Source organism: Tachyglossus aculeatus, chromosome 11, assembly GCF_015852505.1.
Source record: "Tachyglossus aculeatus isolate mTacAcu1 chromosome 11, mTacAcu1.pri, whole genome shotgun sequence".
In the NCBI taxonomy this organism is placed as follows: Eukaryota; Metazoa; Chordata; class Mammalia; order Monotremata; family Tachyglossidae; genus Tachyglossus; species Tachyglossus aculeatus.
Window position 1 is genome coordinate 29,292,664 of NC_052076.1, and position 246,279 is coordinate 29,538,942.

At 50.9% G+C, this 246,279-nt stretch overlaps 7 protein-coding genes across 18 annotated transcripts; 4 read left to right on the forward strand and 3 right to left on the reverse strand.

Annotated features, from left to right (window-relative positions):
- The first annotated feature begins 15,909 nt into the window (after positions 1 to 15,909).
- SP6 (Sp6 transcription factor) lies at positions 15,910 to 17,064 on the forward strand. Its single transcript, XM_038754284.1, has one exon. It carries the CDS (start codon positions 15,910 to 15,912, stop codon positions 17,062 to 17,064), a length of 1,155 nt encoding a protein of 384 aa, XP_038610212.1.
- Positions 17,065 to 29,934: 12,870 nt separating this feature from the next.
- Positions 29,935 to 48,133, forward strand: SCRN2 (secernin 2). Of its 3 annotated transcripts, none has more exons than XM_038754630.1 (8): positions 29,935 to 30,010; positions 35,582 to 35,755; positions 41,167 to 41,348; positions 42,613 to 42,812; positions 45,338 to 45,553; positions 45,780 to 45,945; positions 47,546 to 47,726; positions 47,841 to 48,133. In XM_038754630.1, the coding sequence occupies exons 2-8, from the start codon at positions 35,582 to 35,584 to the stop codon at positions 48,018 to 48,020; spliced, it is 1,299 nt and encodes a 432-aa protein (XP_038610558.1). In that variant the 5' UTR covers positions 29,935 to 30,010; the 3' UTR covers positions 48,021 to 48,133. The 3 variants fall into 3 exon arrangements, with proteins under 3 accessions (XP_038610558.1, XP_038610557.1, XP_038610559.1); XM_038754629.1 differs by having other exon boundaries at positions 29,994 to 30,065; XM_038754631.1 differs by lacking the exon at positions 29,935 to 30,010 and adding an exon at positions 35,475 to 35,490.
- A 136-nt stretch (positions 48,134 to 48,269) lies between these two features.
- LRRC46 (leucine rich repeat containing 46) lies at positions 48,270 to 64,391 on the reverse strand. Of its 2 annotated transcripts, none has more exons than XM_038754633.1 (8): positions 64,365 to 64,391; positions 58,379 to 58,469; positions 53,145 to 53,253; positions 51,714 to 51,760; positions 49,496 to 49,605; positions 49,326 to 49,395; positions 49,109 to 49,257; positions 48,270 to 48,711 (listed from the first exon to the last, which is right to left on the reverse strand). In XM_038754633.1, exons 1-8 carry the CDS (start codon positions 64,372 to 64,374, stop codon positions 48,428 to 48,430), a joined length of 870 nt encoding a protein of 289 aa, XP_038610561.1. In that variant the 5' UTR covers positions 64,375 to 64,391; the 3' UTR covers positions 48,270 to 48,427. The 2 variants fall into 2 exon arrangements, with proteins under 2 accessions (XP_038610561.1, XP_038610560.1); XM_038754632.1 differs by lacking the exon at positions 64,365 to 64,391 and adding an exon at positions 62,881 to 62,909.
- A 211-nt stretch (positions 64,392 to 64,602) lies between these two features.
- MRPL10 (mitochondrial ribosomal protein L10) lies at positions 64,603 to 74,348 on the forward strand. The gene is made up of 5 exons (XM_038753995.1): positions 64,603 to 64,675; positions 69,487 to 69,653; positions 71,662 to 71,826; positions 72,172 to 72,316; positions 73,486 to 74,348. The coding sequence occupies exons 1-5, from the start codon at positions 64,615 to 64,617 to the stop codon at positions 73,761 to 73,763; spliced, it is 816 nt and encodes a 271-aa protein (XP_038609923.1). The 5' UTR covers positions 64,603 to 64,614; the 3' UTR covers positions 73,764 to 74,348.
- A 900-nt stretch (positions 74,349 to 75,248) lies between these two features.
- Positions 75,249 to 96,443, forward strand: OSBPL7 (oxysterol binding protein like 7). 4 transcript variants are annotated; one of them, XR_005452887.1, is made up of 24 exons: positions 75,249 to 75,297; positions 76,175 to 76,330; positions 76,506 to 76,631; positions 76,801 to 76,854; positions 77,542 to 77,655; positions 78,293 to 78,406; positions 78,517 to 78,625; positions 79,234 to 79,337; positions 79,518 to 79,613; positions 79,720 to 79,849; positions 79,945 to 80,036; positions 89,384 to 89,479; positions 89,588 to 89,722; positions 89,888 to 89,984; positions 91,284 to 91,591; positions 92,837 to 92,974; positions 93,090 to 93,153; positions 93,245 to 93,323; positions 93,684 to 93,828; positions 94,285 to 94,429; positions 94,676 to 94,802; positions 94,892 to 95,014; positions 95,697 to 95,905; positions 96,373 to 96,443. XR_005452887.1 is itself a non-coding variant. In XM_038753674.1 (23 exons), exons 2-23 carry the CDS (start codon positions 76,232 to 76,234, stop codon positions 95,803 to 95,805), a joined length of 2,604 nt encoding a protein of 867 aa, XP_038609602.1. In that variant the 5' UTR covers positions 75,249 to 75,297; positions 76,175 to 76,231; the 3' UTR covers positions 95,806 to 96,336. The 4 variants fall into 4 exon arrangements, 3 of the variants coding, with proteins under 3 accessions (XP_038609602.1, XP_038609604.1, XP_038609603.1); XM_038753674.1 differs by lacking the exon at positions 96,373 to 96,443 and having other exon boundaries at positions 95,697 to 96,336; XM_038753676.1 differs by lacking the exon at positions 96,373 to 96,443 and having other exon boundaries at positions 91,329 to 91,591; positions 95,697 to 96,336.
- Positions 96,444 to 97,068: 625 nt separating this feature from the next.
- TBX21 (T-box transcription factor 21) lies at positions 97,069 to 193,885 on the reverse strand. Its single transcript, XM_038754285.1, has 11 exons — positions 193,735 to 193,885; positions 193,397 to 193,489; positions 179,468 to 179,533; positions 178,920 to 179,010; positions 144,708 to 144,772; positions 105,538 to 106,024; positions 98,960 to 99,114; positions 98,695 to 98,816; positions 98,256 to 98,414; positions 98,106 to 98,167; positions 97,069 to 98,023 (listed from the first exon to the last, which is right to left on the reverse strand). The coding sequence occupies exons 1-11, from the start codon at positions 193,883 to 193,885 to the stop codon at positions 97,360 to 97,362; spliced, it is 2,115 nt and encodes a 704-aa protein (XP_038610213.1). The 3' UTR covers positions 97,069 to 97,359.
- Positions 193,595 to 234,883, reverse strand: TBKBP1 (TBK1 binding protein 1). 6 transcript variants are annotated; one of them, XM_038754483.1, is made up of 10 exons: positions 234,811 to 234,883; positions 222,123 to 222,319; positions 221,888 to 221,983; positions 221,101 to 221,205; positions 219,522 to 219,687; positions 214,918 to 215,093; positions 214,702 to 214,763; positions 196,130 to 196,248; positions 194,866 to 195,524; positions 193,595 to 194,015 (listed from the first exon to the last, which is right to left on the reverse strand). In XM_038754483.1, the coding sequence occupies exons 2-10, from the start codon at positions 222,312 to 222,314 to the stop codon at positions 193,887 to 193,889; spliced, it is 1,704 nt and encodes a 567-aa protein (XP_038610411.1). In that variant the 5' UTR covers positions 222,315 to 222,319; positions 234,811 to 234,883; the 3' UTR covers positions 193,595 to 193,886. The 6 variants fall into 6 exon arrangements, with proteins under 6 accessions (XP_038610411.1, XP_038610412.1, XP_038610413.1 ...); XM_038754484.1 differs by lacking the exon at positions 234,811 to 234,883 and adding an exon at positions 233,466 to 233,502; XM_038754485.1 differs by lacking the exon at positions 234,811 to 234,883 and adding an exon at positions 225,729 to 225,753.
- Between the last annotated feature and the right edge of the window lie 11,396 nt (positions 234,884 to 246,279).

The window sequence follows — 246,279 nt, forward strand, 5'->3', positions numbered from 1 at the left end:
GCTTCTGGGGTCCTCCAGGGAGGGAAAGAACATCCCCTGCCTCGGTGCCCTAATACTACTACTAATAACAATAAGGATGGTATTTAAGTGTTTAGTCTGTACCAAGCACTGTTCTAAGCGCTAAGGTGGATACAAGGCCATCAGGTTGGCCCACACGGGGCTCACAGTCTCAATCCCCATTTTCCAGAGGAGGTAACTGAGGCCCAGAGAAGTTAAGTAATAATAATAATAGTGATGGCATTTGTTAAGCGCTTACCATGTGCCAAGCGCTGTTCTGAGTGCTGGGGAGATACAAGGTAGTCAGGTTGTCCCACATTGGGCTCAGAGTCTTAATCCCCATTTTACAGATGAGATAACTAAGGCCCAGAGAAGTGAAGTGACTTGCCCAAAGTCACCCAGCTGACAAGTGGTGGAGCGCGGATTAGAACCCATGACCTCTGACTCCCAAGATGGGGCTCTTTCCACTGAGCTAAGTGGCTTGCCCAAGGTCATACAGCAGACAAGTGGCGGATCTGGGGTTAGAATTCAGGTCCTTCTGGCTTCCAGCCCCCTGCCCTTTCATCTAAACCAGGCTGCTTCTCGAAGCGGGATTAGAACCCACGTCCTCGGACTCCCAAACCCGTGGCCTTTCCACAAAGCCACGCTGCTTCTATCATCATCAATCGTATTTACTGAGTGCTTACTATGTGCAGAGCACTGTACTGAGCGCTTGGGAAGTACAAATTGGCAACATATAGAGACAGTCCCTACCCAACATCATCATCATCATCATCATCAATCGTATTTATTGAGCGCTTACTATGTGCAGAGCACTGTACTAAGCGCTTGGGAAGTACAAATTGGCAACATATAGAGACAGTCCCTACCCAACAGTGGGCTCACAGTCTAGAAGGGGGAGACAGAGAACAAAACCAAACATACTAACAAAATAAAATAAATAGAATAGATATGTACACATAAAAGAAATAAATAAATAAAAAGAGTAATAAATATGTACAAACATGTATACATATATACAGGTGCTGTGGGGAAGGGAAGGAGGTAAGATGGGGGGGATGGAGAGGGGAACGAGGGGGAGAGCTTCTAGAGCCTTACCTGAGCCTTCCCTCCCCCTGCGACCCCCAAACCGACTCTTCCAGCCTAAATCTCCTTTTCCTGCCAATTCCCCGGCTGTGATCCTCTGGGCCTGCTCCGGAGCGGGCCCAGAACTGTGGGTGAGGGCTTCCTGGAATAGAGGACTGGAGGCTGGGGGACCCCCCCCATCCCACCCACGACCCCCCTCTGCCCCCCATCCTTCTCTCCCTGCCCCAACCACCACTGCAAGCCCAGCTGGTTCCATGCATGGGTAGAGAGAGCGGGTGGCGAGGGGCATTTACCATTTACCCCGCGCTCCAGGCCAGAGCAGGTGGAGCTAATTGGGGTCACACACCCCCTCCACCCCTCGTCCTGGGGGGAGCGCGTAGAAGCCCCCACCCGATCCCCCGCAGCAGTTGGAAGGGTACGGGGAAAAACTGGGGCAGGGCTAGAGCCGGGGTTTGGGAGTCAGAGGTCGTGAGTTCTAATCCCGGCTCCGCCGCTTGTCAGCTGTGTGACTTTGGGCAAGTCACTTAATAATAATAATAATTGTGGTATTTGTTAAGCACTTGTTATGTGCCAAGCACTGTTCTAAGCACTGGGGTGGGGGATACAAGGTAACCAGGTTGTCCCACGTGGGGCTCACAGTCTTCATCCCCATTTTACAGATGAGGGAACTGAGGCACAGAGAAGTTAACTAATAATAATAATAGTGATGGTACTTGTTAAGCGCTTACTATGTGCCAAGCACTGTTTTAAGCGCTGGGGGAGATACAAGGTAATCAGGTCATCCCATGTGGGGCTCACAGTCTTAATCCCCATTTTACAGATGAGGGAACTGAGGCCCAGAGAAATGAAGTGACTTGCCCAGGGTCACACAGCTGACAAGTGGCAGAGCGGGGATTAGAACCCACGACCTCTGACTCCCAAGCCCGTGCTCTTTCCATTGAGCCACAACGCTTCTCATAACTTCTCTGTGCCTCAGTTACCTCATCTGTAAAATAGGAATTAAAACTGTGAACCCCATGTGGGATGACCTGATTACCTTGTAGCTACCCCAGCACTTAGAATAGTGCTTGACACATAGTAAGTGCTTAACAAATACTATTATTATTATTATTATTATTATCATTATTATTATTATTATGTCTGGAGGTAGGCATGACCCAGCAGTGGGAGGCAAGGGGGTCCGAACCTGGAAGACTAGCCCTTCCTGGGGAAGGGGGCAGTCCGGGCACGAGCCTCTCTGCCCACACCAGATGGGCACCCACACCTGCACAGATGCACACGCATACACACATGTACGCACATACACACACGTGAGCACACATGCCCATCCAACAAACGCCTCAAACTCAGACCCGTAACTCCAATGCAGCCCACTCGGATACCCCCAGCCAGACCAGGGGAACAGAGGCTCAGAGAAGGGGCCAGCGGGGAAGTCCCTTGGCTATCGGAGGATGAAGTGGGGTTTGCCCAATCTCTGGGGCAAGCTGCCCTCATGGAGGTAACGAACGAGGTCTTTCCGGGACTAAATCAATCAATCAATCAATCAATCAATCAATCGTATTTATTGAGCGCTTACTATGTGCAGAGCACTGTACTAAGCGCTTGGGAAGTACAAATTGGCAACACATAGAGACAGTCCCTACCCAACAGTGGGCTCACAGTCTAAAAGGGGGAGACAGAGAACAGAACCAAACATACCAACAAAATTAAATAAATAGGATAGAAATGTACAAGTAAAATAAATAAATAAATAAGTAAATAGAGTAATAGATATGTACAACCATATATACATATATACAGGTGCTGTGGGGAAGGGAAGGAGGTAAGATGGGGGGATGGAGAGGGGGACTAAACGCCCCTTCTAGTCCGTAAACTTGTGGTGGGCAAGGAATGGGTCTACCAACTCTGTCGTATTGTCGGGTGGGGACCGTCTCTATATGTTGCCGATTTGTACTTCCCAAGCGCTTAGTGCAATGCTCTGCACACAGTAAGCTTTCAATAAATACGATTGAATGAATGAATGCTTAGTACAGTGCTCTGCACACAGTAAGCGCTTAATAAATAATAATAATAATAATGGCATTTGTTAAGCGCTTACTATGTGCAAAGCACTGTTCTAAGCGCTGGGGTGATACAATGTGATCAAGTTGTCCCACGTAGGGCTCACAGTCTTAATCCCCATTTTTACAGATGAGGTAACTGAGGCTCAGAGAAGTTAAGTGACTTGCCCAAGGTCACACAGCAGACTTGTGGCGGAGCCGGGATTCGAACCCACGACCTTTGACTCCAAAGCCCGTGCTCTTCCCACTGAGCCACGCTGCTTCCGTGAATACCGTGAATACCGTGGATTGATCAAGCATTTAGTACGGTGCTCTGCACCCAGTAGGCACTCAATAAATTGAGTAGGCACTCAATAAATACGATTGAACGAATGAATGCCTAAATCGGTAGTTTGTGCCTCCACTGACCTGTTATCTGGTTCCCCTTGATGATCCGGTTTCTAGAGAAGCGGCGTGGCTTACTGGAAAGAGCACGGGTTTGGGAGTCAGAAGATGTGGGTTCTAATTCCAGCTCCACCACCTGTCTGCTGTGTGACCTTGGGCAAGCCACTTAACTTCTCGGTAACTCATTCATTCATTCAATCGTATTTATTGAGCGCTTACTGTACTAAGCGCTCACGTTACCTCAGTTACCTCAGTTACCTTAACTGGGAAATGGGAATTAAGACTGTGAGCCCCACATGGGACAACTTGATTACCTTGTAACTCCCTCAGCGCTTAGAACAGTGCTTGGCACAGTGTAAGGGCTTAACAAATATCGTAATTATTATTATTGAGGGTATCTAGGGCCTGGTTCACCTCGGGGATGTCAGGGGGCTGTGCCGTCGCTGGGGGCCACAAGGCTGGAATGCTGTTTGGGTGTCTGAGGGGCAGTTTCAGGGTCAGATTGAGTCTTCTGAGGAAGCCCACTTGAGGGCATTCTCCCTGGCACAGCTACGGTTGGCATCCGCCCAGCACTCCGGAGGCCCAGAGATAACCGGGTGGCCGCTAGCCAGGGCTGGAAGAAGGCCAGGTTCTTCCACAGAAAAAAGAAGCAGGGCCGAGGGGCCCGGGGCCCAGTGGACGATCTGAACATGATTTGGGGGAGGGCAGAGGTCAGAGGTCAGTGCAGTCACAAGCCCCATCTCAGATTTTGAAGACACCTTACTGACGCAGGGATGGGAGATTCAATGGTATTTATTGGGTGCTTATTATACGCAGAGTACACCGCATACTAATTGTTTGGGAGAGTGCAACACAGATGGCAGACACGTTTCGTGCCCACAACCAGCTTACAGTCTAGAGGAGGTGACAGATATTAGTATAAATAAATAATTTATGATCTATAAAAATAGGTACGGAAGTGATGTGAGAGATGGAAAGTTTTCTATTAGATAGAAGCCACCTGAACGGGAGTTTCTGGGGTAGGATCTCAGCATTCCTCTGGCCCCACAAGTGCTAGGATTCTTGAGTGAGGATCCTGAAGTTGGAAGGGTCGTTCTGGGATTCTGGGTACTCACAGAGGGAAAAGGATTAATCTATAGGGCAGCTCAGACCCCTGGGCGGGATCGAGATCCAAGCCCAGGAGCTTCCGAATGGGATCCAGTTGTCCTGTCTCCAGCCCCACTGTCCCCGTCTTCATCGGGGGAAACAACAGATATTGCCGGGAGGCGGGAGCGCAAGGGGCGTTGAAGTGGAAGTTGGGGAAAGGGGCACTGGACAGAGAATCGGGGGTATTAGAGAAGTGGCAGGGCTGTGGTGCAGAAATGGGTGGTGGAGTGGGCATGGGGGCCGTTGGAACGAGGTAAGGGAAGGGTTTTGGAGCGGGTTTAGGAGTTTTGGAGGAGGTGGGTGTGTTGGAACGAGGTGAGGAGAGTGGGAAGGGAGTCTGGGGCGTTGGAGCAGAAGCACCTTCAACGTGTGACGGCTCGGACTACCTGCTCAGCCCCTGGCCAAGCCCAAAAAGTGGGGAAGGGAATGTTGGGGGCGGGAGGGATGTGATGGTCGAGGGAAGACGAATTCCAACAGCGTGGCTCAGTGGAAAGAGCACGAGCTTGGGAATCAGAGATCATGGGTTCAAGCCCCGGCTCCACCAATTGGCAGCTGTGTGACTTTGGGCAAGTCACTTCACTTCTCTGTGCCTCAGTTACCTCATCTGGAAAATGAGGGTTAAGACTGTGAGCCCCATCTGGGACAACCTGATCACCTTGTAACCTCCCCAGCGCTTAGAACAGTGCTTTGCACATAGTAAGCACTTAATAAATGCCATTATTATTATTATTATATGGTCTAGAGATCTATTCGCCTAGGGAATCTATGCAGCCTAGAGATTTATTCACCTAGGGAGTCTATGTGGTCTAGAGATTTAATTCGCCTAGGGAGACCGCAGTCTAGAGATTTAATTTACCTAGGGAATCTATGTGGTCTAGAGAGCTATTCGCCTAGGGAGTCTATGCAGTTTAGATTTCATTCACCTAGGGAGTCTACATGGTCTAGAGAACTATTCTCCAAGGGAGTCTGGACAAACAGCGACAAGGGCGGAGGCAGAGAGACTGTCATGAAGGGGAAGGGGAAGAGACACGCGGAGGAGAAAACTTTCAGAAATACAGCAGAGATTCTAGCTGGGCTAGGGATCTACTAGGGAGTCTAAGAGGTCTAGAGAACTATTCTCCAAGGGAGTCTATGCAGTCTAGATTTGATTCACCTAGGGAGTCTATACGGTCTAGAGAACTATTCTCCAAGGGAGTCTGGACAAACAGCAACAAGGGCGGAGGCAGAGAGACTCGTGACAGGGAGGGGGAAGAGACACGCGGAGGAGAAAACTTTCAGAAATACAGCAGAGATTCTAGCCGGGCTAGGAATCTACTAGGGAATCTAAGAGGTCTAGAGAACTATTCTCCAAGGGAGTCTATACAGTCTAAATTTAATTCACCTAGGGAGTCTATACAGTCTAGAGAACTATTCTCTAGAGAAGAAGCAGCGTGGCTCAGTGGAAAGAGCACGGGCTTTGGAGTCAGAGATCATGGGTTCAAATCCCGGCTCTGCCAACTGTCAGCTGTGTGACTTTGGGCAAGTCACTTCACTTCTCTGTGCCTCAGTTACCTCATCTGTGAAATGGGGATTAAAGCTGTGAGCCCCCTGTGGGACAACTTGATCACCTTGTAACCTCCCCCAGCGCTTAGAACAGTGCTTTGCACATAGTAAGCGCTTAACAAATGCCATCATCATCATCAACTATTCGCCTGGGGAGTCTATGCAGTGTAGAGATTTATTCACCTGGGGAGTCTATGCGGTCTAGAGATCTATTCGCCTAGGAAATCTATGTAGCCTAGAGATTTATCCACCTAGGGAGTCTATGCAGCCTAGAGATCTATTCACCTAGGGAGTCTATGTGGCTAGAGGTCTATTTGTCTAGGGAGTCTATGCAGCCTAGAGATTTATTCACCTAGGGAGTCTATGCAGCCTAGAGATCTATTCACCTAGGGAGTCTATGTGGCTAGAGGTCTATTCGCCTAGGGAGTCTATGCAGCCTAGAGATTTATTCACCTAGAGAGTCTATGCGGTCTAAAGATCTATTCACCTATGGAGCCTATGCGGTCTGGCGATTTATTCTTCCCGCAAATCTATCCATTTCGGTTCCCTATGCGTGCAGAGATGTTGGATCTGAAGATAGAGGTGTGAGATAGTCGGGACCCGGTGGCCGGAGACATCATCATCAATCGTATTTACTGAGCGCTTACTATGTGCAGAGCACTGTACTAAGCGCTTGGGAAGTACAAATTGGCAACATATAGAGACAGTCCCTACCCAACAGTGGGCTCACATCATCATCATCATCATCAATCGTATTTATTGAGCACTTACTATGTGCAGAGCACTGTACTAAGCGCTTGGGAAGTACAGATTGGCAACATATAGAGACAGTCCCTACCCAACAGTGGGTTCACAGTCTAAAAGGGGGAGACAGAGAACAAAACCAAACATACTAACAAAATAAAATAGAATAGATATGTACAAATAAAATAAATAAATAAATATTTTTTTTTATTTACAGTCTAAAAATTCTATTTTTTTTTATTTACAGTCTAAAAATTCACAGTCGAAAAACATCAACATCCTTATCGGCGTCCAAGGCCGAGCTAACCCAGGTGCGCAGAGGCTCTGGGTAGAGACTCCTTAGAGCCCCCATCTACCTCCCTGAAAGGACCGACCAGGTCCTGGCCGCAAGGATGGACCATATGTTGTATATATGTATATAATGTATATATATTTGTACGTGTTTATTACTCTATATTTATTTATTTTACTTGTACATATCCATTCTATTTATTTTATTTTGTTAATATGTTTTGTTTTGTTCTCTGTCTCCCCCTTCTAGACTGTGAGCCCACTGTTGGGTAGGGACCGTCTCTATATGTTGCCAACTTGTACTTCCCAAGCGCTTAGTACAGTGCTCTGCACACAGTAAGCGCTCAATAAATATGATTGATTGATTGCTATGGACGTCCATATGGAGAAGCAGCGTGGCTCAGTGGAAAGAGCACGGGCTTTGGAGTCAAAGGTCATAGGTTCAAATCCCAGCTCCGCCAATTGTCAGCTGTGTGACTTTGGGCAAGTCACTTAACTTCTCTGGGCCTCAGTTACCTCAGCTGTAAAATGGGGATGAAGACTGTGAGCCCCCTGTGGGACTACCTGATCGCCTTGTAACCTCCCCAGTGCTTAGAACAGTGCTTTGCACATAGTAAGCGCTTAATAAATGCCATTATTATTATTATTATATGGACGGTCAAGGGTGACCGGGTCTCCTCGGGGTCCGCCCAGGCAGGGCCCGCGGGATCGTGCAGGCCGGGGGGCGGGGGGGAGTGTGACTCAATGGAAAAAGCCCAGGCTTGGAAGTGAGAGGTCATGAATTCTAATCCCGGTTCCTTCACTTGTCTGCTGTGTGACCTTGGGCAAGTCACTTCATTTACCTCATCTGTAAAATGGGAATGAAGACTGTGAGCCCCACGTGGGGACAACCTGGTTACCTTGTATCTACCCCAGCACTTGGAACAGCACCTAGTAAGCACTTAACAAATACCATCAGTACCACCCATATACCATATATACATATACCATTGTACCATATATACAATACCTGTATATATGCATATATGTTGGTACGTATTTATTACTCTATTTTATTTGTACATATTTATTCTATTTATTTTATTTTGTTAAAATATGTTTTGTTGGCTGTCTCCCCCTTCTAGACCGTGAGCCCGCTGTTGGGTAGGGACCGTCTCTAGATGTTGCCAACTTGGACTTCCCAAGCGCTTAGTACAGTGCTCCGCACCCAATAAGCGCTCAATAAATACGATTGAATGAATGAATAAATATGATTGAATGAATCCCCGTCCGGGAGAAAGGGAAGCAACCGGGAAGAGCTGGGACGAAGAGCAGTGGGAAGCCGGTGGGAGGGATGGGGTGGGCCCAAGGGCCTGGGGCGGGGAGGAAGAGGGGTGGGGAGGGGCGGTCTCCTGAGCCCCCACCCCCGCCCTTCGGGGCCGGGCCTGACAGGGTTAAAGCGGCCCCAGGTGAGGGGGGCGGGGCCGGGAACGGGGGAAAAAGGAGCCAAAGGGGAAGAGGCTGAAACAGAGGCTGGGTGACTCACTGGAGGAGCCGGCCCCACTGCTTGCCTGCCTGTCTGTCTGTCTGTCCGGCCGTCTCCCTCCCTCCCTCCGCCCCGGGGAGCCGGGCCCATGGGGACCCCATAGACGGCCTGCCCGCAGCTGCTCGAAGCCACAGGTAAACTGAGGCAGGGGTCCAGAACCAGAGACCCCCTCCTTCCTCTCCCCCTCCCCACCCCTTACCTCCTTCCCCTCCCCACAGCACCTGTTTGTACAGATTTATTACGCTATTTTATTTGTACATGTTTATTCTGTTTTGTTAATATGCTTTGTTTTGTTGTCTGTCTCCCCCTTCTAATCATCATCATCAATCGTATTTATTGAGCGCTTCCTATGTGCAGAGCACTGGACTAAGCGCTTGGGAAGTACAAATTGGCAACATATAGAGACAGAATGTTGGTATTTGTTAAGCGCTTATTATTCAATCGGATTTATTGAGTGCTTACTGTGGGCAGAGCACTGTACTAAGCTCTTGGGAAGTACAAGTCGGCAACATAAAGAGGCGGTCCCTACCCAACAACGGGCTCACAGTCTAGAAGGGGGAGCACAGTCTAGAAGCACTGTTCTAAGCGCTGGGGTAGATACAAGGTAATCGGGTTGTCCCATGAGGGGCTCACAGTCTTCATCCCCATTTTACAGGTGAGGGAACTGAGGCCCAGAGAATCAATCAGTCGTATTTATTGAGCGCTTACTGTGTACAGAGCACTGGACTAAGCGCTTGGGAAGTACAAGTTGGCAACATATAGAGACAGTCCCTACCCAACAGTGTGCTCACAGTCTAAAAGGGGAGACAGAGAACAAAACAAAACATACTAACAAAATAAAATAAATAGAATAGATATGTACAAGTAAAAGTAAAAGTGAAGTGACTTGCCCAAAGTCACACAGCTGACAAGTGGCGGAGCCGGGATTTGAACCCACGGCCTCTGACTCCAAAGCGCGGGCTCTTTCCACTGAACCACGCTGCTTCTGGACTGTGAGCCCGCTGTTGGGTAGGGACCCTCTCTCTATGTTGCCAACTTGGACTTCCCAAGCGCTTAGTCCAGTGCCCTGCACACGGTAAGCGCTCAATGAAAGAGCCCGGGCTTTGGAGTCAGAGGTCGTGGGTTCGAATCCCTCTCCGCCACGGGCCTGCTGTGCGACGTTGGGCAAGTCACTTCACTTCTCTGAGCCTCAGTTCCCTCATCTGTAAAATGAGGATGAAGACTGTGAGCCCCAAGTGGGACAACCTGATCACCTTGTATCCCCCCAGCGCTTAGAGCAGTGCTTGGCACATAGTAAGCGCTTCAATGCCATTATTATTACTATTATTATTATTAGTAAGTGCGATTGAATGAATGATAGGGGGCCCGCAGGCCCTCCAGGGAGGGTAGGGACGGGGGGTAGCAGGTGGGCCCGCACTCCTGGGTCCGCTCCGGCTCGGGCTCAGCCCGCTGTTGGGTAGGGACCGTCTCTATATGTTGCCAACTTGGACTTCCCAAGCGCTTAGTACAGTGCTCTGCACACAGTAAGTGCTCAATAAATACGATGGAATGAATGAATGAATGTGTCCACTGATGATTTCTAAACCTTCTAGCCCGTGAGCCCGCTGTCGGGTAGGGACCGTCTCTCTATGTTGCCAACTTGGACTTCCCAAGCGCTTAGTCCAGTGCTCTGCACACAGTAAGCGCTCAATAAATACGATGGAATGAATGAATGAATGTGTCCACTGATGATTTCTAAACCTTCTAGCCTGTGAGGGTAGGGACCGTCTCTATAAGTTGCCAACTTGGACTTCCCAAGCGCTTAGTACAGTGCTCTGCATACAGTAAGCGCTCAGTAAATACGATGGAATGAATGAATGAATGAAAGCCAGCCTGCGGCCGCGGGGAACAACCAGACACAACCACACAGAGAAGCAGCGTGGCTCAGTGCAAAGAGCCCGGGCTTTGGAGTCAGAGGACGTGGGTTCGAATCCCGCTACGCCAATTGTCACCTGTGTGACTTTGGGCAAGCCACTTCACTCTTTTAGACTGTGAGCCCACTGTTGGGTAGGGACTGTCTCTCTATGTTGCCAACTTGTACTTCCCAAGCGCTTAGTCCAGTGCTCTGCACACAGTAAGCGCTCAATAAATACGATTGATTGATTGATTCTCTGGGCCTCAGTTCCCTCATCTGCAAAATGGGGGTGAAGACTGTGGGACAACCTGATCACCTTGTCACCTCCCCAGCGCTTAGAACAGTGCTTTGCACATAGTAAGCGCTTAATAAATGTTATTATTATTATTATTATTATTATTATTATTATTATTATTATTATCCCCAGACCCTTCCTGCCCTGGGGCAGAGGGATGGGGGTCTGGCCCGGCCTGGAGCCCCGGCTCCGGTGGGGTTGGGTCCGTGGGGGCTCCGGACGGGGAGGGAGCGTCGTCCACATCCCCCGCAACCGCTCCAGGCCGCGCTGGGGGGTTCAGGCATTTGTTCCATCCTATGTATTGAGCACTTACTGTGTGCAGAGCACTGGACTAAGCGCTTGGGAAGTACAAATGGGCAACAGATAGAGACGGTCCCTACCTAACAACGGGCTCACAGTCTAGAAGATTCATCCCATCCTATGTATTGAGCGCTTACTGTGTGCAGAGCACTGGACTAAGCGCTTGGGAGAGTACAAATCGGCAACAAAGACAGTCCCTATCCAACAACGGGCTCATAGTCTAGAATATTCATTTCATCGTATTTATTGAGCGCTTACTGTGTGCAGAGCACTGGACTAAGCGCTTGGGAAGTACAAATGGGCAACATATAGAGACGGTCCCTGCCTAACAACGGGCTCACAGTCTAGAAGATTCATTCCATCGTATTTATTGAGCGCTTACTGTGTGCAGAGCACTGGACTAAGCGCTTGGGAAGTACAAATGGGCAACAGATAGAGACGGTCCCTACCTAACAACGGGCTCAACAGTCTAGAAGATTCATTCCATCGTATTTATTGAGCGCTTACTGTGTGCAGAGCACTGGACTGAGCGCTTGGGAAGTACAAATGGGCAACATATAGAGACGGTCCCTACCCAACAACGGGCTCACAGACTAGAAGGGGGAGACAGACAACAAAACAAAACATATAAACCAAAATAAAATAGAAAAGTATGTACAAATAAATAGAGTAATAAATACATACAAACATATATACATATATACAGGTGCTGTGGGGAGGGGAAGGAGATAAGGGGGGGATTCATTCAATCGTATTCATTGAGCGCTTACTATGTGCAGAGCACTGGACCCCTCTCCATCCCCCCATCTTACCTCCTTCCCTTCCCCACAGCACCTGTATATATATATATATATTTGTACATATTTATTACTCTATTTATTTATTTTACTTGTACATATCTATTCTATTTATTTTATTTTGTTAGTATGTTTGGTTTTGTTCTCTGTCTCCCCCTTTTAGACTGTGAGCCCACTGTTGGGTAGGGACTGTCTCTATATGTTGCCAACTTGTACTTCCCAAGCGCTTAGTACAGTGCTCTGCCTACAGTAAGCGCTCAATAAATACGATTGATTGATTGACTAAGCGTTTGGGAAGTACAAATGGGCAACATGTAGAGACGGTCCCTACCCAACAACGGGCTCACAGTCTAGAAGGGGGAGACGGACAACAAAACAGAACAAGCGCTTAGTCCAGTGCTCTGCACACAGTAACCGCTCAATAAATACGATTGAATGAATGAACAGGGGTGTGAGGGAGGCCGGTTGGGGAAGGGGCCTGGGGTCTCTCCACCACTGCCAGGTTGGGGGACGGGGGACACGGCAAGGGAAAGCTCCCCCGCCTCGGAGAGCCCGGAGGACCAGCAGGAGAGGACTGAGATTCGTTCATTCGATCGTACTTATTGAGCGCTTACTGTGTGCAGAGCACTGTATTAAGCACTTGGGAAGTTCAAATAGGCAACAGAGACGACCCCTTCCCAACAACGGGCTCACGGTCTAAAAGGGGGAGACAGACAGCCAAGCAGAACAAGTAGAGAAGCAGGGTGACTCATGGAAATGTTGCCAACTTGTACTTCCCAAGCGCTTAGTACAGTGCTCTGCACACAGTAAGCGCTCAATAAATACGATTGATTGATTGGAAAGAGCCCGGGCTTGGGAATCAGAGGTCGTGGGTTCTAATCCCGGCTTCGCCACTATCAGCCGGGTGACTTTGGGCAAGTCACTTAGCTTCTCTGGGCCTGTTACCTCATCTGGGAAATGGGGATTAAGACTGTGAGCCCCGTGTGGGACAACCTGCTCACCTTGTATCTAGACTGTGTATCTAGTCCCTTCTAGACTGTGAACCCGCTGTTGGGTAGGGACCGTCTCTGTATGTTGCCAAGTTGTACTTCCCAAGCGCTTAGTACAGTGCTCTGCACACAGTAAGCGCTCAGTAAATACGATTGAATGAATGAATGAATACCCAGCACTTAGAACAGTGCTTGGCACATAGTAAGCACTTAATAAACACCAAAATTATTATTATTAAGTAAACGTGTCAATACCATCAGAATAAATAGAATTCCCCCACCCGGGGGGCGCAGGTGGAGAGAAAAGCCCCCAAAGGCAGCTAAATAATGATGATAGTATTTGTTAAGTGTATGTGCAAAGCACTGTTCTAAGCGCTGGGGTTGATACAAGCTAATCAGGCTGTTCCACGTGGAGCATTAATGGTTTTAATGCCCATTTTGCAGATGAGGTAACAGAGGCACAGAGAAGCGAGTTGCCCAGTAACACAGTCCCTTCAAGGCCCTACTGAGAGCTCACCTCCTCCAGGAGGCCTTCCCAGACTGAGCCCTCCCCCGCCTTACCTCCTTCCCCTCCCCACAGTACCTGTATATATGTATATATGTTTGTATGTATTTATTACTCTATTTACTTATTTTATTTGTACATATTTATTCTATTTATTTTATTTTGTTAATATGTTTTGTTTTGTTCTCCGCCTCCCCCTTCTAGACTGTGAGCCCACTGTTGGGTAGGGACCGTCTCTAGATGTTGCCAACTTGTATTTCCCAAGCGCTTAGTCCAGTGCTCTGCACACAGTAAGTGCTCAATAAATAGAGAAGCAGCATGGCTCACTGGAAAGAGCCCGGGCTTTGGAGTCAGAGGTCATGGGTTCGAATCCCGGCTCCGCCGCATGTCTGCTGTGTGACCTTGGGCAGGTCACTTCACTTCTCTGAGCCTCAGTTACCTCATCTGTAAAATGGGGGTTAAGACTGTGAGCCCCGCGTGGGACAACCTGATCACCTTGTATTCCCCCCCCCCCAGTGCTTAGAACAGTGCTTTGCACGTAGTAAGCGCTTAATAAATGCCATCATTATTATTATTAAATACGAATGAATGAATGAACACAGCTGACAAGTGGCAGTTCCAGGATTAGAACCCACGACCTGGGACTCCCAAGCCCGGGCTCTTTCCACTGAGCCACGCTGCTTCTCTAAAGCGCTTAACAAAGTCGGCTGAAGGCCGAGTCGGGGGTGGCGGAGGGGAGGGAAGCGAAACCAGGTCGGTGTGGCGGGGTGGGGGGACAACTCTCTGGCTCTGTCTGTCTCTGTCTCCCCGCCTGGGGCTGCGCCCCGGCCTGTAATTAGCCCGGCTCCGGGGATGGGCCGCGTCCTGCCAGGGGAGCGGGGAGCCGGGCCCCACGAGGAGGTGGGGGTGAGGGTGGGGGGCCAAGGGAAGAGGCTGCCCCATCAAGCTGGACCCCGGTGTCCATTTCCCCCGTGGCCTGTCCTCCCTTCCCTCCCCTCCCACCCTGGCACCGGTGACTCCCTCTCAGGCGGGCGCGTTTCGACAGGACCAGGCCGCGGTGGTCTCTCCGCCTCTCCCCTTCTGTCCGTCTCTGGGTCCATCCCCGTCTCACCGTGGTTCTGCTTCTGATGGCATTCATTCACTCAATCATATTTATTAAAGGCTTACCATGTGCACGGCACTGTACTAAGCGCTTGGGAAGTACAAGTTGGCAACGTATAGAGACGGTCCCTACCCAACAGCGGGCAAGCGCTTACTATCATAATAATAATGATGATGGCATTTATTAAGCGCTTACTATGTGCAAAGCCCTGTTCTAGGCACTGGGGAGGTTACAAGGTGATCAGGTTGTCCCACAGGGGGCTCGCAGTCTTCATCCCCATTTTCCAGACGAGGGAACTGAGGCCCAGAGAAGCGAAGCGACACGCCCAAAGTCACACAGCTGACAAGCGGCGGAGCCGGCATTAGAATCCATGCCCTCTGACTCCCGAGCCCATGCTCTTTCCACCGAACCACACTGCTTCTCTGTTGATGATAATAATAATGATGGTATTTGTTAAGCGCTTACTATGTGCAAAGCACCATTCTAAGCGCTAGGGGGGATACAAAGTGATCAAGTTGTCCCACGGCGGGCTCACAGTCTTCATCCCCATTTTCCAGACGAGGGAACTGAGGCCCAGAGAAGCGAAGCGACACCCCCAAAGTCACACAGCTGACAAGCGGCGGAGACGGCATTAGAATCCATGCCCTCTGACTCCCGAGCCCATGCTCTTTCCACTGAACCACACTGCTTCTCTGTTAATGACAATAATAATGATGATATTTGTTAAGCGTTTACTATGTGCAAAGCACCGTTCTGAGCGCTTTGGGAGATACAAAGTGATCAAGTTGTCCCACGTGAGGCTCACAGTCTTCATCCCCATTTTCCAGACGAGGGAACTGAGGCCCAGAGAAGCGAAGCGACACGTCCAAAGTCACACAGCTGACAAGCGGCGGAGCCGGCATTAAGAATCCGTGCCCTCTGATTCCCGAGCCCATGCTGTTTCCCCTGAACCACACTGCTTCTCTGTTAATGATAATAATAATGATGGTATTTGTTAAACGCTTACTATGTGCAAAGCACCGTTCTAAGCACTAGGGGGGATACGAAGTGATCAAGTTGTCCCACATGAGGCTCACAGTCTTCATCCCCATTTTCCAGACGAGGGAACTGAGGCCCAGAGAAGCGAAGCGACTCGCCCCGAGTCACCCAGCTGCCAAGCGGCGGAGCCGGCATCAGAGCCCGGGCCCTTCCCACCGAGCCCCGCTGCTTCTCCGTGTCCCGCCGGAGCCGCCCCCCGCCCCGGAGCCCGGCAATGCTGACCGCCGTGTGCGGCTCCCTGGGCAGCCAGCACACGGACGCGGCCCGGGCCTCGCCGCCCCGCCTGGACCTGCAGCCCCTGCAGACGTACCAGGGCCACACCAGCCCGGAGGCCGGGGCCTTCCCGTCGCCGCTGCAGCAGGCCGCGGAGCTGCAGGGGCTCCCGCTGGGGCCCGAGGCGGACTTCTCCCAGGGCTATGAGCTGGTCGGCGGCACCTCGAGGGTGACCTGCGAGGACCTGGAGGGCGACGGGCCCCTGGCCCCGGGCCCCTTCTCCAAGCTCCTGCAGCCCGACATGGCGCACCACTACGAGCCCTGGTTCCGGCCTTCCCACCCGGGCGAGGACGGCTCCTGGTGGGACCTCCACGCCGGGTCCAGCTGGATGGACCTCTCCCACGCCCAGGGCGCCCTGCCGGCCGCGGCCCACGCTGGGGCCCTGCAGCCGGGCCTGGGCGGCTACGCGGCCGACCCCCAGCTCTGCGCGCCCTCGCCGCTCCCCCAGCACGCCCACCACCTCCTGCCGGGCCCGGGGTCGCACCTGCAGCTGGGGGGCCCCCCGGACGGGGCGGCCAAGCCCCCCGAGGCGGCCGCCCCGGACCCCCACGGGCCGGACCCGGCGGCGGCCCTGGACGGGGCGGCCCGGCCCAAGGGGTCCCGGCGTTCGGTGCCCCGCAGCTCCGGCCAGGCCGCGTGCCGCTGCCCCAACTGCCTGGAGGCGGAGCGGCTGGGCCCCCCGTGCGGGCCCGAGGCGGGCAAGAAGAAGCACCTGCACAACTGCCACATCCCCGGCTGCGGCAAGGCCTACGCCAAGACGTCGCACCTGAAGGCCCACCTGCGCTGGCACAGCGGCGACCGGCCCTTCGTCTGCAACTGGCTGTTCTGCGGCAAGAGGTTCACGCGGTCCGACGAGCTGCAGCGGCACCTGCAGACCCACACGGGCACCAAGAAGTTCCCCTGCGCCGTCTGCAGCCGCGTCTTCATGCGCAGCGACCACCTGGCCAAGCACATGAAGACCCACGACGGCGCCAGGGAGGACCCGGCCCCGGCCGACGCCAAGGCCGCCCCCGCCGAGGCCCCCGCCGAGGCCCCTGCCGCCGGCCAGGGCAAGTGGGAGCCCGAAGGCGGCGGGGGCGGCCCCAAGGCCAACTGAGACCCCCGACCCGCCACTCCCTCCCCAAAGGCCAAGGGCACCGGAGGAGTGGGTGGGAGAGTTTAATTAGGAGAGGAAGAGGGATGTTGTAGATGATTAAACTGGGCCGAGCATTGGGGTTATTTATGGAGGGAGGGGGAGGAAGCACTCCCGACGGGGGTGCGGGGGGAGTGGAGGGTCCCTCCAGGAGAACCCTGCCTGGGCATCCCCGGGGGCCCGCCAGAATAGGTGCCAACCGGGGCCGGAAATCACAGCCGCCCTCTCCGTTTCCGGGGACGGGGGTAGGTCAGGAGAGGGAGGGGTGAAGGGGCTGGAGGTGGGAGCCGCCCCCTCCTCATCCTGCATTGACCCTTCCAGGCCCAGCTCCTAGGAGGTGGGGGCAGCTAGAAGCCCCACACTGCCTTGGGCAGGGAGCATGGGGGAGGGAGGGGGCTGGATTCTGCACCCAGCCCTGGGGTTTTTCTCACACTTAACTCCCCTCCCACCACCAGTCAGAAACCACTCTGGCATGTCCCCCCCACCTCCGCCCCACACCAGGGCCCGTGGTGTCCCTGAACCCAAGTTTCTCTTCTCTGCCCTTCTGATCTCCTTTCTGAAAGACTTGGCTGGCCCAGGGGAGGGGTGCTGGGCCCGGCATCTGAACTGACCGGTCCAGGTTGGGAGCCCTCTGGCTCCCCTCCCCACCAAGCTTCCTCTGCTTTCCAGCCAAGAGCCCTCAGAGCAGAGCCTAGGGCTGGGGGCCTGGGCCCTAGTCCCCCACTGTATGAAGTAGATATCGTTTCTTTCACTGTTTGCCGTCGGGAAGCCCCCGGGCCCCACCCGACCTGTTCTGGCTTTAGACGTTAAAAGATAATTGATTAGTAGCACGGGGGAGGGGGACCAGCTCACCAGGGTCCCCAGCCTGGGGTGGCCACTGTTGCCCGGAGGGGCACAGCTTCTCACTAGGGCATTAAGGGGAGGATGTGGCGTGCCAGTGCCCCGGAAGGGGTGCCCAGATGGGCAGGATCTAATGGAGAGAGCCTGCCCCAGGCCTTGGGTGTTAGGTTTGTTTTGACTTTTTAAGTTATAACTAAAGGGAATTATTTAATAGGAGGGAGGGGTGCGTGTATGCGTGTGTGTCTGCCTTCACCCAACCTGGCCAGCTTCTCCCACTAGAAGCACTTTCCAATCCCCCCCACCAACCCCATTCTCCAGTGCCTCAGGGCTGGGGGGGTCTCTGGGAGTGTCTGCCCCACCAGTTTGGGAAGTAGGAGCTACTAGGTTGGGGGTGAAAGAATGATGAATGGATGTGTGTGTTTGTGTGTATGTGTGAGAGAGAGAGAGAGAGAGAGAGAGCGAGCAGGGCTCCTTTTCTTTTGAGGGGGGCACAGGGTTAGGGGTCTGGGAGCAGGACAAAGTGGTCCCTTCCATGAGGAGGAATGGGGACAGGGGCTTGTTTGAGGTTTCATGTTCTTTTGTTCTCCACCCTGCTCTTCCCCCTTCCTTTTTTCCCCTCACCCCAGGCCCCTGTCCCCGGTGTCTTACCAAGGTGCCGGGAGGCAGGGGACAATCAGTCAATGGTATTTATTGAGAGCCTACTGTGTGCCCAGCACTGTACTAAGTGCTCGGGGGAGGACAATATAATACAATTGGTAGACATAATCCCTAGGCCGAGGCTGGGAGAGTGGAGGAGGCCTGGAGGGGTTGGCATGGCCCCACTCATGGGGGTGGTTGTGCCCTGCCCTCCTCCACTCCAGGGTTCTCTATCTCATAAGACTGTAGATGGGGATCCCCTCCCCTCCCTTCGCCTCCTGGGTAGATGCACAATAGTCCTAGGCAGTTTTGCTCCCATCCCAGGCCGACCTGGACCTGCGGGGAAAGTCACGGAGGATTATCGCCTTTCTTTAACCGCTGTGAAACGCCGCCTGGGCACAGGAGAGAAGTAGAGGGCTTTTTTGTGTTGTTTTTTTATGCCACAATAAAGTTGTCAACCGTGCCCTGGTCTTGCCTTTCACCTTGTCCTGGTGCCCCTCTGTCACCAACCGGCGTGGGGAGGAGAGGCACAGGTCGAAGGGCCCCGTCCGCCGCCCTCCATCCCCGACCCCCAAAGGGGTTTCTGACTTTCTCGTTCCTGGCAGGACCCAGTCCGCCGCAGGGGCTGGGATCGTGCTTCTGGGCCCCGGGCCAGATTGGGTCATCCTCCTGGCACCAGGACCCAGGCAAGAGGGATGGAAATGGGGAATGGGATGGGACGTTGGTCCCGTGCAGAAAAAGGACTGGGGAGTTAAGCCTGGAGGAGAGATGGCCAAGAGGGCCGAGTCCCTGGCTTCACTCCCAGGGAAGGTTTCATCACCGACTGGCTCTTCTCCACAGCCGCTGGACCTGGACTGGAGGAAATGGGCCTTTGTGATAGCGGGAGAGATGGTGGTTAGACGCCGGGAAGAACTTACTGACTGTCAGGGAGTAGGGCCACGGGGCCGGTCTTACAGGGAATTTGAACAGTCTCCATCCCGGTAGCAGACCTCCTCCACGTCTCCCTGTCTGCCCGGGCAGGGCACAGGCCCAGATCATCATCAATCGTATTTATTGAGCGCTTACTGTGTGCAGAGCACTGTACTAAGCGCTCAGATGACCTCAGTCCTTTCCCAGAAGAGGGATCCTAAGGTTGGGATAAAGGAGGGGGAGCAGATTTAGAGGCGAGCTCACCCTTTCCCTCCACCCCCTGACTTCTGTCCTTTCCCAGCCTCACCCTCCCTTGCTGCTGGCTTCTGGAGGCGGTGGCCCGGGAGATTTCCTCACTGGCGCTCAGTGGCCTGGGCTGCCGATCCCTATCGCAGGTCCGCCCGAGGAGAGGTGGAGCTCCTATCTGATTGCAAGTCTGGTCTGTGGGGAACCATCACCAGGCCGCCCTGCCCTCCCGGGTCTGGCCTCCTCCAGCCTCACGGACGCACCAGCAGGCACGTAATAATAATAATGATGGCATTTGTTAAGCGCTTACTATGTGCAAAGCACTGTTCTAAGCGCTGGGGCACTGGTCTAAGCGCTGGACATGCACACACACCGGCTGACAGGCACACCGAAACACACACCCTCTACTGCTCCCATTCACTGATTCATTCAATCAATCGTATTTATTGAGCGCTTACTGTGTGCAGAGCACTGGACTAAGCGCTTGGGAAGTACAAGTTGGCAACATATAGAGACAGTCCCTACCCAACAGTGGGCTCACAGTCTAAAATATGATTCATTCAATCATATTTATTGAGCACTTACACTCCGCAAAGCACTTAGGAGAGCCCAGTAGAACTACAAACAGACACACTCCTGCCCACAACAAGCTCACAGTCTAGAAGGGGAGACAGACACTAATATAGATAAATATTCATTTAATTTAAGGAGCTCCCCACCTACAATTGATTTTTGTGTCAGTCTTCCTAGCTAGATAGTAAGCTCCTTGAACGCAGGATCATGTCAACACCTCTATTGTGCTCTCTCAAATGTTTAGTGAGAGTGGTCTACACAGGGTAAGTGCTCGAAACGTTTGACACACAGAACACACACTTAGACACGGACAAGGCAGAAACCGACAGGCACACAGAAAGACACGTAGGTATGCTGAAACATCATCATCATCCTCATCAATCGTATTTATTGAGCGCTTACTGTGTGCAGAGCACTGTACTAAGCGCTTGGGAAGTACAAGTTGGCAACATATACAGTCCCTACCCAACAGTGGGCTCACAGTCTAAAAGGGGGAGACAAAGAACAAAACCAAACATACTAACACACACATAAATACTGACATCAATCAGTCAGTGGTATTTACTGAGCACTTACTGTGTGCAAAGCACTGCTCTAAATGTTTGGAAGAATACAACAGAATTAGCAGTCTAGAGAAGCAGCGTGGCTCAGTGGAAAGAGCCTGGGCTTTGGAGTCAGAGGTCATGGGTTCAAATACTGACTCTGCCAATTGTCAGCTGTGTGACTTTGGGCAAGTCACTTAACTTCTCTGTGCCTCACTTACCTCATCTGTAAAGTGGGGATTAAGACTGTGAGCCCCCCCATGGGACAACCTTATCACTTTGTAACCTCCCCAGCGCTTAGAACAGTGCTTTGCACAGAGCAAGTGCTTAATAAATGCCATCATCATTATTATTATGTATATACATACACAAAATGTTTCTGTTTATTCTTAAGTTGTAGCAAGTGCATAGTACAGTGCCCTGCACAGAGTAAGAACTCAATAAATAGGATTGAACGAATGAATTCCCAGGTCATCCACACTCACACACACTTACATATGCAGGCATTGACACATTGGCACACACACACACTAACAATCCTACAAACCCTGCCACATTCTCACAAACTGACCCCCAAACTCTCAGGTAAACGTATCACTCCCCTCCACTCCCAGAGTTTAGGGCAAGGTGGAGCAGAAGCTCTCGCTCTCCCAATGCTCGGATCTGGTTTAATCATCGACAACCTCCCTCTTCCTCTCCTAATTAAACTTTCTCAGCCATTTTAATTATAATAGTAGCAATCGTGGTATTTGTTAAGCATTTATTGTGTGGCAAGCGTTGTACTACATGCTAATATAGGCCAGTATATAATATATTCTGATCATGTCAGATACAGGCCTCGTCCCACATGGAGTTCACAATCTAAGTAAGACAAAGAGCAGGAATTTAATCCACATTTTAAAGATGAGAAAACTGAGGTCCAGAGAATTAAGTGACTTGCCTAAGGTGCCCTCCCCATTCCCCCCGCCTTACCTCCTTCCCCTCCCCACAGCACCTGTATATATGTATATATGCTTGTACGTATTTATTACTCTACTTATTTTATTTGTACATATTTATTCCAAATATTTTACTTTGTTAATCTGTTTTGTTTTGTTCTCTGTCTCCCCCTTCTAGACTGTGAGCCCACTGTTGGGTAGGGACCGTCTCTATATGTTGCCAACTTGGACTTCCCAAGCGCTTAGTCCAGTGCTCTGCACACAGTAAGCGCTCAATAAATACGATTGAATGAAAGTGACTGACTTCCAGTCTTAGGCCGCGCTGCTTCTTCTCTTCCCTTCCCCCAGCTCCCTCACCCTTCCCTCCTGGCTCTAGTCATTCATTCAATCGTATTTATTGAGCGCTTACTGTGTGCAGAGCACTGGACTAAGCGCTTGGGAAGTCCAAGTGGGCAACATATAGAGACGGTCCCGACCCAACAACGGGCTCACAGTCTAGAAGGGGGAGACAGACAACAAAACAAAACCTGCGGACGGGGGTCAAGTCGTCAGAACAAATAGAATTAAAGCTAGATGCACATCATTAACAAAATAAATAGAATAGTAAATATATGCAGGTAAAATAAATAGAGTAATAAATCTGTACAAACATATTTACAGGTGCTGTGGGGAGGGGAAGGAGGTAAGGTGTGGGGGGATGGGGAGAAAGAGAGGAAAAAGGGGGCTCAGTCTGGGAAAGCCTCTTGGAGGAGGTGAGCTCTCAGTAATCATGTGGGGGGACTGTGCACCTCCCTGCCATCAATCAATCAATCAATCAATCGTATTTATTGAGTGCTTACTGTGTGCAGAGCACTGTACTAAGCGCTTGGGAAGTCCAAGTTGGCAACACATAGAGACAGTCCCTACCCAACAGTGGGCTCACAGTCTAAAAGGACCATCAGTGGTCCTAGGTGCCGAGGGGGTGTGCTGTGTGACATTGGGCAAGTCACCTAACAGAAAAGCAGCGTGGCTCAGTGGAAAGAGCCCAGGCTCTGGAGTCAGAGGTCATAGGTTCAAATCCCCACACCACCAATTGTCAGCTGTGTGACTTTGGGCAAGTCACTTCACTTCTCTGTGCCTCAGTTACCTCATCTGTAAAATGGGGATTGACTGTGAGCCCCACGTGGGACAACCTGATCACTTTATAACCTCCCCAGTGTTTAGAACAGTGCTTTGCACCTAGTAAGAGCTTAATAAATGCCATCATTATTATTCTCTGGGCCTCAGTTTCCTCATCTTTAAAATGGAAATTAAATTCCTGCGCTTCCCCCTACTGAGATGGCACATCCGCGTGGGAGGAGGACTGTATTTGACCTCATTAGTTTGTGGTTTTATATATTGGGGGTACTTTGGGAGGGTTCTTACAAGAGACAGAGGGATGATTCATTCTATTTATTTTATTTTGTTAATATCATCATCAATCGTATTTATTGAGCGCTTACTATGTGCAGAGCACTGTACTAAGCGCTTGGGAAGTACAAATTGGCAACATATAGAGACAGTCCCTACCCAACAGTGGGCTCACAGTCTGAAAGGGGGAGACAGAGAACAAAAGCAAACATACCAACAAAATAAAATAAATAGAATAGATATGTACAAGTAAAATAGAGTACTAAATATGTACAAACATATATACATATATACAGGTGCTGTGGGGAAGGGAAGGAGGTAAGATGGGGGGATGGAGAGGGGGATGAGGGGGAGAGGAAGGAAGGGGCTCAGTGTGGGAAGGCCTCCTGGAGGAGGTGAGCTCTCAGTAGGGCCTTGAAGGGAGGAAGAGAGCTAGCTTGGCGGATGGGCAGAGGGAGGCCATTCCAGGCCCGGGGGAGGACGTGGGCCGGGGGTCGAATATGTTTGGTTTTGTTCTCTGTCTCCCCCTACTATCAATCAATTGTATTTATTGAGTGCTTACTGTGTGCACAGCACTGTACTAGGCGCTTGGGAAGTACAAGTGTGAGCCCACTGTTGGGTAGGGACTGTCTCTATACGTTGCCAACTTGTACTTCCCAAGTGCTTAGTACAGTGCTCTGAACACAGTAAGCGCTCAATAAATACGATCGATTGATTCATTCATTCATTCATTGTCAGTCATATTTATTGAGCGCTTAATGTGGGCAGAGCAGCCAGTCAATCGTATTTATTGAGCGCTTACTGTGTGCAGAGCACTGTACTAAGCGCTTGGGAAGTACAAGCTGGCAACATATAGAGACAGTCCCTACCCAACAGTGGGCTCACAGTCTAGAAGGGGGAGACAGAGAACAAAACCAAACATACTAACAAAATAAAATAAATAGAATAGATAGGTACAAGTAAAATAGAGTAATAAATACGTACAAACATATATACATATATACAGGTGCTGTGGGGAAAGGAAGGAGGTAAGATGTGGGGGATGGAGAGGGGATCGAGGGGGGGAGGAAGGAAGGGGCTCAGTCTGGGAAGGCCTCCTGGAGGAGGTGAGCTCTCAGTAGGGCCTTGAAGGGAGGAAGAGAGCTAGCGCGGAGGGTGGGCAGAGGGATTGGGGGCACTCCAGGCCCGGGGGAGGACGTGGGCCGGGGGTCTATGGCGAGACTAAGCACTTGGAAAGTACAATTGGACAACAGAAACAATCCCTACCCAACAACGGGATTGTTGTTGGTAACACGGGGTTACCCAACAACCCAACACCACAGCCCCTCGCCCACTCTGCCTGTCACCGCGGCCTACGTTTTGGGGGTGAAGCAGAAGGGATGGGATGTGGGGGACCCTAAACCCTTTTTCAGGAGCCCCCAAAAAGGTTTCCTCCTGCCCAAGGGTGGGTCTCCTTGGGGAGCAGGGCAGGTTGTGGCTCCTCCCGCCGACCTACAAACTCAGCAATGCAGCTCAGCAACGCAACCATGCAACTCAGCAATGCCGCTCGGCCGGGTCGGAACCGGTCCCGAGCCCTGAGCCCCCCGCACGCGTGCAATAAGAGGGTCCCAGCCTGCCTCGGTTTCCCCCTCAATTCATTCAATCCTATTGATTGAGCGCTTACTGTGTGCAGAGCACTGGACTAAGCGTTTGGAAAGTACAAGTCGGGAACAGATAATGACAATCCCCACCCAACAACGGCCTCACAATCTAGAAGGAGGAGACAGACAACAAAACAGCGTGGCTCAGTGGAAAGAGCCCAGGCTTGGGAGTCAGAGGTCGTGGGTTCTAATCCCACTCCGCCACTTGCCTGCCGTGTGACTTTGGGCAGTCACTTCACTTCTCTGGGCCTCAGTTCCTTCATCGGGAAAATGGGGACCGTGAGCCCCGTGTGGGACAACCTCATTACCTTGTATCCCCCCCCAGCGCTTAGAACAGTGCTTTGCTCATAGTAAATACTTAAGAAATGCCATCATTATTATTATTATTATAATATTAAAACAAAACAAGTAGACAGGCATCCACAGCAGTTCTGGGGTCGGTAAACGCCGCTCTTCCCTTCATCATTCATTTAATCGTATTTATTGAGCACTTACTGTGTGCAGAGCACTGTACTAAGCGCTTGGAAAGTACAATTTGGCAACAGATAGAGACGGTCCCTACCCAACAACAGGCTCACAGTCTTGCGATTATAATAATAATAATAATAATAATAATGGCATTTATTAAGTGCTTACTAATGGGGATGAAGACTGTGAGTCCCCCCGTGGGACAACCTGATCACCTTGTAACCTCCCCAGCGCTTAGGACAGTGCTTTGCACATAGTAAGCGCTTAATAAATTCATTCATTCAATCGTATTTATAAAAGCAGCGTAGCTCAGTGGAAAGAGCCCGGGCTTTGGAGTCAGAGGTCATGGGTTCAAATCCCGGCTCCGCCAACTGTCAGCTGTGTGACTTTGGGCAAGTCACTTAACTTCTCTGGGCCTCAGTTACCTCATCTGTAAAATGGGGATTAAAACTGTGAGCCCCCTGTGGGACAACCTGATCACCTTGTAGCCTCCCCAGCGCTTAGAACAGTGCCTTGCACATAGTAAGCGCTTAACAAATACCATCATCATTATTATTATTCTAAGCGCCGGGGGGGATACAAGGTAATAAGGTTATAGGCGGGGGAAGGCTTTCAGACCCTCGAAGACAGGGAAGCAGGGAAGCCTAATGGAAAGAGCGATGGCCTGGGAGTCAAAAGGACCTGTGTTCTAATCCCTGCTCCCCACTTGTCTGCTGTGTGATGCTGGGCAAGTCGCTTCACCTCTCTGGGCCTCAGTTCCCTCATCTGGAAAATGGGGATTGAGACTGTGAGCCCCGTGTGGGGCAGGGCCCATGTCCAACCCGATTATCTTGCATCTCCCCCAGGGCTTAATACAGTGCCAACTACATAGTAAGTGCTGAACATATACCACAATTGTTATTATTAGGAACTGTGTCAACCCGATTATCTTGTCTCTCCCCGACTGCTTAGTACGGTGCCTGGAACATACTAAGCACTTAATAAATCCAATTGTTCTTATAAAGAGCACGGGCTTTGGATTCAGAGGTCATGGGTTCAAATCCCGGCTGTGTGACTTTGGGCAAGTCACTTCACTTCTCTGAGCCTCAGTTCCCTCATCTGTAAAATGGAGATTAAAACTGTGAGCCCCCCGGAGGACAACCTGATCACCTTGTCACCTCCCCAGCACTTAGAACAGTGCTTTGCACATAGTAAGCGCTTAATAAATGCCATCATTAAATTAAATTAATTAGGCTCTGTGTCAACCCGATTATCTTGTATCTCCCCCACCGCTTAGTACAGTGTCTGGAACGTACTAAGGGCTTAATAAATACCACCACAATTCTTATTATTATTATCATTTTCCTTAAGGACAATGCCAACCAGAGTATCTTGTATCTCCCTGGCACATACTAAGCAGTTAATGAATACCACAATTATTATTATAATTATTATTAGGGACTGTGTCAACCTGATTATCTTGTATCAAGAAGCAGCGTGGCTCAGTGGAAAGAGCATGGGCTTAGGATTCAGAGGTCATGGGTTCTAATCCTGATTCCGCCACTTAGCTGTGTGACTTTGGGCAAGTCACTTAACTTCTCTGGGCCTCAGTTACCTCATCTGTAAAATGGGGATTAAAACTGTGAGCCCCACGTGGGACAACCTTGATGACCTGGTATCCCCCCAGCGCTTAGAACAGTGCTTGGCACATAGCGCTTAACAAATACCAACATTATTATTATTGTATCTCCCCTACTGCCCGTTGTTGGGTAGGGACCGTCTCTATATGTTGCCAACTTGGACTTCCCAAGCGCTTAGTACAGTGCCCTGCATTCATTCATTCATTCATTCAATCGTATTTATTGAGCGCTGACTGTGTGCAGAGCACTGTACTAAGCGCTTGGGAAGTCCAAGTTGGCAATATATAGAGATGGTCCCTATGCAACAGCGGGCTCACAGTCTAGAAGGGGGAGACAGACAACAAAACAAAACATATTAACAAAATAAAATAAATAGAATAAATATGTACAAGTAAAATAGAGTGCAAACAGTAAGCGCTCAATAAATACGATTGAATGAATGAATGAATGAATAGCAAGCGCTCAATAAATACGATTGAATGAATGAATGAATGATTGCTTAGTACAGTGCCTGACACATACTAAGCGCTTAAAAAGTACCACAATTGTTATTATTATCATTAAGGGCAGTGCCAACCTGATTATCTTGCATCTCCCCCAGCGCTTAGTACAGTGCCTGGCACATACTAAGCGCTTTACAAATCCGTAAGAAAAAAAGCCCAAATAAACAAGAAGAACAAAACCCCTTCCCACAGCACCTGTATATATGTACATATGTTTGTATGTATTTATTACTCTATTTTATTTGTACATATTTATTCTCTTTATTTTATTTGGTTAATATGTTTTGTTCTCTGTCTCCCCCCTTCTATCATCATCATCAATCGTATTTATTGAGCGCTTACTGTGTGCAGAGCACTGGACTAAGCGCTTGGGAAGTACAAGACTGTGATAATAATGATCACAGACTTCTAGACTGTGAGCCCACTGTTGGGTGGGACCGTCTCTAGATGTTGCCAACTTGGACTTCCCAAGCGCTCAGTCCAGTGCTCTGCACACAGTAAGTGCTCAATAAATACGATCGAATGAATGAATGAATGAATGAATGAACAAAAAGGGGGGTGGAAAGAGAGTGACGGTCTTTCCCGAAGTCTGCACCAATCAGAGAGGGGCGGGCTTCGCACGAACGCACGAACGAACGAACGAACGAACAGTCTACGACGGCTGCGCGACAGTAACCAGTGACGTCACCGCGGCTCCGGCCGCCCACCGCGGGCCCGCGCGCCCCCCTGTGGCCAGTTCTGGCAACTGCACCCACTGGGGCTTCCCCTCCTGGCCCCGCCCCCGGATTCATTCATTCATTCATTCATTCATTCATCATCATCATCATCATCATCAATCGTATTTATTGAGCGCTTACTATGTGCAGAGCACTGGACTAAGCGCTTGGGAAGTACAAATTGGCAACATATAGAGACAGTCCCTACCCAACAGTGGGCTCACAGTCTAAAAGGGGGAGACAGAGAACAAAACCAAATATACTAACAAAATAAAATAAATACAATAGACATGTACAAATAAAATAAATAAATAATAAAATAAATAAATAAATAAATAATAAAATAAATAAGCAGGCAATGAAACAAACAAATAAATAAATAAAGGGGGAGGGAATCACTATTCCTATTGGGTCCCGTCTTAGGCCCCGCCCCCGCCCTAGGCCCCGCCCTCTGGAGTCCACCCGAGGCCACGCCCCCGGGTCCCTATTGGTCCTCTCCCCAGGCCCCGCCCATTCCTGGCTCCGCCGGGGGTCCCTATTGGGCTCCGTCCTAGGCCCCGCCCCTCCCTAGCTCCCCCCGAGACCACGCCCCCCAGGATTCCTATTGGGCCCGTCCTAGGTCCCGCCCCTTCATGTATCCACCGAGGCCACGCCCCCCAGGGTCCCTATTGGGCCTCTCTTAGGCCTCGCCCCTTCTTTGCTCCACCGAGATCACGCCCCCCGGATCCCTCTTGGGGCCCGTCCTAGGCCCCGCCCCTTCCTGATTCCACCCGAGGCCACGCCCCCGGGTCCCTATTGGTCCCCGTCTTAGGCCCCGCCCCTCCCTGGCTTCACCCGAGGCCACGCCCCCCGGATTCCGATTGGGCCCCGTCCTAGGCCCCTCCCCTTCAAGTCTCCACCCGAGGCCACACCCCCGGATTCCAGGTGGGCCCCCTCTTAGGCCCCGCCACGCCTCCGTGTCCCTATTGGTTCCCGTCTTAGGCCCCGCCCCTTCCTGACTCCGCCGGGGATCCCTATTGGGCCCCGTCCTAGGCCCCGCCCCTCCATGGCTTCACCCGAGACCACGCCCCCCGGATTCCGACTGGGCCGCGTCCTAGGCCCCGCCCCTTCATGTCTCCACCGAGGCCACGCCCCCCCAGGGTCCCTATTGGGCCTCGTTTTAGGCCTCGCCCCTTCCTTGCTCCGCCGAGATCACGCCCCCCGGATCCCTATTGGGGCCCGTCCTAGGCCCCGTCCCTTCCTGATTCCCCCCGAGGCCACGCCCCCGGGTCCCTATTGGTCCCCGTTTTAGGCCTCGCCCCTTCCTGGCTCCGCCGGGGATCCCTATTGGGCCCCATCCTAGACCCCTCCCCTTCATGTCTCCACCCGAGTCCACACCCCCCGGATTCTAGGTGGGCCCCGCCTTAGGCCCCGCCACGCCCCCGGGTCCCCATTGGTCCCCGTATTAGGCCCCTCCCCTTCCTGGCTCCGCCGGGGATCCCTATTGGACCCCGTCCTAGGCCCCGCCCCGTCATGTCTCCGCCCAAGGCCACGCCCCCCGGATTCCGATTGGGCCCCGTCCTAGGCCCCGCCCCTTCATGTCTCCGCCCAAGGCCACGCCCCCCGCCTCCCTATTGGTCTCCGTATTGGGCCCCGCCCCTTCCTGGCTCCGCCGGGGACCCCTATTGGGCCCCGTCCCTTCATGTCTCCACCGAGGCCACGCCCCCGGGTTCCTATTGGCCCCCCGCCCCGCCCCCTGATTCCTATTGGTCCGCGCCTTAGGCCCCGCCCCGTCCTGCTTCTCCTGCTGGGCGGGGCCTCAGCACCGGGAGACGTCTGTGTGTGTGTTGTTGTTGTGTGGAGTGGACACGTGGGTGTGGACGTGTGTGGACCTGCCTGCGTGCCATTCCAGGTCTGCCCTGGGGAAGGGGGCTCGCTTAGCTTACAACAGCAGCGCTTGGCACATAGTAAGCGCTCAATAAATACCCTCATCATTATTATTAGGGGGATGGGGGGGTGATTGCAGTGCCCGGAGGGGGGCATTCCTCCAGGCAGCGTCAGAGGAAGGGGAGCAGTCAGAATAATAACAATTGGGCTATTTGTTAAGCACTTTTTGTGTGTGCCAGGCACTGTATTAAGCGCTGGTTGCCGTACCGGGTGCTGTAATATTAACTGGGGTGTTTGTTGTTAATCATATTAATATAGGATATTAATTAATTAATTTTTAATTAATTATAATATATTAATGATCATCATCATCAACCGTATTTATTGAGCGCTTACTGTGTGCAGAGCACTGTACTAAGCGCTTGGGAAGTACAAATTGGCAACATATTGAGACAGTCCCTACCCAACAGTGGGCTCACAGTCTAAAAGGGGGAGACAGGGAACAAAACCAAACAGACTAACAAAATAAAATAAATAGAATAGATATGTACAAATAAAATAAATAAATAAATATTATTAACATAATTAATATATGATATTAATTAATTAATCATAATAATATGATAATCGTATTAATCAAGCGCTTAGTACAGTGCCAAGCGCTTAGTACAGTGCTCTGCACGTAGTAAGTGCTCAGTAAATACGATTGATTGATTGATAGTCATTATAATAATTGGGGTATTTGTTAATAATAATGATAGTGTTTATTAAGCGCTTACTACGTGCAAAGCCCTGTTCTAAGCGCTGGGGAGGTTACAAGGTGATCAGGCTGTCCCACGGGGGGGGTCCTCCTCATCATCATCATCATCAATCGTATTTATTGAGCGCTTACTGTGCGCAGAGCACTGTACTAAGCGCTTGGGAAGGACAAGCTGGCAACATATAGAGACAGTCCCTACCCAACGGTGGGCTCACAGTCTAAAAGGGGGAGACGGAGAACAAAACCAAACAGACTAACAGAATAAAATAAAGAGAATAGATATGTACAAATAAATAAATAAATATTATTAATATAATTAATATATGATAGTAATTAATAAATCATAATAATATGATAATCGTATTAATCAAGCGCTTAGTACAGTGCCAAGCGCTTAGTACAGTGCTCTGCACATAGTAAGTGCTCAGTAAATACGATTGATTGATTGATAATCATTATAATAATTGGGGTATTTGTTAATAATAATGATAGTGTTTATTAAGCGCTTACTACGTGCAAAGCCCTGTTCTAAGCGCTGGGGAGGTTACAAGGTGATCAGGTTGTCCCACGGGGGGGTCCTCATCATCATCAATCGTATTTATTGAGCGCTTACTGTGTGCAGAGCACTGTACTAAGCGCTTGGGAAGTACAAATTGGCAACATATAGAGACAGTCCCTACCCAACAGTGGGCTCACAGTCTAAAAGGGGGAGACAGGGAACAAAACCAAACAGACTAACAAAATAAAATAAATAGAATAGATATGTACAAATAAAATAAATAAATAAATATTATTAACATAATTAATATATGATATTAATTAATTAATCATAATAATATGATAATCGTATTAATCAAGCGCTTAGTACAGTGCCAAGCGCTTAGTACAGTGCTCTGCACGTAGTAAGCGCTCAATAAATACGATTGATTGATTGAGAATCATTATAATAATTGGGGTATTTGTTAATAATAATGATAGTATTTATTAAGCGCTTACTACGTGCAAAGCACTGTTCTAAGCGCTGGGGAGGTTACAAGGTGATCAGGTTGTCCCACTGGGGGGCTCCCAGTCTTCATCCCCATTTTCCAGATGAGGGAACTGAGGCCCAGAGAAGTGAAGCGACTTGCCTAAAGTCACACAGCTGACAAGTGGCGGACCCGGGACTTGAACCCATGACCTCTGGCTCCAAAGCCCGGGCTCTTTCCACTGAGCCACGCTGCTTCCCTTAAAAAGTGTTAAGCGCTTTTTATGTGTGCCAGGCACTGTATTAAGCGCGGGGCGCCCTACCAGGTGCTGTAATATTAACTGGGGTGTTTGTTATTAATAATAATCATTATAATAATTGGGGTATTTGTTAAGCACCTTTTATGTGTGCCAGGCACTGTATTAAGCGCTGGGCGCCGTACCAGGTGCTGTAATATTAACTGGGGTGTGTGTTTGTTATTAATAATAGTCATTATAATAATTGGGGTATTTGTTAAGCACTTTTTATGTGTGCCAGGCACTGTATTAAGCGCGGGGCACCGTACCAGGGGCTGTAATATTAACTGGGGTGTTTGTTATTAATCATAATCATTATAATAATTGGGGTATTTGTTAAGCACTTTCTATGTGTGCCAGGCACTGTATTAAGCGCGGGGCACCGTACCAGGTGCTGTAATAATAACTGGGGTGTTTGTTATTAATCATAATCATTATAGTAATTGGGGTATTTGTTAAGCACTTTTTGTGTGTGCCAGGCATTGTATTAAGCGCTGGGCGCCCTACCAGGTGCTGTAATATTAACTGGGGTGTTTGTTATTAATCATAATCATTATAATAATTGGGGTACTTGTTAAGCACTTTTTATGTGTGCCAGGCACTGTATTAAGCGCGGGGCGCCCTACCAGGTGCTGTAATATTAACTGGGGTGTTTGTTATTAATCATAATCATTATAATAATTGGGGTATTTGTTAAGCACTTTTTGTGTATGCCAGGCACTGTATTAAGCGCTGGGCACCGTACCAGGTGCTGTAATAATAACTGGGGTGTTTGTTATTAATCATAATCATTATAGTAATTGGGGTATTTGTTAAGCACTTTTTATGCGTGCCAGGCACTGTATTAAGCGCTGGGCGCCCTACCAGGTGCTGTAATAATAACTGGGGTGTTTGTTATTAATAATAATCATTATAATAATTGGGGTATTTGTTAAGCACTTTTTATGTGTGCCAGGCACTGTATTAAGCGTGGGGCGCCCTACCAGGTGCTGTAATATTAACTGGGGTGTTTGTTATTAATCATAATCATTATAATAATTGGGGTATTTGTTAAGCACTTTTTGTGTATGCCAGGCACTGTATTAAGCGCTGGGCACCGTACCAGGTGCTGTAATATTAACTGGGGTGTTTGTTATTAATAATGATCATTATAATAATTGGGGTATTTGTTAAGCACGTTTTATGTGTGCCAGGCACTGTATTAAGCGCTGGGCGCCGTACCAGCTGCTGTAATAATAACTGGGGTGTGTGTTATTAATAATAGTCATTATAATAATTGGGGTACTTGTTAAGCACTTTTTATGTGTGCCAGGCACTGTATTAAGCGCGGGGCGCCCTACCAGGTGCTGTAATATTAACTGGGGTGTTTGTTATTAATCATAATCATTATAATAATTGGGGTATTTGTTAAGCACTTTTTGTGTATGCCAGGCACTGTATTAAGCGCTGGGCACCGTACCAGGTGCTGTAATATTAACTGGGGTGTTTGTTATTAATAATGATCATTATAATAATTGGGGTATTTGTTAAGCACGTTTTATGTGTGCCAGGCACTGTATTAAGCGCTGGGCGCCGTACCAGCTGCTGTAATAATAACTGGGGTGTGTGTTATTAATAATAATCATTATAATAATTGGGGTACTTGTTAAGCACTTTTTATGTGTGCCAGGCACTGTATTAAGCGCTGGGCGCGCTGTACCAGGTGCTGTAATATTAACTGGGGTGTTTGTTATTAATAATAATCATTATAATAATTGGTGTATTTGTTAAGCACTTTTTATGTATGCCAGGCACTGTATTAAGCGCTGGGTGCCGTACCAGGTGCTGTAATAATAACTGGGGTGTTTGTTATTAATAATAATTATTATTATGCTCAGTGGGAAGAGCCCAGGCTTTGGAGTCAGAGGTCGTGGGTTCGAATCCCGGCTCCACCACGTCCGCTGGGTGACCTTGGGCAAGTCACTTAACCTCTCTGAGCCTCAGTTACCTCATCTGTAAAATGGGGATTAAGACTGTGAGGCCTCCGTGGGACAATCTGATCACATTGTATCCCCCCCAGCGCTTAGAACAGTGCTTTGCACATAGTAAGCGCTTAACAAATGCCATTATTATTATTATTATTATTATTAAGCTCCTACTGTGCGCCAGGCACCGTACTAAGTGCTGGGCACTGTACTGAGTGCTGTAATGATAATTGTGCTATTTGATCATAATAATAATTGGGGGAATTGTTAAGCACTTTTTATGTGTGCCAGGCACTGTATTAAGCGCTGGGCGCCGTACCAGCTGCTGTAATATTAACTGGGATGTTGGTTATTAATAATTATTATTATAATAATTGGGGTATTTGTTAAGCTCCTACTGTGCGCCAGGCACCGTACTAAGTGCTGGGCACTGTACTAAGTGCTGCAATAATAATTGTGCTATTTGTTAATAATAATCATTCATTCATTCAATCGTATTTATTGAGCAATTACTGTGTGCAGAGCACTGGATTAAGCACCTGGGAAGTACAAGTGGGCAACATATTCATTCATTCACTCAATCGTATTTATTGAGCGCTTACCGTGTGCAGAGCACTGGACTAAGCGTTTGGGAAGTACAAGTGGGCAACATATTCATTCATTCATTCACTCAATCGTATTTATTGAGCGCTTACTGTGTGCAGAGCACTGGACTAAGCGTTTGGGAAGTCCAAGTTGGCAACATATAGAGACGGTCCCTACCCAACAGCGGGCTCACAGTCTAGAAGGGGGAGACAGGCAACAAAACAAAACATATTAACAAAATAAAATAAATAGAATAGATATGTACAAGTAAAATAAATAAATAAATAGAGTAATAAATCCATACAAACATATATGCAGGTGCTGTGGGGAGGGGAAGGAGGTATGGAGAGGGGGAGGAGAGGGGGAGGAAGGAGGGTGCTCAGTGTGGGAAGGCCTCCTGGAGGAGGTGAGCTCTCAGTAGGGCCTTGAAGGGAGGAAGAGAGCTAGCTTCGAGAAGCAGCGTGGCTCAGTGGAAAGAGCCCGGGCTTTGGAGTCCGAGGTCATGGGTTCAAATCCCGGCTCTGCCAATTGCCAGCTGTGTGACTTTGGGCAAGTCACTTCACTTCTCTGTGCCTCAGTGTACCTCATCTGTAAAATGGGGATGGAGACTGTGAGCCCCCAGTGGGACAACTTGATCACCTTGTAACCTCCCCAGCGCTTAGAACAGTGCTTTGCACAGAGTAAGCGCTTAATAAATGCCATCATTATTATTATTATTATGTGCGGAGGGAGGGCATTCCGGGCCAGGGGGAGGACGTGGGCCGGGGGTCGATGGCGGGATGGGCGAGAACGAGGTACGGTGAGGAGGTGAGTGATGGCAGAGGAGCGGAGGGTGCGGGCTGGGCTGGGGAAGGAGAGAAGGGAGGTGAGGTAGGAGGGGGCAAAGGGATGGACAGCCTTGAAGCCCAGGGTGAGGAGTTTCTGCCAGAAGAAGTGGTACGTATACAGTAGGTGGCTGGCTGGCTTGCTTGGAGGCAGAGGGGCACCTGAGGACGTGTGGCCCTCACCCTGAGTTCCTTCTTCGCAGATGGCCCTGCCAAGCCTCTCCTCCCCCTGTTCCTGCGACTGCTTCGTCTCCCTGCCCCCGGCCTCCGCCTGGCCGGCCGTCATCTTTGCCAAGAACTCGGACCGGCCCCGGGACGAGGTGCAGGAGGTCGTGTACCAAGCGGCAGCCTGCCATCACCCCGGGACCCCACTGCAGGTCAGCCCGGCTGGGACCGGTGGGCAGGGGCACGGGGATGCCCCTCGCTAGGCCCCAGAGCCCTGCATTGCCGTCCGCAGAGAAGCGGCGAGGCACAGGGCAAAGAACACAGGGCTAGGAATCACAGGATCCGAGTTGTGGGCCCAGCTCCACCGCGGGCAGATCACTTCTAATAATAATAATAATGGCATTTATTAAGCGCTCACTATGTGCAAGGCACTGTTCTAAGCACTGGGGAGGTTACAAGGTGGGTCAGGTTGTCCCACGTGGGGCTCACAGCCTTAATCCCCATTTGACAGATGAGGGAACTGAGGCCCAGAGAATCAATCAATCAATAGTATTTATTGAGCACTTACTGTGTGCAGAGCACTGTACTAAGCGCTTGGGAAGTACAAGCTGGCAACATATAGAGACAGTCCCTACCCAACAGTGGGCTCACAGTCTAGAAGAGAAGTGACTTGCCCAAAGTCAATCAGCTGACAAGTGGTGGAGCCTGGATTTGAACCCATGACCTCTGACTCCAAAGCCCAGGCTCTGGAAGGTCTGGAGGCCTTCCCAGACTGAGCCCCCTCCTTCCTCTCCCCCTCTCCATCCCCCCCCATCTTACCTCCTTCCCTTCCCCACAGCACCTGTACATATGTATATATGTTTGGACATATTTATTACTCTATTTATTTTACTGTACATATCTATTCTATTTATTTTATTTTGTTAATATGTTTGGTTTTGTTCTCTGTCTCCTCCTTTTAGACTGTGAGCCCACTGTTGAGTAGGGACCGTCTCTATATGTTGCCAACTTGTAGTTCCCAAGCGCTTATTACAGTGCTCTGCACACAGCAAGTGCTCAATAAAAGACTGAATGAATGAATGACACCCGTCCACATGTTTTGCTTTGTTGTCTGTCTCCCCCTCCTAGACTGTGAGCCCGCTGTTGGGTAGGGACCGTCTCTCTATGTTGCCAACTTGGACTTCCCAAGCCTTAGTACAGTGCTCTGCACACGGTAAGCGCTCAATAAATACGATTGATTGATTGATTGATTTCCACTGAGCCACGCTGCTTCTATGCTCCAAGCTGCAGTTTGCTCGTCTGTAAAATAGGCTGGGACGGTGGGCATGGGCCCGGGAGGGCGGGCATGGGGATGCTGTTGGAGGCCTTCCCAGACTGAGCCCCTTCCTTCCTCTCCCCCTCGTCCCCCTCTCCATCCCCCGCATCTTACCTCCTTCTCTTCCCCACAGCACCTGTATATATGGATATATGTTTGTACATATTTATTACTCTATTTATTTATTTATTTTACTTGTACATATCTATTCTATTTATTTTATTTTGTTAGTATGTTTGGTTTTGCCTCCCCCTTTTAGACTGTGAGCCCACTGTTGGGTAGGGACCGTCTTAATCTGTTGCCAACTTGTACTTCCCAAGCGCTTAGTCCAGTGCTCTGCACACAGTAAGCGCTCAATAAATACGATTGATTGATTGATTGATTTCCACTGAGCCACGCTGCTTCTATGCTCTAAGCTGCAGTTTGCTCGTCTGTAAAATAGGCTGGGACGGTGGGCATGGGCCCGGGAAGGTGGGCACGGGGATGCTGTTGGAGGCCTTCCCAGACTGAGCCCCTTCCTTCCTCTCCCCCTCGTCCCCCTCTCCATCCCCCCATCTTACCTCCTTCCCTTCCCCACAGCACCTGTATATATGTGTATATGTTTGTACATATTTATTACTCGATTGATTGATTGATTTTACTTGTACATATCTATTCTATTTATTTTATTTTGCTAGTATGTTTGGTTTTGTCTCCCCCTTTTAGACTGTGAGCCCACTGTTGGGTAGGGACTGTCTCTATATGTTGCCAATTTGTACTTCCCAAGCGCTTAGTCCAGTGCTCTGCACACAGTAAGCGCTCAATAAATACGATTGATGATGATGCCCCTATTTATTACTCTATTCATTTACTTATTTCACTTGTACATATCTATTCTATTTATTTTATTTTGTTAGCATGTTTGGTTTTGTCTCCCCCTTTTAGACTGTGAGCCCACTGTTGGGTAGGGACTGTCTCTATATGTTGCCAATTTGTACTTCCCAAGCGCTTAGTACAGTGCTCTGCACACAGTAAGTGCTCAATAAATAGGATTGATGATGATGCCCCTATTTATTACTCTATTTATTTACTTATTTTACTTGTACATATCTATTCTATTTATTTTATTTTGTTAGTATGTTTGGTTTTGTCTCCCCCTTGTAGACTGTGAGCCCACTGTTGGGTAGGGACTGTCTCTATACGTTGCCAATTTGTACTTCCCAAGCGCTTAGTCCAGTGCTCTGCACACAGTAAGCGCTCAATAAATACGATTGATGATGATGCCCCTCACTGGGCCCCAGAGCCTTGCATTCCCGTCCGCAGAGAAGCGGCGAGGCACAGGGCAAAGAGCAAAGGGCTACAAATCACGGGATCTGAGCTTCGGGCCCAGCTCCGCCGTTTGCCTGCAGTTTGACCTTGGGCAAATCACTTTTCTTCTCTAAGCTGCAGTTTGCTCATCTGTAAAATAGGCAGGGAATTCATTCATTCATTCATTCAATCGTATTTATTGAGCGCTTACTGTGTGCAGAGCACTGGACTAAGCGCTTGGGAAGTCCAAGTTGGCAACATAATAGAGACGGTCCCTACCCAACAACGGGCTCACAGTCTAGAAGGGGGAGAAAGCACTGTTCTAAGCGCTGGGGAGGATACAGGGTGATCAGATTGTCCCATGCAGGGCTCACAAGCTTAATCCCCATTTTACAGATGAGAGAATGAGGCCCAGAGAATAATGATGGTATTTATTAAGCAGTTTACTATGTGCAAAGCACTGTTCTAAGCGCTGGGGGGATACAAGGTGATCAGGTTGTCCCATGGGGGGCTCACAGTCTTAACCCCCATTTTCCAGATGAGGGAACTGAGGCCCAGAGAAGTGAAGTGACTTGCCCAAGGTCACACAGGGAATGTGTCTTTGTGGGCAGGGAATGTGTCTTGTTATACTGTATTCTCCCAATCGCTTAGTACAGCGCTCTGCACACAGTAGGCATTCAATTCACTCATTCAGTCATTCAATCATATTTATTGAGCGCTTACTGTGTGCAGAACACTGTACTAAGCGCTTGGGAAGTCCAAGTTGGCAACATCTAGAGACGGTCCCTACCCAACAACGGGCTCACAGTCTAGAAGGGGGAGACAGACAACAAAACAAAACATGGGGACAGGTGTCATTCATTCATTCAGTCGTATTTATTGAGCGCTTACTGTGTGCAGAGCACTGTACTAAGCGCTTGGGAAGTCCAAGTTGGCAACATCTAGAGACGGTCCCTACCCAACAGTGGGCTCACAGTCTAGAAAGGGGAGACAGACAACAAAACAAAACATGTGGACAGGTGTCATTCATTCATTGTCGTATTTACTGAGCGCTTACTGTGTGCAGAGCACTGTACTAAGCGCTTGGGAAGTCCAAGTTGGCAACATATAGAGGCGGTCCCTACCCAACAGCGGGCTCACAGTCTAGAAGGGGGAGACAGAGAACAAAACAAAACATATTAAAAAAATAATATAAATATAATAAATATGTACAAATAAAATAAATAAATAAATAGAGTAATAAATACGTACAAACATATATACATATTTACAGGTCTATAGTCAATAAATAAGATTGACAGACTGACTGACCCTCCCCACCGTCAAAGCTTTCAAGAGGCTTTCCCTGACTAAGCCGTCTTCTCCTTTTCTTCCATCCTCTTCTACGTCACCCCGACTTGCTAATAATAATAATGGCATTTATTAAGCGCTTACTATGTGCAAAGCACTGTTCTAAGCGCTGGGGAGGTTACAAGGTGATCAGGTTGTCCCATGGTGGGGGGGGGGGGGGCACGGTCTTAATCCCCATTTTCCAGATGAGGTCACTGAGGCCCAGAGAAGTGAAGTGACTTGCCCAAAGTCACACAGCTGACAATGGGCAGAGCTGAGATTTGAACCCATGTCTCCCCCGTCTAGACTGTGAGCCCGCTGTTGGGGAGGGACCGTCTCTAGATGTTGCCAACTTGGACTTCCCAAGCGCTTAGTACAGTGCTCTGCACACAGTAAGCGCTCAATAAATAGGATTGAATGAATGAATGACCTCTGACTCCAAAGCCCATGCTCTTTCCACTGAGCCACGCTGCTTCTCAGATAGCTTCTTGCTATCTTTATTCATCCCCACACAGCCCCACAGCATTTATGGACCTATCCTTAATGTATTTATTTATATTCACATCTCTCTCTCCCCCTCTAGACTGTAAGCTCGTTGTGGGCAGGGAATGTGTCTGTTAGATTGTTACATTGCACTCTCCCAAGCACTTAGTACAGCGCTCTGTACACTGCCACGCTGTTGCTCTAAGCGATAATAAGCAAATAATAGGCACTTTCAAAATACTACAATTTATCATAGTAGTATAGTATTATGGGAAGCAGCGTGGCCCGGGCTTTGGAGTCAGAGGTCTTGGGTTCAAATCCCAGCTCCGCCAATTCTCAGCTGTGTGACTTTGGGCACTTTGGACTTCTCTGTGCCTCAGTTCCCTCATCTGTAAAATAGGGATTAAGACTGTGAGCCCCCCGTGGGCCCCTTGTAATAATAATAATGATGATGGTATTTATTAAGCGCTTACTATGTGCAAAGCACTGTTCTAAGCGCTGGGGAGGTGACAAGGTGATCAGGTTGTCCCCCGGGGGGCTCACAGTCTTAATCCCCATTTTCCAGATGAGGGAACTGAGGCCCAGAGAAGTGAAGCGGCTTGCCCAAAGTCACACAGCTGACAGTTGGCGGAGCCGGGATTTGAACCCATGACCTCTGACTCCAAAGCCCGGGCTCTTTCCACTGAGCCACGCTGCTTCTCTATTATTATTCATTCATTCATTCAATCGTATTTATTGAGCGCTTACTGTGTGCAGAGCAATGGACTAAGCGCATGGGAAGTCCAAGTTGGCAACATCTAGAGACGGGTCCCTACCCCACAGTGGGCTCACAGTCTAGAAGGGGGAGACAGAGAACCAAACAAAGCATATTAACAAAATAAAATAAATAGAATAAATATGTACAAATAAATAGAGTAATAAATCCGTACAAACATATATACAGGTGCTGTGGGGAGGGGAAGGAGGTAAGGGGGGATGGGGGAGGGGGAGAGGAAGGAGGGGGCTGAGTGTGGGAAGGCCTCCTGGAGGAGGTGAGCTCTCAGTAGGGAAAATGGGGGAGGATCCCCCCCAAGGCCTGAGGCCCACTCTGCCCACCTGCATCCCTCCCCAGTGCTTAGAACAGTGCTTTGCACATAGTAAGCGCTTAATAAATGCCATTATTATTATTATTGTTATTATTGTTACTGTTGTTATTGTTGTTTTTCCCAGTGTACCTACATCCAGATAGAGCAGGTGGAGAGAACCCACGCTGTGATCCTGAGCCGCCCGGCCTGGCTGTGGGGGGCTGAAATGGGCGCCAATGAGCACGGCGTCTGCATTGGCAATGAGGCCGTGTGGACCCGGGAACCCGTCGGGCAGGAGGAGGCCCTGCTGGGAATGGACCTGGTCAGGTGAGGCCCGGGTTAGCCCACGGGCAAGGTGTGTGATAATAATAATAATAATAATAATAACGATGATCAATCAATCAGTCGTATTTACTGAGCACTTACTGTGTGCAGAGCACTGTACCAAGCGCTTGGGAAGTACAAGTTGGCAACGCATAGAGACGGTCCCTACCCAACAGCAGGCTCACAGTCTAGAAGGGGCAGACAGACAACAAAACCAAACATATTAACAAAATAAAATAAATAGAATAATAATAATAATAATAATAATAATGGCATTTGTTAAGCGCTTACTATGTGCAGAGCACTGTTCTAAGCGCTGGGGGGGATACAAGGTGATCAAGTTGTCCCGCGTGGGGCTCACAGTCTTAATCCCCATTTTCCAGTTGAGGTAACTGAGGCTCAGAGAAGTTAAGTGACTTGCCCAAGGTCACACAGCAGACATGTGGTGGAGTTGGGATTTGAACCCATGACCTCTGACTCCAAAGCCCAGGCTCTTTCCACTAAGCCAAACTGCTTCTCGCATATCTATAGAATAGATATGTACAAGTAAGATAAATAAATAGAGTAAATAAACTCTACTTAAATATTTAGAGTGCACACAGTAAGCGCTCAGTAAATATGACTGAATGAGTGAATGACACCTGTCCACATGTTTTGTTATCTGTCTCCCCCTTCTAGACTGTGAGCCCGCTGTTGGGTAGGGACCGTCTCTAGATGTTGCCAACTTGGACTTCCCAAGCGCTTAGTACAGTGCTCTGCACACAGTAAGCGCTCAGGGGTGACATAAGGGACCGGAAGTAAGCGCTCAATGAATACGATTGAATGAATAATAAATCCGTACAAACATATATATATACACACATATATACACATATATATACATATGTATATATATACACATATATATATACATATATATACAAACATATATATATGTTTGTACGGATTTATTATTCATTCAATCGTATTTATTGAGCACTTATACATATATATGTATATATATACATATATACAGGTTCTGTGGGGAGGGGAAGGAGATAAGAGGGGGGGATGAGGAGGGGGAGAGGAAGGAAGGGGCTCAGTCTGGGATTTTACAGATGAGGTAACAGAGAAGTGAAGTGATTTAGGCCAAGTCGTGCAATGGAGGAGTGGTGGAGTCGGGATTAGAACCCATCCTAAGTGCTTGGGAAGTACAAGTTGGCAACTCCCGGGCCCGGGCTCTATCCGCTATGTACGATGGGTTGATTGATTTTATTTTTTTTTTCAGGCTGGGCCTGGAGCGGGGCACAACAGCGCAGGAGGCCCTGAGGGTGATCACTGCCCTGCTGGAGCGCCACGGGCAGGGGGGCAGCTGCCGGGAAGACCCCACGCCCTTCTGCTACCACAACACCTTCCTGCTGGCTGACCGCCGGGAGGCCTGGGTGCTGGAGACGGCCGGGCCCTTCTGGGCCGCTCAGAGGATCCAGAGTGAGGGGACCGCGGGGGGGTTGCCGTAGGGGCCAGGTGGAGGGAACTCATCCCAAATCCCGATCCGGGCCACCCCTACAATTCCCTTCCACCCTCTGGCCTAGCCAGGCTTCTGCTGGGAGAGAGGCGGACCGTGGGAGGTGGCGGGTGCCCGGCAGACGGACAGTCGAGGGCTTCAAACGCTTGCTTACAGTAAGCGCTCAATGAATACCATTGAATGAATGAATGAATGAATGTTTTTCCAGTCCTGGTCATGAGTCCCCAGGAAATTATTCTCTATTTATTCTGATGACTTGACACCTGTCCATATGTTTGCTTTTGTTGTCTGTCTCCCCCTTCTAGACTGTGAGCCCGTTGTTTGGGTAGGGACCGTCTCTAGATGTAGCCAACTTGTACCGCCCAAGCGCTTAGTACAGTGCTCTGCACACAATAAGCGCTCAATAAATACGATTGAGCACTGTGTATATGTATATATATATATACATATATACAGCGCTATATATATATACCACCTGTATATATGTATATCACCTGTATATATGTTTGTACATATTTATTACTCTATTTATCTTACTTGTACATATCTATTCTATTTATTTTATTTTGTTAGTATGTTTGGTTTTGTTCTCTGTCTCCCGCTTCTAGACTGTGAGCCCATTGTTTGGGTAGGGACCGTCTCTAGATGTAGCCAACTTGTGCCTCCCAAGCGCTTGGTACAGTGCTCTGCACACAGTAAGTGCTCAATAAATACGATTGAGCACTCTGTGTATATATATACACACACACACACACACACACACACACACACACACACACACACATATATACAGCGCTATATATATATATATATATATATATATATATATATATATACCACCTGTATATATGTATATCACCTGTATAGATGTATATATGTTTGTACATATTTATTACTCTATTTATTTATTTATCTTACTTGTACATATCTATTCTATTTATTTTATTTTGTTAGTATGTTTGGTTTTGTTCTCTGTCTCCCCCTTCTAGACTGTGAGCCCATTGTTTGGGTAGGGACCGTCTCTAGATGTAGCCAACTTGTACCTCCCAAGCACTTAGTACAGTGCTCTGCACACAGTAAGCGCTCAATAAATACGATTGAGCACTGTATATATGTATATATATATATATACCCCCTGTATATATGTATATCGCCTGTATATATGTATATATGTTTGTACATATTTATTACTCTATCTTGCACATATCTATTCTATTTATTTTATTTTGTTTGTATGTTTGGTTTTGTTGTCTGTCTCCCCCTTCTAGACTGTGAGCCCGCTGGTGGATAGGGACTGTCTCTATGTGTCACCGACTTGTATTTCCCAAGCGCTTAGTCCAGTGCTCCACGCACAGTAAGCACTCAATAAATACGATTGATTGATTGATTGAATGAATGAGAGGGAGATGGGGGGTGAGGTGGAAAGAGGAGGGAGAGAAGTTAGACAGACAGACAGACCCCTGGCACCTGGGTGGATGAGTGACCACAGGCCACAGCCTGATCCTGTCTGCTTCCCCTTCTAAACTGAAAGCTCGCCGTGGGCAGGGGATATGTCTGCTCGTCGTTGTATTAACGAGGATGATGGTATTCGGTAAGTGCTTGCGATGTGCCAGGCGCTGAGGTGAATACAGGCAAATCGAGTTGGACCCAGTCCCTGTCCCACGTGGGGCTCCCAGTCTCAATCGCCGTTTTCCAGATGAGGGAACTGAGGCCTAGAAAAGCGATGCCGCTTGGCCAAGGTCATACAGCAGACAAGTGGCGGAGCTGGGATAAGAACCCGTGGCCTTCCGACTTCCAAACCTGTGCTCTATCAATCAATCAATCAATCAATCGTATTTATTGAGCGATTACTGTGTGCAGAGCACTGTACTAAGTGCTTGGGAAGTACAAGTCGGCAACACATACAGTCCCTACCCAACAGTGGGCTCACAGTCTAGAAGGGGGAGACAGAGAACAAAACCAAACATACTAACAAAATAACATAAATAGAACAGATATGTACAAGTAAGATAAATTAATAGAGTAATAAATATGTACAAACATATATACATATATACAGGTGCTGTGGGGAAGGAAAGGAGGTACCGCTACGCCATGTCAGGGCTTGGGAGCCGGAGGTCGTGGGTTCCAATCCCGGCTCCGCCACTTGTCAGCTGTGTGACTTGGGGCGAGGCTTGTACTTCCCAAGCACTTAGTCCAGTGCTCTGCACACAGTAAGCGCTCAATAAATACGACCGAATGAAAAAGTCACTTCTCTGTGCCTATGTTACCTCATCTGTAAAACAGGGATTAAGACTGTGAGCTCCAAGTGGGACACCCTGATTACCATGAATCTACCTCGGTGCTTAGAACAGTGCTTGGCACATAGTAAGCGCTTAACAAATACCATCATCATCATTATTATTGTTACTCTCCCAGCCAGCTGAGCCCAGTAAGCGCTCCGTAAATCCAAATGAACGCCCCCTGACCCACCCTTCTTCCCGGCCAGGAGGCACCCGTAACATCTCCAACCAGCTGAGCATCGGGACGGAGATCACGGCCGAGCACCCGGGGCTGCGGACCCACGCCCGGGCCCAGGACCGGTGGAACGGGCAGGCTGCCTTTGATTTCGCCCAGGCCTTCTCGCTGTCGCAGCAGCCGGTGCGCATGGAAGCCGCCAAGGCCCGCTTCCGTTGCGGCCGGGAACTGCTGCAGGGCCTGGAGGGTGAGCAGAGGAAGCCGGGGCCCCGCCGTATCGTTCGGGTCTCCCCTATCAATCAATCAATTGTATTTATTGAGCACTTACTGTGTGCACAGCACTGTACCGAGCGCTTGGGAAGTCCAAGTTGGCAACATATACGGTCCCTACCCAACAGTGGGCCCTTCCCGAGTGGGTGGCGACGACTCCTGCTCGGCCATTCGCCCCCACCACCCCTTCCTTGGGCTGGCAGGCACCCTCACGGCCGAGAGCTTGATGGGAATCCTGCGGGACAAGGTCAGCGGTATCTGTATGGATTCGGGCGGCTTCCGCACCACAGCCAGCATGGTTTCCGTCCTGCCCCGGGACCCCACCCGGCCTTGCGTCCACTTCCTCACCGCCACGCCGGACCCCTCCAGGTACAGGGAATCAGAAGCGGGGGGGCGTGTGGATTGATGGAGCGCTGAGTACAGTGCTCTGCACACTGTAAGCGCTCAATAAATACGATTGAATGAATGAATGCCCTCCTCAGGGTCGTCCCCGCAGGAGCTCCTTCCCTCTTCATAGTCCTGTAACCCAGAGGGGCACGTGGCCGGGTGTTGTCCGCTGTTCTGCCATTATAATAATAATGATGATGGTACTTATTATTCATTCAGCCGTATTGATTGAGCGCTTACTGTGTGCAGAGCACTGGACTAAGCGCTTGGGAAGTCCAAGTTGGCAGCATATAGAGGCGGTCCCTACCCAACAGCGGGCTCACAGGCTAGAAGGGGAGGACAGACAACAGCACATATTAACAAAATAAAATAAATAGAATAAATATGTACAGGTAAAATAGAGTAATACAGACGTACAAACATATAGGCAAGTGCTGTGGGGAGGGGGAGGAGGTAAGGCGGGCGGGTGATGGAGAGGGGGAGGAGGGGGAACATATAGAGCCGGTCCCTACCCAACAGCGGGCTCACAGTCTGGAAGGGGAGGACAGACAACACCGCATATTAACAAAATAAAATAAATAGAATAAATATGTACAAGTAAAATAGAGTAATAGACATACAAACATACATGCAGATATGCAAGTGCTGTGGGGAGGGGAAGGAGGTAAGGCATTGGGGATGGAGAGGGAGAGGAGGGGGAACATATAGAGCCGGTCCCTACCCAACAGCGGGCTCACAGTCTGGAAGGGGGAGACAGACAACAAAACAAAGCATGTTAACAAAAAAGAAATAGAATAGTAAATATGTAATATACGATTGAATGAATAAGTGAATCCCGCACTTATTAAGCGCTTACTATATGCAAAGCACTGTTCTAAGCACTGGGGAGGTTACAAGGCGATCAGGTTGTCCCACGGGGGGGCTCAGAGTCTTAATCCCCATTTTACTGATGAGGTCATTGAGGCACAGACAAGTGAAGTGACTTGCCCAAAGTCACACAGCTGACAGTTGGCGGAGCCGGGATTTGAACCCTTGACCTCTGACTCCAAAGCCCGGGCTCTTTCCACTGAGCCACGCTGCTTCCCCATTGTCCTTTACTCATTCATTCATTCGATCGTATTTATTGAGTGCTTACTGGGTGCAGAGCACTGTACTAAGCGCTTGGGAAGTACAAGTTGGCAACATATAGAGACAGTCCCTACCCAACATTGGGCTCACAGTCTAGACTCATTCAATCGTATTTATTAGGCGCTTACTAGCATTTGGGAGAGTACAATACAACAATAAACAGACCCTTTCTGCCAGGGGACTGTCATTTTGGGGGGACGGGGGGGAGAATTTGGGCAGCACATTTAATTCCGGCTCCGCCCCTTGTCTGCTGTGTGACTTTGGGCAAGCCGCTTGGCTTCTCTGGGCCTCAGTGGCCGCACCTGGAAAACGGGGATTAAGGCTGTGAGCCCCGTGTAGGATAGGGACTGCTTCTAACCCGATTTGCTTGGATTCACCCCGGCGCTCAGTACAGTGCCTGGCGCGTAGGAAGCACTTACCAAGTACCGTAATTGTTATCACCCCCTCTTTCCAGGTCAGTGTTCAAGCCCTTCGTGTTCGGGGCAGGGGTGTCCCAGGTGCCCCAGGTCCTGTCCCCCAGCTTCGGGGAGGGGGACCCCGCCCGGACCCTCCCTCGCTTCCAGCACCAGGTGGATCGCAGACACCAGCTGTACCGAGACCACCAGGCTGCCCTGGAGCAGGCGGAGAACGACCAGGTAGGTGACTGGGAGGGCTGGGAATCCCCCTCTCCCACGTCAGGGGAGGCAGGGTGGTGCGGGGCCCTGGAGGAGGAGGAGGTGCCAGGGTCTCAGTCGCTCCTGGCTTGGCAGGCGTGGGCACGGCGGCTCCAGCAGGCGCAGCGGGACCTGGAGAAACGGGGCCTGGAGGCCGTGCGGGGGCTTCTGGCCGGGGAGGTGACGCCAGCCCCGCGGGAGTTGGCCACTCTCTTTGGGAGATGTGTGGAGCAGGAGAGCCAAGCCTACGGCCAAGGTCCGGGGCAGAACCGCTGACCTGCTGTCGGAGAGGTTGGAGCCTCTGGGAAGAGGCTGACCCCTTCCCCCATCCCGGACGGCGGCCCGCACCGTGGACTCTGGTCTTTCTCACAATAAACCTTTTTTTCCTGCTTGCTGAATTTGGGCCCGGGCCCTTCGGGGGCGGGTGTTGGCGAGAACGCAGCTTCCACAGGGTGTAGAAGTGTGGGGGTCCCAGCCCTGACAGGCCCCTGTCCCAACCAACAAATGAGCCGGGCCAGTGGGGGCAGAGTCCGTTTATTGGGAAGAAGAGGGGTGGGGGACGAGGGGAGTTGGCATCTGCCAGCTGCCAGCACTGCAGGCCCTGGTTTCCCTCCAGATGCCCGCGTCTCAGCTGGCAGGGACCCGGGGTAGGGGAAGGAGGAAGGGTGGGGAGTTGCCGCTCTTCACTTCCTGCCTCTTTCGGCTGCCGGGCCGGGCCTGCCCGGAGCCTTGGGGTCCGGGAGGTGTGACTTCCTTGGGGCTCCCTGAAGGTTGGGGCTGGCGGGGGACGCCCTCGGAGTCCCTCGTCTCCAACGGGGGTCCCGGCTCTGGGCCTGGGGCCCTCCGGGCAGTTGCGAGAGGTCCAGGGGGGCCGGCGGGGTGGCCATGAGGGCCACGTGGTGACTCGCGGCCTCCCTCGCTCTTTGCTGGCCCCGGCCCGCCAGCTCCTGCCTCAGCTCCTCGAAGCCTGCAGAGGAGAGAGTGGTGGTCGGGGCCCCTCCGGCTGCCGTGGGAGCGGAGGGGATCCCATCCGGTTTCTTTGCAGCCCTTTAAGCTCCGGAGCCGTCGGGGAGACTGGAACGTGAAATGCGGGCAATCCTGCTGGCCTGCACCCCTGTCCCAGAGGGGCCGCAACCTCTTCCCCCCTGCTGCTTTAAGTCCCCTCCACTGGGTTTGTCAGTCAGTCGTATTTATTGAGCACTTACTGTGTGCAGAACACTGTACTAAGCCCTTGGGAGGGTACAATATAACAGACGCATTCCCTCCCTACAACGAGTTTACAGTCTAGGGTTTGCCGGCAGGGTCTGCTTTGGGATGGGGGTGGGGTCCCACGCCTGGATGAGGGAGGGGGCCACCAGAAGCACCTATCTCAGCACAGAAGAGGCCGCTCAGCTCTGGAAACTCCTTGTCCACACCGGAGGTGGCTTTGTCCTCTTCCCTCCGGGCTTCCCGCTTGGCTAAGGGCTGCCCGTCGAGGTCCAGGAGCTGGGGCAGGGCCCGGCTCAGCCGGTCCCTTCCAAGGGGGAGAGTCAGTCGGCGGAGCCGGGCCGGGGCCCCTCTTCCCATCCCTCCCCTTCTCACCTATAACCAGGCTGCTTGGTGCAGGCGTTCCCCGAGAGGTTGAGGATGAGGAGGGTTGGAGGCAGCTCTCCTGCCCCGGAGCGGGAGAGAAGAGGGGATGTCAGCCGGAAAGTTAGGGTGACCCTTCCCGAGATGGAGGAGCCCCTGATTCCGGGGAGCGGGTGGCGTACCGGGCTCCAGCGTGGCAATCTGGTTCTGGGCCAGGTCGAGGAGCTGCAGGTGTGGGAGCCCACCGAGGTTTTCCACTTTCCGGATCTGGTTTCCTGCCAGGGAGAGGAAGCTGCCCAGGGCACGGAGGGAGAGTGTGGGGAAAAGGATAGAGGAAAGCAGGGAAGCAGCGGTGGTGACTGAAAGGAAGAGGGAGGAGCCCTTTTGCTCTCACACCCAGCTAACCCCAGAGAGACGTTATGCTTTGCATGGACAAGAATCAATCAATCAATCAATCAATCATATTTATTGAGCGCTTACTATGTGCAGAGCACTGTACTAAGCGCTTGGGAAGTACAAATTGGCAACACATAGAGACAGTCCCTACCCAACAGTGGGCTCACAGTCTAAAAGGGGGAGACAGAGAACAGAACCAAACATACCAACAAAATAAAATAAATAGGATAGAAATGTACAAGTAAAATAAATAGAGTAATAAATATGTACAACCATATATACATATATACAGGTGCTGTGGGGAAGGGAAGGAGGTAAGATGGGGGGATGGAGAGGGGGACGAAGGGGAGAGGAAGGAAGGTGCAGTGTGGCCTAGTGGAAAGAGTCCAGGCCTGGGAATCAGAGGACCCGCCTGCCCGCTGAATGACCTCGGGCAAGTCACCTATCCGCTCTGTGCCTCAGTTTCCTCATCCGTAATTTTTTTTAACGGTATTAAGCGCTTACTGTGTGTCGGGCACTGTTTTCAGTGCTGGGATAGATACAAGGTAATCAGGTTGGAGACAGTCTGTGCCCCATGTGGGGCTCACAGTCTCACTCCCCATTTTACAGCTAAAGGAACTGAGGCACAGAGAAGTTAAGTGGCTTGCCCAAGGTCACACAGCAGGCATGTGGCGGAGCTGGGATTAGAACCCAGGTCCGTGCTCTTTCCACTAGGCCACGCTGCTTCTCAGTGGGATTGAATTCCTGTTCTCCCTCCTACTTAAGACTGTGAGCCTCATGTGGGATGGGGACTGTGTCCAACCCCATTTGCTTGTATCCATCTCAATGCTTAGTACAGTGCCTGGCACACAGTAAGCGCTTAACAAATATCACAATCGTTATTAGTACAGTGCTCAGAACACAGTAAGTACTTAAATACCGCAATTGTGATGATGATGTATTCCTATGCTCAGGGGGAGGAAGAACCTGCAAGCCTGATTTCCCCAAATCAAAACCATGAGATATGTATGTAAGTGCTGTGGGGCTGGGAGGGGAGATGAACCAATGGAGGAAATAAAAAAATAAATAAATGATGGCATTGATTAAGCGCTTACTATGTGCAAAGCACTGTTCTAAGCGCTGGGGAGGTTACAAGGTGATCAGGTTGTCCCACAGGGGGCTCACAGTCTTCATCCCCATTTTACAGATGAGGTAACTGAGGCCCAGAGAAGTGAAGTGACTTGCCCAAAGTCACACAGCTGACAAGTCAGGGTGACGGAAAAGGGAGTGGGAGAAGAGGAAAGGAGGGCTTAGGGACGGCCTCTAATAAGGCTTTGGGGGCGGTCGTGTAACTAGCCCCTTCTTACATCTTCTTACTGTGTGGCGGGCACTGTATTAAGCGCTGGGATAGATTCAAGGTAATCAGGTTGGAGACAGTCTGTGCCCCACGTGGGGCTCACAGTCTTACTCCCCATTTTACAGATAAAGGAACTGAGGCACAGAGAAGTGAAGTGGCTTGCCCAAGGCCACACAGCTTCTTGAGAAGCAGCGTGGCTCAGTGGAGAAGAGCCCGGGCTTTGGTGTCAGAGGTCATGGGTTCAAATCCCGGCCCCGCCAATTGTCAGCTGTGTGGCTTTGGGCAAGTCACTTCTCTGTGCCTCAGTTACCTCACCTGGAAAATGGGGATGAAGACTGTGAGCCCCCTGCGGGACAACCTGATCACCTTGTAACCTCCCCAGCACTTAGAACAGTGCTTTGCACATAGTAAGCGCTTAATAAATGCCATCATCATCATCATCATATCCTTTCTCAGTAGGGAAGGAGAGGGAGGAAGGGGTGGGGGGAGAGAGAGGTGTGTATGTGTGAGGTGCTTTCTCTCCCATCCAGTTTGTCCGCCACCACCCATCACAGTTCGGAGATGGCGTCTCCCCCTTCCTCCGTCTCCCAACATGGGGCTCTTCTCCTTGCTCCTCGGTCTCCCGCCCCGATTCCCGACTCCCCTCCCGGTCAGGGCTGGCTACCTACCGTAAGGACGGGAGGCAGGCCAGATTCTCGATCCTCTGGATCCTGTTCTGTGGGAGGGGAGAAGGGAGGGGACCCTTCAGGGAGCGGTCCCCTGAAATCAACCCACTTTCCCAGGCCTGGACTTCATTCATTCATTCATTCATTCATTCATTCATTCATTCGTATTTATTGAGCGCTTACTGTATGCAGAGCACTGAATGCCTGGGGAATTCCCACGCCATTTTTGGAGGGCTGGGATCAGCCCCCTCTCCCACACCCCACATCTTGCCAAGGCAGGGAGTCCCACAGGTGAACCAAGTTCTGTCTTGTGTCTAAGTTCTGAGAAGCGGTGCGGCTCAGGGGAAAGAGCACAGGTTTTGGGAGTCGGAGGTCACGGGTTCAAATCCCGGCTCCGCCAACTGTCAGCTGTGTGACTTTGGGCAAGTCACTTAACTTCTGGGCCTCAGTTACCTCATCGGTAAAATGGGGATTAAAACTGTGAGCCCCCCGTGGGACAACCTGATCACCTTGTAACCTCCCCAGCGCTTAGAACAGTGCTTTGCACATAGTAAGTGCTTAACAGATACCGTCATTATTATTACTGTGTCTGCAGGTCCACGCTTGGACCTGAGAAGAACGTACAGCTACACATACTCCGAGGGCTGGGAAGGGGAACACTCAGACACAACATCCATCCCCCCATCTTACCTCCTTCCCTTCCCCACAGCACCTGTATATATGTATATATGTTTGTACGTATTTATTACTCTATTTATTTTACTTGTACATATCTATTCTATTTATTTTATTTTGTTAGTATGTTTGGTTTTGTCTCCCCCTTTTAGACTGCTTCACAACTGAGTGTGTGTGTATCATCATCATCAATCGTATTTATTGAGTGCTTACTGTGTGCAGAGCACTGTACTAAGCGCTTGGGAAGTACAAATTGGCAACATATAGAGACAGTCCCTACCCAGCAGTGGGCTCACAGTCTAAAAGGGGGAGACAAAACCAAACATACTAACAATTTGTACTTCCCAAGCGCTTAGTACAGTGCTCTGCCCACAGTAAGCGCTCAATAAATACGATTGATGATGATGATGATGATACACACGCACTCAGTTGTGAAGAACATGCAGATTCACATATTCAGGACCGGGAAGGGGAGAAAACACCCCCCTCTTCCCGCCCCCACGGAGGGAACCCATAAACAAGCCCCCTGAGTCCTAAAGTCCTTAGGTCCGGCCTGAATTCCAAGAAGGATCTGGGAAGCGAGAAGGTGCCAAGGCCCACCCCGGAAGCTGCGGCGTGAAGGACTGGACATCGGGAGGAATGCCTCCTGGGAAGGGGATTTGACTCTGGAAGTCTGAGGAATTGCCTTGGGAGGGAAAAGGGGTTCTCTTATCTGGTGGTGGGGGAATGGATGAGACGACCTCTCTGGGGCCGGCTCACCTGCTGTAGGTAGAGGCTGTGGACGCTCCGGAGGCCTTCCAAGTTCTTAATGGAGTCGATGCCTTCGCGGTCGAGGCGGATGGTCCGCAGGCCTGCAAGGGTCTGGGGGCTGCGGGGAGAGGTCATGAGGAATCAATCCCAAACTCCCAACTCCCAATCACCACCCCTCCCCGGCAACCCCACGACCAGGGAGCCTCCCTCTTCCCACGACCCTGGAAGGAGTTTTGGAAGGATTTAGCCAAGGTACTCCATGGGGCTAATGGTCTTGCCTAGAATGGCTGACAGATCAATCAATCAATCAATCAATCGTATTTATTGAGCGCTTACTATGTGCAGAGCACTGTACTAAGCGCTGGGGAAGTACAAATTGGCAACACATAGAGACAGTCCCTACCCAACAGTGGGCTCACAGTCTAAAACGGGGAGACAGAGAACAGAACCAAACATACCAACAAAATAAAATAAGTAGGATAGAAATGTACAAGTAAAATAAATAAATAAATAAATAAATAAATAGAGTAATAAGTATGTACAACCATATATACATATATACTGGTGCTGTGGGGAAGGGAAGGAGGTAAGATGGGGGGATGGAGGGGGGGACGAGGGGGAGAGGAAGGAAGGGGCTCAGTCTGGGAAGGCCTCCTGGAGGGGGTGAGCTCTCAGCAGGGCCTTGAAGGGAGCAGGGCCTTGAAGGGATCATCATCATCATCATCAATCGTATTTATTGTCATTATTCATTTATTAAATAATATTTATTATTAACAGATCCTTGTTGTGGGCAGGGAATCTATCAACTCTGTATTGAATTCTCCCAAGCATCTACTACAGCGCTCTGCACACAGTAAGCGCTCAGTAAATACCATTGATTGATCGAAACCAGCTAAGAAGAGCTTCCCCTTTCATCTGCAAAATGGGATCCCGGCTCTGCCACTTGTCTGGGGCGTGACCTTGGGCAAGTCACTGAACTTCTCTGTGCCTCAGTTACCTCATCTGTAAAATGGGGATTAAGACTGTGAGCCCCAGATGGGACAGGGATTGCTCCCAACCTGATTAGCTTGTATCTACTCCAGCGCTTAGTTCACAGCCTGAGTAGGAGGGAGAACAGGTATTGAACGCACATGCTGCAAATGTTATGTCAGTTCTGACACACAGTAAGCACTTAAATATCAGAAAGAAAAAATTATGCCTGTTCTCCCTCCCCCTTAGATTGTGAGCCCCATGTGAGACAGCGGCCATCTCCACCTGATTATAATAATATAATATAATAATAATACAATAATATAATAATACTGGCATTTATTAAGCACTTACTATGTGCAAAGCACTGTTCTAAGCACTGGGGTAGAGACAAGGTAATCAAGTTGTCCCACGTGGGGCTCAGACTTAATCCCCATTTTCCAGATGACGGAACTGAGGCCCAGAGAAGTGAAGTGACTTGCCCAAAGTCACACAGCTGACAAGTGGCGGGGCCGGGATTTGAACCCATGACCTCTGACTCCAAAGCCCGGGCTCTTTCCACTGAGCCACGCTGCTTCTCTGATTATCTTGTATCTGTCCCAGTGCTTAGTACATACAGTAAGAACTTAATGATATTATTAGAATATTTTTTTCCCTGGCGATACAGCTATGCACCCCTAACTCACTGTGCCTTCAACTGCAATAGTGGGGAGAGGCATAATGTGGCTCAGTGGAAAGAGCCCGGGCTTTGGAGTCAGAGGTCATGGGTTCGAATCCCGGCTCCACCACGTCTGCTGTGTGACCTGGGATAAGTCACTTAACTTCTCTGGGCCTCAGTTACCTCATCTGTAAAAGGGGGATTAAGACTGTGAGCCCCCCGTGGGACAACCTGATCACCTTGTCACCCCATTCCCTTTAACCTTTCCGTGGTGAAGATTTTCCTTTGTATCTGGTCTGAATCTTACAAGAACTCATTAGTAACTGGGGATTCTTTCATTCATTCAATTGTATTTATTGAGTGCTTACTGTGCAGAGCACTGTACTAAGTGCTTGGGAAGTACAAATCGGCAATATAAAGAGACACTCCCTACCCAACAACGGGATTGACTGGAGCATTCTCTTTTTTTATGTAAACTTTAATGAAACCCTAAGCATATTTGTTTAATTGAGAGAAGGGCATGTGGTGGACTAGAATGGAGAATTTTTCCAAAAGCTAAGACTTATAAAACAAACTCCATACGTCACTCCACTGCCCAGATTTTCTAGACGGTGAGCCCACTGTTGGGTAGGGACTGTCTCTATGTGTTGCCAACTTGTACTTCCCAAGCGCTTAGTACAGTGCTCTGTACATAGTAAGCGCTCAATAAACACGATTGATTGATTGATTGTATCCCCCAGTGCTTAGAACGGTGCTTTGCACATAGTAATCAATCAATCAATCAATCGTATTTATTGAGCGCTTACTGTGTGCAGAGCACTGTACTAAGCGCTTGGGAAGTCCAAGTTGGCAACATATAGAGACGGTCCCTACCCAACAGTGGGCTCACAGTCTAGAAGGGGGAGACAAGCGCTTAACAAATGCCATCATTATTATTATAATGACACTAGGCCTCATGAAAAAACATCCTAGACTGTGAGCCCACTGTTGGGTAGGGACCGTCTCTATATGTTGCCAACTTGTACTTCCCAAGCGCTTAGTACAGTGCTCTGCACACAGTAAGTGCTCAATAAATACGACTGAATGAATGAATCCTGGCTGGGGGAGTGTAATGGGAGCAGGTCATTATGGGTGGCTAGAAAGGCTCCTTTAGACCTGGGAAAAGTCAACCAGTCATCATCATCATCAATCGTATTTATTGAGCGCTTAGTATGCGCAGAGCACTGTACTAAGCGCTTGGGAAGTACAAAATGTCAACATATAGAGACAGTCCCTACCCAACAGTGGGCTCACAGTTAACCCATCCTAGTGGAATTTTTTAAGTACTTGCTATGTGCCAAGTAACAGTGGTATTTGCTAAGTGCCTACTATGTGCCAAGCACTGTACTAAGCACTGGAGGGGACACAAGCAAATCGGGTTGAATGCGGTCCCTGTCCCACGTGGGGCTCACCGTCTCAATCCCCACTTTACAGATAAGGGAACTGAGGCCCAGAGAAGTGAAGCAACTTGCTCAAGGTCACACAGCAGACAAGTGGCAGAGCTGGGATTAGAACCCATGACCTTCTGTCTCCTAGGCCCGTGCCCCATCCACTACTCCGTTCATTCAATCGTATTTATTGAGCGCTTACTGTGTGCAGGGCACTGTATTAAGCGCTTGGGAAGTACAAGTTGGTAAGCACTGGGGTAGATACAAGCTAATCAGGTCACTCTTGGAGCTCACCGCTTAAGTAGGAGGGAGAACAGATATTGAACTCACATCCTGCAGTTGAGGGAACGAAGGCACAGGGAAATAAAGTGACTCGCCCAAGGTCACACAGCAGATGAGTTATATTGTATATTCAAGGCCCTGCTGAGAGCTCACCTCCTCCAGGAGGCCTTCCCAGACTGAGCCCCTTCCTTCCTCTCCCCCTCGTCCCCCTCTCCATCCCCCCCATCTTACCTCCTTCTCTTCCCCACAGCACCTGTATATATGGATATATGTTTGTACATATTTTCTACTTTATTTATTTATTTATTTATTTTATTTGTACATATCTATTCTATTTATTTTATTTTGTTAGTATGTTTGGTTTTGTTCTCTGTCTCCCCCTTTTAGACTGTGAGCCCACTGTTGGGTAGGGACTGTCTCTATGTGTTGCCAATTTGTACTTCCCAAGCGCTTAGTACAGTGCTCTGCACATAGTAAGCGCTCAATAAATACGATTGATGATGATGATGATGATTGTACGCTCCCAAGTGCTCAGTACAGTGCTCTGCATACAGTAAGCACTCAGTAAATACGACTGTGAGCCCACTGTTGGGTAGGGACTGTCTCTATGTGTTGCCAACTTGTACTTCCCAAGCACTTAGAACAGTGCTCTGCACACAGTAAGCGCTCAATAAATACGATTGATGATGATGATGACTATCAAGTGGCAGAGCTGATATTAGAAGCAGCGTGGCTCAGTGGAAAGAGCGTGGGCTTTGGAGTCAGAGGTCATGGGTTCAAATCCTAGCCCCTCCAATTGTCAGCCGTGTGACCTTGGGCAAGTCACAACTTCTCTGTGCCTCAGTTACCTCATCTGTAAAATGGGGATGAAGACTGTGAGCCCTCCGTGGGACAGCCTGATCACCTTGTCACCTCCCCAGCGCTTAGAACAGAGCTTTGCACACAGTAAGCGCTTAATAAATGCCATTAAGAGAGAAGCAGCGTGGCTCAGCGGAAAGAGCCCGGGCTTTGGAGTCAGAGGTCACGGGTTCCAATCCCGGCTCCGCCACTTGTGAGCTGTGTGACTTTGGGCAAGTCACTTCACTTCTCTGGGCCTCAGTTCCCTCATCTATAAAGTGAGGATGAAGACTGTGAGCCCTCCGTGGGCCAGCCTGATCACCTTGTAACCTCCCCAGCGCTTAGAATAGAGCTTTGCACATAGTAAGCGCTTAATAAATGCCATCATTATTATTATTTAAAAAAAACAAACCCACGCTCTCTCTCAGGCTCCCGCTCTTTCCACTACGGCACTCTGCCGGGATAACCTCGACTTATCTGAACAGGGCCTGGAATGCCCTCCCTCTGCCCATCCGCCAAGCACGCTCTCTTCCTCCCTTCAAGGCCCTGCTGAGAGCTCACCTCCTCCAGGAGGCCTTCCCACACTGAGCCCCTTCCTTCCTCTCCCCCTCGTCCCCCTCTCCATCCCCCCGTCTTACTCCTTCCCTTCCCCACAGCACCTGTATATATGTATATATGTTTGTACATATTTATTACTCTATTTATTTATTTTACTTGTACATATCCATTCAATTTATTTTATTTTGTTAGTATGTTTGGTGTTTTTTTTTTTCTCTGTCTCCCCCTTTTAGACTGTGAGCCCAATGTTGGGTAGGGACTGTCTCTATATGTTGCCAATTTGTACTTCCCAAGCGCTTAGTACAGTGCTCTGCACATAGTAAGTGCTCAATAAATATGATTGATTGATTGATTGATTGATTTGCACTCCTCCCTCCTTTTAGGGCGGAAAGGCAATGGATGTGTGGGGGGTGGTCACTGATTGATTGATTGATTGATTGATTGCTCTGGGGCTGGGTCCAGTCTGATTCCCAGCCAGCGCCAAGCCTGCCGCCGCTCTCCCGGGCACTCACCTGACCACTGGTGGTTCCTTCCCGGCCGGAAAAGACAAGTTGCGCCTGGCGATGAGGGCGGCCGTGATGACCACTTGGCCCACAGGCTCCACTGGAGAGACACGGATTCTCAACTCGCCCCCGCCGCCTGGGCCCTGGAGCCCCAGGAGACAAGGGCCCACCTCAGCTGCCCCCATTATCGTACTTTCACAAGCGCTTAGTGCAGTGCACACAGTAGGTGCTCAATAAATATGAATGAATGAATCTAGGTGGACAGGGAATGTGTCCATTTAGTGTTCTATTATTGTCCCCTCTCAACCGCTCGGTACAGTGCTCTGCACACAGTAGGTGCTCAATAAATATGAATGAATGAATCTAGGTGGACAGGGAATGTGTCCATTTATTGTTCTCTTGTCCTCCACCACTTGGTACAGTGCTCTGCACACAGTAGGTGCTCAGTAAATATGAGTAAATTAATCTAGGTGGACAGGGAATGTGTCCACTTATTGTTCTATTATTGTCTTCTCTCAACCGCTTGGTACCGTGCTCTGCACACAGTAGGTGCTCAGTAAATATGAATGAATGAATCTAGGTGGACAGGGAACGTGTCCATTTATTGTTCTATTATTGTCCTCTCTCAACCGCTTGGTACAGTGCTCTGCACACAGGAGGTGCTCAGTAAATATGAATGAATGAATCTAGGTGGACAGGGAATGTGTCCATTTATTGTTCTATTATTGTCCTCTCTCAACCGCTTGGTACAGTGCTCTGCACACAGTAGGTGCTCAGTAAATATGAATGAATGAATCTAGGTGGACAGGGAACGTGTCCATTTATTGTTCTATTATTGTCCTCTCTCAAAATATGAGTAAATTAATCTAGGTGGACAGGGAATGTGTCCATTTATTGTTCTATTACTGTCCTCTCTCAACCGCTTGGTACAGAACTCCGCACACAGTAGGTGCTCAGTAAATATGAATGAATGAATCTAGGTGGACAGGGAACGTGTCCATTTATTGTTCTATTATTGTCCTCTCTCAACCGCTCGGTACAGTGCTCTGCACACAGTAGGTGCTCAATAAATATGAATGAATGAATCTAGGTGGACAGGGAACGTGTCCATTTATTGCTCTATTATTGTCCTCTCTCAACCGCTTGGTACAGTGCTCTGCACACAGTAGGTGCTCAGTAAATATGAATGAATGAATCTAGGTGAACAGGGAATGTGTCCATTTAGTGTTCTATTATTGTCTTCTCTCAACCGCTTGGTACAGTGCTCTGCACACAGTAGGTGCTCAGTAAATATGAATGAATGAATCTAGGTGGACAGGGAACTTGTCCATTTAGTGTTCTATTACTGTCCTCTCTCAACCGCTTGGTACAGTGCTCTGCACACAGTAGGTGCTTAGTAAATATGAATGAATGCATCTAGGTGAACAGGGAACGTGTCCATTTAGTGTTCTATTATTGTCTTCTCTCAACCGCTTGGTACAGTGCTCTGCACACAGTAGGTGCTCAGTAAATATGAATGAATGAATCTAGGTGGACAGGGAACTTGTCCATTTAGTGTTCTATTACTGTCCTCTCTCAACCGCTTGGTACAGTGCTCTGCACACAGTAGGTGCTTAGTAAATATGAATGAATGAATCTAGGTGAACAGGGAATGTGTCCATTTATTGTTCTATTATTGTCCTCTCTCAAAATATGAGTAAATTAATCTAGGTGGACAGGGAATGTGTCCATTTATTGTTCTATTACTGTCCTCTCTCAACCGCTTGGTACAGTGCTCTGCACACAGTAGGTGCTCAGTAAATATGAATAAATCAATCTAGGTAGACAAGGAATGTGTCCATTTAGTGTTCTATTATTGTCCTCTCTCAACCGCTTGGTACAGTGCTCTGCACACAGTAGGTGCTCAGTAAATATGAATGAATGAATCTAGGTGGACAGGGAACGTGTCCATTTATTGTTCTATTATTGTCCTCTGTCAACCGCTTGGTACAGTGCTCTGCACACAGTAGGTGCTCAGTAAATATGAATGAGTGAATCTAGGTGGACAGGGAATGTGTCCATTTATTATTCTATTGTCCTCTCTCAACCACTTGGTACAGTGCTCTGCACACAGTAGGTGCTCAGTAAATATGAATGAATGAATCTAGGTGGACAGGGAACGTGTCCATTTAGTGTTCTATTATTGTCCTCTCTCAACCGCTTGGTACAGTGCTCTGCACACAGTAGGTGCTCAGTAAATATGAATGAATGAATCTAGGTGGACAGGGAATGTGTCCATATTGCCCTCTCTCAACTGCTTGGTACAGTGCTCTGCACACAGTAGGTGCTCAATAAATATGAATGAATGAATCTAGGTGGACAGGGAATGTGTCCATTTATTGTTCTATTGTCCCCTCTCAACGGCTTGGTACAGTGCTCTGCACACAGTAGGTGCTCAGTAAATATGAATGAGTGAATCTAGGTGGACAGGGAATGTGTCCATTTATTGTTCTATTATTGTCCTCTCTCAACCACTTGATACAGTGCTCCGCACACAGTAGGTGCTCAGTAAATATGAATGAATGAATCCAGGTGGACAGGAATGTGTCCATTTATTGTTCTATTATTGTCCTCTCTCAAGCGCTTGGTACAGTGCTCTGCACACAGTAGGTGCTCAGTAAATATGAATGAATGAATCTAGGTGGACAGGGAATGTGTCCATTTAGCGTTCTATTATTGTCCTCTCTCAACCGCTTGGTACAGTGCTCTGCACACAGTAGGTGCTCAGTAAATATGAATGAATGAATCTAGGTGGACAGGGAATGTGTCCATTTATTGTTCTATTATTGTCCTTTCTCAACCGCTTGGTACAGTGCTCTGCACACAGTAGGTGCTCAGTAAATATGAATGAATGAATCTAGGTGGACAGGGAATGTGTCCATATTGCCCTCTCTCAACTGCTTGGTACAGTGCTCTGCACACAGTAGGTGCTCAATAAATATGAATGAATGAATCTAGGTGGACAGGGAATGTGTCCATTTATTGTTCTATTGTCCCCTCTCAACGGCTTGGTACAGTGCTCTGCACACAGTAGGTGCTCAGTAAATATGAATGAGTGAATCTAGGTGGACAGGGAATGTGTCCATTTATTGTTCTATTATTGTCCTCTCTCAACCACTTGATACAGTGCTCCGCACACAGTAGGTGCTCAGTAAATATGAATGAATGAATCTAGGTGGACAGGGAATGTGTCCATTCATTGTTCTATTGTCCTCTCTCAACTGCTTGGTACAGTGCTCCGCACACAGTTGGTGCTCAGTAAATATGAATGAATGAATCTAGGTGGACAGGGAACGTGTCCATTTATTGTTCTATTATTGTCCTCTCTCAACCACTTGGTACAGTGCTCTGCACACAGTAGGTGCTCAGTAAATATGAATGAATGAATCTAGGTGGACAGGGAATGTGTCCATTTATTGTTCTGTTGTCCTCTCTCTACTGCTTGGTACAGTGCTCTGCACACAGTAGGTGCTCAGTAAATGTGGCTTGGTGGAAAGAGCCCAGACTTGGGAGTCAGCCATCGTGGGTTCGAATTCCCGCTCTGCCACTTGTCAGCTGTGTGACTTTGGGCAAGTCACTTCACTTCTCTGTGTCTGTTACCTCATGTGTAAAATGGGGACTAAGACTGTGAGCCCCACGTGGGACAACCTGATTACCTTGTATCTACCCCAGTGCTTAGGACAGTGCTTGGCACATAGTAAGCGCTTAACAAATACCATCATAATTATTATGAATGAATGAATTTCAGTGGACAGGGAATGTGTCCACTTGCTGTTCTGCTGTCCTCTCCTAAAAGGCGAAGTGCTGAGCATTGTTCTAAGCACTGGAATACTACTACTACTACTACTACTACTACTACTACTACTAATAATAATAATAATGGTGGTATTTGTTAAGCACTTAGTATGTGCCGAGCACTGTTCTAAGCACTGGAATGGATACAAAGGTTATCAGGTTGTCCCCCGTGGGGCTCACGGTCTTAATCCCCATTTTACAGATGAGGTAACTGAGGCCCAGAAAAGTGAAGTGACTTGCCCAAAGTCACACAGCTGACAAGCGGCAGGGCCGGGATTAGAACCCACGACCTCCGACTCCCAAGCCCAGGTTTACCACTAAGCCACGCTGCTTCAGTTAATCAGATTGGCTGCAGCCCCTGTCCCACAGGGGGCTGACAGTCTCAGTCCCCATTTTCCAGATGAGGTAACTGAGGCCCAAAGAAGGGCTGTGACTTGCCCAAGGTCACACAGGGGCAGGGCCGAGAATAGAACCCACGTCCTCTAACTCCCCAGCCCGTGCCCTTGTCATTAGGCCATGCTGCTTCTCGGACCAGGGGATTAGAAGCCCTCTAGACCGTGAGCCCGTTGTTGGGTAGGGACCGTCTCTATATGTTGCCAACTTGTTCTGCCCAAGCGCTTAGTCCAGTGCTCTGCACACAGTAAGCGCTCAATAAATATGATTGATTAACTCCTCACCCTCGGCTTCAAGACTGCCCATCACCTCGCAGCGTGGCTCAGCGGAAAGAGCCCGGGCTTTGGAGTCAGAGGTCAGGGGTTCAAATCTCGGCTCCGCCAATTGTCAGCTGTGTGACTTTGGGCAAGTCACTTCCCTTCTTTGTGCCTCAGTTACCTCATCTGTAAAATGGGGATTAAGATTGTGAGCCCCACGTGGGACAACCTGATCAGCTTGTATCCCCCCTCAGCGCTTAGAACAGTGCTTTGCACATAGTAAGCGCTTAACAAATACCATTATTATTATTATTACCTCACCTCCCTTCTCTCCTTCTCCAGCCCAGCCCACACCCTCCGCTCCTCTGCCATCGCTCACCTCCTCACTGGGCCTCGTTCTCACCTGTCCCACCATCGACCCCCGGCCCACGTCCTCCCCCGGGCCTGGCATGCCCTCCCTCTGCCCATCCGCCAAGCTAGCTCTCTTCCTCCCTTCAAAGCCCTACTGAGAGCTCACCTCCTCCAGGAGGCCTTCCCACACTGAGCCCCCTCCTTCCTCTCCCCCTCCTCCCCCTCTCCATCCCCCTCGCCTTACCTCCTTCCCCTCCCCACAGCACCTGTATATATGTTTGTACGTATTTATTACTCTATATATTTTACATGTCCGTATCTATTCTATTTATTTTATTCTGGTAATATGTCTTGCTTTGTTGTCTGTCTCCCCCTTCTAGACTGTGAGCCCACTGTGTCTTGTTTTGTTCTCTCCCCCTTCTAGCCTGTGAGCCCACTGTTGGGTAGGGACCGTCTCTAGATGTTGCCCACTTGGACTTCCCAAGCGCTTAGTCCAGTGCTCTGCACACAGTAAGCGCTCAATAAATACGATTGATGATGATGATGTACTTCCCAAGCGCTCAGTACAGTGCTCTGCACACAGAAAGCGCTCGATAAATACGATTGATGATGATGATGATGTACTTCCCAAGCGCTCAGTACAGTGCTCTGCACACAGTAAGCGCTCAATAAATGCGATTGATGATGATGATGTACTTCCCAAGCGCTCAGTACAGTGCTCTGCACACAGTAAGCGCTCAATAAATACGACTGATGATGATGATGATGTACTTCCCAAGCGCTTAGTCCAGTGCTCTGCACACAGTAAGCGCTCAATAAATACGATTGATGATGATGATGTACTTCCCAAGTGCTCAGTCCAGTGCTCTGCACACAGTAAGCGCTCAATAAATACGATTGATGATGATGATGATGTACTTCCCAAGCGCTCAGTCCAGTGCTCTGCACACAGTAAGCGCTCAATAAATACGATTGATGATGATGATGTACTTCCCAAGCGCTTAGTCCAGTGCTCTGCACACAGTAAGCGCTCAACAAATACGATTGAATGAATGAATGAATGAATGAATGAATGAATGAAAAGGCGGGTGGCCCGACGCCCAGGGCCGTGGTCTAACCATTTGTCCCCCTTCCCCTTGGGCCCTGAGGCCTGTCCTTACCTCCCGCCATGGCCCTGGCGGGGGGGGGGGGGGAGGGGGCGTCGACGTCCCGCGCGGGGGCTGCCGGGACTTGGAGCGCCCCAGCAGGTGCGAGGGCGGGGCCGTCGCTAGGAGACGGGACGCTCCAATCGGCGCCGCCCGAGGGGAAAGGGAGGGGGGGCATCCGGCCGGCGGCGCGCGGCTCTGACGTCACCCGCCCCCACAATCCCTCGCTTCTTCCGGCCGGGGCCTCCCTGGGGCCCCGGAAAACATGGCGGCGGCGGCGGCGGCGGCGGCGGGGAAACCTTGGCGGCGGCTCTTGCCCCGAGCGGGTAAGGGCCGGCTGGGGGGACCTTTCAGAGGACAGACGGACTGACTTCCTTCCTTCCTTCCTTCCTTCCTTTCTTTCTTTCTTTCTTCCTTCCTTCCTTCTTTCCTTCCTTCATTCAATCGTATTTATTGAGCGCTTACTGTAAGGGGCGGCTGGGGGCCCCTTGAGAGGCCTTTCTTTCTTTCTTTCTTTCTTTCTTTCTTTCTTTCTTCCTTTCTTTCTTCCTTTCTTTCTGGAGCGGCTGGGGGCCCCTTGAGAGGCCTTTCTTTCTTTCTTTCTTTCTTTCTTTCTTTCTTTCTTCCTTTCTTTCTGGGGCGGCTGGGGGCCCCTTGAGAGGCCTTTCTTTCTTTCCTTCTTTCTTTCTTTCCTTCTTTCTTTCTTTCTTTCTTTCTGGGGCGTCTGGGGGCCCCTTGAGAGGCCTTTTCTTTCTTTTCTTTCTTTTCTTTCTTTCTTTTCTTTCTTTTCTTTCTTTCTTTTCTTTCTTTCTTTCTTTTCTTTCTTTCTTTTCCTTCTTTCTTTCTTTCTTCCTTTCTTTCTGGGGCGGCTGGGGGCCCCTTGAGAGGCCTTTCTTTCTTTCTTTCTTTCTTTCTTTCGGGGGCCCCTTGAGAGGCCTTTCTTTCTTTCTTTCTTTCTTTCTTTCTTTCTTCCTTCCTTTCTTTCTTGGGCGGCTGGGGGCCCCTTGAGAGGCCTTTCTTTCTTTCTTTCTTTCTTTCTTTCTTTCTTGGGCGGCTGGGGGCCCCTTGAGAGGCCTTTCTTTCTTTCTTTCTTTCTTCCTTTCTTTCTGGAGCGGCTGGGGGCCCCTTGAGAGGCCTTTCTTTCTTTCTTTCTTTCTTTCTTTCTTTCTTTCTTTCTTTCTTTCTTCCTTTCTTTCTGGGGCGGCTGGGGGCCCCTTGAGAGGCCTTTCTTTCTTTCCTTCTTTCTTTCTTTCCTTCTTTCTTTCTTTCTTTCTTTCTGGGGCGTCTGGGGGCCCCTTGAGAGGCCTTTTCTTTCTTTTCTTTCTTTTCTTTCTTTCTTTCTTTTCTTTCCTTCTTTCTTTTCCTTCTTTCTTTCTTTCTTCCTTTCTTTCTGGGGCGGCTGGGGGCCCCTTGAGAGGCCTTTCTTTCTTTCTTTCTTTCTTTCTTTCTTTCGGGGGCCCCTTGAGAGGCCTTTCTTTCTTTCTTTCTTTCTTTCTTTCTTTCTTTCTTGCCCCTTGAGAGGCCTTTCTTTCTTTCTTTCTTTCTTTCTTTCTTTCTTTCTTTCTTTCTTTCTTTCTTTCTTTCTTCCTTCCTTTCTTTCTTGGGCGGCTGGGGGCCCCTTGAGAGGCCTTTCTTTCTTTCTTTCTTTCTTTCTTTCTTTCTTTCTTTCTGGGGCGGCTGGGGGCCCCTTGAGAGGCCTTTCATTCTGTCTGTCTGTCATTCATTCATTCGTTCAATCGTATTTATTGAGCGCTTACTGTAAGGGACGGCTGGGGGCCCCTTGAGAGGCCTTTCTGTCTGGCTGGCTGTCATTCATTAATTATTTATTGAGCGCTTACTGTAAGGGGCGGCTGGGGGCCCCTTAAGAGGTCTTTCTTTCTTTCTTTCTTTCCTTCTTTCTTTCTCTCTTTCCTTCCTCTCTCCCTCCCTCTTTCCCTCTTTCCCCTTGAGAGGCCTTTCTGTCTGTCTGTCTGTCATTTATTCATTCAATCGTACTTATTGAGCACTTACTGTAAGGGGCGGCTGGGGGCCCCTTGAGAGGCCTGTCTGTCTGTCTGTCTGTCTGTCATTCATTCATTCAATCGTATTTATTGAGCGCTTACTGTAAGGGCCGGCTGGGGGCCCCTTGAGAGGCCTTTCTATCTGTCTGTCATTCATTCATTATTTATTGAGCGCTTACTGTAAGGGGCGGCTGGGGGCCTCTTGAGAAGCCTTTCTTTCCTTCTTTCTTCCTTCCTTCCTTCCTTCCTTCCTTCCTTCCCTTTTCTCTCTCTCTCTGTCTTTCTTTGTTGGGGGCCCCTTGAGAGGCCTTTCTGTCTGTCTGTCATTCATTCAATCGTATTTATTGAGCGCTTACTGTAAGGGGCGGCTGGGGGCCCCTTGAGAGGCCTTTCTGTCTGTCTGTCATTCATTCATTCAATCGTATTTATTGAGCGCTTACTGTAAGGGGAGGCTGGGGGCCCCTTGAGAGGCCTTTCTATCTGTCTGTCTGTCTGTCATTCATTCATTATTTATTGAGCGCTTACTGTAAGGGGCGGCTGGGGGCCTCTTGAGAAGCCTTTCTTTCTTTCTTTCTTTTTTCTTTCTTCCTTTCCTTCTTTCCTTCTTTCTTTCTTCCCTTCTTCCCTTCTTCCTTCCTTCCTTCCTTCCTTCCTTCCTTCCTTCCTGTCTTTCTCTCTCTCTCTCTCTCTCTCTCTCTTTCTTTCTTTCTTTCCTGGGGGCCCCTTGAGAGGCCTTTCTGTCTGTCTGTCATTCATTCAATCGTATTTATTGAGCGCTTACTGTAAGGGGCGTCTGGGGGCCCCTTATGTTGCCAACTTGTACTTCCCAAGCATTTAGTACAGTGCTCTGCACATAGCGCTCAATAAATACGATTGAATGAATGAATGAATATCATTCATTCATTCAATCGTATTTATTGAGGGCTTACTGTAAGTGGTGGCTGGGGGCCCCTTGAGAGGCCTTTCTTTCTGCCTGTCTGTCATTCATTCATTCGTTCAATCGTACTTATTGAGCGCTTACTGTAAGGGGCGGCTGGGGGCCCCTTGAGAGGCCTTTCTTTCTTTCTTTCTGTCTGTCTGTCTGTCTGTCTGTCTGTCATTCATTCAATCGTATTTATTGAGTGCTTACTGTAAGGGGCGGCTGGGGGCCCCTTAGGAGGCCTTTCTGTCTGTCTGTCATTCATTCATTCATTCATTCAATAATAATAATGATGATGGCATTTATTAACCGCTTACTATGTGCAAAGCACTGTTCAAAGTGCTGGGGAGGTTACAAGCTGATCAGGTTGCCCCAAGGGTGGGGGTGGGGGGGCTCACAGTCAATCCCCATTTTACAGATGAGGTAACTGAGGCACAGAGAAGTTAAGTGACTTACCCAAAGTCACACAGCTGACAATTGGCGGAGCCAGGATATGAACCCAATACCACTGACTCCAAAGCCCGTGCTCTTTCCACTGAGCCACACTGCTTCTCTAATCAATTGTATTTATTGAGCACTTACTGTAAGGGGGGGGCTGGGGACCCCTTCAGAGGCCTTTCTTTCTGTCTGTCTGTCTGTCTGTCTGTCATTCATTCATTCAATCATATTTATTGAGCGCTTACTGTAAGGGGTGGCTGGGGGCCCCTTGAGGCCTTTCTGTCTGTCTCATTCATTCATTCAATCGTATTTATTGAGCGCTTACCGTATAGAGAAGCAGCGTCGCTCAGTGGAAAGAGCCCGGGCTTGGGAGCCAGAGGTCATGGGTTCGAATCCCGGCTCTGCCACTTGTCAGCTGTGTGACCTTGGGCAAGACACTTCACTTCTCTGAGCCTCAGTTCCCTCATCTGTAAAATGGGGATTAAGACTGTGAGCCCCACGTGGGACAACCTGATCACCCTGTATCCCCCTTCCCAGCGCTTAGAACAGTGCTTCACACATAGTAAGCGCTTAACAAATGCCATCATCATCATTATTATTATTAGGCAGCTGGGAGCCCCTTGAGAGGCCTTTTTTTCTGTCTGTCATTCATTCATTCAATCGCATTTATTGAGCGCTTACTGTAAGGGGCGGCTGGGGGCTCCTTCAGAGGCCTTTCTGTCTGTCTGTCATTCATTCAATCGTATTTATTGAGCGCTTACTGTAAGGGGTGGTTGGGGGCCCCTTGAGAGGACTTTCTGTCTGTCTGTCATTCATTCATTCAGAAAACAGTTATCTCTTGGCTAACGAAACCAAGACTCAGGATGGTTAAGTTGCCCAGAGGTCAGAAAGCGCATATCTGGTGGTCTTTTTCCATGTTGCGGCTACCAGATAGGCCGTCAGGAATTGTTTCTTAGTCAGTAAAATGGGGAGTAATACTGTGAGCCTCATATGGGACATGGACTGTGTCCAACCGGATTACTCGTGCTTAGTACAGTGCCTGACACATAATAAGTGCTTAACAGATAGCATTAAAAAAAATTTGAGCTCACGGGCAGGGAATATCACTGTTTATTGTTGTATGTACTTTCCCAAGCACTTAGTACAGTGCTCTGCACATAGTAAGCATAGTAAGAGAAGCAGCATGGCTCAGTGGAAAGAGCACGGGCTTTGGAGTCAGAGGTCATGGGTTTGAATCCCGGCTCCGCCACATGTCTGCTGTGTGAGCTTGGTCAAGTCACTTAACTTCTCCGGGCCTCAGTTACCTCATCTGTAAAAGAAGGGATTAAGACTGTGAGCCCCGCATGGGACAACTTGATCACCTTGTATCCCCCCCAGCGCTTAGAACAGTGCTCTTCACATAGTAAGCACTTAACAAATGCCATCATCATAATAAATATGATTGATTGAATGAATGAGTGATTCCTGGTTGTATTGTGCTCAGTGCAGAACCTCATACAATCCCCATCTATATGAACAGGTCAACAGAGTCATGACCGGAGCGAGTTGAGTGGAAGGCAGATTGTGTAAGGGGAAGGGGTTAATCAAGGAAAGCTTCCTGGAGGAGGAGGAAGAGGAGGAGTCAGCGGTCTGGGGTTGGGATGTAAAAGGGGAGGGTGAATGGATATGGGGAACGGGCCTGTGAGGTGTGAGGATAGGTTAGGTGGGAGGACCCGTCACCCAAGCTGAGCCAGGTCCCCTCGGGTGCCACTTGTCATCACCTTGCCCTCTGACCTGACAGGCTGGCTGCCCACCCTCCAGAGCGTCCGCCACGCCAAGGCAGTGACCCGTCATCGCCGGGTGATGCACTTTGAGAGGCAGAAGCTGATGGCTGTGACTGAGTACATCGCCCCGAAACCCGCCATCCCCCCCAGGTGCCTGCCCCCACCACCTAAGCCCCCCAAAGAGGTAAGGACTTGAACAACTCTCTAGCTCCAGCCAAGCGAATGGAACCCGTAGCCTGGTAATTCAGCCCAAACACGCCGTCTTCCTGAATAACCCAGACCGGTGTCATTGTTAAACTATAAAGACAAGGCTCGAGAGGGGCCAGAGAAAGGACCTTATGACTTCTCTGAGTCTGGAAATCTTTCAGGGAAAATATCTGGACTCAGAGACTCCTGGATCTTTAGGGTGCCTCGAACGAAGAGGCTTCCTGAGAGTCGTGGTGTCCTGGGCAGATCTGCATCTAAAGCTCGCGAGGCAGAAGCAAAGTTGCAAATAGCGTATAGTGAGCACCTGCTGGGTACATTGTACTCTACTAAGCGCTTAAAAGGTACAAAACAAGGAAGTGACACATTCCCTACCCACAAGGATTTACCCTCTAGCAGAGTTAAAGGTAAACCTTAAGAGTGGGGGTTACCACCCTGTTGGGAAGTTGAGTTTCTCTTTTCTGGAGAAGAGAAGGTTTTGGGGTTGGGGTGGGGTTGCCTAACTGGTTGGGTGGTTACGGCCTGGAGGATGGCAGCCTCTACTACGATTGATGCCACTTCATCATCATCATCAATCGTATTTATTGAGCGCTTACTGTGTGCAGAGCACTGTACTAAGCGCTTGGGAAGTACAAGATGGCAACATATAGAGACAGTCCCTACCCAACAGTGGGCTCACAGTCTAAAAGGGGGAGACGGAGAACAAAACCAAACATACTAACAAAATAAAATAAATAGAATAGATATGTACAAGTAAAATAAATAAATAAATAGAGTAATAAATATGTACAAACATATATACGGGTGCTGTGGGGAAGGGAAGGAGGTAAGATGGGATGGAGAGGGGGACGAGGGGAAGAAGAAGGAAGGGGCTTAGTCTGGGAAGGCCTCCTGGAGAAGGTGAGCTCTCAGTAGGGCCTTGAAGGGAGGCTGCTTGGTAACCCTGGGCAAGTCACTTAACTTCTCTGTGCTTTAATTCCCTCATCTGTAAAATGGGGATTAAGACTGTGAGCCTCACGTCGAATACAGACTTTGTGCAACTTAACTGATCTTGTAACTACCCCAGTGCTTAGATCATTGCTTGGCACATAGCACTTAACAAATACCATTTAAAAGAAATAACAACAAAGGAAGTTTTTGGACTTCCCCCATAACAAGAAGGGCTTCTGCAAATGACCTTGGAATACACTCCCTGGGTCCCGCGATGTATTTGGGTCCGGCCTGCCTGGAGGAAGAAGGCTGATTGAAACCATCTCAGCCAGACTCTGACCCCCCTAGGAGCCTGAGAGGAACTGTGCTTTGAGATCCTGTAGTGAGGGAGAAAGAGGAACTGGTCCAGTGGCACCCCCCCCCCACCCCCAAGCAAGGGAAACACAGGCGCTGACTCTTTTAGGCTCTCTACCAGCCTCTCTGTGCCAGACTGCCAGTGACAGTTAAGTGTGGAGTCCTGTACTGTACAGCCAGGGCAGAAAGCACGCTCCTTGCTCTCCAGAAGCTGGTGGTTTATTGAGAGACCGACAGCCCCAGACTTTCAGACAAGTGACCATAAAATTCATGTCAGAAAACAGGTAGGAGGGGTCTCCCCAGGGATATCCTCACGCACGATTTCAGACATGGATGGAATTCACACAACTCTGTTTTCTTGTAGTCTCCCAGGCGCTTAGTTCAGTGCTCTGCAAACACTAAGTCCTCAGTAGATCCCTTTGATTGATTGACTGAGGTCTTTGGGAAGGACTTGGTGGGGGGGGTGGGGTTGGATTAGGATTCCTTTAAGTTTTTTGTGTTTGGAATTTTGAAGGAAGGGGAATGGTGTGCTATGGCAGAGGGAGGGAGGGGGTATTCTGGGGGGGTCAGGGGCGGGTGGGAATTCTTCATCAAATGGAAGCTCATTGTCGCTCTCCCTCTCCCCCTCTCCCCCCCACCCTCGCCTTCTCTCCCTCCACCCTCACCTTCTCTCCCTCTCCCTCTCCCCTCCTTGCCTTCCCCAGGAGTCAGGCCTGGTCCGGCTGCTGCGGCAGGAACTGCAGGAGGTGTTCCAGAAAAACCGCATGATTGCCATCTGCCAGAATGTGAATCTGAGTGCCGAAGACAAGCTTCTCATGAGGCATCAGCTCCGGAAACACGACATCTGGATGAAGGTCTTCCCTAACGAGGTACGGAGCTGGGGAGACTGGGTGGACATTGGTGTTCTCTCACTCTCTTTCCCCCCCCTTTCTCCTATCACCACCACCTCTGTCTCTCTCACTGTGGGGAGAGTCATCCTTCCACTTTGTGGTATGTTTTCACACCCTCCGGTTGGTCCTCAGTGGAATCCCAAGATCTTCTGGGATGGCCATCCTCCAGGCAGGTGACAGCCTCTTTCCAGCATATGGGACATCTGGGACAACTTTGCATGGGCACTTCTCCAGAGTCCCCCACCCCTTCCAGACTGCCAAGCCACCTTGGGGGCAAGCTCTCACCCCTCCAGGCTGCCCACCGGCCTTGCCCCTCTCCCCCAGGTCCTCAAGCCCTTCCTGGCGGAATCCAAGTTCCGCGTGCTGCTGCCACTCTTCGTGGGCCACAATATGCTGCTGGTGAGCCCGGAGCCAAAGGCCAGAGAGATGCTACGGATCCTGAGGACTGTGCCCTTCCTGCCCCTGCTCGGTAAGTGGCCGGGGCAGGCCAGGGCTCTGCCCAGAGTGAACCTGGAGGGACCCCGGCCTCCCCTCTGAGCCGGAGTTGTTGAGATGTCGCCGGTGGTAGGCTCGTGGGGAGGGCCGCCTGGCTACCCCAGAAATGACATCCAGGCCATTTCCAGTTTGCCCCGGAGTCTCTGCTGGTCTTGGGGGCTGCACGGGTTGGGCCCCTCCTTGGTTTCTGGCCCCTGCAAGGCTCACCCCTGGGAGTCCGAAATCCGGGCCAGTCTCAGGTAAGGCGCCAGAGAGGAGGATTTAGGGTTGGACACGGTCACCAGTTGGTATCGAGCTCCACTGATTCCCCAGACTTCCTCTGGGAGCCGTTGGGAGTCAGAGGAGAAGAACAGACCCCTGACCTAAGGGGTTTTGCAGTGTTCTCTGGGTACAGAACATCCCCGATCATGTGTTCGCCAACAGACACAGCCCCGGCCTCGGAGCTCCCAAGCTGATGAACGAGGGAAGGCACCACCAGAAAAACCTCCCTCCCCCCATCCATAGAGCTGTGAGCCCACTGTTGGGTAGGGACTGTCTCTATATGTTGTCAACTTGTACTTCCCAAGCGCTTAGTACAGTGCTCTGCACACAGTAAGCGCTCAATAAATAGGATTGATGATGATAATGAGAGGACAGTGGGTGAGGAGGAGGGGGAAGGCAACGGTTGCTGATAGTTGCATTTATTGAGGGCTTATCGTGTGCAGGGCCCTTGGGAGAGTACAGTTTGGGGACATAACAGACACAGTCCCTGCTCACAACAAGATTACAGTTTAGAGGGATTGATTGGGTCGAATCAAGAAATCAATCAATCGTATTTATTGAGCGCTTACTATGTGCAGAGCACTGTACTAAGCGCTTGGGAAGTACAAATTGGCAACACATAGAGACAGTCCCTACCCAACAGTGGGCTCACAGTCTAAAAGGGGGAAAGGCACTCTGGAGGAGGAACGATACGAAGGAAGGAAGGGTGGAGGGTGACCAGGAGTGGGTGGGTGGTTCCAGGCCTGCAGCGGGCCACGGGAAAGCCTAATCCTTCCCCCAGGGGTCTGGCTAGAAGCCGTATCCCAAATGGGGTTGCCTAGGAGGAACCCCAAGCCTGATGACCGCCGACCTAACCCGGGATCCTCTCTGCCTTCCCCACAGGAGGCTGCATCGACAACACCATCCTCAGCTATCAGGGCTTTGTTAAATACTCCAAGCTGCACCCCCTCTCCGTGTTTCAGGGCGAGCTGGTCGGGGGCCTGGGCTTCCCCGCTTCCCAGACGCACTTCATGTTGCAGTACCAACCCTTGTGGCTCGCCACCCTGTTGGATCAATACCTCAGGCAGCAGCGAGAAGGGGAGGCAGCCGGCCCCACCCCAGGGGCATCGCCCCACGAGGAGTCTGGCACTGCGGACCCCGAGCCGGCCAGAGGCTCGTAGCTGGGAGTCTCGGACCAAAACGTGCTGACCTGGGTCCTCTGCGGCGCGCTCGGTTGGGGCGGCCTGGAAGAGGGAAAGGGGGACCCTCCCACCCCACAGTTCGACCCGGCCTCACTGGGGAGTGGAGAGGACAGACCTCAGCGGGCTCTGGAAGAGAACCGGATCCCTGGAAAATCATGGCCTGGGGCGGGGGGAGTTGGGAGAGGAGGAGGGGCCCCGTGGCTTTCGAAGTTTGAGGGTGGCAGTTCGACTGGTAAAAAGCCGCAAGAAAAACTTAAATTTAGGAAATAATCACTGCAAAATCTCTTCTCTGAGCCCGTCGCCTCCCGAAGGCGAGGAAGTGCCGCCCCACGGGTGGTATGGTCTGATGGAAAGTGCCCAGAGACCCGGTTCTCACCCCTCTCTAACTGGGCTGCCAGATGACCTTGGACAAGTCCTTTGCCCCGCTGAGCCTCGACTTCCTCATTTGTAAAATGGGGACAGCGATCCCTGCCCCTCCCTACCTCACAGGGCTGTTGTGAAGACAAAAATGAGAGCTCGGATGTGGAGGCACCCCGGAGAATAAAACAGCAGTGCACACATTAAGAGATTAGTGGTGTTAATAGGCCATGGCTCCCAGGTGGGTTGTTGTGGGTCGCCCACTGTTCCCTTGGCCCTCCGGCGGAGCACAGCTTGGGCCCTCCTGGGAGCTGATCCTTAGGAAGAGCTCTCAGAAATTCACCCCAGGAGAACTCACGAGGAATAATCGACGGGACTCCTCTCACCACCCTGCGGCTCTCCCCACTGCCCGGATAAAACAATACAGCTATGTTTTGGGGGTGCCAGGATGGGGAGAATCGTACTGTGGGGCTCTCTTCCTAGCATCAACCCCAGTTGTTGGTTTGGTACCCGAGCCGTGCCCAAGTTTAACCCAGCCCTGGCCACCGTGGCTTAATGGCTGAGTCACAACCCAGCCTAAGGCCAGTTTTCCAGGTTTCCCAGCGCGGTGCCCAGGGCCCCGATTAGTCATGAATGGAGCTGAGCGGCCTCCCTGGGATTCGGTGCCAGGGCTGCCTCTGTGCCCAGCTGGCCTGGGTCTATCTCTCGATGCAACTGCGCTCCTGCAGTCCACCCCTCTGGGCCGGGCTTAAATGGATGGAGCCAGGGTGGCCAACTCCTGGCCCCCTGTTGATGCCCAATCGAGGCCTTGAAGGTGGCATTGCGCTGGGCGGGGGTGGGTTGGCGTTACCCTCCGGAGCATCCGAAGGCCGAGCTGTGTGCATCGTGGCACATAGGCCCAGGGACCCCCCACTATCCGAAGGCCCCTTCCTTCCTTTCTTTCCTCGCCCCGGGGGTGGGCAGAGGCCGGTGAAACGGGGCCCCGGGGGCTTGAGTCCTCCCGGGAGGAGGAGGGCAGAGCCGAGCGGGCACCGGGACCCAGCGGGGACCAGGACCCTCCCTCCTTCCCTCCTTCCCTCCCTCCATCCTCCTCCCTTTTCCCTCCTCCCTCCTTCCTGGTTCCTGTCGCCGCCACCGGAGCCGGGAGCGCAGCAGGGTAAGGCGGATGCCCCTCGGAGACAGGCCCCAGGGATGCGGTCTCGGGGGGCCCTCGGCCCTCCGCGCCCCCCTGCCAGCGAGCTGGGGTCCGTCCCCTCTCCTGGCCGCCGGCCTGGCCACCCCCGGCCCCCACCGCTCGCCCACCGGGCTCGGCCCCCTCCTCCACCTGGCCAACGTGAATTATTGATCCAGCCTCGGCGCCGGGAAAGCCGGCCCCGGTGCCAAGGGCATGAATGGGCACCGCCGGACCGGCTTTGCTCCTTCCTCTCCCTGCTTTCCCCCCATCCCCGGGAGGTGAAGCCCAGGGTTGAGACAATGTGTGCTTGTTTTTGCTGGGGGGGCTGACAGTGAAAGGTTCTGGGAGTTGGTGCTGGGGGCATTGGGAGGGAGCATGGTGGGAGGGGGGGCAGGTGACCCCCGACTCAGTCCCTAGGCCTGTCCCCTTCCCCTCTGAGAGTTGGCACAAGGCTTGCAGGCCCAGCCAGGAGATTTGTAAGTCCGAGGGGGCTTTCTTGGGCTAGAAACCTTGGCACAAGGCACAAGGTCCACAGAGAGGGGAAGGAGGGAGTGTGTGCACAAAGCAGCCCCCTCCTGGCCTAGCCCCCGGGGTCCCAAGAAGCTGAGACCCCAAGGCTGGGGTCAGGGGTCGCCGAGGCTGGTCCCAAGTCCTCAGGGTCAGGGGGCAGAACCTGGGTGGGGGCTGGAGGACTGTGAGCCCACTGTTGGGTAGGGACTGTCTCTGTGTGTTGCCAATTTGTACTTCCCAAGCGCTCAGTACAGTGCTCTGCACGTAGTAAGCGCTCAATAAATACGATTGATTGATTGATTGATTGGAGGAGGCCAAAGCTGGGCTGACCGGGATTCCCTTTCCCCAGGGGCACCCAGGAGCGTTGAGCCAAGAAAGAAGGTGACCCCGGCTCCCATCCCTGGCAATGGACAGCCACGACCAGGACGTTGCCTGCCCCCGGAGGGCGGTGAGCCAGGCCCTCTCGGCCAGCGTCCTGTCTTATGGACACAGCACTACGCAGCAGGTCAGGGGGCTTGGGGCACCGGGGGTGGGGGCACATGGACCCCCCAGCTTAGGCCTGGGTCTTCCCCCCAAGCCCCAGACCCGCCATGGGGAAGAGTTCCTACAGGGTCACGTCTGGAAGAGCCCGGGGGGTGGGAGGCAGGGTGAGACCTGCTCTTCCTTGCCCCACGTGCCAGAGTTCGGAGCTGTGGGAAGTGGTGGAGGAACCACGGGCCAGGCTGGGCGCCGAGGGCATGGAGCCCGAGAGGCAGGAAGGGAACCTTCTCAAGAAGAGGAAGTGGCCACTGAAAGGCTGGCACAAGGTGAGAGGGAAGGGGAGGGGAGAGAGGAGGAGGAAGAGGAGGAGGAGGAGGTGGGGAAACCCCCAGCCTCCCTCTAAGGGCCTGGGCACGACCATGCCGAGGAATTTACACTTCTTTCTCTTCCCCACCACAACACCATCTCCCTCCGCCCTCGCCTGCTGCTCCCCAGAGATACTTCGTGCTCGAGGGGGGCATTCTGCGCTACGCCACCACCAGACAGGATGTGAGTTGGGCTCCAGGGGGCTCGGGGAAGGGGAGGTGGGGTGGACCTAGAGGGTTAAACAGAGCAAGTTTTGGGTTTTTTTATGGTATTTGTTAAGCACTTGCTATGCGGCGCATGTGGTTCTTAGTACCGGGGTAGGTACAAGTTAATTAGGTCAGACACGGTCCCTGTCCTGCATGGGGTTTACAATCTAAGTAGGAGGGAGAACAGGTACTTAATCCCCATTTTACAGCCGAGGAAACTGAGGCATAGAGAAGTGAAGTGACTTGGCTCAGGTCACAAGGCAGACGGGTGGCAGAGCCGGGGTTAGAAACCAGATCCTTCCGACTCCAGGCCTGTGTTTCCCCGACTAGGGCCACGCTGGCTCCCTCCCCACCCTAAGACTGTGGCCCCCCCAGACCAGTGCCTGTCACCGTGGGACTCAGACAGGGCTGGGACGGTGGATCGGTGCCTGGAGACGGACAGAGCCAAGGACCAGTCCCAGACACTTTATCCATAGACGGGGGAAGAGGGGCAGGCCTGGGGGAGGGACTCTGACCCAGCCTCTCTCATTCATTCAATCGTATTTATTGAGCGCTTACTGTGTGCAGAGCACTGAACTAAGTGCTTGGGAAGTACAGTTGGCAACATATAGAGATGGTCCCTACCCAACAGTGGGCTCACAGTCTCTGTCCCCTCCCCACCCAGATCGCCAAGGGGAAACTCCACGGCTCCATCGACGTCCGCCTCTCCGTCATGTCGGTTAACAAGAAAGCCCAGCGCATTGACCTGGACACCGAGGACAATATCTATCACCTCAAGGTGCCCGTGGGGTGGCAGGGGAATGGTTCGCTGGGGGGAAAGGAGTGGGGGGCAAGGATAATGGAGAGGGAGAGAGAAGGGGGCAGAGGCCAAAGGGAAAGTGGACAGAGTGGGTATTCATTCATTCATTCAGATTCAATCGTATTTATTAAGCGCTTACTGTGTGCAGAGCACTGTACTAAGCGCTTGGGAAGTACAAGTTGGCAACATATACAGACGGTCCCTACCCAACAGTGGGCTCACAGTCTAGAAGATGTATTAATTGAGCACTTACTGTGTGCAGAGCTCTGGGTGGAGAGAGAAAGTGGGGGCAGAGGCTGAAGGGAAAGCGGACATAAGGGTTATTCGTTTATTCATTCAATCGTATCTATTTAGCACTTACTGTGTGCAGAGCACTGTACTAAGCACTTGGGAGAGTACAATATTACAATAAGCAGACACATTCCCTGCCCACAACGAGCTTACAGTGTAGAGGGGTAGACAGAGGGAAGGAGCCAGGAGATTTCTTGACTTTTGCCCTGAAATGAACACTGTCAGAAAGCGGGGGGCATGCGAGCCTTCTTGGGGCAGTCCTCTACCCCCAGCCCCCAACTCCTGGCTCCCCCTTTCATGCCTGTTCTCGCCCCCTTTCCTCCAGATCAAATCCCAGGACCTGTTCCATAGCTGGGTATCCCGGCTCTGCGCTCACCGGCTGGCTCAGCCTCCCAACCTGGTATCGGGCAGTGCCAGCCACAGGGGCCCAGTCAGCCAGGTGAGCCCGGAGGGCAGGGAAGGGGAGTTGGATTACCCTGAGTGCCTTGGTGCCAATCTAAGCATCTCCTCCCCCCACCACCCCTTACCCTGCCCCACTCCCCCTCACAGGGCCCGGGTACCCGTCTTCTGGCCCCCGCCCTGCCTAGCCCCCAGGGCTGCCAGGAGAAAGTGGCATCATGGTTGAAGAACAGCGAGGGGTTGGACCGCTGTTCCCACGGTGAGCGAGCGAGGGCTCCGAATCCCCTCTCTGCCTTTTTGTTTCATTTGTTTTATGGCGATTCTTAAGCACTTACTATGGGACAAGCACTGTTCTAAGCGCTGGGGTGGGTACAAGTTCCTCAGGTTAGACGCAGTCCCGAGGAGGGAGAACGGGTTTTGAATCCTTGTTTCACAGTTGAGGAAACTGAGGTGCGGAGAAGTGACTTTCCCAAAGGCAGAACCGGGATTAGAACCCAGATCTTCTGACTCCCAGACGCGGCTCTTTCCATTAGGCCACGCTGCTTCCTTTTTCCCTCTGCCCACTCTCGGAGCCCAACTGGCAAGGAGGGGCTGGGCAGACCCTTCCCTGGCCACCCCCACCCACTCAGCCCACCCTCGGAGGGATCATCCTCCTGGAGCTGAGCGGGGCCGGGACGATGGTGCTGTTGATGTGTCCGTGACCTGCAGGACCCCTGGGAGAGAGGTGGGGATGGAGATGCTTAGGGTTAGTGTTGGGGGACTGAGAGAATGGAGGTGGGGTGGGATTGGAGAGGCTGAGAGGATACGGGGCACAGGGAAGAGGATCACCAAGATGGGGCTCCCCCACTCCCTTTCCACCCCATCCAGAACTCTCCGAGTGCCAGGACAAACTCCAGGAGCTGTACAAGCTGCTCCAGAGCCTGGAGTCCCTGCACCGCACCCCCTCCGCCCCAGTCATCTCCAGCCACCAGGTAAACCAGGGACGGGAACTGGGGGAGGGACAGTTGGCCGGGCCGGGCCCCGGGGGTTTTAGGGAGAGGTCTCGGATCCGTTCTCCCTCCCCTGGGGCTGCTCCCCCAGAGTAGCTCGGTGGCCCCAGATGTGTGCAACGCGGCCTGCCTGTCTCCCGTGGCTCCCCCCGCCGCCCCTAGCAGGCCACGGGGTCCACTGAGCGCCCGAAGAAGGGGAAGAGGACAAGTCGGATGTGGTGCACCCAGAGCTACACCAAGGATGACACCATTGGACGGGTGAGGGGCACCGGGGACGAGGGGATGGAGGGGCGGGGAGGGTCCTGGTTGGGGCAGTGGGAGCAGCTGTCTCCCCGTCTCTCCCCGCCGTCGCCCTCCCCACCAGGTGGGACGCCTCCACAGCTCCGTGCCCAACCTGTCCCGCTACCTGGAGCCCAGCCAGCCCCCGGGAACCCGCCCTCTGCCCCCCGAGTACGTCCACCTGCAGCGCAGCTTCTGGGTCCTGGCCCAGAAGGGTGAGTGTGGGCCGGAGAGCGGGGAGACGGTTGCGGGGGGCGGGAGTTTGTGATGGACACCCCGGTTCCAACCTGCTCCCCTCTCCTCCCCACAGTGCACGGCTCCCTGAGCAGCGTGCTGACCGCCCTCAGCGCCGAGCGGGACCGACTCCGCGAGAGCCGTGGCCGGGAGCTCCATAGGCCCGGGGTACGGAGGGCAGGGACGGGGGCTCTCACAGGCTGGGGAGAAGCCACTGGTCCCGGTGTGGGGGTGGGCGGCTGGGGGCTGGGCTCCTTGCTGGATGCCAGTGAGGTAGCACAACCCAGTGGCCCTGCGCCAGGGGAGAGGAAGGGGCAGGAGAAGGAGGCACCGTCCTTGCCCTCGGGGGGGCTGCCAGTCTATTTATCATTATTTATAGTATCTACTATTATTTATTTTATTGATATTGGTGTGTACCAAGCGCTTAGTACAGTGCCGTGCATACAGTAAGTGCTCAATAAATATGATTGAATGAATATTAATATTTGTTTCCCCTTCTAGGCTATAAACAGAATGTGGGCAGGGAACGTGTCTGTTGCGCCGTTAAATTGTACTCTCCAAAACGCTTAGTGTGGTGCTCTACATACAGTAAGAGCTTGTACTTCCCAAGGGCTTAGTACAGTGCCCTGCACACAGTAAGCGCTCGATAAATACGATTGTTTGACTAATGGAGGGGACAGGTTACACACACTCACACACACATACACACACACATACCACCTGGTGGAAAGATTCTGGGTTTGCTCATCCAATATTCAGACGCTGCTAAACCGAGCCAGGGGCCTGTCAGAGTGGAAACAGGAATTAAGTTCATTGGCCGGGGCTGAGGGAAGGCGGTTGTCCCCAAAAATGAAATTCAGTACTCATTCATTCATTCATTGTCGTATTTATTGAGCGCTGACTGTGTGCAGAGCACTGTTCTAAGCGCTTGGGAAGTACAAGTTGGCACATTCATTTATTCATTCAGTCAGTCGTATTTATTGAGCGTTTACTGTGTGCAAAGCACTGTACTAAGTGCTTGGGAGAGTACAATACAACAGCAAACATATTCCTACCCACAGTGAGCTCACAGTCTAGAGGGGAAGACAGACATTAATATAAATAAATCAATAAATTACAGATATATACACGTGCTGTGGGGATGGGAGGGAGGATGAATGAAGGAGCAAGTAAGAGCAGCGCAGAAGGGAGTGGGAGAAGAGGAGAGGAGGCTTAGTCAGGAAAGGCTTCTTGGAGGAGATGGTTCTTCAATAAGGTTTTGAAGCGGGGAAGAGCAATTATCTGTCTGATATGAGGAGGGAGGGCGTTCCAGGCCAGAGGTAGGATGTGGGTGAGAGGTCGGCAGCGAGATAGACGAGATTGAGGTACGGTGAGAAGGTTAGCATTAGAGGAATGAAGCGTGTGGGCTGGATTGTAGTAGGAGAGTAGCGAGATGAGACAGGAGGGGGCAAGGTGATGAAGTGCTTATTGCCAACGGTGAGAAATTTGGGTTCTTTTGATGTGGAGGTGGATGGGCAACCACAGGAGTTTCTTGAGAAGTGGGAAAACATGGGCTGAACATTTTTGAAGGAAAATGATCTGAGCAGCAGAATGGAGTATGGACTGGAGTGAGGAGAGACAGGAGGCAGGGAGGTCGGCAAGGAGGCTGATCCGATACTTAAGGCGGAGGAGAAGAGCTTGCACTGATGTGGTAGCAGTTGGGATGGAGAGGAAGAGGCGGATTTTGACGATGTTGTGAACTGACAGGATTTAGTGATGGCTTGAATACGTGGGTGGAACGAGAGAGAGAAGTCAAGGATGATGCCAAGGTTACGGGCTTGTGAGGCAGGAAGCAGCGTGGGAAGTGAGAAGCAGCGTGGCTCAGTGGAAAGAGCACGAGCTTGGGAGTCAGAGGACGTGGGTTCTAATCCCAGCTCTGCCATTTGTCAGCTGTGTCACTTTGGGCTAGCCACTTAACTTCTCTGTGTCTCAGTCACCTCATCTGTAAAATGGGGATTAAGACTATGGGCCCCACGTGGTACAACCTGATAACCTTGTATCTATCCAAGCGCTTAGAACAGTGCTTGGCACATAGTAAACGCTTAACAAATACCATCATCATCATCATCATCAGGAACGGTGGCGGTGCCGTCAACAGTGATGGGGAAGTGAGCAGGAGGACAAGGTTTGGGTGGAAAGGTAAGAAGTTAAGAAGTAGGGACAAGTGTTGCCAACTTGTACTTCCCAAGCGCTTAGTACAGTGCTCTGCACACAGTAAGCGCTCAATAAATACGATTGAATGAAGTGGCAGGAGATGGGCTAGGCCTGGCAGAGAAAGACCCAGGGGTCATGGCCAACCGAAAGCTGAATTTGTGCCATCAAGGCCCTGGGCATTCATGAACAGAAGTCAGACTGGCAGGTTAGGCAGTGATTTTCTCCTCCTCTGCTCCCCTCCAACGTACCTGAGATTCCCACCTTTGAAAGGGTAAATGGTCCGGGAGAAGATGCACTTAAACTGGGCCGCATCCAGAGCTGAGCCACAAAAATGATGAAAAAGATGGGAACCAGATGCTAGGAGGAAAGGGGAAAGGAACTGAAGGTTTTGAGCCTGGAGAAGGAAAGGATAAAGGGGGATTGAATCGCTGTCTTCAAGTTTCTGAGGGATTTGTAATGAGGATCAATTGTTCCATGGTATTTATTGAGGTCTCTTTGTGTGCAAGGGACAGTACTAAGTGCTTGGGGGAGTTCAGCTGAAGCCAAAGACAAGATCCCTGCCCTCAGGGAGCTTACAATCTAATGGGAGAAATCCACGGAGAAATTTTCATGAAGAGTGGGAGGAGACTATAACTGGTAGTAACAAGAATGTCAGGAAAAAATAGCAGATTAAGTAATTGAACAGGCACAAGTGCTGCTGAGGTGATGTGATTTGGGGTGGTGAAAATGGATTGGGGAAGACTCCCTAGAGGAGGCCAGATTTTTTTTGTTTTAATGGTACCTGTTAAGTGCTTATTCTGTGTCAGACACTGTACTAAGTACTGGGGTAATTACAAGATTGGGTTGGATACAGTCCCTGTCCCTCCTAAGGCTCACAGTTTTGATCCCCAATTTACGGTAACTGAGGCACTGAAAAGTGAAACGATTTGCCCAAGGTCACACAGCAGACTCATGGCAAAGCTGGAATTAGTATCCAGGTCCTCCTTCCACTAGGCCAGGCTACTTCTCATTTTTAAGAGGACTTGGAAAATGGGAAGAATCAATCAATCAATTGATCGTGCTTATGGAGTGCTTACTGTGTATAACACAACAATATAAGAAATACTAGTGTGTGTCTCTCCCACTGGACTGTCAGCTCCTTAAAGGCAAGGATTGTGATTTCTACCTCCTTTGTACAGTGCTCCATACAAAGCAGGTGCTCAATAAATACTATCAATTGACTGATTGATCAACGCAGTAGAATAGTAGGAAAATGACATGAGTGGGAACTAGGATGAGAACTGCAAGGGTGGAGGGAAAGGGACAGAGATCTGAGAAAGAATGTGGAGGGAAAACTTGCAGGGTGTGAGAAGTCAAAAACAAGAGCCTAAGATCAATCAATCAATCAATCATATTTATTGAGCACTTACTGTGTGTAGAGCACTGTACTAAGCGCTTGGGAAGTACAAGTTGGCAACATATAGAGACAGTCCCTACCCAACAGTGGGCTCACAGTCTAAAAGGGGGAGACAGAGAACAAAACCAAACTTACTAACAAAATAAAATAAATAGAATAGATATGTACAAGTAAAATAAATAAATAAATAGAGTAATAAATATGTACAAACATATATACATATATACAGGTGCTGTGGGGAAGGGAAGGAGGTAAGATGGGGGGATGGAGAGGGGGACGAGGGGGAGAGGAAGGAAGGGGCTCAGTCTGGGAAGGCCTCCTGGAGGAGGTGAGCTCTCAGTAGGGCCTTGAAGGGAGGAAGAGAGCGAGCTTGGCGGATGGGCAGAGGGATTGGGGGCATTCCAGGCCCGGGGGAGGACGTGGGCCGGAGGTTGGTGGCGGGACAGGCGAGAATGAGGCCCAGTGAAGAGGTTAGTGGCAGAGGAGCGGAGGTTGCGGGCTGGGCAGTAGAAGGAGAGAAGGGAGGTGAGGTAGGAGGGGGCGAGGGGATGGATGGACAGCCTTGAAGCCCAGGGTGAGGAGTTTCTGCCTGATGCGCAGATTGATCGGTAGCCACTGGAGATTTTTGAGGAGGGGAGTAACATGCCCAGAGCGTTTCTGGACAAAGACAATCCGGGCAGCAGCATGAAGTATGGATTGAAGTGGGGAGAGACACGAGGATGGGAGATCAGAGAGAAGGCTGATGCAGTAGTCCAGACGGGATAGGATGAGAGCATGAACGAGCAGGGTAGCGGTTTGGATGGAGAGGAAAGGGCGGATCTTGGCAATGTAAGATGGTATCAAAGTTGGTGGTGGGGTTGTTGTTGTTGTTGATGATAGTGATGAAAACGTGGAAAATTTAGGTGGAGAGATGAGGAGTTCAGTTCTAGCCATTTTGAATTTCAAATGCTTAAAACAGTGCTTTGCACATAGCACTTAACAAATACCTTAAAAACAATCTTCGAGGATATCTAGATCATTTTTCTGCCATGTGACCTTGGGCAAGTCATTTAACTTCTCTGTGCCTCAGTTACCTCATCTGTAAAAAGGGGATTAAGACCATGAACCCCACGTGGGACGTGGACTGTGTCCAACCTGATTAAATTGTATCCCTCTAGACTGTAAACTTGTTATGGGCAGGGAACGAATCTGTTAATTCTGTAGTACTGTATTCTCCTAAGCTCTTAGTACAGTGCTCTGCACAAAGAAGCACTCAATAAATAAATACCATTGATTGACTGATCTACCCCAGTGCTTTGTACAGTACCTGGCACACAGTAAGTGCTTAATAGATACCATTTTTGTTAAAGAGGAATTGCAAAACTGCAGGGCAGGAGAGGGATTGAGGCTGATGAGATAGATTGGGGAGTTCCCTGGGAAGAGTTGGGAGCTGAATCCAGTTCAGTGGAGGAAGTGAAGAGTGAGAAGACTAGGGGACTCAGAACAGTGCTTCGAGGCTAAAGCTGAAGAAGGAGGGAAGACATCGAGGAGGGGAAACCGGAGAGGGAAGAGCAGTGCGTCGGTGAAAGCAAAACCAAAGATGATGTCTAGAAGGCTAGTGGGGTCAAAAGCATCCAAGCGGTCAAGGAGTTTAAAGGCAGATTAGAGTGGAGCCATTTGCTCAATCAATCAATCAATGGTGTTTATTGAGTGCTTACTACGTGCAGAGCACTGTACTAAATGCTTGGGAGAGTACAATAGCTCAGAATTAGCAGGCACGTTCCCAGCCCATAACGAGCTTAGATCACATTTGTTTCTACCTCAGCACTTAGTACAGTGCATGGCACATAGTAAACGCTTTACAAGTGCTGCAGTCATATTTGCTGTTATTATTGTTTTTATTATAACAGAGTAAAGTCATTAGAGTTGACTTTGGGGAAATCACAGGAGGCCTTGGGGAGTATGGTCTCAGTTGAATAAAGGGGCGAAAACCAGTTTGCAAGGAGTTGAAGAGAGAATTAGTGGAGAGGAAGGGAAGGTTTCCAGGAATAGGGAGATGAGGCCATTGCTGGAGTTACAGTGCTGGGGTAGAGACAAGATAATTAGGTCCCCCATGGGACTCACAGTCTAAGCAGGAAGGAGAACAGGTATTGAATCCTCATTTTGCAGATTAGGGAACTGAGGCACAAAGAAGTGAAGTGACTTGGCTGAGGTCACACGGCGGACAGGTGGCAGAGCCGGGGTTAGAAACCAGATCCTTCTGACTCCCAGGGCTGTGTTTTCTCCACTAGGGATCAAGGGAAGAGCCCATTGTTGGGTAGGGATTGTCTCTATTTGTTGCTGAATTGTACTTTCCAAGCGGTTAGTACAGTGCTCTGCATACAGTAAGTGCCCTGTGAATACGATTGAATGAATGAATTTGACAAGAGGACAGATGTAAGCGCTTAGAACAATGCTTGATACACAGTAAGTGCCTTACAAATTCCGTAAAATGATAGCATTTTAGGAAGAATGGGGTAGTAAAGATCAAAGTGGGAAGAGGTAGACACCAGAAGGTCATTCATTCAGTCATATCAATCAGTGAGGAAGCTGAGTTAGTAGTTATAACGTGGATGAAGAGCTCCTGATAGCAAGTAACCTCATCAACTAGATTACAGCTAGACCGTAAGCTCAGCGTGGGTAGGGAATGTGTGTGTTCATTGTTGTACTCTCCCAAGCACTTAGTCCAGTGCTCTGCACACAGTAAGCGCTCAATAAATACAGTGGAATGAAGGAATGAATGAAAGTATCAAATGAGAAGAGTAGGAATCCCAGAGTAGGGCCTTGTGTTAGATGGTTATGGTCAAGGAACATGTATGTATTCTCCCAAGTGCTTAATACAGTGTTCTGCACATGGTAAGCACTCAATAAGTACCATTGATTTGATGGACTGATTGATGTGGGAAGCAGGGTGGCCTAGTGGAGAAAACACAGGCCTGGGCATCAGAAAGATCTGGTTTCTAAACCAGCTCTGTCACCTGTCTGCCGTGTGACCTCAGCCAAGTCACTTCACTTCTTTGTTCCTCAGTTTCCTCATCTGCAAAATGAGGATTCAATACCTGTTCTCCCTCCTACTTGGACTGTGAGTCCCATTGGGAACCTAATTATCTTGTCTCTACCCCAGCGCTTAGTACAGTGCCTGAAACATAGTAAGCATTAACAAGTACCCCAATTATTATTATTATTATTTGGGGCACCCAATCGAAGGCTGATTGGTGAAAGAAGAGCCAGTGAGTGAGCTGGAGACAAAACCAGTAGAGAGATAGGAAGCCCCGATGAGCATCATGTCAACAAAAACAAGGTCTGAAAAAGTTCACAGTGTGGTAAGGAGGTGATGGGGGGATATTGGAAAGATCACAGCTAATGATTTCTGTTTTTCCATCCAAGGTAAGGGAGAGGTCATCAGGGATTAGGGAGAGAGGAGGTGGTGGAGACTTCAGAAGGGAGGCTATGGATGGGGGACTCAATGAGGATGGACTAGAACTTGTTGAGGACCAGAGAGAGCTGAATTGTAACCGGTCAGTATTCATTCATTCATTCAATCGTATTTATTGAGTACTAATCTGAGTGGGCGGAAGGCAGCCTGCCGCCTTCATGGTGACACGAAGGCAGGGGCAGAAGAAACGGACAATGGCGTGATCTGGGTTGAGCAAGGGGGGTTGAGTTTGGCGGAGATGGTGTTATTGAAGGCTCGGGCTTTACAAGCAAAGTACACAGGGAGTCTGTTCTCCGTGTCCACAGAGCGATATCAGATTCCCCCATCCAAATTATTTTCTCTACGAGACAGGCCAGAAGAGAGGAATCGGACCATTTTAGACTCGGTTGATCTAGATGTGAACAAATCTGTGGGACTGAATGGTATCCGCTCTAGAGTGTCAAAGAAAGTCGGAGGGGAGGTTGGAAAACTCTTGGCCAAAGTGTGTAACCTATCGTTACAAACAGCCACCAGTCTGGAGATGTGATACACTGCATTTGGAAGTGATTGAGGGAATTCTGTGCAGGACTCTTGGTGAGAGAGGTAGGAAAAATTAGGAGAATTAGAAGAATTGATCATGAAGTTTAGCACTTAGGGGAGCCCAACCGGCTGGAGGAAAGACAACATGGTTTCTGCTAGAGAAAATCTGCTGGAGTTCTTTAAAGGGGTCAACAAACATGTAGATAGAGAAAAAGCAAAGGTCCTTATTAAAGGTTTTTCTAAGCCTGAATAATAATGGGAGTGGAGGGAATTTACTCATTCATTCATTCATATTTATTCAGCGCTGTGTGCAGAACACTGTACTAAGTGCTTGGGAAAGTACAATTGCACATTAAAGACAGATAATCCCTGCCCACAGTGAGCTCACAGTCTATGATTTCTATTTCTATCATAGAAATAGGAATCCTCTAGACTTTATGTAATCTCATTGTGGGCAGAGAATGTGTCTGCCGACTCTTTTGGATTGTACTCCCCCAAGCGCTTAGTACAGTGCTCTGCATACTGTAAACTGGGATTAGAACTCATGACCCTCTGAATCCAGGCCCGGGCTGTATCCTCTACACCCTGCTGCTTCTCTATAACATTGATTGATTGATTGATTGATGGGCTCAGAGCTATCGGCCGTAATGTGAGGAAAAAGTTCTCAGATTTGCTGCTGATTGTTCTTAGGTGCCATCAGTCCTACGTGCGGCAGTAGCTGGAAGGGCCGGCTGAATCCTGGCCATCCTCAGGAAAAGGACAGAAAGGAAGATTCTGTCAGTCAGTCAGTCAATCGTATTTGTTCAGCCCTTACAGTGTGCAGAGCACTGTACTAAATAAGCGCTTGGGAAAGTACACTATAACAACATAACAGGCATAGTCTCTGCTCATAGTGAAATGTACTTTGGCTCGTCCTCACCGGGAATACCACAGGCTGTTGTGGCTGCCACATTGTAGAAGTGACAGAATACAGCTGGGGAAGATACGGTAAAGAGCTCTCCACGTGACTGGGGGTGAAGCGGAGGACAGGCGGAAAGGATCAGGACTCTATGTTCTGGACAGGTGTGTCTGAGAGCAACAGGATTGGAATTTACAGTGTCATGAAGGGACTGGGTAAGGCGAACATGGGATTTATTGATCCCTGATTATTGGCCCCTGATGGGGTGAGGGGCACCCATTGGGGCTGGAAGGGGGAGAGAGTCTGGGATGGAGTGGGGAGAGTCAGGGATGGAGAGGGGAGAGTCAAGAGAGTAGGAGGGTCTGTGCTGGGTCACTGGAGGGAGAGTCAGGGATGGAGGGAGGAGAGTCAGGAGAGTCAGGAGAGGAGAGTGTGGGTTTCCATCCCTAACCATGAGGGTGGGTGTCCAGGAGAGAAACGAGCACCCATTGTTTTGGATGGATTTGGCATCACCTGTCTGGAAGCATGGGACTGGTCTAGGTGACCTCTTGTGTAACCCAGCCAGTTCAGGGAACCTAGAATTCTCTACGGATAACCACACTTCAAACGCTTTTTCCCAAAGCAGCCTGAAAATACAGGAATGCAGTGGAATATCTGCTGTGGGGCAGCACACTGAGAAGGGGGATCTGAGAGTCAGAGGGGTTCATCCAGGAAAGTTTTCTGGGAGTTCGGGGGGTTAGTAGCAATTCAAAAGGAAGCGAGATTGATTGATGAGACGTAGGGTGGGCCTTCTAGGGGGACGAATGGCATGGGTGAGATCAGGGAGATGGGAGAACGAGTTGGCTTGATTTTAGCGGGGAAACCGGGTTGGGATGCAGATAAGCAATGAGGAATGGGAAGGTGAGGGTTCTCAGGATCTAGACTGTGAGCTCATTGTGGGCAGGAATGCTTTGCACACAGTAAATGCTCAATAAATACAACTGCCTGACCAGCTGAATGAATGAATAAAAAGGGGGAACGCTGCTGACGTCTGCCTCCTCGACTTCTGTCCGCAGGCCTCCGATGTCCAACCCGGCCCAAGGCGCCTGCACTCCCTTTCCGCCTCCTCGGACACCACCGCCGATTCCTTCAGCTCCCTCAACCCGGAAGAGGTGAGGCGGAGCGGGCCCACGGGAGACTGGGGCTTGGGGGGCCGTGTGTCCCTCTGGGCCCCTCCCGGCCCCGCTTTGCTCCAAACCGCTCTGTGGCCCCCTTGGCAGGAGGCGTTCTCCATCCAGAGCCGCGAACTGGTCCCCCCGCTCCCCCACCACAGCGTCCTCTCTCTCGCCGACTCCCACACCGAGTTCTTCGACGCCTGCGAGGTGTTCCTGTCCACCAGCTCCTCGGCGGATGAGGTAATGCAAGGAGGGACGGAGAGAGGGGGTGCGACGGGGGTGCGGGGTTTGTAGTCCCCCCCCCCCCCCAGCTCCCTCCAGCCCCTCATTCTCCCCCATCCAGCCCAGGGCCTTACCCACCGCCCCACGCCTGACCCTCTGGGCACTCCCGCGGTCCCTCCCCAGGGCTCTGACGAAGATGAGGCGTCCTACACCAGCGAGGTCACCACCAGCCTTTCCGAGGGAGTGCCAGGCAGCGGGGCGTCCGAGCACAGCCATACAGGTGCCAGCTGGGGAGACGCGGGTCGGGGCCCCTTTCTCTGTCCCAGAGATAGCAGGGGATTCATTCATTCAATCGTATTTATTGAGCGCTTACTGTGTGCAGAGCACTGTACTAAGCGCTTGGGAAGTATAAGTTGGCAACATATAGAGACGGTCCCTACCCAACAACAGGCTCACAGTCTAGAAGGGGGAGACAGAGGGCAGGGGATGACCCCTGGGGCTTAACCCGGCCGGGGTCTTCTCTAAGAGTCAGTCACTTGTATTTATTGAGCACTTACTATGGGCAGAGCATTGGACTAAGCACTTGGAGAAACTTCCAAACTTCCAATTTGTACTTCCCAAGCGCTTAGTACAGTGCTCTGCACATAGTAAGCGCTCAATAAATACGATTGATGATGATGATGAGAATACAGTACAACAATATAACAGATGCATTCCCTGCCCACAACAAGTTTACACTCTAGAGGGGCTGGGCTGACTGCATTTGATTTCCCCATCTGCCGCTGGCTGGGAGAAGGGCAGGAGGAGAAGCAGCGTGGCCTAGTGGATAGAGCACGGTCTTGGGAGTCAGAGGTCGTGGGTTCAAATCCCGTCTCCCCCCCACGTCTGCTGTGTGACTTTGGGCAAGTCACTTAACTTCTCTGAGCCTCAGTTTCCTCATCTGTCAAATGAGGATGTAGACTGTGAGCCCCCATGTGGGACAACCTGATCCCCTTGTATCCCCCCCAGTGCTTAGAACAGTGCTTGGCACAAAGTAAGCGCTTATGAAATGCCATCATAAATACCATCATAAGGACCTGGGTTCTAATCCCGGTTCCGCCACTTGTCTGCTGGTCCCGTCACTTCCCTGGGCCTCTGTAAAATGGGGATTAAGGCTGTGAGTCCCATATGGGACAGGGACTGTGTCCCACCCGATTTTCTTGTACAGTGCTTAGTACAGTGCCCGACATATAGTCGTGTATAGACATGTAGAGAAGCAGCGTGGCTCAGTGGAAAGAGCACGGGCTTTGGAGTAAGAGGTTATGGGTTCGAATCCCAACTCCACCACATGTCTGCTGTGTGACCTTGGGCAAGTCACTTAACTTCTCTGAGCCTCAGTTACCTCATCTGTAAAATGGGGATTAAGGCTGTGAGCCCCACGTGGGACAACTTGATCACCCTGTGTTCCCCCCCCCAGCGCTTAGAACAGTGCTCTGCACATAGTAAGCGCTTAACAAATGCCACCATCATCATCATCATCGTATAGTAAGTGCTTAACAAATACCACAGTTGTTATTATTAAGTGGGTTTGACTCCGCAGATTCCCACAGTCACCGGGCTCCCCTCCCACCGGTCCATCCCGCAGGGGAGCGAGGGGCAGGGGCCGTCGTCGCCGGCGGGGCGGGGATCGTTCCTCGCCGACGGTGCCTGCCGGGGGCCGGCGGACCCGGGGTGGACGTGAGCCTGTGGCACATCCTGCGCAACAACATCGGCAAGGACCTGTCGAAGGTGTCGATGCCCGTGCAGCTCAATGAGCCCCTGAACACGCTACAGCGTCTCTGCGAGGAGCTGGAGTACAGTGCCCTGCTGGACCAGGCCAGCCGCTCGCCTGACCCCTGCGAGCGCATGGTACTGCCGGATCACCGGACGGATGGGAGGGTCACCCCCGCTCCCCCCCAAGCCCCAAGCTGCCCCTCTCCCGGCAGACCCACCCCCAGGCATCATCATCATCATCAATCGTATTTATTGAGCGCTTACTATGTGCAGAGCACTGGACTAAGCGCTTGGGAAGTACAAATTGGCAACACAGTCATATATACATAACACACAACCATACATACATATATACACAACACACAACCATATATACATATATACAGGTGCTGTGGGGAAGGGAAGGAGGTAAGATGTGGGGGATGGAGTGGCTTCGCCACCGAGACGTGAATGCCAACAAATAATGATGGCATTTATTAAGCACTTACTATGTGCAAAGCACTGTTCTAAGCGCTGGGGACGTTACAAGGTGCCAATCTCTGTCCTCCCCCCCCCATACCTAATTTGATTGGCACGGGGAGGGGGAGGGACACCTTCTGTATTCATTCATTCATTCATTCATTCACTCAATCGTATTTATTGAGCGTATATATGTTTGTACATATTTATTACCTTATTTATTTATTTATTTTATTTGTACATATCTATCCTATTTATTTTATTTTGTTAGCATGTTTGGTTTTGTTCTCTGTCTCCCCCTTTTAGACTGTGAGCCCACTGTTGGGTAGGGACCGTCTCTATATGTTGCCAATTTGTACTTCCCAAGCGCTTAGTACAGTGCTCTGCACATAGTAAGCGCTCAATAAATACGATTGATGATGATGATGATGATGCAGAGCACTGTACTAAGCGCTTGGGAAATACAAATTGGCAACATCTAGAGACGGTCCCTACCCAACAACGGGCTCAGTCTAGAAGGGGGAGACAGACGACAAAACAAAACACGTGGACAGGTGTCCGGTCATCAGAATAAACAGAAACGAAGCTGTCAATCTAGCAGTTTTGGTTGTAGGGGAGGTATCCCACCCTCCCTTCCGAGTTCCGCCTGCTGGCTCAGGTGGCCACGAGATAGCTTTTGACCTTGAGATGGGTGGTACCCAAGGGTCACCTTGGGATGTACCACCCCTTGGCCCTCGCCATCCGTACCCATCTGACCCCACCCCTTCCTGCGTCCCCTCTGGGTCCCTCCCTTGACCGTGCCCATGCACCTGTCCTCCGGGCCCCCGCCCCACTGAAAGATGATGGCAGGAGGGCGTGGGGAGCGTGGGGGGCTCCTGACCCCCAGCCCACCTGACCCCCGCTCCCCGCGGCCCCCACCAGGTGTGCATCGCGGCCTTTGCCGTCTCCGCCTACGCTTCCACCTACCACCGGGCCGGCTGCAAACCCTTCAACCCGGTCCTGGGGGAGACCTACGAGTGCGAGCGCCCCGACCGTGGCTTCCGCTTCATCAGCGAGCAGGTACCGTGGGGGGGCCTAGGCCAGTGGGGTCGGGGGCCGCCCCGCCGGGTGGGAGGCTCCCCCGAACAACCTCTTCTCCTCCTCCTCCCCCGCCCCCCGTGACCCCACACCCCAGGTCTCCCATCACCCGCCAGTCTCCGCCTGCCACGCCGAATCCGACAACTTCATCTTCTGGCAGGGTGAGGGGGGAGCTGCGTGGAGCAGGGGTGGGGGCGGGGAGGGGGGGCTCTCCCAGCCCCCTAAGGCTCCCCTCCTTCCCCACCCCACCAGATATGAAGTGGAAGAACAAATTTTGGGGTAAATCGCTGGAGGTCGTGCCCGTCGGAACCGTTCACGTCCGCCTGCCACGGTGAATATCCCCAACTCCCTTCCCGGGGTCACATATAATGATAATAATGATGATGATGGTTTTATTAAGCACTTACTATGTGCAAAGCACTGTTCTAAGCGCTGGTATCACTAACCTTCATCTCTATTGGCTGATGGGAAGAGGGCCAGAGGCGGGAAAGGGGGTGGCATCAGGCGCTTCGAGGGCAGGCGTTTATTTCTGCTGCCGTCCTCATCCTTGGTGGGCGAGAGTCCTCAGCTCATATTTTCCTGGGCACCATCGGCGATTGCAGGCCGGGTGGCGCTGGGAGTCCCCGGCTCCGACCAGTCTGGGCACCAAGGGTCGGTAGCGCTGACGGGCTGGGCGTCCCCGAGTCCCCAGGTTTGGCGACCATTATGAGTGGAACAAGGTGACGTCGTGCATCCACAACATCCTGAGCGGGCAGCGCTGGGTGGAGCACTACGGGGAGGTGTTGATCCGGAATACCCAGGACAGCTCCTGCCACTGCAAGATCACCTTCTGCAAGGTGATCTTGCCCCTGCCCCAGCCCCACCTCAGCTCTTAGGCTCCACGCCCAGTTTGGGAACACAGAGAGGACTGAGCTCCCCACCCAGCTTTCCGGCTGTCCCCCATCTTTCTGCTCTCTAGGTTACCCCTCCCTCCGCCACCCAGAGAGACCGGGTTGGGGAGACGGAATCCCGGGTTTTCCATCCCACCGCTCTGATTCCTAGAACAGTTCCTTTGGAGTTAGGAAGAAGGCGTATGCAGAGGGGAGGCAAATCTCCATGGGCCCCTAATGTCAGTTGCCTATACTGACTTCTTGGGGGCTACTCTGCCCTTCCCAGGCCGCCTTCCCCCCAGACTTCCACCGGCTCTGCTCCAGCTCTCCTCTCCCCCACCTTTGCCAGCCCCGTCTGCCCTTCCTCCCCAGTGCAATCCTCACAATCCCACCACCCTCCCACCATCCCATCCTCCCCACCAGGCCAAGTACTGGAGCGCTAGCGTGAACGAGGTGCAGGGCGCCGTGTACAGCAGCAGCGGGCGAGTTCTACACCGGCTCTTTGGCAAGTGGCACGAAGGGCTGTACCGGGGCTCCCCCCCTCACGGCCAATGCATCTGGAAACCCAGTAAGAGCTGGCCCGGCCAGAGGGCTGGGGGTGGCGGGGCTCCCATCATCTTCTCTCCCCCAGACTGAGAGGTGTCCCAGGGTAGCCTGGTTGCTGGGAGCCTGCACTTGGGAGGGGGTCAGGACCCTGGGGAGAGGTTGGGGAGGGTGCCAGGGGGAGGGGGTGACCCGCTATGGTCACCGCCACCCGGTAGCCGCAACCCCGAGCCCCCTCGAGCCGCCCCTTCAGCCCGCGTCGTCCTCGCAGACACCATGCCCCCAAACCACGAACGCAACTACGGCTTCACCCAGTTTGCCCTGGAGCTGAACGAGCTGACCACGGAGCTGAAGCGGGCGCTGCCCTCGACGGACACCCGGCTCCGGCCCGACCAGCGGTCAGCGCCTGCTCGGGCTGGGAGCGCTTGGGTGCGGGGCGGGGGTGGAGCCTGTGGGCCCACGGGGGTCTGAGCCAGGGGACCCACAGGTACCTGGAGGAGGGGAACGTGCAAGCGGCCGAATCTCAGAAGCGACGCATCGAGCAGCTGCAGCGAGACCGGCGCAGGGTGATGGAAGAGAACAACCTTTCTCACCAGGCCCGCTTCTTCAGGTGCCCGACCTGTGCCCCGGGGCCCTTCTCCTCTGAAGCTTGCTGAGCTGCCCTCGCTCCATCCCACCTGTGCCCAACCCCACCCTCTCGGGCCCAGCCTGGTCAGTGCTGGTGATGATGATGGCATTTATTAAGCGCTTGCTATGTGCAAAGCACTGTTCTAAGCACTGGGGAGGTTACAAGGTGATCAGGTTGTCCCACGGGGGGCTCACAGTCTCAATCCCTATTTTACAGATGAGGTAACTGAGGCCCAGAGAAGTTAAGTGACTTGTCCAAAGTCACACAGCTGACAATTGGCAGAGCTGGGATTTGAACCCATGATCTCTGACTCCAAAGCCCGTGCTCTTTCCACTGAGCCACGCTGCTTCTCATAATAATGATGGTATTTGTTAAGCACTTACTATGTGCGAAGCACTGTTCTAAGCACAGGGGGGGATACAAGGTGATCAGGTTGTCCCAAGTGGGGCTCAGTCTTCATCCCCATTTTCCAGATGAGGGAACTGAGGCCCAGAGAAGTGAAGTGACTTGCCCACAGTCACACAGCTAAGGGATTAGAATCCATGATCTCTGACTCCAAAGCCCGTGCTCTTGCTATTGAGCCACTCTGCTTCTCTGGTGGGAGAAGTGGGGCTCGGGGGCTCCCTGGCCTGACCGGTCCCTCCTGGGGGGGCTTCCCCTGCAGGCGGCAGACGGACAGCAGCGGCAAGGAGTGGTGGGTCAGCAACAACACCTATTGGCGGCTGCGGGCTGAGCCGGGCTACGGGAACATGGACGGGGCCGTACTGTGGTAGCCTTAATGTGGCAGCCATCCTGGGCGCTGCTCGGTCGGAGGCGCCGGGGGACCCAGGCCCCCGGCTACCCTTGGGGCAGTCGGGCGGACCCCCTCTGAGGGTAGGCCCTGGGGACGGCTGCCCACGCCCCATCCGTTTGCCCCTCTGCCCCCTGCCACACACAACACTCCGCTGGTCCTGGCTGTGCACTGGGGGGAAGGAAGGGAATGAGCCTGGGTGTAGTCCCTACCTCCACAGCAGCAGCTCAGGCTGCAAAGCGACTCTACGTTCCCCAAAAGTCAGCTGAACCGCATCTCTTCTGTGCCCCGGAATAGACCCAGGGTCAGGCCTCCTGGTCCCAGGGAGCGAGCGGCAGCCCAGTGCCCTCCCCTGTGTACGTGTGCACGTGTGTGTACGCACACATATGTAGCTAGGGGAGTTGCTTGCAGGCAGGCACAGACCCCTCCCCTCACCTGTTTCCCCCTCACACTGAAAATTTGTGTTTTCTCTCTGGAATGTCAACCCAGACCAATCCGGATGCCAATAAAGACTCTTTCAGGCTCCACTGTCTCGCTGTCACTCGCCTAGGCACCGGGGAACCTTGGCAGAGAGCAATCCCGCGAAGGCTGCTTCAAGATGGGGAACGGATCGGATTGTAGAGTTCTCAAAGGTGTGTGGCTGGCGTCAGAGGGTGTGCGGGGAGGAAAGGGAATGGACCCTGTTATTCTCCTGCTGTCCCAGACTTGCCCCCAACAGAGGACTATCACGGTGGTGGCCTTAAGGCTGAGGGAGTGGAGGTCCCCTTTCCCCACCTTCACAGGGCTCAGTTCAGGGTCCAGGCCCCAGCCCTCCACCTCTAGACAGAGTGCTGAAGTGAAAAGAGCTGGGATCCCAGGCATCAGGGAACCTGAGTTCTAATCCAGTCTCTGCCATGGACCTTAAGCGCTTAGTATGGTGCTCTGCACACAGTAAGTGCTCAATAAATACAATTGATTGAATGAATGGACCTGCTGCATAATCTTGGCCAACTCAAGACCTGTTTCCTCCTCTGTAAAATGGGGGTTAAAGAGGATCTCCCCTCTTCCGTAGACTGCACGTCCCCTGTGGGAGAGGGCTTGTCTCCCTGGCGAGCAATTAAATTCTGGCCTTAGTAGGACCGTGATCGATCAAGGAATAATTGGGTAGAGGGAGGGGCTGGGATAGCTGCAGGGGGCTGCTTCCCCCTCCTCACCCCCAACAGCAGAGGGATGGAGATTTTATCCTTTATTTAAAGAAAGTGGAGGAATCAGAGGACACCGGGCCCCGATCTAATAAATATCTTTTCCTCTTAATTAAGAACAGAGACCCAGGCCCCTGCTAGCCTCCCAGCCCCAAGGCCCAGTGCTGGGGACTGCTAGCTCCTGGGGCGGGAAGCCCGGGTGGGAGGGGGGTAGAAGCTACACCCCTCCCCCCTTAAAAACCCTTCGAAGAAGGAAGAGGGAATTGAGAGTCACTTCGGGACGAGGCCGGGCCGGGGCAGGACCGGCTGCCTGCTGTCCAGGACCAGCACCTTCCTTCCCCACTCCACCCGGTCAGTCAGTTGCCGTAGTAACCGAAGTAGCCGGGGTCCGCCTCTTTGTCGTAGGCATCGACGGGGCGGCCGGAGGGCGGGGAGCCGTCAGTGCTGGAGTCGTAGGGGGAGAGACGCCGCCGCTTGCCCTCCTGCTCGTACAGGCCCGAGTCGGCCGAGTCGGAGGCCACGGAGGCGATTTCAGTCCAGACTGGGGGCGAGCCCTCTCCCTCCACCCCCTTCTCCTCCGCCCCTTGGGCCGGCGGGCCCGCCCGCATGGGCCGAAACCAGGGCGAGGGCGGCGTGGGCGTCGGGGGGTACTGGAGGCCGGCCCAACCGCCCCCCGCGCCCAGCGGGTCCTGGTAGAAAGGCAGGGAGGATGTCGACGAGGAGGGCACGAATGGCTTCATGCTGTAGGGCAGCAGCTTCGGGCCGGGGAAGTCGGCTTCGTAGGCGGGAAAGTCCATGGGGCCGGCGGGCGGCGGCGGGGGGAAGTACCAGCGGGCGGGGGCCCCTTCCCTGGGCTGCCCGCTCCCCGGCCGCAGTGGGGGCTCGGCGAAGAAGCGGCTGGAGGCGGGCATCGAATACTGATCGGGCAAGAAGGGCTGGAAGCGGCTCCCGGGCATCGGCTGGCAGCCGGAGACGTCAGGCGGGGAGGGGGCGTCGGCCTCGACGGGAGCGCTGAACATCCTGGCGGGAGGAGAGTCGGATGTGAGGACCACCCCCCCGCCCCTCACAGCCCCCCAGCCCCCGACCCAGGAATGAGACTCACATATCGTAGTTCTCCCGGAAACCTTTGGCGAAGGGATTGTTGTCGATTTTGAGCTGCGTGATCTGGGGAAAAGGGAGAGGGCGGTTGGTGAGGGTACGCCCCTACCCCCGTCCCCATCCCCTCCCGCCAGGCCCCCGCCAGCCCAGGCACCTCGGCATTCTGGTAGGCGGTCACGGCGATGAACTGGGTCTCGATGAAGGAGAAGGTGTGGGAGGTGGGCGAGGGGCAGGGGGTCTCTGGCTCTCCGTCCTTCATCTCCGTCACGTGCAGCCGAGGCTGGTATTTGTGCAGCGACTGAAGCACAATCATCTACGTCGCGGGGCGGTGGGGACAAGACGGAGAGGATTAGAAACCCTTGTCATCACACCCAGGTCTCGGCTTGCAGATAGACAGGATGACCTCAAAGCTCCAAAGTTCATTTCCCTCCCCCGCCCCTCACCCGAGAAAGCCTTCCGAAAGTCTAATCTCGTTCCCTCCCGCTGCAGCGTAAGGTTTGCCCCCTACCGCGGTGCGGGGAGCGTGAATCCACCGCCCTCAGCCTGGCCTTCCCTGTGTCTCTGTGCCTGGAGGTCTGGGCCCGGGGCCGTACCTGGGACATGTTGCTCGAGGCCCCTTTGTTGTTGGTCAGCTTCAGCTTCCCGAAAGACAGCTCCTGGCGCATCCAGTGGGCCCCCGTGTTGGGGGAGTCGGGGTGGACATAGAGGCGGTTCCCTGGGTGGGCAAAAGAGGGGCCGGGGTGGGATGCCAGTCAGGGCCCACCCACCCCCCGCGGCTTGGGTTTCCACCAGGTGGTGTGCCCCGGCCGAGGCCCGCCCGCCGTGCCCACCGCCCGCCGTGCCCCGCTCCCTCTGTACCTGGCGTGCTGCCCTCCACCTTGCCACACTGCACCCACTTCCCGTTCTGGTAGCGCCAGTGGTGCTGATCCACGAGGACGATGTCCACGCAAACGCTGTAGAGGGCCGTGGGGTCCAGGCCGGTCACATTGAAGCTCAGGAAGGGGAACATCCGGCTGGACGCGGAGGGAAAGAGGAACAAAAGGACAGGTTCACCTTCCACCTCCTCCTCTCCAGGTGACCCTGGCCCCCCATGACCCCACAACGCAAACCCGGGTGGCTCTAGGGCTACCCGTCTCACACACCACCTCGCTGGTCCAAGTAGGGGCTACCAGCTTGCCTTTCCCCTCACCCTCCTTCGGCTGCTGTCCATCCCCAAGTGGAGCCAGTGGGGGGAAGGAGGAGGGTCTGGCTACGCTTTGCCCCCCACCCCCCGCAACCTCTCCTCCCTCCCTCCGGGTCCTAGGTGCTCTTTAAGCGGCCCCTGCAAAACAGAAACTGAAGCGTATCAGCAAAGCAGGAAGTTTTCTTCCGGCCACCATCTGTGGGCGGCACCAGGCACGGACGCCCCCACCCCACCCCGGCCCCCCGGGTTGTCAGCCCCCCTCACCTGGGACCCCCTCCCCAACTGGGAAGGCAAAGCGGGAACGGGGGGCGGCGGGGGATTCGCCAGGAAACAAGGGGAAAGGATGATTCCACCTGGGCCTGAGGCCCTCACCCCTTTCTTGCTCAGAGGATGTGCTGGCTCCGGTGAGGTTTGCCACCTCGCCCGGAGCGGAGCCCACCAGCGGCCCGGCCTGTACGTGTACCCAAACTGGAGCTTGGAGCCTGCCTCCTTTAGACTGTAAACTCACTGTGGCCAGGCAACATGACTACCAACTGTTATATTGTATTCTCTCAAGAGCTTATAATAGCGCTCTGCACCCAGTGAGTACTCAATACAATTAATTGATTGATCGATCGGTGGGACTAAACTCCCTACTGAGAGCTCACCTTCTCCAGGAGGCCTTCCCAGACTGAGCCCCCTCCTTCCTCTCCCCCTCGTCCCCCTCTCCATCCCCCCCATCTGACCTCCTTCCCTTCTCCACATCATCATCAATCGTATTTATTGAGCACTTACTATGTGCAGAGCACTGTACTAAGCGCTTGGGAAGTACAAATTGGCAACATATAGAGACAGTCCCTACCCAACAGTGGGCTCACAGTCTATACAGCACCTGTATATATGTATATATGTTTGGACATATTTATTACTCTATTTATTTTACTTGTACATATCTATTCTATTTATTTTATTTTGTTAGTATGTTTGGTTTTGTTCTCTGTCTCCCCCTTTTAGACTGTGAGCCCACTGTTGGGTAGGGACTGTTTCTATATGTTGCCAACTTGTACTTCCCAAGCGCTTAGTACAGTGCTCTGCACACAGTAAGCGCTCAATAAATACGATTGATTGATTGATTGTATATATGTTTGTACATATTTGTTACTCTATTTTACTTGTACATATCTATTCTATTTATTTTATTTTGTTAATATGTTTGGTTTTGTTCTCTGTCTCCCCCTTCTAGACTGTGAGCCCACTGTTGGGTAGGGACTGTCTCCATATGTTGCCAACTTGTACTTCCCAAGAGCTTAGTACAGTGCTCTGCACACAGTAAGCGCTCACTAAATACGATTGATTGATTGACTAAGGATCTGCCCCGCATCTGAAGCGGCGTGGCTCAGTGGAAAGAGCGCGGGCTTTGGAGTCGGAGGTCATGGGTTCCAATCCCGGCTCCGCCAATTGTCAGCTGGGTGACTTTGGGCAAGTCACTTCACTTCCCTGGGCCTCAGTCCCCTCATCTGGAAAATGGGGATTAAGACCGTGAGCCCCCCGTGGGACAACCGGATCACTCTGTAACCTCCCCGGCGCTTAGAACGGTGCTTCGCACGTAGTAAGCGCTTAATAAATGCCATCGTTATTATTACCAACAGGGAGGGGAGCAATTCCTCGGACCCGCTTCAAGGGAGTTTAGATGGAGACAGCTTCCCCTATCCGGGCACCCGGGGCAGTGCCCTGTCCTGTGCCATCTCCTTTCCCCAGAGAGGAGGCCCAGTCACCACACCCCGTCCCGGGCTCAGCCACAACCTCGCACCGTCCCACCCAGCTCCCTCTCGGCTCCGCTCCCTAGAGATCTTCTCCCCTTCACGGCTCACGGGCCACACACCCCCTCTTCTACCCCAGAAACGAACATCCAGCTTCTCCCACCATCAGCGTCCGCAGGCGTCTCAGAATACTGGAGTCCCACTCTGGCTGGCTTTATCAACGTGTTTGTATCAGTTGTATCAATGGAATTCGTTAAGCGCTTACTATGTGCCAGGCACTGCACTAAGCACTGGGATAGAGACAAGCAAAGCGGGTTGGGCCAAGTCCCCATCCCACCTCACGGTCTTAATCCCCATTTTACAGATGAGGGAACTGAGGCACCGAAGTGAAGTCCATGGTCAAGTGAGCACAGACAAGTGAGCCCTTACTGTGTGGGCAGAGCACTGTAGTAGGTGCTTGGGAGAATACAGTATGACCCACTTGGTAGAGAAATTCCCTGCCCACAGCTCATTCCACCCCACTAGTACGCCAGTGGCCTCTCCTTCACGGAATCCGTGTGTACGCGCGCGTGCTTGCACACCCAGGAAAGATCCCATCTTTACGATGCTGGATGACCTTGGAAATGGCTTTGACCTCTCTGGGCCCCATTTCCCCTTCTGTTTCCCCCCTCCCCACCCCCATCTTCACAGCTACATCGGAAGGATGCGAAGAAGAGCGAGCGGCAGCAATTTATGGGGTGAGAGGGAGGGGCAAAATTGAAGGGGCTTTTTTGGGGATGAGGAAGAACTCTGGTGCCGATGAGGGGAAACGGGGCAAGAGGAACGTCAGAAAGTCACACGCCACAGAGCTGTTGCCATCTGGCCCCTCTCACTCGCCTCTCGGGCCCGGGCTCTGGGACGCCCGTTTTGGCTTCTCCGCTCCCGGCCCCACCCAAGGCCTGGGTCAGCAGGCGGGGACAATCCCCAGAGACGGCGGGCTGAGGTGTGGGGACGCCCACGGCTTCAACCCATCTCCTGCTCCTGCCCTCGGGCCTGGGCTCAGACCAGTCCTCTCCCCACTCCCCAACGCCCACCAAGCAGCGCCCAAAAAGTCAGGCCGGGCCTAACAGAAAGCAGGCCGCGAGCAGCAAGCCCCTACCAGCCACATCTCCCCTCTCCCCAACTCCTCAGACGGTGTGGAGGAGTGGTTGGGCACTGGTCTAGGCCGTAAGATCATTGTGGGCAGGGAATGCGTCTGTTATATTCTTATGGTGTACTGTGCCAACCACTTAGTACAAGTGCCCTGCACACGGTAAGCGCTCAATAAATACGATCAACTGACTGGTCCCCAGACCTGCAGATCTAGCCCGGGAGGATCGGAAAGGGCCTCCCCGGCAGGAGGCCAACAATTGCTGCGATGGTTGTGTCTCACAAACAAACAAACAAACACACTCACACCAACCACACGGGCTCCCGTGCACACCTGCACATACATACACTCCAGATACCCATGTCAGCCTGGCTCTGGTTTTCCCTAGCCCCTCACCCTGCCACCATCCCGGCCAAGCAGCCCCCCACCCCCACCCCAGGGACACCCTGGGCTGTCCTGGGTGTTTGTGTGTGGGGGGAAAGCATGCGTGGGCTGGAGGGGTGGGAGGAGTGCGAGGGCCCAGGCTCAGTGAGTCACCACAAGGTGGAAGGATATGGGGTTGGTGGGGGCGTGAGGTGGCGGGACAAAGGAGCTTGGGGGGCTGGGGAAGGGGTGTGGGGAGAGAAATGAAGGTGCTGGCCACTGCAATGTTAAAGGTCACACAGGAAAGGCCAGCTGATGGCCAGAGATGCTCAGTCTGCTGAGGCAGGAGGATAATGGGAGGAAAGAAGGTGATAAGGGGGTGTGGTGGGGAGAATTGGGGGGGGTCCCCTTACATCTTTGCCCATAGTAAGCGTTTAACAAATGCCTTCATCATTATTATTATTATCATCATCAGACACCTGGGGTGGCTGGACTCGGGACCACCCTGGTCCTTTTTAGGGGAGCAGGAAGTGGGGCGCACGCCTTGCCCAGGAGGGTGGTTAGTTCCCGGCCCCACTGTGCCCTCCGGCTTTGGTGCCCACAGCCCCCCGGGGACCCTCCCTCACCCCCGCCCCACATCGTACAGCATATGGGACCCCAGGCCTCCTCCCTGCGCCTGTGTGGCACTCTTCCCCAACTCTTAGTACGGTGCTCCGCCCCCGGTAGACTCTAGACTCCCCCTTCTAGACTGTGAGCCCACTGTTGGGTAGGGACCGTCTCTATATGTTGCCAACTTGGACTTCCCAAGCGCTTAGTCCAGTGCTCTGCGCACAGTAAGCGCTCAATAAATGCGGTTGAATGAAGGGATGAACGGTAAGCGCTCAACAAATATCACTGATTGATTGGCGACCCTGAGGAGTTGGGGAGGGGGGAGGGGGAAGTCAGACCCTCTCCGACCCCTCCCCCCACCTCTAAAGTGGCGGCCAGTGAGGTGCTAACGGCTGTTGCTGTGCTAGACTCGTTCCCTGCCCCGGGAAGGCCTCGACCGGGCGGAAAGCGCCGCAGGGCCCGGCCCAGCCCCGACTGGGGGGGGGGGGGGGCACCTCAGTCTTCCCGTCGCAAGGAGGAAAGAAGGGAGACTGAGGAACGTTGGGTCCCGCCCCCACCACTGGTCTTTTCGAGGGATCGATCGTATTTATTGAGCGCTTACTGTGTGCAGAGCACTGGACTAAGCGCTTGGGAAACACAAGTTGGCAACACATAGAGACGGTCCCTACCCAACAGCGGGCTCACAGTCTAGAAGGGGGGAGACAGAGAACCAAACCAAACATACTCACAAAATAAGTAGAATAGATATGTACAAGTCAAATATATAGAGTAATAAATAGAGTTTTAGACTGTGAGCCCGCTGTTGGGTAGGGACCGTCTCTATATGTTGCCAACTTGGACTTCCCAAGCGCTTAGTCCAGTGCTCTGCACACAGTAAGCGCTCAATAAATACGATTGATTGATTAATAGAGGGATGGAGGGCGGGGAGGCTCGGACGCCTGGACTTCTGTCGCCCTCCCCCCCCCACCCCGGGCCTCTTGGCATCCCCGGGCATCCCCCCACCCCCCCCACCTGCGGACACACGATCTCCAAAGGGCCGGAAAAGCCCCCCTCCCCCCGTGCCCCCCGAGCTGGCCCGGCCTCAGCCCGCTTGGCATCAGCTCCGACCTCACTTGGTGCCAGGAGGCCGGGGGGACGCCTCCCCCTCGGCCCCCTCCCCAAGGCACGTGCGGGGAAGCTACTACAGCCCCCTTCTAGCCTGCGAGCCCACTGTTGGGCAGGGACCGTCTCTCTATGTTGCCAACTTGGCCTTCCCAAGCGCTTCGTACACAGTAAGCGCTCAATAAATACAATTGAATGAATGGATGAGACCCTTCTCGGGGCTGGGAGAGGGGGTCGCCCACCTCTCCCGTGTCCCGGCCTCTTCTCCCCTTCCTCCCGGGAATAACACACCGGAAAAAAAAGATCTCCGGTGGGACAGCCTGATCACCTTGTATCCCCCCCAGCGCTTAGAACAGTGCTTTGCACAGAGGAAGCGCTTAACAAATACCATCATTATTATTCTTATCATCTTCCAGGGCGCTCTCTGGCTCCCCGGGGGGGAATTGGTCCAGATTAAGGGGGTCTAACCCCGCGATCCGGCCGGGAGGAGTGGGGGGGTCCCCCACAAACACACACTCACACAGACCCCCGCGGGCATCCGGACTGTGAGCCCGCTGTTGGGTAGGGACCGTCTCTATCTGTTGCCGACTTGTACTTCCCAAGCGCTTAGTACAGTGCTCTGCACACAGTAAGCGCTCACTAAATACGACTGACTGAATGAATGTGTTTCTAAACCTTCTAGCCTGTGAGCCCGCTTTTGGGTCGGGACCGTCTCTACCTGTTGCCGACTTGTCCTTCCCAAGCGCTTAGTCCAGTGCTCCGCACACAGTAGGCGCTCAATAAATACGACTGAATGAATAAATGTGTCCACCGACGGTTTCTAAACCACCTAGCCTGTGAGCCCGCTGTCGGAGAGGGACCGGCTCGAGAAGCAGCGCGGCTTAGTGGAAAGAGCCCGGGCTTGGGAGTCGGAGGTCATGGGTTCTAATCCCGGCTCCACCACTTTTCAGCTGTGTGACCTTGGGCCAGCCACTTCCCTGGGCCTCAGTTCCCTCATCTGTAAAACGGGGGTCAAGACTTTGAGCCCCACGTGGGACAACCTGATTCCCTTGTAACTATCCCAGCGCTTAGCACATAGTAAGCGCTTAACAAATACCAACGTTATTATTATCTGTTGCCGACTTGGACTTCCCAGGCGCTCAGTCCAGATTTTATCTGTACCTATTTAGTCTGTTTTGTTAATACGCCTTGTTGCCTGTGTCCCCCTTCTAGACGGTGAGCCCGCCGTTGGGTAGGGACCGGCTCTATAACTTGGACCGGTGCTCAGCACGTAGTAAGCGCTCAATAAATACGATTGAATGAACGAACTCACCGGCCCTGCTTGGTGATGATCATCTCGGTCTGGTGTTTGGAGAACTTGGCCCACAGAGGGTAGTTTGTGAGCGTGGCCTGCAGCCGGCCCGAGACCCCCAGGCCCGGGTAGAGCGGGCCGGGGAAGCCCCCCTCTCCGCCTGAGGTCTGCGGGCCGGGGAAGGCGTCGAGGGGGAAGGGGGGCTGCGGTGGGGGCTGGGGGCGTCCCGGCAGAGGGAAGAAGCCCGGGGGCCCCGGGAAGGGCAGCGCCAGGCCCGGCCCTCCGGCCCCATCCCCATCCCCGACCAGGGTCGGGGGCTCCGGGGAGAAGAAGCGCCTGGGTGGCCGGGCCGGGTCCTGGGCCATGACCTCGGGGGCGGGCTGGGGCTGGGGGGCGTCGGGGGGCACCGCTCCGGCCTCGGCCTCCAACGCTCCCATCCGCCGGGCCGGGGGCCGCGCCCTCCTGCGACCCCCCCCCCGACACCCGCTGCGGGGGGCCCGACGGCGGCCTGCTCCGCGGGGAGAGGGAGGGACGGTGGGTGGGAGAGGGGGAGAGGGACTGAGGGGGGGGGTGGGGGGGAGAGGGGGTGAGGAATGGGTGGGAGAAGGGAGAGAGGAATGGGTGGGAGAAGGGGGAGAGGAATGGGTGGGAGAGGAATGGGTGGGAGAGGGGGGCAGAGAGCCGGGAGCCGCCTGCCCGTCCAACCTGGCGAAGCACCGTCCTGCCCTCTGCCACCCCCGAGCAGCCCTCCTCTTATCAGCTCTTCGCCCCTCCCCTTCTCAGTCCCCACCCCCCAGCCCCTCCCCTACCTCCCGCCCGGGCAGCGGGGCAAAAACACACAAACACACACACACACACACAATCAATCAATCAATCAATCGTATTTATTGAGCGCTTACTATGTGCAGAGCACTGTACTAAGCGCTTGGGAAGTACAAATTGGCATCACATAGAGACAGTCCCTACCCGATAGTGGGCTCACAGTCTAAAAGGGGGAGACAGAGAACAGAAGCAAACATACCAACAAAATAAAATAAGTAGGATAGAAATGTACAAGTAAAATAAATAAATAAATAAATAAACAGAGTAATAAATATGTACAACCATATATACATATATACAGGTGCTGTGGGGAGGGGAAGGCGGTAAGGCGGGGGGATGGAGAGGGGGACGAGGGGGAGAGGAAAGAAGGGGCTCAATCTGGGAAGGCCTCCTGGAGCACACACACACACACACACACACACACACACACACACACTTCATTCAACCTGTACTTCCCAAGCGCTCAGTCCAGTGCTCTGCAATCAATCAATCAGTCAATCGTATTTATTGAGCGCTTACTACGTGCAGAGCACCGTACTAAGCAATCAATCGTATTTATTTATTGAGCGCTTACTATGTGCAGAGTAAGCGCTTGGGAAGTACAAATTGGCAACACGTAGAGACAGTCCCCACCCGACAGTGGGCTCACCGTCTAAAAGGGGGAGACAGAGAACAGGACCAAGCTCACAGTCTAAAAGGGGGAGACAGAGAACAGGACCAAACATACCACCAAAATGAAATAAATAGGATAGAAATGTACAAGTAAGATAAATAAATAAATAGAGTAATAAATATGTACAACCATATATACATATATACAGGTGCTGTGGGGAAGGGAAGGAGGTAAGACGGGGGGATGGAGAGGGGGAGAGGAAGGAAGGGGCTCAGTCTGGGAATACTCTGCACACAGTAAGTGCTCAATAAATACGATTGGCTGCATGAATGAATTCACGCAGCGCAGAGCACTGGACTAAGCGCTTGGGAAGTACAAGTTGGCAGCATTAGAGAAGCAGCGTGGCTCAGTGGAAAGAGCCCAGGCTTTGGAGTCAGAGGTCATGGGTCCGAATCCTGGCTCCGCCACATGTCTGCTGTGTGACCTTGGGCAAGTCACTTCACTTCTCTGAGCCTCAGTTACCTCATCTGTAAAATGGGGATTAAGACTGTGAACCCCACATGGGACAAGCTGATCACTTTGTATCCCCCCAGCGCTTAGAACAGTGCTTTGCACATAGTAAGCGCTTAACAAATGCCAACATTATTATTATAAAGCAGTGGGGCTCAGTGGAAAGAGCCCGGGCTTTGGGGTCAGAGGTCAAGGGTTCCGCCACTTGCCAGCTGGGTGACTTTGGGCAAGTCGCTCCACTTCTCTGGGCCTCGGTTACCTCATCTGCAATATGGGGATGAAGACGGTGAGCCCCCCGTGGGACAGCCTGATCACCTTGTAACCTCCCCGGCGCTTAGAACAGTGCTTGGCACATAGTAAGTGCTTAATAAATGCCATTATTATTATTATTAATAGAAAAGCAGTGTGGCTCAGTGGAAAGAGCCCGGGCTTTGGGGTCAGAGGTCAAGGGTTCAAATCCCAGCTCCCCCACTTGGCAGCTGGGTGACTTTGGGCAAGTCGCTCCACTTCTCTGGGCCTCAGTTACCTCATCTGCAAAATGGGGATGAAGACTGTGAGCCCCCCCGTGGGACAGCCTGATCACCTCGTAACCTCCCTGGCGCTTAGAACAGTGCTTGGCACATAGTAAGCACTTAATAAATGCCATTACTATTATTACTATTATTAATAGAGAAGCAGTGTGGTTTAGTGGAAAGAGCCCAGACTTTGGGGTCAGAGGTCAAGGGTTCAAATCCCCTTTGGGCAAGTCACTCAACTTCTCTGGGCCTCGGTTACCTCATCTGCAAAATGGGGATGAAGACTGTGAGCCCCCCGTGGGACGGCCTGATCACCTTGTAACCTCCCCGGCGCTTAGAACAGTGCTTTGCACACAGTAAGTGCTTAATAAATGCCATTATTATTATTATTATTATTAATAGAGAAGCAGTGTGGCTCAGTGGAAAGAGCCTGGGCTTTGGGGTCAGAGGTCAAGGGTTCAAATCCCGGCTCCGCCACTTGGCAGCTGGGGGACTTTGGGCAAGTCACTCAACTTCTCTGGGCCTCAGTTACCTCATCTGTAAAATGGGGATGAAGACTGTGAGCCCCACCTGGGACAGCCTGATCACCTTGTAACCTCCCCAGTGCTTAGAACAGTGCTTTGCACATAGTAAGCACTTAATAAATGCCATTGTTATTATTATTATTATTAATAGAGAAGCAGTGTGGCTCAGTGGAAAGAGCCCGGGTTTGGGAGTCAGAGGTCATGGGTTCTAATCCTGGCTCTGCCACGTGTCTGCTGTGTGACCTAGAGCAAGTCACTTAAATTTTCTGAGCCTCAGTTACCTCATCTGTAAAATGGGGATGAAGACTGTGAGCCCCATGTGTGACAACCTGATCACCTTGTATCCCCCCCAGCTCTTAGAACAGTGCTTTGCACATAGTAAGTGCTTAACAAATGCCATCATTATTATTATTATTATTTATTAAGCGCTTACTATATGCAAAGCACTGTTCATTCATTCATTCATATTTATTGAGCGCTTACTGTGTGCAGAGCACTGAACTAAGCGATTGGGAAGTTCAAGTCGGCAACATATAGAGATGGTCCCTACCCAACAGCGGGCTCACAGTCTAGAAGGAATAATGACATTTATGAAGCGCTTACTATGTGCAAAGCACTGTTCATTCATTCATTCAATCGTATTTATTGAGCGTTTACTGTGTGCAGAGCACTGGACTAAGCGCTTGGGAAGTACAAGTTGGCAACATATAGAGACGGTCCCTACCCAACAGCAGGCTCACAGTCTAGAAGGAATATGTAGAAGCAGCGTGGCTCAGTGGAAAGAGTACGGGCTTTGGCGTCAGAGGTCATGGGTTCAAATCCCGGCTCCTCCAACTGTCAGCTGTGTGACTTTGGGCAAGTCACTTAACTTCTCTGTGCCTCAGTTACCTCATCTGTAAAATGGGGATTTAAAATTGTGAGCCCCCGTGAGACAACCTGATCACCTTGTAACCTCCCCAGCACTTAGAACAGTGCTTTGCACATTGTAAGTGCTTAACAAAAACCATCATTATTGGAGGAGTGGCTTAGCTCAGTGGAAAGAGCAGGGGCTTTGGAGTCAGAGGTCATGGGTTCGAATCTCTGCTCCACCACATGTCTGCTGTGTGACCTTGGGCAAGTCACTTAACTTCTCTGAGCCTCAGTTCCCTCATCGGTAAAATGGGGATTAAGACTGTGAGCCCCACGTGGGACAACCTGATCACCTTGTATCCCACCCAGCGCTTAGAACGGTGCTTTGCACCTAGTAAACGCTTAACAAATGCCATCATCATCATTATCATCATTAAGCGCTTACTAGGTGCAAAGCACTGTTCATTCATTCATTCAACTGTGTGCAGAGCACTGTACTAAGCGCTTGGGAAGTACAAGTTGGCAACATGAAGAGACGGTCCCTACTCAACAGCGGGCTCACAGTCTAGAAGGAATAATGGCATTTATTAAGCGCTTACTGGGGAGGTTACAAGGTGATCAGCTTGTCCCTCGGGGGGCTCACAGTCTTAATCCCCATTTTCCAGATGAGGGGACTGAGGCACACAGAAGTGAAGTGATGAAGTGGTGGAGCCAGGATTTGAACCCATGACCTCTGTCTCCAAAGCCCGGGCTCTTTTCCACTGAGCCACAGTGCTTCTCCAACCCCAGTAGGGCACCGGCGGAGAAGAAGAATTGTGGTATTTGGTAAACGCTTAATCTGGGCCAAGCACTGTTCTAAGCGCTGGGGGAGATCCAAGGTCATCGGGTTGTCCACCGTGGGGCTCACAGTCTTCATCCCCATTTTCCAGATGAGGTCACCGAGGCCCAGAGCAGTGAAGCGACTTGCCCAAAGTCACACAGCTGACAAGCGGAGGAGCTGGGATTTGAACCCACGACCTCTGACTCCCAAGACCGCGCTCTTTCCACTGAGCCACGCTGCTTCATTCTCATTCAATCGTATTTATTGATCACTTACTGTATGCAGAGCACCGTACTAAGCGCTTGGGAAGTACAAATCGGCAACATATAGAGACGGTCCCTACCCAACAACTGGATCATAACTGTGGAACCTCTTAATAATAACGATGATGGCATTTGTTAAACGCTTACTATGTGCCAAGCGCTGTTCTAAGCGCTGGGGTAGATACAAGGTAATCGGGTCGTCATGCATTCATTCATTCAATCGTATTTATTGAGCGCTTACTGTTGTCCCACGTGGGGCTCACGGTCTTAATCCCCGTTTTCCAAATGAGGTAACTGAGGCCCAGAGAAGTGAATTGACTTGCCCAAAGTCACACAGCTGACTAGCGGCGGAGGCGGGATTAGAACCCAAGTCTTGGGATTAGACTCCCAAGCCCGGGCTCTTGTCACTAGGCATTGCTTCTTCCCCCCTCTCCATCCCCCCATCTTACCTCCTTCCCTTCCCCACAGCCCCTGTATATATGTATATATGTTTGTACATATTTATTACTCTATTTATTTATTTATTTATTTTACTTGTACATATCTATTCTATATATTTTATTTTGTTAGTATGTTTGGTTTTGTTCTCTGTCTCCCCCTTTTAGACTGTGAGCCCGCTGTTGGGTAGGGACTGTCTCTATATGTTGCCAATTTGTACTTCCCAAGCGCTTAGTACAGTGCTCCGCACACAGTAGGTGCTCAATAAATACGATTGATGATGATAAACGCCGGGGTGGACACGGGCAAATCGGTTGGACACAGTCCCTGCCCCACGTGGGGCTCAAAATCTCAATCCCCATTTCACAGATGAGGGAACTGAGGCCCAGAGAAGTGAAATGACTTGCCTAAGGCCACCCAGCAGACCAGTTAGAACCCATGACGTCTGGACTGAGAGCTCGTTGTGGGCAGGGGTCGTCACTCTTTACTGTTGTATTGTACTTTCCCAAGCGCTTAGTATACTGCTCTGCACACAGTAAGAAGCAGCGTGGCTCAGTGGAAAGAGCACGGTGCTTTGGAGTCAGAGGTCATGGGTTCAAATCCCAGCTCTGCCAATTGCCAGCTGTGCGACTTCGGGCAAGTCACTTAACTTCTCTGAGCCTCAGTTACCTCATCTGTAAAATGGGGACGAAGACTGTGAGCCCCCCGTGGGACAACCTGATCTCCTTGTGACCTCTCCAGCGCTTAGAACAGTGCTTTGCACATAGTAAGTGCTTAACAAATGCTATCGTTATTATTATTAACTTCTCTGTGCCTCAGTTCCCTCATCTGTAAAATGGGGATGAAGACTGTGAGCCCCCCGTGGGACAACCTGATCTCCTTGTAACCTCTCCAGCGCTTAGAACACTGCTTTGCACATAGTAAGTGCTTAATAAATGCTGTCGTTATTATTATTATTTAATCAATCAATCAATCGTGTTTATTGAGTGCTTACTGTGTGCAGAGCAAACAGTGCTTTGCACATAGTAAGTGCTTAATAAATGCTATCATTATTATTATTATTTAACTGCTCTGGGCCTCAGTTCCCTCATCTGTAAAATGGGGATGAAGACTGTGAGCCCCCCGTGGGACAACCTGATCACCTTGTAACCTCTCCAGCGCTTAGAACAGTGCTTTGCACATAGTAAGCGCTTAATAAATGCTATCGTTATTATGATTATTTAACTTCTCTGTGCCTCAGTTCCCTCATCTGTAAAATGGGGATGAAGACTGTGAGCCCCCCGTGGGACAACCCGATCACCTTGTAACCTCTCCAGCGCTTAGAACAGTGCTTTGCACATAGTAAGCGCTTAATAAATGCTATCGTTATTATTATTATTTAACTTCTCTGTACCTCAGTTCCCTCATCTGTAAAATGGGGATGAAGACTGTGAGCCCCCCGTGGGACAACCTGATCACCTTGTAACCTCTCCAGCTCTTAGAACAGTGCTTTGCACATGGTAAGCGCTTAATAAATGCTATCATTATTTAACTTCTCTGCGCCTCAGTTCCCTCATCAATCAATCATATTTACTGAGCGCTTACTGTGTGCAGAGCACTGTACTAAGCGCTTGGGAAGTACAAGTCGGCAACACATAGAGACAGTCCCTACCCAACAGAGGGCTCACAGTCTAGAAGGGGATGGATTCTGTGAGCCCCACGAGGGACAATCTGATCACCTTGTATCCACCCCAGCGTTTAGAACAGCGCTTTTGCACATAGTAAGCGCTTAACAAATGCCATCATTATTATTATGATCTGAATACCTTGTAACTACCCCAGCACTTAGCACGTGGTAACCGCTGAACAGTCAATCGTATTTTCATTCAATTGTATGTATTAAGCGCTTCCTGTGTGCAGAGCACTGTCCTAAGCGCTGGGGAGAACACAATACAACAATAAACAGTCACACTCCCTGCCCACGACGAGTTTGGTAAGCATTTAACAGATACCACAATGATTATTAATAGTAATAATAGAATCGCAAGAATAGAATTCAAGGCTCTACTGAGAGCTCACCTCCTCCAGGAGGCCTTCCCAGACTGAGCCCCCTCCTTCCTCTCCCCATCCCCCTCCCCCCTGCCTTACCTCCTTCCCTTCCCCACAGCACCTGTATATATGTATATATGTTTGAACGTATGTATAACTCTATTTTATTTGTACATGTTTATTCTGTTTATTTTGTTAATATGTTTTGTTTTGTTCTCTGTCTCCCCCTTCTAGACTGTGAGCCCACTGTTGGGTAGGGACCATCTCTATATGTTGCCAGCTTGTACTTCCCAAGCGCTTAGTACAGTGCTCTGCACACAGTAAGCCCTCAATAAATATGATTGAATGAATGAATGAGTGAATCGGTTAATCGCTTACTCTGTGCCAAGCACTGTACCCAATAATAATAACGATAGCATTTATTAAGCGCTTACTATCAATCAATCAATCATATTTATTGAGCGCTTACTGTGTGCAGAGCACTGGACTAAGCGCTTGGGAAGTACAAGTTGGCAACATATAGAGACAGTCCCTACCCAACAGTGGGCTCACAGTCTAAAAGGGGGAGACAGAGAACAAAACCAAACATACTAACAAAATAAAATAAATAGAATAGATATGTACAAGCAAAATAAATAGAGTAATAAATATGTACAAACATATATACATATATACAGGTGCTGTGGGGAAGGGAAGGAGGTAAGATGGGGGGATGGAGAGGGGGACGAGGGGGAGAGGAAGGGGGGGCTCAGTCTGGGAGGGCCTCCTGGAGGAGGTGAGCTCTCAGTAGGGCCTTTACTATGTGCAAAGCACTGTTCTAAGCGCTGGGGAGGTTACAACGTGATCAGGTTGTCCCACGGGGGGCTCACAGTCTTCATCCCCATTTTACAGATGAGGGAACTGAGGCACAGAGAAGTTAAGTGACTTGCCCAAAGTCACACAGCTGACTATTGGCAGAGCCGGGATTTGAACCCATGACCTCTGACTCCAATCAATCAATCGTATTTATTGAGCGCTTACTGTGTGCAGAGCACTGTACTAAGCGCTTGGGAAGTACAAGTCGGCAACATATAGAGACAGTCCCTACCCAACAGTGGGCTCACAGTCTAAAAGCCCGTGCCCTTTCCACTGAGCCACACTGCTTCTTTGCACATAGTAAACAATGCTAGGATACATACGAGATATTCAGTTTTTAGACTGTGAGCCCACTGTTGGGTAGGGACTGTCTCTATATGTTGCCAACTTGTACTTCCCAAGCGCTTAGTACAGTGCTTTGCACACAGTAAGCGCTCAATAAATACGATTGATTGATTGATTGATTGATTGATTAGGACACAGACCCTGTCCCACATAGGGCTCACAGTCTAAGGGGGGAGGGTAGTGAGTCTCCATTTTACAGATGAGGAAGCTGAGGCCCAGAAATGTGATTTGTCCAATGTCACACAGCGGGAAAGGGGCAGAGCCGGAATTAGAACCCGGGTCCTCTGATTCCCAGCCCTGTGGGCTTTCCACAAGGCCAGTTTGCTTCCCAATAATCCCAATTATTATTAGCCCTTGACCCCATCTGCCCAGCCCACTGATGCAGGGGGGGGGACAATCATCATCATCATCATCATCATCAATCGTATTTATTGAGCGCTTACTATGTGCAGAGCACTGTACTAAGCGCTTGGGAAGTACAAATTGGCAACATATAGAGACGGTCCCTACCCAACAGTGGGCTCACAGTCTGGGGGCAGTGGCAGTGCCCATTCTTGGCATCTGCTCTCCCTGGGCCCCAGAGCCCATTCTCTAGGGGAAGGGGGTGCCCAAGGAGGAGGGGGAGGACTGGGGTCAGTAGGAAGCGCCTGGAGTTGGGAGTCAGAGGTCACGGGTTCTAATCCCATCTCCACCACTTGTCAGCTGTGTGACTTTGGGCAAGTCACTTCACTTCTCTGGGCCTCATTCATTCATCGTATTTATTGAGCGCTTACTGTGTGCAGAGCACTGGACTAAGCACTTGGGAAGTACAAGTTGGCAACACATAGAGACGGTCCCTACCCAACAGCGGGCTCACAGTGTAGAAGGGGGAGACAGAGAACAAAACAAATTAACAAAATAAAATAAATAGAATAAATATGTACAAATAAACTAAATAGAGTAATAAATACGTACAAACATATATACAGTTACCCATCTGTAAATTGGGGATTGACTGAGCCCCACGTGGGACAACTTAACTTCTCTCGGCCTCAGTTACCCATCTGTAAAATGGGGATTAAGACTGAGCCCCACGTGGGACAACAACTTCTCTGGGCCTCAGTTACCCATCTGTAAAATGGGGATTAAGACTGAGCCCCACGTGGGACAACAACTTCTCTGGGCCTCAGTTACCCATCTGTAAAATGGGGATTAAGACCGAGCCCCACGTGGGACAATTTAACTTCTCTGGGCCTCAGTTACCCATCTGTATAATGGGGATTAAGAGTGAGCCCCACGTGGGACAATTTGATCACTTTGCATCTACCCCAGCGCTTAGAACAGTGCTTTGCACATAGTAAGCTCTTAACAAATACCATCATTATTATTATTAAATAGAAAGGTTGACAAAATAGAAAGACCAATAAATAGGGGTTGACAAAGAGAAGCAGCGTGGCTTAGTGGAAAGAGCCCGGGCTTTGGAGTCAGGGGTCATGGGTTCAAATCCCAGTTCCACCAACTGTCAGCTGTGTGACTTTGGGCAAGTCACTTCACTTCTCTGTGCCTCAGTTACCTCATCTGTAAAAGGGGGATTAAAACTGTGAGCTCCCCGTGGTCACCTGATCACCTTGTAACCTCTCCAGCGCTTAGAACAGTGCTTTGCACATAGCAAGAGCCCGGGTTTAGGAGTCAGCGGATGTGGGTTCTAATCCTGGCTCTGCCACTTTTGTACTGTGTGACCTTGGGCAAGCCACTTAACTTCTCTATGCCTCAGTTACCTCATCTGTAAAATGGGGATTAAGACAGTGAGCCCCATTCATTCAGTCAGTCAATCGCATTTATTGAGCACTTACTGTGTGCAGAGCACTGTACTAAGCGCTTGGGAAGTACAAATCGGCAACATATAGAGACGGTCCCTACCCAACAACGGACTCATGGTCTAGAAGTCCCACATGGGACAACCCGATTACCTTGTATCTACCCCATGCTTAGAACAGTGCTTGGTACATAGGAAGCGCTTAACAAATACCATTATTATTATTATTAAATACCACCATTATTTATTGGGCCATCCGGAGATACTAAATTTAGCCAGCTCTCTGGTCATTCTGGAAGAAGATGAAAGAGACTAAGAGGAGCGTGGTGCCTCCACTGCACTGTAAATTCCTTGTAGACAAGGAATGTGTCTTCCTCAGCGCTCTTTCCCAAGCGCTCAGTACAGTGCTCTGCGCCCAGTGGATGCCATGGGTGCTCAATAATAATAATAAATAATCATGGTACTTGTTAAAAGCTTACTATGTGCCAAGCCCTGTTCTAAGTGCTGAGGTAGCTACAAGTTAATCAGGTTGGACGCAGTCCTTGTCCCACATGGGGCTCGCACTCTTAATCCTCATTTACAGATAAGGTAACTGAGGCTCAGAGAAGTGAAGTGACTTGCCCAAGGTCACACAGTAGACATGTGGGAGAATCAGGATTAGAATCCAGGTCCTTCTGACGCCCAGGCCCGGACTTTATCCATTAAGCCACGCTGCTTCTCAACAGCACTACTACTAAGACGATTCTACATGTTTTGTTTTGTTGTCTGTCTTCCCCTTCAAGACTACGAGCCCGTTTTTGGGTAGGGACCGTCTCTATATGTTGTCGACTTGTACTTCCAAAGCGCTTAGTCCAGTGCTCTGCACCCAGTAAGAGCTCAATAAATACGATTGAATGAATGAATACTATCATTCGAAGGTATTTATTGAACGCTTACTGGGTGCAGAGCACTGTACTAAGCTCTAAGTACCACTACCACTATTAATCAAGAGCATTTATTGAACGCTTATCATGTACAGAGCAATCCATCATATTTATTGAGCACTTACTGTGTGTAGAACATTGTATCGAGTGATCGGGAGAGTACAATATATAATTCTATTTATTTATTATGATGCTACTGATGCCTGTTTACTTGTTTTGATGTCTGTCTCCCCCCTTCTAGACTGTGAGCCTGTTGTGGGCAGGGATTGTCTCTATTTGTTGCGGAATTGTACTTCCCAAGCACTTATTACATTGTTCAGAATACAGTAAGAGCTCAATAAATACGATTCAATGAATGACTGAATGAATATAACAATTGGTAGACATTTCCCTGCCCACGATGAGTTTATAATATAAAGTATTAAACTAAACGCTAAGTACCACTACAACACAGTAACACTAACACAGTAAGCGCTCAATAAATACGACTGAATGATTACTAACTACTCTTCTGGTGCCTAGAAAGGTGGTAGAGTCCGAAAACCCCAGGGAAAATAAGTAGGTGGATGTCTCTCATTCATTCAATCAATCAATCGTATTTATTGAGCGCTTACTGTGTGCAGAGCACTGTACTAAGCGCTTGGGAAGTACAAGTTGGCAACATTCAGCCCCTGAGTGTGAATCAAACACAGAGAGAACTGGGTTCTAATCCCGAATCTGCTGCGTGAGCTCGAACAAAACACTTAACTTCTCTGTGCCTCAGTTTCATCCTCTGTAAAATGTGGGGGTGAACGACCCCATTATTCATTCATTCGACCGTATTTATGAAGCGCTTACTGTGCGCAGAGCCCTGTACTAAGCGCTTGGGAAAGCACAATATAACGATAAACAGTGACATTTCCTGCCCACAATGCTATTACTTGTCCGATGGGACATGGGTTGTGTCCGATCTGCTCATCTTGTAACTACCCCAGAGTTTAGTACGGTGCTTGACATATAGAAGCAGAGAAGCAGCGTGGCTCAGTGGAAGTAGCACGGGCTTTGGAGTCCGAGGTCATGGGTTCAAATCCCACCTCCTCCACTTAATAATAATAATAATAATGATAGCATTTATTAAGCGCCTACTATGTGCAAAGCTCTGTTCTAAGCGCTGGGGAGGTTACAAGGTGATCAGGATGTCCCACGGGGGGCTCACAGTCTTCATCCCCATTTTACAGGTGAGGGAAATGAGGCACAGAGGAGATAAGCGACTTGCCCAAAGTCGCACAGCTGACAAGTGGTGGAGCCGGGATTTGAACCCATGACCTCTGACTCCAAAGCCCGGGCTCCTTCCACTGAGCCACACTGCTTCTCACACTGCTCCTCACTTGTCAGCTGTGTGACTTTGGGCAAGTCACTTAACTTCTCTGGGCCTCAGTTCCCTCATCTGTAAAATGTGAGCCCCCCGTGGGACAACCTGATCCCCTTGTAAACTCCCCAGCGCTTAAAACAGTGCTTTGCACATAGAAAGTGCTTAACAAATGCCATTATTATTATATAGTAAAAGAGCTTAACACTACAAAGATTATTATTATTATTCGGCGGAGTACTTTCTCCAAGTCACAACTGCACAAGGGGAGAGGGCTGACATCCAACTTTCTCCCCTCCTTGAACCCCACCCCAGTAAAGGCTATCATTTCAGACTTTAAACACCTCCCTCCCCCCCTGAGCTTTGTGTATCTTCTTATCTGTTTCCAAAAGAATGAACCGGGCAGTGAAAAGCTTCCCATTTTTCCCTCACTAAGAGCACAAAGGCCCCTATTAGGGGCTAATGAGTCTTCACCCCCTGGCGGGATCCTGGCCTGCTCCTTCCCCAGGCCCAGTACGACCACACCTTCATCGTTTGGTTCTGAGTTCGAGCTACCCCCTCCCACTCTCCCCCATTAAGCCTTAACGAGGGTGTTGGGGTGTGTGTGTTGGTGCTGAGGAGGGTCTTGACTTTAGCTCCGGGGAAGACAGAGAAGAAAGGGGCGTATTAGGACCTATTAAGCCGCAAACCCAGACTTTAGCACTTTATTGAGTGGCGGCATAAATTTAACCCAACCTTGTGAACACTTTAGAGACCCCTCCCCCACTCCTCCCACCTTGTTTGCTGCCCCCGACCCCTGCTGCTTTAATAACAATAATAACTTTGGTATTTGTTAAGCGCTTACTATGTGCAAAGCACTGCTGTAAGCGCTGGGGAGTTTACAAGGTGATCAGGTTGTCCCACGGGGGGCTCACAGTCTTAATCCCCATTTTACAGATGAGGTATCTGAGGCCCAGAGAATCAATCAATCGTATTTATTGAGCGCTTACTGTGTGCAGAGCACTGTACTAAGCACTTGGGAAGCACAAGTTGGCAACACATACAGACGGTCCCTACCCAACAAGTCACACAGCTGACAAGCAGCGGAGCCGGGGTTTGAACCCATGACCTCTGACTTCCAAGCCCGGGCTCTTTCCACTGAGCCATGCTGCTTCCCGTTAGATTTGATTAATAATAATGGTATTTGTTGAGCACTTACTATGTGCCAAGCACTGTTCTAAGCGCAGGGGGAGATACAAGGTAATTAGGTTGTCCCACATGGGGTTTATAGTCTTAATCCCCATTTTACAGATGAGGGAACTGAGGCCCAGAGAAGTGACTTGCCCAAAGTCACACAGCTGAAAAGTGGCAGAATTGGGATTAGAACCCACGACCTCTGACTCCCAAGATCCTGCTCTTTCCACTAAGCCACGCTGCTTTAGCTTCCCCCACTCCACCAACTGCTTTTCAGTTCCCCACTGGGCATGCAAGGCCCTGGACTGGCAGAGGGAGATAATAAATAATAATAATAATGATAATAATAATAGCATTTAAATGCTATGTGCCAAGCACCGTTCTAAGCGCTGGGGAGGTTACAAGGCGATCAGGTTGTCCCACGGGGGGCTCACAGTCTTCATCCCCATCTGACAGATGAGGTAACTGAGGCCCAGAGAAGTGAAGTGGCTTGCCCAAAGTCACACAGCTGACTATTGGCAGAGCTGGGATTTGAACCCATGACCTCTGACTCCAAAGCCCGGGCTCTTTCCACTGAGCCACGCTGCATCGTGTCCAACTGTCATATTTTCCCAAGCGCTTACTACAGTGATCTCTGCCCACAGTAAACAAACAATAAATAACACGGATTGGCGCAAACACACGCATACGCACACACCCGGTTTAGTGGAAAGAGCCTGGATTTGGGATTCAGAAGTCATGGGTTTTAATCCCGATTCTGCCACTTGTCAGCTGTGTGACTTTGGGCAAGTCACTTCACTTCTCTGGTCCTCGGTTACCTCATCTATAAAAAGGGGATTAAGACTGTGAGCCCCACGTGGGACAACCTGATTACTTTATCTACCCCAGTGCTTAGAACTGTGCTGGGCACATAGTAAGCGCTTAACAAATACAATCATTATTATTATATCTGCCAGGGGCATTATACTTTCCCAAGTGCTTAATGCAGTGTTTTGCACACGGTAAGCACTCAATAAATATCACTGATAGATTCACACACACACTGCTTATAAAGCTTTTGGAGATGGACAGTCTCAGGCCTTCAAAATTGCAATCTCCATGGTGGCCGGGCTTCTCCTCCACGATATGAGCCACCCTTCCACCCGATAGACGCCCCTCCTCCCCAAATACCATCCCAACAGTGGGGGCCAAGGCCAACTGGAACCAGGAGTGTGGTCTGGAAAGTCTCCCCCCCGCCCCCCGGTCACTATTTAGCCACTCATTCGAGCACAGCTGTTTTAGATGGTTGAAGCTGCAATTTATTGGGGCTCTTAAGAAACAGAGAATCAGCTTGGTTTAATGGAAAGAGCGCGGGCTTGAAAATCGGGGGACCAGGGTTCTTATCCCCACTCCACCTCTTGCCTGCTGTGTGACCCTGGGCAAGTCACTTCACTTCTCTGGGCCTCAGTTTCCTCATCTGTAAAAGGGGGATTAAATAACTGTTCTCCCTCTCCTGTAGACTGTCTCAAGTGAGACAGGGACTATATTTGACTCGATTATCTTGTACTTCAGTGTTTAAAACAGTGCTTGGTGCACTGTAAGCGCCTGACCACAATTATCATTGTAATTCACTGTTACTGTCCCATATGTTCCATTTCTTCCGTTTCGATTTCGAACCCCTTGAGGGACAGGCTTGCTGTTTGACCTGATTATCCCCAATTAGGCCAGCATTTAGCACAACGTTTAGCACGTAGTAACTCCCACAAGTAGCCAATTAAGAATTGATCCCTGCACTGAGAAAGGTCAGGGAGAGGAAGTGATAAGACCCCTGGCTCTCAAGTGGCTGTCATTATGCTGGGGAGACAGGTTAGGAGTAGAGTTGGGATTCGCTAAGCATAAGACACTGAATAAGACACCTAAAAACAGAAACATAAATTCCCAGAGGTGAATGCTAGCATTTCCAAGGGATAACCACAGCCGAGTGGCTAGAAGTGTCCTATACTCTGTTGCTTCTCCTATCTGTAATTTATTTTAATGCCTGTCTCGTCAGATTCCTGGATCCCTGGAGGGCAGGGATCGGGTTTACCCGCTCTATTGTGCTTCGTAAAATGCTCTACACACAGTAAGTGCTCAATAGATGCCATTGACTGATTGATTGAGGTGGGGCAAACCTAAGTCAGTCAATCAATCGATTTATTGAGTGCTTACTGTGTGTAGAGCACTGTAACAAGGGATTAGGAGAGTACAGTGTAACAGTAGAATAATAATAATAATAACTATTATTATTATTATTATATATGTATATATGTTTGTACATATTTATTACTCTATATTTATTTTACTTGTACATATCTATTCTATTTATTTTATTTTGTTAGTATGTTTGGTTTTGTTCTCTGTCTCCCCCTTTTAGACTGTGAGCCCACTGTTGGGTAGGGACTGTCTCTATATGTTGCCAATTTGTACTTCCCAAGCGCTTAGTACAGTGCTCTGCACGTAGTAAGCGCTCAATAAATACGATTGATGATGATGATGATGATAATTGTGATATTTGTTAAGTGCTTACTATGTGCCAGACAGTGTACTAAACACTGGGGTGGATGTAAACATATCGGGTAGGACACAGTCCCTGCCCCACGTGGGGCTCACAGTCTCAATCCCCATTTTACAGATAATAATAATAATAATGACATTTATTAAGCACTTACTATGTGCAAAGCACTGTTCTAAGCGCTGGGGGAGGTAAGAAGGTGATCAGGTTGTCCCACGTGGGACTCACAGTCTTAATCCCCATTTTACAGATGAGGTAACTGAGGCACAGAGAAGTTTAGTGACTTGCCCAAAGTCACCCAGCTGACAAGTGGCAGAGCCGGGATTTGAACCCATGACCTCTGACTCCAAAGTCCGTCCTCTTTCCACTGAGCCACGCTGCTTCTCTTACAGATGAGGTAACTGAGGCAGAAGTGAAGAGGCAGAAGTGAAGTGACTTGCCCAAGGTCGCGCAGCAGACAAGTGGCGGAGTTGGGATTAGAACCCATGACCTCCTGATTTCCAGGCCGGGGCTCTATTCACTACAGCAGGCTGCTTCATATAACAATATAACAACAGAAGGTTTCTTGCAGAGTTTGCAGGCATGTTTTGAAGCAGAAAAGGGATCAGAAAGGGGGGATCCAGTTCATTGAAGAGGAGAAGGCGGCAGCAAGGCATTTCATGCAGTGGGGATGATGTCCAAAGTGACCAAAGCCTGCACAACTGCACAACTTCAGGTGGGGATCAGAAAATAGTTTGGCTTGAGGTGAGCAATGAAGCAGCCAGAACCGAGACTGACCTTGCATCACCCCAGGGCTTAGAACAGTGCTTTGCAGATAGTAAGCACTTAATAAATGCCATCATCATTATTATTATTATTATGAAAGGTAAGAGTCAGAGTATGTTGCCAACTTGTACTTCCCAAGTGCTTAGTCCAGTGCTCTGCACACAGTAAGCGCTCAATAAATATGATTGAATGAATGAATGAATGAGTGAAAAGTAAGAAGGTGAAAGTAAGAATGGGAAAGGAGAGTGGAAACCTAGTCTCAGCTCCTTTCTCCTTCCCCCACACTGAGCCTCCTGCTCCCTCCTGGCCCCTCTCCCACTCCCCGCAGAGATCCACCCAGCCCCTGGCCTTCTGCCCCCTCATTCTCCACAATGACCCTGCCCAGCCACTGCCTCCCTCCTCCCAGCACCCCCAACATTCCCAGCCTTCCTCCCCTTTCTTCCCTAGCTCCCACTCCCAGCCCTCTCCTCCCCGCAAAACACTGATGCAAAAAAAAATGCCCAAGTGCAAGTGTGAAGGCGCTGGGCCGGGACTGTGCCAGCCCTGACGTCATCAGCTGCCAGCGCCTTCCCCTCTGCCACCTTGGTGTGAACAGGGGTGCCACCCCACCTCCCACTCTCCCGCAGCCTCCTGGCTGCGGGCAGGAGGAGAAGGAGAGGAGCAGTGGTTCCTCAGAGCCGCCACCACTTCTCACCTCCCCCTCCCTGCCACTTTCTCAGTCCTCAAACCAGGTCTTCCCCTTTCTCCCCACTCCTCTTTCTGTCCTTCCTTCCTCCTTCTCTTCCTCCTTCTCCTCTCCCCTTCTTTCTGTCCATTTTTCCTCCTGTTTCTCCTCTCCCCACCTCCTACCCATTCTCTTCATCTTTCTCTTCTTCCTCCTCCCCCTGCCCTTCCTCCTTCTCCTCTCCCCTTCTTTCTGTCATTTTTCCTCCTCTTTCTCCTCTCTCCACCTCCTACCCATCCTCTTCATCCTTCTCTTCTTCCTCCACCCCCTGCCCTTCCTCCTTCTCTTCCTCCTTCTCCCCCCTTCTTTCTGTCCATTTTTCCTCCTCTTTCTCCTCTCTCCACCTCCTACGCATCCTCTTCATCCTTCTCTTCTACCTCTTCCCCCTGCCCTTCCTCCTTCTCTTCCTCCTTCTCCTGTCCCCTTCTTTCTGTTCATTTTTCCTCCTCTTTCTCCTCTCTCCACCTTCTACCCATCCTCTTCATCCTTCTCTTCTTCCTCCACCCTCTGCCCTTCCTCCTTCTCTTCTTCCTTCTCCTCTCCCCTTCTTTCTGTCCACTTTTCCTCCTCTTTCTCCTCTCTCCACCTCCTACCCATCCTCTTCATCCTTCTTTTCTTCCTCCTCCCCCTGCCCTTCCTCGTTCCCTTCCTCCTTCTCCTCTCCCCTTCTTTCTGTCCATTTTTCCTCCTCTTTCTCCTCTCTCCACCTCCTACCCATCCTCTTCATCCTTCTCTTCTTCCTCCTCCCCCTGCCCTTCCTACTCTTCCTCTCTCCTTCTCCTGCCCCTCTTCCTCCTTCTGCCCTTCCTCCTATGTACCTATGTACTTACATAGCATTTATGTACATATCTGTAATTCATTTATTTATATTAATGTCTGTCTTCCCCTCTAGATAGCAAGCTCATTGTGGGCAGGGAATGTGTCTGTCATATTGTTATACTGTAAGGATGTTGTATTGTAAGGATGCTAATCAATCCTGTCCCACACAGATATACCTACAGTTGTACCATCACATGCTCTGTCACTTGAATACATACACACACACACTCACAGCCCCTGCATCTCATACAACAAGAGGCACACATACATTCCTGGACCCACAGGAACATCCTCACCTTTCCACTCATGCAAGCGCCTAGTACAGTACCATGGCACCAAGTGGGTGCTCAGTAAATGCTAGTACTGTTACTAGCAGCCCTACCCTGGTCATTCCCCCTGGACACTCCACCCAAGACTCTGTCTCCACTGAAAGATTCATTAAATCGTATTTATTCAATCGTATTTATTGAGCGCTTACTGTGTGCAGAGCACTGTACTAAGCGCTTGGGAAGTACAAGTTGGCAACATATAGAGACGGTCCCTACCCAACAGTGGGCTCACAGTCTAGAAAGATGCACCATATACTGGTGTCCCATAGACACTTACCTTCATGAGAAGTAGCGGGACCTTGTAGAAAGAGTACAGGACTGGGAGTCTGAGGAGGTGGGTTCTAATCCCAGCTCCACCACTCCTCTGCCGTGTGACCTTGGGCAAGTCACTTAACTTCTCTGGGCCTCAGTTCCTTCATCTGCAAAATGGGGATTCAATACCCTTTCTCCCTCTTACTCCAGCGCTCAGAACAGTGCTTGGCACATAGTAAGCGCTTAATATATGCCATTATTATTATTATTAGATTGTGAGCCCCATGTGGGACTTGATCACCTTTTATCTACCCCAGAGCTTAGTCCAGTGCTTGACATGTAATAAGTGCTTCACAAATACCATTCTTCTTATTTTAGGGACCATCCTGACTCTTTCTTTATCCCTGAGTCTCCCTCCAGTGACCCAGCAAAGACTATCAGACAACCCTGATTCTCTCCTCTCCATCCATGACTTTCCCCCAGTGACCCAATATGGACAACTCATCCCTGGATCTGTCCATGTCCTTCTGGAACTTGCTGATTTTTTTCTACCTGCACAATCTCCGATGTCACTACACTCATGTTCACAAGCATAAATTGATACAAACATGTCCTTCCACAAATACCCCTCCTATCTCAGTTATATTCATACATAATCTTGTAACTTCACATGCCAATATATTGAGAAGCAGAGTGGCTCAGTGGAAAGAGCACGGGCTTGGGAGCCAGAGGTCATGGGTTCTAAGCCCAGCTCCACTACTTGTCAACTGTGTGACTTTGGGCAAGTCACTTAACTTCTCTGTACCTCAGTTCCCTCATCTGTAAAATGGGGATCAAGACTGTGAGCCCCCCGTGGGACAACCTGATCACCTTGTAACCTCTCCAGCACTTAGAACAGTGCTTTGCACATAGTAAGCGCTTAATAAATGCCATCAGTATTATTATTGTATCCCCCCAGCGCTTAGAACAGTGCTTGGCACAAAGTAAGAGCTTAACAAATACCAACATTATTATTATTATGCACCATCATATACCCCATCGATCAATCAATCAATCAATCAGTGGTATTGATTAAGTGTTTACTGTGGGCAGAGTAGTGAACTAAACAACATGGGGTAGTGGATAGAACACAGGCCTAGGAGTTAGAAGGTCATGGGTTCTAATCCTAGTTACACCGCTTGTCTGCTGTGTGACCTTGGGCAAATCACTTCACTTCTCTGAGCCTCAGTTTTCTCTTCTGTAAAATGGGGATTGAGATTGTGAGGCCCACATGGGACAGGGACTTTGTCCAACCCGATTTGCTGGGATCCACCCCAGTGCTTAGTACAGTTCGCGGCACATAATGAGCGCTTAACAAATACCATTATTATTATTATTATTATTATTATTATTATTATTATTAAAAAGCTCTTGGGAGAGTGCTTTGTCTACCAACAGACAAAGCCTACCAGGGGCTTACAGTCTAGAGGGGGAGACAGACATTTATAAACAGAAATAAACGATTGATACGTACATAAGTGTTGTGGAGTTGAGGGTGGGATGAATATCATGAGTTTAAAGGGTAAAGATCCCAGTGCTTAGTCAAAGAAGGAGGGAGATGGAGTTGAGGAAAAGAGCGGGAATTGGATGCCCTCTTGGAGGAAATGTGATTTCAATAAAGCTTTGAAGTGGGGGAAGAGTGGTGGTCTGGCACATATGGAGGGGACGGGAGTTCCAGGTCAGAGGGAGGGCGTGGGAACGGGGTTGAGGGTGAGGAAGATAAGACTGAGGCACAGAGAGGAAGGTGGCACGAGAGGAGGGAAGTGTGCAGGCTGGGCTGGAGTAGGAAATCAGCCAAGTGAGGTAGGAGGAGGCAAGCTACTCATGAGTGTTTAAAGACAGTGGTAAGGAGTTTCTGTTTGATGCAGAGGTGGATGGGCGACCACTGGAGAACACAAACTCACACTCAGCCACCCACACAAATTTACACACTCAGCCACCCACACAAACTTGCAGGTCGTACATGGTTACCTGTATCAATGGTTGCACACAGTCGTGCATGCCCAAAAGCACAAACTCACACGGCTCACACTCACACACGCCCCAGGTTTCCTCTGAGGGTCTTAGTTCCTTCTGTCCTGGATGTGATGTCTCAATCCCCTCCCTTCCCTACCCTCTCACCCCCCCTCACCCCCCGCCAGGCTCCTTCTCATCTCCCATCGCCTCTCCCGGCCTGGCCTCGGCCTTCCTCCCTGCCCACCCCCAGCTGGCCACCCCCAGGGCTGGAGGTGACCCAGGGGCCTGGCCAGAGCTGGGTAGGGCAGCCCGGAACCAGGGGATTAGCAGCTGAGCAGCGGGTTGGGGGGGCAAAGAGCCCGAGCCAGGTGTCTGCCCCCCCCCTCCCCCCCACCCGCTGCCCAAGGCATGGATTCCCCTCCGGCCTGCGACGGGGGCTCGGGGGTGGGGGTGGGTGTCTGTCCAAGGTCAAGGTCACCCACCCTGGGCCACTCTTCCTACCCTCCCTCCCACTCCATCGCCTCCTCGGCCTGTGGGGGTCTTTACAGGTCTCCATCGCCCCCCCCCCCCCCCACTGTTAATTCAGTCTGGTAGGAGAGCCCATCTTCCCTCCTGGAGCGCCCACTGACCCTCTATTATTATTAATAATAATAATGGCATTTATTAAGCGCTTACTAGGTGCAAAGCACTGTTCTAAGCGCTGGGGAGGTTACAAGGTGATCAGGTTGTCCCACGGGGGGGCTCGCAGTCTTCATCCCCATTTTCCAGCTGAGGTCACTGAGGCCCAGAGAAGTGAAGCGACTCGCCCAAAGTCACACAGCTGACAAGTGGCGGAGCCGGGGTTTGAACCCATCACCTCTGGCTCCAAAGCCTGGGCTCTTTCCATGGAGCCACGCTGCAAGCCCAGCCACTGGACTCGGGGTTCAAAGCCCCCACCCCAAAGCCCTTCTTCTGGGGTAAAAAGCCTGAGCAGAGGATCATCATCATCAATCATCAATAGTATTTATTGAGCGCTCACTGTGTGCAGAGCACTGTACTAAGCGCTTGGGAAGTCCAAGTTGGCAACATATAGAGACGGTCCCTACCCAACAGTGGGCTCACAGTCTAGAAGATGGGGAGAAGGGGGGCCTCTGGGCTTGGCCGGTGGTCAGGGGAGCTGGGAGAGGGCAGACCCGGCTCCCTTAATCTTCGGGAAGGAAGTCAGGTCTGGTTACGGGCCGGGCGGGTGGGTGGGCGAGCCGGGGGCCGGGTGGGCGAGCCAGGGGGAGGGTGGGCAAGCCGGGGGGCGGGGGGCAGGCCGGAGCCCAGAGCCCAGAGCCCAGAGCCGGCCGGTAAGCGGAGCCGCTGCGGGAGGAAGAGGAAGAGCAAACCCGGTGCTATTTTGAGGGCAGGGAAATCTGTGCCAGGCAGTTAACCTCTTCCAAGCTTTTCCAAATCTTAACTCCCTCCTGAAGTCCCCACACTGTCCCCTCCCCTACCCCTGGTAACGTCACAGATTACTAAATCTGGAAAATGGAAACCATGTAGTATGAACTTCCCGAAGTCATTCCATTCTCTCCACCTGCCCCTCATCACTCCCTTATTTATCTGCCTTCTCGGATGCCTGTCTCCCTGCTTTTAGACTGTGAGCCCGTTGTGGGCAGGGATTGTCTCTATTTGTTGCTAAATTGTACTTTCCAGGCGCTTAGTACAGTGCTCTACACACAGTTAGCGCTCAATAAATACGATTAAATGAATTAATGAAGATACCTTCTACCTGCTAGAGCCACTGCTCTGGGCCTCTCACTCCATCCTCTCTCACCTCTCAAAAACACTTGCACTTTCCTCCACTCCCTTAAGGTTATCTGCAGCCTCTGAATCAGTTGGTTCAGTCGATCCATGGTATTTATTGAAAGCTTACTGTGTGCAGAGCACTGTACTAAGCACTTGGAGAGTACAGCGCAACGGAGTTGGCAGGCACGGACCCTGCCCACAACGAGCTTTCGGTCTGGAGGGGTTCCTTCCTCTCTGCCTTTAATAATAATAATTATTATTATTATGGTATTAAGTGTGAGCCCACTGTTGGGTAGGGACTGTCTCTATATGTTGCCAATTTTTACTTCCCAAGCGCTTAGTACAGTGCTCTGCACACAGTAAGCGCTCAATAAATACGATCGATTGATTAAGTGCTTACTACGTGCCAAGCACTGTTCTAAGCGCTGGGATAGATACAAGGATTTCAGGTTGTCCCACGTGGGGCTCACAGTCTTAATCCCCATTTTACAGATGGAGTAACTGAGGCACAGAGAAGTTAAGTGACTTGCCCAAAGTCACACAGCCGACAAGTGGTGGAGCCGGGATTAGAACCCATGACCTCTGACTCTCAAGCCCGGGCTCTTTCCATTAAGCCACGCTGCTTCTAGTCTCCCTTGTACTGAATATAAGACTATTCTGGATCCTCCAGTTCCTTCCAGCTACTCCCTCCCCTCCTCCCCCCAACTCCTGCCCAAATTCTTCGAAGGGGTTTTATATTTCACTGACTTCATTTCCTCGACCACCCTCTTCACTGCCTTTAGTGCTGTTGTTCCCAGCTTCCTTGGATCGTGCTCTGAGACGTGATGCTCTCCTGCTTCTCTCTCTCTTTGACAGTTCCTCAACCAATCAATGGGATAGAGTGAGCACTATATTAAATGTTTCTAGTACAATAGTCAGACACGATCCCTCCCCAAAAGGACCTTACAGTCTGGAGGAAGAATTCACAGAATAGAGGTGGAATTTACAGGCTAGAGGAGGAGTTTATAGACTAGAGGATGATTTAACAGTCCAGAGGAGGAGTTTACAGTCCAGAGGAGGGTTTTACAGATTAGGGGATTTTACAGACTAGGGAGTGTGTTACAGAATAGATAATTTACAGAATAGACGAGGATCTTACAGACTAGAGGAGGAGTTTATATGCTAGAAGAGGAGCTTATATGCTAGAGGAGGGTTTTACAGACTAAAAGATTTTACAGATTAGAAGAGGAGTTTTTACAGATTTTACAAAGAGGATGATTTTACAGATGAGAGGAGAATTTTACAGACTAGAGGATGATTTTTACAGACCAGAGGAGGATTTTAGAAACTAGTTTCATTCTGTTTCTCTTGCTGGTTCCTCTTGCACCCCTCCCCCCATAACTGTGGCAGTCTCTCTAGGAGCTCATCAGCTGGGCTGGCTTCTGTTCCCTTCTCTGTGATTTGAAGCTCTTAAGATTTTACAGGCTAGAGGAGGAGTTTACATAGAAGATGATCTTACAGATGAGAAGAGGATCTTACAGACCAGAGGATGATTTTACAGACCCGAGGATGATCTCACAGACCAGAGGAGGATTTTACAGACCAGAAGAGGAATTTACAAAGAGGATGATCTTATAGATGTGAGGAGGATTTTACAGACTAGAGGGGGACTTTACAAACTAGAGTAGGATTTTACAGACTACAGGATGATCTTCAGATCAGAGGAGGCTTTTACAGACTAGAAAGGAATTTTACAGAGTAGAGGGGGATTTTACAGACTAGAGGATGATCTTTCAGACCAGAGGAGGATTTTACAGACTAGAGGATAATTTTACAGTCCAGAGGAGGATTTTACAAACTAGTTTCATTCTTTTTCTCTTGCTGGTTCCTCTTGCACTCCTCCCCCCATAACTGTCAGAGTCTCTCTAGGAGCTCATCAGCTGGGGTGGCTTCTGCTTTCCCCTCTCTGAGGATAATTCTCAATCCATTCCTCTAGTGGCTCTTAAATCCCTCCTCTCCTCTGGCCTCTAGTCCATCTCTGCTTAGATTCGTTCATTCAATCCTATTTATTGAGCGCTTACTGTGTGCAGAACTCCGTACTAAGCGATTGGAAGAGTACCTTATAACAATAACAGACACATTCCCTGCTTGGATGTCCTGCTGATTTCTCAATCTCTACAGATTCCACACTGAACTTTTCATCTCCCCTCCCAAATTTTTCATCTCCGTTTCATTATTTTCTCATCTCAGTCGATAGCAACTTCCCTGACTCAGAATCCACAACCTTGGTGTCATTCATTCATTCAATCGTATTTATTGAGTGCTTACTGTGTGCAGAGCACTATACTAAGCACTTGGGAAGTACAAAAGTCGGCAACATATAAAGATGGTCCCTACCCAACAACGGGCTCACGGTCTAGAAGGAGGAGACAGACACTCCACGCTGCCTTTCAGCTCTCACAATCTTTCAACTGTTAATTGGTGCCTGTTCTTCCTCCAAAACATTTTCCATCTCTGCCTCTTCTTCCAACCCAAATAGGCTCCACCCTGGTTTAACAATAATAATCACAATAACGACATTTGTTAAGCACTTACTCTGTACCAGGTATTGTTCTAAGCTCTCGGGTAGATACAAGGTAAACAGATTGGACACAGTCCACTTCCCACATGGGGCCCGCAGTCTTAATCCCCAGTTTACAGATGAATCAGCGTGGCTCAGTGGAAAGAGCCCGGGCTTTGGAGTCAGAGGTCATGGGTTCAAATCCCAGCCCCACCACATGTTGGCTGTGTGACCTTGGGCAAGTCACTTAACTTCTCGGAGCCTCAGTTAACTCATCTGTAAAATGGGGATGATGACAGTGAGCCCCACGCGGGACAACCTGATCACCTTGTATCCCCCCAGCGCTTAGAAAAGTGCTTTGCACACAGTAAGCACTTAACAAATGCCATTATTATTACTATTGTCAGCTGTGTGACTTTGGGCAAGTGACTTGACTTCTCTGTGCCTCAGTTCCCTCATCTGTAAAATGGGGATTAAGACTGTGAGCCCCCTGTGGGACAACCTGATCACCTTGTAACCTCCCCAGCGCTTAGAACAGTGCTTTGCACATAGTAAGCACTTAATAAATGCCATCATTATTATTATTATTATGAGGTAACTGAGGCACAGAGAAGTGAAATGACTTGTCCAAAGTCATACAGCCAACAAATGGCGGATCACGGTTAAGAGATTGAATCAGCCTCCTATCTGTCCTCCCTGCCTCTCAACCCTCTCCTGCCTCAGTCCATTCTCCATGCTGCTGTCTGGGTCATCTTCCTAAAATAATTTTCAGCATACATCCCCCCGATTCTTCAAAAATCTCCAAGGGCGGCCCATTTCCCTCTGCATCAGATAAAATCTCCTTTCAATTGGTTTCAAACTAAACTCTAACTGGGGAGTAGCAGTCTCAGCCCCTCAGCACTTAAATACCTTTCAAAATGTAGTGATTTACAGTCATATCTGTCTCCCTCTCTAGACTGTCAGCTTACTGTGGGCAGGTAACGTGTTTACCAACTCTGCCGTATTATACTCTCTCAAGCGCTTAGTACAGTGCTCTGCACACAGTAAGCACTCAGTAAAAACCACTGGTTGGTTGATCGATTATAATCATTCCCAGTTTTGATTCTTTCACCTCAGACTCCTTGTTCATTCTCCCCACCTGAACCCTCTCCTCTTTCAAACCCACCAGATCACATCTCTCCCCTTCTTCAAAATCCTTCTAAAATCAGGAGGGCTTCTCCAATTATTTTCCATTTGTGCATTCAATTACTTTTTCTGCTTTATTTGGTTATTTTAGCCTGACATGTTCACTTGATTACCTATTTTATCCTTGTTATTCTTCCCACTTCCATTATTTATAGATAATTTTTGAATTTCTGTTCTCCCTAGCCCCCCGCAATCAGATGGTAAGTGCTGCGTGGGCAGGGAATGTGTGTTTTACTTCTGTCGTCTTTTCCCAAGTGCTGCCTAGCTTAGTGCTTCATCGGTAGTAGGTTCTCAGTATATACAATGATTGATTGATTGACTGTCCTGGATACCTACTGTGTGCAGAGCAAGTATACTAAATATCCACTATGGATAGGGCAGTACAGAGTGTCTGCTGAGTGCAGAGTAGTGAATTGAGTGACTGCTGTGGGTAGGGCAGTGTACTGAGTGTCCACTAAGGGCAGAGCAGTATACTGAGTGTCCAGGCTGGGCAGGCCAGTGGGGAGGGAGTTAGGGGGGAGAGAGGGGAGGGTCTGGGGATGGGTGCATTCATTCATTCATTCAATCATATTTATTGAGAGCTTACTGTGTGCAGAGCACTGTACTAAGCGCTTGGAAAGTACAATTCAACAACAGATAGAGACAGTCCCTACCCAACAATGGGCTCACAGTCTGGAAGGGGGAGACAGACAACAATACAAAACAAGGAGACAGGTGTCAATGCCATCAGAATAGATAAATAGAATTATAGATATGTACACATCATTAATAAAGTAAATAGAGTAATAAATATATACAATTATATACAAGTGCTGTGGGGAGGGGAAGGGGGTATTGAGTGACTACTATGGGCAGGGCAATGTACTGGGTCTCCACTGAGTGCAGAGTAGTGAATTGAGGGACCACTTTGGGTAGGGCAGTGTACTGAGTGTCCACTGAGTGCAGAGTAGTGAATTGAGTGACTGCTATGGGTAGGGCAGTGTACTGAGTGTCCACTGAATGCAGAGTTGTGAACTGAGTGCCCACTGAGTGCAGAGTAGTGAATTGAGTGACGGCTGAGGGTAGGGCGGTGTACTGAGTGTCCACTAAGGGCAGAGCAGTATGCTGAGTGTCCAGGCTGGGCAGGCTAGTGGGGAGGGAGTGGGGGAGGAGGGAGGGGTGGGGATCCGGGCTGCGAGTCGTGCTGAGTGGGCCAGGCCGGAGCTGGGAGGGGGCACAGCCCGTGGGCACGGCTGCCCACCCTGCAGCCCAACGGGGGACTCTGCCCACTGGCCAGTACAGAGACAGACACAGAGATCCAACCCATCGAGAGAGAACTAGAGGCACAGAGACAGAAGCAGAGACGAAGGGCCAGAGACAGAAACATCCAGGGATCTGCAGAGACCAAGCCAGGGAGAAGGAGAGGTATCATGGCCTAGTGGATACATCACGGCCCTGGGAGTCAGAAGGTCATGGGTTCTAATCCCGGTTCTGCCACTTCATGCTGGGTGACCTTGGGCAAGTCGCTTCACTTCTCTGAGCCTCAGTTCCCTCATCTGGAAAAGGAGGATTTATTACTCCATTACTTGTACATGTTTACCATTCTATTCTATTTATTTTGTTAATGACATGCAACTAACTTCATTCATTCATTCAATAGTATTTAATGAGCGCCTACTGTGTGCAGAGCACTGTACTAAGCGCTTGAGAAGTACAAGTTGGCAACATATAGAGACGGTCCCTACCCAACAGTGGGCTCACATTATTCTGATGACTTGACATCTGTTCACATGTTTTGTTTTGTTGTCTGTCTCCCCCTTCTAGACTGTGAGCCCATTGTTGGGTAGGGACCGTCTCTATATGTTGCCAACTTGTACTTCCCAAGCACTTAGTACAGTGCCCTGCACACAGTAAGCACTCAATAAATACGATTGAATGAATTAATGAATGAATGAGGATTGAGACCGTGAGCCTCACGTGGGACAGGGGCTGCGTCCAACCCAATTTGCTTGAATCCATCCCAGCACTTAGTACAGTGCCTGGCATATAGCAAGTACTTAACAAATACCATCATTAAAATTATTATGGAGACAGTTTGGTGAAGAGAGACTGCAGAGGAAAGGGAAGGGAGGAGGAGGAGGATGGGGGGCTGCGGGGTTGGAGACGGGGAGGCTGGAAATGCGGAGGGGGAGAGGAAGGGAAAAGGGGATGGGGGAGTTGGGGAGGAGAAAGCATTCATGTCTATATCTGTGATTTTATTTATTTGTATTGATGTCTACCTCCCCCACTCCAAACTGTATTGTGGGCAGGGAATGTCACTATTGTTGTATTGTGCTTTCCCAAGTGTTTAGTACAGTGCTCTGCACACAGTAAGCACTCAATGAGTACAGGAAAGTAGACCGGACCCCTCAGCACTTCCAGAAGAGGCTGTTCCCCTGAGATTCCCCTCTAGATTGTAAACTTGCTGTGGGCAGCAAAAGTGTCTACCAACTCTGTTATAGTGTATTCTCCCAAGAGCTTGGTACAGTTCTCTGCACACAGTAAGTGCTCAACAAATACAATGGGTTAATAATAATAATGATGGTATTTGTTAAACGCTTACTATGTGCCAAGCACTGTTCTAAGCCCTAGGGTAGATACAAGGTAATCAGGTTGTCCCACGTGGGGCTCACAGTCTTCATCCCCTTTTCACAGATGAGGTAACTGAGGCACAGAAAAGTTAAGCGATTTACCCAAGGTCACACAACAGACAAGTGGCAGAACTAGGATTAGAACCCAGGCCCTCTGACTCCCAGTCCCGTGCTCTTTCCACTGAGCCATGCTTCTTAGGATACCTGGAAGCTGGCCACCCGGCCCGAATCTGTCCTGGAGCTGAGTTCAAATTCCACTTCACTCGACCTGCTGCTTAAGAGCTTAGTACAGTGCTCTGCACACAGTAAGCGCTCAACAAATACGAATGAATGAACTTGCCCTGTTGTCCTGGAAGCCCGAAGGCTGTGGGGAAGGAGAGGTCATTTCATCCGTGGCTCAGTGGAAAGAGCCCGGGCTTTGGAGTCAGAGGTCATGGATTCAAATCCCGGCTCCGCCAATTGTCAGCTGTGTGACTTTGGGCAAGTCACCTAACTTATCTGTGCCTCAGTTCCCTCATCTGTAAAATGGGGATGAAGACTGTGAGCCCCACGTGGGACAACCTGCTCACCTTGTATTCCCCCCAATGCTTAGAATAGGGCTTTGCACACAATAAGTGCTTAACAAATACCATTATTATTATAATTATTATATATAATATAATATATAATATAATATATTATTATATTATTATTATTATCCATCCTCCTGTCTCCAGGGTGCATCCGCCAGCAAAGCCACTCCTGAAGACGGAGCTGCCTCTGTCCCTGGACCTTCTCGGCAGCGTCTCTCGCCCTCACTGTCCCGGAGTTCTTTCTGTTTCTCCTACTGCAGCCTCATCCAGCCCTCTGCATCCAATCTTGAATCCCAAAGTCTTATTCCTCAATTCTCAAATAATGAGGGCAATTATTAAGCACTCTGTTTATCTGCTAAACACTCTGGACTAGAAGCTCACTGTGGGCAGGGAAAGTGCCTGTTTATTGTTGTATTGTACTCTCCCAAGCACTTAGTACAGGGCTCCGCACACAGTAAGCACTCAGTAAATACAATCGAATGAGTGAAAGAATGAGGTAGAGAGGAGGTTTTCAGATTGGATACAATCTGCAACCCACAAGAGGCTCACAGTCTGTCTCTTATCTCCAAGAGGCTAAGCCCATTTTTCCCCCTCGGCTCGCTCTCCCTTCTGCGTCATCTCTGCACCTCAATCTGTGATCTTTGAACACTTGGTTTTTTCCCCACCCCCAAACCCACGGCACTTATGTACATATCTTTAAATTATATATTATAAATTATTTATTCATATTAATGTCTGTCTCCCCCTCTAGACTGTAAGCTCATTATGCGCAGGGAACTTGTCTGCTGATTCTGTTGTAACCACGGGCGGCAACCTGATCACCTTGTATCCCTCCCAGCGCTTAGAATAGTGCTTCGCACTTAGTAAGCGCTTAACAAATACCATTATTATTATTATTATTATTACTCTTCTAAGTGCTCAGCACAGTGTTCTGCACATAGTAAGTGCTCAATAAATATGATTGATTGTAGAGATGGTGATGATGATTAGAATAATAATAATAAACAATAATATTTGTTTGGCGATTACTATGTACCAAGTCCCGTACTAAGCACTGGAGTAAGTACAACTTAGGTTGGACACAGTCGCCATACTCAAGGGGGCTTGCATTCTAGAGGAGAGGGAGATCAGGTAGTTAATCCCCATTTTCCAGAAAAGGAAACTGAGGTGCAGAGAAGGTAAGTGACTTGCCCAAGGTCACACCGAGGCCAGTGGGAGAGCTGGGAGTAGGCCCTGAGTCTCCTGACTCTCAATCTCGGGCTCTTCCCACAGGACACTTCCAGTTCCCTGGTATGAAATACCAGTCATATCTCCCTACCCCTCCTCTTCGGGGAAGGGGCTCCACCCCAGAAGAAGCTGCCTGGCACAGAGGTGACCAAAGTCTGGGGTACCAGAGGGTGACACTGGCTAGATTAGGGAGGGAATACCTAGTTCTGGCTCCTGTCACCATTGCCCACCAGCTTAGGGTGGGCTCAGTTGATGTCTCTGGGTGGCGAGTGATTTAGCCTCCCTGCTGGGTGGAGGGTGAGGTCATCATGCCCCTCTGGAGTTCTGGAAGCCCCCCCTGCTAAGGGACCTGTAGCTGCCAGAGTCCAGAGTCCAGCCCCCTCATCCCTTCTCCCTTCCCCCATACCAGGATCTAGTGGTCAGGAACGGTTTACCTTCCAGACTTTTTTTAAAAATGGTATTTGTTAAGCACTTACTATGTGCCAGGCACTGCACTAAACACTGGGGTGGATACAAGCTAATCAGGTTGGACACAGTCCATGTCCCACATGGGCCTCACGGACTTAATTCTCCATTTTGCCAATGAAGGATCTGAGGGCGCCTCAACCGCTGACCTCCTCACTGTACCTCGTTCTCGCCTGTCCCGCCGTCGACCCCCGGTCCACGTCCTTCCCCTTGCCTGGAATGCCCTCCCTCCACACATCCACCAAGCTAGCTCTCTTCCTCCCTTCAAAGCCCTACTGAGAGCTCACCTCCTCCAAGAGGCCTTTCCAGACTGAGCTCCCTTTTTCCTCTCCTCCTCCCCATCCCGCCCACCCTACCTCCTTCCCCTCCCATTTGCATATATATTTGTACAGATCTATTACTCTATTTTACTTGTACATATTTACTACTCTATTTTGTTAATGATGTGCATTTGTATATATATTTGTACAGATTTATTACTCTATTTTACTTGTACATATTTACTACTCTATTTTGTTAATGATGTGCATATAGCTTTAATTCTATTTGTTCTGACGATTTTGACGCCTGTCTGCATGTTTTGTTTTGTTGTCTGTTTCCCCCTTCTAGACTGTGAGCTCGTTGTTGGGTCGGGACCGTCTCTATATGTTGCCGACTTGTACTTCCCAAGCGCTTAGTCCAGTGCTGTGCACACAGTAAGCACTCAATAAACACGATTGAATGAATGAATGAATGAATGAAGTGACTTGCCCAAGGTCACACTGCAGAGCAGTAGAATGATCATGATTTTGCATTGTGAGGGAACCCATTCTGCCTGGAGCCAGCCCTAATCAATCAATCATTCAATCAGTCAGGGCTCAGATTCCTCTTTCCTCCCTCTCCACTCCTCTCTCATCCAATCCTCCAGCCCTGATGGGGGTCAAGGGGAATAATAATAATAATGGTGTTTGTTAAGCGCTTACTATGTGTCAAGCACTGTTCTGAGCGCTGGGGTAGAAAAGAAAAAAAGAAATAACGGTATTTGTTAAGCGCTTACTATGTGCCAAGCACAGTTCTAAGCGCTGGGATAGATACAAGGTAATCAAGTTGTCCCACGTGGGGCTCACAGCATGGCTTAGAGGAAAAGAGCCCGGGCTTGGGTGTCCTTCCCTTCCCCACAGCACCTGTATATATGTATATATGTTTGTACATATTTATTACTCTATTTATTTTACTTGTACATATCTATTCTATTTATTTTATTTTGTTAGTATGTTTGATTTTGTTCTCTGTCTCCCCCTTTTAGACTGTGAGCCCACTGTTGGGTAGGGACTGTCTCTGTATGTTGCCAATTTGTACTTCCCAAGCGCTTAGTACAGTGCTCTGCACATAGTAAGCGCTCAATAAATACGATTGATGATGATGATGATGATGATGGGCGTCAGAGGTCATGGGTTCGAATCCCTTGCTCTGCCACTTGTCAGCTAGGTGACTTTGGGCAAGTCACTTCACTTCTCTGGGCCTCAGTTCCCTCATCTGTAAAATGGGTACTAAGACTGTGAGCCCCTCATGGGACAATCTGTTAACCTTGTATCTACCTCAGTGCTTAGAACAGTGCTCAGCACATAGTAAGCGCTTAACGAACACCATTGTTATTATTATTCATCCCCTTTTCACAGATGAGGTAACTGAGGCACTGAGAAGTGAAGTGACTTGCCCAAGATCACACAGCTGACAAGTGGCGGAGCCAGAATTAGAACCCATGACCTTCCAACTCCCAGGCCTGGGCTCTGCTTCTACTCCACTCTGCTTCTCATAAGGAAGGAGGCCTCCCCAGACTGAGCCCCCTCCTCCCACTCTCCATTCCCCCCGCCTTACCTCCTTCCCTTCCCCACAGCACCTGTATAGATGTATATATGTTTGTACGGATTTATTACTCTATTTATTTATTTTACTTGTACATATTTATTCTACTTATTTTATTTTGTTAATATGTTTTGTCTTGTTCTCTGTCTCCCCCTTCTAGACTGTGAGCCCACTGTTGGGTAGGGACCGTCTCTATATGTTGCCAACTTGTACTTCCCAAGCGCTTAGTACTGTGCTCTGCACACAGTAAGCGCTCAATACGATTGAATGAACGAATGAATAGGGAGAAGCAGCGTGGCTCAGTGGAAAAGAGCCCGGGCTTTGGAGTCAGAGGTCATGGGTTCAAATCCCAACTCCTCCACTTGTCAACTGGGTGACTTTGGGCAAGCCACTTCACTTCTCTGGGCCTCAGTTCCCTCATCTGTAAAATGGGGATTCAAATTGTGAGCCAGCCCCCCCCCCCCCGCCCCCCGTGGGACAACTTGATCACCTTGTAACCTCCCCAGCGCTTAGAACAGTGCTTTGCACATAGTAAGCACTTAATAAATGCCATTTAAAAAAAAAAAGGAGTCCAGCTCTGGAAATCAGAAGAAACAGGTTCCAGGCCCGGTTCTGTCTGCAGCTGACTCATGACAACACATGCTCTTGGGAAGAACACACATGCATGGGGAAGATCGCACATGCACTTCACAGTGTGCTGCACCTCTTCTTGTCTTTTCACTTGTTGCACTCTGCACCCCAGTAGGTACCGGAGGGGCCAGGGCAAGAGAGTGTGGGTGGCAGTGTGCCAGCCACTGACACCATAAGCAATTCCTCTGCGCAGGTTCTCCCGCCTAAAGTCTCAGGACCAAGGCTTGACTGTTGTTCCTGATGAGAGACTTCTTCTTCGTTATCATCATCGTCCTCATCCTCATCATCCAGTCCTCCCAACCTTCTCCACCTGCTTCATCCTCTGAGCCTGACATTCTAAACAATTCCTCTATTCAGCCTCTCACTCCTGAAGTCTCAGGCCCAAGACTCAACTGTTGTTTCTGGTGGGAAACTTTGCTCATCATTCTCATCATCATTATTAGCGCTTATTATCATTAAGCGCTTAGTACAGTGCTCTGCACACAGTAAGCGCTCAATAAATACAATTGATTGATTGATTGATTGATCATCATCCAGTACTCCTGATCTTTTCCACCATCTTCATCCTCTCAGCTTAGACTCAGGTCGGACACAGTCTCTGGCCCATAGTGGGTTCACAGGGCCCGCCAAGGACTCCAGATACACCGGAAAAGCCGCAACTTCACCTCTGACTCCAGCTATGAGGCAGCTGAACTGATCCACCAACTTTAATTCTGCTCAAGTTCTCTCTCCCTTTCCTGACTAGGGCCTCATTTCCTTTGCTCCCACTCCCTTTTGCATCATCCTGTTTTACTCTCTTTATTCACAAAGCAGCGTGGCTCAGTGGAAAGAGCACGGGCTTTGGAGTCAGAGGTCATGGGTTCAAATACCGGCTCCGCCACTTAGCTGTGTGACTTTGGGCAAGTCACTTAACTTCTCTGGGCCTCAGTTCCCTCATCTGGAAAATGGGGATTAAGACTGTGAGCCCCACGTGGGACAACCTGATCACCTCGTAAGCTCTCCAGAACTTAGAACAGTGCTTTGCACATAGTAAGTGCTTAATAAATGCCATCATTATTATTATCCACCCTCCCCAACCCCCCAGCTCATATGTACATATCTATTATTTATTTATATTAATGTCTTTCTCTCCTTCTAGACTGTATTCTCATTGTGGGCAGGGAGTGTGTCTACCAACTCTGTTTATTGCTATACTATCTCTCTATCTCTTGCCTAACTCCTACCTCTGGCCTGGAATCCCTTCCCTCCTCATATCAGACAGATAATTATTCTTCACCGTTTCAAAGCAGTGTGGCTTAGTGGAAGGAGCCTGGGCTCGGGAGCCAGAGGTCATGGGTTCTAATTCCGGCTCTGCCACTTGTCGGCTGTGTGACTTTGGGTAAGTCACTTGGCTTCTCTGTGCCACGGTTTCTTCATCTGTGGAATGGGGATGGAGACTGTGAGCCCCACGTGGGACGACTTGATTGCCTGGTATCTTCCCCAGTACTTGGAGCAGTACATGGTGAGCGCCTAACAAATACCATAATTATCATGATTATTATTATTATTCAAAACCTTATTGAAGGCACAGCTTCAAGAAGATTTCGCTGATTAAGCTCTCCTCTCCTCTTCTCCCATTCCCTTCTGTGCCGCTCTTACTTGCTCCTTCACTCATCCTCCCTTCCATTCCTACAGAACATACATATATATATATATACACATATATATATGTATATATCTGTATACATACATATGTATATACCTGTATATATCTTTGGGTAGGGACTGTCTCTATATGTTGCCAATTTATACTTCCCAAGCGCTTAGTACAGTGCTCTGCACACAGTAAGCGCTCAATAAATACGATTGAATGAATGAATATTGTACTCTCCGAACCTCTTAGTGCAATGCTCTGCATATGGTACTTGTTCAGTAAATATGATTGAATGAATGAATGAGTGAAATGACCACGAAGGAGTGTGCTGTTCATGGCTCTCATCTTTGTGGGGGACCTGCGGGTCATGGCAGGGCATTCCTTGGGACAGCTGAGGGGGGTCTCTGACTTGGATCCCCAGAGGGGCAGGGGGTGGATTCGGCTGAATACAGACTAGAATAGAACTGTCCTTCTCTCACAGGATGCCAGAGCCCCTCCTCAATCAATCAATCAATCAATGGTATTTATTGAGCATTTACTACATGCAGAGTACCGTACTAAGCACACAGGAGAGCACAGTACAACAGAATTAGCAGGTAATTCCCTGCCCATGACATGCTGGCAGCCTATCACTGGCCCCGGGATCCCATGGGTCCCCTGTCTCGGGGCCAAGCCAGTCACTGAAGTGATTTGCCTGGGCCCACGCTGGTCCGGTCAACATTGACCCCTCACAGCTGGGTGAGTGGGCTGATTCTAAAGTGTAAAATGACTTTGAACTGGTGGGGGGCTGGGAGGGGGCACCCCCAGACACTGGAGACATGAGCCTTGTGTCTTGGAAAACTGGAGAGACTAAATAATATTATTCAGAAAATAATTACCACGCTAGTACAATCACTCATCCTATCCCAACTGGATTAGTGCATCAGTCTCCTTTCTGATCTCCTAACCTCCTGTCTCTCCCCACTTCAGTCCATACTTCACTCTGCTGCCTGAATTATCTTTCTACAGAAACGTTCAGGGCATGTTACCTCCCTCCTCATAAATCTCCAGTGGTTGCCTATCAACCTCTGTATCAAGCAAAAAGTCCTCACTATTGGTTTCCAAGCTCTCCATCACCTCGCCCCCTTAATCAATCAATCAATCATATTTGCCCCCTCCTACATCACCTCCCCTCTCTCCTTCTCCAGCCCAGCCCGCACCCTCCACTACTCTGCTGCGAACTTCTTCACTGGGCCTCGTTCTCGCCTGTCCCACCCATCGACCCCTGGCCCCCATCCTACCACTGGCCTGGAACACCCTCCCTCCTCAAATCTGCCAAACAACCACACTTCCCCCTTCAAAGCCCTACTGAAGGCTCACCTCCTCCAAGAGGCCTTCCCAGCCTGAGCTTCCCTTTCCCTCAGCTCCCCCCTTCCCTGCTGCCCTGACTTGCTCCCTTTGCTCTCCCCCCATTCCAGCCCCACAGCACCTGTGTATATATAATAATAATAATAATAATGGCATTTATTAAGCACTTACTATGTGCAGAGCACTGTTCTAAGTTCTGGGGAGGTACAAGGTGATCAGGTTGTCCCACGTGGGGCTCACAATCATAATCCCCATTTTACAGATGAGGTAACTGAGGCACAGAGAAGTTAAGTGGCTTGCCCAAAGTCACACAGCTGACAATTGGCGGAGCCGGGATTTGAACCCATGACCTCTGACTCCAAAGCCCGGGCTCTTTCCACTGAGCCACGCTGCATGCATATATCTATAATTCTATTTATTTATATTGATGCCTGTTTACTTGTTTTGATGTCTGTCTCCCCCCTTCTAGAATGTAAGCCCAGTGTGGGCAGGGATTGTTTCTCTTTGTTGCTGCATTGTACTTTCCAAGCGCTTAGTACAGTGCCCTGCACACAGTAAGCACTCAATAGATACAATTGAATGAATGAATTAATAATAATAATTCCGGTAAGGGCTTATTGTGTGGCAGGCACTGGAGTGCATATGAGCAAAGCAGGTTGGACACGGTCCCTGTCCCACGTGGGCCTCACAGTCTTAATCCCCATTTTACAGATGAGGAAACTGAGGCACAGAGAAGTGAGGTGACTTGTCCAAGGTCACACAGCAGACAAGTGGCAGAGGCAGGATTAGAACCCAAGACCTCCAGACTCCCAGGCCTCTAGCTCTAAGCTTCTTGTGGGCAGGGAACATGTCTATCCACTCTATTATACTTTTACTCTCCCAAGCGTTAAGTACAGTGATCAGTAAGCTCTCAGTAGATGCGATTGATGGCTATCTACCTCTGTGCTTTGTACAATGCTTGGCACAGAGTAAGTGCTCAACAAATGCCACAATTATTAAGCACCATGGCCTAGGAGAATGAGCACAGGCCCGGGAGTCAGAGGACCTGGTTTCTAATACCAGCGAGAAGCAGTGTGGCTCAGTGGAAAGAGCCTGGGGTTTGGAGTCAGAGATCACGGGTTCTAATTCCGACTCGGCTAATTGTCAGCTGTGTGACTTTGGGCAAGTCACTTCACTTCATTGGGCCTCAGTTCCCTCATCTGTAAAATGGGGATTAAGACTGTAAGCCCCCTGTAAGACAACCTGATCACCTTGTAACCGCCCCAGCGCTTAGAACAGTGCTTTGCACATAGTAAGCGCTTAATAAATGCCATCATTATTAATACCAGCTCCACCACCTGTCTGCTGTGTGAACTTGGACCAGTCACATAACTTCTCCCTCTAGACTGGAAACTCACTGTGGTCTGGAAACATGTCTACAGACTCTGTTGTACTCTCCCAAGCACTTAATACAGTGCTCTGCACACAGTAAGCATTCAATAAATGCCACTGATGGATTGATTGATTGATTCTCTGTGCTTCATTTTCCTCAACTGTAAATGGAGATTAAATACCTGTTCCCTCTCCTTCTTAGACTGTGAGCCCAATGTGGAACAGGGACAGTCAATGTCTAACCTAATTAACTGGTATCTTCAGTGCTGGTCATCTAGTGAGTACCAAACAAATATAATAATAATAATACTAGTAAAAATAATACAATTTATCCCTCCAACCTCCCCTCCACCTCAGCCAGAACCCAGGATGTGAAGTAGAGTTCTAGCACCTGGGACTCATTAAGGTACAAACAGGGTCTCTACTGCGTCCAACCCTGATGATTCGGATCCAGCTTGGTTTCCACTTGAAGCCTGAGATCAACTAATCAGTAGATCAGTGGTATTTATTGAATACCTACTGTGTGCAGAACAATGTACGAAGTGCTTGAGAGAGAAGAATACAACAGGGTTTGTAGACACGTTCCCTGCCCACAGGGATCTTTCAGTCGAGAGTGGGCGACAGACATGAATATAAATAAATAAATCATAATACATAATTTATAGATCTGCACATAAATGCTGCGAGACTGAGGGTGGGGCAAATACCAAATGCCCGAAAGTCACAGATCCAAGAGCAAAGATGGCAGGATTTTCCTCACCTGAATGTCCAGCAGCCATCAGGGAAGAGTTCTGCTCCTCTTCCCTCCAGAAGTAGGAGCTGGGGCTGGATGGGAGAGAAAAGACAGAGGAAGGGCTAGAGGTTCTCACCCTCCAGATGTAGAGAAGCAGCATGGTGTAGTGGATAGAGCCTGGGCCAGGGAATCAGAAGGTTATGGGTTCTAATCCTGGCTCTGCCACTTGTCCGCTTTGTGGCCTTGTCACTTCTCTGGGCCTCAGTTACCTCATCTGTAAAATGGAGGTTGAGATTGTGAGCCCCACATTCATTCATTCATTCAATCGTATTTGGGACAGGGACTGTGTCCAACCTGATTTGCACTACCCCAGCGTTTAGTACAGTGTCTGACACATAGGAAGAATTTAACAAATACCACTGCTATTAGCAGAAGTAGTAGTAATAATAATAATAAAAAGGACTGGACAGATCTAGGGATGGATAATCCACACTGGATCACTGGAGGGAAAATCAGGGATGGAGAAAGGATGGTCCATGCCAGATCGCTGGCGGGAAGGTGTCAGGGACAGAAAAGGGAGAGTTGGCGGTGTCTGAAGGTCCGTGTTGGGTCATTGGAGGGAGAGCCAGAGGTGGAGAGGGGAGAGCAGGTTGTTGGATGGTCTGTGCTGGGTCACTGGGGGAGACTCAAAATGGAGGGGGAGAGTCAGGGTGTTGGATAGATGGCCTGTGCTGGGTCCCTGAGGGAGAACTGGGGTTGGAAGGGGAGAGTCAAGGGTGTTGAAGGGTCCATGCTGAGTCCCTGGAAGGAGAGTCAGGGATAGAGAGGGGAGAGTTAAGGATGTTGGATGGTCCCTGCTGAATCACTAGAGGGAGAGTCAGGGATAGAGAGGGAATGGAGATGGTCCACTCCTAAGCATGCGGTGGGTGACCAGAAAGCCACCCAGTAATAATAATAATAATGATGGTATTTGTTAAACGCTTACTATGTGCAAAGCACTATTCTAAGTGCTGGGGAGGATACAAGGTGATCAGGCTGTTCCACGTGGAGCTCACAGTCTTAACCTCCATTTTACAGATGAGGGAACTGAGGCCCAGAGAAGTGAAGTGACTTGCCCAAAGTTGCACAACTGACAAATGGCGGAGTAGGGATGAGAACCCATGACCTCTGACTTCCAAGCCTGGGCTCTTTCCACTGAGCCACACTGCATCTGGGTGCTGATCTCAGGGGCAGAGGAGTCCTTGGCTGGGAGACAGAGCCTTTGGCTGGCTAGGCTGAGCAGGGTGGCACACAGCTCAGGAGCCGGCAGACCAGCTCTCTCCACTGGTAGAGCCCAAGGGGGTGGTCCTGGCCCCTCTCTACCCCACCAGGGACACCAGACTGGTGCCCACCCCCAGGGTCACCTGCCGAGGCAGAACAAGAAGCTGTGCCCGGTGCCATCACCCAGGCAGTTCTGCCTGTTGTCTCCCCATGGTCTCTCCTGCTGCAGTTCGACCCACTTACTCCAGTCGGGACCCATAGATACCTCCAGGTTGACATCCCCCACCTGACCCGTCCCCAGATAACTTCTCCTCTGAAGGGAGGGGCCGAGCCATCCCGGAGAAGCTGTCCCGGCTCCGGAGGGGAAGCTAGACTCAGCGTGGCGGCAGCACAGCAGGCCCGGGGCCTGGCACTGAGGCAGCCATGTGATCTCGAATCTGAACCCACTCTTCAATCAATCAATCAATCAATCATATTTATTGAGCGCTTACTATGTGCAGAGCACTGTACTAAGCGCTTGGGAAGTACAAATTGGCAACATATAGAGACAGTCCCTACCCAACAGTGGGCTCACAGTCTAAAAGGGGGAGACAGAGAACAAAACCAAACATACTAACAACATGCATCTTCCACCCCAGACGCAGTTTCGCTCTGACACCACTGCCCAAGCATTGCCAACCACCACCCCATCCACCCCGGGGCATGGAGGTCAGCAGGAGTTCAGGGGCTGGCTCCTCCATACCCAGGGACCGCAGCAGCCTGGCAGGGGCAAGCGGGAGGCCTGTGAACCCTGCGCCCCCCTGCCCTCTGCCCCTTTAAAGACCCTTGACGTCGTTGACACTTGAGACCACGCCCTGGTCAAGGTGGGATTGGATTCATTCATTCATTCAATCGTATTTACTGAGTGCTTACTGTGTGCAGAGCACTGTACTAAGAGCTTGGAAAGTACAATGGGCCTCAGTTCCCTCATCTGTAAAATGGGGATTAAGACTGTGAGCCCCCCCCCGGTAGGACAACCTGATCACCTTGTATCTCCCCAAGCGCCTAGAACAGTGTTTTGCATATAGTAAGCGCTTAACAAATACCATCATTATTATTACAATTCAGCGATAGACAATCCCTGCCCACACCGGGCTTCCAGTCTAGAAAGGGGGAGATAGACATCAAAACAAGTAAACAGGCAAACATACAAACATATAGAACAGTGCTTTGCACATAGCAAGCGCTTAACAAATACCATCATTATTATTACAATTCAGTGATAGACAATCCCTGAACATACCAGGCTTCCAGTCTAGAAAGGGGGAGACAGACATCAAAACAAGTAAACAGGCAACAATAGAAATAAGTAGAATTATAGCCATATACCCATCAAAGCACGTAAACAGGCATCAATAGAAATAAATCGAATTTTAGCTATACTCACATCAAAACGAGTAAACAGGCATTAATAGAAATAGAATTATAGATATGTACATATACATAATCGCTCCTAGTGACCAGTCCTTTCCCTCCCTCTCTTGGCATGGTGGGGCAGGGAAGTGTCAGAGCTAATATCCCAGTTGAACGGCCCCCTCTCCCGTACCCCAAGCACTACTCTTCCTCAACATCATCATCGTCATCACCTGGAGAGGTCATTGCTTCCATCCCCCAGCCTCCAGGAAGCCCTCATCCCCCTCCTCTCAGCTGAATAAGACAGATCCAGTGATAAATACTCCCTCCCATCTTAGATTGTGAGTGCCCCGAAAGGCAGGGACCGTGTCTAATTCCAATTCCCACCTGTGAATTTTCTCCCAGAGTTTAGTACAGCGTTTTGCATACAGTAAGTGCTTAATAAATCCTGTGTCTATTTTTTATGGCATTTGTTAAATGCTTACTGTATGGCAAACACCATTCTAAGCTCTGCGGTAGGTACAAATTAATTTAATAATAATAATAATAATAATAATAATGGTATTTGTTAAGCACTTACTATGTGCAAAGCACTGTTCTAAGCACTGGGGGGATATAAAGTGATCAGGTTGTCCCACATGGGGCTCACAGTCTTCATCCTCATTTTACAGATGGGGATTTTGTTGGTCCAATTTGGTTGGTCCCAATCCCTCATCAATCAATCAATCAATCATATTTATTGAGCGCTTACTGTGTGCAGAGCACTGTACTAAGCATTTGGGAAGTACAAGTTGGCAACATAGAGAGACAGTGCCTACCCAACAGTGGGCTCACAGTCTAAAAAAGCTCAGAGCTCAGAGTCTAAGTAGGAGGGAGAACAGGTATTTAATCCCTATTTTACAGTTGAGGAAACTGAGGCACAGAGAAGTGAAGTGACTTGCCCAAGGTCAGCCAGCAGGTAAGTGATAGAGCCAGAATTAGAATCCAGGTTCTCTATCTTCTGACTTCTGCAGAGAAGCAGCGTGGCTTAGTGGAACGAGCATGGGCTTGGGAATCAGAGGACGTGGGTTCTAATCCCAGTTCTGCTACTTGTCTGCTGTGTGACCTTGGGCAAGCCACTTAATCAATCAATCAATCAATCAATCATATTTATTGAGCGCTTACTATGTGCAGAGCACTGTACTAAGCGCTTGGGAAGTACAAATTGGCAACATATAGAGACAGTCCCTACCCAACATTGGGCTCACAGTCTAAAAGGGGGAGACAGAGAAAAAAACCAAACATACTAACAAAATAAAATAAATAGAATAGATATGTACAAGTAAAATAAATAAATAAATAAATAAATAGAGTAATAAATATGTACAAACATATATACGTATATACAGGTGCTGTGGGGAAGGGAAGGAGGTAAGATGGGGGGGGAAGGAGAGGGGGATGAGGGGGAGAGGAAGGAAGGGGCTCAGTCTGGGAAGGCCTCCTGGAGGAGGTGAGCTCTCAGCAGGGCCTTGAAGGGAGGAAGAGAGCTAGCTTGGCGGAGGGGCAGAGGGAGGGCATTCCAGGCCCGGGGGATGACGTGGGCCGGGGGTCGATGGCGGGACAGGCGAGAACGAGGTACAGTGAGGAGATTAGCGGTGGAGGAGCGGAGGGTGCGGGGTGGGCTGGAGAAGGAGAGAAGGGAGGTGAGGTAGGAGGGGGCGAGGGGATGGACAGCCTTGAAGCCCAGGGTGAGGAGTTTCTGCCTGATGCGCAGATTGATTGGTAGCCACTGGAGATTATTGAGGAGGGGAGTAACATGCCCAGAGCGTTTCTGGACAAAGATAATCCGGGCAGCAGCATGAAGTATGGATTGAAGTGGAGAGAGACACGAGGATGGGAGATCAGAGAGAAGGCTAGTGCAGTAGTCCAGACGGGATAGGATGAGAGCTTGAATTAGCAGGGTAGCGGTTTGAATGGAGAGGAAAGGGCGGAGCTTGGCAATGTTGCGGAGCTGAGACCGGCAGGTTTTGGTGACGGCTTGGATGTGAGGGGTGAATGAGAAAGTGGAGTCGAGGATGACACCAAGGTTGCAGGCTTGTGAGATGGGAAGGATGGTAGTGCCATCAACAGAGATGGGAAAGTCAGGGAGAGGGCAAGGTTTGGGAGGGAAGACAAGGAGTTCAGTCTTCGACATGTTGAGCTTTAACTTAACTTAACTTAACTTCTCTGTGTCTCAGTTCCCTCATCTGTAAAATAATAATAATAATAATGATGGTGGGTTTTAAGTGCTTACTATGTGCAAAGCACTGTTCTAAGCACTGGGGAGGATACAAGGTAATCAGGTTGTCTCACGTGGGGCTCACAGTCTTCATCCCCATTTTACAGATGAGGCAGTTGAGGCCCAGAGAAGTGAAGTGACTTGCCCAAAGTCACACAGCTAATTGGCAGAGTCAGGATTTGAACCCATGACCTCTGACTCCCAAGCCCGGGCTCTGTGAGCCCCACGTGGGACAATCTGATTACCTTGTATCTCCAGTGCTTAGAACAGTGCTTGACACATAGTAAGCGCTTAACAAATACTATTATTATTATTATTATTATTCCAGGCCAGGACTCTTTCCACCAGGCCACTCTGCTTACTATTTGCTCCCTGCCCTGTCCTACACTCTTCCTCTTTTGCCCATCCCTAGGCCTCCCATCCCACCCAGCCTGGAAGTTCTTTCTGCTCTGTAACCTTCACCTCTCCGGTCACAACTTCAGTTTCCAGGGGAGCTATTCCCCTCTCTCAATACTGTGCACCCCCTTTTCAGGAACTGGAAATCCATGACTCAACTTTGCCCCAACCCCAGACTCTTCTCTACCGTTTGTTCGCCCTCCCTGCTCCTCCTCCTTTTCCACGTCTCCTCCTCCTCCTCTTTCAATCAGTCAATGGTATTTATGGAGTACTTACTGTGCTCAGAGCACTGTACTAAGCGCTTGGGAGCACACAGTTCAACAGAGAGGGTTGACATGATCCCTGCCCACTAGGAACTTCCAGTCTCGAAGTCATACAGTTTGTTTTTCTTGTCCGCCCCTCTCTAGAGAACTTGGGACAGCTCCTACCCAGCCCCTTCATTCCATGGAGATTCCACAGCTGACCATCCTCCCCCAAACACTCCCCCATCCCCCTTCATTCATTCATTCATTCATTCATTCAATCGTATTTATTGAGCGCCTACTGTGTGCAGAGCACTGTACTAAGCGCTTGGGAAGTACAAGGCGGCGACTTATAGAGATGGTCCTTACCCAACAGCGGGCTCACAGTCTGCACTCTCTCCTGGGGGTGGGGTGGTCGGTCTTCCAGCAGAGAGGGAGAACAGGAGGGGAAACCAGAGAGGGGACAGGGAGGGCTCAGACACACAGCAAAAAAATAATAATAATGGTATTTGTTTAAGCGCTTCCTATGTGCCAAGCACTGTTCTAAGCGTTGGGGTAGATACAAGGTCATCAGGTTGCTCCCCGTGGGGCTCACAGTCTTCATCTCCATTTTAGAGATGAGGTAACTGAGGCCCAGAGAATCAATCAATCAATCAATCATATTTATTGAGCGCTTACTGTGTGCAGAGCACTGTACTAAGCGCTTGAGAAGTACAAGTTGGCAACATATAGAGACGGTCCCTACCCAACAGTGGGCTCACAGTCTAGAAGGGGGAGATGGAGAACAAAGCAAAACATATTAACAAAATAAAATAAATAGAATAGATATGTACAAGTAAAATAAATAAATAAATAGAGTAATTTGACTTGCCCAAAGTCACACAGCTGACAAGTGGCAGAGCTGGGATTAGAACCCACAACCTCTGACTCCCAAGCCCGGGCTCTTTCTACTTAAACCAGGCTGCTGGAGAGGGAAGGACTCTTCTAGACTGTGAGCCCACTGTTGGGTAGGGACCGTCTCTATATGTTGCCAACTTGTACTTCCCAAGCGCTTAGTACAGTGCTCTGCACACAGTAAGCACTCAATAAATACGATCGAATGAAAGGAAGGGCGCAGAGCAGAGTGAGGAACCCAGGAGTCCCAATTGCTAACATCTGCCCACTGTTGGGTAGGGACCATCTCTATGTGTTGCCAACTTGTACTTCCCAAGCGCTTAGTACAGTGCTCTGCACACAGTAAGCACTCAATAAATACGATTGATTGATTGATTGATCTTGCGAGGAGTAGGGGCTGGGGGTGCGCGGGGTGGGGGACGGGGGCAGTTATGATGCTGAGGACGGGGAAGGGAATGGGAAGAACCCCTTATTTCCCAGGACTCTGAATCACTGGGGTCCCTTCTGCCCAGGCAACTGACTCTGGGGAGCTTGGCGGAGGTGGAAGGAGGCGGGGGCTACTGGCGTTTTCTTTTTTGATGGCATTTATTAAGCGCTTACTATGTGCAAAACACTGTTCTAAGCGCTGTTGTTAATAGCTATCCTGGGGGAGAAGGGTGAAGCCGAGGGCAGAACCGAAAGTCTCTTCCTCTCCCATCTCTGGGCACCTCCCTGGGGTCATTCATTCATTCAGTCGTATTTATTGAGCGCTTACTGTGTGCAAAGCACTGGACTAAGCACTTGGAAAGTACAATTCTTGAGCACTTACTGTGTGCAGAGCGCCGTACTAAGCGCTTAGGACCAAACTGACTTTCTCCAGAACCCGTTTTGGCCCCTCGCAGAACTGGGCTCCTAGGGCCCGGGTCCGGGGAGATGCAGGGGATCAGAACCAGACAGCCCCATCAATCAATCAATCAATCAATCAATCAATCAGTCGCATTTATTGAGTGCTTACTGTGTGCAGAGCACTGTACTAAGCGCTTGGGAAGTCCAAGTTGGCAACATATAGAGACGGTCCCGACCCAACAGAGGGCTCACAGTCTAGAAGGGGGAGACAGAGAACAAAACAGATTAACAAAATAAAATAAGTAGAATAAATATGTACAAGTAAAATAAATCAATAAATAGGGTAATAAATCTGTACAAACATATATACATCTATACAGGTGCTGTGGGGAAGAGAAGGAGGTAAGGTGGGGGGATGGAGAGGGGGAGGAGGGGGAGAGGAAGGAGGGGGCTCAGTCTGGGAAGATCCTGGAGGAGGATGGAGAGGGGACATCGTGAAGTTCCTTGAGTCCCACATCCTCAAGAAGTAGCATGGCCTAGTGGTAAGAGCGTGGGCTTGGGAGTCAGGGGTTGTGGGTTCTAATCCTACCTCTGCCATGTGTCTGCCGTGTCACCTTGGCCAAGTCACCTCACTTCTCTGTGCCTCAGTTCCCTCATCTGTAAAATGAGGATTGAGACTGTGAGCCCCACGTGGGACAACCTGTCTACTTGTTTTGTTGTCTGTCTCCCCCTTCTAATAATAATAATGATGGCGTTTGTTAAGTGCTTACAATGTGCAAGGCACTGTTCTAAGCGCTGGGGGGGATACAAGGTGATCAGGTTGTCCCATGTGGGACTCACAGTCTAACAAGCGCTTAGTACAGTGCTCTGCACACAGTAAGCGCTCAATAAATATGATTGAATGAATGAATCCCCATTTTACAGATGAGGTAACTGAGGCCCAGAGAAGTTAAGTGACTTGCCCAAAGTCACACGGCAGACAGGTGGCGGGGTCGGGATTAGAACCCATGACCTCTGACTCCCAAGGCCGGGCTCTTTCCCCTGAGCCACGCTGCTTCTAGCCTGTGAGCCCGTTGTTGGGTAGGGACTGTCTCTACCTGTTGCCGATTTGGACTTCCCAAGCGCTTAGTCCAGTGCTCTGCACACAGTAAGCGCTCAATCAATACGATAGAATGAATGAATGACAACCTGATCACCTTGTATCCACCCCAGCGCTTAGAACGGTGCTTGGCACATAGTGAGCACTTAACATGAGAAGCAGCGTGGCTCAGTGGAAAGCGCACGGGCTTTGGAATCAGGGGTCACGGGTTCAAATCCTTGCTCTGCCAATTGTCAGCTGGGTGACTTTGGGCAAATCACTTCACTTCTGTGGGCCTCAGTTCCCTCATCCGTAAAATGGGGATTAAGACTGTGAGCCCACCGTGGGACAACCTGATCTCCTTGTAACCTCCCCAGTGCTTAGAACAGTGCTTTGCACATAGTAAGCACTTTATAAATAATAATAATAATGGCATTTGTTAAGCGCACATAGTAAGTGCTTAATAAATAAATAAAGTGCTTAATAAATAATAATAATAATAATAATGGCATTTGCTAAGCGCTTACTATGTGCAAAGCACTATTCTAAGCGCTGGGGGGGATATAAGGTGATCAGGTTGTCCCATGTAGGGCTCACAGTCTTCATCCCCATTTTACAGATGAGGTAACTGAGGCCCAGAGGAGTGAAGTGACTTGCCCAAGGTCACACAGCAGACAAGTGGCAGAGCCGGGATCAGAACCCATGACCTCTGACTCCCAAGTCCGGGCTTTTTAATAATAATAATAATAATAATGATAGCATTTATTAAGCGCTTACTATGTGCAAAGCACTGTTTTAAGCACCGGGGAAGTTACAAGGTAATCAGGTTGCCCCACTTGTACATATTTATTACTCTATTCATATATTTATTTTAATTGTACATATTTATTCTATTTCTTTTATTTTGTTAATGTGTTTTGTTTTGTTGTCTGTCTCCCCCTTCTAGACTGTAAGCCCGCTGTTGGGTAGGGACCGTCTCTATATGTTGCCAGCTTGTACTTCCCAAGCGTTTAGTACAGTGCTCTGCACACAGTAAGTGCTCAATAAATACGATTGATTGAATGAATGAATGAATTGGGCTCACAGTCTTCATTCCCATTTTACAGATGAGGTACCTGAGGCCCAGAGAAGTGAAGTGATTTGCCCAGGGTCACACAGCAGACAAGTGGCGGAGCCGGGATCAGAACCCATGACCTCTGACTCCCAAGCCCGGGCTCTTTAATAACAATAATAATAATAATAATGATTAAGCACTTACTATGTGCAAAGCACTGTTCTAAGCACTGGGGAGGTTACAAGGTGATCAGGTTGTCCCCCGTGGGGCTCACAGTCTTCACTCCATTTACAGATGAGGTAACTGAGGCCCAGAGAATAATAATAATAATAATAATAATAATAATGGCATTTATTAAGTGCTTACTATATGCAAAGCACTGTTCTAAGCGCTGGGGAGGTTACAAGGTAATCAGGTTGTCCCACAGGGGGGCTCACAGTTTTAATCCCCATTTTACAAATGAGGTAACTAAGGCCCAGAGAAGTGAAGTGACTTGCCCAAGGTCACACAGCATTCAAGTGGTGGAGCCGGGATCAGAACCCATGACCTCTGACTCCCAAGCACGGGCTCTATAATAATAATAATAATAATAATAATAATAATAATAATAATAATAGCATTTATTAAGCACTTACTATGTGCAAAGCACTGTTCTAAGCACTGGGGAGGTTACAAGGTGATCAGGTTGTCCCCTGTGGGGCTCACAGTCTTCATCCCCGTTTTACAGATGAGGTACCTGAGGCCCAGAGAAGTGAAGTGACTTGCCCAAGGTCACACAGCAGACAAGTGGCAGAGGCGGGATCAGAACCCATGACCTCTGACTCCCAAGCCCGGGCTCTTTCTACTGAGCCACGCTGCCATCATTACTATTATTGGGGAAGCAGTGTGGCTCAGTGGAAAGAGCCCAGACTTTGGAGTAGGAGGTCATGGGTTCAAATTCCGGCTCCGTCAGCTGTGTGACTTTGGGCAAGTCACTTAACTTCTCTGGGCCTCAGTTCCCTCATCTGGAAAATGGGGGTGAAGACTGTGAGCCCCCCCAGTGGGACAACCTGATCACCTTGTATTTTCCCAGTGCTTAGAAGCACCGTGGCTCAGTGGAAAGATCCCGGGCTTTGGAGTCAGAGGTCATGGGTTCAAATCCCAGCTCCGCCACTTGTCAGCTGGATGACTTTGGGCAAGTCACTTAATTTCTCTGGGCCTCAGTTCCCTCATCTGTCAAATGGGGATGAAGACTGTGAGCCCCCCGTGGGACAAACTGATCACCTTGTAACCTCCCCCAGCGCTTAGAACAGTGCTTTGCACATTGTAAACTCTTAATAAATGCCATCATTAATTTCCCAGCTCCACCACTTGTCAGCTGTGTGCCAACTTGTACTTCCCAAGTGCTTAGTCCAGTGCTCTGCACACAGTAAGCGCTCAATAAATACGATTGATTGATTGATTGATTGATTGACTTTGGGCAAGTCACTTCGCTTCTCTGGGCCTCAGTTCCCTCATCTGTAAAAGGGGGATGAAGACTGTGAGCCCTCTGGGGGACAACCCGATCACCTTGTAAATTCCCCAGCGCTTAGAACAGTGCTCTGCACAGAATAAGCGCTTAATAATCAATCAATCAATCGTATTTATTGAGTGCTTACTGTGTGCAGAGCACTGGACTAAGCGCTTGGGAAGTACAAATGCCATTATTATTGTTATTATTAGAACAGTGCTTTGCACATGGTAAGTGCCATTATTATTATTATTATTATTATTGAGATGATGATGATCTTATTATTATCATTATCTTTAGAACAGTGCTTTGCACATGGTAAATGCCATTATTATTATTATTATTGTGATGATGATGATATTATTATCATTATCTTTAGAACAGTGCTTTGCACATGGTAAATGCCATTATTATTATTATGATTGTGATGATGATGATCTTATTATTATTATCATTATCATTAGAACAGTGTTTTGCACATGGTAAATGCCATTATTATTATTATGATTGTGATGATGATGATATTATTATTATCATTATCATTAGAACAGTGCTTTGCCCATGGTAAATGCCATTATTATTATTGTGATTGTGATGATGATGATCTTATTATCATTATTATTAGAACAGTGCTTTGCACATGGTAAATGTCATTATTATGACATTAAGACTCCTCCCCCTGGGCTTCAAGGCTGTCCATCCATCCCCTCGCCCCCTCCTACCTCACCTCCCTTCTGTCCTTCCCCAGCCCAGCCCGCACCCTCCGCTCCTCTGCCGCTCACCTCCTCACCGTTAGGCCTCGTTCTCGCCTGTCCCGCCATCGACCCCCGGCCCACGTCCTCCCCCGGGCCTGGAATGCCCTGCTCCCTTTGCCCACCCGCCAAGCTAGCTCTCTTCCTCCCTTCAAGGCCCTGCTGAGAGCTCACCTCCTCCAGGAGGCCTTCCCAGACTGAGCCGCTTCCTTCCTCTCCCCCTCGTCCCCCTCTCCATCCCCCCATCTTACCTCCTTCCCTTCCCCACAGCACCTGTATATATGTGTGTATGTTTGGACATATTTATTACTCTATTTATTTATTTATTTTACTTGTACATATCTATTCTATTTATTTCATTTTGTTAGTATGTTTGGTTTTGTTCTCTGTCTCCCCCTTTTAGACTGTGAGCCCACTGTTGGGTAGGGACTGTCTCTATATGTTGCAACCTTGTACTTCCCAAGCGCTTAGTACAGTGCTCTGCACACAGTAAGCGCTCAATAAATACGATTGATGATGATGATGATGATGATGATGATGTATATGTTTGTACATATTTATTACTCTATTTATTTATTTTACTTGTACATATCCTATTTATTTTATTTTGTTAGTATGTTTGGTTTTGTTCTCTGTCTCCCCGCCTTTAGGCTGTGAGCCCACTGTTCGGTAGGGACTGTTTCTTATATGTTGCCAATTTGTACTTCCCTATGCGCTTAGTACAGTGCTCTGCACATAGTAAGAGCTCAATAAATACGATTGATGATGATGATGATGATGATTAGTATGTTTGGTTTTGTTCTCTGTCTCCCCCTTCTAGGCTGTGAGCCCACTGTTGGGTAGGGACCGTCTCTAGATGTTGCCAACTTGGACTTCCCAAGCGCTTAGTCCAGTGCTCTGCACACAGTAAGCGCTCAATAAATACGATTGATGATGATGATGATGATGATTAGTATGTTTGGTTTTGTTCTCTGTCTCCCCCTTCTAGGCTGTGAGCCCACTGTTGGGTAGGGACTGTCTCTAGATGTTGCAACCTTGTACTTCCCAAGCGCTTAATACAGTGCTCTGCACACAGTAAGCGCTCAATAAATACGATTGATGATGATGATGATGATGATGTTTGTACATATTTATTACTCTATTTATTTATTTTACTTGTATATATCCTATTTCTTTTATTTTGTTAGTATGTTTGGTTTTGTTCTCTGTCTCCCCCTTTTAGACTGTGAGCCCACTGCTGGGTAGGGACCGTCTCTAGATGTTGCCAACTTGGACTTCCCAAGCGCTTAGTCCAGTGCTCTGCACACAGTAAGCGCTCAATAAATACGATTGATGATGATGATTATTATTATTGTGATGATGATGCTGATGATCCCTGTTGCTGGCGGCAGAGCCCAGGAGAGGCGGGGTGGCTGAGGAGGCCGGGGCCGGGCCTGGGTGCGGTTAGCGCTGAGCTCCGGCTCTGAGTCAGACTGGGGGGCTGGGGCGGGGGGCGCAGCCAAGGGCCCTCCCCCCGCCTGGAAAATCAAGGTCACAGGCGACACGGCGGCGGAGCCCCCGCTTCCCCTCTCGATCTCGCTTTCCTCTAAAAGGAGCCGTTTCTTCGAAGCTGGGAAAGGCCGCGGGCCGGGGGGCGGGGGGGGGGGGCCCGGCCCTGCTTCCCCCCCCACCGGGGCCCGGACCGCCCCTCCTGCTCCTCCCCGGAATTAGAAGAATCATCAGCATCATTCATTCGAGCGGAGGGGCTCGGTGGAAATCCATCCGTCCATCCATCCATCCATAATAATAATAATAATGATGGCATTTGTTTAGCGCTTACTATGTGCAGAGCACCGTTCTAAGCGCCGGGGGGGATGCAAGGTGATCAAGTTGTCCCATGCGGGGCTCACAGTCTTAACCCCCATTTTACAGGTGAGGTAACTGAGGCTCAGAGAAGTTAAGTGACTTGCCCAAGGTCACACAGCAGACATGTAATAATAATAATAATGTTGGCATTTGTTAAGCGCTTACTATGTGCAAAGCACTGTTCTAAGCGCTTGGGGGGATACAAAGTGATCAGGTTGTCCCACGTGGGGCTCACAGTCTTAATCCCCATTTTACAGATGAGGGAACTGAGACTCAGAGAAGTTAAGTGGCTTGCCCAAGGTCACACAGCAGACATGTGGCGGAGCCGGGATTAGTACAGTGCTCTGCACATAGTAAGCGCTCAATAAATACGATTGATTGATTGATTGATTGATGTGGTGGAGTTGGGATTCGAACCCATGACCTCTGACTCCAAAGCCTGTATTGTTTCCACTGAGCCATCCATCCATCCATCCATCCATCCATCCATCCATCCATCCATCCATCCATCAATCGTATTTATTGAGCGCTTACTGTGGGCAGAGCACTGGACTGAGCGCTTGGGAAGTACAAGCTGGCAACTGAGAGAGACAGTCCCTACCCAACAGTGGGCTCACGGGCTAGAGCCCGGGCTTGGGAGGCCGAGGTCATGGGTTCAAATCCCGGCTCTGCCAAGTGTCAGCTGGGTGACCTTGGGCAAGTCACTCAATAATAATAATAATAATAATAATAATGAAGGCATTTGTTAAGCGCTTACTATGTGCAAAGCACTGTTAATCCCGGCTCCGCCAATTGTCAGCTGGTTGACCTTGGTAAAGTCACATAATAATAATAATAATGGCACTTGTTAAGCGCTTACTATGTGCAAAGCACTGTTAACCCCGGCTCCGCCAATTGTCAGCTGGGTGACCTTGGGAAAGTCACTTAATAATAATAATAATAATAATGGCACTTGTTAAGCGCTTACTGTGTGCAAAGCACTGTTAACCCCGGCTCTGCCAATTGTCAGCTGGGTCACCTTGGGCAAATCACTTAATAATAATAATAATGATGATGATGATGGCATTTGTTAAGCGCTTACTATGTGCAAAGCACTGTTAATCCCGGCTCCGCCAATTGTCAGCTGGGTGACCTTGGGAAAGTCACTTAATGATAATAATAATAATGATGATGGCATTTGTTAAGCGCTTACTATGTGCATAGCACTGTTAATCCCGGCTCCGCCAATTGTCAGCTGGGTGACCTTGGGCAAATCACATAATAATAATAATAATAATAATAATAATAGCATTTGTTAAGCGCTTACTAAGTGCAAAGCACTGTTAATCCCGGCTCCGCCAATTGTCAGCTGGGTGACCTTGGGCAAGTCACTTAATAATAATAATGATGATGGCATTTGTTAATCAATCAATCGTATTTATTGAGCGCTTACTATGTGCAGCACACTGTACTAAGCACTTGGGAAGTACAAGCTGGCAACATATAGAGACAGTCCCTACCCAACAGTGGGCTCACAGTCTAGAAGGGGGAGACAGAGAACAAAACCGAACATACTAACAAAATAAAATAAATAGAATAGATAGGTACAAGTAAAATAAATAAATAAATAAATAAATAGAGTAATAAATTTGTCCAAACATATATACATACATACAGGTGCTGTGGGGAAAGGAAGGAGGTAAAATGGGGGGGATGGAGAGGGGGACGAGGGGGAGAGGAAGGAAGGGGCTCAGTTTGGGAAGGCCTCCTACCCTACCCAACAGTGGGCTCACAGTCTAAAGCCCGGGCTTGGGAGGCCGAGGTCATGGGTTCAAATTCCGGCTCTGCCAATTGTCAGCTGGGTGACCTTGGGCAAGTCACTTAATAATAATAATAATAATAATAATAATGATGGCACTTGTTAAGCGCTTACTATGTGCAAAGCACTGTTCTAAGCGCTAGGGAGATACAAGGTGATCAGGTTGTCCCACGTGGGGCTCAAAGTCGTCATCCCCATTTTACAGATGAGGTAACTGAGGCTCAGAGAATTTAAGTGACTTGCCCAAGGTCACACAGCAGACATGTGGCGGGGCCGGGATTCGAACCCATGACCTCTGACTCCAAAGCCCGGGCTCTTCCCACTGAACCACGCTGCTTCTCCTCTCTGTGCCTCACAGACCTCTTCTGTAAAATGAGGATTAAGATTGTGAGCCCCACATGGGACAACCTGGTCACCTTGTATCCTCCCCAGCGCTTAGAACAGTGCTTTGCACATAGTCAGCGCTTAACAAATACCAAAATTATTATTATTATTATATTGAATCGTATTTATTGAGCGCTTGCTGTGTGCAGAGCACTGTACCAAGCGCTTGGAAAGTCCAAGTTGGCAACATCTAGAGACGGTCCCTACCCAACAGCGGGCTCATTCATTCATTCAATCGTATTTATTGAGTGCTGACTGTGTGCAGAGCACTGGACTAAGCGCTTGGGAAGTACAAATTGGCAACATCTAGAGACGGTCCCTACCCAACAGCGGGCTCACAGTCTAGAAGGGGGAGGCAGACAACAAAACAAAAGATGTTAACAAAACAAAATAAATAGAATAAATATGTACAAGTAAACTGAATAGAGTAATTCATTCATTCAATCGTATTTACTGAGCGCTTACTGTGTGCAGAGCACTGTACTAAGCGCTTGGGAAGTCCAAGTTGGCAACATCTAGAGACGGTCCCTACCCAACAGCGGGCTCACAGTCTAGAAGGGGGAGACAGACTACAAAACGAAATATATTAACCAAGTAAAATAAATAAATAGTCATTCATTCATTCAGTCAGTCGTATTTATTGAGCACTTACTGTGTGCAGAGTACTGTACTAAGCGCTTGGGAAGTCCAAGTTGGCAACATCTAGAGACGGTCCCTACCCAACAGCGGGCTCACAGTCTAGAAGGGGGAGACAGGCAACAAAACGAAATATATTAACAAAGTAAAATAAATAGAATAAATACGTACAAGTAAAATAAATAAATAGAGTAATTCATTCATTCATTCAATCGTATTTATTGAGCACTTACTGTGTGCAGAGTACTGTACTAAGCGCTTGGGAAGTCCAAGTTGGCAACATCTAGAGACGGTCCCTACCCAACAGCGGGCTCTTTCATTCATTCAATCGTATTTACTGAGCGCTTACTTTTCATTCATTCAATCGTGTTTATTGTGTGCAGAGCACTGTACTAAGCACTTGGGAAGTACAAGTTGGCTTCTTCTAGACTGTGAGCCCGCTGTTGGGTAGGGACCGCCTCTATATGTTGCCAATTTGTACTTCCCAAGTACTTAGTACAGTGCTCAGTAGGATTAGGCGCTCAGTACGTGCCAAGCGGCGGCCCCGACCCCCGTTTGGAGTAGGGGGCGGGAGGGAGAGTGGGGTCGGGGAAGGGGCGGCTCCCCCATCCCGTTGTTGGATAGGGACCGCATCTCTATGTTGCTGACTTGTAATAATAATAATGATGGTATTCGTTAAGCGCTTACTATGTGCAAAGCACTGTTCTAAGCGCTGGGGAAGTTACGAGGTGATCAGGTTGTCCCACGGGGAGGGAGGGGAGGGGGGCTCACAGTCTTAATCCCCATTTTACAGATGAGGGAACTGAGGCACAGAGAAGTTGAGTGACTTGCCCCAAGTCACGCAGCTGACGATTGGAGGAGCCGGGATTTGAACCCATGACCTCTAACTCCGAAGCCCGGGCTCTTTCCACTGAAAGCGCTTAGTAGGGTGCTCTGCACACAGTAAGCGCTCAATAAATACGATTGAAAGAGTGAATCTGCGCTCCACATAATAATAATAATGATGTTTTTGTCATGCGCTTACTTTGTGCAAAGCACTGTTCTAAGCGCTGTGGGGGATACAAGGTGATCAGGTTGTCCCACGGGGGGCTCACAGTCTTCATCCCCATTTTACAGATGAGGTAACTGAGGCCCAGAGAAATGAAGTGACTTGCCCAAAGTCACACAGCCGATAGGTGGTGGAGCGGGGATTAGAACCCATGACCTGTGTTCTAATCTGGCCTCCGGACGAGGCGATGGGGATAGTGGGTAGGGACCATCTCTTTCTGTTGCCGAATTGTGCTTAGAACAGTGCTTTGCACATAGTTGCACCTGTATATATGTATATATGTTTGTACATATTTATTACTCTATTTATTTATGTATTTATTTTACTTGTACATATCTATTCTATTTATTTTATTTTGTTAGTATGTTTGGTTTTGTTCTCTGTCTCCCCCTTTCAGACTGTGAGCCCACTGTTGGGTAGGGACTGTCTCTATATGTTGCCAACTTGTACATTGGCAACTTGTACTTCCCAAGCGCTTAGTACAGTGCTCTGCACACAGTAAGCGCTCAATAAATACGATTGATGATGATAGAGAAGCAGCTTGGCTCAGAGGCAAGAGCACGGGCTTTGGAGTCAGAGGTCACGGGTTCAAATCCTGACTCCGCCAGCTGTGTGACTTTGGGCAAGTCACTTGGCTTCTCTGGGCCTCAGTTACCTCATCTGTAAAATGGGAATGAAGACTGTGAGCCCCCTGTGGGACAACCTGATCACCTTGTAACGTCCCCAGCGCTTAGAATCAATCAATCAATCAATCGTATTTATTGAGCGCTTACTGTGTGCAGAGCACTGTGCTAAGCGCTTGGGAAGTACAGGTTGGCAACATATAGAACAGTGCTTTGCACATAGTAAGCGCTTAATAAATGCTATTATTATTATAGTAAGAGCTTAATAAGTGCCATCATTATTATTATTATTACTTTCCAAGCGCTTAGTCCAGTGCTCTGCACACAGTAAGCCTTCAATAAATAAAGTTGAATGAATGAACGAATGAATGAATGAATGAATGAATGAATGAATGGTGATCCACGACCCCCCTGGACCAAGCTGGAGAATCCCACCTCACCACCCCCAACCCTAGCTAGGGCACGGTTTCTGCCTGGTGGGTGGGATGGGGAGTGGGGAGAGGAAACCCCTCTGCGGACAGGGCCTAGGAGCCCCCAGCCCCCCTGTCCCCCCGGGGTGGGGTTGGGGGGCTCCAGCTGGAGGGCTGGGGGGGAGACTGAGGCCGAGGGAAACAGGAAGGAGGGCCCGGGGAGGGGGCGGGGATGGGGGGCTGCAATGCCCAAATACAGGGGGCGGCGGGGGGGGAGGGGGGGGAGGAGAGCAGGACCACCAGGGGCCGGGATGGGGAAGGGAGTGGGGTGGGCAGAGAGGAGGGGTCTCTTTCCTCTTCAATAATAACAACGATGGCATTTGTTAAGCGTTTACTATGTTTTAAGCGCTTGGGGGGGATACAAGGTGAACAGGTTGTCCCTCGGGGGGCTCACAGTCTTCATCCCCATTTGCCAGATGAGGTCACTGAGGCGCAGAGAAGTGAAGCGACTTGCCCAAGGTCACACAGCAGATGTGGCGGAGCCGGGATTAGAACCCATGGCCTCTGACTCCCAAGCTTGTGCTCTTTCTACTGAGCCACGCTGCTTCAAGAAACGCGAAGCCCCTCAAGGCCCTGGGATCCCCCCCGCCCGCCAGGCCCAATCCTGGAAGAAGTCAGGCCTGACCCAAACGAGACCCAGAGCGGCTCTCTCAGAGGCACAGGGCATGGCAGAGGCTGGAGCAGAATTAGAACTCAGGACCCCCAGCAGGAAGCTGCCTCAGAACGGATGGGTTCCGACACCCCGCCGGCCAGAGCAGAATTTGCACGCAGGACCCCCAGCAGGAAGCTGCCTCGGAATGGGAGGGTCCTGACACCCCGCCGGTGAGGTCGAAGAGTGGGGAGAGCCTTTGCCTTACTGGGAGAAGAGGTCCCCCACCTCCCCATTCTCCAGAGATGGAGGGGCGGACCCCGAAGTGCTGCCAAAGATGCCACTCTCCCTCCCTGAAAGAGGGCAGGGGGGACCCCAAGGTCAAGGGTCAAGGTCAGGGGGCCTCTCAGCCCCGTCCTCAGCCGTGGGGGAGGACCCCACCGCCAGGACCAGCGGAGGAGAGCGGAGGGGGTCGGCCGCCATCATCTGTGACCCCCTCCCCACCACTCCCATCCCCACTCCAGCTAGTGAGTCATAGTAGAAAGCCACGGTGAAGTTTAAGGCCTGATAGAAACTCAACCACAAGCCATTTTTGTGGTTTCACGCTCAGGAGCGGGCGCTGCGGAGAGAAGGCAGCATCGGCCCCGGGGGGCGAGGGGCTCGACCCCTCTCGCCTCCCACCCCCTTCCGCCCGCCCCCCTCGATGCCAGGAGGGTGGTGCCGGGACTGCCGGGTGAGGGGCGAACAGGATGCGGGGGCGTGGGCACTGACCCAGGACTGAGAGCCGGGCCCGCCGCCCGGCACCCCTCGGTTGGGGGCCCAGAGGTGGCTCTCTCCTGGTGCCTGTCCCCACCCCGCCGTTTCCATGGGTACTATACAGGAGAAGCTTGCTGCTTATGTTGCCAACTAGTACTTCCCAAGCGCTTAGTACAGTGTTCTGCACACAGTAAGCGCTCAATAAATACGATTGATTGATTGATTGATTGCTTCTGGGGAGCAAGGGCCTGGCGAAGGACAGTGGCCCAGAGGGGGATTGCCAAGGTCATCATCATCATCATCATCAATCGTATTTATTGAGCGCTTACTACGTGCAGAGCACTGTACTAAGCGCTTGGGGAGCACAAATTGGCAACATATAGAGACAGTCCCTACCCAACAGTGGGCTCACAGTCTAAAAGGGGGAGACAGAGAACAAAACCAAACATACTAACAAAATAAAATAAATAGAATAGATATGTATAAATAAAATAAATAAATAAATAAATAAATAGAGTAAAAAATATATACAAACATATAAACAAGGTCGATTGGCAATTGAAGGCCCAACTCCTCCTAGAGGACTTCCCTGACTGAAACCTCCTTTCCTTTTCTCCCACTCCCTCTGCGTCGCCCTGACTTGCTCCCTTTATTCCTCCCCGTCCCGGCCCCCCAGTACTTGAGTCCGTTTCTGTCATTTATTTAATGTTTGTCTCCCCCTCTAGACTGTAAGCTGGCTGTGGGCAGAAAATGCGTCTGTTCTATTGTACTCTCCCAAGCGCTTAGTGCAGTGCTCTGCACACAGTAAGAGCTCAATAAGTAGGAATGACTGACTGGCATGGGGCTGGATGGGCCGCCACACTCCCACCCTCCAGCTCCATTAGTGACAGCAGGAGGGGTGCAGACTGGACTTCTGGAAGGATTTCTTGACCACGAGGTTGGAGAAGGGATCCTGTCCACCAACTCTATTGCATTGCACTTTCCCAAGCACCTAGTACAGTGCTCTGCCCACTTGTAAGCGCTCAGTAAATACCATGGATGGATTAACTGAAGCACGGGGAGTTGTGGAAGATCATATATCTATAATTTTATTTATTTATATTGATGCCTGTTTACCCGTACTGATGTCTTTCTCCCGCCCTTCTAGACTGTGAGCTCGTTGTGGGCAGGGATTGTCTGTCTTTATTGCTGTATTGTACTTTCCAAGCGCTTAGTACAGAGCTCTGCACACAGTAGGGGCTCAATAAATATGATTGAATGAATGAATAAATGAAGTTCACTCTCTGGTGGCAGGGGGATGGACAAGATGACTTCTGGAGGGGCCTGGGCCTCCCCTCTAGACTGTAAACTAGTTATGGGCAATCAATCAATCAATTGTATTTATTGAGCACTTACTGTGTGCAGAGCACTGTACTAAGCGCTTGGGAAGTACAAGTTGGCAAGTTGGCAGGGAACACGTCTATCAATCTATCAACTCTGTTACATCGTACTCTCCCAAACGCTCAGCCCAGTGTTCTGCACCCAGTAAGCGCTCAATAAATACCATTGGCTGATTGATCCTATGATTTTATGATTTTTCATTTTGACTGCAAAGCTCTGTGTTTTCTCAGAGCTTCTCCCTTTTTCCAGACTCAGTGCCCCTCCGGCTCTGACCTGCCCTTCCAAATTTGCAGCATTAGAAGGATTCAGGAAGCAGTGTGGACTAGTGGAAAGAGCCCTGCCCTGGGAATCCCGGGACCAGGGTCCTAATCTCAGCTCTATCACTTCCCTGCTGCGTGACCTTTGAAAAGTCACCAAACTTCTCTGTGCCTCGGTAAAATGGAAATGAGATACCTGCTCTCCATCCTACCTAGACCTTGATCAATCAATCAATCGTATTTATTAAGCGCTTACTGTGTGCAGAGCACTTGATGAGGGACAGGGACTGTGTTCGATCTCATTGTCTTGTATAGACCCCAGGGTTTATTGCAGTGCTTGGCACATAGTAAGGGCTTATCAACTACCACCATTATTGTGGCAGCGTGGCTCAGTGGAAAGAGCACGGGCTTTGGAGTCAGCGGTCATGGGTTCAAATCCTGACTCCGGCAATTGTCACCTGTGTGACTTTGGGCAAGTCACTTGGCTTCTCTGTGCCTCAGTTACCTCATCTGTAAAATGGGGATTAAGACTGTGAGCCCCCCAGTGGGACAACCTGATCGCCTTATCACCTGGTAACCTCCCCAGTGCTTAGAACAGTGCTTTACACATAGTAAGCGCTTAATAAATGCCATTATTATTATTATTATTACCCCTCCACTGCAGCTTCCTCTCTGCAGTGAGAGGATACACACCAGAGCCCTCTAGGTACCCCTTCTCCAGAATACTCCCCGGAGAAGCAGCCTGGCCTAGTGAAAACAGCCTAGACCTGAGTCAGATGGACCTGGGTTCCAATCTCAGCTCCACCACTTGTCTGCTGGGTGGCCTTAGACAAGTCTCTTCACTTCTCTGGGCCTCAGTTACCACCTCTGTAAAATGGGGATGTGAGCCCCATGCGGGACGGGGACTGTGTCCAACCTGATTAGCCTTAACTCAGCCCTCTCTTCTGCCAGACAAAAGTATTTCTCCTCCCTTATTGACACCCATGCCCATCACCCCCGCCAGCTCTTCCGTACATTCAACTCCCTTCTCAGGCCCCCGGTTCCTCCCCCTCCTCCTTCCCTCACCCCCAACGATCTGGCCTCCTACTTCATTAACAAAATTAAATCCATCAGGTCCGATCTCCCCAAAGTCTCTTCCCCCCTTTCTCCATCCCCCCGGCTCTCAACACTCTCTGCTACTCTCCCATCCTTCCCAGCGGTATCCTCAGAGGAACTCTCCTCCCTCCTCTCAAGTGCTACTCCGGCCACCTGTGCTTCTGACCCCATTCCCTCTCATCTTATGAAATCTCTCGCTCCATCCCTTCTCCCCTCCTTAACTTCCATCTTCAACCGCTCACTCTCCACTGGTTCCTTCCCCTCTGCCTTCAAACATGCCCATGTCTCTCCCATCCTAAAAAAACCCTCTCTTGACCCCACCTCACCTTCTAGTTATCGTCCCATATCCCTCCTACCATTCCTTTCCAAACTCCTTGAACGAGTTGTCTACACGCGCTGCCTAGAATTCCTCAACAACAACTCTCTCCTCGACCCCCTCCAGTCTGGCTTCCGTCCCCTTCATTTCATGGAAAATGCCCTCTCAAAGGTCACCAATGACCTCCTGCTTGCCAAATCCAACGGCTCGTACTCTGTCCTAATCCTCCTCGACCTCTCAGCTGCCTTTGACACTGTGGACCACCCCCTTCTCCTCAACACGCTATCTGACCTTGGCTTCGCAGACTCCGTCCTCTCCTGGTTCTCCTCTTATATCTCCGGTCGTTCTTTCTCAGTCTCTTTTGCAGGCTCCTCCTCCCCCTCCCATCCTCTTACTGTGGGGGTTCCCCAAGGTTCAGTGCTTGGTCCCCTTCTGTTCTCGATCTACACTCACTCCCTTGGTGACCTCATTCGCTCCCACGGCTTCAACTATCATCTCTACGCTGATGACACCCAGATCTCCATCTCTGCCCCTGCTCTCTCCCCCTCCCTCCGGGCTCGCATCTCCTCCTGCCTTCAGGACATCTCCATCTGGATGTCCGCCCGCCACCTAAAGCTCAACATGTCGAAGACTGAGCTCCTTGTCTTCCCTCCCAAACCTTGTCCTCTCCCTGACTTTCCCATCTCTGTTGACGGCACTACCATCCTTCCCGTCTCACAAGCCCGCAAACTTGGTGTCATCCTCGACTCCGCTCTCTCATTCACCCCTCACATCCAAGCCGTCACCAAAACCTGCCGGTCTCGGCTCCGCAACATTGCCAAGATCTGCCCTTTCCTCTCCATCCAAACTGCTACCCTGCTCATTCAAGCTCTCATCCTATCCCGTCTGGACTACTGCACCAGCCTTCTCTCTGATCTCCCATCCTCGTGTCTCTCTCCACTTCAATCCATACTTCATGCTGCTGCCCGGATTATCTTTGTCCAGAAACGCTCTGGGCATATTACTCCCCTCCTCAAAAACCTCCAATGGCCACCAATCAATCTGCGCATCAGGCAGAAACTCCTCACCCTGGGCTTCAAGGCTGTCCATCCCCTCGCCCCCTCCTACCTCACCTCCCTTCTCTCCTTCTACAGCCCAGCCCGCACCCTCCGCTCCTCCGCCGCTAATCTCGGCACCGTACCTCGTTCTCGCCTGTCCCGCCATCGACCCCCGGCCCACGTCCGCCCCCGGGCCTGGAATGCCCTCCCTCTGCCCATCCGCCGCGCTAGCTCTCTTCCTCCCTTCAAGGCCCTGCTGAGAGCTCACCTCCTCCAGGAGGTCTTCCCAGACTGAGCCCCTTCCTTCCTCTCCCCCTCCTCCCCCTCTCCATCCCCCCATCTTACCTCCTTCCCTTCCCCACAGCACCTGTATATATGTATATATGGTTGTACATATTTATTACTCTATTTATTTACTTATTTATTTATTTATTTACTTGTACATTTCTATCCTATTTATTTTATTTTGTTGGTATGTTTGGTTCTGTTCTCTGTCTCCCCCTTTTAGACTGTGAGCCCACTGTTGGGTAGGGACTGTCTCTATGTGTTGCCAATTTGTACTTCCCAAGCGCTTAGTACAGTGCTCTGCACATAGTAAGCGCTCAATAAATACGATTGATTGATTGATTGATTGATTGATTAGCTCGTATCTACCCCAGTGTTCAGTACAGTATCTGGCACATAGTAAGCGCTTAACAAATACTATGACAAAACTCCCTCTGATCCTCATCCATCCATGAGACAACTCCCCGCAAGTAGAGAAACTGCCCCAGGGAGGGTTAGTGAGTTCGCCAAAGTTGCCCAGCACAGACAGGGACAGGACTGTAAGCTTGCTGCGGGCAGGGAATGTGACTGGTGATTGTTGTATTGTACCCTCCCAAGCGCTTAGTACAGTGCTCTGCACACAGTAAATGCTCAATAAATTTGACCGAATGAATCGAATGAATGACTGGATCCTGTGGGATCCTGCAGATGGGACCGCCAGCCCTGCTCTTGAGGAGCTCGGTGTCACTGACCCCATTGCCAAGCTTGCCCGCTCCTCCACCAGTTTGGGGTTTGACGTCCAGGATGAGGTCGGGGGTTGAAAGCTCAGTTTGCCCAGCGCTTAGTACAGTGCTTGGCACGTAGTTATGTGCTTAACAAACACCATAATCATTATTATTATTTTGCCCCTCCTTTCCCCTATCCCTGGCTCGCTCCCAAGGCCCAGGCGGAGCTAGGGAAGGGAAGAGAAGAAGGGAAGGGAGGGCGAGGAGAAGCCCCAAACCTCCTAGTCATTTCTCTAGGTTCCAGGTATTTATTGAGCACTTACTGTGTGCAGAGCACTGTACTAAGCGCTTAGGGGCCCCGAGGTGCAGAAGCAGCAACCGGGTCTTAGCGGACTATAGTCCTCTAGACTGAAAGATCGCTGTGGGCAGGGAACTTGTCTTCCAACTCTACTGTCCTCTTCCAAATCAATCAATCAATCGTATTTATTGAGCACTTACTGTGTGCAGAGCACTCTACTAAGCGCTTAGGGGCCCCGAGGTGCAGAAGCAGCAACCGGGTCTTAGCGGACTATAGTCCTCTAGACTGAAAGATCCCTGTGGGCAGGGAACTTGTCTTCCAACTCTACTGTCCTCTTCCAAATCAATCAATCAGTCGTATTTATTGAGCACTTACTGTGTGTAGAGCACTCTACTAAGCGCTTGGGAGATACAAGTTGGCAACATATAGAGACAGTCCCTACCCAAGAGTGGGCTCTAGTACAGTACTCTGCACACAGTAAGCACTCACTAAATGTCATCGATTGAGTGATTGAATCCCCGTTAATCCCTTCCCTTTAGATTGTGAGCCCCACCTGGGGCAGGGATTGTGTCCAACATGATTGTATTATGTCTAACCCAGTGTCCAGCACAGTGCTTGGCCCGAAGTAAGAAATATTATTAATAGGGCAGAGGTGCCAGGGGGCAGGGAAGATCGGTGTGAGGGGTGTGTGGGCATCTGGGAAGGGTGTACTCTGAGGAGTACAAGGTTGAGTACCCGTGGCATTGAACTAGTATTAATGATAATAATAACCACATTTATTGAGCACTTTCTGTGTGCAAAACACTGGACTAAGCGCTTTGGAGAGTACACTGGCAGAACAAATTCTATTTGCTCTGACGATTTTGACACCTGTCTACGTGTTTTGTTTTGTTGTCTGTCTCCCCCTTCTAGACTGTGAGCCCGTTGTTGGGTAGGGACCGTCTCTATATATTGCCGACTTGGACTTCCCAAGCGCTTAGTCCAGTGCTCTGCACACAGTAAGCGCTCAAAAAATACGATTAAATGAATGAATGAATGAGTTTGTGGGTGTGCGTGTACACGTGAGAGTGTGCAGTGGGGAGGGAGTGGGGAGCCAAGAGCGTGTGCCAAAGCGAGTTGTTGAATGTGCGCCAGATGGGAGAGTGTGCTTCCTTGGGCGTCCATGTGTCTTTGGGAATTGGTCCCGGGGGGATGTGGGCGAGCATGGGTGACAGTGTGTGTCTGTCCTTAGTGTGGGTCCTTGTGTGGTCAATGACAGTGTCGGGCGAGGGGCGGGAGCAGCCGGCTCAGACGGCGGGGGGGGCGAGAGGCCTGGGCCTCTGCCAGGGCCAGGCCAGAGGTCAAGCCAGAGGTAATAATAATAATAATAATAATAATGGTATTTACTAAGTGCTTTCTATGTGCAAAGCACTGTTCTAAGCGCTGGGGAGGTTACAAGGTGATCAGGTTGTCCCACGGGGGGCTCACAGTTTTCATCCCCATTTTACAGTTGAGATAACTGAAGCACAGAGAAGTTAAGTGACTTGCCCAAAGTCACACAGCTAACAGTTGGCGGAGTGGGGATTTGAACCCATGACCTCTGACTCCAAAGCCCGTGCTCTTTCCACTGACCCACGCTATAATAATAATGATAATAATGGCATTTGTTAAGCACTTACTATGTGCCGAGCACTGTTCTAAGCGCTGGGGTAGACACAAGGTAATCAGGTTGTCCCAGGTGGGGCTCACAATCTTCATCCCCATTTTACTGATGAGATAACTGAGGCCCAGAGAAGTGAAATGACTGGCCCAAAGTCACACAGCTGATAAGTGGTGGAGTTGGGATTAGAACCCACCACCTCTGACTCCCAAGCCCAGGCTCTTTCATCATCATCATCACCATCATCAATCATATTTATTGAGCGCTTACTGTGTGCAGAGCACTGTACTAAGCGCTTGGGAAGTACAAATTGGCGACATATAGAGACAGTGGGCTCATAGTCTAAAAGGGGGAGACAAAACCAAACATACTAACAAAATAAAATAAATAGAATAGATATGTACAAGTAAAATAAATAAATAAATAGAGTAATAAATATGTATAAACATATATACATATATACAGGTGCTGTGGGGAAGGGAAGGAGGTAAGATGGGGGGGATGGAGAGAGGGACGAGGGGGAGAGGAAGGAAGGGGCTCAGTCTGGGAAGGCCTCCTGGAGGAGGTGAGCTCTCAGTAGGGCCTTGGCTCGGGCCACGCTGCTTCTCAAAGCAGAGGTCAAGACGGAGGTCCCGCTCCTCTCTCCTCCGCGACCCCTCTGCCGGCTGGGAGAGACAAGGGTCTCGGGGGGTCCCCGGCATCCTGGCGCCCCGTCCTCAGCCCCCGGGCCCCGGGCTCCTCTGCCATTATCGCTCTCACACCATCTCCCTGCTCTACCTCCCCAAACCCTCCCATCGCCCTCCTCCCCGTCTCAGTGCTGACCGCAGAGTCCAGTGCCTCGGGGGGCGAGGGGTCCCCAGAGGGACACAGACCCCCAGGGAGGACCCCACCCCAGCCCCGGCTTGGTTCTGGGGGATGGAGGAAGAGAGACCTGGGCTAGAAGGCGTGGGGGGCAGGGGGGTCTTGAGAGGTCATCTCATCCATCCTCCTACCTCCACTTTATAATAATAATAATAATAATAATAATGGCATTTGTTAAGCGCTTACTATGTGCAGAGCACTGTTCTAAGCACTGAGGGGGTTTACAAGGTGTCCCACGTGGGGCTCACAGTCTTAATCCCTATTTTACAGATGAGGTAACTGAGGCCCAGAGAAGTGAAGTGACTTCCCCAAGGTCACACAGCAGACATGTGGTGGAGTCGGGATTCGAACCCATGACCTCTGACTCCAAAGCCCGGGCTCTTTCCACTGAGCCACGCTGCTCCTCCTATAGACAACCAGGACACTGTTTCTTGAGAGTGGGGACCCCCGCCCACAAAAGAAAGTCCGGAGAAGAGGACTCCACATTCTCCCTCAGTCTCCCCTTCTTGTGTTTAATAATAATAATGATGATGGCATTTGTTAGATGCTAGACTGTGAGCCCGCTGTTGGGTAGGGACTGTCTCTATGTGTTGCCGACTTGTACTTCCCAAGCGCTTAGTACAGTGCTCTGTACACAGTAAGCACTCAATAAATGCGATTGATTGATTGTTAAGCACTTACTATGTGCCAAGCACTGTTCCAAGAGCGGGGGTAATAATAATAATAATCATGTTGGTATTTGTTAAGCGCTTACTATGTTGGGTAGGGACCGTCTCTATGTGTTGCCAAATTGTACTTCCCAAGTGCTTAGTACAGTGCTCTGCACACAGTAAGCGCTCAATAAATATGAGGCCTTCCCAGACTGAGCCCCTTCCTTCCTCTCCCCCTCGTCCCCCTTTCCATCCCCCCATCTTACCTCCCTCCCTTCCCCCACAGCACCTGTATATATGTATATATGTTTGTACATATTTTTTTACTCTATTTATTTATTTATTTAATTTATTTCTACATATCTATCCTATTTTATTTTGTTAGTATGTTTGGTTTTGTTCTCTGTCTCCCCCTTTTATACTGTGAGCCCACTGTTGGGTAGGGACTGTCTCTAGATGTTGCCAATTTGTACTTCCCAAGCGCTTAGTACAGTACTCTGCACATAGTAAGCGCTCAATAAATACGATTGATGATGATGATGATGAATGAATGTGCTAATGTTCTAAGCGCTGGGGGAGATACAAGGTGATCAGGTTGTCCCACATGGCGCTCACAGTCTTCATCCCCATTTTTACAGATGAGGTAACTGAGGCCCAGAGAAGGTAAGTGACTTGCCCAAGTCACACAGCTGATGTGGCAGAGTGGGGATTAGAACCCACGACCTCTGACTCCCAAGCCCAGGCTCTTTCCACTGAGCCACGCTGTAGTGGACGGTAGATACAAGGTAATCAGGGTGTCCCACGTAGGGCTCACGGACTTCATCCCCATTTTACAGATGAGGGAACTGAGGCCCAATTGATCAATCAATCAATCATATTTATTGAGCGCTTACTGTGTGCACAGCACTGTACTAAGCGCTTGGGAAGTACAAGTTGGCAACATAGAGAGACAGTCCCTACCCAACAGTGGGCTCACAGTCTAGAAGGGGGAGACAGAGAACAAAACCAAACATGCCCAGAGAAGTGAAGTGACTTACCCAAGGTCACGCAGCAGACAAGTGGTGAAGACAGGATTAGAACCCATGACCTTCGGACTCCCTTCAGACTACGCCATGCTGCTTCTCAATCTTTGGGGGGCGCTGTTTAATCTTCGGGGGGGCGGCAGGGGGAGAGAGTTTCAAGGGTTCACTTCACCTACTCCCCTGCCTCCAAACAGAAGAAAGGAGGGGGTCTCCCTCCCCAATCAATCAATCAATCAATCGTATTTATTGAACGCTTACTTTGTGCAGAGCACTGTACTAAGCGCTTGGGAAGTACAAGTTGGCAACGTATAGAGACGGTCCCTACCCAACAGTGGGCTCACAGTCTAAAAGGGGGAGACAGAGAACAGCGTGGCTCAGTGGAGAAGAGCCCGGGCTTTGGAGTCAGAGGTCACGGGTTCAAACCCCGGCTCTGCCAACTGTCAGCTGTGTGACTTTGGGCAAGTCACTTCACTTCTCTGGGCCTCAGTTCCCTCATCTGTAAAATGGGGATTGAGACTGTGAGCCCTACGTGGGACCTGATCACCTTGTAACCTCCCCAGTGCTTAGAACAGTGCTTTGCACATAGTAAGCGCTTAATAAATGCCATCATTATTATTATTAACAAAACCAAACATACTAACAAAATAAAATAAATAGAATAGATATGTACAAGTAAAATAAATAAATAGAGTAATAAATATGTACATAAATAAATATGTAAATAAACCTGGGGCTCACTCCCCTCCGCCCCCCAAATTGAACCGATTCATCCCCTGACCATTTCCTCCTCCTCTCAGGGAATGTCCAAGAGCTTCCACCTCTGGTCAGAAGGGCTCCGGGCGAGAGACCATCTCCGGCATCCCCCTGTCCTCACCCGCCTCTTGGGAGAGCCACCAACCCCACCTCATCCTGGTCGTCGGCCCTCCCACCCCCTAAAATCGCTGGAGAAGGAACAGCATCCTTCGCGGCTTGGTGGAAAGAGCCCGGGCTTTGGAGTCCATCCATATATGTTTATATGTTTGTACATATTTATTACTCTATTTATTTATTTATTTATTTTACTTGTACCTATTCTATTTATTTTATTTTGTTAGTATGTTTGGTTTTGTCCTCCGTCTCCCCCTTTTAGACTGTGAGCCCACTGTTGGGTGGGGACTGTCTCTAGATGTTGCCAATTTGGACTTCCCAAGCGCTTAGTACAGTGCTCTGCACACAGTAAGTGCTCAATAAATACGATTGATGATGATGATGTTGGGTAGGGACTGTCTCTATATGTTGCCAATTTGGACTTCCTGAGCGCTTAGTCCAGTGCTCTGCACATAGTAAGCGCTCAATAAATACGATTGATGATGATGATGATGATCCATCCATCCATCACCACACAACCGCAGCGGGGCCTCCCCGGGGGGGGGCCGGCCGGCCTCAGAAAAGTGGGCCTCCTCCAGGAGGCCTTCCCACACTGAGCCCCTTCCCTTCTCTCCCCCTCGTCCCCCTCTCCATCCCCCCATCTTACCTCCTTCCCTTCCCCACAGCACCTGTATATATGTATATATGTGTGTACATATTTATTACACTTTTTATTTATTTATTTTACTTGTACTTATCTATTCTATTTATTTTATTTTGTTAGTATGTTTGGTTTTGTTCTCTGTCTCCCCCTTTTAGACTGTGAGCCCACTGTTGGGTAGGGACTGTCTCTAGATGTTGCCAATTTGTACTTCCCAAGCGCTTAGTACAGTGCTCTGCACATAGTAAGCGCTCAATAAATACGATTGATGATGATGATGATGGAGTCAGAGGTCATGGGTTCACATCCCGGCTCTGCCAATTGTCAGCTGGGTGACTTTGGGCAAGTCACTTAATAATAATAATAATAATAATGGCATTTATTAAGCACTTACTATGTGCAAAGCACTGTTCTAAGTGCTGGGGAAGTTACAAGGTGATCAGGTTGTCCCACATGGGGCTCACAGACTTCATCCCCATTTTACAGATGAGGTAACGGAGGCCCAGAGAAGTGACTTGCCCAAAGTCACACAGCTGACAAGCCCTCTGTTGGGTAGGGACTGTCTCTATATGTTGCCAACTTGTACTTCCCAAGCGCTTAGTACAGTGCTCTGCTCACAGTAAGCACTCAATAAATACGATTGATGATGATGATGATGAAGTGGTGGAGCGGGGATTTGAACCCATGACCTCTGACTCCAGAGCACTTAACTTCTCTGGGCCTCAGTTCCCTCATCTGTAAAATGGGGATTAAGACTGCGAGCCCCCCGTGAGACAACCTGCCCACCTTGTGCCCCCCCAGCACTTAGAGCAGTGCTTTGCACATAGTAAGCACTTAACAAATACTATTATTATTATCTGATCGATCGATGGAATGATTGATTGATTAGCCCCAGGGTCTCCCGCCCCTCCCAACCTCTCTCCTGGTCCCCGGCTTGGGCTTTGGCCTCGGAGGAGTCAGAGCAGCAGGCAGCCAAGTGGAGACCCATTTGAGAATTCTCTTTTGGGGGCAGGGCTCTGAAGCACTTAGTACAGTGCTCTGAGCACAATAAGCGCTCAATAAATACGATTGAACGAATGAAGAAATTAGTAAACTCCTTGAGGGCAAGGGTCAGCTCTTCTGACTCTACTGTACTACCCCAGGTGTTCAGTTCAGTGCTCTGCACCCACTCGGTGCTATTGATTGATTGATTGATTGATTGATTGAGGACTACAGCCAGCTGTCCCCAGCCCCAGCCCCAGGCTAGTGCTGCCCTGAGAATCTCTGCAATTGATCAATCAGTTTATTTATTGAGTGCTTAGTGTGTGCAGAGCACTGTCCTAAGCACCCATAGTTGGGTAGAGACAGTCTCTATAAGTTTTTTTTGTGTGTTTTTTTAATGGCATTTATTATCATCAATCGTATTTATTGAGCGCTTACTGTGTGCAGAGCACTGTACTAAGCGCTTGGGAAGTACAAGTTGGCAACATATGGAGACAGTCCCTACCCAACAGTGGGCTCACAGTCTACTAAGCACTTACTATGTGCAAAGCACTGTTCTAAGCGCTGGGGAAGTTACAAGGTGATCAGGTTGTCCCCCGGGGGGGCTCACAGTCTTCATCCCCATTTTACAGATGAGGTAACTGAGGCCCAGAGAAGTGAAGTGACTTCATTCATTCATTCATTCCATCACATTTATTGAGCGCTTACTGTGTGCAGGGCACTGTACTAAGCGCTTGGGAAGTACAAGTTGGCAACATAGAGAGACGGTCCCTACCCAACAGCGGGCTCACAGTCTAGAAAGGGGAGACAGACAACAAAACAAAACATATAAACCAAATAAAATAAATAGAATAAATATGTACAAGTAAAATGAATAAATTAGAATCCAGGCCCTGCCGATTCCCAGGCCCGGGCTCTATCTGCTACACCATGTTGTTTCTTTGGTCTGCCTCATACACCTATCACATTTGGGGACAGAAGGGCTGGATGATGATGATTGTGGTACTTGCCCAAAGTCACACAGCTGACAAGTGGCAGAGCCGGGGTTTGAACTCATGACCTCTGATTCCAAAGCCCGTGCTCTTTCCACTGAGCCACGCTGCTTCTCTAGGTTGCCAGCTTGTACTTCCCGAGCACTTAGTCCAGTGCTCTGCACACAGTAAGCGCTCAATAAATACGATTGAATGAATGAATGAGTAAAAGAACGATATAACCAAGTTGGCAGACATATGCCCTGCCCGTAAGGAATTTACAGTCTAAGGGGAGTTTACAGTCTGCACACAAGGAACAGTGGAATCATTTCCCTTCCAATCAATCAATCAATCAATCAATCGTATTTATTGAGCGCTTACTATGTGCAGAGCACTGTACTAAGCGCTTGGGAAGTACAAATTGGCAACACATAGAGACAGTCCCTACCCAACAGTGGGCTCACAGTCTAAAAGGGGGAGACAGAGAACAGAACCAAACATACCAACAAAATAAAATAAATAGGAAAGAAATGTACAAGTAAAATAAATAAATAAATAAATAAATAGAGTAATAAATATGTACAACCATATATACATATATACAGGTGCTGTGGGGAAGGGAAGGAGGTAAGATGGGGGGATGGAGAGGGGGACGAGGGGGAGAGGAAGGAAGGGGCTCAGTGTGGGAAGGCCTCCTGGAGGAGGTGAGCTCTCAGCAGGGCCTTGAAGGGAGGAAGAGAGCTAGCTTCCACCAACGCCTGAAGCCCCCAAAGCAGCCTTTCTCCTCTTCCTTACCCCGTACCATCCTTCCCCACTCTACCCTGTCTTTCCAAATTTTCGCCGAAGGCCTTAGGTTGAACGCCGCATCCTTTCCCAGGGGCTTGGAGAAGTGTCCCAGGCCCAAGAATGCCATTCTTCCCTGCTAAGGCCCTGCTGAACCCCAGGCTGTGCCTTCATTCCTGCTTCCTCCAGTTTCCCCTCCTTCGGGGCCAAGGCGGGTGGGGTGAGGGGGCTAGACCCTCCCCCTGCCACCCTAAAACCAGGAGTGATAGGGCAGGCTTAGTAGCCAGAGACCTGCTTTGACCTCAGTAGCCTAAATCTTCTTCATTCTCTTTAACGAATCAATCAATTGTGTTTATTGAGCACTTACGAGGTGCAGAGCACAGTACTAAGCACTTGAAAGAGTACAAACTAGTGTTTAGTACAGTGCCTGGTACATAGTAAGTGCTTAACAAATATCGTTAAAAAATAAGAAACCACAACAGGGTTGGCAGACACGTTCCTTGCCCACAGCAATCTTACTCTCCAGACTCTGTGCTCTGGATGGGCTCATTTTCCTGGATCCTGCCCAGGTTGAAGTCAGCACTGCTACCCTTCCAGGGGGGCACTGAGGGTGCGAGGGCAGGGGTGGTGAGTGGACTGGCAGCTGTCTGGGCTCCATCCCCCACCTCCTCTCATGGTTGATGGGAAAGGACCCAGATTGGCCCGCCCTCTTCAGCCTCCCTCCCCTGTTGAAGCTGCCAGTTCCGCTGCCAGCTCCTGAAAATGAAAACAAAAGTGTCCGCGTGGCCTCCACCCCCAGGCCCTGGCCCCTGCCCCGGCCCCGGCCCCTGCCCTGGGCACATCCCCCGGTCCCTGCCCCGGGCACATCCCTCGGCCCCAGGTCCCAGCCCCAACCTCGGTCTCCTCACTGGTCCCCACCCTGGTCCCCCATTTTGAAACCCGGTCGTGCTTGGTGCCTTCATCCGGAGATGAGTCAGGACTTGATCAGAGAGGTTGTGTGCAGTGCACAGGAATTTCCCTCGCTCGTGAAGGCTGAGGCACCTGCTGAGTCCACAAGAGTGAGGGAGGGAGAGGGAGAGCCCTTAACTCTCACCCCCTCAGTCCATTGAATCCTACTCATCACCCCTTTGGGTGCCTTGAATTCTCAGGCTCTGTGTGCATGAAAGTCTTCTGAGCTTGTAACCTGGCCTTGCAGATAAAGTTTGGAGCTTACCAGCCTGCACAGAACGCAGCCAATATTCTTGAACATTCACCTGGGCCATGGGTGAGAGGTGAGTAGCTGTTTAAGAAACTCAGGGAGGAGTCAGTAAAGATGCTTGTAGTCCCTTCTCCATTTCCTCTTCATTTGGAGAGCTTCTCCAACTGGACAAACAGCGTGGCCTGCTAGTGGGGAGAGCATGGGCCTAAGGAGCCAGAAGGACCTGGGTTCTATTCCTAGATCTGCCTTGTCTGCTGTATAATCTTGGGCAACTCGCTTTTCTTCTCCGAGCCTCAGTTACCACATCTGTAAAATCCCACAGCATTTGTGTACCAATGCATAATTTATTTATATTAATATCTGTCTCCCCCTCTAGATTGTGAGATCATTGTGGGCAGGGAACATGTCTACCAACTCTGTTATAATGTACTCTCCCAAACGCTAAGTGCAGTGCTCTGCACACAGTAAGCGCTCAATAAATACAACTGATGGATTTGGGATTTTGACTGTGAGCCCCATGTGGGACATGGACTGTTGTCCAACTTGAAGGGCTTGCATCTACCCCAGCGCTTAGTATAGTGTCTGGCATACTTTCGATCAATTGACTAGCAGCATGGCATAGTGAGAAGCAGTATGGCACAATGGATAGAACCTGGGCCTGAGATTCAGAAGGTCATGAGTTCTAATCCCAGCTCCTCCACTGGTCTGCTGTGTGACCTTGGGCCAGTCACTTCGCTTCTCTGGGCCTCAGTTCCCTCATCTGTAAAATGGGAATAGAGACTGTGAGCCCCATGTGGGACAGGGACTGTGTCCAACCCGATTTGCTTGTACCTTCCCCAGCGCTTAGTGCGGAGCCTGGCACATAGTAAGCATTTAACAAATACCATCATTATCATTACTATCATTATTATTACCCTAATGCTTAGAATGGTGCTTGAGTAAGTACTTGGTTAAATTATTTAAAATAAACAGTGTTTCAAGTTATTTGCATTTTTAGTGTAATTTCCTACCTAAGCAGCAGCTTGGCTCAGTGGAAAGAACGCGGGCTTGGGAGCCAGAGGTCATGGGTTCTAATCCCAGCTCTGCCAAATGTCAGCTGTGTGACTTTGGGCAAGTCACTTCACTTCTCTGGACCTCAGTTACCTCATCTGTAAAATGGGGATTAAGTCTGTTAGCCCCACGTGAGCCCTGCAGCACTTGGAGCAGTGCTTTGCACATAGTAAGCATTTAACAAATGCAATTATTATTATACATAGTAGGCGTTTGACAAATACCACTTCAAAAAAAAAGTGGTGAGGTTGATCCTCGCCTCTGGATTGCCCTTCCCTTGAAACTTACTGAAGTCTGATTTGGGGAAGGAATAATGACAGTGATTGTATTTGTTAAGTGCTTACTGTGTGCCAAGCTCGGTACTAAATGCTGGGGTAGAGAAGATCATCAGGTCAGAACGAATTCCTGTTCCACATGGGGCTCACAGTCTAAAGGCACTCACTCCTGTGAAGACCTAAAAGTTTAAGGGCGGGAGGTGTGTGTTTCTATGTGGCCTGCTGTCTGATGTCTACTTGGCCCACTGACCAATTTCCATATGAACCACCGCCTAATAACTAAACTACTTACTACAATGCTGCTCCAAGCACTTACTATATCCCTCCTCGACTATTGCTTCAGCCTCCTCGCTGACATCCCCGCGTCCTGTCTCACCACTCCAGTCCATGCTTCATTCTGCTGCCTGGATCGTTTTTTTTCTAACAAAAATGTTCTGTGTACATCGCCCCACTCCTCCAAAACCTCCAGTGGTTCCCCATCCTCTTCAGCATCAAGCAGAGACTCCTTTCCATCACCTTTAAAGCGCTCAATCAGCTCGTTCCCTCCTACTTTACCTTGTTGTTTTCTTATTTACGACAAAGCCTGCACACTTGGCTCCTCTAAACCCAACCTACTCGCTGTGCCTTGATCTGGTCTCTCTCGCTGTCGACCTCTTGCTCACATCCTCCTTCTGACCTAAGTCTCCCTCCCACTTTATATCTGACAGACCGCCACTCTCCCGATCTTCAAAGCCCTTCTAAATCATACCTCCTCCGAGAAGACTTCCCTGACTAACCTCTTTTCCCCACGCTTTTCGCCCTCCTTAATGCAACCCCGGGTATTTAGGTCTGAACCCTTAAATACTTCGATACCCACTCCATTCTCAGCCTCACAGCCCAGCATGGCGTAGTGACTAGAGCAAGGGCCTAGGAGTCAGAAGGTCATGAGTTCTAATCCTGGCTCTGCCACTTGTCTGCTGTGTGACCTTGGGCAAATCACTTCACTTCTCTGTGCCTCAGTTACCTCATCTGTAAAATGGGGATTGAGACTGTGAGCCCCACATGGGACAAGGGACTGTGTCCAGCCCCATTTGCTTGTATCCAACTCAGTGCTTGGTACAGTACCTGTATATATGTATATGTTTGTATGAATTTATTACTCCATTTATTTATTTATTTAATTTGTGCGTATTTATTCTATTTATTTTATTTTGTTAATATGTTTTGTTTTGTTCTCTGTCTCCCCCTTCTAGACTGTGAGCCCACTGTTGGGTAGGGACCGTCTCTATATGTTGCCAACCTGTACATCCCAAGCGCTTAGTACAGTGCTCTGCACACAGTAAGCGCTCAATAAATACGATTGAATGAATGAATGAATGAATGGCACATAGTAAGCACTTAATACCATAATTATTATTATTATCCTTATGTCTACATCTTAATACTCTTCCCTTCCTAGTATTAGGATGTGGACATTAGAGTTATCCCCATCTGTAATTTATTTTAATGTCTGCCTCCTCAGCTAGTTTCCAAGCTCTTTCTTTTCTTTTCTTTTTTTTGCACTAAGCTCTGGGGTAGATACAAGATAATCAGGTTGGACACAGTCTCCATGTCCCACGATAATCAGGTTGGACACAGTCCATGTCCCACGCTGGGCTCACAGTTTTAATCCGCATTTTACAGATTAGATAAATGGGTTCACAGTTGTAATCCCCGTTTTACAGATGAGATAACTAAGGCACATGAAAGTTAAGTGACTTGCCCAGGCCACACAGTAGGCAAGTAGCAGAGCTGGAGTTACAACCCAGATCCTCTAACGTTCTCTCCACTAGGCCATGCTGCTCCTCTAGTCTCTAAACTCACTTTGGGCAGGGAATATGTGCGTTTATTGTTACATTATACTCTCCCAAGCGCTTAGTATAGTGCTCTGCAAACAGTAAGTGCTCAATAAATATGACTGACTGACTTCTCATGCTGCTCCTTGAAGCAGGGATGGTGTCTACCAATTGTCTTATACCACACTCTCCCAAACATTTAGTATAGTGCTTGTACATAGTAAGCACTCAGTAAATACCGCTGACTAATTGAAGCAGGTGGGAGAACAGGTATTTAGTCCCCATTTTACAGATGAGGAAACTGAAGCCCCTGAAAGTGGCAGAGTGGGGATTAGAACCCAGGTCCCGTTACTCCCGGGCTTGGGCTCTCTTCCACTAAGCCACGCAGTAGCACGGCAAAGTAGCATGGCATAGTGGATAGAGCATGAGGCAGAAGGTCATGGGTTCTAATCCTGGCTCCACCACTTGTCTGCTCTAAAACCTCGGACAAGTCAATGAAGTGACTTCTCTGGGCCTCAGTTACCTCATCTGTAAAATGGGGATTTAGACCATGAGCCCCACATGGGACAGGGACTGTGTCCAATCCTATTTGCTTATATCCACCTCAGCACTTAGATAATAATGATAATAATAATAATAATAATGATGACATTTATTAAGTGCTTACTATGTGCAAAGCACTGTTCTAAGCACTGGGGAGGAAACAAGATGATCAGGTTGTCCCACGTGCGGCTCACAGTCTTCACCCCCATTTTACAGATGAGGTAACTGAGGCACAGAGAAGTTACGTGACTTGCCCAAAGTCACACAGCTGACAGGCGGCGGAGCCGGGATTAGAACCCATGGCCTGGCATATAATAAATGCTTTACAAATACTATTATTATTAATAATATGCTTCTTCCTGCTGAAAGAAAGGAGAGAATGATGTGGGGGATCCTGGCAAGTAGTCATGGGTAGCGGGGGTTTGGGGGGTACTGGGCCTTGACTGGGAATCAGCCAGAGGGAAATGGAGAGTGAGGGAACCGCTGGGCCTGGAGCAACTGTTGGGGTGCTGGTAAAGGGGCAGCCTGCTGGGGGCTTTATTCATTCAATCATATTTATTGAGCATTTATTGTGCACAAAGCACTGTACTAAGCACCTGGGAGAGTACAATACAACAATAAACAGACACATTCCCTGCCCACAATGAGCTTATAGTCTAGGTGTTTCGTTAGGTTAATATGTTTTGTTCTCTGTCTCCCCCTTCTAGACTGTGAGCCCACTGTTGGGTAGGTACCCTCTCTATATGTTGCCAACTTGTACTTCCCAAGCGCTTAGTACAGTGCTCTGCACACAATAAGCGCTCAATAAATATGATTGAATGAATGAATGAATAGGTAGGGGTGACCAACAGTGAATAGAAATAAATAAATGACAGATATGTACAAAAGTGTTGTGGAGCTGGGAGGGGAAAGAACAGAGGGCCATGCAGAAGGGAATGGGAGAAGAGGAAAGGAGGGGCTTAGTCCCGGAAGGCCTCTTGGAGGAGTTGCCCCTCAATAATGATAATAATAATAATGTTGGTATTTGTGAAGCACTTACTATGTGCCAAGCACTGTTCTAAGCGCTGGGGTAGATACAAGGTAATCAAATTGTCCCACATGGGGCTTACAGTCTTCACCCCCATTTTACAGATGAGGGAACTGAGGCCCAGAGAAGTGAAGTGACTTGCCCAAGGTCACACAGCAGACATGTGGTGGAGCTGGGATTCGAACCCATGACCTCTGACTCCAAAGCCCGTGCTCTTTCCACTGAGCCACGCTGCTTCCCTAAGACTTAGAAGTGGGGCTGGGAGAGTCACTGTCTGGCTTCAGCCTCCTCCTCCTCCTCCTCCTCCAGGAGGCCTTCCCAGACTGAGCCCCTTCCTTCCTCTCCCCCTCGTCCCCCCCCATCCCCCCCATCTTACCTCCTTCTCTTCCCCACAGCACCTGTATATATGTATATATGTTTGTACAGATTTATTACTCTATTTATTTATTTATTTATTTTACTTGTACATATCTATCCTATTTATTTTATTTTGTTAGTATGTTTGGTTTTGTTCTCTGTCTCCCCCTTTTAGACTGTGAGCCCACTGTTGGGTAGAGACTGTCTCTATATGTTGCCAACTTGTACTTCCCAAGCGCTTAGTACATCATCAATCATCATCAATCGTATTTATTGAGCGCTTACTATGTGCAGTGCTCTGCACACAGTAAGTGCTCAATAAATACGATTGATTGATTGATTCATCCATTCATTCATTCAGCCCCTGAGCCACTATCGAGTCTCTTGCCAGCTCGACCTGGCCAGACTCAGCCCAGCCTGGCAGGCCTGGGGCCGGAGGGCCGGGGTGCACTGGGGCCTGGGGTCCTCTCAGCTCCCCGTCTGCACAGGACCCTTGTACTTGTACTTATACATATCTATTCTATTTATTTTATTTTGTTAATATGTTTGGTTTTGTTCTCTGTCTTTATTCCCCCTTCTAGACTGTGAGCCCACTGTTGGGTAGGGACCATCACTATATGTTGCCAACTTGTACTTCCCAAGGGCTTAGTCCAGTGCTCTGCACACAGTAAGTGCTCAATAAATACGATTGATTGATTGATTGATTGATTGACCCTGTGGTGCCCGCTGCCTCAGCTTCTCTGGCGATGCCCACCTCCTCTGGCTGGCCCGGAGGCTTCACCCTGCAAGACCCATCCAGCCAGGTGGTCCGCAGGCTGGCCTAGTGGTAGAGCCCGGTCCTATTCTGGCTCCACCACTCGTCTGCCGTGTGACCTTGGGCAAGTCATTTCACTTCTCTGAAGCAGAAGAGAAGCAGCACAGCTCAGTGGAAAGAGCCCGGGCTTTGGAGTTAGAGGTTGTGGGTTCAAATCCCAGCTCTGCCAATTGTCAGCTGCGTGACTTTGGGCAAGTCACTTAACTTCCCTGTGCCTCAGTGACCTCATCTGTAAAATGGGGATTAAGACTGCGAGCCCCCTCTGGGACAACCTGATCACCTCGTAACCTCCTCAGTGCGTAGAACAGTGTTTTGCACATAGTAAGCACTTAATAAATGCCATTATTATTATTATTATTATTCTCTGGGCCTCAGTTCCCTCATCTGTAAAATAATAATTGTGGTATCTGTTAAGTGCTTACTATGTTGCCAGGCACTGTACTAAGTGCTGGGGTGGATACAAGCAAATTGGCTAAAGGCACTGTTTTGTCCCACCTGGATCTCATAATCTCAATCCCCATTTTACAGATGAGGGAACAGAGGCTCAAACTGAGGCAGAAGTGAAGTGACTTACCCAAGGTCACACAGCAGACAAGGAGCTGAGCCGGGATTAGAACCCATGACCTTCCGACTCCTAGGCCTGGGCTTTATCCAACCACGCTACTTCTCCAAATGGGGACTAAGACTGTGAGCCCCACGTGAGATTGGGACTGTGTCCAACCTGATTAGTTTGTCTTCATTCATTCATTCAATCGTATTTATTGAGTGCTTACTGTATGCAGAGCACTGTACTAAACGCTTGGGAAGTACAAGTCGGTAACATATAGAGATGGTCCCTACCCAACAACGGGCTTGTATCTACTCCATTGCTTAGAACAGTGCTTGGCACAGAGTAAGCGCTTTACAAATACCATCATCTGGATGGCCATCATACTGGAGAAGCAGCGTGACTCAGTGGCAAGAGCCCGGGCTTTGGAGTCAGAGGTCATGGGTTCAAATCCCGGCTCTGCCAATTGTCAGCTGTGTGACTTTGGGCAAGTCGCTTCACTTCTCTGGGCCTCAGTTCCCTCATCTGTAAAATGGGATGAAGACTGTGAGCACCCCGTGGGACAACCTGATCACCTTGTAACCTCCCCAGCTCTTAGAACAGTGCTTTGCACATAGTAAGCGCTTAATAAATGCCATCATTATTATTATTATTATCATCATCACTTTCCAGGGCTGCCCCTCTCCCCTCCTAATAATAATAATTTTGGTATTTGTTAAGCTCTTACTATTTGCAAAGCTCTGTTCTAAGCGCTGGGGAGGACTCACAGAAACCCTCCTTCCCTGACCCACTCAGGCCGCTTCTGCCGGGCCATTTGAATTGGGGCAGAGAGGGGAAAGACTCTCTCCTTTCTAGGCTGTAAGCTCCTTGTGGGCAGGGCATGTGTCTGTTAGATAGACCTATTGTGGTCTCCCAATCGCTTAGTACAGTCGTCTGACTGACTCCAGCGTTGTTCCCTCTGGGCAACCTCATGGGAGCCGTGGTGGGGTTTGGAACCGGAGCTGGTCATGGCTTCCTCCTGTGGCCCCGAGACACAAGAGAGGAGCCACAGATGGACCAGCCAGCCTTCCGAGGGAAGGATGAAACGGGGGGCAAGCGTCTAGTACAGTGCTCTGCACACAGTAAGCGCTCAATAAATATGATTGATGATGAATAAATACGATTGATTGATTGATTATGTTGCCAATTTGTACTTCCCAAGCGCTTAGTACAGTGCTCTGCACATAGTAAGCACTCAATAAATACGATTGATGATGAATAAATATGATTGATTGATTGATCTCAGAAAGAGGATCCCTGGGGGAGGTAGGCTGAAAGTGAGAATGAATGGGGACTCCCTGCTTTTTCCCCAAATGCCAACCCCCACCCACCCCCACCACCCCACCAAACCTCCTGACCAGGTAGCAGCCTGGCCAAAAGCTGGATATTTACATGTATCTGGATATACTGGCACATACATCTGGTTTCCAAAGTCGGATGGGACGTCTCTCCCCATTTTCCAGGGAGCAGAGAGGATGGAGGCTCAGAGAGGCCACCTCCCCACAACTCCCTCTCCCCACGAAGGGTTGGCTCTCACCTCAATTTCTGACTGCTGTCAGACCTTGGGCAAGTCACTTCACTTCCCTGTGCCTCAGTTACCTCATCTGTAAAATGGGGATAATAATAATGATGGCATTTATTAAGCGCCTACTATGTGCAAAGCACTGGTCAGGCTACAAGGTGATCAGGTTGCCCCACGGGGGGCTCACAGTCTTAATGCCCATTTTACAGATGAGGTAACCGAGGCACAGGGAAGTGAAGCGACTTGCCCAAAGTCACGCAGCTGACAATTGGCAGAGCCGGGATTTGAACCCATGACCTCTGACTCCAAAGCCCATGCTCTTTCCACTGAGCCACGCTGCTTCTCAATGGGGATGAAGACTATGAGCCCCAAGTGGGACAGGGACTGTGTCCCACCTGATCACCTTGTATCTACCCCCGTGCTTAAAACAGTGATTGACACATAGTAAGCACTTAACAAATACCATCATCAGTATTATTATTATTATTATCATTATTATTGTTGTTTCTGACTGCCCCCCTCTCCCCCCTCGGGTCCCTTCCCTCCCGACTGACCAGAAGCAGCCCCAGAAGCCCGCAGCCCCCACCTGGGCATCTCATTACCCTCATCCTCCCTTCCCGTGAAATGTTTCTCATTAGCACAGCTGACTCACCGCCTCCTCACCAGCCTCACACCCTCTCGCATCCCCCCAATTCTGGGCTGGGAGGAGCGTTCACACGCTCAACTGATCCCTCTCTGCCAGCTGCCCAAAACAGCCCTTCTAGGGCAAAGGACATTGGGGAAGGGAACCACAGGGGACCCCCTCCCCAAGGGGCATAGGGGCAGATTCTTAGGTGAGGCCACCCATCCTCTCTGCAGGAAACTCAGAGTTCTGAGAAGACAAGGGGAAAGGAAATGTGTAATGGACTCGGAAGGGAGGGCTTAAGGGCCAAACGTGGGATAATAATCAATAATAATAATAGCAACAATATTGTTATTAAGTGCTTGCTTGGCTCCCGGGCCTGGAGGAGAAACAAGGTAATCAGGTCAGCCACGGTCCCCCATGGGGCTTGGAGTCTAAGCGGGTGGTGGGGCGAGCGGGTGTTGAATCTCATTTAACAGACGAGGAAACGGATGCCCAGAAAAGTGAAGCGACTTGCCCAAAGTCACCCAGCGGGCACGTGGCAGAGCTGGGATTGGAACCCAGATCCTCTGGCTTCCGGGTTTCCATTCTGACCCTGGCCTCCTCTATTAAATTGTAAGCTCCTTTAGGACCCAAATGCATCTTCGTCTATTGTGCAGTCCCAAGCCATACTTTCTGCTCCCAAAAGGTGCTCAGAACAGTACACAATAGGGACTCAGGACAGCATCCTGCACACATACAATATTCATTCAATCGTATTTATTGAGCACTTACTGTGTGCAGAGTACTGTACTAAGCACTTGATAGGTGCCCGGGACAATGCCCTGTACTCAGTAGGCGTCCAGTATATCACCTTGAGTCTTGTTGGTGCTCAGTATGGTGACCTGCACCTAGTAGGTAATCAGTACGGAGTTCTGCACAGAGTAGGCACTCGGGATAGGGCACCGCAAACAGTACAGTGCTCTGCCCACATTAGGCACCCAGCACAGCCCACTGCATATAGTATAAGTTCAGTACAGTCCTCTGACCCAGTTGATTCCCAGTTCAGTGCTCAGCACAGAATAGGCCCCCATTACAGTCGCCCATACACAGTAAGCAGCCAGCACAGTTCTCTGCACATGGTAAGCACACCGTACAGTGCTCAACAGTCATTCATTCATTCATTCAATCGTATTTATTGAGCGCTTACTGTGTGCAGAGCACTGTACTAAGCACTTGGGAAGTACAATGGCCCAACGCTCACAACTCAGAAGATGCTCAGTACAGTGCCCTGTACACAATAAGCACCACTCAGTGGCATGCTCTCTGCACACAGTATTAGTAGCAGTGGTGCTACTACTCACTGAACACTCACTGGGCTCAAAGCACTGAACTAAACGCTTGGAAAAATATAAGAGAAGCAGAACACACTCATCAGGAATTTACTTTCTAAGTGGGAGAGAGACATAAACATATTTACAAATGGTGGAATTGGAATAATTGACACAAAATTGAAGAAACAGCTTGGCCTAGTGGAAAGAGCACAGGCCTGAAAGTCAGGGGACCTGGGTTCTAATCCTGACTCTGCCACTGGCCCGCTGGATGACCTTGGGCAAGTCACTTACCTTCTCTGTGCCTCAATTTCCTTATCGTAAAATAAGGACTCAATCCTGGCCCCTTAGACTGTGAGCCCCATGGGGGACAGGGACTGTGTTGTAGCTACCTCAGCACTTAGCACAGGGCTTGGCACATAGTAAGCGTTCAACTGATACCGCAATTATTAGGAGGGAGATGGAGCAATAGCTGAAGGGACAGTGGGATTCAGGGAAAGGTTTTTTTTTTTTTTTTCCCTTTAGCATCAGGGAGACTCGGGTGTTTTTGAGATGGAGGGGAAGGAGCCTTCTGAGGGTGAAGATGGTGATAAGGAAGGGGAGGAGATTAAAAACAAACGATTTTCAAAGGTAAGAGGGGATGGGTCAGAGTTCCAAGAGAAGGGATAGAGAGACAGTCAGGGAGGAGGAAAAAGGGGATGCGGAGTAGTGAAGAGGAGAGAAGACGAAGGTGAGATTACAGGAAATTCTCACCTGCTGGTTTTTCTATTTCCCAGATGAGTTAGTTGGCAACATCATTAGAGGTTAGAGAAGGAAGGGGTGATCAGGGAAGATGTCAGGAAAGTTAGAGTAGTTGGAGGGAGTTGGGGGCCTGGGGGTAGATGGAGGAGAGATAGGAGTTGATTTAAAGTTGGCCCAGGGACCAGTACAGTTCTTTGCACACAATGGGCACCTATTACAGAGTCTCGCACCGAGAAGGCATTCAGTACAGCATTCCATAACCAGTTAACAGCCAGTTCAGTGGTCTGGTCCCAAAATAGAACTCAGCAAACCGCAGGTGCCTTGAGCAGGGCACTACACAGAGCTGTTGCCATCTGCATATACTATGTGCCCAATCAATCAATCAATGGTATTTTTTGAGTACTTACTGTGTGCAGAGCACTGTACTAAGCGCTTGGGAGAGTACCGCAAAATGGAGTTGTAGATCCATTCCCCACCCACAACAGGCTTACAGCCCACTCGGCAACCTGCACCTAGTGAGAGACCTAGAACAGCACTCTGCTCACAGTAGACTCACAATATACGGCCAGAGAAGCAGTGAGGCCTCTTGGAAAAAGAGCAGGGACCTCGGAGTCAGAAGGGTTCTAATCCCAGACCCATCACTTGCCTGCTGTGTGACTTTGAGCAAGTCACTTCACTTCTCTGTGCCTCAGCGCCCTCACCTGCAAAATGGGGATTCAATCCCTGTTTGTCCTATTGAGATTACAAGCCCCATGTGGGACCTGATTATCTTGTATCTGCCCCAGCTCTTAGTACAGTGCTTCGCACATAGCCAGTGCTTAAAAACTACAATTATTATTATTATTAGCACAGCACTCTGCAAATAGGAGGTACCTAGTATAGTGGTGGGTGCACACAGTAGGTACCCAGGACATGCTCAGCACAAAGGAGCTTCTGAGCACAGTGCTCTTTTACCCAATAGGTTGATCTCAGTCAATACTCTGCTTAGTGCTCACCCCACACAGCAGAGTGCCATGCATCCTTACAGTACAGTGCTAAGGACCCAAGAAATAAATGTCCTCCAAACACAGTGTATACTGGTTTGCAACCCAACGGGGCCCAATACAGCTCTCTGAACCCAGTAAGTTTTGCTCTATCCACAGGTAAGCGCCCAGTAAATATTATCAATTAGTTGATTAATCGCCAAACCCCAGAGCGCCACAGATGCTGTGACCCCTGTGGCCACTCTTCTGACCCCTGTTCCACTGTCCAGTGCTCCAGCAGGAACTGATTAGGTAGGGAAGTAATCCCCCAGAGGTTTGGGGGAGGCCAGGGCATGGCAGGACAGAAGTAGAGGAACTTTGACAGCTGAGATTTCTCCAGCCCAAACTAGCTGGCAGTGCTGGGCTGTTGTCCTCACCCTCTCCTTGCCAGCCCTGAACAGCCCTGGCCTCTTCTAGATGCTCCCTCCCCATGATTTGAACACGGGGCCTTGGGCCACAGGAGAAGTGTGGTGGAGACCAGGTCAGATGGCTGGATACTCTGGCCCCATTCAAAGATTTTAAACTTGAGGGCAGGGAAAGCATCTACTGACTCTATTGTCCTCTCCCAAGCACTTAGCAGGATGTTCTGTGCACAGTAAGCACTCAATAAATACCTTTGATTGATTGGTGGGAGCAGGGATGGGCAGCTGGGTGCTCTGACCCTATTCTGACCCTGAGGTCCTTGAATCCATTCCCCTGCCTCCGGTCAGGGTCCTTGACCTGAGAAGCAGCGTGGTGCAGCGGAAAGAGCTCAGGCTTTGGAGGCAGAGGTCATGGGTTCAAATCCCAGCTCCACCAATTGTCAGCTGTGTGACTTTGGGCAAGTCATTTTGCTTCTCTGGGCCTCAGTTACCGCATCTGTAAAATGGGGATTAAAACTGTGAGCCCCCCTTCATGGGACAACCTGATCACCTTGTAACCTCCCCAGCGCTTAGTACAGTACTTTGCACATAGTAAGCGCTTAATAAATGCCACCATTATTATTATTATTGACCTATCCTGGGCCATTCTCTCCAAGTCTCCTGGGAAGGGGAGGTGAAGAACCGATATCTGCCCACCCACACACCCACACTGAGGAGAGCCCTCCCTCAGGTCTGAAACCGAGGGTGAAAATTGGGGAGCCCCTTTCTAGAGGTTGCCTCTCTAGGATCCTTTGGGGCAGGGAACTTCTACCATATCTGTTATATTGCCCTTCTCAAGTGCTCTGCACACAGCAAGCGCTCTAGAAGTACCATCGATCAATTGCCAGGGGTTGGGACCAACGACTCAGCCTCCAAGCAACCTTCCCCAACAGGACAATATGGAAAACATATGCACATTAGTGGGTTTGCCAGGGGCACAGACCCCGGGTGACAGGGCTGGGCACATCAAGCAGACAGGTAACAGGTAACTTTATTTGGAAGTGAAACGTGTTCACATTGCACGAGGGGGGCCTTCTCCCCAGGACGCAGATGACAGGAAGATGTAGTCACCCTTACTGCTCGACAAAGCCCCCCTGAGACCTCCCCACCCCGACTCCCCAAGGCGGGAGACCCTCCCCTCCCCACCTGGGCAAGGAGGACAAGGGGGTGAGACTGGTCCAAACATGCACTGAAAGCAGCGGCCACCCCGGCCGCTCAGCCCCTCCCAGGCCCTGGCATGATGGGACGACCCTCTTCTTAGCCCCCTCTCCTCCCACCCCGACCTCCTCTTCCCCGTCCTTCTGTGATTGGTCAACTCTGAGGTAGATTTCACAGAGGAAATTCGAGGGGGGTGAGCAGGATTGGGGGGCAGGTGGCAGCAGGACGGGGGCCAGGCCTCCCCTCTGCCAGCCCCTGCCTGTCTGGGTCCCCCTGGGTGCCGGGCTTTGGTTCAAGCCCCCCAACCCAGGGAAAGGGCATCCAGGGGCCGGGGCACTTGTGGCAGGAAGGGGAGGGTCGAGGGCTACCTCCCAGTGGAAGCAGTGGCCACCGGTGCTGCCCAGCCCCGCTCACTGTCTTCAGAAGGCACTGGCCCCCAGGCCCCGGGCCCACCTGGCTGGATTCATACCCTCTTTCTGAGGCCAGGTTGGTGTGGGGGGGCAGGGCTAACCCCCCCTTCCCCCATCCAAGGGTAGTCCCATGCCCCTGGAGTGACCCCAGCCATGAGGAGGGGAGAATCCCAGTCTGAGATCCACAAGGAGAAATGGAGTGTGTGGGAGGCGGGGTGGGGAGGAGCCCTGGATCAGGGCCAGGTGGAAGGGGCACAGTGTGGAGGGCACATGACACTAACACATCACAGACGTCTCGGAGCAGCCAGGTCTCGGAGTTCGTGGCGGCAGGTGTGACGGGGGGTGGGGAGGGGGTGGTTCTGGCCTCTGGCTCGGGCCAAGATTCCTGTGGTCACCGTGGGGGTGTGACGTGGTACAAAGATTCATGAAGGAGGGTGCCCCCGTAACCCAACCACTGCCTCTCAGCCCGGGGCAGCGGGGGAGACCTGGGCCTGGGCTTCCTCTGGTCCTAGTGGGGTCCCAGTCTCAGCCTCGACCAGGAATACCCAGGACCCAGTCGGTCATCCCCGCACCCATCTCGCGGGTGGGAAGAAGAGGGCGAGTGGGGAGGGGACGGAGGGGCGGCCACACTTGCGTAGGCTCGTCTGTAGCTCATGGAGGTATCTGGGGGCCCGGAGCCCACAGGGTTCATGCAGCATTCAGGGGACAGTCTGGGGAGGTGTGGCACGGCAGAGGAGGGCAGACAGGAGTTGGCGGGGCAGGACGGAGGCGGGCCGAGCATCCTAGATTTTGCTGTTCTCCAGGTGCGAGTCGATGTGCTTGATGAGAGCGTCATCCGGGTAGCCAACGGGGAAGCCCAGCTGGCACAGGGGGCAGCTCCGGATGTCCGAGCCCACCGTCTCCATCAGCAGCTGCAGGGAGAAGAGGATTGGATGGGGCAGGGGGTACGGGATGGTGGGGTGGCGGGGTCCGCAAATGGGTTGGCTCCCTGCTTTTCTCCCACCTCAGACTGGACTGGGGTTCTTTCCCGAAGCAGCCAGGGTCTCTGGAGGGGCTTTAAGACCCTCCCCGAACTCTGAAGTCTGAGCCCGGGCTAGGGGGTCTTCCCCAGAGACTCTCCAGCTTCTGCTCGGGAGGATTAGAGTACCGTGGGCTCAGTGGAACACAAGACTGTAAGCTCCCTGTGGGCAGGGATGGTGTCTGCCAACTCTGTTGTAGTGTACTTCCCTACGTGCTCAGGCTGGGGCTCTGAACCCAGTAAATACCACTGACTGGTATATAGAACAGTGTTTTCTCTTGTTTTCAAGAGGCTGAGGGGCTGGGTGGAGAGGGGGCTGACACAACGGGAAAGGGAAAAGGAGAATCGTGTGATTGTTCCAGTTTGGCCTAGTGGATAGAGCACAGGCTTGGGAGTCAGAAGGACCTGGATTCTAATCCTCCCTCCTCCACTTGTCTGCTGTGTGACCTTGTGCAAATCACTTCCCTTCTCTGGGCCTCAGTTCCCTCACCTGGAAAATGGGGATTAAGACTGTGAGCCCCATGTGGGACATGGCCCACGTCCAACCTGATTAGCCTGCATCTACCCCAGTGCTTAGAAGAGCGCCTGACGCGGTAGTAAACGCTTAACAAATACCATTAGAAGAAAATAATAACTAATGGATCAATGTGAGGGAGTGGGCGGGTGTGAGCAGGGCTCCCGTCCTTCCCCTGACCCACTCCTGGCCCTGCCCTCTGCCCCCACCCCCCGGTCCTCGCCCTCACCCAACACGGCCTCACGTTAATGGACGGCCAGGACTGGGCGTGCTCTGTGCTGGGGTACGCGGCCGGGGCCTCGGGGATGGGGAAGCCAGCACAGAAGGAGGCACAGCGGATGGTGCCCGGGTCTGGGCTGGGCGGGCTGGGCACTGCCCACTCCTCCTCATCCGAAGACTGCTTGTCGAAGTGGAGCCGGATGTCCTCGAAGGAGTCCCGGGGGCTGAGGGGCCGGGCGGCACTAAACAGCTCCCCGTAGGCCCGCGGCTTGGGCAGCGTGGAGGCCTCGGGCTGCAGCCAGGGGCCGGGGGCCGCCACCGCCACCGGGTAGCCCGTCCCGTTGGCCAGCTCCGAGTAGCTGCGCCGGCCCTGGAAGCCCGCCTTGGCCAACTGGCTGCTCGGCTTGGCGTAGGCTGCCTCCACCAGGCCCCTGTCGCCGGCCGAGGGCAGCCGGGGCTGGAGGGCCGGGGACGGACAGGAGGAGGCAGGTGAGCGGCGCTGGGGGCTGGGGGACGGGCACAGAGGGCCTGGTGAGCGGCGCTGGGGGCCTGGGGATGGACAGGAGGTCAGCGGGGGGCAGCCGGGAGGGGAAGAGGCCGGGGCCAGGGGAGCGGGGGAGTGGCGCTGGGGAGTGGGGGACAGCGGGGACAGCGGGCAGTGCCTCTGGCCTGGAATAGAGACAGGGGACAGGGGATGGGGCCTGGGGTCAGGCTGGGGTCAGGACGAGGCAGGGAGGGAAACTTAGGTTCCCACGACAATGGGAACCCACTTCCTCCCACCCTGCAGTGAATTTTGGGGGTATCCCTACTGACCCCTCCCTCAGCCCTCATAGCCTCAGGAGACCTCCCTCCGGGCCCCGACCTCATCCATTCCCCAGCCCCTCATCCATCCCTCAGTCTCCAGCCTCCGCCCCCCATCTATCTCCCAGCCCCAGGGCCCCTTATCCATCTTTCAGTCCCCCCCCCCCCAGCACCCCCATCCTCACCCCAGTGCCCTAGCCCCGGCGCCCAGTCCATCCCTCAGCCCCCCATCTATCTCCCAGCACCCCCCCTCCAGCCCCCTCTCTTTATCCCAGTGCCCCAGTCTGGCCCCCAAACCATCCCCTAAGCCCCATCCAACTTCCAGCCCCCCACCCTCCAACCCCAACCCCCCATCCATCCCCCAGGCCCCCCCAGCCCAAACCGACCTCTCAACTCCCATCCCCCCCAGCCCCCTATCCACACCCCAAGGCCCCAGCCCCCCGATCCACCCCGCCCCCAGTACACACACTCACCACTGCTCCGAGCCTGGTCTTGCAGGAGACTCCTGAGGATCTGACCCTGCAGGGCGCTCAGCTCTCTCAGACGGCCCAGCTCCTCCGTCAGCTCCGTGTAGGCCAAGGCCAGGTTCACCCTTTGGGACCACCAACTCCGGTCAGAGCAGCCCCAGAGAGGAAGGTGCCCCCTCCGCCACCCTCTCCAACCCTCGTCCCCCTCACACACTCATTTTCGGCTGTGCGGCCTAGTGGGAAGAGTCAAGAGGTCTGAGCAGAGAAGCAGTGTGACTCAGTGGAAAGACCCCGGGCTTGGGAGTCAGAGGTCATGGGTTCGAATCTCAGCTCAGCCACATGTCTGCTGTGTGACCTTGGGCAAGTCACTTAACTTCTCTGAACCTCAGTTACCTCATCTGTAAAATGGGGTTTAAGACTGTGAGCCCCACATGGGACAACCTGATCACCTTGTATCCCCCTCCAGCGCTTAGAACAGTGCTTTGCACATAGTAAGCGCTTAACAAATGCCATTATTATTATTATTATTATTCTCTGAGCCTCAGTTACCTCATCTGTAAAATAGGGATTAAGATTGTGAGCCCCACGTGGGACAACCTGATCACCTTGTATCCCCTCCAGCACTTAGAACAGTGCTTTGCACATAGTAAGCGCTTAACAAATGCCATCATCATCCAGGCTCTGCCACCTGCCTGCTCTGTGACTTGGGTGAGTCACTTCACTTCTCTGTGCCTTAGTTTCCTCCTCTGTAAAATGGGGATAAAATTCCTGTTCTCCCTCCCTTTAGGTTGTGAGTCCCATGTGGTACAGGGTCTGTGACCCCGGTGCCTGGTACAGTGCTTGGCATATAGTATGCACATAATATATACCAACATTCTTAATATTATCATTAGGTGGGTTTGTTGGAGCGGTTAGAAAATAGGTGTCTGGCATTCTAGAGTGTCATCAGCGGCCACCCCAAGGGTCATTGTTCCCTCAGGATGGGCCGGACTTCAAGGCTCATCACCATGGCAACAGAACCAGGAGGCGCAGAGTCTCCCTACCCAGACCCAAACTGAAGGAAGGAATGCTGGGACTTCCACCATCCAACCAGAGATGTGGCCCCATCTCTGGCCCTCGGGATGACTGGAGCAGCCGGGCCAGAGGGGTCACGGTCTGCCAGGGGTGACTGGGGGGGCTGGACCGCCCACCGGCAGAACAATAAACATCTCAAACCAGACAGGACTTTGAGGGGTCATCTCATCCATCCCCCCGTCTCCATAGTGCTCTGCACACAGTAAGCGCTCAATAAATACGATTGAATGAATGAATCCTGCTCAGGTCATAAAGGTGATCATTCCTGCCTCTTCTCGATGTGTGGTCCATTCATTCATTCATTCATTCAATCATACTTATTGAGCGCTTACTGTGTGCAGAGCACTGTACTAAGTGCTTGGGAAGTACAAGTTGGCAACGTATAGAGACGGTCCCTACCCAACAGTGGGCTCACAGTCTAGAAGGGGGGAGACAGAGAACGAAACAAAACATATTAACAAAATAAAATAAATAGAATGAATATGTACAAGTAAAATAAATAAGTAGAGTAATAAATACGTACAAACATATATACAGGTCCAGGAACTCCTGCCCCTCTCAACCAGGAAGTGTTTCTCCTGAGCCGTTTGGGGCAGTTTCCCTGGATGGCCTCTCTACCCCTACGGCCCCCGGGCCCTGCAGACGGGCACCCGCCACCCGCTGAATCCCAACAGATTTCCAGGTTGGAGGGACCACGTACACACCCATGTTTCCAGGGAACTCGCTCCTCAGGGGGTCTCCTAACAGTGGGGGCTGCAAGGCTGTGGCTGCAAGGGGAGGGGGTGGGGGTAAGGCCAATGGAAAGGGCACAGACCTGGCCCCTCAGCCCCAACTCAGGCCTGGGATTTCCGGCCCCTCCCTTGGGCACGGAGGTCGGGGCTGAGACTTCGGTCGCTTGGGTCCCCTCCCTACCCCTGACGCTACTGTGGTGGAGCGCGGGCGGGTATTCCCAGCCCCCAAGCCTGAAAGGCACCCAAAGCCACAGAGAGGATGTGACCCTGTGAACTCGGCCTGTTACCGCTCTGTTCCTGGGGCTGTGTGTGTTTGTATGTGTGCGTGTGTGTGAGAGAGTGAGCGAACGAGTGTGTGCGTTGTGTACGAGTGTGTGTGCAGAAATGGGGGGGGGGGGCGCAACAGGGGATCACAGAAGAATGTACAAGAACTGGAGGGCAAAGTGTGCATGGGTGTTTGTGTGCTCATATGCACACCCAAGTGTGGTGTGAGGGAGCCTTTAGGTAGATTGAAGTCCATGGCTGGGAGACTGATGGAGGCCGATGGAATGAGGGTATGTTGTGTGTGTGTGTGTGTGTGAGAGAGAGAGAGAGAGTGTGTGTGTTTGTGTGTGTTTGTGTGCGGGCCTGCACCCAGCCAGAGGGGAAGTCGCAGAGGCCTGAGCTCGAAGCAGGAAAAGCGGGGCTCCCCTCTCCTCCAGAGTCAGCGAGCTGCAGCCCCGGCTGGGCTGGGGCGCTGGGGCCACCGAAGCCGCTGGGGCCGCCGGGGCCGGGTACGCAAACACCCACGTGTGGTTGTGCTATTTTTAACCTGTCAAAGCTGAAGTAAAATTCCTTTGGGGTAGCAAGGTCCACCGGCCTAGGGTGGGGTTGCCCCCGTCCCCTAACCCTTCCTGTGGCTCCCCCTGAGCCCCAAATCCTTCCCAGGACAACTCCCCTCTGACCCACAAATCTTACCCGGGACTGCCCACCCCGTCGATCCCCAAGTTCTTCCTGTGGCAGTGCCCCCCAAATTCTAAAATCCTTCCCAAGCTCCCCCAATCTCCAAAGTGTTTCTGGGGCTTTTCTCTAAATACCCAAAACCCAAATCCTGCCCAGGACTGCCCCCGCCAAAATCCCCAAATCCTTTCCGGGGCTCTCCCCTCCTCCCTCCATTATCCCCAAATCCTTCCCAAGACTCTCTCCCCATGATCCCCAAATCCTACCTGGGGCTGCTCCCCATCTCCAAATCCTTCCTGGTGCTCTCCCTCCCTGATCCCCAAATCCTACCCGGAGCCCCATGCCGATCCCCAAGTCTTTCCAGGGACCGCCCCCCTCTGACTCCCAAATCCTATCCGGGACTGCCTCCCTACCCCCAGATCATTACATAACCCCTGATCCTCGAATTCTACCTGGGGACAAGGCCGAGGCACTGGTGGCCTTGTAGCTTGGGGGGAAACTGAGGCATTGAGAAGGGGAACCAGGTTGTGGGGGCACAGGGACACCACTGAGGACCTGGAACCCCCCTCACCACCGGCCTCCGGCTACAGCCCTGACCCCACCCTCCCCAGCACCCCACCACCTCAAACCACATCTGTCCGGCCCACCCCCTAACCCGCTCACCCAAATTGGCCAGGACAGGGGTCCCCAGGAGTGCAGGAGGACAGAGACCACCCCTCCGACCTGTCCGCCCCCCACCCCACCCACCCCCACACACCTCGGCCGCCCCTCTCTCTGCTCCAGCAATGGCAGGTGTCTTGCAGAAGAAGACCATGGGAAGGCACCTCGTTCCTGTCAGTTGTGTGACCTTGGGCAAGTCACTCAACTTCTCTATTTGTGGTATTTGTAAAGTGCTTATTATGCGCTAAGCGCTAGAATGGATACAAGCGAATCGGGTTGGACACCATCCCTATCTCTCATGGGGCTGACCGTGACGATCGTAATCCCCATTTTATAGATGAGGGAACTGAGGCCCAGAGAAGTGTAAGTGACCTGCCCAAGGTCACACGGCAGACAAGCAGCAGAGCTGGGATTAGAACCCAGGTCCTTCTGAGTCCCAGCCCCATCCTCAGTAGGCCACGTTTATGCCTCAATTGTAAAAATGGGGGGTCAATCCCTGCTCTCCCTCCCCTTTATCCTGGGTGCCCCACGTGGGCCAGGGACTGAATCTGATCTTCTTATATTATCTTTATCCCAGTGCTCACTACGATGCTTGGCACACGGCAAGTGCTTAAATACCACCATGATGATGATGATGATGATTCCTTGGTCTCCCCTCATGTGGCTCTGCTAGCAGGGTAGTCAACAATAACAATAACAATTCTCGTATTCGTTAAGCATTTACTGTGTGCTAGGCACTGTACTAAGTGTTGGGGTGGATACAAACAAATAGCATTGGGCACAGTCTAGGTCCCACACTGGACTCACAGTCTTAATCCCCATTTTACAAACGAGGCAACTGCATGGTTATACTGGCCAGATAATAAAATACCTTGGCATGTAGTAAGCGCTTAACAAATACCATAATAATAATTATTATTAATAACAATTCTGGTTATTATTATAACAATCACAATTCTCTCAATCCTCCCGGATCTGACTGGCTTCTCCTCGTGCTGGGACTCCTAGCTCTCCTGGTAGCCACAAAACTCCAACCTGCAAGGCTGGGACCCTAAGTCAAAGCAGTGAGGCCTATCAATAAATCAATCAATCAATCAATCAATCGTATTTATTGAGTGCTTACTGTGTGCAGAGCACTGTACTAAGCGCTTGGGAAGTCCAAGTTGGCAACATATAGAGACGGTCCCTACCCAACAGTGGGCTCACAGTCTAGAAGGGGGAGACAGAGAACAAAACCAGATTAACAAAATAAAATAAATAGAATAGATATGTACAAGTAACATAGAGTAATAAATCCTTACAAACATATATACATATATACAGGTGCTGTGGGGAAGGGAAGGAGGTAAGGCAGGGGGGATGGAGAGGGGGAGGAGAGGGAGAGGAAGGAGGGGGCTCAGTCTGAAGGCCTAGTGAGAAGAGCCCATACCTGGGAGTCAAGGGGTCTGGGTTCTAATCCCACCTCTGCCACTTGCCTTTTGTGGGACCTTGGGCAAGTCCCTTTACTTCTCTGTGCCTCAGTTTCCTTACCTGTAAAACAGGGACTAAATAGCTGTTTTCCCTTTCCCTTAGTCTGTGACCTCGCATAGGCCACCGTCTCTGTCTGACCGGATTATCTTGTATTTCCCCCAGAATTTAGTAGTGAGCCCGTTGTTGGGTAGGGACTGTCTCTATCTGTTGCCGACTTAAGAGAAGCAGCGTGGCTCAGTGGAAAGAGCCCGGGCTTTGGAGTCACGGGTTCAAATTCCGGCTTCGCCGATTGTCAGCTGTGTGACTTTGGGCAAGTCACAACTTCTCTGGGCCTCAGTTACCTCAGCTGTAAAGTGGGGATGAAGACTGCGAGCCCCCCGTGGGACAACCTGATTACTTTGTAACCTCCCCAGCGCTTAGAACAGTGCTTTGCACATAGTAAGCACTTAATAAATGCTATCATTATTATTGTACTTCCCAAGCGCTTAATACAGTGCTCTGCACACAGTAAGTGCTCAATAAATAATGATTGAATGAATGAATGAATAATAATAATAACCGTGGCATTTGTTAAGCCCTTACTATGTACCGGGCACTATATTAAGCGCTGGGCTGGATACAAGCAAATCGGGTTGGACACAGTCCCTGTCCCACAGGGCGCTCACAGTCTCAATCCCCATTTTCCAGATGGGGTAACCGAGACCCAGAGAAGTAAAGTGACTTGCCCAAGGTCACAGAGCAGATGGGGCAGAGCCAAGATTAGAACCCATGACCTTCTGACTCCCAAGCCCATGGCGGTTGGCACATAGTAAGCACTTAAACACACAATTCTGAGAATTAATTATTATTAAATCCCCAAGAGTCTTCTCGCCGTACCACGACCTCGTCTGTATCACCACCAATCCCTCACCCACATTCATTCATTCATTCATTCAATAATATTTATTGAGTGCTTACTGTGTGCAGAGCACTGCACTAAGCGCTTGGGAAGTACAATTTGGCAACATATAGAGACGGTCCCTACCCAACCGCGGGCTCACAGTCTAGAATGGGGAGACAGACAACAAAACAAAACATATTAACAGAATAAAATAAATAGAATAAATATGTACAAATAAAATAAATAAATAAATAAATAGAGTAATAAAATCCAGCCTGGAACTCTTTCTCCCTTCAGTTCCGACAACCACCCATCGCTCTTTGCCCCCGCCATCTCCCTTATTTGTAATTTATTTTAGTATCTGTCTCTCCCACTAGGCTGCAAACTCTTTGTTGGCAGGTATCGTGTCTACCGACTCTATTGCCTTGTACTCTCCCAAATGCTCAGAACAGTGCTCTGCACACAGTGAGCATTCAATAAATACCATTGATTGATCGATAGAGTCAATCTCTCCTCACCTGTAGATCCATCCTGGCTCCTTGCCTGGCAATGTCCAGGAATCCCCCTATACATACACCCTCACACACCTACCACAACGATAAAAATGACAACAACATTGGCAAGTCGGGGCAGCAACCCAGCTTGCTCTCTCTTTCACATGCACACACACACACACACACACACATTTGCACACTCCTCTACATACAATGTCACCCACAGTCACACACGTACATCATAGTCACTCCAACATACAGTGCCACAAACACACAGGTGCACACTCTTACAATCACACCACACAACCAGCCAGCCACACACTCTTTCACCCCAGTCGGACACACACTCACCCCTCACACGCTCCCTGACACATTCTCACACTCCTGGGCCCACTCCCTCACAATCCCACGCTCTGCTCAATCTCACACATCACCTCCCAGATTTGCTCACCGTCACACTTTCATACACTATTGCATTCACGGACACGAACACTACTCCCTCCACAGACATGCACACACTCGCACACAGAACACCACATTCCCCCAATACACAGATCCACACACACACAATCACACACTCACACAAACACCACACTCCCCCGACACATAAGCCCACAGACACCGACACAATCACACATTTGCACAGACACCACGCTCCCCCAACACACACACATGCACAGATACACATACAATCATTCAGACACCACACTCATTCATTCATTCATTCAATCGTATTTATTGAGCGCTTACTGTGTGCAGAGCACTGTGCTAAGCGCTTGGGAAGTGCAAGTTTGCAACACTCCCCGAACACACCTACCCACAAAGACACCCAAACAATCACACACTTACACACAGACACCACGGTCCTCCAACACATATCCCTACATGGATACATATACGATCACACACAGACACAATATTTCCCCAGCATACAAACCTGCACAGATATACATGCAATCATGTACTTACCCACAGACACCACGCTCCAACACACATCCCCACACAGATTCGCATACAATTACTCTCACACACACACACAATATTTCCCCAGCATACAAACCTGCACAGATATGCATGCAATTATGTACTTACCCACAGACACCACGCTCCAACACACATCCCCACACAGATTCACATACAATCACTCTCTCTCACACACACACACACACACACACACCCATACTCCCCCAATCACACATACTCACATGGATATGCATGCAATCACACGTTCATACATAGGCACCACATTCCCGCCCCCCCTTACACACACACGCACACACCCATACTCCCCCAATCACACATACTCACATGGATATACATGCAATCACACGTTCATACATAGGCACCACATTCCCGTCCCCCCTTACACACACACACACACACACACACACACACACACACACACACACACACACACACACATACAGTCATTCTCCTCTCTCTCTCTCTCTTCCCCCCCCCACCAAACCCTCTCCACCATCAAAGAAAGTTGGTGGGAAGGAAGGGGAGTCTAGTATGGGGGAGCGAGGGAGGACCAGGCTCCCCAGGATCAGTCAGTCAATGGCATTTATTGAGTGTTTACTATGCACCGAGCACCGTACTGAGCACTTAAGAGAGTACAATGCAATGGTAGACATGTTCCCTGCCCACAACAAGCTTGTAGTCTAGAGGGGAAAGTCCCCTCCGACTGGGAGGGATTGATGTGGGTATGACCAGAGGTAGGGGGATGCCTGGATTGACCTCTTAGTCTGAGGTTGTGGGGATACTATCATTTGTGGAGGGAGAGAGTAACACTGGAGTGGGAGCTGAGAGGGAGGGGTGGGGCAGCCCAGTGGTTTCCTTTTGCTGCCTTCCTTCCTCTGCTGTTTGCCTTAGGGCCGGGTTGTTTCCCACTCTGGGCCGCAGCCGTATAATGGGATGGGAGGGGGAGATGTGGGGAGGATGGCTGGGAGATGATAGCTTAAAGAACAGCCACCAGGCCGGACCCACCTCCCACCCAAATGCCCGGTGGGACCCTCCCTCACACTTCTTCCCCAAGCGGCCTCCTCCGGGAAGCCACCTCGGATTTACCGGGTAAAGACAGGGCTGCCGAAGCCCCGACCCCCTGCGGATCTGGCCAAATCTGGGGGCCTGGGCTGGGCCCGGTGCGGCCAGAAAGGGAGTCTCTAGCCCCTGACTAGTCCCCGAGGGCTTTCAATCAATCAATCAATCGTATTTATTGAGCGCTTACTATGTGCAGAGCACTGTACTAAGCGCTTGGGAAGTACAAATTGGCAACACATAAAGACAGTCCCTACCCAACAGTGGGCTCACAGTCTAAAAGGGGGAGACAGAGAACAAAACCAAACATACCAACAAAATAAAATAAATAGGATAGAAATGTACAAGTAAAATAAATAAATAAATAAATAAATAGAGTAATAAATATGTGTAAATGTGTAAATAAATAGAGTAATAAATAGGCTTTGCGTGGAGGGCGGGGAAGGCTCTGTCCAAGCCCATCCCATCCCAAGGTGGTCCATCCTGGCCGCAACCAAGATGGGAGGCAGAAGACCCCCCTCCACCGCTCAGTGCGGAGCCCGCCGAGGGGCGCAGGAAGGCAGGAGGCCTGCCGCTTACAAGCCTTCCCTCCCTGCCGCCTGACTTCGGACTGGCTGAGTCTAACGTCTTTTAGAGCCTGGGAAGGGGTGCCGAGTGACTTTCTTTCCCATCCAGAGATCTAGTGTATGTCACGACCCAAGCTTGGCAGGTAGAGGCCCTGGGTTCTAATCCTGACTCTGTCACTGTGTGTTGTGTGATCTTAGTCGAGTCACTTCACTTCTCTGGGCCTCAGTTTCCTCACCTATAAAACAGGAGTTCAGTGCCTGGTCTCACCCCTACTTAGACTGTGAGCCCACTTGGGTAGGGACTGTCTCTATATGTTGCCAACTTGTACTTCCCAAGCACTTAGTACAGTGCTCCGCACACAGTAAGTGCTCAATAAATACGATTGATTGATTGATTGATTGTGAGCCCCATGTGGAACAGGGACAGGGTTCACCGCAATGATCTTGGGCCCACCCCAGTGCTTGGCACATAGTAAGCGCTTAACAAATCCTCCAATGATGATTATTATAAGGAGAGGGAGAAGGGGAAAGAGGTGGAGGAGGGTGGGGCCCAGGAGACTCCCCCACCACTGACCAATCTCTGACCCGATCTCCAAATCCTCCCTGAGGAATGGGGGTGGGGGGTGCCCAGACTCTCCCCGCCTCAGGAGGAAGTCACAGTAGAGAAACCCAATCATCAACCCATTTCCTCCCGCACTTGCGCCTATTCCTCCCCACCCCAACCCCCAGTCCTCCCTCCCTCACCTCCCACCCTCCCTTCCCGCCTTGCTCCAGGCCCGGTCTGAGGGGACTGCCCCTCCTCGCCTTTTAAGTCCCTCCTCCAAGCAGCCCTCCAGGATTGAACAGCATCAACCCCGCCCAGGGCTAACCCCTTCTGCGCCAAAAAAGGCCCCTCAGTGTGGGCTTGGGACTCCTGGGAACCCACGGGTGGGAGCTCATGGACATGCTTTGCTGGGGTTTGGTTGGAGGGGGTAGCAGGAGGGGGGATTTGTAGGGATGAGGGGGTTGTGATATGGAGATGCAGTTATTTCTGCACTTGGAGATGTAGAAAAGGAGAGAGAGGAAAAAGGGGGAGAGGAATGAGAATGAGAAAGGTGTGATGGTGGGGACATGTGTGTCTCTGTATCATACTCTCCCAAGTGCTTAGTACGGTGCTCTGCGCACAGTAAGCAGCGTGGCTCAGTGGAAAGAGCCCGGGCTTTGGAGTCAGAGGTCATGGGTTCAAATTCCGGCTCCACCACTCGTCAGCTGGGTGACTTTGGGCAAGTCACTTAACTTCTCTGGGCCTCAGTTACCTCATCTGTAAAATGGGGATTAAGACTGTAAGCCCCACATGGGACAACCTGATCACCTTGTAAATTCCCCAGCACTTAGAACAGTGCTCTGCACATAGTAAACGCTTAATAAATGCAATTATTAGTAAGCGCTCAATAAATATGGCAATGAATGAATGAATATCCAACAAGTGGGTGGGTGAGGGGTCTGGGCTTGATGGTGTGTGTGTGTGTCTGTGTGTGTTTAAGGGAGAGTAGGGGTTGTATATGTGATGGCATGTGTGTGTATGTTGGGGGCACTGTGTAGGGCTGGGTATGATGGTGTTTGTCATTTGTGGGAGTGAGGGTAAGGGGGCTGTTTGTTTGAAGGGGTTTGGGTGTGGGAGCCGGGGTCATTCATTCATTCATTCAATCGTATTTATTGAGCGCTTACTGTGTGCAAAGCACTGTACTAAAGCGCTTGGAAAGTCCAAGTTGTCAACATATAGAGACGGTCCCTACCCAACAGCGGGCTCACGGTCTAGAAGGGGGTCGGGGGGTTGGGGGGTGGGCAGGGGAAGCAAGAGGAAGGGAGCTGCGGTGTTTGTTCATGGGAGGCTGGGTTTGATGGTCTTTGGTGTGTTGGCAGAGAGGGGAATATGTATGTGTTGTGGGGAGGGATGTGTGTGTGCAGGGTGGGGGGGGCGGGGGGAGAGACTGGGGGGATTCTGGCCCCAGGAGGCCTTCGGAAAACTGGAAAGGAGGAGGAGGGGGGTGTCGAGGGTGGGGGAACCAGGCCAGAGGGGCTCTTTCAGTGCAGACTCTTACTGTGAGACCCTTCCCCTACGCCCCTCCCGGGGTCACACGAGGAGGTAGGAAGAGGCAGGGAGGGAGAAGGGGGGGACCTGATATCAATTTTATGCAAATAAACCGTAAAGGCCATGGAAATCTGCTTCAAGGTTATTGGTTTCTTTAGCTAAACAATTCGGGCTTTTTTGGTGTAGGGCAAAAGAGAGGGATTTTCTTCATTGGGGTATGACGAGAAAAGGAAACCAGTGGGGAAAAAGTTAATCCCCCTCACTCAAATCCAAACTCATCCCTCTCTCCTCCCAGACATTTAAAAGAACCCAGGCCCTGGACGAACTGCCTCCCGCCAGTAAACCGCATGGCGGATAGCCCGGTCCCTGAACGAGCAGCAGCGTGGATAGAGCAGGTGTCCGGGAGTCGGAGGGCCTGAGTTCTAATCCTGGCTCCATCGCTCTGCACACAGTAAGCGCTCAATAAATACAATTGATTAAAAATTTTTTTTAACTTGTACTTCCCAAGCGCTTAGTACAGTGCTCTGCACACAGTAAGCACTCAATAAATACGATTGATTGATTGATTGACTGATTGTTTACTGTGTGATTTGGGGCAACTCATTTCACTTCTCTGGGCCTCAGTTACCTCATCTGTTAAATGGGGATTAAGATTGTGAGCCCTACGTGGGACAGGGACTGTGTCCATCCTGATTATCTTTTACATGTCTCCAATGTTTAGTACAGTGCCTGGCAATTAGTAAGTACTTAACGAATACCATTTTGGGGGTGGGAGGGGTGTTCCCTGCGCAGGTAATTCAGACTGCGGATAACCCAGCCCCTGGATGAACTATCCTGCACAGCTGGGCCACATGATAGATTCCCCACATTTTAGAACTACTCCACACGCAGGGATAATCCGCACTGTGGATAACCCACTCTTAAAAAACAGCAGTATGAGAGGAAGAGAAGCTTCAATTGCCTCTTCTGTAAAATGGGGATTAAGACTGTGAGCGCCACGTGGGACAACCTGATTACTTTGTATCTACCCCAGTGTTTAGAACAGTGCTTGGCACATAGTAAATTCTTAACAAATACCATTATTATTATTATTATGCTCATTTAGATAACACATACTGTGGCTAGCCCCACCCCTTGATTAACCACATAGTGGATAATCCACACTTCAGATAGTCCACCACTTGGAATAACCATGCCGCACGGATAATCCACACTGTAGAAAATCCACACTGTAGATAGCCCACCCCTTAGATTAACCATTCAGCACAGATAATCCATACTGCGGCTAGTCCACCACTTGGAATAACCATGCCGCGCAGATAATCCACACTGCAGATAACCCACACAGTAGATAGCCCACCCCATGAATGAACCATGCCACAGAGATTTTTATCCATACTGCGGATAGTCCACCGCTTGGAATAACCTGGCCGCACAGATAATCTACACTGCAGATAGCCCATCCGTTAGATTGACCATGCCATGCAGCTAATCCACACTACGGATAACACCCCACCCCAGTTTGGCTTTGAGGGCCAGGGACCATCTCTAACTCTCAGCAAAACAGTCTTTCCCATCACTTGGTATAGTGCTTTACGGAGAGTTGACGCTTAATGCATACTACTGCTACAAATACTACTACCAGTACGCCTTACTGGGTAACCTCCTCCGACAGCAAACCTCCCCAATAACCCAATCCCCAGATAACGCACACCTTGGCTAAACCAACCCTGGTCCCACGGATGCCGAACCTTTGAGTCCTCGGGCTCCTCTTGGACAGATTTTGCGAAAGGGAAGCGAGGCTGGGGGGTGGATAGGAGGGAGGGGGGAGGAAGGAGGAGGACGAGGAGGAAGAGGAGTATGTTTAAAATAGGCTTTGGGGGGAGAACTGCCTAGACTGGTATCTGAACCTGAGTGGCTCTGAGAGGGCATCAGAGGGCGGGGATGGGGGGTGTGTGGGTTGGGGAACGGACTCTAAGCAGGGGAAAGCAGCTTTTACAAAAAGGAGGCTTATTTCCCAGAAAAGGCCCTGCAGGGGAATGTACGCTTCCTCTCAGGTTTAACCCCGGGTTCCCGGCCCACCTCCACCCAGCCAGATTCTTCAGTCCGGGGGTGAGTGGGCAGGGGGATGGGCCATTCAAGGTTATTTCCTTTCTGGCCCCAGGAGAAGGGGGGAGGGAGGTTGTGATTTAAAATGCAGCAAGCAGGAACTGAGTTAGACTTAAAGTAGAACTTCCTGAGGGCCTGGGAGATTCGCCCCCGCCACCTGGGGCAGGTGGTTGGAGGGGGCTGGGGGAGGGGGACGGGGGGAGGGGATGCCTCTTATCCTACTTGTCCTGGATGGGATGGGCATCAGCTGCCTGGAGGCAGGGGGATGGACAAGGAGGCCACTCTGGGTTTCTAGGGGAGGGGAGGACAGGGGGGAGGAGGAGGAGGAAGAGGAGGAGGAGGTGAAGGGAGAAATGAACCGGACAGAGTTTCAACCTCCTGGATCAGATGGATTCAGTATGGACAGGCCACGCCCCCGCTGACCCAACAAGGACCCAACAACAGAGAATGGACTGGGACTGCAGCAGGAGGGGTTTAGGTTAGACATTAGGACTCACTTCCTGATAGCGTGCGGAAGGGCGCAGGACATATCGGGATGGGAGCCGGGGGAGGCTGGGCAAGTCCTTGCCCACTGGCCTGGGGAGGACCAAAAGAGCCAGCGGCTGGGGGCCCGGAGACCCGGGTTCTAGTCCCAGCTCTGACGCATGAGCTTGGGTGAGTCATTTTACTTTTCTGTGCCTCAATTTCCTCGACTGTAAAATGGGGATACAACATCTGTGAGCCCCGAGTGGGACAAGGACTGTGTCTGATCCGATGATCTTGTCTCTACCCCGGCGCGTAGCACAGTGAGTGGCACAGAATAAGTGTTTAATACCATTGGTGTTATCCTTGTCACACAAACATTTCTAGAAGCCCCACTGTCTAGTTCAGCACTTATATTCAGCGGGACAGAGATCCCTCCAACCTCCTAGCCCCCATTCAAACCCAGAGGGGCTGACCTTCCCCACACCTGCCTCACTCAGGCCCAGAGGGTAAGACCCCTCTGACCCCATCCCATTTATTCCAACTGCCTCATGCTCAGCCCTTCCTTCCAAACCAATTTATCCTGCACCCTCCTCTGAAAATTGCCAATTACTGGCCCAAGGTCACACAGCACACTGGAACTGGGATTCGAGTTCAGGGCTCCCAACTTCCAGCTCCTCCTGGAACGAGCGCCTAGCATCAGGAGGCCTGGGATCTCATCTCGGCTCCGTCACTTGCCTGCTGTGTGACCTTAGGCAAGGGATTTTGCTGCTCTGTGCCTCAGTTTCCACCTCTTTTAAAAATGAGGAGAAGATTCCTATTCTTCCTCTCCCTTAGGCCGTGAGCCCCATGTGGAACAGGGACTATGTCTGATCCACGTATAGTCTATCTATCCCGACGCTTAGTGCAGTGCATGACAGTCTAGTGGATAGAGCACAACCCTGGAAGTCAGAAGGATCTGGGTTCAAGTCCCGGTTCTGCCATTTGTCTGCTGTGGGACCTTGGGTAAGCCACTTCACTTCTCTGGGCCTCAATTCCCTCATCTGTAAAATGGGGATTAAGACTGTGAGCCCCATGCGGGATAGGGACTGTGTCCAACCTGATTAACCTGTATCTCCCCTAGCATTTAGAACAGTGCTTGACACATAATAAGCACTTAACATATACCATCATTATTAATTGCTTAACAAATATCCTGGCTACTATTAATAGTACAATGCACTACACTATGTGAATACTCAATAATAATAATAATAATGGCATTCGTTAAGCGCTTACTATGTGCCTAGCCCTGCACTTAACTTCTCTGGGCCTCAGTTCCCTCATCTGTAAAATGGGGATTAAGACTGTGAGCCCCCCGTGGGACAACCTGATCACCTTGTAATCTCCCAAGTGCTTAGAACAGTGCTTTGCACATAGTAAGCGCTTAATAAATGCCATCATTATTATTACTAAGTGCTGCGGTGGATACAAGCAAATCGAGTTGGACACAGTCCCTGCCCCATGTGGGACTCACAGTCTCAATCCCCCTTTTGCAGATGAGGTACCTAAGGTCCAGAGAAGTGACTTGCTCAAGGTCACACAGCAGACAAGTGGCGGAGTTGGAATTAGAACCCATGACCAATAATAATAATAATAATAATAATAATAATAATAATAATGGCATTTATTAAGTGCTTACTATGTGCAAAGCACTATTGTAAGTGCTGGGGAGGTTACAAAGTGATCAGGTTGTCCCACGGGGGGCTCAGAGTCTTCACCCCCATTTTACAGGTGAGGTAACTGAGGCCCAGAGAAGTGAAATGACTTGCCCAGAGTCACACAGCTGACAATTGGCCACGCCGCTTCTCTAACCAAGTAACCAATGTTACTCTTATTGCTGCTGCCCCTTGGGGGTCACTGAGGTCCCAGAGTCCAGGCCACTTGGTCTCCAGTGGCGGGATGTGGGAAAGGAGGAGCCAGAAAGGAGCAGAGCTGAGGTAAAAACAAGCCCCATTGGAGCCCCAGCTCTGAACGTGCTGTGTGACTTCTGACAAGCCCCTTAACCTCTCTGGGCTTCAGTTTCCCGGTGGAAAGAACTGCCGCCCACTCTCTGGCCCAACACGGACATCTTAACTTCTGGGATGGAAATGCACAGAGTTTGAAATCTCGGAAAGGGAGCAGCATGGTACAGGGCATGAAGACAATTCAACTACATTCCCTCCGGGAACTTCCCCCAATGATTCCAGCAGCCCTGGTGGGGTTACGCTGAGAAGCAGTGAAGCCTAGTGGCTAGAGCCACTACGAAGCAGCGTGGCTCAGTGGAAAGAGCCCGGGCTTTGGAGTCAGAGGCCGTGGGTTCAAATCCCGGCCCCGCCACTTGTCAGCTGTGTGACTTTGGGCAAGTCACTTCACTTCTCTGGGCCTCAGTTCCCTCATCCGTAAAATGGGAATGAAGACTGTGAGCCCCTCGTGGGACAACCTGATTACCTTGTATCTAACCCAGCGCTTAGAACAGTGCTTTGCACATAGTAAGCACTTAACAAATACCAACATTATTATTATTAGAGCCCCCTCCTTCCTCTCCCCCTCCTCCCCCTCCCCATCCCCCCGCCTTACCTCCTTCCCCTTCCCACAGCACCTGTATATATGTATATATATTTGTACGTATTTATTACACTATTTATTTATTTTACTTGTACATATTTATTCTATTTCTTTTATTTTGTTAATATGTTTTGTTTTGTCATCTCTCTGCCCCTTCTAGACTGTGAGCCCGCTGTTGGGTAGGGACCGTCTCTATATGTTGCCAACTTGTACTTCCCAAGCGCTTAGTACAGTGCTCTGCACACAGTAAGCGCTCAATAAATATGATTGAATGAATGAATGAATAGAGCACGAGTCTGGGAGTCAGATGGAGCCGGGTTCTAATCCTGGCCCTGCCACTTGTCTGCTGTGTGACCTTGGGCAAGTCTCTTAACTTCTCTGGGCCTCAGGTACCTCTTCTGTAAAACAGGGGTTAAGACTGTGAGCCCCTTGTGGGACAGGGACTGCATCCAATCTGATTGGTTTGTAACCAGCGCTTAGTACAGTGCCTGGCACATAATAAGCCCTTAACAACTGCCAAAATTATCGTTAATTATTATTATTATTATTATTATCATCACACATACCCCCCCCCCCCCCCACCACCACCACAGGCAACAACCGTTTTGGACAGGGAACTTGTCTACCAACTCTGTTATATTGCAGTCTCCCAAGCGCTTAGTACAGTACCCTGCACACAATAAATACCATTGATTGATTGATTAATTGATTGACCCAGGGCACCCTGCCCATCTCTGGCCCTCCTTTCCCCACACCCTACTGGGCATTTGGAACTGAGGTGCCAGAAGGCTGTAGGAGCAGCGTGGCTCAGTGGAAGGAGCCCGGGCTTTGGAGTCAAAGGTCATGGGTTCAAATCCCGGCTCCGCCAATTGTCGGCTGTGTGACTTTGGGCAAGTCACTTCACTTCTCTGGGCCTCAGTTACCTCATCTGTAAAATGGGGATGAAGACTGTGAGCCCCCTGTGGGACAACCTGATCACCTTATAACCTCCCCAGCGCTTAGAACAGTGCTTTGCACATAGTAAGCGCCTAATAAATGCTATCATTAGTAGTAGTAGTAGTAGTAGTAGCAGTGGAAGGAGCCCGGGCTTTGGAGTCAGAGATCATGGGTTCAAATCCCACCTCCGCCAATTGGCGGCTGTGTGACTTTGGGCAAGTCACATTGCTTCTCTGGGCCTCAGCTACCTCATCTGTAAAATGGGGATTAAGACTGTGAGCCCCCCATGGGACAACCTGATTACCTTGTAACCTCCCCAGCACTTAGAACAGGGCTTTGCACATAGTAAACGCTTAATAAATGCCATTGTTATCATTAGAAGGAGCGGAGGAAGGTCTCAAAACACTTTCCCCGACTGCGCCCTCGTGATTCTTGTCTTGCTGCCCTCAGAGTTGGCTCAGAGAGGTTAAATGACTGGCCTGAGGTCACAGAGCACGCAAGGGAGCCACCTAGGACGCTTGAGCGTTCGGCGTCTCCGGCGCCAGGACCGTCGGCTTCCAAACCGGGGAGTGGGCTACGGCTTGGGGACTGGGCCTCCTCCCCTGGCTCCACCCGCACCCCTACCCCCACCTCCACCCCAACCAGAAAAACTTGTCCTTAAGAGGCAAAACCACAGGAAATGAAGCCCAACCTCAGCTCTTCACACCTGCCCCCCAGGCTCCACAGAACCCCCAGAAAGGGTCCCTCCAGGCCCCATTGCCTCCCCAGCCGTCTCGGTACACAACGCTTGGCAGAGGACGGATGGGGAGCGGGGGTCTGGGGACAGGCTCGGGGGGAGCCGGAGCCTGGCGTGGCTCCACAGTGGGCATTTCTGCGGTCCCTCCCCACCCCGGGCCTCTTTTAATCAATCAATCAATCAATCAATCAATCGTATTTATTGAGCGCTTACTATGTGCAGAGCACTGTACTAAACGCTTGGGAAGTACAAATTGGCAACACATAGAGACAGTCCCTACCCAACAGTGGGCTCACAGTCTAAAAGGGGGAGACAGAGAACAAAACCAAACATACCAACAAAATAAAATAAATAGGATAGAAATGTACAAGTAAAATAAATAGAGTAATAAATATGTGCAACCATATATACATATATACAGGTGCTGTGGGGAAGGGAAGGAGGTAAGATGGGGGGATGGAGAGGGGGACGAGGGGGAGAGGAAGGAAGGGGTTCAGTGTGGGAAGGCCTCCTGGAGGAGGTGCGCTCTCAGCAGGGCCTTGAAGGGAGGAAGAGAGCTAGCTTGGCAGAGGGGCAGAGGGAGGGCATTCCAGGCCCGGGGGATGACGTGGGCTGGGGGTCGATGGCGGGACAGGACTGTGAGCCCACTGCTGGGTAGAGACCGTCTCTATATGTTACCAACTTGTACTTCCCTAGTGCTTAGTACAGTGCTCTGCCCACAGTGAGCGCTCAATAAATACGACTGATGATGATGATGATGGAAGGCCTGAGGTTGGCGGTCGGCCCTGGTTCCGCCTGGGGTCGCGGGGGGGGGGGGCACTTACTGGTCATCTCCGACTTTCTTCACCCACGCCATGTCCCTCTCCGACTGGTTGGAGGCCAAGTCCTGGGGGTCACAGGCCACCTCAGCGAGACGCCCCTCAGGGGGCCGTGCCGCCCGGCCCGGGCCCCGGGGTGGAGGCCCGAGCCGGGGCGGCGGTGGGCAGGGCGGACCCCAGTGCGGCCCCCGCCCCCCGCCTGGGCCTGCGGCTGGGCCTTGCCTGGGTCCGGGTGTCCTGGAGCTGCTTCAGCTCGGCCTGGAGCTGTTCCTCCCGCCGCTGGGCCGCCCGGGCCTCGTGCTGGGCGCCTTCCAGAGCCTCCTCCAGCCGCTGGAGGGTCACTTCGCCGGCCGCCTCCAGCCCGCCTGCTCTCTGCCAGCCCAGCGACGGGTCCAGCGCTGAGGGCGACCGCGGGGGACAGAGGAAGGGAGGAAGGGAGGAAGGGGGGCGGTCAGCATTGCAATCCCCCAACCCCTCATTCCCCATAGGTCATCGTCCCACCCCAACCCCGCACCGACTGAGTCTTCTAGACTGCGAGCCCACTGTTGGGTCAGGACCGTCTCTATACGTTGCCAACTTGTACCTCCCAAGCGCTCAGTACAGTGCTCTGCACACAGTAAGCGCCCAATAAATACGATTGATTGATTGAGTGAGTGAGGGACCAGGATCCAGGATGCAACAGGGGGGACTGAGGTGGGATAACAGGACAGACTTCCTGGGCCAAGGGGGGCGAGGGGGGATAATATTAATAATAATAATAATGTTGGTATTTGTTAAGCGCTTGCTATGTGCCAAGCACTGTTCTAAGCGCTGGGATAGATACAAGGTTATTAGGTTGTCCCACTTGGGGCTCACAGTCTTGATTCCCAGTTTACAGATGAGGTAACTGAGGCGCAGAGAAGTTGTGACTTGCCCAAAGTCACACAGCTGACAATCAATCAATCAATCAATCGTATTTATTGAGCGCTTGCTGTGTGCAGAGCACTGTACTAAGCGCTTGGGAAGTACAAGTTGGCAACACATAGAGACGGTCCCTACCCAACAGTGGGCTCAAGAGCCAGGGTCAGAATTTGAACCCATGACCTCTGACTCCAAAGCCCGTGCTCTTTCCACAGAGCCACGCTGCTTTTAATAATAACAATAATGATGGCATTTGTTAAGCGCTTACTATGTGCCAAGCACTGTTCTAAGCGCTGGGCAGGGGGGATACAAGGTGATCAGGTTGTCCCACATGGGGCTCACAGTCTTAATCCCCATTTTCCAGGTGAGGCACCTGAGGCTCAGAGAAGTTAAAAGTGATTTGCCCAAGGTCTCCCAGCAGACATGTGGCAGAGCCGGGATTTGAACCCATGACCTCTGGCTCCCAAGCCTGTGCTCTTTCCACTGAGTCAAGCTGCTTCTGGAGGAGGGGGAATGGCCGGGGTGAGTGGGGGCTGCCCAGAGGGATGGAGGGGGGTGGGAGGGTGAGCCTGGGCTGCCTGGGGGTGGGGAGGGAGGCCGGTGGCCCAGAGAAGCCACTTCCTGGCCAAGCGACCTGGCCCCCTCCTCCAGAGAAGGCGAGGAGAGGCAAGTCCTCCCCCTCCTCCCCCTATCCATCCCCCCCGCCTTACCTCCTTCCCTTCCCCACAGCACCTGTATATATGTTTGTACATATTTATTACTCTATTTATTTATTTATTTTACTTGTACATATCTATTCTATTTATTTTATTTTGTTAATCTGTTTGGTTTATGTTCCCTGTCTCCCCCTTCTAGACTGTGAGCCCGCTGTTGGGTAGGGACCGTCTCTATATGCTGCCAACTTGGACTTCCCAAGCGCTTAGTACAGTGCTCTGCACACAGTAAGCGCTCAATAAATACGATTGATTGATTGATTGATTGAAGCTGGGGCGATGGGGCCCCCTGGCGGCCACTTTGGGTACTGCACCCCACCTGGTCCTCTCCCCGAGAGGGGGGCTTGGGGAGCTGGGGTGGTCGGTCTCATTTATTCATTCACACGTATTTAATAATAATTATATTATTATTATTATTATATTATAATATTATATTAACAATAATATAAAGTATTATTATGATATCGTTATTACACTAAATAATACAGTGATAATTAATTCAGTGATATTATTATTATTAAGCGCTTATTATTAATTACGATAATTAATTACAGTGATATTATTATTATTATTAAGCGCTTACTATGTGCAAAGCCCTGTTCTAAGCGCTGGGGGGAGGATACAAGGTCAGCGTGGCTCAGTGGAAAGAGCCCGGGCTTTGAAGTCAGAGGTCATGGGTTCAAATCCCGGCTCCGCCACTTGTCAGCTGCGTGACTTTGGGCAAGTCACTTTACTTCTCTGGGCCTCAGTTACCTGCTCTGTAAAATGGGGATGAAGACTGTGAGCCCCCCGTGGGACAACCTGCTCACTCTGTAAATTCCCCAGTGCTTAGAACAGTGCTTTGCACATTTTAGACTGTGAGCCCACTGTTGGGTAGGGACTGTCTCTATATGTTGCCAACTTGTACTTCCCAAGCACTTAGTACAGTGCTCTGCACTCAGTAAGCGCTCAATAAATACGATTGATTGATTAATAAGCGCTTAATAAATGCCGTCATTATTATTATTATCAGGTTGTCCCACGGGGGGCTCACAGTCTTCAACCCCATTGTACAGATGAGGTCACTGAGGCCCAGAGAAGTGAAGTGACTTGCCCAGAGTCACACAGCTGACAAGTGGCGGAGCCGGGATTTGAACCCCTGACCTCTGACTCCTAAGCCCGTGTTCTTTCCACTGAGCCACGCTTCTTCTCAAAGCACTGTACTAAGCGCTTGGGAGAGTTCCCTACAACAAACAGACGCATTCCCTGCCCACAATGAGCACAGCTCAGCGGAAAGAGCACAGGCTTGGGAGTCAGAGGTCGTGGGTTCTAATCACGACTCCGCCACTTGTTAGCTGTGTGACTTTGGGCAAGTCACTTAACTTCTCTGGGCCTCAGCTACCTCATCTGTAAAATGGGGATGAAGGCTGTGAAACCCACGTGGGACAATCTGATGACCTTGTATCTAACTCGGCGCTTAGAACAGTGTTTGGCACTCAGTAAGGGCTTAACAAATACCATCATTATTATTAGAGGAGAGCCCGGGCTTGGTAGACAGAAGGTCCCAGGTTCTAACCCCAGCTCCCCAACTCTTCAGCTGGGTGACCTTGGGCAAGTTACTTCACTTCTCTGGGCCTCGGGTCCCTCAACTGGGAAATGGGGATTAAGACTGTGAGCCCCAGGTGAGACAGGGACTGTGTCCAAACAGACTTCATTCATTCATTCAACCGTATTTATTGAGCGCTTACTGTGTACAGAGCACTGTACTAAGCTCTTGGAAAGCATAATTCGGCAAAAGATAGAGAAAAGCCCTACCCAACAACAGGCTCACAATTTGCTTATATCCACCCCAGAACTTAAACACAGTGCCTGGCACATAGTAAGCGCTTAACAGATACTACAATTAGGGGGAGACCGACATTAATATACATAAAGACATGATGGATATAATAATAATAATAATAATGGCATTTATTAAGCGCTTACTATGTGCAAAGCACTGTTCTAAGCGCTGGGGAGGCTACAACGTGATCAGGTTGTCCCACTTGGGGCTCACAGTCCAAATCCCCATTTTACAGATGAGGTAACTGAGGCCCAGAGAAGTGAAGTGACTTGCCCAAAGTCACCCAGCTGACAATTGGTGGAGCCAGGATTTGAACCCACGACCTCTGACTCCAAAGCCCGGGCTCTTTCCACTGAGCCACACTGCTTCTCTATAGACTTAGTGCTTAGTGCTTAGGTATAGACTTAAGTGCTGGGGGACTTGGGAGGGGAGATGAGTCAAAGGTCACGGGTTCAAACCCCGGCTCCGCCAGTTAATAATAATAATAATGATGGCATTTATTAAGCGCTTACTATGTGCAAAGCACTGTTCTAAGCGCTGGGGTAGATACAAGGTAATCAAGTTGTCCCACGTGGGGCTCACAGACTTAATCCCCATTTTCTAGATGAGGGAACTGAGGCCCAGAGAAGTGAAGTGACTTGCCCAAAGTCACACAGCTGCCAAGTGGCGGAGCCGGGATTTGAACCCATGACCTCTGACTCCAAAGCCCGAGCTCTTTCCACTGAGCCACGCTGCTTCTCACTTCTCCCTTCAAGGCCCTGCTGAGAGCTCACCTCCTCCGAGAGGCCTTCCCAGACTGAGCCCCTTCCTTCCTCTCCCCCTCGTCCCCCCTCTATCCCCCCATCTTACCTCCTTCCCTTCCCCACAGCACTTGTATATATGTATATATGTTTGTACAGATTTATTACTCTATTTATTTATTTTACTTGTACATATCTATTCTATTTATTTTACTTTGTTAGTATGTTTGGTTTTGTTCTCTGTCTCCCCCTTTTAGACTGCGAGCCCACTGTTGGGTAGGGACTGTCTCTATATGTTGCCAATGTGTACTTCCCAAGCGCTTAGTACAGTGCCCTGAACATAGTAAGCGCTCAATAAATACAATTGATTGATTGATTGATTGATTCTGCCAGTTGTCAGCTGTGTGACTCTGGGCAAGTCACTTCACTTCTCTGGGCCGCAGTGACCTCATCCGTAACCGTGGGACAGCCTGATCACCTCGTAACCTCCCCAGCGCTTAGGACATGTGCTTTGCACATAGTAAGCGCTTAATCAATGCCATCATTGTCATTATTAGATGAATGAAGGGAGCAAGTCAGGGCGACGCAGAAGGGAGCGGGGGAAGAGGAGGGGAGGACTTAGTCAGGGAAGGCTTCTCGGAGAAGACTCACCGTGGCCCAGCCCGGGGGTCCCGTGCAGAGACAGGTAGTGCAGCTCGGAGCTGTGCACGGGGGGGCTGAGACTGAGGCTGGGGCAGGAGCCGCTCTCAGTCTGCTGGTCGCGTAGCTGCTGCTCCAGGCTGCAGATCTGGCTCAGGTGCGTCTCTACAAGTGCCCGCTACGGGGACGGGGTTGGTGGGATGGAGGGGACACAGGGTGGGTTGGGCGGGGAGGAGGGGCAGAGCTCAGTTTAGCACCAAAGCTCCCCTGGCTGCCCACTCGCTATCCCCCCAGTCCATCAATCGCATTTACCGAGCACTTACTGGGTGCAGAGCACTGTGCTAAGCGCTTGGGAGCGGACAACAGAACCGAGTTGGTAGGCAGGTTCCCTGCCCAAGATGAGCTGATGGTCCCATAGCCCTCTCCCTCACCTCCTGGAGCTTAGTACAGTGCTCTGCACACGGTAAGCGCTCCATAAATACGACTGAATGAAAGAATGAATGGAGGATGTGGGCAGGAACTCTGTTTATTGTTGTATTGTCCTTTCCCAAGCGCTTAGTACAGTGCTCTGCACACAGTAAGTGCTCAATAAACACGATTGAATGAATGAATGAATGGAGCATGTGGGCAGGAACTCTGTTTATTGTTGTACTGTCCTTTCCCAAGCGCTTAGTACAGTGCTCTGCACACAGTAAGCGCTCAATAAACACGATTGAATGAATGAATGAATGGAGGAGGTGGGCAGGAACTCTGTTTACTGTTGTATTGTCCTTTCCCAAGCGCTTAGTACAGTGCTCTGCACTCAGTAAGTGCTCAATAAATACGATTGAATGAATGAATGAATCTCTAAGGATTTCCGAGACCCAGCCGTGTCCTCAGTCAGCCACAAGCACACACCCACACACTCACAGAGTGACAAACGCACTGTTACGGATGCACACAGACACAGTAACACTGTCACGGTCAGGCACACAACTATACAGGGAGGCAGACCCAATACCGGTCACGCACACTGTCATCATTACACACTGTCATTCCCAGGCACACGCACAGTGCCACGCAGACACACGTGCCCACTGTTCCAGGGACACATTGCCACAAATACACACAGACGGTCACAAACACGCTGCCATTATACGCTGTCACAGGTACACACTTCCGACCCAGGCACACCCACCCACACAGTGTGACAGACCCAATGTCAGACATACACACATATACACGTATACTCTTTCAGGTAACCGCCTCACGGCCACACAGTACTACAAACACACACACACAGAGTGTGACACAGACCCAGAGTGGGCCACACCCCCCCACGTACCCCGTTTCAGGTAACGCTCCATTCCAGTCACACACACTACCACAAGTCCACCTCCACGGTCCCCAACGCACAACCAACCGGTGGTGTTTCTTGAGCCCTCACTGCGGGCAAAGCGCGGTGCCAAGCGCGTAGGAGAGTCCAGCGTAATACAGACGCGGATCCCTGCCCGCAAGGAGCGTACAGTCTACACCGTCCCAGCCGCCCCGGCTCGGTCGCGGGCCTCCCCTGACCCCGCCAGCCGCCCCCCGGCCCCCGGCCCCGGCCCACCATGCCGGCTAGCTCGTTCTCCAGCTGGCTCTTCTCCTCCCTGAGCTTCTGGTAGGCCTGGACCAGGTTGCAGAGCTGGTCCTCGCGCTCATTCTGCTGCTGCAGCTGCGGGCCCACAGTCAGGGTCAGTGTGGCGGCGGCCTGCGAGGGGCTGGAGGCCCAGACGCGGCTCTGGCTCTGCTCCTCACCGTCCCACCCACCCGGCGGCCCGCACGCGCGGGCAGGGGAAATGCGGCTGCTTCTGGGGACGAGCCAAGGGGACCGCCGCGGAGCCGATCGGGAGACCACCCGACCCGGGACGGGGCGGGGAGCAGGCTGGAGGAAGGAGGTTTTGGGGGGTGGACTTCTGGGGACGATCTGACTTGCTCCCTTCATTCCTCTAATAATAACAATGATGGCATTGATTAAGCGCTTTCTATGTGCAAAGCACTGTCCTAAGCGCTGGGGAGGCTACAAGGTGATCAGGCTGTCCCACGGTTACAGATGAGGTCACCGTGGCCCAGGGAAGTGAAGTGACTTGCCCAGAGTCACACAGCTGACGACTGGCAGAATCAATCAATCAATCAATCAACCGTATTTATTGAGCGCTTACTATGTGCAGAGCACCGATCGGGGGACCACCCAACCCGGGACGGGGCGGGGAGCAGGCTGGAGGAAGGAGGTTTTGGGGGGTGGGCTTCTGGGGACGAGCCAAGGGGGCCGCCGCGGAGCCGATCGGGGGACCACCCAACCCGGGACGGGGCGAGGAGCTGGCTGGGGAAGAGGTCAGGGGCCGCGGGAGACTCACCTCGTGCTGAAACTGGTTGAGCTGCCGCTGGAAGCTGACGTTCTCCTTGAGCTCGTAGAAGCTGCCGTCGTCCTCAAACATCCCGATCACCGGGTCCTGGGGGCCGGCAGACCGTCTGGGCCCACGGACTGGGACCGGTGTCCCCGCTGACCCCCCGAACCGGGCTCAGTCCCTGCCCGTCCCCCCTCAGCCGCCTCCCCGAGCCAGATGGGTCCCCCGGGCCTCCCCGCCCCACCTTGACCTCATAGGCTTTGAGACGTCTTCGCAGGGCAGCGTTCTCTCGCTCCAGCCCAGCCAGCCGCTCCTTGATGTCCCCGTAGGCCGTGACCAGGGCGAAGTGGGAGGCCGAGCACATGTCTCCCGCCAGCTCCGGCCTCAGCGCCTCCCGGCTCAGGACGTGGACGTCATCCCCGAACATGGACTCCATGGTGCCTGTGGGGCAGACGCCAGGCCGGGCAGGGGGACGGGACGGAGGGACGGCTCAGACGGGACCGGCCCGGCCTAAAGGTGCATCATCCTTCCGTCCCCCAGCTAGTCCTGGGCTTCCCCACCCCCAGATTCCTCCACTCCCTCTCCCGGGCTTTCCCACCCGGGGCTCTCCCGGCTTGGGCCTCCTCCAGCCCCGGCCTGGTGGAGCGGGGAAATGACCAGGAAACAGCCTGGCTCCAGCTTCCCGATTCCTGCGAAGGCCCTTGGGGCTTCGGCCCTGTCCCCACAGACTTCCCTCCCACCATCCCCTTCCCTTCCAGCCACCCGCCCACCCTCCGGCCCCTAAACCGAGGCCCGAAACCTTTCCCTCCGCCTCCGTCGGCCGCTTCCTGGCTGCGGGCCCCGCTCCCCCAGCCGCACATCCTGCGTTCCCCCCGCTCCACTCCCTGGGCCGGGAAGAGGAAACGGCCCATCCTGTCGCCCTGGTGGATCCATCCAGCTTCCCTCTCGCCCCCACCGCTCCCAGCCTTGAGGCTGCCCCGCTCCTCTGGCCATCGGGAACTAGGAGCAGTGGGGAAACTTTGGGATTCAGGACGAGTGGGAGACCCCAGGGGCCCGTTCACGGCCCATGAGAAGCAGCGTGGCTCAGTGGAAAGAGCCCAGGCTTGGGAGTCAGAGGCCATGACCTGTCTGCTGAGTGACCTTGGGCAAGTCACTTCACTTCTCTGGGCCTCAGTGACCTCATCTGTAAAATGGGGATTAAGATTGTGAGCCCCACGTGGGACAACCTAATTACCTTAGTGCTTAGAACAGTGCTTGGCACATAGTAAGTGCTTAACAAATACTATCATTATTATTAACAATAAACAGAGGCATTCCCTGCCCTGGGTTCTAATCTCAGCTCTATAGCTTGCCTGCTGTGTAACCTTGGGCAAGTGAAGCAGTGTGGCTCAGTGGAAAGAGCACAGGCTTGGGAGTCAGAGGTCATGGGTTCTAATCCCGGCCCCGCCAGACGAAGCAGCATGGCATAATGGCTAGAGCACAAGCCTGGGAGTCAGAAGGCTATAGGTTCTAATCCCTGCTCCGCCATTTGCCTGCTGTGTGACCTTGGGCAAGTCACTTCACTTCTCTGTGCCTCGGTTACCTCATCTGTAAAATGAGGATTAAGACTGTGAGCCCCACGTGAAACAACCTGATTATCTTGTATCTACCCCAGTGCTTAGAGCAGTGCTTGGCACACAGTAAGAGCTTAACAAATACCATCATCGTTATTATTTTGCCGACCTGAACTTCCCAAGCGCTTAGTACAGTGCTCTGCACACAGTAAGCGCTCAATAAATGCGATTGAATGAATGAATGTTCATTCCCCCTTCTCCCCCTCCCCATCCCCCCGGCCTTACCTCCTTCCCCTCCCCACAGCACCTGTATATATGTATATATGTTTGTACGGATTTACTACTCTATTTATTTTATTTGTACATATTTATTCTATTTATTTTATTTTGTTAACATGTTTTGTTTTGTTGTCTGTCTCCCCCTTCTAGACTGTGAGCCCGCTGTTGGGTAGGGACTGGCTCTATATGTTGCCAACTTGTACTTCCCAAGTACCTGTATATATACATATGTTTGTATGAATTTATTACTCTATTTATTTAATTTGTGCATATTCATTCTATTTATTTTATTTTGTTAATATGTTTTGTTTTGTTGTCTGTCTCCCCCTTCTAGACTGTGAGCCCGCTGTTGGGTAGGGACCATCTCTATATGTTGCCAACTTGTACTTCCCAAGCGCTTAGTACAGTGCTGTGCACACAGTAAGCGCTCAATAAATACGATTGAATGAATGAGTGAATGAATGAATGAATGAACACAAGGTTCACATTCTAAGAGGGAGGGAGAATGGGCATTTTACCCCCAATTTACAGAGAGGGAAGCTGAAACAGACCCAGAGAACTGAAGTGACTTGCCCAAGATCACACAAGCAGGCAAATGGCCAAACTGAGATTAGAACCCGGGCCTCCTGATTCCCAGCTCTGAGTTCTTTCCACCAGTTTTTGTAAGTTGGCAAGTGACTGCCGGTGAGATAATATACCTATCAATCAATCAATCAATCAATCAATCATATTTATTGAGCGCTTACTGTGTGCAGAGCACCCAGCATGGCTTAGTGGAAAGAGCCCGAGCTTGGGAATCAGAGGTTGTGGGTTCTAATCCCGGCTCCACCACTTGTCTGCTGTGTGACCTTGGGCAAATCACTTCACTTCTCTGTGCCTCAGCTACCTCTTCTGTAAAATGAGGATTAAGACTGTGAGCCCCACCATGGGACAACCTGATTACCTTATATCTACCCCAGTGCTTACAACAGTTCTTGGCACATTGTAAGTGCTTAACAAATACCGTTATTATTATTATTTTTAGTAAGGGCTTGGGAGACTACAATAGAACAATTGGGAGTCAGAGGTCGTGGCTTCTAATCCTGGCTCTGCCACTTGTCAGCTGTGTGACTTTGGGCAAGTCACTTAACTTCTCTGTGCCTCAGTTACCTCATCTGTAAAATGGGGATTAAGATTGTGAGCCCTACGTGGGACAACCTAAATACCTTGTATCTACCTTAGTGCTTAGAACAGTGCTTGGCACATAGTAAACGTTTAACAAATACCATTATTACTATTATTTTTAATAAGGGCTTGAGAGAGTACAATAGAACAATTGGGAGTCAGAGGTCGTGGGTTCTAATCCTGGCTCTGCCACTTGTCAGCTGTGTGACTTTGGGCAAGTCACTTAACTTCTCTGTGCCTCAGTTACCTCATCTGTAAAATGGGGATTAAGATTGTGAGCCCCACCTGGGACAACCTAATTACCTTGTATCTACCTTAGTGCTTGGAACAGTGCTTGGCACATAGTAAGCGCTTAACAAATACTATCATTATTCTTAACAATAAACAGACACATTCCCTGCCCTCAACAAGGACCCACTATTCTCAACAGGAAAGTCCATCATCATCATAACAATAATAATAATAACGATGGTATTTGTTAAGAGTTTACTATGTGCCAAGGACTGTTCTAAGCACTGGGTAGATACGGGATAATCAGGTTGTTCCACATGGGGCTCACAGTTTTAATCCCCATTTTACAGATGAGGTAACTGAGGCACAGAGAAGTTAAGTGGCTTGCCCAAGGTCACACAGCAGACAAGTGGCAGAGCAGGGATTAGGACCCATGTCCTCTAACTCCCAAGCCTGTGCTCTTTCCACTAAGCCACGCTGCTCCTCTATCCCATCATTAGCTTCAATTAGCTTCAATCTTCATTAGCTTCAAGGCTGTCCATCACCTGGCCCCCTCCTGCCTCACTTCCCTTCTCTCCTCCTACAGCCCAGCCCACACCCTCCGCTCCTCTGCCACCGCTAACCTCCTCACTGTACTTCGTTCTCACCTCGAATTCCACCAACGCTCTCCTTGACCCCCTCCAATCTGGCTTCCGTCCCCTAAACTCCACCAAAACTGCCCTCTCAAAGGTCACCAATGACCTCCTTCTTGCCAAATCCAACGGTTCCCACTTTATCCTAATCCTTCTCGACCTTTCTGCTGCCTTCGACACTGTGGACCACCCCCTTCTCCTCAACACGCTATCCAACCTTGGCTTCACAGACTCCATCTTCTCCTGGTCTCCTCTTATCTCTCCAGCTGTTCATTCTCAGTCTCGTTTGCGGGCTCCTCCTCCCCCGCCCATCCCCTTACTATAGGGGTTCCTCAAGGGTCAGTTCTTGGTCCCCTTCTGTTCTCTATCTACACTCACTCCCTTGGTGACCTCATTCGTTCCCATGGCTTCAATTATCATCTCTAAGCTGATGACACCCAAATCTACATCTCTGCCCCTGCTCTCTCCCCCCTCTCCAGGCTCGTGTCTCCTCCTGCCTTCAGGACATCTCCATCTGGATGTCTGCCCGCCACCTAAAACTCAACATGTCCAAGACTGAACTCCTTGTCTTCCCTCCCAAACCCTGCCCTCTCCCTGACTTTCCCATCTCTGTTGACGGCACTACCATCCTTCCCGTCTCACAAGCCCGCAACCTTGGTGTCATCCTCGACTCTGCTCTCTTGTTCACCCCTCACATCCAATCCGTCACCAAAACCTGCCGGTCTCAACTCCGCAACATTGCCAAGATCCGCCTTTCCTCTCCATCCAAATCTTGCTGGTTCAATCTCTCATCCTATCCCGACTGGGTGGCTGCATCAGCCTCCTCTCTGATCTCCCATCCTCCTGTCTCTCCCCACTTCAGTCTATACTTCACGCTGCTGCCGGGATCATCTTTGTGCAGAAACGCTCTGGGCATGTTACTCCCCTCCTCAAGAATCTCCAGTGGCTGCCAGTCAACCTACGCATCGAGAAAAACTCCTCACTCTCGGCTTCAAGGCTGTCCATCCCCTCGCCCTCTCCTACCTCACCTCCCTTCTCTCCTTCTCCAGCCCAGCCCGCACCCTCCGCTCCTCTGCCGCTAATCTCCTCATCGTGCCTCGTTCTCGCCCGTCCCGCCGTCGACCCCCGGCCCACGTCCTTCCCCTGGCCTGGAATGCCCTCCCTCCTCACAGCCGCCAAGCTAGCTCTCTTCCTCCCTTCAAAGCCCTACTGAGAGCTCAACTCCTCCAGGAGGCCTTCCCAGACTGAGCCCCCTTTTTCCTCTCCTCCCCCCCCATCCCCCCGGCCCTACCTCTTTCCCCTTCCCACAGAACCTGTATATATGTTTGCACAGATTTATTACTCTATTTATTTTACTTGTTCATATTTACTATTCTACTTATTTTGTTAATGATGTGCATTTAGCTTTAATTCTATTTGTTCTGACGACTTGACACCTGTCCACAGGTTTGGTTTTCTTGTCTGTCTCCCCCTTCTAGACTGTGAGCCCGTTGTTGGGTAGGGACCGTCTCTATATGTTGCCAACTTGTACTTCCCAAGCGCTTAGTACAGTGCTCTGCTCTCCAATAAATACGATTGAATGAATGAATGATCTTACCACCCTGTTCAGGCCACCCATTGGCCCCTCCGCTGCCTCAGAGCCTTATCTGTTTGTTTGTTTTTTTAATTAACTACTTGTGATTACTATAATTTGCCTCTTCGGCTTTCAACTGGTGTGTGTGTCAGATATGGGTTCCTTGCTATTCTCTATTTCACCCATTCCCTTGGAGAACTTATTCACTTCCATGGCTTCAACTATATGTGGATGATTCCCAAATCTCCATCTCCAGCCCCCAGCTCTCTCCTTCTCTGCGGTCTTGCGTTTCCTCCTGCCTTCAGGACATCTCTTCTTCCATGTCCCGCCGACACCTCAAACGTAACGCGACCAAAACAGAACTCCTCATCTTCCCACTCAAATCCCGCCCTCCCCCGACTTTCCCATCACTGTAGACGGCACCACCATCCTTCCTGTCTCACAAACCCGTATCCTCAGCATTATCCTCGACTCATCTCGTTCATTCAACCCACATAGTCAATCTGTCGCCAAATCCTGTCGGTTCAGCCTTCACCACATTGCTAAAAACCCACCCTTTCCACTCCATCCAAACTGCATGTTGATCCAAGCTCTTTTCCTCTCCTGCCTTGACAACCGCATCAGCCTCCTCGCTGACTTCCCTGGCTCCTGTCTCTCCGTCCACTCTGCTGCCCGGATCACTTTTCTTGAAAAAGTTCAGTCCACATTTCCCCCACTCCTCAAGAACCCTCTAGTGATTGCCCATCCACCTCTGCATCAACAGAAACCTCACACCATCAGCTTTAAAGCACTCAATCACTTTGCCCCCTCCTTTCTTACCTCGTTCATTTCCTATTACAACCCAGCTCAGTCACTTCACGCCTCAAACGCCAACCCACTCGCCGGGCCTCGATATTGTCTACCTTGCCGCCGACCTCTCGGCCACGTCCTGCCTCTGGCCTGGGCCTCCCTCACACTTCGTATCCGACAGGCGATCTCTCTCCCCACCTTCAAGACCTTAATAAAATCACAACTGGAACTCCCTCCTCCTTCCTATCCGACGGACGATCACTTTCCTCACCTTCGAAACTTTATTAAAATCCCATCTTCTCCGAGAGGCCTTCCCCAACAAAACCCTCATTTCCCATATTCCCTCTCCCTTCTGCATCACGCTTTGGATTTGGATCAATCAATCAATCAATCAATCGTATTTATTCAGCGCTTAATGTGTGCAGAGCACTGTACTAAGCGCTTGGGAAGTACAAGATGGCAACATATAGACAGTCCCTACCCAACAGTGGGCTCACAGTCTCCTTTAGTCACCTTAACCTCAGTCCCACGGCACATAGGTACGTAGCCGAAATTTATTCTAACGTCTGTCTCCCCCTCTAGACTCTAAGCTCCTTGGGGGCGGGGGATCAACTCTGTTATATTGTACTCTCCCAAGCGCAAACTCTGTTATATTGTACTCTCCCAAGCGCTTAGTACAATGTTCTGCACCCAGTAGGTGCTCTCAATAAATACAACTGATTAACTTTTCTCTCCCACGAGATTTAAGCTCTGCAAAACCACATCTTTGACTTCTGCTGTACATTCACATGGGCTCGGTACAGTACGTGGACACAGCAGGTGAAATGTACATTGTAGGAGGTCTGGCACTAATAGGTGCTCACTATAGCTCCATGTGCCTGGGAAGTTCCCAGCACAACAGTAGGTGGCCAATACACACACACACACACACACACACACACACACACACACACACACACACACACACACAGCCCCAAAAAGTTCTCTGCACTTAGTAATGCTCGGTACAATAAATACCAAGCACAGTGCCCTAAAACCAGTAGACACTCAGTACAGTGTTCAGTAATCAAACAATCGTATTTGGCTGCTTACTGTGTGCAAAGCACTGTACTAAGTGTGTGGGAAAGTACAATAGACCAGAGTTCCCTGTCCACAACAAGCTTACAGCCTAGAGGGTACGGTGAGTACCCAGTAGAGTACTCTTGAATATATTAGACATCCAGTACAGTGCCCCATACGCAGGACAGGCTCAGTAGACTGCTCTGCATACATGGGACAGCGACTGTGTCCAGCCCGATTTGCTTGTACCCACCCCAGCGCTTAGTACAGTGCCTGGCACATAGGAAGAGCTTAGCAAATACCACAATCACCATTATTATCATCATCATCATCATCAATCGTATTTATTGAGCGCTTACTATGTGCAGAGCACTGTACTAAGCGCTTGGGAAGTACAAATTGGCAACATATAGAGACAGTCCCTACCCAACAGTGGGCTCACAGTCTAAAAGGGGGAGACAGAGAACAAAACCAAACATACTAACAAAATAAAATAAATAGAATAGATATGTATTCTATGTATTATTATTATGTATTATTACAGTACTCTGTGCACAGGAAATACATTGAATACTCAATTCTCCCATGTGGGTTACATTCTTGATAACCCTGTGATAAGGAAAACTCACAGTATAGGCTGTGAGCTCCTAACGGGACAAGCCTATTAGAAGCAGCGTGGCTCAGTGGAATGAGCTCGGGCTTTGGAGTCAGAGGTCATGGGTTCAAATCCTGGCTCCTCCAATTGTCAGCGGTGCGACTGGGCAAGTCACTTCACTTCTCTGGGCCTCAGTTCCCTCATCTGTAAAAATGGGGATGAAGACTGTGAGCCCCCCGTGGGACAACCTGATCACCTTGTAACCTACCCAGCACTTAGAACAGTGCTTTGCCCATAGTAAGCGCTTAATAAATGCCATCATTAAACCTAGAGCAGGGGTTTGGGAGTCAGACGTCGTGGGTTCTAATCCCGGCTCCGCCACTTATCAGCTATGTGACTTTGGGAAAGTCATGTCGCTTCTCTGTGCCTCAATTCCCTCATCTGTAAAAGGAGGATGAAGACTGGGATCTCCATGTGGGACAACCTGATGACCTTGTATCCACCCCACGGCTTAGAACAGTGCTTGGCACATAGTAAGCACTTAACAAATACCATCATTATTATTACCTCGTAAGCGGTACACAAACAGCACAATAATAATAATGATGGCATTTATTAAGCGCTTAACATGTGCGAAGCGCTGTTCTAAGTGCTCGGGGGATACGAGATGATCAGGTTGTCCCATGTGGGGCTCACAGTCTTCATCCCCATTTTACAGATGAGGGAACTGAGGCCCAGAGAATAATAATAATAATAATAATGGCATTTATTAAGCACTTACTATGTGCGAAGCACTGTTCTAAGTGCTCGGGGGATACAAGATGATCAGGTTGTCCCATGTGGGGCTCACAGTCTTCATCCCTATTTTACAGATGAGGGAACTGAGGCCCAGAGAATAATAATAATAATGGCATTTATTAAGCGCTTACTATGTGCAAAGCACCGTTCTAAGCGCTGGGGAGATTACAAGGTGATCAGGTTGTCCCACGGGGGGCTCACGGTCTTCATCCCCATTTTACGGATGAGGTAACTGAGGCACAGAGAAGTGAAGTGACTTGCCCAAAGTCCCACAGCTGACAAGCGGTGGAGCCGGGATTAGAACCCACGACCTCTGACTCCCAAGCCCGTGCTCTTTCCACTGAGCCACGCTGCTGCTCTAATAATAATAATTACCTTTCCCAGCACTACCCCCCCCCCCGCCCCTAGACTGTGAGCCCACTGTTGGGTAGGGACTGTCTCTATATGTTGCCAATTTGTACTTCCCAAGCGCTTAGTACAGTGCTCTGCACATAGTAAGTGCTCAATAAATACGATTGATGATGATGACAACCAACACGACGGTTAGGCACACCATTATTTTCCCCTTCACATCGCGTCCCACCAACCAATATCAATCCGTGGTAGGCACTGAGCGCTTTCGGGGGGCAGGACTCTGTACTGAGCGCCTGGGAGAGTTCAATACAACAACAGAGTTGGTGGACGCGTTCCCTGCCCGCACCCAGAGAAGCATCCTGGCTCAGTGAAAAAGAGCACGGGCTTGGGGGTCAGAGGTCGTGAGTTCTAATCCCGACTCCGCCGCTCGTCAGCTGGGTGACTTTGGGCAAGTCACTTCACTTCTCTGGGCCTCAGTTCCCTCGGCTGGAAAATGGGGCTGAAGACTGTGAGCCCCCCGTGGGACAACCTTGTAACCTCCCCAGCGCTTAGAACAGTGCTTTGCACATCGTAAGCGCTTAATAAATGCCATCATCATCATCATTTTTAGACCGTGAGCCCACTGTTGGGTAGGGACTGTCTCTATATGTTGCCAATTTGTACTTCCCAAGCGCTTAGTACAGTGCTCTGCACATAGTAAGCGCTCAATAAATGCGATTGATGATGATGATCAAGTCACTTCACCTCTCTGGGCCTCAGTTCCCTCGGCTGGAAAATGGGGATGAAGACTGCGAGCCCCACGTGGGACAACCTTGATTACACAGCGTTTAGAACAGTGCTCGGCACAGAGTAAGAGCTTAATAGCGATGGCATTTATTAAGCGCTTACTATGTGCAACAAATACCGACATTATTATCATTATCATCATCCAGCTTTCCACCCTCTCCAGAAAAACGCACTTTTTCTTTTTCCCCCCCGGGAGAATCCGGTGCCCCGGCCAAGGGCCCAGGTGCCAATACCCAGCAGGGGCGAGGAGTGGCGGGCCCGGCGGTGCCCTCGGAGCAGGCGCCTAGCGGAGCGCTCAGCCCCCGGTCGGCGCCCGCCGCTCAGCCCCCGGGAGGCGCCCGCCGCTCCCCGCCTAGTAAGCGGCCGGCGGAGCGCTCTGCGGACAGCGGGCATTTGGGCCCCCGGCCCTTGGGTGCTGGCGGCGAGGCGGGGGGAGCCACCAGAAGGCCCGGGAGGGGCGCGCAACGTAAGCGCAAGGTGCGCGCGGGGCTGGACCCTCTCTAACCCCCCCCCCCCCGGCCTCTAACAATCCCGGCCTCTAACAATCCCGGTCTCTAACCCCCGCCCCCCCCCCCAGCCTCTAACAATCCCGGTCTCTAACTCCCCCGTCCTCTAACAATCCCGGTCTCTAACTCCCCCGTCCTCTAACAATCCCGGTCTCCAACCCCTCCGGCCTCTAGCAATCCCGGCCTCTAACAATCCCGGTCTCTAACACACACACACACACACACACACACACACACACACACACACCCACACACCCCCCCCCCCCCCTAGCAATCCCGGCCTCTAACAGTCCCGGTCTCTAACACACACACACACCCGGCCTCTAGCAATCCCGGCCTCTAACACACACACACACACACACACACGCACACCCGGCCTCTAGCAATCCCGGCCTCTAACAATCCCGGTCTCTAAAACACCCCGGCCTCTAACAATCCCGGTCTCTAACAAATACCCCCGGCCTCTAACAATCCCGGTCTCTAAAACCCCCCGGCCTCTAACAATCCCGGTCTCTAACAAATACCCCCAGCCTCTAACAATCCCGGTCTCTAACCCCCTCGGCCTCTAAAAATCCCGGTCTCTAACAAATACCCCCGGCCTCTAACAATCCCGGTCTCTAACCCCCTCGGCCTCTAAAAACCCCTGTCTCTAATCCCCCCGGCCTCTAACCATCCTGGCCTCTAACCATCCCGGCCTCTAAACCCCCCCCCCCCCTCCCCGGCCTCTAGCAATCCCGGCCTCTAACCCCCACCCCCACTCCCCGGCCTCTAGCAATCCCGGCCTCTAACCCCCACCCCCACTCCCCGGCCTCTAGCAATCCCGGCCTCTAACCCCCACCCCCACTCCCCGGCCTCTAGCAATCCCGGCCTCTAACCCCCACCCCCCACTCCCCGGCCTCTAGCAATCCCGGCCTCTAACCCCCACCCCCCACTCCCCGGCCTCTAGCAATCCCGGCCTCTAACCCCCACCCCCACTCCCCGGCCTCTAGCAATCCCGGCCTCTAACCCCCACCCCCACTCCCCGGCCTCTAGCAATCCCGGCCTCTAACCCCCACCCCCACTTCCCGGCCTCTAGCAATCCCGGCCTCTAACCCCCACCCCCACCCCCCGGCCTCTAGCAATCCCGGCCTCTCACCCCCCCGACCTCTAACCAACCAATTCTGGCCTCTAACCAACAACCCCGGCCTCTAACCATCCCGGCTTCAAACCCCACCGGCCCCCCGGCCTCTATTCATTTATTCATTCAATCGTATTTATTGAGTGCTTACTGTGTGCAGAGCACTGTACCAAGCGCTTGGGAAGTACAAGTTGGCAACACATAGAGACGGTCCCTACCCAACAGCGGGCTCACAGTCTAGAACGGGGTGATAGACAGCAAAACAAAAAATATTAACAAAATAAAATAGATAGAATAAATATGTACAAATAAAATAATAGAGTAATAAATCCGTACAAACATATATACATATATACAGGTGCTGTGGGGAGGGGAAGGAGGTAAGGCGGGGGGGATGGGGAGGAGGGGGAGTCTAGCAATCCCGGCCTCTAACCGCCCCGCCCCGCCCCGGCCTCTGACAATCCCGGCCTCTGACCCCTCCGGCCTCTAGCAATCCCGCCTCTAACCGTCCCGGCCTCTAACCAACCATCCCGGCCTCTAACCAACCATCCCGGCCTCTAACCCCCCGTGCCCCCCGGCCTCTAACAATCCCAGCCTCTAACCCCCCCGGCCTCTAGCAATCCCGGCCTCTGACAATCCCGGCCTCTAACCCCGCCGGCCTCTAGCAATCCCGGCCTCTAACCATCCTGGCCTTTAACCATCCCGGCCTCTAACCAACAACCACCCCGGCCTCTAACCCCCCCTGCCCCCCGGCCTCTAACAATCCCAGCCTCTAACCCCCCCGGCCTCTAGCCATCCCGGCCTCTAACCCCCCGGGCCTCTAACCATCCCGGCCTCCTCTAACCATCCCGGCCTCTAACCAACCCTCCGGGCCTGGGGCCTGCTGCCGGCCCCCCGGCCCCGATCCGGTCCTGCCCTCCGCCCTCCCGCGGCCCCCGGCCGACCCTGCGCTGAGCAGGGATGGAGGGAGGGATGGAGGGAGGGATGGATGGAGGGATGGAGGGATGAGGGATGGAGGGATGGAGGGATGGGGGGGGGTCTCCTCTCCCCGCCCGCCGTCCCTTTAAGAGTCTCCCTTTAAAGCCCCTTTCTCTCGGAGGAGAGAAAATGCGGCCCCTCCCCTCCCGGGGGCTGACACCGACGCCCCTCCCCCACTCCGGCCCCCCTCCCCCCCGCCGCCGGCGGCTGCCCGGGACCCCCCGGACCCCGGGACCCCCCCCCGGACCCCCGCCCCGCCGGGCCCAGGGAGGGAGGGGGGGTGTCCGGGGAGCGGACGGCCCCATCCGATCCGGTCCGGTCCGGTCCGATCCGATCCGGTGGGGGGAGGGGAGGGGAGGGGGGCCCGGGGTGGGGGGGCCCGGAGGGTCCGGCGCCAGGAGCTGCCCCCCCAAACCTCCCCCCGGCCCGGAGGGGGGAGGGGGCAGAGGGGAGGAGGAGGAGGAGGGGAGGGGAGGAGGGGGAGGGGAGGAGGAGGAGAAGGAGGGGAGGGGACTCACGCTCCCCGCCCGGTGACTGTTGGTCTCATCGCCGCCCCGCTGTCGTCCCCGGCCTCGGCTCCCCGTCCGTCCGTCCGTCCGCCCGCCCGCCCGCCCGCTCCGGCCCGCTCCGGCCCGCTCCGGCCCGCCCCGCTCCGCTCCGCTCCTGCCCTGCCCTGTGGCGGCCGGGACTCTGCCCGGCCCCGCTCCTCCTCCTCCTCCTCCTCCTCCTCCTCCTCCTCCTCCTCCTCCTGCCCCTCCTCCCCCGCCTCCCCCCCGCCCCCCGCCTCTTTGGGTTTTCCCGCGGGCGGGGGGGGAACGGCTGCCCCGCCGCTGCCCCCCCGCCGACACGCCCCGGCCCCGCCCCGACAGCCCCGCCGGCCCACCCCTGACCATCTCCGGCCCTGCCCGGACAGACCCGAACCATCCCAAGCCCCTCCCGGACCACGCCTGACCACCCCCGGCCCTGCCCAGACAGCCCAGGGCCATCCCAGGCCCCTCCTGGACAGCCCCGGACCACCCCCGGCCCCTCCCGGACAGCCCATGACCATCCCCGGCCCTGCCCGGACAGACCCGGACCATCCCAAGCCCCTTCCGGACCACCCCTGACCACCCCCGGCCCTGCCCGGACAGCCCAGGGCCATTCCAGGCCCCTCCTGGACAGACCCGGACCACCCCTGGCCCCTCCCGGACAGCCCATCATGACCATCCCCAGCCCTGCCCGGACAGACCCGGACCATCCCAAGCCCCTCTCAGACCACCCCTGATCACCCCCGGCCCTGCCCAGACAGCCCATGACCACCCCCGGCCCTGCCCAGACAGCCCATGACCACCCCCGGCCCTGCCCAGACAGCCCATGGTCATCCCAGGCCCCTCCCAGACCACCCTTGACCACCCCAGCCCTGCCCAGACAGCCCAGGACCATCCCAGGCCCTGCCCGGACAGCCCAGGACCATCCCAGGCCCTGCCCGGACAGTCCAGGACCATCCCAGGCCCTGCCCGAACAGCCCAGGACCATCCCAGGCCCCGCCCGGACAGACCCGGACCACCTCCGGCCCTGCCCAGACAGACCCGGACCATGCCAGGCCCCGACCAGACAGATCCGGGCCACCCACGGGCCCGCCCGAACAGCCCAGGACCATCCCAGGCCCCGACCGGGCAGACCCGGACCACCCCCGGCCCCGCCCGGGCAGTCCAGGACCACCCCAGGCCCCGCCCGGACAGACCCAGACCACCCCCTGCCCTGCCCGGACAGCCCAGGACCATCCCAGTCCCTGCCCGGACCACCCTTGACCACCCCTGACCACCCCCGGCCCCGCCCGGGCAGCCCAGGACCATCCCAGGCCCCACCCAGACAGACCCGGACCACCCCCGGCCCTGCCCGGACAGCTCAGGACCATCCCAGGCCCTGCCCGGACCAGCCTTGACCACCCCTGACCACCCCAGTCCCTGTCCGGACAGACCCAGTGGACCACCGTCCTCCCTAGCTTCGCCTGCACAGCCCCGGACCATCCCCGGTCCCACCCAGACAGTCCCAGCGGACCACCCCCGACCCCGGCCGGACAGGCCCAGTGGACTACCCCCGACCTCAGCCAGACAGCCCCGACCACCCCCTGGCCATCCCAGAGCACAGGGTCCTCACCGGCCCCCGCCCCCCACCAGCTCTGGGGACCAGGACCCGGCCGGACCAGGTGCCAGACCAGCCACCAGACAGGAGCTGGAGCAAAGGAGCCGACATCCAGCCCAAAGAGCGGGGCTCCATGCACGTACTCTGCACTAGAGACCTGCAGCAGTAGGAGGGATTGAGGCTACACACTAGAAAGAAGGGGACGGAGAACCAGGGGCAAGAAATGCAGAAAAGTCAAATCAGCAGAGTCACCTGGAGCTACTCCCTCCCCAGTCCCGCACACTCCCCCCTCGGACCCTTATTATGAATAATAATAATGGTACTTAATCATAATAATGGTACTTGTTAAGCGCTTACTATGGGCCAAGCACTGTTCCAAGAGCTTGGGTAGATACAAGCTAATCAGACTGGACACAGTCCCTGTCTCACATTGGGGCTTACACTCTTAATCCCTATCTAGAAGCAGCGTGGCTCAGTGGAAAGAACCAGGCTTTGGAGTCAGAGGTCATGGGTTCAAATCCCAGCTCCACCAATTGTCAGCTGTGTGACTTTGGGCAAGTCACTTCACTTCTCTGGGCCTCAGTTCCCTCAGCTATAAAAATGGGGATGAAGACGGTGAGCCTTCCCTGGGACAACCTGATCACCTTGTAATCTCCCCAGCGCTTAGAACAGTGCTTTGCACATCGTAAGTGCTTAATAAATGCCATCATTATTATTATTATTATTATCTGACAGATGAGGTAAGCGAGGGCCAGAGAAGTTAAATGACTTGCCCGAGGTCATACAGCAGACACGTGGTGGAGCCGGGACCCTTCTGAGGAGGCCAGCCCTGCCCCTGCTCCCAGCAAATATGGGCTGGGGCCAGGCTAGAGCCAGAGTTGGGCCTCTGCCCAAGTCACCGCAAGCCCAATGAGGATTGGAAAAGCCAGACAGTGTCCCTGGGTGTCCAGGGGCAGGGGGAGGGAGAAAGCCATTTCAGCCCCTCAAGCCCTTTCACCCTCACTCTTGCTGGCCCTGGGGCTGAAATGTCTCTGTCCAGCTCTGGGGCGTGGGAGGAGTCACGGGGACAACCAATAATATTAATAATGATGGCATTTATTAAGCGCTTACTATGTACAAAGCACGGTTCTAAGCGCTGGGGAGGTTACAAGGTGATCAGGTTGTCCCGCGGGGGGCTCACCGTCTTAATCCCCATTTTACAGATGAGGTAACTGAGGCCCAGAGAAGTTAAGTGACTTGCCCAATGTCACACCGCTGACGATGGGTGGAGCCGGGATTGGAACCCATGACCTCTGACTCCAAAGCCCGTGCTCTTTCCACCGTGCCATGCTGCGACTCAGACAGGCAAGAGTCCATAGTCACAGGGCCTGTTGAGCCACCTCTTCCTTGCCCCATGCTGGGTGAGGCCTCCCACGGAAGGCTGATCTGCCCCCACTTCCACACATGGCCCCCCTTGCCCCCACTTCCTGCCCTCCAGGGTTCAGCTCTTGCTCATCCCTGTTTTCCTCTCTTCACTCCAACTGCCCTTTTCCAGAGAGGAAAAACAAGTGAGCTGGAGTCTGAGGCCTGGTGGGGTGGGGAGGGGGAAAGAAGCAGATGGTGGGGCTCCTGACCAACTTGGTGCTGAGAGGACGTGCCAGTTATGGGCCTCAAGAAGGGCGGGAGGACGAAGAGTTAAAGGGATTGAGTCACGGAAGGTGAAGGTGTGCAATAATAATTGTGGTATTTGTTAAGCGCTTACTATGTGCCGGGCACGGTGCTTAGTGCGGGGGTGGATGCTAGCAAATCCCCTTCTAGACCGTGAGCCCGCTGTTGGGTAGGGACCGTCTCTATATGTTGCCAACTTATACTTCCCAAGCGCTTAGTACAGTGCTCTGCACACCGTAAGCGCTCGATAAATACGATTGAATGAATGAATGAATGAAATCGGGTTGGACACAGTCCCTGTCCCACGTGGGGCTCAGTCTCAATTCCCATTTTACAGCTGAGGTAACCGCGGCCCGGAGAAGTGAAATGACTTGCCCAAAGCACTGTTCCAAGAGCTTGGGTAGATGACTTGCCCAAAGTCACACAGCAGACACGTGGTGGAGCCGGGATTAGAACCCACGACCTTCCGACTCCCAGGGCCGTGTGCTCTACCCTCTACGCCATGCTACGGTTTTCCCCCTCACCCCGCAACTGGCACTGTCGCTGGAGCCAGTCTCAATCCTTCTCTGCCCGGCTCCTTCCAAAAAGCAGTAGGAGTACCTGACACCAGCCTCCCGGAGAGCTATCGAATCAAAATAAAATGTGAGCAACTTTAAATAGCACAAGATCAGGCGAGGAAACCCATTAAAGCTGTGCAGGCACCGGGGACAGGTGGGTCCCTTCTGTCCAGGCGTCTTCGGGAAGCAAGAGGCCTTCCCAGACTGAGCCCCCTTTTTCCTCTCCTCCTCCCCACCCCCCCACCGCACTTGTATATATATTTGCGCAGCTTTAGTACTCATTTATTTTACTTGTACATATTTACTATTCTATTTATTTTGTGGATGATGTGCATATAGCTTTAATTCTATTTGGTCTGACGATTTGGACACCTGTCTACATGCTTTGTTTTGTTGTCTGCCTCCCCCTTCTAGACTGTGAGCCCGTTGGTGGGTAGGGACCGTCTCCATATGTTGTCGGCTTGGACTTCCCAAGCGCTCAGTCCAGTGCTCCGCACACAGTAAGCGCTCAGTAAATATGAATGAATGAAGCAGGGGAGGCCTCTCAGCCCTCGTGGCTGTGGGCTACGGGGGCGTGGGGCAGGTGGGCTTCACCAAACCCATTCATGGAGCGTCGCCGCAGCTCCTGCAGGGAGGAAGAAGGGAAGAGGGAACATCCCAAGGTGTTCTGGCCTGACTGTGCCCACCGCCCCCTTCCCCTCTGACCCTGCCTGGAGTCTCGCCGAGCAACGGAGAAGAGCCCGGGCTGCCATCGGAGCCTGGATATCGCGGAGAGCTGGCCACGGCCTAGCCTCTGCCCGGGGAACCGAGAGAGCCCAAAAGGCCTCCTCACTGGGCACCTGGAGACTCCAGGCTTTTCCCAGGGGTGCCTGGCATGGGACCTCCACCTCATCCCAGACTCCAGAAGGTGCCACGCATGTGAACGCAAACGGAGGCAACATCTCCCCGGAGTTTCTTAGTAATTCTGACACTGGAGCGATTACTATGTGCCAGGCGTTGTGCTAGGCGCTGGGGTAGATAGGAGACAATCAAGTTGAACACCTTCCCTGTCCCACTTGAGGCTCACAGTCCAAGTCAGAGGGAGAAGAATTCACTCATTATAATAATAATGGCATTTGTTAAGCGCTTACTATGTTCTAAACGCTGGGGGAGATACAAGGTCATCAGGCTGCCCCACGTGGAGCTCACAGTCTTAATCCCTATTTTCCAAGTGAGGTCACTGAGGCACAGAGAAAAGTGACTTGCCCAAAGTCACACAGCTGACAAGTGGCAGAGCTGGGATTAGAACCCACGACCTCTGACTCCCAAGCCCGGGCTCTTTCCATTGAGCCACGCTGCTTCTCCATTCATTCAATCCTATTTATCGAGCATTTACTGTGTGCAGAGCACTGTACAAAGCGCTTGGAAAGTACAGTTCAGCAATAGAGACAATCCCTGCCCATGCCTGGCTGTAATGATGATGATGATGATGATGATGATGATGGCATTTATTAAGCGCTTACTATGTGCAAAGCACTGTTCTAAGCGCTGGCAAGTTTACAAGGTGATCAGGTTGTCCCACGGGGGGCTCACAGTCTTAATCCCCATTTTACAGATGAGGTAACTGAGGCCGAGACGTGAAGTGACTTGCCCAAAGTCACACAGCTGACAAGTGGCAGAGCCGGGATTTGAACCCCTGACCTCTGACGCCAAAGCCCGTGCTCTTTCCACTGAGCCACGCTGCTTCTCATGTAATCATCATCATCATCATCAATCGTATTTATTGAGCGCTTACTATGTGCAGAGCAGTGTACTAAGCGCTTGGGAAGTACAAATTGGCAACATATAGAGACAGTCCCTACCCAACAGTGGGCTCAAGAAACCGAGGCCCCGAGAAGTTAAACGATTTGCCCAAGGTCACACGGCAGACAAGGGACAGAGGCAGGATTGGAACCCACGTCCTCCGACTCCAAGGCCTGGGCTCTATCCACTAGGCAACGCGGCACCCCGGCAACTGCTCCAGAGAGTGGCCGGATGGGGATGGGGAGAGGGGAGAGGGCTCCAGTACAAACCTCCCGCCTGCCAAGCAGGCTCAAGGTGTGAAGCCACACATTTCCATTCCAGGCACTAAAAGCCACACCTGCCCCCGCCTTGAAATAACAACACTTCAGGCCACCTACCCATCCCACCACTTCTAACTGGCGAACCCGGCCGGGGTTTGGAGCGAGTTTTTAAGGCCAGATGTCCTTCCCTCGCCCCACCCCCGGAACCCAGTTTCCCCCAAGAACTTTTCCAGAAAGAGACTGGTAATGGGATCCTGGACTCAAATCTGGAGGATGAGATAATAATAATAATAATAATGATGGCATTTATATCAAGTGCTTACTATGAGCACTGTTTGAAGCGCTGGGGAGATTACAAGGTGATCAGGTTGTCACACGGGGGGCTCACAGTCAATCCCCATTTTACAGATGAGGTCACCGAGGCACGGAGAAGTTAAGTGACTTGCTCAAAGTCACGCCCAAACCCTTGACCTCTGACTCCAAAGCCCCTGCTCTTTCCATTGAGCCATGCTGCTTCTCTTAAGATGAGTGGGCAGTACCCAAGTAGTCTACCCCCAAGGCCTAGGAGCTCCAAACTGTGTTGAACAGGATGTCCGGCGACCCCCCCCGTCAGATGGGTCCAGGAACTTGGTAGGGGGGAAAAGGGGCTGAGCTTCAGAGAGACCAGGGGATACAGCAGCCGCCACGGTTTTCAACACCCTGCCCTCCCCGGCTTGGGCACAGTGAAGCAGGAAAATCAATCAATCAATCAATCAATCAATCAATCGTAGTTATTGAGCGCTTACTGTGTGCAGAGCACTGTACTAAGCGCTTGGGAAGTCCAAGTTGGCAACATGTAGAGACAGTCCCTGCCCAACAGTGGGCTCACAGTCTAAAAGGGGGAGACAGAGAACAAAACCAAACATACTAACAAAATAAAATAAATAGAATAGATTTAGTACAAGTAAAATAAATAGAGTAATAAATATGTACAAACATATATACATATATACAGGTGCTGTGGGGAAGGGAAGGAGGTAAGATGCGGTGGATGGAGAGGGGGACGAGGGGGAATCGGTTCTCTTCTACTTGTCTGTGCCAGTCCACGTGCCCTGCCTAAGGAGGTGGGTCCCGCTTCCTTGGGGTCCCCCTCCAAGAGAGGCCTAGAGGCACAGGACCGTGACTCAGAAGGACCTGGGTTCTAATCCCAGCCCCACCATTTGTCTGCTGGCTGACCCTGGGCAAGTCACTTTGCTTCTGTGCCTCAGTTCCCTCAGCTGTGAAATGGCAATGAAGACGGTGAGCCCCACGTGAGACAGGGACTGGGTCCAACCCGATTAGCTTATGTCAACCCAGCACTTAGTATAGTGCCTGGCGCATAATAAGCGCTTAAAAAATACTGTTTTAAAAATAAACAAGCCACCGAAGTCCAGTCCCTGCTGGTTTGGCTGGAGGCCAAAGCTGAAAGTACAGGGCTTCTGCTACAATCCCTCCCATCTGTCCCTGTCCCCCGCCCACTGGTAGTCCATCTTTTCGGGGGAACTGGTCAAGTGGCAATGCTTGGGGGAACGCGGGGGAGATGGGGCATGGTTTAAGGCCTCGGCCCAGTGGAGTAGCTTCCCCCAATGGGGACCCTCTGGAGGAAGCATACAACTCTTCTGGTGAAATAGTGGTATTAGACTGCTGACTACGCAGAGCGCTATAATAATAATAATAATAATTATAATGATCATATTTGTTAAGCACTTTTGCTTAAGTAACATTTGTTACTATGTGCAAAGCACTGTTCTAAGCGCTGGGGGGATATAAGGTGATCAGGTTGTCCCACGTGGGGCTCACAGTCTTAATCCCCATTTTACAGATGAGGGAACCGAAGCACAGATAAGTTGTGACTTGCCCAAAGTCACTCAGCTGACAATTGGCGGAGCGGGATTAGAACCCATGACTTCTGACTCCAAAGCCCAAGCTCTTTCCACTGAGCCACGCTATACTAAGAACAAGGGTGAATACAACAGTTAGTAGACACATTCCCCGTCTACAAGGTTCTAATCCCGGCTCTGCCACTTGTCTGCTGCGTGACCTTGGGCCAGTCACTTAACTTCTCTGTGCCTCAGTTACTTCATCTGTAAAATGGGGAGTAAGACTGTGAGCCCCGCTTGATGGGACATGGACTGTGCCCAACCTGATTAGCTGGTACCTATCCCAGTGCTGAGTGTCTGGCACATAGTAATTGTTTAGCAAATATCATTTAAAAAAGAGCATACGGTGATGGAAGGTGGGTTTGTTCCACTCTAAAGTCCTTCGCCCCAAACACGGTTCACACACTCAGACTCGGGGAGAGCAAAGAATGAAATTGAGGGGAGGAGTGGAACAGAAACTCCAAATGGAGTTATCCCTTATCCAAGCACATACCCTATCTCACCTTGACTATGAGCCCACTGTTGGGTAGGGACCGTCTCTATATGTTGCCAACTTGTACTTCCCAAGTGCTTAGTACAGTGCTCTGAACACTGTAAGCACTCAATAAATACAAATGAATGAATGAATGAATGACAGCTTCCTCTCTGACCTCCCAAGCCTCCTGTCTCTCCCCACTCCAGTCCATACTTCGGTCTGTTACCTGGGTATTTTTTTCTATAAAGTTCGGTCCACGAAACCCCACTCAGGAGCCACTGGTTGCCCAGCCACCTCCTCATCAAATGAAAACTCCTTACCGTCGGCTTGAAAGCCCTCAATCAGTTCACCCCCTCCTACTCTACTTTGCTGATTTCCTATTAACAACCCAATCCACTCACTTTGCTCTTCTAATGCCCAGTCCATCTCGTCCCTCTCGCTGCTGACCCCTTTCCCTCATCCTCCCTCTGGTCTGGCCTACCATCCCCCTTCATATATGACAGATCACCACTTTCTCCACCTTCAAAGCCTTATTAAAGCTCCAAATCTTCCAAGAGGCCTTTCCTAAGCTCTAATTTCCCCTAGGCCATCTTTCTTCTGCCTAGCTTATGCACTTGGATCTGATCTCCTTTAAGTACTTGAAAGTTACTCCACCCTCAGCCCCACATCGCTTATGTACATACTAGTTATGTATTTTAATGTCTGTCTCCCCGTCTAGACTGAGCTTCCTGTAGGCTGGAAACTTCTCTACCAACTCTGTTGCACCCTCAGAACAACACTCTGCACTCAATGAACATTCAATAAATATCACTTATTGGTTGTCATTCACACTCTGCCTGTCCTTTCCTGGGTAGAACAGAGTCTGGCTTGATTCTGGGTGGCTCTGGCTTCTCCGCAGAGCCAGGAGGGGAGACTGACACAGGGTCAGAGTGACTAATGCCAGGCAGACAAGTCCATTGGCCTGGGGTCTTGCCCTTTCCCCAGTAAGAGAGAGTGATCAATACCATCTCCAAGGAAAATCTGGCAGCTGGGCCCCTCCGGCAACTCCTTTCTCACCCCAAGTCCGAAACAGGTCACCACTCCTGCCATGGGGCTGACTAGGAATCGTAATTTAGAGAGGCACCAACTTATAAAATTGCAGTATTTTAAGTGCTAACTTCCTATGTTTAAGTGCCTTAAGCACTGATGTGAACACAAGATCATCAGGTGGGACACACAGAAAGAGGAAGATCGGGGATTGAATCCCCATTTTACAGGCAGGGAAACACTGAAGTGATTTGTCCAAGGTCTCAGGGCAGGCACGTGGTGGAGGCAGGATTGGAACCCAGGTCCTCTGATTCCCAGAGGAAGTCACTAGGAAGTCCACTGGGCCATCCTGCTTCTCTAACTTCAGGGGCTCAAAAACTCAACCCCTGGGTAGGCAGTTAAGAAAGAAGCCAAAAGGGGCAGCTCCAGGCTTGCCCACCCCCCAGCCAGACCTCAGTACCTTCCCTTCTGTTAATAATAAAAATAATAATAGTGGTACTTAAGTGCTATGTGCCAAGCACTATACTAGGCACTGGAGTAGATACAAGGTAATCAGGTTGGTCACGGTCCCCGTTCCAACCCAGGGCTCGCAGTCTTAATCCCCATTTTACAGATGAGGTAACTGAGGCACAGAGACGTGAAGTGACTTGCCCAAGGTCCCACAGCGGACAGGTTACCAACCCCCCAGATTCTGCCCCACCACTCGGCCTTCCCAGCAACCCCTGCCCTGCCCCAACCATCCGCTTCAATGTCCGGGGAGGCGGGAGCCAAAAAAGAAGCAGCAAAATATTGAAAATAAAAATAAAGCGGACTTTATTTCAAGATCAAGAAAGTGGTGGTACCAGTTTTGGTTAGTTGCCAGACTCAAGAGAACTGTTCTTAGCAGGTCACTAAGGCCATCACAGACGGACGGAAGGACAGGCTCGGGGCCCAGGGGGAGAACGAGGACCCGCCGGAGCCGAGCTGCTATCGGAAGTCGAGGACGCCAGGAGTTTGGGTTCCTCTGTAGGCCAAACTATCGCTCGTTTGATGCGGGGGGAGAAAGTTAAATCGGTGGCTTGGTTCTGAAAGATAAAATACTAAGAGCTGCATAAAATGGGCACTAGCAAAGGTTACACTAGGACCAAAATTTCTTCCGTGGGCCAAGTCTCAAGGGCAAATGCCTTTGACAACTGATGCTAAGATGAATGGCTGGGGGGGCGGGGGGGGGGGGTGAGGGAAAACGAACAGAGCAAAGCGAACAAACAGAACCATGATAAGGGCTAGTGGGGGCCAGGCCGGGGTACGGGGTGGGGAGGCTGTGAAGTTTACAGCTCTAGCGTAACACCTCTCGCTCACCTGTCTCTCCGGGCACACCTTTCCTGACAAGCAGCAATCACACACTCACGCAACTGGGTCATTTCAAAGGAGAGAGGGGAAGGCCGGGCGGGCGGGTGGGGGTAGAGGGGCCGCTAGGCACCTTCCGCAACCCGGGTGCCACACCGGGCGCAAATTAAGCACGGAAAAAAAAAAAATCGAGTCAGAGGACGGTCACTCCCACCAGGAGCCAAAACGTGACCAGAGCTTTGGAACAGATCTGCCTCTCCTCCTCTCTCCACCACTCAACAGGTCTGGGATAAAGCTCGAACAGCAGCTTCTCTGGAACAAAACACGACAGACACACGCAAGGTTTGTTTCCACTTTGGTTCTCCGTGTACTTTATTCTCCTGCTGTCTACAGCTCTTCGGCTACACAGGGCAGAAGTGGGTAGCACTGTCAGATCAGATGCCGCTCTCTCTGCTCACCTAACTCCCCGGAATTTTTGGTTAGCAATAACCTCACCCCTTCCCCTCAAGCAGGACAAAAAAAAAAAAAAATCAAATACAAAAGGAAATAGACTCCGCCAATTAAGAGAGTCGGGCCCCTTGCTAACCAGGGCTCAGGAGCTGGTGACGAGGCACTCCTCCTCAGCCCAGCCAACACCTGGGCGACTCGTTAGGGGTCAAAACGCCCGTTGATTAAACCGATCGATCGATCGGATTCGGAACCTGGCACCAAAAAAGGCACATTATCTGATACCCTGTACGAGAGCTCTTCAAGATGCTGCAATGCAGGGTGGGGGCCAATTTCAGCTCATTACGTTCATCTGGGCAGAAGGCTCGAGCCCTTCTTTTGAGTTCTTGGGTTGGATGTGGAGGGGGAAGACTTGGCTTCTCCTCCCCCCACTTTGCCCCACAGG

Bases quoted from the DNA above. Each gene is read 5' to 3' on its own strand.
- MRPL10 (XM_038753995.1), top strand. From the start codon at position 64,615: ATGGCGGCGGCGGCGGCGGCGGCGGCGGGGAAACCTTGGCGGCGGCTC. The intron at 71,827-72,171 runs GTACGGAGCTGG...CCTCTCCCCCAG, and splicing joins TGAAGGTCTTCCCTAACGAG to GTCCTCAAGCCCTTCCTGGC. The intron at 72,317-73,485 runs GTAAGTGGCCGG...CCTTCCCCACAG, and splicing joins GCCCTTCCTGCCCCTGCTCG to GAGGCTGCATCGACAACACC.
- TBKBP1 (XM_038754483.1), bottom strand. From the start codon at position 222,314: ATGGAGTCCATGTTCGGGGATGACGTCCACGTCCTGAGCCGGGAGGCG. The intron at 221,206-221,887 runs GTGAGTCTCCCG...GTGGGCCCGCAG, and splicing joins TCAACCAGTTTCAGCACGAG to CTGCAGCAGCAGAATGAGCG. The intron at 196,249-214,701 runs GTAAGTGCCCCC...GTGGTCCCAAAG, and splicing joins AAGAAAGTCGGAGATGACCA to GGTGAACCTGGCCTTGGCCT.
- LRRC46 (XM_038754632.1), bottom strand. From the start codon at position 62,902: ATGGGCAGTCTTGAAGCCGAGG. The intron at 58,470-62,880 runs GTGAGGAGTTAA...GTGTCTCTCCAG, and splicing joins GGGCAGTCTTGAAGCCGAGG to TGGAGCCTGTGGGCCAAGTG. The intron at 49,396-49,495 runs GTACGCCACCCG...GCTCCGGGGCAG, and splicing joins GATTGCCACGCTGGAGCCCG to GAGAGCTGCCTCCAACCCTC.
- SP6 (XM_038754284.1), top strand. From the start codon at position 15,910: ATGCTGACCGCCGTGTGCGGCTCCCTGGGCAGCCAGCACACGGACGCG.
- TBX21 (XM_038754285.1), bottom strand. From the start codon at position 193,885: ATGCTCGGCCCGCCTCCGTCCTGCCCCGCCAACTCCTGTCTGCCCTCC. The intron at 179,011-179,467 runs GTAAGCTCCAAA...TTTCATTTTCAG, and splicing joins GCTGCGTTCTGTGCAGGCTG to GAGCTGGCAGCGGAACTGGC. The intron at 99,115-105,537 runs GTGAGTTCGTTC...CTCCGCGTCCAG, and splicing joins ATCATCACCAAGCAGGGCCG to CCGGATGTTCCCCTTCCTGA.
- SCRN2 (XM_038754630.1), top strand. From the start codon at position 35,582: ATGGCCCTGCCAAGCCTCTCCTCCCCCTGTTCCTGCGACTGCTTCGTC. The intron at 42,813-45,337 runs GTGAGGGGACCG...CTTCCCGGCCAG, and splicing joins GGCCGCTCAGAGGATCCAGA to GAGGCACCCGTAACATCTCC. The intron at 45,946-47,545 runs GTACAGGGAATC...CCCTCTTTCCAG, and splicing joins GCCACGCCGGACCCCTCCAG to GTCAGTGTTCAAGCCCTTCG.
- OSBPL7 (XM_038753674.1), top strand. From the start codon at position 76,232: ATGGACAGCCACGACCAGGACGTTGCCTGCCCCCGGAGGGCGGTGAGC. The intron at 77,656-78,292 runs GTGCCCGTGGGG...CCTTTCCTCCAG, and splicing joins ACAATATCTATCACCTCAAG to ATCAAATCCCAGGACCTGTT. The intron at 79,338-79,517 runs GTAAACCAGGGA...CGCCGCCCCTAG, and splicing joins CAGTCATCTCCAGCCACCAG to CAGGCCACGGGGTCCACTGA.